Here is a 223,220-nt window from a genome sequence, read left to right as displayed (position 1 = left end):
TTTGTTAGTCTATAAGGTGCCACAGGACTCTTTGCTGCTTTTTACAGATCCAGACTAACATGGCTACCCCTCTGATACTTGACATTTTGCTATAAGACGTTCAGGCCCAGATTCTGGGATCTCAGCTAAACCACTGTACATCTTGAGTAATGCCACTGAATTAATTGATTTAACAGAGAACAGACTCTCTGTACACAAACAAGCATAAGGCATATATTTGGATGAGCTTAGGTATGTGCTCTGCAGCATAGCAACAGCGTTGCCAAGCTTGGGAAAAGCAACTGTCATTCTCTGGTGTTTCCATCTGGGCAGCACGCCAGGCACCTGTTTGAACTCCTGTACATTGCACAATGCCAAGAAACGCTCAAATATCTTAAATCTGGAAGAAATTCTTTGTTTTCTACAAACTATGACTCAGTTTTAATTATATTAAAAATTAGATCAATTTTTAAGGAATGTGCAATTCCAAAATTAAGTGTAATGGGTCAATTCCATTCTGTACATTTGATTACTTCTGCAGAACTAAGGCAAAAGCTAATACGTTTTTATGCCAACTTTCCTACATCCTCCCGTAAAATTTGAGACACATGATCTGAGAATCCCCTTATCCATAAAAAAGACAATGTGTGTGCGGGGGAGGGAACAATACACAACAGGTACTTATCAACTGTAACAAAAAGATATAGCCAGCAATTGCCAATTGCGAAATCAGCTACTTTAGGCTGCAGTTGTTTGACTCTGCCAAATTGAAAGTGCAAGCCTCCGAAAGGCCATGTGGGGATAGAGTTCCTATATGAAGGTTATTCTGCAGTAGGAAAAGTTAGTACAGACTCGGAAGTCATCAAGAAGAGTGCTCCTAGGGAAAGGGCTGTTATGCCTGTCACAACTCCATAACTCTAAAAATGAATGATTTTTTAATCTGGTGTATAACCATCTGTACAATGTATCCTCCAAACTGCGTGCCAGCATTCAGCAATAAATTCACACAACTGTGTAAAGGTATGTGTAGGATTTTTGGTTTTATGAATCATATTCAAACGATCTTGAACTAACAAATCAAATCACAGAAGTTACAGCAGCTTAAACAGTTTACATTGAGATTTATTAGAACAAGCACTAATAGCAGCAGTGTACAGAGTGATGAAGAGACAATGAACTGTATGCACTGAACAATAATAATTATACAATTGCACTTCTTCAGAGATCTATTAGAAAATGCTTTTCAGTAAACAGTTTCCCAAATCTAGCATTGTTTGGATTTGCCTCTGAGGAAAAATAAAAACAAAAAATATGCTTTTTTTGTGGTAAGGCATTAGCAACATTCATTGGCAGGCTAAACAAGTCATTTATACATGCATTATCCAATTACATTGCAACAGGTAAAAGAGCATCATGTTTCCTCAAAAAATTAGAACTTACATCCGTGTTTTATAACAGAATATGCAGGTAAATCAGGCTCAGCCTGAAGGAAGTAGATGGTACCTTTTGTTACGTTTTAGAGCACAATGTAAACTACAGAATAGTCAAGTACACTTTCATTTCCTAACAAAAGCTGTAAGACCTCCCATCAGATGAGTCTGGTGATAAGGATACAGGGCACACTATATACCTCATCACTTTGAAATTCTTCATTTTAGACTTAAATGCCCTCAGTTATAATATCCCCCTACCCACCTCCAGAGCGAATTGAACAACAGAGGTTTCTTTTGCCAGTCAAGGTAACTTATTGAACCTCTAGGCCTTTGGGAGCTTCTGTTATTTATTGCAGCAGATGTGGAGAGTCTAACAGCTGGTCTGCATAAGGGATTTTTGCACCAGTGTGCTTACACCAGGTAGCTACACCAGTGCAAACTCCCAACATAGATATACTGCACCAATGTAAGGCAGGGAACTTACACCACTCCCTTACTTTAGGGTCTGTTGTCTCTGACAGCTCTTTCCCTGGCTTCAGTCTTTGAAGTCAGCCAGAAAGAGCTGTATATACCGCAAAAGTAACTATACATGCTAGAGTCTAAAAGAAGAGAGGGCAGGCACTTTCTCTAGTTTACGAGGTGTTCCTTGACTGAGGTGAGGAACATGCCTCTCAATGAGTTGCGAAATAAGCCACTCCCATGTCAGCAACTCAGCAAATGTTACTGGAGAATGCTAAGCGGAGTCTCCTCGTTTCACCGGTGTACAGCACTAGTAACCACTCTGTGATAGTGGGGTCCTCAGGAAAAGTTGGTGAGGGTACAGATAGGGATTGTATAGGGTCTTATAGTCAGGCTTGGAAAGGTGAGGTCTGAACTGATAAAGGCAATAATTTGTTTAATTTTCCAAAAACTCCCTCCAAAAGAAAATTATTTCTTTATTGAAATTTACTGTGAGGGAAAGTTAAATGTTTCCTAAAGCATCACGAGTTCCAGAGTGATTTTCATAAATGCAACAACATCAAAGGTGAGAGGACAGCACAAGGGTCTGATACTGCAAAGAGTAACCCCTGCTGCACTTCACACATCTGAGTAGACCCTTTGACTTCACTGAGACTACTCATGTGTATAAAATAAAGCACACGCATAACTGTTTGCACAACTGGAGCGTAAATATCCACTTTAGGCCCCAAACCTGAAAGCTGATTCATGCAGGTAAACACATCTGCTTCCATGGAATCTCACTGAAGTCAACAGGGCCAGAGATCCAGCTGCACAAAACAAATTGCAGGCTCAAGGTTTTAGCTATATCAAAGGTGGCACAAGAGAAGACACATGCAGGGGTTTACTTTTTTCAGTGCATGAGGATTAAAAATGAAGTATTCTGAAGCTTATGGTTACCTTATTTTGAACTGTTATCAATGTCAATGTTGTGTCCTTACATTTTGAAGAACAATTAATATTTACTGAAAAAATGTAAGGCCTGATCCTGAACAGATTTGTGTACATGCTTACCTAAACACAGTGAGTAGTCCCATTGATTTCAATGCATAAAGTGGAGCATGTGCATAAGTCTGGCTCGGGTGGCCTCAGGGACAACCATACCAACCGCTGCTGGAGCAGCCCCCCTGGACAGCCACACCAGCCGCTGTTTGGGCAGCTCCTGGAGCATCCATGGTCCATGGCCCCAGTCAGCCATCCCTGGGCGGCTGGCCAGAGCAGCCGTGGTCCACTGGCCCCGGCAGCAGTCCCTGGGCGGCCAACTGGAGCAGCCGTGGTCCCCAGCAACTGGTACTGCTGGCCCCGGGCACCCCTACTTCAAGATTTAGTCACAGGTATTTTTACTATAAATCATGGACAGGTCAAGGGCCATGAATTTTTGTTTATTGCCCATGACCTGTCCATGACTTTTACTAAAAATATCCATGACTAAATTGTAGCCTTAATGATCAGACAGAATACCACATAGTTCAGTCTGCACATTAGGACTTCCTCTGGTTCCTTATCTGGGAAAATGAAACCACTCTCTTTGCCCACATTGCAAATACACAATTTGGCCAAATCCTGTTTCATGTTTTTTTTTTTTATTGTAAAATAAAAGTACATAATCGGGGGATGATTTTACCTACTCCTCTAGTTTTTCATGCTGGAAATGATCAATGGAAAACAAAGGGACACTGTTCACTTAATCACATTCTGGATGAAACTTGTTTATCTACTGCTGTAAGTAATACCTCAATTAATTATAATAAAAGATTAAAGAAAAATATCCTCTTTTTTCCCCCACTTAATTTGAAATTGATAGCACTGTGTATAGTCAGTTTCACTGTCTCCTCTTTTTAGTCAGTTTCTCCTGGTTTTTGAGTGGGTCTGTCACAGATTAAAGGGAAGCCCAAAAAATTTAAAAAACAGGAGGATGTGATTATAAAACCACTAAAACTTGCAGAGAGACAGAGGCGGATGATACACCTACAACTATCTTTAACTCCCTTTTTGAAACTCACTACATTTCATATCAAAATTGTCCTTTTAAGTATGGTTACATAAAGTAGTTCTGCAGCTTGGTGAAATACACAGGAAGATACAAATTACATTAGGGCTAACATCTATCGAAACCTGCTTTTCATTCTCTGTTTTAAAGAGTAAGAGATGTGTTAGTTTTGTAAGTCGATCACTTACAATACAGTACATAATTTTAAAAAAATCGAACTGCATTAGATAGGTCATTTGTTTGAATTTACTGAAATGCTTATATCTTACAAACATTAAAGAGGCACAATTCCTGTTTTGAGGTGGCACAACAGACATTCTCAGGTATAATTAAAACCTTTGTTAGGACAAGTTAGCTACATGCTCTTCTGTAAAAAAGTTTCACAGAATGCACTATCCATAGTGCATATTTAAGATATGGCACATATTGACATTTGTATACTAAAACGCCCACGTATACAAACACAACTGAACACAGTTGTTCTTAAGGCATTAGACACCTTTCTGGAATTACTTCACAGTGAATCTACTAGGTTCCGAAACCTCTGACAATTTATATTATTTCTCAGTTAAGTTAGCCAGCCTGGTCTGAAGAATTTAGTGAAACTACTCACCTAGGAATAATATTAACTACAGAAGATTCACAATCTTCCATGCCACAAATTACAGTGTATTAGCAGGTCACAGATAGAGTTTCTGCACCTGTCTGGATCAATAGGAAACAAGGTGAGCCCTGGAAACACAGTGGTGGGTGAAGGAAAAGTTTTTGTCAAGAGCCAATTGAAAGTGGAGAAAGTTTTGTGTCAGTTAATGAATCTCTCTTCACTCCTGCTCCTCTGTGCTGCCCCGCACATAGTTCAGAACTGTCCTTCCAAAGACACAGTGATTATTTTTGAAACATGAACATTTTTAAAGATTGAATTAACTTTTGCAGAGCCCCTGCATTTTCAGATGAATGCACATTCGTGTCTTAAAAACACATCCTTCTACTTTATCTCCTGCCCCCATGGGACTTGGCATCATTGGAGCCAGGCTACGTTAAACTTTGCTTTAAGTCATTTTTGCCTCTCAGGCACTCTGAGACTGATTGGAATCAAAGTTGTTTTAAACAGATTCAGAAAGCATTCTCCATTTGGATGGATACCAATGAACTCCCCAAGAGTGTTCATTGTGGCTGCCAAATAAAGGCAGTGAGTGGTTTTGAAGTGTCTTGGGAAGAGGAGGAGGAGTGGAAACCCAGAGACAAAGAGATTAATAACTTCATACCCATATTAAAGAGACTAAAGCCCTTCCTCACTCACACATGCACCCCTTATATGGAGGCTAGTGATGAGATGAGCCTTCACAGCTGACACCAGCAGAAATTCCACGCATTCTGTTTCCCATATCAGGTGGTGGTGGTGAAGCTAATCCCATAAATAAACACATCTACGGCTCCTGTCTGATCCAGAGTAGGGGAAAAGCAGCACAGTAACTAGGCTCAGCAAAGCAGTAGGTGAAATTATTTTATGCTATGTAATCGTACAAAATTGGAGCAGGTGAGTGAACAAATTAGCAGAAACTATTTCCCTGATCACCACTATTTCACCAGCATTAGAATATGCACAAGGGAATTAATTCAAGTATTGCACAGCTGTGACACTATTTCATGACGGACAACAGGAAAACACCTAATATTTTTTCAGCACTACTAGTTCAAGAGTAAGACAAACTGAATTTAATCTGTTTTCTTTAGTGGCTATTCATAGATAAAGAAAATGGATTTGTACTGTAGCTTTATAAGATGCAACAAATTTCTAAGATATCTGGTACATTTTTTTTTTGCAAATAGTGGGACAACCTTTCCCTAATTACTTCTGATCTTTCCTGTCATACTAGCGTGAACGTACACACACACACTCTCTCTCACTCCCCTTGTCTATGTATCCTAGGGAGGTTTTATGTAAAGTTTCCACCCCCTTTACTACCACCAGTGCAGTTCCATTGTAGACAAAGCTACTACTGCAGCTGCTGCTCTTTTAAACAAAGTAATGTTTACATATTCTATGAGCAGGGTTACAAAATATAGTTCTTAAAAACCAGGGGCCCTGGAACCCTTGCCTACATGTGCACTTCTACCATTACTATCAGCTGGAGTTGCCCTGGCAATACCAATGGTGGGAATTTCTGCCCCACCCCCCAAAAAACAAAACAAAACAAACAAAAACCAAACCCATTAGTAGACACATCTGTCTGTCTCCCAAATGCAGGGAACTTTTGAGGGTAAAATTATGTTTAAAACTTACTTGCTTTCACTCTCCATGCTTTGATATCCCCCAAAGGGGGCTTCCAGAGGCAGCAGCCTTTAGCAGAACCCCTAACAACCTGACCTGCACTGGCCATTACAGATTCCACAACACCCTGGCTGGACTGAGGAAGAGAAAATCCTGTAGTACTTCCACGGGAATATCTGGGAAAGGAAGAGCCTTCCCATCACAGAATGTTTAGGATACAAATGGAATGCAGACTGTTGTAGTTCCCTGCCCTGAGGGGGACACTATGGCTCGATGACTTCAAATGATTTTAAAAGCATTTTTGTGAGGAAATAAATTATACAAACTTTATCTTCTTGAGATTCTCCCCAAAGTACAGACTCACAGAAGAAGGAAGAGGCTCAAGAGAGAGAAGAATTGAACTTTCCAATCTGGAAATGTAACATAGGAGAATTTACATCATAGACACTTCTGCAGAAATACATAATTGGGATCTACTGATTTTGGCAGGTTGCTGTAGCAGGTAATGTGCAACTAAGCTCTGCATGATTTGAATCCATGACACACCGCATTCAGTAGGAAGCTCATTGCAGTGTCTGCTTAACCTTTATTAATCATTCATAAATACTGCATATTTTACATATGCTTAATTTGTCACACTCAAATAAAAACCATCAAAATGACCTAAAAGTACATCCCTGTCCATTCAGACCCTAATATTGGAAGGGTTCAAAACTGAAATAAATAGATAACATTATTTTTTAGATGAAAGGGATAGGAAAATGGAAAGAGGCTGCTTTTAGATTAAAGCCAAATATGAATTAACTAGTTTTTTCATACATTTTACATATGCCTAAAACCAGAATGGGTGGGTTTGTGAGTTTTTAGCACAATGATATTGTAAGAAATTAAGTCGTGTTCAAATCAAATCATGTTCAAATTGCATCTCACAGCAAAATAACGATGCAGAAAAATCTGCTGTCTTGTTAAAAATAGATGGGACAACAGAAGGAAATGCTGCAAAAACTATGTATTTAAGAGAAATTACTGTTTGGATATAAACTGAAAGCCTATGTACTCAACATCAGAGCACAGAACAAACTAAGGTACATTTGCAAAATGTTAATATAAGTACAATGTCCCACTGTGGAAATTAAAACACAAGGATTGTGGATTGTACGTGAGATGCAATTTAAAAAAAAATCATGTGAACAGGATGGATACCTCTTTGTAGTGCAGGCCACGATAATTTAAAACATCTTAATGTTTTTTAAAATCAACTATTTCTATAGAGTTGATAAAATGCCTTCATATTTTTAAAATCACTTTCCAATTATTTCAAAAATAAAACCTACAAACCAAGGAAGCATTTATAATTGTCTAATTAAGTCATCAGAGTATGTCTAAATGGCAGCTGGGAATGTGCCCAGATACGTGGGAACATAGACAGATACATGCTAGTTGTGCTTGAACTAGCATGCTAACAATAGTGGCGTGGATGCTGCGATAACGGGCAGTGGCACAGGCTAACTGACCCAGTACAAGCGTGCCTGTCCCCTTGGGTCCAAACTCAGATGGCTAGCCTGTGCCATAATGTCCATACTACTATTTTTAGTTCATTAGCTCTAGCGGAGTAAGCACGTATCTGTCTAACCGGGCTGGGAGTGATGCTCCCAGCTGCAATGTAGAGACATACCTCATAACAAAGACACTCTTGCAGGATTTGTCTGCTATCTTTAATTCATTAATATTGGATTATGATGGAAATGGTCTTGAACATATCCTGTTTTGTAAACAAACTTGTTTCTCTTTGTGCTGTTTCTACTAGCTACCTAATACCCATAATTCCTGGATAGAAAGATGCATTTTAGGGTACGTCTATACTACCTGCCAGATTGGCGGGTAGTGTTCGATGTATCGGGGATCGATTTATCGTGTCTCGTCTGGACGCGATAAATCGATCTGCTAATCGACGCCTGTACTCCACCTCAGCAGGACGAGTAAGCAGAGTCAACGGAGGAGCCGCGCCAGCCAACTCGCCACCGTGAAGATGGCCAGGTAAGTCGAACTAAGATACTTCAACTTCAGCTACGCGAATAGCATAGCTGAAGTTGTGTATCTTACTAGTTCTAACCCCCCACTAGTGTAGCCCAGGCCTTAGAGTCAGATTTGGCACAAATAGAGACTTGAGGGTGAAATCCTGGCCCCAGTGAAGTCAATGATAACTTTGCTGTTGACTTCAATGAAACCTGGATTTCACCTTATGGACTTTTTCTTTTCATACCAGCCTAAAGGACTATGGGTCTGAGCTTACAAACATGCATGCACATGGACAATTGTATTCATGTAGTGATAGTCTTCAAAGTCAATAGTACTGCTCACATAGGTAAGGCTATCTCTACACTGCACTGGAGTATGGACCAGGGCATGAGCTGCCACGCGCACCAGAATGTTGTGCTCTAGCTGCCCAATGTGGATGCTGCTGGGGCAAACTAAATAGTACCTAGTTCGCACTAACATAGTCCTGTTTGAAGAGAGCTACATAAATACAAACTAGGTACCTTTTAGTTCACACCAGCAGCATCCACACTGGGAAGCTAGAGCACAACATTTTGGAGCGTGCTGCAGTTCATATCCCTGTAGACTGCCCTACGGCACAGTATAGACAAGCCCTAAAGTTACTCATGTATATTCATAGGACTGGGGCCTTGACCATGTAATGAGACAAGCCTGTTTTGTGGACTGACCTTACAGTCACGAACTAAATCAAAGGAGAGTTGTGCCCAAGGACAGATTGCAGGAAGGAAGTTCTTTACATTTGTGGTGTATATTGCTGAAAAAAGGGCTGCTATAAATTATTTTAAAATTGTTAGTAGTTTTAGTAGGACTTCACAAATCTGCCCTCTGCTGGTTTATACACTTTAGTAGTCACACAACATACAGTGTGCTATTCTCACTCCTCAGCAAAGAATTAATAGCAGATTCTGTAGAGACATCTTGTATTATTAAAAATTCCTTATTTTAACAAACTATTCTATAGTACATTAAGAATTCTGATCAATGACAACTGTCAAAATAAAAAAAGATTTTGTGATGCATTATTCTTGGGGCCTTTCTTTTATTGTGTGTTCATCTCCTTGCTCATTCCTAACATTCAGTAATTTGAAATGAGTGTCCCTATTATTAATGGGAATCAGAGAGATTTTAGTACACCATACACTGGTTTTGTGCTAATTTTTTTTAAATGATTTTTTCCTTTGGTGAATTATATAGTGGTTATAATTAAACAAAATTAGGTCAGTGATAGCACCTGTAGGGTTCATAAAATGTAACTTTGCCTCATGAAGAATGGCATTAATGAAAAATTGAGACATTTTTCCAAACTTGGTGCCTGAAATTATGCACTTAAATTAAAATCTGATTTTCAAAGGTACTGAACAAACAAAACTTCTGTTCCTGCTAATCATGCTATCAGTTATACACATTCAACTCAGACTGATGTCAGTGGAAGCTGCATACAGACTGGGGGCATTATATGCCCAAGTGATTAATATGACAGTATTTAAGTAAAGTGACAAAGAACGGTTCATTACTATTTTGGACACTATGGGCCAAATTCATCCATGGTGTAATGCTACTGAGGTGAATGGGTATATGTTAGCACAATGAGATTAAAGAGAGGTTATATAAATAGACGGAATATGCAATCTTGCAACAATGAATAGTTCACCATTAGTCCATGCTTCTTTCTTTTAAAGTAAAAATAATATGTGAATGACTACAAGATAAAAAAAAATTCTTCGTCAAAACCTCCTAGACAAATACCTTATATCTCAAGCACTCACAGGAAACAAAATGCTAAAAGAGGAACTATTACATTGACATATAAATGAAAAAGTCCCATCCTGAGTGGTGTTGAGTGCCTTCAACTCCCTCTGAAGCCAATGGGCACTGCAGGTGCTCAGCACCTCCGAGGATCAGAATCCAAGCTTCCCAGTTGTTTTTACTTTCTACATGGTAAAGTTATATTTTCTCTCTTTAAGGCTCTTTTGAAATTCTCATTGACATTCTAATTAATTATAAGCAAATCTCAAGACAGAGACAGCCTGAGCATTTTTTGATCACACCTGCAAATTTTAATTTTGCTAAGCCTCTCCAACCACAACACAATGAATTCTTATCCATCACTGTCAACCCACTTTGCACAATGCTGATTTCCAGATTATGGGTACGGTGAGCCAAGTGGTTCTTTGAGATATGCCTCAGATATAATGGATGCATTTTACATGACATAAAAAGTGTGTGTATGTGTGTTTTGTTTGGTCCCCTTAGTCTTCTGCTGCAGAAGAAGTGGAACGTATTGTTTGATCCTTTCAACCTTAGTGATCAGTTAACCTAGTTTTATAGTTCATTTGAAACAGACTTTTAAAATGAAAGCTGAGACTCTCCTTTACATTTCTAGTGTCTACAATAAGGAGAGATCACAGCCTTCTGAGGGACCCAAAGACCTCAACAGATTCTCAGATTCAGAAAGATTTGGATGAGCATTGTAATAGCTGGGTGTTTATCTGAACTTTTGAGAGAAGCTGAATTTACTGAGATTTCTGCTCATCTCCAGCTGCTGTAAAAAGTCTCAGGCCAGACCCAAACATCCTACTTATACCTTTAATTTACTCTTTACAAACTGGACCCCATCAAACCCCATTACATTCCTACAGGGCTTATTCTCATTGTCTCTATGACCTGTTCATTCTCAATTTCCCCTTAACCAGCTTCTCTTTCCTCTACCATTTTAGACTTCCCCGTTATCTTTGTCCTCGATGTAAATCTTGCTGTCAGCTGCTAATGTGATCCTAGACTCTACACAGCTTTTCTCTGGCATGGATTGTATTCTGAAGCACTTCAGGCAAACACTATGGACCCCAAGATCACAGTATCACAGTATTACAAAACACTGAAGGCACTACTAGTAGCATGAAAACTGGATGAGCATTTAAGGATGGAGAGGAGGTAGGGGCGCTAGCAGAATAGGTGTGTGGGAAGGGGAACAATTTATTCAGACAGACATATGGCCTGAAGTACAGAATAGGATAATAGTGAGGTAAGGGGAAAGATGGGTAGGTGAGAAAAAAAAATCATGACATCTAAGACAGAAGAGAGAGGAAGGCAGTATTTCTGGATGGTTCAATATTTTCTTTGGAACTAGTCCTCCAAGCCCTAATGTAAACTCTTTTATCAAGGCTTCATCAGTAGTTTTTCTTACTGGAAATTCTTCATAATTTAAACTTCATATTCTTTATGCATTAATATTTTACTGCTACTAGCATGGCAGTAAGTGGAGTTCATTACTAGCTAGTTACTATGGCATACATTTCTTCGGTAAAGCAGAAGCATGAATTGAGGCAAAAACAAGGTAATATACCTTCTTCTTCGAGTGCTGGTCCCTATATGGATTCCAAATGTGGGTGTGCATGTGAGCCATGCGCTGGAGCCGAAAGACTCTGTAGCAGTGTCCATTGACCTACACATGCATTGTTCGTCCACCTCATGTTTGCAGCTGAGGCTACAACAGGCCGTGCAGTTCAACACCGTTCAACTTCCCTCTTACAGCCGCATGGCTAGAGTCAGAACCGCTGTCCATTCACACTCCCAGCTTCGTGAGTAATTTCTTCTCTGTTTGCTACATGTAGATATTTGTATATAGTTGTTCATAGTGTTACCTAGTTGTACTCAGTTGTGGATTAACACAAAGGCCCACGAGACTCAAGCCCAGGGGCCCAGCCAATTTGGGAGCCCCCAGAAAAATCTTTATAATAGATCCATCAATACTGCAATAATCCAGAATCTAATTAGTGATTTTTTTCTTGTTGCTTTCCTGGTTTTTTTCCCCTTTTTTAAGTCATTTTTTGTGTAGTTTGTTGTTGTAAATCAAGTATCGTATTACAATTCAGGCACTGTAAGTAGATATATTTAAATATACTGTGGGGTATCTATACCGTATGCAAAGGACTTCTATTTTTTGGCACTTAAAAATTTGTTTCTTTTTAGCTGTTTTTGAATTTTAAGCACATAAGCTAAAATATTTTTCCAGGGTTTTTGCTTTTAAATGTACTGTAATATGTATGATTCTTTTTCAGTTACTTGTCAACAAACATTGAGACACTCCTGTTGCAATATGCAAATAACTTGCTGCACGATTGGTCAGATGCCAACAGTTTCCGTTAGAATTCACAGAGAATAAAAAAGAATCTTACCACCACTGTATTTGTTTATGAAATCCACAGTATGGATCGGTGTCGCTTAAGGAGGAGTGCTAAGAGAAAGCTGAAACAAGCAAAGGAGGTTAAAGAAGTTGCTTTGCTACAAAAGATACCAACAATAAATCAATACTTCAAGGAGAGAGAGAAAGGAGAAACAGTGGATAAAGAGGAAAAGATTGGTTTGGCAGACACTATTGCTGGCAGTAGTAGCCTTGGCCTTCAAGAGGAGGAAACTATAGATCAGGACCTGCCGGAGGCAGGCAAGCCAGGACTGAGTTATACTGGTAAGACAAATGCAATACAAGCAGATGAATTTAGCAACAATCCTGCGTTGTGGAATAACATTGATGAAAGTTTCAGGAGTTCTTTTGGATTGCTATGGGTTCAGCTGCTTCTTGTCAAAACAAAAACATTAAAAAATTCTCTGCTTCTGCTCAGGTGATTGGACAGAAGATGTGTTGGCTGTCTGAAGATCTATTCTCTTGTCGGCCGCACAACAGTGAACTTGTTATGTGAGACTGGCTTATTTACTCACTGGAAATGTTTACTGCTTTGCCCGCAAACTTCTTTCAATCAAAACACATGCCTTTATCGAATGATTGAGTGATTGGAAACACGCTGAATGTTTTTCTGAACATGAGAAAAGCTTGGACCACTGAAATTGTATGCTGGCATGGATACGGCATGCAAAGGCAACAGGTACAGTTGATGTGGGCCTCGCTCAGCAGTTTCAGGCAGAATGTCAGTACTGGAGAGATGTCCTTAACCATGTTGTAGCAGTTATTAAGTTCTTAAGTGAGCATGGACTCATGTTCCATGGTCACAATGGCATAACTTTGGGACCCTGTTCTTAAAAGGGTTTAAAATTACCAGCTTGCAGTTACAGAAAAGCGACTGAATGCAGTAGTTCAGTTACTGCAATCACTAGAATCATTTGTGGCTTCTCTACGAGAAGAATTTGAGAATTTTGAAAATGCTGCTAAAAACACATGCAAGACTCTTTCACAGAAATATCCAAGTGATCTGACTCATTCTCAAAAACAAAAACAGTTAGCAGATAACTTGGGAGAACCTGAGGTTTTATTTGAGGGAAGTCAAAAGTTTCACACTGAGACTTTTTCTGTTGTAATCGATCATTAAGCTTGTCTTCATCGCCAACTGGATGCCTGCCTATAGGTTGTTGAACGACTGCTTTGGAGTACTATTTGAAAACAAATTGCTGGACATTTCTGACATTCACAAGCATGCAGCTGAACTTGCTGCAGTTTACCCCAGTGACTTGGAACAAAATTTTCCCAGTGAACTCAGACAGTTCAAATTCTTTGTACAAATGAAAGTTTTAAGGCAAAGCGACCTTCAATCAACATTCCTTAATGTGAATGTTGCTCTCAGAATTTTCCTGACCCTACCAGTTACAAATTGTGAAGGAGAATGTACATTTTCAAAAATGGCAAAGATAAAAAATGAACTGAGATCAACAATGCACTAAAAACATCTGAATGCATTATCTCTAATGGCAGTTGAGTCAGAACCGGTTTGACAAATGGACTGTGACGACATTATACATGATTTTTCCTACCTCAAAACTCGGAAAAAAAAGATCATTTAAAAGGTAAGACATATCTTATATCATGTTTTATTTATTTGTATTTTTGGTTACATAATGTGATAGTATTATTAAAATGTAAATTTAATGGGCTTATAAAAGAGAGACATTTGCAGTATATTAAGTGTAGCACATTTTTCCACTGCTATATAAAGATGTTCCTGGGAATGACATGCAAAGTCTGCCTGTAATTAGTTTGCTAAGCTTCTCTCAGTTTAATAGATGGTGATAAAAGGGATCTTTGATGGGATAAAAGTCACAGAATCAAAATAACAACAAAATGCAATCTCTTTAAAAGGAATGTGAAACTTTAAGGGCATGCATACTAAATCAGAAAATAATCAATCCGAAAATATGAAATAATAAATGGATTACAGAGGGTTTGTTTAAATAATTACTCAAATAAATATAGTATTTTGTTGTTTAATGTTTCAGGCCTGATAAACAATTGACACGTACAGTGTGTTGTTTAATTTAATTAAGATAAGGTATTGGTGAACTTGTATTAGAGACTATTGGTTTGGCCTGCATGTTTTTCTTGTAGTTTAGCACCGTGAGCAATGTAAAAAAATGTTTTAATGTTCCATTGCTACTATAATAATGGGGAGGACACTCACAGGTGTTAATAGTTCTTAAATAAGAGTCTATAAGATCACTAAAATGTTAACATTATTTCATTTTGAGTTATTTTACATATATTTTACCATATTAATTTTCTATGTAGAAAAATTGAGCAGTTAATTTAGGCATACTGAATTAGGATATGACTTGCTTTATTATTAATGTGGTGTGTAAACACTGAATGGGGTCTTTGTATTAATGCATTTTGATACATTTGTGTTTTTAATGGGGTATGGAGGACCCAAATGTTCTTTGTGCCCAGGGCCCCAATAAATCTTAATCCACCTCCAGTTGTAGCTTCCAGTTCATAGATACTTGGTGTAGTTTTCTTTCTTTGCCCCAGAGGCGGAGGAAACCCCAAATGGGACAATGCCCCAGAATCCAGGCTTCAAGAAAGGTGCCTACTGCCCGCACTCATTTTCACCAGGGCTGCACTGCTCAGGGCAGCCCACATTTCCAACCAATGTGCAATCTGTAAATCTTTCCTGCCACGGAAGCAGGAGGCCCAATAACTTTGACTTTGGGAGTTCCTCATGGAGGAGGCCATGCGCCCGTGGGCGTGTTCCCATATGAAACCGCCGATGCACCGCCTGTCACAGACGGTTAGTGCTCCACTGAGCCTCTCTCAGGCACAGATCCCAATGGTACTGAGAACATCAGACAAGCCAGCCATGAGCAGAAGAAACAGGGCCATGGGCATAAGGGCAGATCCCTGTCCAGGACTGCCCAAAAATGCAGCATTGCCTCCCCAAGCAGTGCCAGGTTGGGCAAGAAGTCACATGTTGACCCGGCTGCTCCAGCTCCCAAGCTCCCCCGGCTCAAGGGTAAGGACAAGCACCTGTGGAAGCTGATGGTACAAGTGCCGGCTCTGATTACTGCACTGGCACCTGCATGCCTACTGCCTGTACCGCCGATGCCACCTGGACCCTCGGGGTCATCCCATGCAACTCCTTGTACTCCTAGCCACCTTAACCTGCTGATGTCTACTGAAGAACTGCTACTCCTGTACCCTGGTTCTCCCCTGCTTCCCACTGACCATCTCCGTCCTGGCAGATGAACCATTACTGCTGCTGCCTGAGTGGTGCATCCCTTTTCCCCACCTCGACCCTCTGGTACCAATGGCACCACCATTGCCAGAACTATCCTCCAAGTTCAAGGGCTTCATTCTCGCCAGCCCCCCAACAGAATTCAGAACCATGGCACAGACCTCCTCACTCGCCCCGGCTTATGACCCTGGTGCGAACCACTCATGCTCGGAGACCTTTACTACTGGGCACCTTAAGATCCTTACCAAGCGTGCCCTGCCTTGTCTGTGGCTTCGTACCAACTGTCCCCAGTGTGCCCACGGCGCCCTCTGTGCATGGGAAGGAGAGATGGAACTGGTACTGCCAGTTCTCACAGAGGCCTGTTCCTTCCTACATGAGGCGCTCATTCCAACCGTTCTGTCCCCACCAGATGACCACCGCCAATATCAGGAGCTATTTACACTTGCACTCCTGTCGGAGGAGGTCCAGGACACCCAGCATCAACAGCTGGACATCCTCCAACGCCGAGGACCCTCATGGATGGCTCTCCCCACTAACAAGGCTATCCTGCAACCGGCTCAGATGGTATGACATACTTCTGCCTCCTGCACCCATGCCCCGAAGAGGGCAGAGAGATGGTACTTTGTCCCCACCAAGGGCGTGGAGTTTCTCTTTACTCACCCACACCCAACTCATTGGTGGTCTGGTTGGTGGTTCTCAACATGAAGGACGCCTATTTCCACATCGATATTCAGCCAGCCCATCGAAAGTTCCTCCGCTTCACACTGGGGCACAGCCCCTACCAATTTCAGGTCCTGCCTTTCGGCACAGCAATGGCTCTAAAGTCTTCGCTGTCATAGCAACACAGATGTGCAGTCTCAGCCACTCTAGTTTTCTTTACCTGGACGAATGGCTCCTTGTTGCACTCTCCCACCCCCGCCTACTCTCTGCCATCTTCCCTCTCCATCCATCTCTCGGGGTTTGCTTCAACAAGGAGAAGTCAGTCCTTATCCCTACCCAGGCGATCTAATTTATTGGGGCATGGCTCGACTCCATCGCAGCATGGGTCTTCCTTCCAGCGGACCACTTCATCACCATCGTGAATCAAACTGCTGGCCTGCGCTGCAACCCCCACATCACTATCCACTGCTGCCTCCCTCTTCTTGGACATCTGACAGTGTGCACCTCAGTCATGCCACATGCCCGTCTTCACGTGTTGCCTTCAGCTTGGCTCCTCTCTGTCTAAAGACAACAATGTGACCACCTGGACAGCAAGATCCTGATTTCCCAGCCGGCACTACTGTCCATCTGGTGGACCGACTCTACCCACCTGCTGGTCAGTACTCCCTTCAAGCCAGGCTCACAAAAGACGCCTCCCTCATGGGTGGTGGTGCTCTCCAGGCAGCCACACCGCACAGGGCATCTGGATGCCTCGAGAAGCCAGGATGCACGTAAACCTCATAGAACTGTGGGCAGTCTATCTCACCCACCAGACATCTCTTCCCCACATACAGGCCAAACACATCCAAATGTTCTCTAACAACATTGCAGTGGTGGTCTACATCAACAAACAGGCAGTGCCAGAACTCTCTCCCTCTATTCAGAGTCCATCCATTTCTCGAACTAGGGCATCAAACATCATCAGGCTCCAGGCTATGTATCTTCCTGGCACCCACCAATACACTCAGTAGGATTCTCTGCCTGAACCACGAGTGGGAACTGCACGACAACATCCTGTGGTACCTTTTCCACAAGTGGGGCACACCGCAATGGGATCTCTCTGCCACTCGCGAGAATCACAAACTTCCGCTTTACTGTTCCAGGAGAGCTGCCTTTCCTCCCATATCCTCCTCCTGCAAATCCTATGCAAGATTTGCTGGACTTGAGCCCTGTTTTGGCCCCGCCAGTTTTGGTTCATGGACCTCCCGAACCTCTCCACCCGAACACCACTCTGCCTCCACACACTACCAGATCTCTTCACGCAGGACCAGGGCCAACTCCAACATCCCAAACCTGGCCCTCTTCACCTCACAGCTTGTTTTTTGGATGGAGTTTGGAGATAGACAGCGCGTGCTCCATCTGTGTGCGATGTATCCTCAACCAAAGAAACTGGGCATCCACCGGGACCTGCTTGTGATGTTACTGACATGAACTGTGACCGTATAGATCATTGTTGCAACCAAAGTCCTATAGTTGCACCAAACCTTGTACAAAGGAGGTCAAGTAAGGTGTCTATGGAAAAGTTGTAATTTGCTGGTTATGATTATGCTGATATTACCTCTTACACCTCCTCCAGCTGCTTCTCTCAAGCCTCCATCACCTCTTTCTTCTCTGGGTTTGACTCTCATCCATACCCCAAACTCAGCTGAGGTGAGCTGAACAGGCTGGATTTGAATCTTGTTACATGTAGCCTGACATTCCTCAAGCTAAACACTGTTGCCCATACTGTTCGGATTCAGATTCAGACAGCTTGCCTTCCTCACTGGAGAAGGGGCTGAGGGAGGAGGAAGAGGAGTCAAAGGACTCTCATCTACTGGATTTTTTGTCCTTTTTCTTTCCCTTTATTGACTTTTTAACCTTTTTAGTGCGCTGTGGGAGCGTCGAAGCTTTGGTGAGGCCTTTTGTGGCTTACCTTTCTCAGGGTCTGGAGCCATCTCAAGAGGTCTTCCTCGTAATCCTCCCCTATTGGGTACCATTTCCCGGGGGAGGAGGGAATTCTTGTCCAACCCTTCCTGGTTAGCTTGGGAGGGAGGGCCCTGCTTCTTTCCCCAAGGTGCTCACGATCCACTTTAAGAATTGGATGGAGGGACTGGTGGCCCTGCAAGCCTCTCCTCTTTGTTCTGCAAGAGTTTTCTGTTACTTACCCCTGAGTCAAGTGGTCAGGGTCCTCCTTGCTTTTAGAGCTTCCCCCTGCTCTACACTGAGGGTTCTGGTACATTTTTCCTCGGCTGAAGCCACAGTTGCCTTGGTGGGAAGAAGACCCCACCTAGCTTTTTGACTAGTAGCTCTCGGCCCTAATTAAATTAGGGTTGGTTGGCTGGGTGCAGGCTGGACACAACTCACTGTCTGCCGAGCCTGGGAAGGCTGCCTTACAAACAGAGCACTGCTTGGCTTTAACCCTGTGTTTTCTTGGCTGCCCTGCCATGCTTACAGAGTGGCAGGAGAGCCAACAGGGAAATGCTGCAGTGGATGCTCAGAGAGGGTTAACCTACTGAAGATGTAACTGACCCAGGAAGGAGGTGGAAAGGGGGCAGGAGAACACTGCTCCCCACTGCCCCAAAACTGGGCAGAAACAACTCAAATTGAAAGGTAAGGGCGAGAGCAAGAGAAGCCAACACCATCTGCTGCCATGGAGGCAGAGAATCTGGCGGTAAGAAGGAGCAGAGGGATCCTGTCCAGAGCATGAGGCACCAAAACACTGATCTGCTTCCACGAAGCTGCAGAGAGAGGAGAGAAGCCCAGATGTCCAGAATTGTGGGAAATGCTGAGCTGCAGAAAAAGTAAATATACTGTGTATCTGCAAAAAGATTTGAGATGTGTACAGATGTGAGATGTGTACACACAGAAGTGTCATCAGGACATTCAGAAGATTTATACAGGTAAATGTAATTTACTTAAACACCAGATGAATTAATAGAAGACTAGATCCTATAGTATGGAATACAATTTTTTATCTAATAAAACTTTCTTTAATAATATTTGCTCTCTGCAGTTATGCATTTCAGTCATTTTTTTCAGATAGAAAGTGCCCAGCCTCCTTCCATGGACATTTAACTGTGGCATAAAAACATATAAGAGTCCTGTTTCTTAATCAAAAATACAAAATCACTTTATGAAAAACTAAAAATTAATTTTGCATAAAAGCTATTTTGACAATACAAAAAGCCATTAACGCAGCATGCGTGAGTGCCTCTACTCCTCCCCCAAACAAATTCTTCTAAGAAATTCAAGTTGGGAGTGGGCACAGACAAACAGACCAGTAAAGTATACGGTGTGCATGACAGAAAGTGCCTGTTATGTTTATATTGCTATCCTACTTCTGGAGAGAAAACCTCCTGTGAAATCTTTCTGTGTTTCTAACACTGTTGCAAAGCTACGGGGAATTCTAATTGTATAAACAGTTATGGGGAAATGTGAGAAAGTGTGAGGCCATGTCAAATCAATGGCACATATGATAAATATATCACAGCATTAGGCATGTTGGATATGAATTTTCTGACTAGCAACCCAGATGCATTTACCAAAACTGTCACAAAGTTAGCTAGTTTTCCTGTTTGAGTCTGATTACACAACCAGCTTCGCAAAGCTAAAGCATGTACAGCAGGTCACTTTCCTTTCTCATCCATTTAGGTGGATTTTATTTTTAATAATACATGATCGCCAATATTCAGAATATGAATAAAATCTGCCGCTCACACAAGCCTAAGAATACATATTTTAAAATGACTTATTGGATATCTTCATGTTTTGCTTAAGGCATGAACAATGGCATATGAATGGGAACAGCTTCCAGAAAAGCATTATGTCTTTTTGACAAGGCCAGTCCAAGCACATCACACTAAAGGACTAGCCTCAAGCCGGAAATGATAGACTGTTGTAATACAAGAGTTTTTAACAAAATAAGTTAAAACAAAATGTTTTTTCTTTCATTTTGTTTGTTAGTTGTTACTCTCAATGTCTGTTTTAAGCACCAGTTGCAGTTTTGTGTATTACAACCTCTTCCGAGCAACTTTGGATAACGAATCTGCTTCCTTTGTTTTGCATTTTTAATACATGAAACTTTAAAGGTTATTTTTAAATGGCTGCTGCAAAATAAAAAGGATCCAAAAGTGGTCAAGGACCTGGTCTAATGCACTTTCGAAAGTCCATTATAAAGATGAATATAAAAGCGAATGGTAGGTTTTCTGTAGACCCACAAACCACACTTAGCTATAAGAAACATATTGTGCATAGTTATTAATTTTTTCTTCAGAGAGTGATATGTTTGCTAGATCTACATTCTCAGTTTACCAGAGTATGGGGGTTTCTACTTTACTAAAGCCAGGATCCTTTCGCAGTTCCCAATAGGTGTCATTAGAAACCCAGCTCTCTCTTTGATTGGCATCGATAACTTTTCTGCAAAAGCAAAAGCAAAAAAAAAAAAAAAAAAGACAAAACAAACCCAGATGAAAATTGTCTTAATAAAGGTTTGATTTACTATTTTAAAAGGATACAGCATAAACATCAGCGATTTAAAAATAAAACAATTTCATAACCTGTGTTAAAAGTGAAGGCATTTTAGAACCTCTAAGGATCCAATTCTACCATCTGATTCATACAACCCTGCACCCATGTGAAGCCCTATTGACTTCAATGGACTCTGCGTGTGTGTGTATGGGTCCAACCATGTAGACCAGATTGCAAGATGGGAGCCTAATTTACTTCCACCATTTATGCTGTTCATTTCCTTTCTCCATTTCACTCATTTCCTACAATAAAATTATGCCAATCAGTTTCACCAGTTAAGGGAATGTTTTAATTAAAACAAACAAACAAAAAAACCACACGACCTTTCCCCACAAAAACAAAACAAAAACCAGAGTAATTACAATTTGAAAAACTACCTTAAAAATTCTGTTCAAGTCATTTTAAACCTTCTTTCCACCACCACCACTTTTTTTTTTTTAAATACACAGCTAAATTTAGGACAAACATGAGTTGACACATTCCCTCTGGAACTTCCTTCTCCACTGTTAAGCTTGAGGCACATTGGCAGGGTGATATGAAGAAAATTTGTAAGGCTGTTGCCCATGTCTTACTTCTCTTGTGGACTAACAGGGACCGTCGGCTTCCTAGTTTGGTTAGTCAGTATTCAATTCATTTAAAAATATGTTACAATTGCCTCAGACAGGACTCAGCACTCTGAAAGTATTTCTTGAAATTGGATTGTTTCCATCTTTTCACTTCTTTATTATACTACTCTGGGCCTGCCTATTTAAGAGGCAGAGGCCCTCTGCGTTGTCCTCTTATGTTGATGGCTGCACAGAAAACAAATTATAGACTTATTACTGAAATTGCTTTACTCACTTAAAAAATTTTGGTTTGTATTCAATGTTGTTCTCCTCCATGTTTCGCCTTCGACTTCTCTGGAGTTCCTCTATTCTTTGCTTTTCTGTGGCTGCTGCTTCTACATTTCCTTCTTCCAAAAGTCTATACAGATAACAATGGATCTTTTAGTAAATATACAATCTCATCTTCTGTAAAAGCATATTCTGTAACAACGTTGCCAGAAAAACATTCGTCCCAGAAAACAAGGCCAGCAGCCTTGAAAAGCTCTTTGTTCTTGAAAAGAGCTACTGAGTTCTATGCACCTGCTTTAAGGCCAGAGCCCATTAAAAAAGAAATAGTAAAATTATTTAATTTATACTTTGGAGTCTGAAATATAATTCTTCTTCGAGTGATTGCTCCTATGCATTCCAGTTAGGTGTGCGCGCCGCGCGTGCACAGCTCTTCGGAACTTTTTTACCCTAGCAACTCCGGCGGGCCGGCTGGCGCCCCCTGGAGTGGCGCCGCTATGGCGCCTGTTATATACCCTAGCCGGCCCGTCCGCTCCTCAGTTCCTTCTTACCGCCCGTGACGGCCAGTTGGAACTGTGGAGTGCTCTCTGTCCTCCACTGCCCTAGCTCTCGCTACTGTTCTTTGTATATAGTTCGTTTAGTACTTAGTGTAGATAGTTTTTGATAGTTAGTTAGGTTTTAGGATAAGGTTAAGGGGGGTATCCCCTCCCTTTCCTCCCCCGGTGCGGGCTCATGCCCAAGGCACCAGGCTTTAAGCCCTGCGCGTCTTGCCAGAGGCCTATGCCAATCGGAGAGCCGCACGACGCCTGCCTCCGCTGCCTTGGAGAAGGTCACCGAACAGATAAGTGTTTGATCTGTTCCGCCTTTAAGCCGCGAACTCGTAAAGAGCGGGACATTAGATTGAAACAACTCCTAATGGAGGCGTCGCTCCAGCCCCCGGCACCGTCCGCGCCGGCACCGAGGGCTTCATCGGTGCAGAGCGCACCGGCGGCCCCGAGCCGCTCCGGCACCGCGGCTCCGCAGCCTCAGCCAGTGGCTCTGAAGACCCGGCACCGCTCGCTCTCGCCTTCTAAAAAACACAAACTGGCGAAGGCACTTGCTAAGGCCCGCGCTGAGGACTCAGCGAAGACGATTGCGCCACCTGCGGCCCCTGCGGTGGCCGTGCACAAGACGTGCACCGGGCCATTGACTCCGGCGCCGCAAGGGCCGTCGAGTCCGGCACCACCACGCTCCCCGGCACCGACCGTGGTCGAGCCCCGGCTGCCATCTACGCCGGAGACATTCTCCTTGGTGCGCGAGCTAATACAGCTCATAGAGGCACCGAGCCTCCGGCCCCCGGCACCGCCGGCGCGGGCTGTCGTGTCGGCAGGAAAACCGGCCATGATGCTCCGGCCGCCCTCTCCGGACAGACGGCACGGACGACGCTCCCGGTCCCGGTCACGTTCCCGGTCCCACCGCAGGTCACCGTCCCGTCGATCGCAATCTCGGCACTGCTCCCCATCGCGGCACCGGTCGCCGTCTCGACGTCGGTCACAGTCCTGGTACCGCTCGTCATCGCGGTACCGGTCGCACTCCCGGCGTCGCACCAGGTCCCGATCGCCGTCGCGTCGGCACCGACGAGGTCTCCATCCCAGCACCGTTCCCGGCACCGTTCCCCGCGCAGCCGCTCCCGGCACCGCAGGTCCGAATCCCGGTCGAGCTCCCGGCACCGGTCGAGCTCCCAGCACCGCGGCAGACGTTGGTCTCGGTCACCGTCCCAGTACCGTGAAGACCGGCACCGATCCTCGGCACCGTCCGGGGCCGAACTGCCTCAGTCGACGGCGCAATCCATCAGCGCCTCGGCACCGCCATGGCCATCCCGCTCTGCATCGGTCGCCTCCGCGGTGGACAGCAATGCTCACCTACCGCCTACCCCACACGGTCAACCTCAGGGGGCACAGCAGTGGGGATTCTGGGTGCCATGGGCCCAGTATGAGACTCAGGGGGTGTCGTTGCCCCCAAGAGCCCCTGCTTCCGAGCGCAGGGTACCAGAGGCGACGGTTAGCCGACCGCCCCCTTCTCCTCCACGTGAGCCTGACCGCGAGGGGACCATGCAGCCCGACCCAGCCGACGAACAGTCCGCAGGTCCTTCGACGGAGGTCGCCGTCCAGGGCTTGTCCTCGTCGTCCTCACCGGACAAGGCGGTGGCCGGAGCTTCTACCAAGGAGCCTCCGCCTATAGACCTGAAGGCTCACCAAGACCTGCTTCGCCGCATGGCGACGGCTATGTCTCTTCCAGTGGCGGAGGTTCAGGAGGACGAGGACCCTATCACTAACGTTGTCGGAGTAGAGGCTCCCGTGCGAGTGGCGTTACCGTTTGTACGGACAATACAGAAGAACGCCACCACACTTTGGCAGACGCCTGCGTCCATCCCTCCTACGGCTCGTGGGGTCGAGCGCAAATATTCAGTCCCCCCCACGGGCTACGAGTATCTTTATACTCACCCAACCCCGGACTCGTTGGTCGTCCAGTCGGTCAACGACAGGGAGAGGCACGGTCAACCTGCCCCTGCGCCTAAGTCGAAGGACGCGCGGCGAATGGACCTGTTAGGCCGCAAGATCTACTCGGCGGGCGGCCTACAAATGCGCATCGCCAACCAGATGGTCCTCCTCGCCAGGTACGTCTTTGACATCATGACGTCCCTGGCAAAGTTTACAGAGCTCCTGCCAACAGCCTCCCGCCAGGAGTTCTCGGCAATGTTGGACGAGGGAAAGAAATCGTCCAGGTCCTCCATCACGGCCGCCCTCGACGCCGCGGACTCGGGAGCTCGGACCTTAGCCTCCGGCGTGACGATGCGGCGCATCTCCTGGCTGCAGTCCTCCACCCTGCCGCCGGAGGTGCAATATACATTGCAGGACCTGCCGTTTGACACTCAGGGTCTCTTCTCCGAGAAGACTGATTCCCGGATCCAGACCCTGAAGGACGGTCGCATTGCCATCCGCACCCTAGGGATGCACACGCCGGCTCCACAGCGCAGGTCCTTCCGGCAGCAACCCCCCCGGTCCTTCCACCAACAACGCTACCGCCCGTACAATAGCAGGCGACCGGGTCCAAATCGCCGTCGTCCTTCCGGCAACAGGCGTAGCCAGGGCCAGGCCTCTTCCAAGGCCCCTCAGGGGGCCAAGCAGGCCTTTTGATGGGACGCACGAGGACGGCCCATCACTCTCCCTACCGGATCCTACCCCTTTATTTTACAACCGCCTTTCCCATTTTTTTTCGGCGTGGTCCCAATTAACAATGGACAACTGGGTGCTTCAAACAGTCCAGTCGGGATACCGCCTTCAATTTGTTTCGCCCCCACCTTCCCACCCACCCTCCCTGTCCCTCTTCAGGGACCCCTCTCACGAGCAAGTCCTCTTACAAGAGGTCCAGACTCTGTTGAGCGTGGGTGCCATAGAAGCAGTGCCTCAAGACAGGCGGGGCAGGGGATTCTATTCCCGTTATTTTCTCATCCCCAAAGCGAAAGGAGGGCTACGTCCTATCCTGGACCTTCGCGAGCTGAACAAGTACCTGCTCAAGCCCAAGTTTCGCATGGTCACCCTGGGGACCATCATTCCCTCTCTGGATCCGGGAGACTGGTTTGCCGCCCTCGACATGAAGGACGCCTACTTCCATGTCGCGATCTATCCTCCCCATCGATGTTACCTCCGGTTTGTGGTCAACAACGCCCACTACCGGTTCGCCGTGTTACCATTTGGGCTCTCCACCGCACCAAGGGTGTTTACCAAATGCATGGCAGTGGTTGCCGCAGCCCTCCGCCGTCATCGGATACATGTCTACCCGTATCTCGATGACTGGCTGGTTCGCGGACAGTCTCAACAGCTGGTAATGGGCCAGTTGACAGACATACTGTCCCTCTTCCGGCGACTCGGTCTTCTCATCAATACCGAGAAGTCCACCTTGATCCCGTTGCAGCGGGTGGAGTTCATTGGAGCGGTCCTCGACTCCTCGTTGGCCCGGGCCTGCCTACCGCGATCTCGCCATCAGACGATGGTCTCCCTCATCCGGGACCTCACCACCTTCCCAACCACGACGGTGCGCTCCTGCCTCCGCCTCCTGGGCCACATGGCATCATGCATGTACGTCACCGCGTACACGCGGCTCCACCTCCGCCCATTCCAGTCTTGGCTCGCGTCGGTGTACCGGCCGCATCGAGATCCCATCGATATGGTGGTCACAGTCTCCAGGCCAACCCTCGAGTCCCTCAACTGGTGGCTAGACCCGGAGGTCGTCTGTGCGGGAGTCCTGTTCCATCCTCCTCGCCCGTCCGCCACTCTGACCACGGATGCCTCAGCGCTCGGTTGGGGAGCTCACCTGGGCGACCTTCACACCCAGGGCCTGTGGTCGCCCCAGGAGCTCGCTCTGCACATCAATGTCCGCGAGCTGCGAGCGATCCGTTTGGCCTGTCGCACCTTCTGCATCCACCTGCAAGGCCGCTGTGTGACAGTGTTCACGGACAATACATCAGCAATGTTCTACGTGAACAAACAGGGCGGAGCCCGCTCCTCCCTCCTCTGCAAGGAGGCGATGCTCCTGTGGGACTTCTGCGTGACCCACTCCATTCACCTAGAAGCGTCCTTTCTTCCGGGAGTACAGAACACGCTGGCCGACCATCTCAGCAGGTCGTTCCTCTCCCACGAGTGGTCTCTCCGTCCCGACGTCATGCACACAATCTTCCGCAGGTGGGGGTTTCCCCGGATAGACCTATTCGCCTCCAAGGTGAACAGAAAGTGCCACCTGTTCTGCTCGTTCCGTGGTCACGCGCCGGGCTCCCTGTCGGACGCCTTCCTGTATTCCTGGAAGGATCACCTTCTCTATGCCTTCCCTCCGTTCCCGCTCGTCCACCGAGTGTTACAGAAGCTTCGGAGGGACAGAGCCACCGTCATACTCGTAGCTCCGGCCTGGCCGAGGCAACATTGGTACTCCCTGCTGCTCGAGCTCTCCATTCGGGATCCTATCCCCCTTCCATTGTGGCCGGACCTCATCACCCAGGACTTCGGCAGACTCCGCCATCCGAGCCTGCAATCCCTCCATCTTACAGCTTGGTACCTGCGTGGTTGACCCACGCAGAGAGGGACTGTTCGGCAGCAGTTCAGCACGTTCTGCTGGAGAGCAGAAAGCCTTCCACTCGCTCCACCTATCTGGCGAAATGGAAGCGGTTCGCGCTCTGGTGTGACCAACGAGGCCTCAATCCCTTCGTAGTCCCTGTCCCTACCATCCTGGACTACCTCTGGTACCTTAAGGAGCAAGGTCTTGCGGTCTCCTCCTTGAGAGTTCACCTGGCAGCAGTGTCCGCCTTTCGTCCATCCGTGGAAGGTCGGTCCATCTTCTCCAACCAGATGGTTTCCCGCTTCCTTAAAGGCCTGGACCGCTTGTACCCGCCGGTGCGGCATCCTGCCCCGACCTGGGATTTGAACCTCGTGCTGGCCAAGCTGATGGGTACCCCCTTCGAGCCCTTGGCCACGTGCTCCCTGCTGTACCTCTCCTGGAAGACAGCCTTCCTCGTCGCCATTACATCAGCGAGGCGAGTCTCTGAGCTCCGTGCTCTAACGGTTAGTCCGCCATACACCGTCTTCCACGGGGACAAGGTGCAGCTTCGACCACATCCGGCCTTCCTCCCAAAGGTGGTGTCGGCCTTCCACCTCAACCAGGAGATCTTCCTCCCGGTATTCTTCCCGAAGCCGCATGCCTCGCCTCGGGAGCAACAGCTGCACACCCTCGACGTCCGCAGGGCGCTCGCTTTCTACATCGAGCGGACTAAGCCCTTCCGGCGTTCGCCCCAGCTGTTCGTAGCGGTTGCTGACTGCATGAAGGGCGAGCCGATCTCTTCCCAACGGATTTCCTCCTGGGTCACTGCGTGTATCCGGACCTGCTACGAGCTTGCTCGCGTGCCACCATGCCGCCTCACCGCTCACTCCACGAGAGCACATGCCTCGTCGGCCGCCTTCCTGGCCCATGTCCCCATCCAGGACATCTGTCGAGCGGCCACCTGGTCTTCGGTCCACACCTTCGCCTCCCACTACGCGTTGGTGCAGCAGTCTCGAGACGACGCAGCCTTTGGCTCCGCGGTATTACACTCCGCCACGTCTCACTCCGACCCCACCGCCTAGGTAAGGCTTGGGAATCACCTGACTGGAATGCATAGGAGCAATCACTCGAAGAAGAAAAGACGGTTACTCACCGTAGTAACTGTTGTTCTTCGAGATGTGTTGCTCCTATCCATTCCAGACCCGCCCTCCTTCCCCACTGTCGGAGTAGCCGGCAAGAAGGAACTGAGGAGCGGACGGGCCGGCTAGGGTATATAACAGGCGCCATAGCGGCGCCACTCCAGGGGGCGCCAGCCAGCCCGCCGGAGTTGCTAGGGTAAAAAAGTTCCGAAGAGCCGTGCACGCGCAGCGCGCACACCTGACTGGAATGGATAGGAGCAGCACATCTCGAAGAACAACAGTTACTATGGTGAGTAACCGTCTTTTTCTTAGTCTTGTTTACATTTTCAGCTCCTCAGAGCAAGCCCCCTACTCTCTGCACAAACAACAGGATAGGATCCTTCCCTAGCATGCAAGAGAATGCTAAGAAACAAAAATCGCTGATATGCTGGCTCACCAGCTACACATGCATGAGCTATAGTAAGGCATGTGCATCTCTCCAGCTGTCATATGATACTGCCAACAGCAAGTACCACCAATGGGCAAACGTTGCTTCTATTCATGGGAGTAGGAAAGGACATGCCAGAGCATGTATTTGCTGGAAATTTCTGGAATTCTGCCTCTGCCAGAAGAATTCTCATAATACCAGGATCTCTGTATGCTTCCCTTTCCTGAGCTGGATAAGCCAAGATTTTTACCGTAATATTTAATATTTTCTTTTCTAGCAGAATCTAAGGCATAGCACATATTATAGTGCAGATCTGGGCAAAATTCAATGCTGGGGTTCAAACTCTGCCATAAAACAATCATAAATATTAAACATAAAAATGAGATTTCTTGCCTCTGATCTGGCCTGAATCGTGCATCTGTTGTTGGAAGAATATCTTTCAATACAGGATCTAACTCATTGAGTTCAATAGCAAACCTTGTAAAGCCATAATAACGTTCAGAGTGGGTTGGCATGGAGCCTGTATAAACATATTTAAGAAAGAAAATGCTTATTTTACTATTTTTATAAACACATACATAGAGCCCAATGAATTTATAAAGCTATAACAGCCAATAAAATATTTATACATTCTAATTCCTTTATTTGATATAATTTTAAAATGTATCAAATATTATTTTCTTGGTAGAACATCTTTCATTTAATATTAATGGTAACTTATTACACAGTAGAGTTATGTATATAACAGATCAAGACTTTTAAAATCTTTCTTTGCTTTTGGGAAATATCTGAAATATTTCTTCTTTCAAGTTAAAAATAAAACATTCTCCACAAAAGCAAATGTATTGGGTCTCCCTCCAAATGTTGGTACCTAAACAGGTTCGTAGGGCGTGATTCACCATTTCCCTACATCTCCTCTCCACTCAGTGCAAAGTGGGTGTAAAAGGCCATCAAATTAGAATAGGGACTGTTATATACTCTGTGATGTTATCTGATAAAAGATGACCATGTATATCATTGCTGGCATCACTCTTATATAATTGCAACAAATCTTGTACAAAATGTTGCATTTAAGATGTCTATGGAAAGGTTATGATTCGCTGAATATGATTATGCTATCTTTATGCATGTATCATTTTTGTATTTCAAGTTATGCGTATTGGCTCCATACCTGGATTTCTCATATTTTTGATCCTGGGGTAACACCCACAAGGTATTTAGCCTGCACATCTTGAAGGGATTATTCAAATTAAGTGGCTCAACAAGGAACACTTAACTCACAATGGACCATGGGCAATACCTATCCACACTTAATGGACTTTCCTGCTATGACTAAGCGAAATTATGCAGGCACATGTGACTTGCCCAGGTGACTCCAAACTCCATCTTTTACCCAATTTTCCACTAGCTGTGCTAAGGGCTTTGTTAAGAACATAAGAACGGCCGTATCGGGTCAGACCAAAGGTCCATCCAGCCCAGTATCCTGTCTACCAACAGTGGCCAATGCCAGGTGCCCCAGAGGGAGTGAACCTAACAGGTAATGATCAAGTGATCTCTCTCCTGCTATCCATCTCCACCCTCTGACAAACAGAGGCTAGGGCAGGGGTCTCAAACACGCGGCCCGCGGGCCGCATGCGGCCCGCGGAGCTCTTCCCTGCGGCCCGCGGAGCTCCCCCACCAGGGCCGGCTCTAGAGTGGGGAGCCCAGAGCCTTTTAACTCCCAGCCGCGGCTGGGAATCGGAAGGCTCCGAGCTGCCCGCCGCGGCGGGGAGCCCAGAGCCTTTTAACTCCCAGCCGCGGCTGGGAATCGGAAGGCTCCGAGCTGCCCGCCGCGGCGGGGAGCCCAGAGCCTTTTAACTCCCAGCCGCGGCTGGGAATCGGAAGGCTCCGAGCTGCCCGCGGCGGCGGGGAGCCCAGAGCCTTTTAACTCCCAGCCGCGGCTGGGAATCAGAAGGCTCCGAGCTGCCCGCCGCGGCGGGGAGCCCAGAGCCCATTAACTCCCAGACCCGGCAGGCTCCGAGCGGCCCGCCGCGGCGGGGAGCCCAGAGCCTTTTAACTCCCAGCCGCGGCTGGGAATCAGAAGGCTCCGAGCTGCCCGCGGCGGCGGGGAGCCCAGAGCCTTTTAACTCCCAGCCGCGGCTGGGAATCAGAAGGCTCCGAGCTGCCCGCGGCGGCGGGGAGCCCAGAGCCTTTTAACTCCCAGCGCGGCTGGGAATCAGAAGGCTCCGAGCTGCCCGCGGCGGCGGGGAGCCCAGAGCCTTTTAACTCCCAGCCGCGGCTGGGAATCAGAAGGCTCCGAGCTGCCCGCGGTGGCGGGGAGCCCAGAGCCTTTTAACTCCCAGCCGCGGCTGGGAATCAGAAGGCTCCGAGCTGCCCCCCGCGGCGGGGAGCCCAGAGCCCTTTAACTCCCAGCCGCGGCTGGGAATCAGAAGGCTCCGAGCTGCCCGCAGCGGCTGGGAATCAGAGGGCTCCTGGCGCTTCCCGCCGCCAAGCCGCCAAACAGCTGTTGGTGGTGCTTAGCACTTTCCAGGAGGGAGGGGGGAGGAGCGGGGAGCCGCGCACTTAGGGGAGGAGGTGGAGAAGAGACAGGGCAGGGGCGGAGCCTCATGGAAGGGGTGGATTGGGGGTGGGGCCAGGGGCAGCAAGGGGGCGTGTCAGTGATGCGGCCCTCGGGCCAATGCACTCGTCCTCATGCGGCCCTCGGGGTCATTTGAGTTTGAGACCCCTGGGCTAGGGACACCATTCCTTTGTCTGAAACAATGGCTTTCCCTCCAGATGGCAGAAGCTATAAAAGGCCCTGGAAACATCTCCATTTTGCCTCTTTCCTGCTCAAACCTCTGAACTATGAACTTATACTAACGGGAGCACTCTAACCAAGGGCCTGAGGTCCTTCCAATGATTTGGGAGCAACCAGAGACCTGACTTAAGCCAGCAGTTTATTCCATCACTGCTACAAGCCTGAACCAAGAACTTTGCAATTACTGTATGTATTTGATTCCTTTAACCAATTTTAACTCTCACCTGTCTTTCTTTCTTTAAATAAACCTTTAGATTTTAGATGCTAAAATAAGCATGTTTATTGGGTAAGATCTCAGTTATATATTGACCAGGGTGTGTGGCTGGTTCTTTGGGGTTGGAAGAACCTTTCATTTGATGAAACTGGTTGCAAGGAACCACTCATCATTAAGTCTAGTGTTTTTGGTGGTGATTCAAGGACTGGAATGCCTAAGGAAACTGCTATTTTGACTTCTTGTTAGCCAGTGTGGTGAAACAGAAGTTTACTTTTATTGCTGGTTTGGTATATCTTAAGGGAAAATAACCAGCAGTTTTGGGGTGTATCTGCCCTGTTTCTCAGCAGTTTGTCCTGAATTTGGTATTCTCAGTTGTGACCCACAAAGACATGGCTACACACCCACTTTGCTCTAGAGTAAAGAGGTGCATGGTAATGGTGGTTTGAACCCACATTGTCTCTTTAAGTAAGTAATCAATTTTTAAGAAACTTAAGTCAATGGGAACTGCAAGTGCTCACTATCTTTGAAAAACAGACCATTAGGGCAATAAGGGATTGACACAACCAACCTGTTTCTCCTTTCACTTATACCGGTTTTACACCAATGTAATTCTGTTTAATCCAATGGAGATACCCTGATCTGCACAGGTGTGAGAGGAGGATAAGGCTAACATTTACATTTTCCTTACTCCAAAATCCAGTTATTTCCTTTATTTCCTCAGATTATGTTCCCAACATGCTAAATAACTGTGACCAAATTTTAGCATCAGATTTGGAGCAAAATCTAAAAAATGACTCATGAGATGGAGCACACACACTTTTTAGATACTTTTACATTCAATAATAAAAGATACCGATAGCTGCTGTGCCAATACCTCGTTATTTATCTAGCTGTATATTTTGTTTCTCATTTTGTATTTAAAATGGGTGGCTAAATGCAGTGTTTAGTGAGACTAAAGCCACCTGAAGGATTTCAGTTGACCAGAATTTTCTTACCTGGCCTCCATATACATTTTGCTGAAGGTGCAACCCCACAGTATAGCCCTTCATGCCACTTTCCAAAGAGGCGATGGACCACCTTTCCTTCTTGGTCCATGACAACCCCTTGGACTTCATTTACATTTGAATTCCAATAATTCACCTGAAAATGTACCAAAGTGAGGAAAGTGAACAAAGCTGATTTCCTTGTCACACTGTATCTCACAATATCTCACTACATCCTTCTAAATATTGCGACACGTAAAAGTCAACTGCAGCCACATCCCCAACAAAGAAAAATTAGAGGCTATTAATTTCTTGAAATTGAAGACATGCATAAGGATGTGACATCTTTGCAGTTCTGCTACAAAAATTATCTCAGCAAATCTATACAGAATTAGCTTGCCAAACAGATGTCTACCCTGTTTAGATTATAAAGTCTTAATGGGCTGTGACTCCATCATTAGGTATCTTTTTACAGTACCAGGCACATTTTTGGCAATTCAGGAATTAGAATTTAGTCCAACTGAATATTACTTACATTAAAACACAAAACAGAAAATGGCAGCCTGGAACATTTTGGAACAACATAATATGATGAGCCATTGTGTCCATCTCTAAAACTAACTAAGGAAAAGTTTCCTTGTATACCTGAACATACTTTTAAACAAGTGGATTACAATGAAAAATGTTTGGTTCACAATATTTTATAGATAGGAAAACAACAGAATCATAGAAGTGTAGGACTAGAAGGGACCTCAATAGGTCATCTAGTCCAGTTCCCGGCACTCCAGGAAGGATTAAGTAATAACATAACAGAATGTTTCTGCATAAGAATCTATACATATTGCAAATGCTTCTTATCTGCCACTGATGGGTGGTTCCAGATTCTGCATCAAAGTTCTCTTTTGTCCCACCTCAATCTACTGCCAATCCCCATAATGGTTGCAATTTAAAACGAAGAAAATTGGAATACTGGGTGCGTCGACATGTATATGTTTATTGAACATAGCAGTATTTTCTGATTAAAATAGCAGTCTGGTTGTTTATAAAGGGGTTCGAGCTCATTTAATTATCTGTGCACACTGGTAATATATAGCCTCTTCACCAGTCAGATTCCCACACCATTCTGTAGTAGAAACAGACCCTCCTCCTTAAAGTTAAAAAATCAGATGTATATTTTTTTCTCTCCCCAGATGCCTAAGCCACTCTAAAGATTGGAGAATTCTTTGCCCAGATCCTGTTAACTAAATGTGTGTGAGGAGGGAGGGGGAGCTACTTTCATCCCACAGCACCCTGCATTTGCTTTCTCTCATTCTCTTCTGTCTTCCTTTTCTCAGACATCACTATTCCCTTCCCTTTTACCTTTAAACAGTCCGGTTCTGAAGCACTGACTAAGTCCTCACCTGAGACAAACTATAATGCATCACTGCAGCAACTGAGGTGGACCTTTTGACACTGAAGTGTATGTAGCAACACCAGTGATGATAAACTCGTTATTTTAATTATTTTTACAAAACAATTCAGCTCTAGCACATCCATATTACTGTTTTTATACAGAACTATCACCAGGATATATAAATACAATGAAGCAGAACACCATTATTCTAAATAGATAAGAAACTTAGGACCGAATTCTGATCATGGTTAGAACAGTCTAAATCCAGAGTAACTGCTCTGAAGAACAGAGTTCCTCCTGGTTTTTACTGGCTTAATAGAACAGAATTTGGCCATCTGCATTTTAAAATTAAAAAACAGTAATTTATTGTCAGTGCTGCTGACATCAAATGGGCACAGAAACACACTGACATCAAATGGGCTGGTCCAGCAATAACAAAGACATGTTAATACTGGCAGACATCTCAGATCACAACTTAGGTGGTGTTTTGTTATTGGGCTTCTTACCTGATAAGATAGTGGTGATGATACAGAACAGGGAAGAAGGAATTTAGGGGAACAGCAGAAGACTGAGAAAACTGTAGCCAGGTCTAGGCTAAGAAAACAGTTCTGCTTACTTTTTGTCACATATTACCATTGCATGACAAATCATAAGTTACCTTGACAAATGTGAGCTTACAAATACAAACACTGCTTTTTGTGTTTCTGATCGTTATTTCTCCATAATGCTCTATCCATCTCCTTCCACTAAGGATGTTGTGTATGCAGGTGGTGACTTTGTTCCACACGTAGTAATCTCCATACCTGGGAATAAAGTTAATATATAATTGGTAACGTAAATTAAATTTCAGTATTACTGACAAAAAGTGAAATCCAGCCAGATAATCACATATCCAAAATAATGAAATCCCTCAAAAACGTTTGAATCAATAGTCCGGCTCATTAAAAGTGTGGCTTCCACAGTAACTATTATTCCCCATCATTAATCCTAAATTATTCTACATGGGTGAAATTCACCCCATTATAGAGGGACCACGAGAGGCCCTATGAACCACTAAAGTCCTGCATTAAAGGCTCAATGCTGGTTGTGCTGAACACTTCGGCCCTGATCAGCGACTTCAGTAGGATAAGTTCAGCATGATCTACAATGCTGTGGTGGACTAGAGTCCCGGTTATCATGTATTTCTCTCAGAAGCAATGGGAACTAATACAAGTAAAATAGGTCTGGAATAGAAAGAATAGAGAGGAAGTGGGGAGCAGTAACTCAGTGGCATATTGTCCCCTTTCCTGATAATTCCTCTGGCAACTCCATGCAGTCAGAGCTTCCCCAGTCCTGGGGAGTTGGGGTGGGGGGAATAGAGCCAGGGAGCCGATGCTATACATGGCATGCTCCCCTCTGAACCTGTCAGATAGCCAGGCCAATAGATATATGCAAAATGCAATGTTGTTCTTATAGTATTAGCTTCCACTTTGTGACAAGACGGAGGAAAATGTAAGAAAGATTCCCTACGGAAGCTGTACTGCGAAAGGGATCTAAGATCTGCACTCGAGATCTAAGATCTGCAGATTCCGAGGCTTTGAGGGTTTGGGAGGCCACACACCACTCTACCTCTGTGACCAAATCCTCTGTCCCCTCCCTGAGGGCTGCATTTGAAGGAAGCCATATGGCTCAGTCTACACAACAGAAGATTTTGAAACGTTTCCTCTTGTGTTAATCCTAGTTCAGATGAGCCCAGCATTAGCACCCTTGAGAGCCCTACGGCAGACAGAGCGCCAGCTGCCGACAGAGTATTGAACAGATTTGCTCTGGGCAGCCCAGCATTCCAACGACTGGGTATGGAGTTAGTGCCACCTCACATGCATCTATTCTCCTCTACCAGTGAGATGCTTTTAGAGAGTTCCTGGGTTTTCCCTCCAAGCGCCTGACTGAGCCTTAAGGCTCCAGCAATGCTTCAGTACCTCATCCTGTATGTAATCGGAGATCAGAGCAGGGAGCTCACATCCTGCCAACTGCTAATCATGTGGGATCTCTACTCCCCCACCACAATCCATCCAGCCCTCAGAAGGAAAAGCATCTTCCTAGATTTAAAAAACAAACAAAAAAACATAGCCAAAGGAAACAAGACAGTAACTTACTTTGGAAAAGTCACATTCAGTGTTCCAATTGGCAGGATTTCCATTGATTTCCCCCAGAACTTATTTTTCCATCTGATATCTAAATGATAGAGTGAAATATTAGAAAATTACAAAAGATCAAAATATTATACCTTCAGAGATCTACGCCACTAAATGGCATACCAGATGATCTATGCCAGACTGCCGCTTTTGAACAGAACATTAACCTGTTTTGAAGACAGAAAAAAGGTTATTCCGGAGGGACAACCTTATATCAGAGAGATTAATCTATCCCTTGTCTCCTAACAGATAACAGTGTGTTCTGTATAAAGTTTTTAAATAAAGACAGCAGAACAAATAAACATAATGCAAGTCACTCTGGCATGGATGATAAAATACTGCATCACCTCATTCCTTACAGTTTGAAATTGAAACACTTTAAAGCAACAGCCAGCAATAACTTAATCTAATAACTATACTCAACTAATCTATTAAATAAATTCCAGAGAACTACATCCCTAATTATAATAATTGTGAGATCATAAACTTTTTATTTTATTAAAAACTTGATCTTTAGGCTTTTGAATTAAAATATATACCTTGCCAAAACACAAAATTCTTTGATTCACAGTGACAGGCAGAAATGGGTGGATGGTGGCTAACCTGAAAAAAAAAATTACAGTGGCGAGGAGTTGTTTAACACAAAAGAAGTCTTTCATTTTAAAAAATCAGTGTAACTGACAGTTACCTCAAGCTAAAAACTATTCAGTTATGTATATTACAATAAAACAAACAAACAAAAAGCCTCAGCATGTTTAACATGAAGTAAACTTTATTTTACAGTCTCCTACATTAAAGGATATATTTTATATAAATCATTTTAGTTTATTGTACTTTTTTTTCTGGATTTAATAACTTTCACGTCAAACTCTCTTTACTCTAGTGGGAATACAAGATCTTAACCATAAAGAAAAATTAAAGTCACTCCGCTGTCCAAAGAAATGAAGATTTACATAGAAACAGGTTTTACCTGCTCTGAGAAAAATCGGAACCCTTTGTCTTCCCTAATACATTCATAAGTCTCACCAAGCACTGGATTGAATGGCTTGCTTCCTGCTCTGTAGTAAGTGGAGGCATACCCTGAAGCTGCAAAGGCAGCTATGAGAACCTGTTAAAACACAGAAAAACAGCTAAAGATTCCTCGGTGTGCTCCCTCATCATTGTCAATTGTGTGGGCAGCAGTGTGAATAAATTTATCATTTAAAAACACTTAATTGCCCCTTTATTCATTCACTATTTGAAGGGCTACATAGTAATAGAAAACTATCAATGGCCTGCAGAGAAATTAATGGAAAGGAAAGCCTGCAGCATCTGGTTATATATGTATCTGAATAATACACAAACCTTTGAGCTGCATATCACCATAACCTCTGGGCACACAGAAAACAATACAATAGGATCTACACAGCCCATAATTCACAAACAAAAACTGATGATCTCTCACCATTCCTCAGCAGAGGTTTAATGGCTGAGTTTGTATTAGCTGAAGTCTCACAATATTAAGAATATTACGTTTACAAAATATACTACAGAACATTTACTATTTGCTTTGAAGTGCCATTATAGAGGTATTGGTAATGATGACTTCACAGTTGAAGTTGTATTGATCTCTTTGTTTCTTCCTTTCAATTCAGATTAAATTTTGTCTCCAAATTTTTCGTATTTTAGCCATAACTGACTAGAAGAGAATTCTTCTCACTCTCCTCTGGCATAAAGCTGGCAGAGGTGGTGGAGCTGCCTCCTTCACCAGATGTCTCCCCCACCCCAGGGATGCAGCAAAGTATGCCTTGTTCTCTACTGGCGTGAGGTCTCTAAGGGTACGTCTACACTGAAATAAAACACCTGCCGCTGGCCTGTGTCAGCTGACTTAGGTTTGCAGGGCTCAGGCTGCAAGGCTATAAAACCACAGTGTAGATGTCAGGGCTCGGGTTGGAGCCTGGGCTCTGGGACCCCACAATGCAGGAGAGTCCCTGAGTCTGAACATGTACACCGCAATTTTATAGCCCCGCAGCCCGAGCCCTGTGAGCCAGAGTCAGCCGACATGGGCCAGCTGTGAGTATTTTATTGCGAAGTACAGACATACCCTGAGGGACCTTATACCAGTGGCCTAAAATAGCGCTATTGCTCAGCAGCAGTAATTTAGGCTAGGGCCAGATGGTGCAGGATTGGGGAGCTGCAATTGGTCCAGGACTGCCCTTCCCGTTTGTGCCTGAGCTCTGCTCGGGGTCTGCGAACAATCTGGTCCATAAAAAGATATTCTCCTCATTCAGGATAAACTAACTGAGTTTGCCAAAATTAGCCCACAGAACTGTCAAATTCCATCAGCTACTTCTACTTCTATTGCTGCCAAGCTGCCTCACCAGCAGGAAATAAGCAGCTAAGTCATTCCACGCCCCATCTATAGTCGCCTTATCAGTTCTCATTCAACCTCTGCTACCTTCCCTCCACCAACCACTGCTCACATATCTCCACCCTCATGCTTTCTCGCTCCCATTCCCTGGACCTAATGGAGCTCTAAATGAGCCCCCTCCATTATCTCCAGCTGGCATCTGAGCAAAACATCACTTTGACTGGTTCACTAATGGGTGAATCCCTTCAAAATCTGATTCTCTGAACTCACTGAGGGAGCAAAGAATATACAGTGGGAATTTGATCTCTACCGAGGGGCAATGATGCAGAGGGGGTAACAGGTCTCATATGAACTCTGGATCATTGAAGTGTGCGTGTGTATAAGATCAGAATTCCCAACAGAGACCAATAAGAATTGGATTTTTGTTTCTGTGACACTATTTGTTTTTCTTTATGGCCATTATCATCTTCTGTTAACTTTCTTCTGAGATGACACCTTCTACCTGATGGTGTTCATTCTCAGACCAAGCCACTTCGTTTATCATGAACTGTGCAACTTTAATCTGGCTTTCTTGGGTGCGTGTGTTATGATACAGTCTTTAATTATGTGATCACATACTATTTTTTTCCTCAGGATCCCTGCCTTATTCAGTGTACAGTGAACCGACAGTGCTCACTTAGGATATGTCTTCACTACACAGTTAATTTAGGCTTTGATCCTAATCCACCTCCTGTCCACACACAAAACCCTCTCACCCAAGTTTAATGGTGCTTTAAACCAAGGATAGGTGTCCCAACTGTGGCATAGCCTAGAACCTGGATGCTTCTTTCACTTGGGCTGATAACCCTCCCACTTTGTAATAATGTCTCAGGCTAAATCACCTGTGTGCTGAAAGGCCTCCAATGCCTTCCCACAATTCACCTCTTGTGTCCAACAGGACAGACAACCTTAATTTTGTTATTTCCTAACTTGGGCATGACTTTGCAATCTTAATGTTCTTTCATCACAGGTTTTTTGTGTGTAATTTCCTAGGTTTTTTAAAAAGCAAACTGCAAAAACAGAAATTCCATCATGTAGCATCATAGTGACACCCACATGATTCATCAGCAGGATTGGAACCTTTAGATCCATTGCAGAACACTCTGTCACTTGAGCTAATTGAGTAAATGATAGCAGCAGCTGGTTGTCATCCTCTGAATGGACCAGCACTAGAGGGCGATGAGACACTTTCCCAGTTGGTTTCACGGATATTTGCTGACAGCAGAGGACTCAGGAATCTTGGGTTCCATTCTCGACTCAGGAGGGGAATGTGCTCTAATCTGCCCATTTCCCCCAAGCATGACCCCTTCTGGCCCTATCCCTCCAGCCTATCCTTGCCCTAGTCATGTCTCTTCCCCCTGCCCCCTGGCTCACTGACCCAGTCCCATTCTCTTCCCCTAACCAATCCCACCCTCCATTCTTCAGGCTTCTCATTCCAGTCCCAGCCCTTTTACCCAGCCAGTCCCAGTCTCCCGCATCTGTACTCCCTATCCTAGCCTCTTCCAGTCTCATCCTGCCCCGCCAGGCTGCTAGCCCAGCCAATCCTACTCGACTCCTCATCCAATCACTCTCTCCCCTTCCCTGGCCTCCCATCACTCCCACACCTACGTTACCCCTGCCCACTGGCTCCCAGTCGCAGTCTCCTTTCCTCCAGTTCTGCCCTCAAGCCCCAAGCAGGATGCAGCACTCACTGGCACAGATCCATCATCTTTAGCACCTTGAAGAAAGAGAGGTAGCTGAGGGCAAGAATGAGAACTGATGAAGAAAGTGTGGCTGGGATGCTGAATGACATCACTGCTTATTTCCTTGCTTTTTATAGTTTGCCTTGGTGGCCTGTGCAGTCTAACAACCTTCACTCACAGTTGACATTTGTGTGTGGGTATTCTTAATAAGAAACTACACCAACTAAATAAATGTACATATAATATCCCCAAGCTTTGTATTGTGTTTGGGTGTTTACTCACTAATTTGCAAAATTCACAATGCGCTTCCTAGTCATTAGTGAGACTTTTAATGAGGTATAAACTTAGTAATACTTACAGACACTCTCTATAGACTATGAATGTAAGTGATGTGCACAATGGGCAAGCAAGCTACGACAAACATATAATCACCATTGCCTATTGTACCAACAGCAAAGTACTTAGCTGTCACTCAAGCTCAGGAAAATATCTTACACAAATGATGTACACACTGAACACTGATAAACCAAGGAAGAAAACTGTACAGCCAAGGACTTTTAAATGAAATCCTATGGCCACCAATCCCCATTTATTCAATCCTAGGGGCTGAGACCAATCCCCATATGAACTGTAATTATAGGAAATGGGGTCGGAGTAGGGAGAAATGCCTAATCCAGCCAGGTACTCGATCATTCAGGGTTATCATATCATAACTAATAGCTCTGATGAGATCAGCATCATCTGGATGCTGATGGAATTACGGTTCCAAAAGTCTCACCGTTTCTCTTGGCAATCTCACAACCAGGGGAATGACAAAATGGAGCACTGTGCAGGATTCACAAATGAGCCCCTGGGGAAGATGAGAAAAATCTAAGCTTTCACATATACAAAGTTGTGCTGTACCAAATTTATTACCATGCGTTCGTACGGATCATCAGTTTCAGCAGCTTTGTCCAGGAGTTCACTGTATTCCAGTTCTTCACAAAGGTGTTGTAAAGTATTAAGAGGTTCATTTAGCTCAACTGGCATGGAGACTTTGGAGAGATCTTTGCCAATATTATTTCTCAAAATATTCCACAGATTGATATTACTGGTATCAGGACAGGGAGCTGGGAGACAAGTCCGACGTCCATTCCGGAATGCACCTCCTGCTAGCTCACCATTAAGAACTGGGTGGGGGGAAAGAAAATATTATTGTATTGAAATCCCCCCTTTAAAAACATAACAAAATTCATTCATGGGACCAAATTCACCAGTGGAATTGCATTGCAGGTACAATTTCATTGATTTCAGCTGAATTGTGCCTGATTATACCAGCAGTAAATTTGGCTCATGATCTGAAAACAAATGTAATTTTCTAAAGGTTTTTTTAAAATATGGTGTATACTTTGTCGGAAAACGTTGTCTGCAACACTGGTGTTGTCCTCAGATATGTTATCACTCACATCACTGATATAGGATTCATCATCAGAAGCCTAAAGAAGAAAAATTTAAAAATTAGTCAATGAAGTCCAGGAAACCAATTATACAATAAAAACACAAATAAATTAAGCAAAACAAACATTCAAAGGAACCACATTTAGCCTGGCAGAGCTAAAATTAGATCTACCAGGTTTGATTCAGTTTGCATGTACAAAGAACCAATCACCTAACAGCACCAAGAGAAATTTTATGCTCACTGAATTTTCCTTAATTAAGTGTTACGGAGCCAAACAAAGACCTTCAAACTTATTTCACTTATGACTCTTAGACTTTGTTCACCCTTAGTGTGTCCATGCCCACCCCTGTTGAAGTCTCCCCCTAGGGAGAGGATAAGAGAACAAACAACACTTAACAGAGGTTAGTCACCTTGCTTAATGCAGTAGTGGAAGGAGCTCAGATACTACAGTGATGAGTGTGGTATAAGCACCTACATAGAACAGGAGTCCTTAGCTTCACTGGGAGTTGGATCAGGCCATAAAAGAACAAAAATGCTAATGCAGTCCATCTTCATCTACTGACGTGTCTTTCTCCCTATGTTCTACCTCAACACCTGAGGTCAGCTGGGACTCTTTTGCTAACAGGCCCTTATTTTTAAATACCAGGACTGGAGACATGGCTTTCCAGAGCCTTCAAGCTCTGGAATTTGCTGTCCCTGTTCATCCATCAGAGTCCAAATCTGTTGACTTTCAGGTTATGCAGCAACCTGTTCACTTAGGTTTTTGCACGCGTGTGTGTGTATGTATGTATGAATAAATGTAATACATTTGCTGAGGTTTTTTGCACAGGTAGGTATTGTACAATGAAAAATAAAAATGAACACAAGTATTATTTCTCTCATTTTAAACTGACCTATTGCTAACATCACTCCAACAGATGAAGGAATTTCAAATCAGGAGTTCAAGCCAGTTTTTACAATAATTTGACCTATTTTATTTCCTTCCATTTTAAGTCACCAAAGTTGCTGCTGTGAGACTGTTGTATTTCCTGCTCACACTTAAATGTCATAGCACAACCCAAAACGACTGTTTTACTACCACTGTACTGAAGCAGGAAGTCTGCCTATGGTAGTGACAAAGGGATGCTGCCAGGTTAATATATTCTAAATGCTTTACTTCTGTTATAACTAGAGCTATGTGAATGACTGATTTTTCTGGTTTCCTAGTAGTTCCAAAACAAACAAACAAACAAACAAAAAACCCACACCAAAACAAACAAACAAAAGTTACTTCTGGGCAGACTCAAAACAAAAATTTTTTTGAAGCTTTTGGTGAATTGAAAAGTCCAAAAAAATGTGTTTGGCTTGAAATACAACATTTCATTTAGATTTTGAGCATTTAAAAAAAATAAAATAGAAGCAAATTTTTTCTGCTGTGCAGTGCAGTACACAGTACAATACACAGCTGTACATGGCAACAGAGCACAGTATAGTTGTACATAGTACGATAATACTAGTATGACACATTCAAATGCATAGCTATTCAGTCATACAGGGCAAGACTGGGTGCACACGTGTGGTAACTGCATATGCAAATAGCTAGTTAGATCTCTATACATTCATACTAGGCATATATATATATATATATATATATATATATATATATATATATATATATATGAATGCATGGTACACACATCTCACCTGGAGTTTGCAATCACAGTAATTGGGCATGCAAAAAAACCTGAAAATGTAATTTTATACATGCAATTCTAAAAAACGTGTCTCACAATCTCATTAGTTGATCATGCAGGCATCACAAAATGCTGTCTGGTCCTTAAAGATTAGAATCAATCTTCCTAACTTATATTGCAAGTAGGCATTTCAGAGTACTTCATAACAATAATCAAAGTATGGTTCAGGGTAGAAATATGTCTGTGCCCTGCATGCACTTGTAAATAAGAGGCTAGTAGCTCCTCCTAAACTTTCTTTTCCACTTGCTAAGTCATGAAATGTCTTGCTGGCTTGGCAGGAAAGTGTTTGTTATCTGCAGACAATGGAATTGCACGATGGATCACTTAGCAGTGATGCAGCACAGCTTTTCCCATACTGCTTCAGAATGGCTGAGTTTCCACCTTATACGTAACCAAGCCCCGGGGTTAATTTTCTGTTTTCAGTTTTCCTGTCTAGCACACTGTGCTGTAGAACCCAGTGCCATTGTAATCTGGGGACTGAAACATTTAGCTGAACAATGGGGAGCTCAGGACATGTGCTATTAGGGAGACATTAGAAAGCCAGACAGCTTTCAAAGGCGAAATGGAAAGGGAGCATCAAGGTTTGCTCTCTGGACCAGGCCACTTGAGATGCATCGTATTGTGTGCACCAGGCTGATCCAGTGTCACAGCAAGTAGAATTACCACATAGTGTATAGTTCCATATTCACACACACACACACACACACTTTGAAGAAGAGCTCCGTGTGGCTCAAAAGCTTCTCTCTCTCACAAACGGAAGTTGGTCCAATAAAAGACATCACCTCACCCACCTTGTCTCACACACACTCGCACTCATTCTTTATTACTGATGTTAGGTTTTTAACAAACAGTTATTTATACTATATTTTAGGCTTAACCTGCCCGTTAAGCTCTCTTTAATTAGCGTATTTCTATCCTGTAGAACATAAAATAAATCACAGCTCAAGGGACAGCAAAGTTATATAAACAGTAATTCCTGATTTTGAAGCTGCGTTTGCCATTCAGCTGGTATCAGTGTTAGGTTATTTTGCAAATTATTATTTTTAAAAAACTTCTGTGTTGGCCTTTTCTTTTTCTAAAAAGTTGAAAATTCCAAAATACTACACAATGCATGAAAACTGCAAATTAATGATTGTCAGACATATATTATTAGTGTGACTTAAGATAATCAAAGCTTAAATGTTATAAAATATGCTGAAATACGTTCAGGTCTATGTAGCTGATCCAGAGGGAGATGGCAACAATACATTGTATATCTGATAGATCTAGAAATTGAATTAAGGATTCTATTCTCCAGATGGAGAACCCTGGCCACATTGTTCTTGTAGCATCCTGTGCCGAATAATTGAGAGTTTTCCTGGTGAAAGGTACAGTACATTGGCACACTCTGCCATGAGTAAGCCAATAATGCCGCAAAGATGGAGGGAAAACATGGCAATTGTACAAGATCACTTCATTACTGTGTTCTAAATAGACTAAAAAATTTAAAGGATTAGTCAAGGTATTTTTAATATGGCTCCCATGGCCCTCCAAGGTAAGGGAGAAATGGTTAAAAAAATCCTACCAAACTGAACAAGCAATATTTTTAAAGCTTTAATACACACAGAGAAAATATAATTACATTATTCTGTGGCATACAGCAAGCTAACCAAAACAAAATTATGCTCTTGGATATGAAGCATTCTTTTTGGACCCATATTTGTTAAGGGTCATTTAAGAAGACATTCATTTTTCATCCCCCAAAATACCTTATGATGCTTAACTTTTTAATATCTCCAAAAATCCTAACAGTAATTCAGATTTGTCAAGAATAAAACAGGAGAAGTAAATCAGCATCTGTTCTGTGTTCCTTTGTAATCCCCCACATTGCTAGCTCCACAGAGAAAGTGGGAAGGAAGGAAGGAATTAGCTTCTCAAATTTATCTGAGCACATATGGCACACTGTAACTTCCTCACCAACGTCCACATGAAGACTAACATTTTATCTCCTCTATTTTAAAAGACTGTTGTGCTAGAGAGAAACTGACACTAGATAATTATGAAATCCTGCCCTCATTGACTCATGGGCTGGGGGAATAGAAAGTGCCAGCATGTCGCTGATAAAAAGAGCCATCCTGCCAGTGCAAGGCACAGCATATGTGCTATTCAGCAGGGAGCCTAACCATGCTAGATAGCAGCACATATTCCTTGGGAGCTAAACACGCTAGCTAGCAGCACGTATCCCTGCCGGGACAGAGGCCAGGTCCTACCCCTGGTGTGCTCCTGAACAGCTGTAATAGAGATTCTGTCTACTTGCTTCCGGGGGAAATTGGAAGTAATAGGCTCCATACTCCCTCTTCCCAATAAATACACATGGCTCAGCCCAGGGCAGAACTTGACTTTTTTAAGTAATAGCAGCATCACCCACTTGTCTTTTGGGCAGATAGCAGCACAGCAATATAGTTGTGGCATCCGCAGAATGCCACAATACAAGAGAGGAGTTTAACCCTTAACATGAATGTAATGTTCTAAGACAAAAGATGGGAATGTACAAAACTCATCTTCCTTCTCTCTCCCACTCCCTGTCCCCAGTCACCTCCCTAAGTCCTCCCTGGTTACCTGCTAGTAAAGGCCAACCCCCTCTTAGCACAGGTGCTGAAAGTGCCCACTGCACAGGCAGAGACTCCATTCTACACAGAACTGACCTCTCCCACCAGCCTGATCACTGGGATGGAGCTGCTATGGGCTCTGTGCCAGGACCTCCCCCACTCTACAGTTGCTCACACTACTCAGAGCTATCCACTCGCTGCTTCTTATGTTCATGAGTTAGGGACAGGACTTGTCACCAGGAAATAGAGAGGTAGGGCAGAAGAACAGGGGGGGGAGCAGTTCTTTGCAAGGGAGGTAGGGGGGAGGTTTGGGACTGGCTCTTCCCACCATTCCTGGGTAGGTCTCACTTCCAATTAGCCAATGATCCAACTTCTTCCCTGGCATGACGCCCCTTATTGGGTACCGCCAAACCCAAATAAACTGGCCAGTCCTGAACTTGTAAAATACCTCACACTGCCCTATGACAAGAGCATATGCAGAATGGTATTTATTGTAGAACAGGAACAAAAACTTGTTAAGCATCCTCCCAGTCACTTTCTGTTCCTCAGAATTAATCATGGGGGCGTGTGTCTGCGCACGCACACACACGAATGAGAGAAGGAAAAAAAATTGGCTATTTTGTTATTTCATAAATATTTTCCCCTTGAATAAATGAATTGATTTTTGTCAGGCATTCCCTGGTTTCTCGCCTCTCTCTGTATAGATTGGTCAGCAGATATTAACTAAAAGAGCTCCTCACTGAGGTGAACGATGTAAGAATTGGTTTTCCTGCCTACCATCACAATGGATGCAGTACAACAACAAGGTGGTTTAGTATTAGGTGACAGCAGCACAGGGAAGGTGCTCAGTGAGGCAGGAAGCTCCCAAGCGTTGCACTTTCATTTGTACTCCTTGGAGAGGTTTATTCTAATTATAAAATTAAAACACTTTCAGTTTAAAATAATAACAATAATAATAATAAAACCTAGCTCTTTATAGCGCTCTTCATCTGTAGATCTCAAAGTGCTGAAAACAATTACGTTAGCTGGGGGGATGGTTTCTGGAGGAACCTCCTGTGAGCAGCTTAGGTTATAGATGCCAGTCCTTGGGGACCGAAAACACTTACTGCAATCCAGGGCCTTGAGATTAGGCAGAGTAAGGAAGAAAATTATGGTTTTTCCTGTCTCCAAAAGGGGCTAAAATAAACTATTTATTTTGATGGCAAGTCCAATAATACAGTTAAAGAAAAGAGTCTTTTTTTTTAAACTAAGGGCAGATTTTCCGAAGAGTTAAGCACCCAGCAGCTCGCTTGAGATAAATAACAAAAACACCAGAGGCCTTTGCATACTTACAATCTTTAGAGATTTGTTCCCTTTGCTAAATCTGACAGCAGCCTAGACTGTGTTTCACGTGGTGGAGCTGTGGGATCTCCACTGTGAAGCCTATGAAGTTCTTTCAGCTGGCACTCAAATTGCCTTCAATAGAGAAACTAGCTATTTTCTTCTTTTATTAAAAGATGCTTTTACTCTCAGCTACTTCCAGCCTTACATGTGGCAGTGGGTAGTAGAATACAAAAAAGAGTTTTAAGTGTCCTATGTCTCTCTTCAGGGGTGCTTTAGTCTGTGTCATGTTAACATTTAAGTCTCCTCACAGCAGATGCTCCGACTGAGATTGAAGTAGAACCTGCAGCTGCTGGTTTCAGAAAACAATTTGAAGGTCTTATTTGTCTATGCATCCTAAGGAGCAACAGTGTTCTTATATGTTTTAAATGGATTGAAATAATTGGTTTTTTATTTTAATTTCAAGGTACCAACTATAGAAACATCCAGTTGAGGAATTCACTCTCTGAGCTAGTTGGTAGTCTTGAGAAATCTGAGGAATCAGTACCCTGCAAAGATGCTCCTAGGGAGCTTGGGTGTTCAGGGCAAGAAATCTGCCACTTGTTCCCAATCCTTTCATATCAGGCAGTGGCTTTGTAACAACAGGATGTTGCTCCCTCCCCTGAAGTGTGATATCACTTTTCCTTGTGTTGTGTAGTGTAGGGCTAGGAAAGTGAAGCCTGAAAAGGTGAACAAGTGCAATGCAACTTAACAGCAGGCAAGGTAACTGCAGGGGGCTGGAGAGAAGAGGATTGTTGTAGCTCTTAAAGAATGTGGATGCAAACTTTATCACCAAGGGCTCAGAATTCAACAGGGATGCTACACCTCTACCCCGATATAACACAAATTTGGATATAACGCGGTAAAGCAGCGCTCTGGGGGGGCGGGGCTGCGCGCTCCGGCGGATCAAAGCAAGTTTGATATAACGCGGCTTCACCTATAACGCAGTAAGATGTTTTGGCTCCCAAGGACAGCGTTATATCGGGGTAGAGGAGTATTTGGAAAGATGAAGTGATTCCATTTAGAAATTCTACAATAGCACTTTTAAAAAGCCATAGTTAAAAGCACATGATTATCCACAAAAACCACAGTAGGGGATTTAGAGACCCTGTATAGCACAAACAGAAGAAAAAATAAAGAGAAGTTCCACATGCCACTCATGCAAGCATGGGAGAATTCTGCAGTGCAAATCCTCAGCACACCATTCCAAACGCTATGTAAACATCTGGAACAACCCAGGAGAGTTAGGGATGGCAGCATTGTTCTGTGGCCTGAACTATTCCTGTCTGCTTTAGTTTGCAATTTGAACAACCCCCTTGCCCAGTTTTCCAGATACTACCAGTCACAGACAGTGACTTTGTGTAATTTTTTTTTTTAAATTCAGATGGTTTCATCCAGATTAGTGGCCACCCACAGAAGCACATTATGGATCCCTTCCACCTTACCCTTATATGGAGATTTACATCGGCTAGCAAGGATATATACCAAATACACTGCACTTCTACACAATAATTCTAATTGCTGTGGCTTTCCATGGAACACTTAAGAGTCTCAGGTTTACTTGTCAATGCTACCTACAGAACATTTCCTAATTAGGGTCAAAGTTTCATTCAGTAATTGTTGTCTTATACTATCTGATCCCATGGTTATTAAGATTATTGACAAACAGCACATGATACACTGCAGTGGCCTACCTCATTTTCTGATGAGCTTGCCGACAAAAGCACTTCCTGTGCATCAAAGAATTCAGAGACAGATTCGGACATAGAGAGCCTGCTCTCATTAGAAACTTGCTGAGACAATGGGAGATTGACATGGATTTGTTCACCAGTCTGTAAACAAAACAAACATAAGGATGTAAAATGCTATTTCTAATACAGCAAAACTGTGCATACAAGGTAAGAGATGCAGTGTAGGAAAAATTATCCACGTGAAACACTTATTTGAAGTACATATTTGGGCTAACATTTCCATAGAAACTTGTGTACAATTAATAAACGAGACTTGAAATATTACAAAAAATGTAGTCCTCTGAATAATTACACATCCATAAAAAATAAGATATAGTCCTTCATTGGATCCCTATTCAGAAGCAGAAGTAAATAAGCTTCAGTAGTGTTTATAATCATGGATCTGGATTCTGTACCTAGAGGAACAGCTTTGTGGACTTCTGTTGTATAGTGCTAAAGCATTTCAATCATGAGTCCAGAGATGTTTGGGGTGGAGACATCATTCATACTTTTCATTAAACAGCATGGGAACTAGCCTTGATACAATCAAAACAAAAAATGGCTTAAAAGGCTGGGGGATTATTTTTAATTGTTATTTTCAAATTAATTCCCCTCTTAATTCCAGTAGTGACAAAATAACCTCTTGAAACATGGCTATGTTCAGAAAAATGATTACTGCAACTTCTTACTCCATATAGCAGTTCCCTGTGTGTACTCTGAGTCATATTGGGATTACTTCTGATAACAATAAATGATTATTGATATTAGCACCAAAGAGCCAATACAGCTAAGGAGAATGAGCTGGTATGGCTTGAATCAATATAATTGTACACTACGGGATAGACTACTCCTTCCATGGGACAACCTAGAGAGAGGGAGAAAAAAATTCAGAGAGGTTTTCCCTATATTATTCCATTGGGATGGAGAGAGGAGTGGGGATTGCTCCACTGTGGAATGAATAGAGGATTCTCTCCCACACTCTCCAGATATTGTATCTATGCTAAGATACATAGTGGAGACTCTGCAGAAGACCAGAGCCAGCATACAGAGGCCCTGTGACTCCACGCAGCCCTTCCCGCTCCTCCTATCACTCTTCCAACTCTCTAGCATTGTGGCTCCATTGGTGCCATCTAGCCCAGGCTTCCTCCACAACCAGCTGCCCCCCAAAATACTCCCTTAAAGGAGGTTTCCACAGTGTGGCGAGACAGCACAAAAATTATCATCTCGTCCTCGTGTGATGGTTCTTAGACCTACAGAGCAGCCTCTATAACATCTGGGCAAAGGAGGTACATGAACACAAGTTATAATTAATGATGATGATACTTGAACAAGAAAAGGGCCAGCTTAACACTCAGCTCCCAGGCAGAGCTTACAGGGCTGGCAGTTAGAAAAATATATATTTACTTCTGAATTGTGCGCATTTGATGCAGTACAGAAGCTGCTGAGATACAATACATATGGGACCCAACGAAACAATTCCTGTTCAGAGTACAAGTGCACTCCTTACTAACCTCATCACAGAAACCCTGAAAAAAAATTTGTTGACATGTTAGTCTACACAAGCTACTAATACTGTAACACTATTTTATAAAGTTGTCTCAATTTGAACGATAGTTAATTATAAATATAAAAAGTATAGGTTAAACACCATTTTTTCACTGGTTATGTTTGGGGAAATAAGTGTTTAAGTGATGGGGCTTCTGTGAGCTTGTTGATGCTTTATGGTGTTTGATCATAATCATCAGAGGGGACTAGTTTATTGTTGTTATTTATATAAGAAGGTCATTAAAGTTTTAAATTTTGTACAGACTGTACTTTTTTTCCCTAATTAGTGTAATGCACCAGAGCCAATTATAAGTGCTGAAGAAATCAAATTAAACAAAATATTAAATGTTTGTAAATATGACAAAATGTGAATACTTCTTTCTAAACTTGATTTTAAAAAAATACCATAGAGTGCATTCTCAGAAGCATAGCCTGCCTTCACCAGGAACAAATGTCACCTGGGAAATGAACTGCGACAATAATATGAATAGCTGGAGGGGCAGCTGCTCAAATTTTTGCATATAATTCCTTTTTTGGGTACAAAAATGCAGGTGCAAACAGGGAGGCCACATATTAGCCTGATTGAAAAATATACCCACATTGCACATACACTGCAGAGTGATAAAGAGGAGTCAAATTCAGACTTGGTGAAACAGGTTCAACTCTATGAGCTCCAAAAGTCAAGACACATTTATGCCAAAATAGATGTGTATATATTGAAAAATAATAACTAAGTAACATTAATGTTAACCAACAAAAACAAAATAAAAATAATTTTTTTTAAAAGTCTGTGTTAAGGCTCTAACTCCAGACCATTGTGCCTTTCCATTGTTGGACACGTGATCCTCCATCGACAGATTCCACAACGCTGGATTCCAATCAAATTGTATTTTGGACTTTCCAAAATCAAATACACAAATAACTTAACATAGATTTACACTATTCTTTCTTGTTGGGAAAATAATTAGGAGACAAATGGTACCTTAATTGAAATGGCTTGACACCTCTAAAAAAAACAAGTTTCTGAATGGAAATGCTGGATGAAAAACATACTGGTGAAATACCAACACAGACAACAATAGACACACAACATTAATTTGTAATTTCTGATCTATGCCCAAATTCAGAACTATCCTTCTTGTGAAGTAAACTGAACTGCCATTCACACAAATACTCAATAGAGGGTATTTTTTGTTGACTGATGATAGAGAGGCAGATCTGGCAAACACTTACTGCCAGCATAGTGCTTACTTTGTTCTGTGATCCCCTTGCCTTCACTGTGATAAATGCAAAGTAATGCACATTGGAAAACATAATCCCAGCTATATGTACAAAATGATGGGGTCTAAATTAGCTGTTGCTACGCAAGAAAGAGATCTTGGAGTCATGGGATAGTTCTCTGCAAATATCCACTCAACATGCAGCAACAGTAAAAAAAAAAAAAAACTAACAATGTTAGGAACCACTAGAAAAGGAATGGATGATAAGCCTGAAAATATCATAATACCACCATATGAATCCATAGTATACCCACACTTTGAATAGTGTGTGCAGTTCTGGTCATCACACAAAAGATATACTAGAATTGGAAAAGGTACAAAGAAGGGCAACAAAAATGATTGAGGGTATGGAACAGCTTGTATGAGGAGAGATTAAAAAGAATGGAACTTTTCAGTTTGGAAAAAAGAGACGACTAAGAGGGAATATAATAGAGATCTATAAAATCATGAATGGTGTGGAGAAAGTAAATAAGGAAGTGTTGTTTACTCCTTCACGTAACACAAGAACTAGGGGTCACTCAATGAAATTAATAGGCAGCAGGTTTAACGCAAACAAAAAAAAGTACTACTTCACACAACGCAGTCAACCTGTGGAATTCAGTGCCTGAAGAGGTTGCGAAGGCCGAAATTATACAGGGGTTCAAAAAAGAACTATTAAGTTCATGAAGGATAGGTCCATCAACAGCTATTAGCCAAGATGGTCAGGGATGCAACCTCATGCTCGAGTATCACTAGCTTATGATTGCCAGAAGCTGGGAATGGATGACAGGGAGTGGATCCCCCAATGATTGCCCTGTTTTGTTCATTCCCTCTGAAGCACTTGACATTGGCCCCTGTTGGAAGACAGTATACTGGGCTAGATGGACCACTGGTCTGACCCAGTATGGCCGTTCTTATGACCATCTACAGTAATAAGCACCATGCCCCATAAGCATTTGCAGGACTGGGCCCTGATATACTGCAAGCAACCAAGATACAGTCATTCTCAGGTACTCATCTGGTTACATAAAAATACAATAGAATCTCACTAATTCCCACTTCACTAATCCATATGCAATAATTTATACTCAAAATCAGTGAGGTCTCTCCCTTTCTCAGCAGAGGTTTAATAGCAGAGTTCTCCAGTGAGATCTCACATTGCTGAAACTTCACTGCTTTCATGAAAAATACTCCAGAATATATCCTCCTTGCTTTTTATATATAAATGTGCTTGTTCACTTACATGCCAATTTGCAAAATTCAGTAAATTTGCACAAGGTCTCTCAGTTATTAGTGAGAATTAGCTAGGTTCAATTGTACACTAATTCCATTAAAGGCCAAAGTCTTACCTCATCGGGACTAGGGATAATATTTACACTGACAACCTGATCACAAATAACAGACTCAGAATGTATTCTGTTCAAGCGACTCCTTAGTTCAGCATTCTGGTTGAGAGCCTTAAAATAAAAATTGCACATTTAATTTCAAATTAAAAAGCAAGCATAAAACAGAGCAAAAAAACAGCAGCTGAACTACATACTTCCCAGAAGTATCCTAATAAATTACAGAATCTCCTTAGCTGCATTTTTACACCCTTTCTGGCCATCATCAGGCATGTGATTCATATCATTATTTTTTTCCCTTTGATTTCAGCAATTTTCATGTTAAGGAGAGTGATGTTCTTCCATTACACAGCAACGGTATTCTGCCCATCTTCGTTCTTTGTGTAGCTCAAAGTGTTTGGGAGATAGACCAGTGGGTTATGCATATTCTGAAAATGGGGTGTGGAAAGAGCAAGGAAGCATGAAGCTGCATCAGATTACTAACGGGATACACCTCCTCCCCACATGCCAAAAGAGGCTTCACTTGTGTTACAGCTGTGAGGCAGGTACTGAGCTTGGGCTGCCAGCATGAAGAGCAAATCAAAGGAAACAGCTAACCCTAATGCAAAAACAGAACAGTTGGCTCATGATGTGATTTTCAAAATACTCACATTAAGGGAAACATACAATGCATACCCAGAAACATTATTGTCAACTTATTCACAGCCCAGGGTGAACAAGGCCTTTACAGATAAATACACAGACAAGATTCTTGCTCCAAATGGTTCACACTCTATATAGACATAGGATGGGGAAATGGGATGCAACAGGAAGTAGCAATATAGTTCATATATTGTAATTCCACAATTTTTTATTTCAAGTTTTCTTTCTATTTTCATTTCCTATTGTCTATTTTGTTAACACATTCTGAAGAGAGGATTAGGTTGTACAGGTCTCTTGGTAGTTGTGTGCTTTAGGAGGGACTTGAGGGGATCAGGAAAATGTTCCAGGAGAAGACAATGACACAGAACAGGCCTGGAGACAAGACTGAGAAGTCACAAAGGATACGTCTACACTGCAATTGTCTACACATGCCAGCTGACAGGACTCCAGCTAAGGGGCTATTTAAACAGCCCCGTAGGTATAAAGTGCAATTAGACACCCGCAGCTGGCCCATGCCAGCTGACTCAGGCTCAGGGGCTGTTTGATTTCAGTGTAGACATTTGGGCTCAGGGAACCTCCCACCTCACAGGGACCTAAAGTCCAGGCTTCAACCTGAGCCCAAGCCCAAATGTCTAGCGATTCTCAACATGTGGTCCGCGGACCCTCACTATGCCTAAGGGGTCCACAAAACTTAGACTGAAAACTAATTCAACTATATATACACAGAGAATAGATTTCCAAAGGTGTCCAGCACCTCCATTCAAATTTTTTAGGGGTCTGCAAATGAAAAGTGGTTGAAAATCACTGCTATTAAACATCCCCTTCCTTAGCCTGAGTCAGCTGGCAAGGGCCAGCCACAGGTTTTTAATTGCTATGTAGATATACTCAAAGGGGGCGATAAGTTGTGAGACTTTAGTGGAGCAAAAGGGGTAATATTATTTTTGTTGTCTGATCTCAGCTCATCTGATGTAGGAATCTACACTGCTCTCTAGTGTCCAAGTCCTTCCCCTATAGAAGTCAACAGAGTTTTGCAATAATAAGCACAGTGACAGAAGGGTCAATAGAATTTCACTAGTGCAGTAACAGAATTCTTTTATTCCTGATTTTTAAAGTAATTAGCTGTATCTGATGTGTGGCTGTTCTTGTTTTGTTTTCTGTTCGAGGCATTCTGTTAAGCTGCTACTAATCAAGACAAAGGAAAATATTACAAATAGGCAGAGGCGGATTAGGGGTTTGTGGGGCCCTGGACCAGAGCAAGTGGGGCCCTTCCATCTGCAGTCTCCCCCGCCTGCCTGGTGCCCAGAGCAGTCTGGAGGAGCTCCAAACCACGGCCAGCCAGGGCAGAGTCCTGAGCCCAGGCTGCCCAGAGGAGCGCTGAGCCCTGACACGGAGTATTAGCAAAGGGGAGTATTAGCAAAGGTTTAGGGGAGGCTTACCTCTCCCAGCCTCCATTACCCACCACCCATGCACTGCATTAAACAACACTTTAGAAAAAACAGATCTCCATGTTCAAATCACAGTGTTTTACAGTTAGAGCTGGGTGAAATTTTCAGGTAAATATTTAATTCACCAAAATATACAGTCTGGGGGCAACCAAAACTTTTAGTGTCAAACTCAGCAAACAGTTTCAGTCAAGAGAAAAAGTAAAAAAATCGCACAACATTTTGATTTGTTGTTTAAAAAAAAATTTAGACAAATTTTGAAATGATTTAAAAACCAAAAATGAAATTAAACATTTTGTGGCAAACTACACATTTCAGTTGACCCAAACTGATTTTTTTTTAATCAGTTTTTCTTTTCACCAAGAAAATCAAAAAAATTGTTGTTTTGGGTCAACCTGAAACTAATCTATTTTTTGAGTTTTTGGTTCGGCCACGAAACTGAAAAAAATCAATTATTTGTATAGTTCTATTTATAACATATGCTGGATGGCCAAAATACAATCCTTGCACTGAATAAAAAGTGTTCATATGCATTTCCCCCTTCATACAGTAGCAGTTGTTCCACAGTATCACAGTGACAGTAGATTCATTTGCTCCTGGCTGTTCCCTCTGACTGCCTTTATCTCCTCTCACCTTTACTATAAATGCCCTTGTCCATGGCTTTCCCAACCCCCAGCTCTCTACACACCAGTATGTGCAGATTGCTGCCACCCATCTTCTGTCATACACCAAAAGTACAACCGCAGCCCTGAACATCTCCACTGGCTACTCATTTATTTCAGGATCCAGTTCAAAACTGCCTTCATTATTGTAAACAGACATTCCAAGCTTCCTCAAATCCCTTGACTCTCACTGTGCTTCTCCCACTTCCCTCCCTTCTCTAGTACTAATCTCATCATCTTTAACATATGTTAAACTCCATATGTTTAACTCCAGTGTTGTTGCACAAGCCTCATCTTCCTCAGCTCCTGCACCTCGTGTCTAATCTCAGATGAAAAATCATGGTGTATCTTTTCTCCACTGTCAGCACTGCTTACTTTCTCTCTCCCCGAGACACAACATTTATTTAAAAGAAAACTCCAGTTCTCTCTCCTTCCCTCCCCCTCTGCCCAAACTGAACACTACTCAGATCTGCAGCAAAGTCAAATAAAATTCATTATTTTGAACTAGCATTATCGTTAACAAAAGAAAGAACATTTTCAATCTCTGCTATGACTGTGGCTCTCGCTGATCTTGTTCCATGATGGCTGCAATTTTCTTACTGTCAGGGAGTAAGAGAAATTAGGACAGGATGGAACTCATTCTGTGTTGCAATCAATGGGACAAGCTCAGGACTGAGCACCATTTTAAAGTAAATTTCACTTTATTAAAAAAAAATGCCATGTATTTTTAACTTAACTTTTTTGTTTTTTTTCCAATGCTAGCTAGCTTTCAGGAATTTCCGGTGTAAGTCTATTCCATTGTCCCTGAGAAACGGTGCATCTCTCATCTCTGTCCCTTTTCCCTAATTCTTTTGGTTCATATGGTTCTCAAATCTTTTCCTGGGACCAGGGCCGATGCAACCATTTAGGCGACCTAGGTGGTCGCCTAGGGTGCTGGCATTTGGGGGGCGCCATTTTCTTCGGCAGCGACCGCGGTGGCCGGATCTTCGGCCGCCCCAGTCGCCGCTGGCATTTAGGCAGAGGGAGCTGGGCAGGGGAGCGCGGGGAGGGCCACCTGAAGCAAGTAAGGGGGGCGGGAAGGCACACAGGGGAACCCCCCGCCCCAGCTCACCCCTGGCCTGCCTCCTCCCTGAGCATGCCGTGGCTGCTTCACTTCTCCCGCCTCCCAGGCTTGCGGCGCCAATCAGCTTACGCGCTGCAAGCCTGGGAGGCGGAAGAAGTGAAGCAGCCACGGCATGCTCGGGGTGCTCGTGCTCATGCGCGGAGCAGGGGTGAGCTGGGGCGGAGGGGGTGCCTCAGGGTGGAGGGTGGGGAGCTGCTGCAAGGGGGGTACCTCAGGGCGGAGGGGGGGGCTACCGTGGGGGGGCAGCGCCTCAGGGCGGGGGCGCAGTGGCGGAGGGCGCAAGGTGGAAGTTTCACAGAGGGCGCGAAACATCCTTGCACCAGCCCTGCCTGGGACACCCCCTCACCCATAACCCTCTCTCATCTGGCAGGATCTAGCCAAGACCTCCATTCTTATTTAGCAATATGAGAAGAGTGGGGTAGACATGACCCCCATGTTGAGAACCCATGTTTACTCCACCACGCCATCAGACCTCATCTCTAGACCCTCTGAGAAGTCATCTGGTGAGTGTCCTGGCAAGGGAAACAGAGATCAGATGTGCACCAATTCTCAGGTGCTGGTTATTTGGAAAGTTGAAACTTCAATGTTTATTTCTTAAATATTTGTCATTTTTACTTTTACTACAGTACTTAAAACTGCCCACACAATTTTTTAAAAAGGAAAACCTTTGGCTTTATCTAACTCTCCAACTGTATTGTTTAATCTGTTTCAAACTATAATTCCTGGAGTTTTGGAAATGTGATCAATGGGCTGAGTGAAAATTTGAGTTAACAGTAGCTCGTAACACTGTTGTCAATGCTAGGGAGTATATGTGCATTGTTTGGAGCTTAGAGGACAATGCATACTGAAATTAACACTGAGGGGGATACTCTTTAATTTTTAACTGCTGATTTTGATTATTTCTAGTGACAATTTTGGATCATGAGAGACTATCTAAATATACAGTTATCTAGAAAAATGACTCTCTTAGAAATCTATATAAATTTCCTCCATGTTGAAATATGGCATATAAAAATGCACTGAAGAAATGTGCATTATCCAAGCTCCACAGGAGTGAAGAACAGTTATCTAGCTTGGGCTGCTTCTGTCTGTCTATCTTAGTTTTGTACAGCAGCTCATCACCGTAGTATTTGGGCACATTAAATAGATCCACAACAGTGAAGTCACTAGTGGACTTCACAGAGTCTGACTTCTTCTGTCTTTTCAGGTTATAGAACGCTCAGTTTGGGTTAGTGGATTTGTGTATGGGTTTTTTTGGAGCCATAAAAAGATGGGGCACAAAGGTAGTTGTTGTGAATGTAATTCTGGTTATGGTGGAGGAGCTTTCCTATGTAGGGAAGAAAGTGACTAAAGAGATAGACCAGGAAAGAGTTTCTCTGAGTATTTTATTTGCATGTATTTGCAGTAATACATTACTATCTTAAACAAAAATGAATCAAAAAGCAAAAACAGTAGCAAAGTTTTCAAATATCTAGTCTCATGTAGGGTTTCATACAAAGCCCAGCTCTGCATTCAAAACCTCCTGCCACACTGCTTCTGAAACACTGCTCTCAAACAAAGAAACTGCCATGTCTGTCTCAGAGTTAATTCCATACTCACACACAATGAAGTCCTGTTTAAAAACTCGAGTGATGGGTCATTTAACGTCAGTCTTCTTGGCAAATTGTCTAAAGAGAACCAACCTCAGGTTGGAGTGAATTTATCATCTAGGATTCTTTGGATGAACAATATTCTAGGATCCTCCCAATATATATGAAAAGAATCTTTGCCCTCATGACAATAGTTTTGCCAACGTGTCAATGAATCTGTAAATCAGTATCACAATCAAGTACCTGTTAATGATATGAAAGAGTGTTCTGACAGTAGCTATTTGCATCTTCTGACCCAGTGTCAGAATTGTTGATTTAAACAACAGTATTATTAGCTTCACATCTTTCACTATTTTTATCCCTAAACTACATGTATCCTTGTTGTTAAATTATGTAAACTAGGTATTTTGGCATTTTTCTGAAAAATTTTAATAGACAATTATTAATATCTGAAAATTAGACATTCTAGATTTACGGTGTCTACTTTTCAGACTGTCTCTTGTTTACACTGAGATAGCTCAAGCTAGAGTCTACATATGAGTATATGCTGAATGCAGACTGATAAAACTGATCCATTCGGAACTATTAATGTGTATCATAGAATCAAAGGACTGGAAGGGACCTCGAGGGGTCTTCTAATCCAGTCCCCTGCACTCAAGGCAGGACGAAGTATTATCTAGACCAGTGGTTCTCAAAGCCAGTCTGCCGCTTGTTCAGGGAAAGCCCCTGGCGGGCTGGGCCAGTTTGTTTACCTGCCATGTCCACAGGTTCGGCCGATCGTGGCTCCCACTGGCCACGGTTCACCACTCCAGGCCAATGGGGCCTGTGGGAAGGACGGCCAGCACATCCCTCGGCCCACACCACTTTTTTTTAATTGAACAGAACTGGACTCAGAACTGATCGCTGCGAGACCCTACTTTATATACCCTTCCTGTGTGAACCACCACTACTCTTTGGGAACGGTTTTCCAACAAGTTACTTGTAGTAACCTTATAGTAGTTCCATCTAGGTTGCATTTCCCTAGTTTATTTAAGAAAAGGGTCATGCAAGACAGTATCAAAAGCCTTATGCTTTGTCTACACCAGCACTTTTGTTGGCAAAACACACTCCTAACCAACAAAAGTTTCACCAACAAAAGTGCCGGTGTGGACAGTGGTATGTCAGCAGAAGACGCTCTCCTGCCAAAATAGCTACTGCCACTCATTGGAGGTGGTTTAATTATGCCAGTGGGAGAGCTCTCTCCTGCCGGCATAGAGCAGCTACACAGGAGACCTTACAGTGGCACAGCTGTGCTGCTGCAATGTCCGTAGTGTAGACATAGCTTTACTAAAGTCAAGATCTACTACATCTGCTGCTTCCCCGCTATCCACAAGGCTTGTTACTCTGTCAAAGAAAGTACTAGGTTGTTTTGACATGATCTGTTCTTGACAAATCCATGCCATTACTTATCACCTTATTATCTTCTAGGTGTTTGCAAATTGATTGCTTAATTATTTGTTCCCTTATCTTACCAGGTACTGAAGTTAAGCTGACTGGTCTGTAATTCCCTGGGTTGTCTTTTTTCCCCTTTTTATAGATTGGCACTATATTTGCCCTTTTCCAGTCCTATGGACTCTCACCTGTCTTCCATGGTATCTCCTCAGTCAGCTCCTTGAGTATTCTAGGATGTATTTCATCAGGCCCTGGTGACTTTAAGACATCTAACTTGTCTAACTAATGTTTAACTTGTTCTTTCCCTATTTTAGCCTCTGATCCTACCTCATTTTCACTGGCATTTTAGTTAGATGTTCAATGGCTACTAAACTTTTTGGTGAAAACTGAAACAAAAAAGTCACTTAGCACTTCTCTTATTTCCACATTTTCTGTTATTGTTTTTCTCTCCTGATTAAGTAACAGGTCTGCCCTGTCCTTGGTCTTCCTCTTGCTTCTAATGTATTTGTAGAATGTTTTCTTCTTACCCTTCATGTCTCTAGCTAGTTTACTCTCATTTTGTGCCTTGGCCTTTCTAATTTTGTCCCTACATACTTGTCTTATTTGTTTATATTCATCCTTTGTAATTTGAACAGGTTTCCACTTTTTGTAGGACTCTTTTTGAGTTTCGGATTATTGATGATCTCCTAGTTAAGTCAGGATGGTTTCTTGCCATACTTCCTATCTTTCCTACACAGTGGGATAGTTAAGTATCAGAGGGGCAGGGGCGGCTCTACAAATTCCGCCGCCCCAAGCAGTCATGCCCGGGAGGCGCCCCCGAGCCGCGGGAGCAGCGGACCTCCCGCAGGCATGACTGCGGAGGGTCCGCTGGTCGCGCGGCTCGGCTGGACCTCCCGCAGCTGCGGGCGGTTCGCAGGTCCGGCGGCTCCGGTTGAGCTGCCGCAGGCATGCCTGCGAGAGGTCCAGCCGAGCCGCGGGACCAGCGAACCGTCCGCAGTCATGCCTGCGGGAGGTCCACTGGAGCCGCCGGCCGAGCGTCCCCTCCGCAGTCATGCCTGCGGCAGGTCCGCTGCTCCCGGGGCTCCGGTGGACCTCCCGCAGGCATGACTGCGGCAGGTCCGCCGGCCCAGCCTGCCGCCCCCCCGGGAAAGGGCCGCCCCAGGCGGGTGCTTGCCCCGCTGGGCTCTGGAGCCGGCCCTGCAGAGGGGTAGCCGTGTTAGTCTGGATCTGTAAAAGCAGCAAAGAATCCTGTGGCACCTTATAGACTAACAGACGTTTTGCAGCATGAGCTTTTGTGGGTGAATACCCACTTCGTCGGATGCAAGTGGGATAGTTTTCTCTTGTGCCCTTAATAATGTATCTTTGAAACACTGCGAACTCTCTTGACCCATAGACTGGGGAACACTGCTCTAGAGAATAGCAGTAATTTGTGTTAGCAGAAACTTTCCAATCTTAACTGTTTCCTGACAATAGGATACACATCGGTAGTTCTTCACCCCTTTTCCCTATAACTATGCCTCCTTTTTCTTTCTCACCCTGGTATCTGCACAGCACTTGCCCAAACTCCACCATACATTCTATACTCCCGTCCTTTTCATGCTCTCATGCTGAAGGGAAAGATAGGAGAAACAAACAGTTGCAGGATGCGAGAGGGTATGCCTCCGGGTCGGCAGTACTGAAATGAATGTGTGCATGCAAACACATTTATTCAGATCCAACTGATATATTTGAATGCATGTGTTCATTTCAAGACACCGTGTGCATTCAAAGCCTCATGAATAAACTAATAACAAAGGAATTCAATTGACTCAAACCCATGGTATTTATTAACTTTTCTTTTTTTTGTTTGTTTGTAAGATTCAACCAGCTCTAGGTTAGCCAAAGTGCATACTGCATATAAGTATAGAAATATACATGCACAACAGCAGTGAACTCAAGAAGACTAAAGCACATTATGTACTGCTTCCTATTATCTCTCTCCCCCACCCCACCCCCAACATGACTCACCAGTTGCCTCAGAGCTGATCTGTACATATCCAGGGACTCATTACTAAGACTAGAACTGGGCATGGAAAAAATCAACTCTCTTGAGCTTTATTTATAAATATACATGGGATGTGGATAATAAAAAGTGTAAGTGCAGGAGAGAAACTATGAATGTCAAATTCTTATTCTTCTGCTTCTTTTAAAATGTACCTGGATTTAGTGTTTGTGACAGCTGCTAGAGTGAGAGGTCTAACGACTGAAGTCCTTCATTTATCAGTAAAACAGGTATTACACAGTTTGAGTTTCCCCATCACATAAACCTGAACTGGAAGTATCACCACTAGGGAAGGGAAATTAGCTCAATTTCCATTTCCTCTTCACTGAGACCATCAACCAGGATTTCCCATTGTCACAATGACTTCTGTTAAGAGGACATCTGGATTCTAGGAACTGGAATGAGAGGCCATCAACCCATTTCACAGCAAACAGCTATAAATCACTATTGATCTGGGTTAGATTTGTATCAGTGACCCAGAAGAGAAACATTCCTTATTAGAGCTGAGCAAATAATTGATTTTTTAGGTCAAGGGCCGAACCAAAAAAAAAAAATCTGAAAAAAAAAATGCGGTTCTCGTTTAGAACTGAAACTGAATTTTTTCCCCTCACCAAAACAAAAATAGATACAATTTCAAATAAAAATGTTGAGTCAAAACAACATTTTGAAACAAAATGGTTCATTTAGAAAATGTCAGCATGAATCATTTTCACTTAAAAAAAAAAATTCCCCTCGTTTCTTTATTCGGCCAAAGCTGTTCACCAAATCCTACCTGAAATTACAAATAGTTGTGATAACCCTGAAATGGCATTTTTCAGCAAATTTACTATGTGGCCAAAAAAATTGTACCCTTCTCCTGTCCCGTTATCTTTACATCTACTAACATAGCAAATCTTACAGTAGAAAGATAACAGTTTAGGAAAGTAATTTGGGTAAATTACAGTTTGTATTTAAACTTGCATGTTCTTTGCTATTTCTTACATGCTTAGTGTTCCCTGCTAGTCCATGTTTCTTCAGAGTGAAGGTATTAGAAGAATACCCTAGGCCCTGATTACCCTTGAAAAACTAGGCACCTCTTCTTGACCCATGAATTCTAGAAGTGGGATTATTTTGCAAGGTGAGTAAATCAGACTGAACTGATTTAACGTACACTTTCTCATTCCTGTATTACATAAACTGAACCTGGTTTTCAGATTACATTTTTAGAATTAAGATAATTATTAAAGAGCCTATTATCCTGACTGGCTTTCAGTGAAAGATTTTCAAAAGCACTCAGCATTGGCCAAACTCTGCTCCCGCTGAAGTCAATGGTAAAACTCCCTTTGACATCAGTGGGAGCACTGATTGGCCAACACTAAGTGCTTTTGGAAATCCCACCTTAAAGTTACACATTCAATATACTGCAATTAAACTTCATTAATATTGGTTTGTGGGAGGCTAGGAATGGCAAGAAACCTAATCCCTGGATTACATTCTCATACATGTAAATTGCTCACTTTTTTTTGCCCATAATCATTTTTGCAATTGGAGTAATGGATTTATGGAATGTATCTGTGAATGATCATTCATCATTTTTAAATTAATGTAGGAAAACTGAATTAAAAAATAACCTTGAATGTGCTGTCAGTGGTTTTAAGAAATATATCTAAGATTTTCATATAAAATATTTCATACCTCAGATCTATCTCAGACACTAAACACAATGAACACACACAAGGAAATAAGAGACACTTAATCTTTCACATCTACATTTCTTAGTTTTCTTGGGACTCATTCAGATTGCTCCTGCTTTCTAACACATTTGCAACAAAAAGCCAAGGGTGGAGGAGAAGCTGGTTTGAATTTACCACTATCACATTTTGTTATTTAAGTTTTAATGAGAAAATATCTGGCTACAAGATTTGGCATTTTCCATGCCATCTCTGGAAATGGCAAATACAGTATAGACAACAGGCATTTGGCAAGTCATAGAATTCCACTTGTGCTTGAAATCAAAGCAAGGGCATACCTGAGAAAGTGATTGTCTGAGGCGTGTTATTTGTGAATTGTGGCCTGTAACGTCCTGTTCTGAAACCATCTGCTTAAGCTTCTCCTTCTCAATAGCTATGCTGTTAAAGGCAGACTTCAAAAGAGAATGAACTGGGGGAAAGAAAAACAAATATTTCCTGAGACAAAGTACTACACTTTGCTTGTAATCAATAATAAAGGTTGTGACACCTCCCTTCCCCCACTCCCCAAATTTACAGAAATAAGAAACTAAGGCCCAAATTTTCAAGAGTTGGTGCCCAAGTAGATTGCATACATGCATCAGTTGAGATTGGCACACACACACACACAATGTGAGTGTGCACAAATACTTGTCTTACGTGCACATACTGGTGGCTGTGCATATGCAAGTTCGATAGGTGTAAAAGTGTGCATGTTCTTTTGAATATTTGGGCTAAAGCTATTTTTTCCCCTTTTGTAAAGCAAATCACCCTGTTCCTTAATTTTACTCTTCAAATAGTGTTGCATGTATGTCACATCTGCATTTATGTTCTGCAATGATTTAATACTGCATTAATAAAGAGGATTACTTTGATCTTGAAACAGAACCTTTGATGATCTAACACTGTGGAGGGACGCAGTGGGTAGTATGTTTTTCCCATTTTATGTATTAGCCAACATTACAGTACACAGAGCCCATACAACGTAAGTTGTGTAAGACTGTTTGCAGCTCTTGTGTCACTGCTGCATAAACATCACTGCATGGTGTTACATTGTGATTATTTCAAATCCAATTATTTAAAGCCTTCCTTCAAAAACAAACAAACAAAAAGAAACCCATCACTAGGAAAAATAACACTTCTGATCATTGCTAAATGTGATTTAGCCATGCATTCCTTGTTATTAGAAACACCCTTGTGTTTTCCAAAAAAACCTTTAAAATAAAACAATTTCTTTTTCATTAAGTATATGCAACACTTGAAATAATCAGCCCATGTGCTCAGAAATGGAACATTAACATATGGGAAACTTTTCTGAATAACAGTTTGACAATTTCAACAAAGAAACGCACAGGATGAAGGAAAATAAACTTTGACCTTTCCCATACATAAAATGTATGCCGCTGTTTCTTTTTTAGAATTATGAAACATTAAGGAATAAAAACCTTATTTCAAGAAAATTCTGCCTCTCATCTCTTACCTCTCCCCAATTTTTATAGGGTTTTTTAATTATTGCCCCCTAGATTCACAGTACAGAATCAAGAAATACAAAGTGACTACTGAAACCATACTAATTAGACATGAATCACTGAAATGATCACTGCTTCCTATTCAAATTCTTGAAGACAGAATAAAATGCGGCGCTAACTGCTCCTGTGTGAGCTTAAAAAGCTCCCTTTCCTTCTCTTCATGAAAGTGTTTTCCTTCATTAAACACTTGTACCTCTCCATATTTCTGTAAGTATAGACATTATTAGCTCTCTTTAAAATAAATTTTATAGATTTCTAGATGTTTATTCCCATTCAGATAGAAAGCTCTTGATCTTAAATCTTAGCTTTGTTCATCCCAAATTTTTATGACAGGTCTGAAAAATGTGACCCAAAATGTGGATGTTACATATGGAAGGCCAAATTCTCTGCCTCATAAATAAGAGACAATTCCATTGAATTCAATATTCTCACTTATGTCAGCAATAAATTTAATCTGGTATTTATAAATACACTTATCATTTCATGATCAAATTAAACACAAGTCATTGCATATTAAAATAGAATTGCCTAAAAATGCATGTATTCTCGGTTCAAAATGTACATTTTATATCAGATGCATCAAGTTAATCAATTATGGTCCCTGGTCTGCAAGTACAAAGTTCAGTTGCTTGGGACATATTTTTTGTGTAAAATGAGTTCAACATATTTCAAGTCTCAAGTCTCTCTCCCTGCCCTCCCTCCCACATGTTTCAAACATACTCTTCTTTTAGGGGAATAATTCACACACCCCTTTGTCTATTGCTGGTCCCATGAGCTTGCCAACACGATAAACCAGCCATCCCCAGACTTACTGATTTATCTAGTAAAATGTTTTCAATTATGTTGGGGCCCAATCCAATTCCTATTGAAGTCAATGGGAGTCTCTGCATCGATCTCAATGGATGCTGGATCAGGCCTTTAATTAATTGCTTGTGTGACCCTAAGAACTCCTCCAGTGCCAACTGGCAAGGGGGTTATAAGAATATCCTGATCCTGGTAAGTACATTCTGGTTCACCAAAGAATATCATAGACAGGTCATCTAGTCCAGTCCCTGGCACTGAGGCAGGATTAGGTATTATATAAATCATTCCTGACAGATGTTCCGCATTGGAGATTTCTAAGAACAGGCTAGATGGAGATTCTACAGCCTCCCTATGTAATTTGTTCTAGTGCTTAGTAACCCTTACACTTAGGAAGTTTTTCCTAAAGTCTAACATAAATCTCCCTTGCTGCAGTTTAAGCCCATTACTTCTTTTCCTGCCCTCATTAGTTAAGGAGAACAATTTATTACTGTGGCAAGGTGGACTAGGTCTGGAGGCCCCCTGCTGGAGGCCTCGCTGCCATGCATCATCCTGTCCCAGAACAGAGCAATGAGAAGTCCTCCAGGTATCCTAGAGTGGCTGCAGAAGAACAGCCAATCAGAGGGGCTGCTGGAGTGACCAATAAAGGTCCAGAAAAGCCAGATAAAAGGCAAGCAGCAGAGCAGCGCCTTCAGTTGCTGTGTAGAGCTTGAAGAGTGAAGACTGGGTGACTGACTAGCTGGCTGGAAAAACAGCAGTACTGCAGACAGGACTGAAGCCCAGGGAAGGTTGCTGAAGACTGGGTGCCTGGCTGGTGGGAAGAGCAGCAGAACCAGCAGAAGGTCAGTGCGGACAGGCTGAAGCCCGGTGGGACTGAGCACAGAACCTGTGCAGGCCAGTGAGGGAACCGAGATGGGTCCCGCTGGTCTGGTTGAAGACTGAGCCCAGGGAGGCCTGCTGAAACACCACCAGCTGCGGGTACTGAGATGGGCCCTGGCTGGGTGGCTGAAGAAGGCAGTGCCTCTGGGAGAAGCCTTAGAGCAGAGGTTGGCAACCTTTCAGAAGTGGTGTGCCGAGTCTACATTTATTCACTCTAATTTAAGGTTTTGCATGCCAGTAATACATTAACGGTTTTAGAAGGTCTCTTTCTATAAGTCTATAATATATAATTAAACTATTGTTGTATGTAAAGTAAATAAGGTTTGTAAAATGTTTAAGGAGCTTCATTTAAAATTAAATTAAAATGCAGAGCCCCCTGGACTGGTGGCCAGGACTCGGGCAGTGTGAGTGCCGCTGAAAATCAGCACAGGTGCCATAGGTTGCCTACCCCTGCCTTAGAGCTACGGCCTCACACCAGGGCCAAGATAAGAACTTGGACTGTATATCCCGGAATGCGGGACAGCGTATGCGGTTCAGCTGCAGGGCTGAGTCACTGAAGACTCTCCAAGAGAACCATCAGCTGGGGGAGGGGGGTACTCATGAGAGGCGGGTGCCACCTCGATGTAAGAACTAAAATGAAAAGCAGGCTCACACACAACCAATGAGGGGCTGCCTGTGAGAGGTGGGTGCCGCCCCATGAAAAAGACTGGAATTGCAGGCATATCGGCCAAAGAAAGGGGGTGCTCACAAGAGGCAGGTGCTGACCCGGTTACAATTACCCTCCTTTTTCTAACAACTTTTAACATACTTGATGACTGCTATCATGTCCCCCCCTCAGTCTTCTCTTCTCCAGATGAAACAAACTCAATTTTTTTCAATTTTCCCTCATAGGTCTTGTTTTCTAAACCGTTAATTTTTTTTTGTTCTCCTCTGGACTTTTGCCGATTTGTCCACATCTTTCCCAAAGTGTCGTGCACAGAACTGGCCACAGAACTCCAGCTGAGGCTGATCAGTGCTGAAGAATTACTTCCGATGTCTTGCTTACAACACTCCTGCTAATACATCCCAGAATATTTGCTTTGTTTGCAACGGTATTACATTGTTGGCTTATATTTAGTTTGTGATCCTCTACAACCCCCCAGTACTCCTTTCTCAGCAGTCATTTCCCATTTTGTATTTGTGCAATTGTTTATTCCTTCTTAAGTGTAGTACTTTGCATTTGTCCTTATTGAATTTTATCTTCTTTATTTCAGACCATTTCTCCAGTTTGCCAAGATCATTTTGAAATCATGTGTGATCTCAAGTGAAAGCCAGGGTCACGCTGGTCATTAATATCATTGTGAAATGTATGTACACATACTATATGCGGAGTTATGTACATTTACTGAAAACATGCTCCTAACGTCTGTATCAAGGCAGAGTTGGTAAACGGGTTTTCTGTCAAACAAAAGATTGTTATTCACCTGTCTCTCTCTGGCATGTAAATTAAGCATTGTAAGTTAACACAATGGAGAGTCATTAACAAAGGAAATCAATGGGTCAGGAAAGGGTGTGTGTGAAATTAACAGGGAGGCAGCACACACAAGCATAAGCTACTGGGGTCATCCTGTCTCTGAGGTACAGACAATGAACTTCTGGAGATATAAGGAGAAGGTAAGGGTGACATCCCTTGAGCCTGCACCTAGGAAATAATTGGGCAATGCGATTACATTCATGAAAATGAGATCACAACATACCCTGGTTGGAAACACTGCAAAGGCTATTTGGGTGAAATAAACTTCTATAGACAGGAGGTTAGCCTGTTAAGTTTAGGCTCTAGAAATTGTGTTATGATTTTGATTTATATGTAATCTTTGTTTCCATAATCCTTTCTCATTATCTCTTGAATCTCAAATCTTTGATAATAAATTTGTTATCTTCACTATAAATATATCTGAGTTCTTTGGCATTACACAAGGAGCTGATCCTGAGTTTAATCATACAAGCTGGTGTGTGCACTGTTCCTTTGTGGACAGCGGATCTGGTATTACTGAGAGTATACAGTAGATAAGGGGCTGGCCAGTACAGGGGAATGGTCCCAGGGGACTGAGGGACCAAGGTGTACCTATTATTAACCTGCAAATCAAACACAGGAGTGGCAGAGTGCAGAGGAGATTGATTGTTTGGGTGGCTAACAGGCTAGCGGTGTCAGTGACCTAACACCAAATTAAGCTCAAGCAAGTCTTCCTCTTGCTGGAGGCAGCGGGTAACAAAGTGACTCACAAACCACCACAGAAAGGAGTCCAGGAGAGGTGGCTGTATTTTAAAGAAGCCTTATTGAGGGCGCAGGAACAAGCCATCCCGATGTGCAGAAAGAACAGCAAATATGGCAGGCGACCTGCTTGGCTTAACAGATAAATCTTCGGTGAGTTTAAACACAAAAAGGAAGCTTACAAGAAGTGCAAACTTGGACAGATGACAAGGTAGGGGTATAAAAATATTGCTCAAGCGTGCCTGGGTGTAATCAGGAAGGCCAAAGCACAACTGGAGTTGCATCTAGCAAGGGATGTGAAGGGTAACAAGAAGGGTTTCTACAGGTATGTTAGCAACAAGAAGGTGGTCAGGGAAAGTGTGGGACCCTTACTGAATGGGGGAGGCAACCTAGTGACAGATGATGTGGAAAATGCTGAAGAACTCAATGCTTTTTTTGCCTTGGTCTTCATAGACAAGGTCAGCTCCCAGACTGCTACACTGGGCAGCACAGTATGGGGAGGAGGTGAGCAGCCCTCAGTGGTGAAAGAACAGGTTAAGGACTATTTAGAAAAGCTGGACATGTACAAGTCCATGGGGCCAGATCTAATGCATCCAAGGGTGCTGATGGAGTTGGCTGATGAGATTGCAAAACCATTGGCCATTATCTTTAAAAGTCAGGGTGATCAGGGGAGTCCTGGGCAACTGGAAAAAGGCAAATATAGTGCCCATCTTTTAAAAAGGGAAGGAGGAGAATCCAGGGAACTACAGACTGGTCAGCCTCACTTCAGTCCCTGGAAAAATCATGGAGCAGGTCCTCAACAAATCCATTTTGAAGCAATTGGAGGAGAGGAAGGTGATCAGGACCAGTCAACATGGATTCACTAAGGGCAAGTCATGCCTGACCAACCTGACTGCCTTCTACAATGAGATAACTGGCTCTGTGGGCATGGCGAAAGTGGTGGACGTGATATACCTTGACTTCAGCAAAATTTTTGATACAGTCTCACACAGCAAGTATTCTTGCCAGCAAGTTAAAGAAGCATGGATCGGATGAATGGAATAGAATGTGAATAGAAAGCTGGCTAGCTAGTTGGGCTCAACGGGTAGCGACCGACGGCTCAATATCTAGTTGGCAGCTGTTATTAAGCGGCGTGCCCCAGGGGTCTGTCCTGGGGCCGGTTTTGGTCAACATCTTCATTAATGATTTGGATAATGGGATGGATAGCCCTCAACAAGTTTACAGATGACACTAAGGTTGGGGGAGAGGTAGAAACGCTGGAAGGTAGGGATAGGGGCCAGTGTGACCTAGACAAATTGGAGGATTGGGCCAAAAGAATTCTGAGGTTCAACAAGGACAAGTGCAGAGTCCTGCACTTAGGACGGAAGAATCCCATGCACTGCTACAGGCTGGGGACTGACTGGCTAAGCGGCTGTTCTTCAGAAGTGGACCTGAGGATTACAGTGGACGAGAAGCTGGATATGAATCAACAGTGTGCCCCTGTTGCCAAGAAGGCTAATGGCATATTGGGCTGCATTAGTAGGAGCATTGCCAGCAGATTGAGGGAAGTGATTATTCCCCTCTATTCAGCACTGGTGAGGCCACATCTGGAGAATTGCGTCCAGTTTGGGGGCCCTCATTACAGAAAGCATGTGGATAAATTGGAGAGAGTCCAGAGCAGGGCAATGAAAATGATTACGGGGCTGGGGCACATAACTTAAGAGGAGAGGCTAAGGGAACTGGGCTTATTTAGTCTGCAGAAGAGAAGAGTGAGGGATTTCATAGCAGCCTTCAACTAGCTGAAGAGGGATTCCCAGGAGGATGGAGCTTGCCTGTTCTCAGTGGTGGCAGATGACAGAACAAGGAGCAATGGTCTCAAGTTGCACTGGGGGAGGTCTATTAGGAAAAACTATTTCATTAGGAGGGTGGTGAAACACTGGAATGGGTTACCTAGGGAGGTGGTGGAATCTCCATCCTTAGAGGTTTTTAAGGCCCGGCTTGACAAAGCCCTGACTGGGATGATTTAGATGGGGTTGGTCCTGCTTTGAGCAGGGGGTTGGACTAGATGACCTCCTGAGGTCTCTTACAACCCTAATCTTCTATGATTCCATGAGTCTGTTTTTTTCTTTTTCCAAATCTCAGGTTTCTTCCAAGTAATACCTGTGCAGCTACCGTGATATATAGTGGCTTCCCTACATCAATACCATTGACTATCACGGTACTGCCAATCACAAGCAGTCAGAAATCACAAGTCAGCTCTTCAAAAACCATCAGGCCATCTTAAAAATCATGATTTTTAAAACAGGCCTTCTGCTGCTGAACATTTAGGGATCATGCTTTCAAGTTTTTCTCCAAATCATAAGGGCCTAGAAACTTACCCCCGTCTTCCTTTTTTAAATGAAAGCTGGGATTCTCATACAATCAGGTGACTTCAGGAACTGGGGCTTTAAGAAAACCACTAAATATTGTGAGACTTGTGATGAAATCATGAGAGTTGGCAACACTACTTCATATTTTTTTCAATTTGCCTCCAATTCCCACCCTACAAACTCTGAATCATCTAGCTCTGCTGCATCAAATCCAGCAGCAACAGCACTCTAGACTCTGCATCACTTGTCAGCACTGTCAGAGCAACTATGGCAGCCTGGCTCTCAACTAATTTCATAGAGGTGTGGGCTGGATTTCAGCATCAACCAGACCACATCTGCTCTAGGCTCTCACTTTTGACAGCTGTGGTTAAAATAAGTACAAGAAATGTAAAATGTGACTTTAATTGTTTAACAAGCCAACAAAGCCACAAAATGACTCCTGGACTGAGAGAGTTAATGCTCTCGGAGGGTTACTGTATAGCCACATGTTAAGTAACCATCCTTAAATGTTTAATGGTTAAGAATAAGAATCTTTCCCCAGAACTTGACCTGTAATGATTCTTCCCTGTGAATCAGAGTTAAACCATTGTTTCAGCATGGTTTTAGGGTTACAGCTTTTATTTGAGACATGCAGCCAAGGTCCACACCATTTGTGATTATGACACTTGTTGCCAAGAGTACAGCTGTTAACCCATGTATTCTGATCAAATTTCAAACTAGGTAATTACATTTTGTTTACCTAAATCCCTGCTTTAGTTTCAACTGGGCACAGTATTTTTCCATTTCGTGTCCTAACCTGTTGTTTAAGATAACTGTAGTCCATCTCAGAGATGAATACATTTCAAAAAGGTACTATATTTTGTTTCCTACTTGTGTTCCTTTGTGTCACAGATCAGGAAAATCAATATAGAGGCTGTTGGTTTCATAATGTTGTGTGAGAAATCCTTTAAAGCATTAATATTTCAAGTTTGACATGCTTAAAATTATAAAGTAATCAGGAATATAAGAAGAATTTATACTTGAATATTAATATGCATTTATTTAAAGCCATACATTTAATATTATTTTGTATGTATTCATGTGAGCCCTTACTTTTAGGCGTATTTAAGGGGAACTGCTTGTTCAAAGACATTAAATTGTAAGCAATAGGACTGTTACATTTTATGCTTTACTCCTAGTTAATTCTAGAATAAATGAGACTTCTTATTTAACTATTACCTAAGAGGAAACTCGAGGAACCAAAGGCAGTAACCTCGCAATGAGCCCACTGAAGAAACACTAGTTTGGACTATTTATGGAAGCTATTTTCACTCTTTCAGGCTAAAAAACTAATGAAAAATGATGATGCATGACTGTTTAAAGTTCATCTTAAAATACAATACATTAAATCTTGGAACCAGCAAGGAGGCTAGTCAAATGGAAATAACTTCCACTAATATTAGGAGAAAAAAAAAGATTATTCAAACCTGCTTGTGTTCTTATATTATATACACACACACACGTTATTATACATAAGTGTATACACACACACCACTATAGACATTTTTATGACCCCACTAAAGGAAAAAATATAAGTTCAGTAGATATGGAAAGTCAACCAAGACACAAGATGATTGAGATCTTTAGTCATGTTATAAATTACATGAAGCTTTTAAAGAAAGATTATTATTTAGCCAATTCCCCATTGAATCTATTGTTTATGGGACATCAGCAAAGTGATATGTCTAGAAGTTATACTATAGACTGTGTACCACTAGAGTGATGCAGCCCTGAGAGTACAGATGTCAATAAATACTTGCCACATCGTGTGTAGACAATGGAAAACGAACATTTCAAAACAAAAATATAGGAGTGTACTTATAATCAGAAAAGTGTGTGTAAAGCGGACATTAGCCAGTTCAGTATTTCTTCCTTCTCAATGGCCTCCAGTTCTTATTTTCTCAGTTTATAACTAAAGAAAAAATTTTTTTCCTAACTGCTGGCTCTGCAAATTATATGTGGGAAATTTTCAAACAAGCACCTTTGTGCTTTTCTCCCATACTGCCCCTCAGGCTTGGGAGAAGGCTCCTTGTTAACATCCACAAAACTAACTCTGCCAGGAAGCCTACAAAACTTGACAAATCAATAGGCTGCTAATGTGCTGAGACCACAGTCTATCATGGTAACTGACATTGTCTCATTGTTTCCTTGTACTCCCCCCGCACCTATCTGGTTGTAGACATCTGTTGTCTTTTGTCTAATACTTAGATTGTAAGATGTTTGGGGCAGGGACTTTTTTGTTCTATGTTGGTTCAGCTCGTAGTCCTGGTCTGTGACTGGGGCTCCTAAGTGCTACAATAATACAAATAATAAATAATAAAATCAGATTATTCTTTCTACCTTATCACCAGTAATAAAGATTGTACAATGAGAACTAAGTAGACACACTGGAAAAGGTGAGCAAGGCACAATGCAATCCAGCTCATTTTTCCATGGAGATAAATAGATCTGGCTTTCAAACAAGCTTAATTCATCCCATTCCTGATTTTCATTAAATGTCTCCAAAAGTGGAATGCCCCAAAACTGATATTTGTTGCTGTCTGAATCTCTAACAAACTGTTCTTTGATGCACTTTGACCATCATTCAATCTTAACCCATTCAGCATCATGTGTGAACTCTGTAGACAGAGGCAAAAAGCAAAAAATAAATAACACTAAAAGACATTGTAAATTATATAGTATTACACAAAAGACAGAGAAATGGCCACAGTGCATGTATGATAATAGCCACAACAGTACGTGCATTAGTAAGCTATCAGTAAATGGCTTAGGTATGAAATATGAAGCAAGATCTTTCAGCCACCTGAGAAGTGCATCAATTCCTGCACGTGCTGGTGTGACTTATGTATGACTCCTTCATTTTATATTACACTATTTTAAAACCCTTTTTAAAAACCTAAATTTTCAGCCTACAAGCCAGTCATTCATTGGTAATACAGTGTAAAGTTTCTGAAATCCATTCTTGTACGAGCAGGACATTTTTTAACTTCCATTGGTGTGCCATGCATAAAGTTGTACAAGATCATGAGAGACAGTGGAATTTCATTTATCCTAGGAGAAAAAACACAGGCTTCTATAAAAAGGAAAAAATGTGTGCAAATTCAGCCAAGTTTTGCAAGCCCCGGTAATGGTTCAGGAGGTTCACAAAATCTCCAATGACATAGGATTCACCTATTCCTATATATGTACCTGAGGTATAGAAAATATTTTTAAAAATAAACATATATGATCTTCATCTGAAACAGATATGAATAAAAGATTCTCATACAATTTATATTTGATCCAGACAAAAGTTCCGACCATGAACCGTGCAAATGTAAAAATAGCAGTTTTTGTAAGATGCAGATTGTACATTTTTAGTTACCTTTCTGTGCCATGAGGCAAAACTCTTCTTGAAGTTTGATGTACTCCATGGAGCATTCCAAGGGATCAGCTACCTGGCTTGGGGGAGTCTGAAATTCGATGTCTACACAAAGATTGGGGTTGGATGAGTGCAGGCGAACCGGTGACATTGTAGCACTGAAAGGGACCTACAGGGAGATTCAACAACGAAAATAGCTACTGTATAGGACTGTATCCACCTTCCACGGAATACACTGAATAAAAACATCACACACTTTATTCACAGAACAAAACACAATAGTTTCACCATGAGAGATTTAAAAAATTATGAGAATATATATCTTTTGGTGTCTGAAATTTCAGTAGTTGTACAAAATTTGCCAGGTCTCTTAAAATCCTTCAGTGAAACATAGACCAGTGATAGAGAGAGAGAAAGAGGTGCACTTTAGCTCTGACTATAGCATTTACACTAACATAGCATTTCATAAGATTTGGCAGAGTACTGGAAAATTAAACCATTAATGTTGCTTTACATTCTGACCTTTGGTACCCTATAAAGAATGATTTGGTGGTCACAATACCAACATTTTAAATGTATTAGTTTCTCCATCAACCTGGAAATATGGCTAAATATTCTCACAGAGAATATTTGCAGACTTTGAAGAGTGTTGGTAAACCCTGAGATTATTATTCAGCTAACTGAAATTCACTTTATAATTCATCTGCAGATCACACAATTCAGAAAATCACGTAGGCTCTTTTTGTAAATGAAAGCTCTTTTTAACAAAAAACAAAACAAAAAATCATTTTCAGTTAAAGCACTCCTACTATAAAATTCAGTAAAAGAGATATTTTACCAAGTCATATTAAGTCTCTTGTATCAAACAGAACAAATAGGCTTCTTTTTCCACTTTTCTTTCTCCCTCTATATTTTTGCACATATAGTAAATGTGTATATATATACACATATATAATGTGTTTGTGTATTTTATCTACAATGTAAATATATGTAACATTTATGTATCATATAGTTGCATATGAAATTCTATATATACACATATATAAAAAATGCTTTATTTGCATTGTATTACATTATATACACACACACATTTTTATATATACCTATATATAAACACCTGACTCCTGGAGCCCAATTTTCAAACGTGAGTGTCAAAGTTAAGGCATTCAGAATCTTATTTTGGCACTCAGATAAGAGTTAAACACTTAAATATCTATTTTAGGCATTCAAGCACTGATTAGATTCCTCCAGTGCAGAAGCTGAAAACCCACATTCTAGAGTGTAATTTATGTAGCCAAATATGAAAAATGGGCCCAAAATATAGATTGTTTTCTGAAACTTCCTACAGAGCAGCAGGCAATATAAAAAGTCATATTACTATAGACTTTATCAACAGATTAGTTAAACTACCATGAACACTAGCGATGGATCATTAGTTTGTTAACTTGATTAGCTGACGGGGCTGGAGAATAGCTTTTTTGATCTTTTCAGGGAACTGTGCCCAATCACTATATTATATGTTTCTGACTCCCTGGTGGAATCTTCCAACTCCTCTTAGATAACTTTATCATATTTCATTCCACCCCTCAGTACACTATATCAGCGTATCTTCCTTCATTCACCCTTCCCAGATTTCCAGATATCTACTGTGTGCAAAATAATGGTTTTGTAACACCTGTCCACTGCAAATTTAATTTCTCCTCTAAGCTCCTTTCACATGTTCTTATTTTTAACTATGCAAACAAAGTCAATTTTTCATCTGATTTTATTTTTAGGCTCACACCATGAACAATTTCTTTATTAACAGGGAACAGAGAACAATCCCCTTTCTCCAGCAAACTGCAGCACTATCACAATCCATTCAGCAACCTTCCATTTTGTACTATGCTAACACCATTTCGCTCAACAGTCAACCAGAACTTCCCTATTTTACAAATAGATTCAGACAGTCGTGATTCTTTTACAAAGCCTTTCATTTCTTAGGTCAGAGAATAATATTTGCAGAATCTCCTTGCTAAGAATTCTGTCAACCTATAATCACTCAAGCCCACCAGATACTAGTATCCTCACAACAGAGGAAAATAATGTAAATTAATCTCAAAGGCTTTGCCACCTAGAGGTTAGAAAAATGTACAAGACACACATTGGATACTAGGTTCCAGCACAGACTGAGCAAATACAACCTAGAGCAGTGGTTCCCAACCTTTTCTATTCTGTGGCCCCTTGTTACAGGAGATAAAAGGTTCAGGGCACCCACCCCATCTACTAGAAAGAAAGGGAAAGTAGCTGCAATCACTGGATTTCTTCATGACCCCCAAGTTCAGAACCCCAACTCTAGAGCCTTGTACCTCGGCTGGCCAGGCTGAAAAACTAGATATAAAAACAGGACTCTGTTGAAAACCAGATAATGCATCTGAAATGAGGCTTCCTGGGAAAATAACATTTTAAAATGTCTCCTAGAATCAGCATTTGCATTTTTACAGGCATTTATAATCACACGCTTTGCAGGAAATACCCATTTACATGAAAAAAATAAGTAGACACTTTGCTGACTGCTTGAGAGAACACTACACAGCAGTCAGAAATAAGGAAATAGCTAATTGACATGAACTCTGTTTGTTTCTTCAGCAGAGTTTCCAAGTTACTCCCAACAACAGCTGAAAAAACTCCACGTTAAACCACATCTTTCAGCCACCTGGGCTCCCAACAGACTGAAAAATACTGATTAAACTTTTCCTTATGTTTCTCATCACTAGCATGCTACACCTTCCTCTCCAATTCCCCTCATAACTGGGCACATATTTGTTCTTGGTCACTGCTGTTGTATTTTTCATGTATTCTACTTTTTCTCTTTGCCTTCTCCCACCAATCCCTCTATAGTTTTCCTCATCTCTGTTAAACATAACTTCAAATCTATCCACATTTTCTTTATTTACTTTAACCCTGGGCTTGAAATAACCACTCAGCCAGCATATACAGTCATCCTTCCTGGGCAAGTATTGTCAGCTTTCAGAGAATCTAAGCTTTTATTATAAAAGGTAAGACGTTCCTAGCCCATAGGGTTGGGAAGAGAACCCTTCACATGTGACCTGAGGGTAACACATACAGTGCTGTATTCCTCAGTCTGCACAAACAGCAGCTTCCGTGTCACGACCACTGTTGGGGTGAGCAGCTGCCAAGCTTAAGGTATGTCTACTTAGCAATTAAAAACCAATGGCTGGCCCATGCCAGCTGACTTGAACTCGTGGAGCTTGGGTTGTTTAATTGCAGTGTAAATGTCTGGGCTCAGGCTGGAGCCCGGGTTCTAAGATCCCTGCGAGGTGGGAGGGTCCCAGAGCTTTGTCCATTTCCATTTCCCAACCCCAGATTTTGTGTGTAGCAGTCATATGACTAACAAAATGAAGCAGAGATACTAGTGGTAGTAATATGACTTTTTGGGATTATGGAATGTAAACAAAAAGTGTTTCAAATGAAAAAAGCTTGCCTTATATTATTAAAATATGCAACAGCATAACACAAGGAAATTTCATGCTGGGCTTAACAACAAGCCACCTCACTTCTGCTTTCTTGGTATGTGCTGTTTTCAGAATCCTTTGATGGGATTACATCCTTGAAATTTATGGTTGCTTTTTTATTATTTATATTGTATATGCATACAGAATATGCCATAAATACTGAGGGAACAGGGCCTGATTCTAATATCACTTACACTGGTATAAAGAAGAAGTAATTCATTTCAAGACAATGGAGTTACATTGATATACACATGGTGTAAGTGATACGAGACCCAAGCTCATGAAATTTATTTTCACCTGTCAGGGTTGACTTCACATTCACAAATGGCCTACCCAAAAGTGGGTAATGAGGACACCTGTAGGAAGTGCAGGTGATGTTCTCAGTATTGTTATTACATATTCAAGTTGTACAGCTTCCCGTCTTTAAAACTATCCCTTGATTTTAAATCCACTCACTGTTGTAGCCACAGCTGCTGCTAGTCTCTGCCGGCGTCGTGTTGTGCTGAACTGGCCCTTCAGCGCTGGCCCTTCCTGACAGTGAAGGGGAGAAGAGAAGGGAATAGAAAAAGAGAGGGGCAGGGAAGATGGGACATAGGAAGATGAAAAATGATCAGAGAAGGGAGAGGGAAAGTCTTTAACTGGATTTTAATTTCACTAACTTCACATGTTCTCATGCATGTATGCCAGGGGCTTAAATAGCTAGTTATTTTGCTAAAATTATCTCCAGAGTAGTTAGACTAACATGAACTCACTAATGCTGAAAAATAAATTCTATTAACATTTTTTCATAGTCATAATGCAGTTACAGGATAGCAAAACAAAATGATGCTATGGAATGGCAGAAAACACAAAATAAGAACTTAATATTTTGGGTCATCTGACCATCTATTGTATGAATTTTATAGAGAGCATTTAATTCTGTTTGTGTACGTGCACTATGGTTTGTAAACTAGAAGCTTATGCAGCAGAATCATGGAATGTGCAAGTGTATACTTGAGAGGTTGTTTGCCAATCTAAACATTTCTCTATGGACAGTTCTAGCTCTCTTTGATTTCCTTTTCCACGTTCATTTGTCCAGTTTCCCTCTCTTCAGCACTAAGTTCCTCAATCTCTAATTCCTCTTTCATGTTCATGGATGACGCAGTACAAAACTTCAGTTCATTTCAGTTCTATTGTGGCTCTTCAGAACAACTTAAGTTACCTTAGGTGAAGCAAGAGCAATGAACATGATTTTTTTCTAACAAATACACTTTCACAGGTTCATTTGAGCCACTGGGGCATCTCACAAGGCAAGTTCCCTGAAGTCAACTGATGTCCAATTCAAGATGGCCATCTAGGCTTTAAATTCCACAAAAGTAAAACACCAAAGTCTTCCGCTGAGTCAACCATAAAAGGATCGGTCATAGGTAGGCCTCTGACTAGACTAGGCTTTTTTCGGTTAAGGGAGGGGAGATTATTTCTCCCCGTCCCAGCCTACCCAAACTGCCTCCCAGAGGAGGATGCAATCAGCCCTTTTTATCTTGCCCGCTGGGCCCTGATTGGCTTCCACCCAATTCCAGCCCTTTTAGCTGCTGGGGGACCAATTCTCATTGGTTCCACAAACAGCTGATCCTGGGTTGTGTCTCTAAACAGCTCCCGGAGGTCTAAACGTGCTTCTCTTTTTCCCCAAATGGACACCGGCTTTGGGTAGGATGCACCAAAGCAAGGGGCATCAAATGCCTTGTATACCCTGTCACATATTTTTTTTATTTGCACTACTGAATCCCTGATCCTGAAAAGATTTATACCCAGGTTCAACTTTTAAGTGACTCTGAATGACTTTTTAAAATTCATACTGTTGACATAGAGTCAAGGAAGTAATTTTTTCAATGCAGTATAGCTCCATGCCTGTCACAAAACATTCTCTTTTCACTTTTACCTTCAAGTAATGACATTTGGAGAAATCTCAGCATTTTATAGGACTAGAAAATCTGATTTCCTGCCTATAGGTGTATTTTCTCCTCACGCACAATTCCTATTGTCCATGTGAAAGAAAAGAATACATATACATACATTCCTCCATTCGTCTCCTCCCATTTCAGGCACTGGGATATTTTTAGAACTATACACTTCTATTTATTTAAAATATAGCCTGGGCACCAAATAATTGTTTGAAATAATAAAACAAAAAGAACAACAGTGCAGATTGGTGGCCTGTGAACACTGCTATACATATGTACAAGACACCCTGGTTCGAGAATTAATTCAAATCCTTCACCCCTTGAGCCCAGTAAAATTCAGCTGGTACGTTATAAAGTGATGTGCACGGGAAGACAGCTGCTTCTTATACAGTCTGGCTGATTCTAGTTGCAGCATTGACGACACTGGGAAGGGGAAAAACCCTATGAATCAAATTTATACTCCTGCAGAGTAGTAATTGGCTCAGCCACTATTTTATGTGACACCAGCACTAGAAAAAAAATCTCCTTCAGTGTAAGAAAGATTGTACTGGTTGTAACAGAGATTTTGTTCTATAGCAGAACCCCTTCTTGTAAAAGTCCTGCCAAAAATATCCTCTTATAATTTAGCTACGTGAGAATACACATACTGTGGTTCATAAAGAAAATGTGCTGGTTTTTGCATGCAGGCTAAAATGTAAATGGCAGACGTCATATGGCCTCAAGAATACATTACAAAGTGAGATAACACATGAAATCCCAGTAGTGAACAAGAACATGTAATGTTAATCAGAAGGGGAGTCAAAGTAGCCTTTGGGGATGGAAGGGTCGCTTCGCTTTGGTTCTACTATTATGCTAAGAGCTTTATAACAACAAGCTAACTCTCCAAGATGGCCTAGCACAGAGAATGTAGATAAATATTTTTGTCTATCTTTAAAACAATTTTTATCAGTAAAACAAGCCTGCAATTTTACTATTTTGAGCTAAAAAAAGTCAACTTAAGAGCACTAAAAATGGAACTCTAGTTAGTAAACACAATCTTTTTCTTCTGAAAACCCTTGGCGTATCATGAGAATTACAAATTGACATTTTACTCATAACACAGAAAAAAGAATACAAAAGCCAAGCTTCCCTGTACAAAAGTGCCATTAGCAGAATGACAAAATGTAGATCAACCAGCCTTTTGTGTTAGATAATTTCATTTAGACAAATCTTGGAACATTTTGTATTTTACGGCCTGTTTCTGAAAATAATTTCTCAGGCGTGTAGCCCTTTATCCAAGAAGCATACCCATTGATTAAGTGCTATTCTCTGAAGTAAATGTATGTAGATTTGGGCTGTTAATTTCACAAAAAGGATCTTCAATCCTGCAAACATGCATATGCATAACTTTACTCATGAGATTAGGCTCATTGTAGTCAGTTTGACTACTTGTGTGAGTGAAGTTAAGCACGTGTAGAAGTCTTTGAGAGACTGAGACATAAATTGGTGGAAACATATTCACAGAAACTAAAGCAAGCAGCAAGACTTGTGTCGCAGGATAAAAACATGTGTTTTAATGTATAACTAGAGTGAATATTCCAGAAACATACATTAGTAGGAATACAACAAAAGCAATGTTATTTACAAAAACAGATGTAGAACACAGTACATAGAAATCTAGAAGAGATTTTGTTAGCGTCCATATTGTCTATAGGGATGAGCACAGGAGTAGGAATCTGGGACCCCAATTCTAATTCCAACTCTGCCACTGACACTACATAGAAGTAGTATCAATTTAAATGCAAATACCCTAAATCCACATTTTCAAGCAACTATTACAAGATACAAAGCCAAAGGTACAAAGCCACTCAAATTCATGGATCTGGTATATGTCTACGCTGAAAAGCATTACTGTTTCTTTAAAAAAAAAAAGTTGTTAGATCTTTAAGACAAAGAAAATAAGACCTTTTCCACATGGTTCTATCATTAGGCAATGGAACAAGCTGACAAAGAAGACTGTGGAATTCCACTTAATGGAAATATTCAAGGCTAGATCAAACACCCATCTATTAGGGAAGGCTTATGAATAATAAAGTCCATCCTGTCTACGGCTGTGGGATAGACTCAATATCCCATTAGCAGACCCACACAAGTGTTCTATTCCCCTCCCTAAGGCAAAACCTAACAGGGACAAGCTATCCTAAAAACTCTGGGTTTTTGAGGCAATCACCTCTTAAGATGAAGAGCTTGTCAATACTCATAGTGTTGCATCGATACAGCACCACCACTGTGGCGCTTAGTGAAGACACTATCCATCTGACAGAAGAGCTTCTCCCATCGGCGCAGGTACTCTATCTCTCCGAGAGTCAGTAGCTATGTCAACAGGGGAAGCCCACCTGTCGACATAGTGCTGTCTACACTGGGGGGTTAGATTCGTAGAATTACGTCACTCACCCCTGAGCCATGTAGTTATACTGACATAAGTTTGTAGCGTAGACCAGGGCTATGCTAAGAACAAAGAGTGTGGCCTTCAGGACAGGATGGGTCAGATTCTGAGCTGTGCCGCCAAGAGATGCGGCACAGAAAGCACATTTTAGGGAGACAGAGGCAACAGCGTTTTAAATCACTTGTGTGCCCTCTTGATTCTGGGACAGAAATAGCCCTCAGCATAACTAAAGCAGACTGGGAGGTGGCTGCAAGTTATGATAGCCTCTCTGATACTGTCTATGGCTTGCAAGACAAGCCAGAATGACCACAACGTTGTGCTCTATGGACCCTTCCAACCATGGCTCTTCCCCCAGCATGCCCCTGTGCTTGTGAGGGGGCTAGCGCAGGGTTGACTGTGGTAGCCTGCATTGGGGGAATTCTCCTCCGCTCTTTTGTGGGCTTCTTTATACAGTGATGCCAGAGCGCGGAACAAAATCCCTCATAGCATCTTATATTTGAGCTGTTTTAAGTGTGGATCTATACCTGTAGGTCTCAGGGTTTCCATACAGAAGGGCATCCGTCTACACTGCTCCCTCATCTCCCACCCCCTGGAAGCATGGCCCACTGAAATGTCTTGCTGATGGCTATATGCTACCCCCTCAGTAGCTGCTTTATAGCTCCTCTACATGCTGCAGAACTCACAGGTCCCAAGTGATATTTGTGCACCGGGGCTTCTCCAAGAGTCAGGTGATGGATGAGAAGAGCATGCCACGTTGGCTCCACTTCCCCCTTTAGGGACCTTAAAGTCCTTTCTCCTGCACTTTTGCTGCCTCTGTGTTGTGCAGCAGCAGGGGAACAGATGGCCTGAAATGGCAATTATCCTCTGAGAGCGAGGCAGTTAGAAATGTCAATCAACCAGAATCCTACTTCCATGCAGACTTGTAATACTAATATATGCTCAGCTCTGTCACCCATTTTGAATATGTAGTATAGTGAAGACCTGGTGAACAGACATCACTAATGCCAGGAAACTGTAACCGTTTATACTTTATTATTTAACTTTATGTTTCAGGCTATCAATTTCAAATGAATCACAGTGAGCTCCTTAACTGACTCTAGGGGACACCGCAAAGATTTGCAAAGCTCTTACTACTGTCAGTGTATTTAAATGGACCACAAGCTGTTATAAGGAATTAATATCTTACACAGTCATTTATGTAGCCATTCACAATAAGTACATTTGATTGATATCTAATGCTGAACACAGCTTTGTTACCTGTTGTTGGAGAATTACAATAAACAGACCCCAAAATTCACAGTTGTTTCACACAAAACATAGGAGGGCATTGTGGAGCTGACTAAAATACCAGTGTAAAGTGTTTATTTCAGTACACAATCTGTCTCTTATGATTTTCCTTGTAGTTGAAGCATAAGGCAGAGACATTGCTCTCCCCTCGTATAATGAATTATTTGTAAATTTGTGTCATGGAAACTAAGAATTCACAGAATGGTCTTTTCTACAACTAGGGAACTTTGAGGGGGAAAGTCCCACTGGTAAAGCTCCCTGCAGACTTGGCCTAAGAGGGCTGCATTTGTTGTGTATTCTATTCTTGTTTTCTGTTTTTATCTCAGTGTCTCCAGATCAATTGCCCTCCATAATAGCTACATACTTAATATGCTGAGCATTATATACATATTGCCTTCTTTGTATCCTAACTGACACTGGCACTCAATTCCTTCACCTTTCTTTTCTTGGCAATGTCTTCATACCAATGAGAGTAAAATCAATATATTTCTCACTATCTTATCTAGGGTTTTAATAACCAACTCAGGCTTGAAATCAAACCATCAGGATTCAATGTACTGATTATTTTATACAATTGCTTTCATATACATGTTAATCTGAAAGTAAAATGGAAAGGCAAACAATACGAATTCAGTACCTGAAGTTGTATTTTTGCATCTTTGCTGACACTTTTTGTTCTCCATCGTCTTGTGACCCGCTTGTCTTTCTTTGAAATATCTACACAGTTAGCCTACATTACACAAATAGTTAAAAGCAACAAAGCACTATTAAGTTGACACAGACAGGACAGCAGTTAGTAAAGAATCATAATGTTAGACATCAATATATAGGAGACTAAAGACAGAATGGAAACTCTGGTGCTCACTCTGTTGATCTACCTACAAAGTTAGCCACAGGATAATTAAAACAAGACTATTAAGCACTAGAGACAAACATTATACCATAACTAACTGTATATTTAACAAAATTACTAAGTATATTTTATCTGTCAGCACAAAATATTTAGGCAAAATCCTGCATTCTTATTCATTTTTACTGTCATTACTCAGAGAAAACTCCCAGAGTGAAATCCAGGCCCCAGAAAATTCAATGGCAAAACACCTTTAGAAAACACCTCCATTGAGCTCAGATGGGCCTGGGTTTCACCCCCACTGAAGTCAACAGGAGTTTTACATGAGCAAAGAGTGAGTAAAAAATTAATGAAGTCTTCACGATTTGGGGCCTGCTGTTGCTCCAACTGAAATCAATGGCAAACTCACTCTGATTGGTGGGAACAGAATCAGTCCTCTCAGCTCTTTGTGACTGTCTACATTATTGAGTCAATCATATAAGGTGCTGAGCACCCTGAACTCCCACTTGTCTGGAGTGCTCAGGCACTGACAGCATTCAACACTACTCAGGAGGTGCTTGACACCTTCCAGGTTTCAGTCTCCTATCCCATTAAATTTCACCTCTACTTAAACATACCATATACAGCAGGGTAACAGCACTCAGCATACTTTTTTATTTAGTTATATTTTTCGTTCTATTTTTGGCAAAGGACATAGGAGTAAACCCATCTATCTCAAATTAGTAAAAGATCTTATATCAATAAGATGTTTTTCGTGGTGGGTTTTTTGGGAGGGGTGGGTGAGAGGGAGGAAGGGAGGTTGACAATGTGGTGCAATCATTATTAAATTATCCTGTTAATCACAGGAGTACTAAAATTCCAGAACATAAAGTAGTCTGATTTAAAATGCAACATCCTTTGCCATACGTAGGAAATGTTTCAAACCCAAAAGGTATTTAATGACTAGAGCATCTACGAACCAGGTTTTCAAATACATTTACCTGCATGTCTGTGAAGTTCGGTGCTGATTGAGTCCTCTGTAGAATTTCTAAATTTTGAAGAAGCTTACTAAGTTCCACAAGGTTTGATTGGCAGTGTGCAAGATCTAACGCATATAAAAAGGAAAATACATTAAGTACTTTGACGGGGAGACAGTTTTTACTCTGGTATCATAAACCAGCAGAGAGCACAATTGTCTATACTATAGTACTACAAAGAAATCAAGACTGGAATTTGCTCCGTCATGCAGTCCAGACTCTATAATAAGGATTATGTACCAATTGATAACCTCATCTTTCTGCAAAAGGGACAGAGACAGGCACCAGAGGAGGAGGCAATTAGCCCTCAGACCCACTTGTTGGATCGCTACCCTCTTCTTCTGCCACCAGCATAAAGCCACCATCTTCTCTGCCCTAGCAGTTAGTAGGATCACTAGGCACTTCTGCAACTATTACCCCAACCCTGCAAACACGACTGCATGTGCATAAAAGGAAGTATATGTGTAAGGGTTTGAGGCTTATGTTTTCTCACATCACTCCAAATTCTGCTTTCTTTCAGTATCTTCATTTGGTATCAGACATACATTACTCATAGTCTGAGAACCTGTTTCACCATTTGGAAAATGGTCCCTAGTGCCTATTATTTGGCCAATCAACTTTATTTGCCAATGATTTCACTCACTGCATACTTAATTCTGCCAGACATTAGATTCTCTGCTCAGCTAACTTTGCTAGCCATTTGATTCTGTTTAAATAAATAATTTTGGTGGCAAAAAAAAAAAAAATAAAACAGAACAAACCATAATAAAACAAGAGTGAATTCCCTGCCTTCTTACCAAATTTTATTATATTTCATATTTTTGGAGATGGAGTGAATGAAACAAGTAAAAAATGGAAGTATGCCATTTATATGTATTTAAAGATGAAGAATCTTAATAAATTTACTCCAGTAGTTTTGATCATTGTAATTTTCAGAAAAACGAGACCAAATTTCAAAGCCTGAGTACATATAAGTTAAGTACCTAAATTCCCATTTAGGCACGTAAATGGGGGAGGGATAGCTCAGTGGTTTAAGCATTGGCCTGCTAAACCCAGAGTTGTGAGCTCAATCCTTGAGAGGGTCATTTAGGGATCTGGGGCAAAAATCTGTCTGGGGATTGGTCCTGCTTTGAGCAGGGGGTTGAACTAGATGACCTCCTGAGGTCCCTTCCAACCCTGATATTCTATGATTCTAAGTAAGTGGCCCAATTTTCAGTAGTGCTGAGCACCTGCTGCTCCCACTGAGGACAATGGAAGCAGGACTGGGCCCTAAAAGGGGAATGGCATTATTTTACCGAAAATAGTTATTCAGATTTTTTTTTTTAACAATCAAAAATAAAATTTAAAATGTGACATCCAGAAATGTGAAGACAAAGAATATACTCCACCACAATGAACAGTTTTAAATGTTACCAGCTTATTATTTTAATTGCGCCATTTTATATTAACATAAAGAAGTATCTTAACCTTTTTTTTTTTTACTATTTTTTATAATATATCAACAGTCTCTCTTATAAAGAAAGACATGAAAGAGAATCACTGACCTTCTGCACATCTGTCCATCTCCTCAGAATCCTGCAACCATGCTACTACTTTACTTTGGCCAGTAGTATATGTTGCAGGAAGGCTATTACTACATGGTATGGGGGGTTGCCATGGGAAGCTATTTTGTGGAACCTAAAACAAAACAAGAACATTTAAAATGTTGGTAAGATCCATGCTTTGCTGATCGATCTAATCTTCACACTAACTTTTAAATCAGAAATTAAATTCTATATCTGAATTTAAATGATATATTTGAAACAGACTTTAGAGTCCTTAATAAGTATCTTTTCAGAACAGCACACTGGAATACCAAACAGGCCCCCTTGAAAAAAACAGAACTTTCTGAGCATCAGCTTGAAAAATTGTTTGCTAAGAAGAACATTATGAAACAATAAAGAGCCAAATTAACCCCTGCTGGTTCAGGGTAGTGTAAATTGTTTTAGGGAAGCTTAGCGCTCTAATGGGGTCTCTATAGGAAACCCACTAATGAAGGCTGCAGTAGGGAAGTGCTGAACCTTTCAGCTACATACCCACAGATGCTTGCTGGTCAGTGTTGCCTACTTTGGTGATTTTTCCATGGTTGATTACACCAGCTTTACAACCAGAATCCACCAGTGTCCACTAGGGAACCCAGCCCACTGTAAGTATTACACTAACTTCAAGATGAGTTTCCATATAAGGGATGCTGTATACCTTTCCATCTAACACAGCAACATTAGCAGCTGGTGAAGACTCTGTAGTAGAGGCTGATGGGAATATGTGAAAGCTGGCATCCCTTGGTGATCTTACAATCTCATTCTGACGGTACAATCTGTGGTGGCGCAGTTTTGATACCCATGCATCAAATGAATCCTGGGACTTCACCTAAAAGAAGGGCCACTGTCAATTATCCGTTCATAAAGATATCCTGCTTCCTTCATCCTTTATAGCCATTATTTAAAGCATTTCCCTTGTGAATGAAAAGAGACGAAAAACTTGTTGCAACACTACTCACTTTCAGGTGGTAGATATGCTCTTCTGTATCAAGGTCTATTCTACGAGCTTTCTTTTTAATTGACATAACTGATAAGCCAACATCAATGCTTCCATGTACTTTGCCTTTCTGAATCTGAAATCAGAAGACATGTTAAGAGACTGGTAACATCAAATGCTTTATTGTCTCTCACTGAAATAATACTTATGTAGTTTCCGGTTTAGAGAAGATTTTAATGTAAAACAAGAGAAAACAGTACTAACTCGGTGGCACACTAGGTTTGTTTTGAGAAAAAGAGGGCCCCTTACTCCAGAGTCTGTTCCAATAAACAGCCTTGATGACTCACACCACAGTGTAACTAAGTTTAGAATGATTCATTTTGATTTTGTACAGAATAGACACCAAATTAAAGAGTTAAAATTACCTCCAGCTGATCAGTCAAGGCCCTTCATTAAATAAACAACTCTTTAATTAATCTATTCTGTACTTTCATAAAAGTCAGCACAGGCAGAGTTCTGCTCTGGGCTAGAGCTCGACTAATAACCTACTTTCTGTCCATGTGTGCGCATCTCCCAATGGTCAGTCAAAATGTACAGTGAATCTAAGGGCAGAATTTTGTCTGAAAAATTTGGTTAAGTCACAAGAAATGGGGAATCCTCACTGTATTATATTTGAAAATAGCTATAGAACACAGTCATGACTAAATGCAGAAAGATTATCAATACAATACATTTGCAGAATCTTAATAAAACATGGCTACAAGAGTAAGAGGATAGTTTCATTATAATGGTCACAGATGTAACCCTAATTTTTTCACCCATCATACTATAACTGTACCTCAGCTACAACAGTAAACCCAAAAATATGGTAAACATATTAGATACCTCTGCTATGGCAAATAACTGATAGAGGGCCAAATCCTGATAGCCTTAATTACATATTGTTTTCATGCCCGTGACTGATTTAAATGGGGACACTTATATGAATTAGGTGAGCTGGATTTGATCATCAGTAGTTTAATAAATCCAGAGGTACCCTATAGCATAGATATAAATGAGCAATGCAGATAACTATGGACCACATCTTCCTTTCCCATGTAGGGTACTGGGAACTTCTAGTTTGCACTTGCAGAGTTTCCCTGTCACTCTCCCTTTAGGAGAGCGGCTTTAGGCCTGGAAACTCATATATCGTGATGAATTCATTGGAGGTAAGGTTCATGCAAGCAAAAGCCTCTGCAGTGCCTCTTGCAGCCACCACCCTGGCTTCTCCATGAGCCATTCTCCAAAGGTGTTCCTGGCCACCAGCTCAACCTGATCTTTTGAGGTAGGTCACTGAGCAAAGTGCGAAGCTATGCAAATTAATGCTGACCCAGTCAACATCAGTTCACCAGGATAGCCCCAGTGAGTCAGTGAAGAGACTATGTCATGAAGAGCAGAGGTCCCTAAGCCCTGCGTCTTCCCCATCCATCTTAAATCCATGCAGAGCACACACAGTGGTCTTCCATGGAAGCAGCACTACCCATTTGGAACCCATCAGCCATGATCTGCTAGTTTGTGTTCCTTTAAGAATCCATAGTGTGACGAGGTTTAATCACATAGCAGGCCAAGCTTTCAATCAACATTTAAGAATGGCCTTGAGTTTTACTTACATCAATTGGTGACTTTGAATACTTCAACATTCCATTATCCAGGACAAAAAAGCGCTGCAGTAAAAAAATACAGTCCCTTCTTAGTGATCAAATACAATTTTAACTATGTAAAATCACAGCTATGAAAGCAAGTTTGTTATCCCATTGCACCTTGCAGTTAGAATCTGGAGCCAGAAAGAAGCCTGTAAATGCAGTACTGAATTGACTATTGGCTCTCATTTGTTCTGGCAGCAGTTATCTTCTAGGCATAACAGACAGGTCTCGCAGGAATTGCCCTGGGAATGCTCGGTAGCCCAAGATAGCTTCCTGCTCTCTGACCAGTCCAGAGAGGTCTATAGGGCTGACACTCCAGCTTACCATTTTAAAAAAGGTGGTCACTGGCTTCTTCAAGCTCTGCATCGCTTTCTTCCCGCTCACATTAGTCACATTCCACATTAATGGCTTTTCTAGCTTCCTCATCCAGGAAAAAGGAAACCCAAAGCTATTCCTAGACCAAAAGGTAGAACCATCTAACTCCTGTGGTCCTTTGACCTCCATGCTGAGACTCACTACTCCACCACCGTACATCTCTCCCCCATGACGGAGAATGGCCAGAGAACAATATTCTCTACTCTGAGGGTTTGTCCTTACTAGCATAAAAGATGCGTTGTTAGAATGGATTAGCTAACACATTCTGAAACTGTAGCATAGACGAGGCAGTGGGTTTTATCTTAACCAGCCTAGCATGTGTTGAAGGCAGTGTGCTTTCTATTCACTAGACTTTTAAAAGATGTTAACTAATGTGTGCTAACATCACACCTTTGGATCCTAATCTAGTGAAGCCCTAACATTTTAAAAAGGGCAAGTTGTATTTTTAACATGCACCTTTTCTCTTAGTCTAGGCAAGCCCTCTGAGGAAACTGGAGTAGAGAGGAATGACAAACTTCTCGTGTTGTGATCCTGTTAAATGTAACAACCTGGGCAGGGCCAGTACTTGAATCAGAGACTGCTGTAAGTACCTCATGACAGTGCTGCATGAAGTGATGCTAGTGACTCAGGAGGTGACACCAATGCCTCAACCTGGTATGTGGGGGAACTGTGTTGCTGGAGACATTCATTGGAGGAGATGTACAGTCAAATTATGGCCATTAAAGACCCCCTGGAATTTTTTTGTAAGGGTAGAGATGTCAGTGGCAGGTAATTCTGCCTTTCTACATTTCTCCCACACTTTCCACTAGATAAAAGTATTTTCCTCCCATTTCCTATTCTAAACTGTAGTGCAGTTTTGAATATTGCAGAGGAAACAGCCACATCATTTCACTCCAAACCATGCTGCATTTGGGTAATGGATAAACTAATATACAAATTATACAAAGGAATCTCTTATGTTACCAAAGCATTTTGAGACCCATCAGGATGAAATATGCTACATACAGCAAATGTAAACTGTTAGTGTATTATTGCTGATGTACCATGTGCTGCAATTACTGTCTTTAGAATTTTTCACCATCTCCCAGCACACTGTATTTTTTACAGAGACGACACATCATGTAGGCATTCCGAAAAACAGTTTAATGAATCCAGTCCTTGAATGCAAGTTGAGGATATCGTATTTGTATGTGATTTGTAAAAATGGGATAAAGACCCAGGGTCAGACTGTGATCCACTTATTCACATCCATTAACAGATATTCACATGAGTAGACCCACCTGAGTCAATGTAACTGATCACCAATACATGCAAGGAGCTGATCATTTGGCCCTTGGAAGGGATACAAGGTTAGACTCCCTTAGATTCGCTTTCTTAGAGCCCCACTGAGAACGCTGCCCCATCAGGGATGTCCTCCAGTGGCAGGCTGCATCACGACTGGTGTTTCTACCTCAGTTTCCCCTTTCTTCTGGAGTCCCCAGTAACTCTATGTAAGCTTTCCAAGTATAAATAGCCCTTTGTAAGGTTAATTGATTACAGAAGTACCACAGTCATAATCCAGAATTCCCCAGCATAGCACAAGCAGTACATTCAAGTTTGTAGGGCTCTCTCTCTCACACACAAACACACACACCTGCTCCCCCACCCCCGGCTACCTTCCCACCTTCTGCTTTCACCAGCCTGATGTGGCTCCATATCTCAACTAGGAACTCTCACCTTCTCACCTTTCTTCAGGGGCACCCACCCTGAAGCTCTCAACCCAGTTCTGCTCTTCATCTGAGCGCCCTCTCTGGGTTCCAAACTCCCAACTCTCCCTCTCTCAACTCTGGGATCTGGATTTTCTCATCTTTGTGCTATCTCCCATTTATAATACCAGGGGGCAGCCCGGCCTGCCTCATTACACCAAACTAGGTCACAACTAGATTGGAACAGGAGAGCTGAGCCTGATTCCATTTAAGGAGCCAGTTATCCTGTTACAATCCCTTACTAATATATAACGTGGTGTGAAGAAGCCTAAGTTAGTGCATATTGAAGTAGGAGGTGCCTTGCTTTATGCTATACATTCTTACATGTCCCATTAGTTGTTTTTCTTGATAAACTCTTCTCTTCTGGTCCCTCAGTGTGAGAGTTACACCAACATAAACGCCCTTACTTTCAGTAGGTCAAATTCAGGATAATGTGTCAGCACTTAAATACTATGTTTATAGGAACTATTGGGGGGAAAAAACCTAAGGTGAACAGGTGTTCAGGATTCAACGGGACAGATGTGTGGAAGCTACATTTTGGTAACCACAAATGAGACTAAGTCAGCGCAATATATAGTGGGTGGGGAGGAGGAGAAAAATATTACTTACACCCACCATTTTAGACTCACCTATGAATACAGTCCACACTGCTTAGCAAAAACATGGTTAATGCTCTTCCAGAAAAAGCTGTGAATAAAAGCAGGCCTTTCTGTTTCTTTCAGCAACATATATTTTGTACTGGAAAATTACTCTGAGTCAAAGAGAGGCAGGTCAGTCCTTACAGCACACAGCTTGTTGCTCAAACAAAAAGATGGTAATTGTTTTGACATAAATATAGTGACCTAAATCCAGTAACAGCAATTTTTGCAGCTAATAAAATTAAATATGGGCAGCAATGTCTGCAAACTAATTAAAGGAAAGAATGGCTTTTGGGCGGGTGGCCTTGCTGTTGTGCATTCATAGTTCCATCTCACAGCTGAACCCAGTCACCAGCCCAGCAAGCAAAAACACCAGAGGGTGGAGTGGGCAGGCAATCAGTGCAACAAAGAGAAGGAACTAGCAGGAGATTTTTTTTATTATTTGTTTTTTACATCTCAGTAATAAGAGAACAGCCAAATGAAGCATAAGTTACAGTGCAAACAAACTACTCATGGTGAACTCAGAGTAAAAGTTCATTTTAAGTGAAGTAGGATGAAAAACTTGAATTGTTACAATGCACAGTAATGTGCCAACTGCAATGTTAGCAATAGTGAACCCTCTGCTCAAATCCTATCCCCTCTGTTACAACTGAGTAATTAGGCTGGCTCCTGTGGTGGGGGCCATGGAGTGGAAGCAGCCATGCCTCAGAGCTGCTTACTCCAGCCTAAGGGCTTGTCTTCACTACGGGGGCAAGTCAACCTAAGTTACGCTACTCCAGCTACTTCACTGCGCTATGTCGATGGGAGATGCTCTCCCGACTACTTCCCTTATTCTTCTCGGATTGCTGGAGTACAGGGATCAACCGGAGAGCGCTCTGCTGTCGATTTAGTGGGTTTTCACTAGACACGCTATATCGATCCCTGCTGCATCAATTGCAGCAGCGTCAGTCTCCCCGTAGTGAAGACCAGCCCTAAAAGACAGAGTCAGCTCCCCAGTCCTAGCACTCCTATGCTCCTTTGGGTCTTGGTTCCTCCCTGCCCAGCATGTGCATACTCCTCCCCAAACCATACCCCACCTGCACAGCAATTCTGTTTCATGTGGGGCCAAACCTGCAGAGGAGGGGGTAGGATTTGCCTCATAATCAAGTTCAATGAAAAGTGAGTTCACTGCTATTAAAAGATTTCACTGCAATACAGAAATGCAAATGTCCTTACTTTTACTGTAAAGGTGAGACTAGCCATTCCAGGCAGACATCTATACCAAACTAGTGCCCAAATGCTGCACAGTGTGTGGAATAAGTTTGTCTCTCTTTCCAATGATTGTGCTGCAAATTCAGGGTTAACCTGTGTTAAGCCTTCTTTGGTGCAGGTCAGATGATCACATGATCCTTTCTCAGCCAAGAGGTAACCTTGCAAGGGTGATTTTTATCATCAAAGTCTCATGACCGGTAACTGAACGGTAGAGTGTCACATGCCCGTCTCAACCAATTTGGATTATTTAACAATGCATGGGCTTAACAAACCAAAGATTTAAACACACACAATTAATTGATATTAACTAGTTCCTCCCAAGAGACATTTACCTTGTGCCAGCCTTTTAAAGGCCATTTTCTTTTCTTCATTATGAAACCTTCATGTTTGTCTGGTTTCTGGACATTAGTCTGGCCTATTTTCAGCCCCTCTATGATTTCCCAGCTGTCAGGTTCCTGGTGGAAAAGTATAAAAATAATATTTTAAATTTATAATATATATATGATGCAAAGCTGTTCATATTACGTGACCCAGAGTTTCAAGTGCTCAGAACACAAAACTGCTCAGCACCCATTTAGACACCAAAATAAGCGGGCAGATTTTCAGAAGTAGGAACTACTGGGTTCTGAGCACTTTTAGAAATCTGGCCCTTATTTACCTAACTACACTGAAGCTATGCTCTTTTAAAAATCTGGCGCTATAAGCAGCCAAGAACTTTGGGTTGCAGATTCATACATGTGTATAGCAGGACTGTGTGTTAAGAGAAGAAATGGCATTTCATACTTATTAATTGTATATTAATCAGGTAAAGTCTGGCAGGGGTAAACGTACAGTGGGCACACACCAACACATTTGCAAGCAGAAGGGGAAATACAAGATGACAGCTGGCTGTCCCAACTCTGACCATCTATTAAAACTGTAGACATTGTTCCACATACCCTCCCTAACAGGAAATGTAGATGGGCTTAGCAGATATGGTGAAGGAGTCAGGGGCACAGTCTTCATGTTAGAATATTTATACATCCTGACTCACCAGTGGTCTCTAATAACAACCTGGTATTATTCCTTCTCTTAGAAACCATGGATTGTGTGAAGAGCTGTACAAGGCACTCTCATAGCCAAATTATGGGTACATATTAACACTATGCTTGCAGAGAATAGATCAAACCAGTGCTCCATCCAGTCCACTATCCTCCCTCCGACAATGGCCAAGGCCAAAAGTCTCCAGAAGAAGGAACAAGAAACTCCAAAAGTAGGCAAATTATAGAATAACTTGACCATAGAGGACATTCTTCCTAATTCCTGTCAGTTAGTGGCCCAAAGCATGAGAATTTACATCCCTTCCAAATTTTATGATTTTTAAAAATCCTCTCTACTGTAACTGTGGATGGGCTCTGTTTTTTATAGAAATGTTTAATCATTTTTTGAATCGTACTAAGTGCTTGACCTCAGTGGTATCTTGTGGTACAGAGTTCCGCAGGCTAATTGTGCTTTAGGAAAATGTATTTCCTTTTACAGTTTCTGCTATTCGGCTTCATTGCATTATAAGAAATTTAAATAGCAGTGTCCAATTTACTTTCTCCATATGATTGACTATTCTGTATAACTCCATTACATCCCCTATAATTCGTGTACCTATGTGAGGGCTCTTTAGTCCACTTTCTCCACACTTAGCAGCCATCAGGAATTACAATTTATATGACTCAAGCCAAAATTATGGCTTAATATTTTGAAGGGGAAGACAGCAACGAAAGTATAAGGTGACTATGCAAAACAGTTTTGCCCTTATTTATACCCCTTTGCTGCCTCTCTGGTCAACAAAAGTCTGCTCTAGTTTAAAAAGCTACTTGTGCCTGCATAATAATGTGCTCACCAATACTATTTCTCATAGCTCCACACCAGTGTTTCTCAACTGGTATGTCACAACCTCTGGGGGGGACAAAAAAGGCAATTGGGGGGTTGTGAAACACTGAAAAATGTATTACAACTTAAAGCAAAGAAAACCCCACTCTCATCCTCCCCCTCCCATCCCACCCCTGCACACCCTCAACCTTCAAGGTTGAGTATTCAGTCTACCTCTTGAAACACACACAAAAAATTATATTAGATAAGCTTATTTTTACCACAGATGCTTACTTTCATAGTAACCATAAGGGGATCACAAAAATTTTTGATTTGAGAAAGGGGTCACTAGAAATATCTGTCTAAACAATAAAGTAATAACTACATCAAATGCCCATGCAAGTGCATAGACAATTTAGTGTTGTCTCCAGAAGCCATAACTCGCATTTTCCCAGTGTTCTCTTTTCTTGCCTGTAAGTATCATGGTTTTGAAGAGCACCAGGTTTATTTTGACTTCACCTTATTTTAAGATGATTATTCCTTTCTCCCTGGTGTAGAAGAGCTTATTACATATGCAAAAGGTCTTCCCTAATAAGAAATACTAACACTTGAGGGGGGAAATTTAAACTAATTAGCCCCATGAGGTAAGTACAGAATCTCTCTATATATCTTTATGTCTACTGATCCCCACCTCATTGATTCTCCTTTACAAGCTTAGCTGCAGGGAAAAGTCTTTGATCTGCAAGGTGGCACTGGCATTAAATACTTTTCAGTAAGAACTCATACATATATTAATTTAAACAAATGGTCAGAGACTGGCAAATAAAAAGGGTCAGTGCAGTGCAGCTATCTGCTTTGTGCTTCACCAACATCATAATCTGATCCTAAAGCCATCTTGACTCAGTGAGAGTCACGCCAGTGTACGTGTGATTCTCCAATGATGTATAGTCAGCATAAGGATTCTTCCATCACTCCCCCTTTCTGCTGCCAGAAGAGCAAGACAAAGGGGCCTGGGCTGATCAAAAGGTGATATGGAGAAAATGGGAAATGACTGCGTAGGAAAGAGTACCGTGGAAAGGGATCTGAGGGTCATATTGGACCACATGCTAAATATGAGTCAACAGTGTAACACTGTTGCAAAAAAAAAAAAAAAAAAAAAAAAAAAGCGACCACCATGGGATGTATTAGCAGGAGTGTTGTAAGCAAGACACGAGAAGTAATTCTTCCATTCTACTCTGCCCTGATTAGGCCTCAGCTGGAGCATTGTGTCCAGTTCTGGGCGCCACATTTCAGGAAAGATGTGGACAAATTGGAGAAAGTTCAGAGAAGAGCAACAAAAATGATTAAAGGTCCAGAAAACATAGTCTATGAAGGAAGATTGAAAAAATTGGGTTTGTTTAGTCTGGAAAAGAGAAGACTGAGAGGAGATATGATAACAGTTTTCAAGTACATAAAAGGTTGTTACAAGGAGGAGGGAGAAAAATTGTTCTTGTTAACCTCTGAGGATAGGACAAGAAGCAGTGGTCTTAAATTGCAGCTAACTTCCTAACTGTCAGGATGGTTAAGCACTGGAATAAATTGCCTAGGGAGATTGTGGAATCTCCATCCTTGGAGATTTTTAAGAGCAGGTTAGACAAACACCTGTCAGGGATGGTCTAGATAATACTTAGTCCTGTCATGAGTGCAGGGGCCTGGACTAGATGACCTCTCAAGGTGCCTTCAAGTCCTATGATTCTATAATATGGCTGGGACACTTTATCTAACATTGATTCCCAGCTGCATTTTTGGTCCCCTGAGAGTGTCACCATAAGTTACATAATGGACCAGCCCGGCACAGAGCAGCAGCAGGATACAAGGAATGCACAGGTGAGCTTTATGCAAATAGCTGCATATGATAAAAAAAATATTTTTAAAAAACCTAGGAAATTCCATTTTAAAATTAAAAAAACATTAAGATTGGAAAGTGAAGCATTCCAAAGTCAGGAAATGGCAAAGATAAGATTGCCTGGGCAACCTTAACTCTTGTCCTGTGTGCAGATGACCTTTAATAACATTGTCACATCACCAGTCTCCACTACACCCCTGCCTTTTCAGTACAGTTTAAAAAAATAGCTGTTTTGTATGGAATTAATATGTATTGTTTGTTAAGAGGAGAATTTGTGCCAGGTACTTTACATAATAACATAACGGAAGATATGGTCCCAACCATAAGAATCTTATAATCACTGAACTTTGTGCAGACAGATCTCTGCATCTGCATGGACCCTGTTGACTTCCAGGAAGCTCAAGATTCAGGCCTAAATGGATGAAACTCAAGATGCACTGGGAGACCCCACCTCTCAGTTTTTCCCTTTTACCCACATACACATTCTCAGTACCCCTGTGCTTTGCCAACTACCCATCCAGATGAGAAGTTCTGGATATGGCTCTTTCCAGAATCCAACAATACTGCTCCAAAGTCAACCAGAGAGGTCTGTGGCAAATCAACCCAAATAAGGTTCCCTTCCCTGGGACTGAGTGTGCTGTCTCCACAGCTATCTTAGTCCCTGCTGCCCTGGAAAATGTGGATTCAGAATGAGTCTCTTAACCCCTGCATGTTATGGCATTAATCTACTGCCAGACTACAAGCTTCCTTATACTTAAAGCAACTCTTCCCCAAATTGCCTATGTCTCTCTCTTTCACCCCATTGAAAGAGAGATCTAGGCATCCTGTGTTTTCATTAATAACATGCTTCTTCTAGGTGCTTCAGGACATTATACTGATTCAAATCTTTCATTTTAATAGTGTGAACCCTATTAAAAACTTTCTTGTCTGACATTTAAAGGTATGCTTTACTCTAGTCTCATTTGGGGAACCAGAAGCTGTAGGACTTGAACTGCATCATACTTGACAGCCCACCCACAAAAGCTGCCACAACAAAGTTACTAGTTAAAACATTTATTTAAAAAACATGCAAAGTAGGCACACAGAGATCATCCCATTCCCACACTGACCTTAGATAGAGAGACAGACTCAGTTTCGAGCAACTGCTTGCTTACAGATGGGTCTGCACTTCCAAAAGAAATATTTCGCTCTAATACATGAGCACTCTAAAATAAGAATAAAGAAAACATATTGCTCAGTCACAGAACATGTCTGTTGAAAAAACACATTACATTATGAACAATGGAGGATTACACAGTTTACAGTAAACATATGGCACAGTGCCCTGACTGGCTAAAATAAGTACCAAATGCTTGCATGCATAACAGCAAAACATGATTTTTCTGTCTTTCTGAGTAATCCATTTCTGTATTACAATTCCTGTGCATGTTTTTTTTTCTTTCAGTGTAACCATGCAGTTTTCTCTGAAATGCTCTCAAGAAGGAATTAAATATTACTGATTTCTAAACGAGATGCAGTTTTATCCAGCAATGACTAGAAAATGGTGAAGTGCCAGGAGAGGAAAGATGATGTCTCAGCTGGCTCTCATTTATAGAGACTTCAAAGTGGAATACATGTTCTTGACTACATATATTGCATTTTCCAACCAATGGATGAGAAAATTGAGCTGGAAACTTTTACTAGTATGTTTAGCACTTCAGTAACACTCCACACCTCTAAGGCTCTGTATACATGTGAACTATCTGGTCCTCACAACAATCTTGTGGGTAAGTGTTATCACCCCTACAAAACAAAACAAATGTCACAAATATCACATTTTGCCCAAAGTTTTTGAAAAGCAAAACATTTAGCAATTCTGTCAAACTTTTTTCTATTTTCCAGCAAAGATTAAAGCCTATATTTGCAGGTAAAAAGCACTTTTTTTCCCTCGCAGGCTAGGGGAGAAAAGCCAATTTTTGCCTGCAGCAAATGTGTTTAGACTTGTGATTTGTTCCAGGGTGGGATTTTACCATTTCTGTCAATATAAATTGGTAGGAGTAATACCAGAACATGACAGTACTGACTCTTTTGCATAAAATGTTCTATTCTTGTTTCTACCATGTATAAGTAGTCACCTCTCATTTACATGTGAAAAAACTACTACTACAAGGGAATGCTGCAAGAGGGGAAACCGTCTAGGAAAGATTGCTTCCAAACTAAAACAAGAGTTACATTTTGTTCTGTTAAATTTGTTTGCACCCATTGAAGGTTCAGATTCCATGGACATAAATGAGGACAAAAGCTGTCAGGGAATAGAAAAATACATACAGCAAGATCAAACAAACATAACTAGAAGCTTTAGTATAATGCAATTTTTATTCACAAAACCTTGTGTTCACAATGATCACAACCAAAAAAAAGTACACACGGATGTTCATATAAACCTACACAAAACCCTTCCTCCGAAACATCTCTGAATATGTAATGTATTAAATAAATGACTTTTTAAAAAAGTAATATCCAAAAATAGGAGAAAGAGTATGTATTGGGGTAGGACCATCTTTGGTCATAAGAGTACAGAAAGGAGGTAGGAGTCTCTGTAGTTTCTTTGGAAACCTTAAAGAAAAGAGATCATATTTTCAGGTATATCCTGTTTATCTTAGTCTTCAGTCCTATTGTGAACACCATAAGAAAAGTCTCCCAGTTCCTCTTCCAGCTGAACAATACCAGTACCTTTAGCAACTCCATTTGCACTCACATTTATTGTCATTTTTTTATTGACAGGCTGGCCTGACATCTTTTAGATCCCTGGCCCTCTTCCCTCACCAACAGATGTGGGAGCAGCCTTGCCTTTTATGGTAGGGTTGCAGACTCTATCTACAATTGCAACACAGCAAAAGAGAGAAGTATGTGGTGAAATCTTTGTATCTGCTTTCCCCCAACACATGTGAAACTAAGATTGGATTCACTGAAAAACTGGCATAACTTTGAACTGTGGAAACACCAGTGAAAACTAGTATAAGGAAAATTACATTGTAAATAGGGTAACCAGATGTCCCAATTTTATAGGGACAGTCCTGATATTCAGGACTTTTTCTTATATATGCGCCTATTACCCTCCACCCCATGTCCCGATTTTTCACATTTGCTATCTGGTCACCCTAATTGTAAAGGTACTTTTAAATTAATTTAAAACTTCTCTGTCTCCAGCCCACTAATTTATTAATTTACTTTAAATAACAGATCATTAGAAACTTGGAAATTAAATCCAATCCGTCTCCATCATTTTTACATTTCTCTCACATGCACACAGCGACTTGTTATTGTACGAGAGCTGGGTCACAGCATGAATTTTTATTTATTTTGGGGGGCACTGAAGCCTTATGTACTAGAGAAATAAACAAAAGAATTATATGGTTTGTACAAACCATTACAAAAAAACCATTCTGCGTCTTACTAAACTTGATAAAATCCACTTAAAAACTATTAAAAAAACAAGAAATTCACTTGAATTAAAGGATGGTCATTTGACTCTTTTCTGGTTTGTTCACATCCATTACACATGAGATGGGTGACTTGGCTCCTCTTGTTCTTCAGCAGTTGGTGTGGCAAAGGAGAATGTTTTCAGAACTCTAATGATTAAGTTACTTCTCCTTAAACAGAGACCACTTCGTTCTGGAGATGCCATACTTATCTATAGCACAATAGTCCCGTCCAACTCCCATTAAAGTAAAAGGAAGGACTCCTCACTTCTGTGGGAATTTGATCAGGCCCAAACACAGTACATTATGTTCAAAAGAACACTGGTTTAGAACTGCCATTATACAGCATTGCTGTCTTATATAGCCTGGCATTCAGTTTATAGAGAAATAGATTCAGATTTGGTATATTTCTGATCAGTGGTTATGAAGTTTAGCTTAAACTACCCACTATGCTATACCAAATTCTTGCATACTGTGTTACTAGAAGCACAACACTGTTCTTTATATATAATTTAAGAAATGTTTCTTGTATGCCAAATTCCTATCTAGAAATTTATCCATCCCCCAGCATCACAGGATCCCTGCGCCTCACAAAAAAATACTGAATGTCTTCTTATAATACCCCTTTGACATTAATGACTACCCTTCCCAATTTCCAAATAGGAAACTGAGTCCCCAAAAGATGAAGTGACTTGCCCATGGTCACGCAGGGAGTCTGTGGCAGTTAAACATAAGTCAGATTTCTTAAGTCCCAGTCTAAGTCTTAAGCACAAGATCACCTTTCCCCCTCTTTACTACCTGGGTTCACAAATTTTTTCACAGTGTGGGTCACATCTTGATAGAGAGATTGTCTCATGGACCTCCACTCTTGTCTTTTACGATTGTATAGACCATCCTTCCGTCCACTCAGAATAGCACAGACTACCTCCATTCCCACTTGCAATCACAAAACATCCCCATGGCAATTAATCACATGAAAAAAATAATAGTTAATGTATTTTCATCTGCTCTTAATGTCATTTAGCAGCTAGAAATGAGGAAGAGATGCAGCATCATGTGACCAGCCACCTCTCTGGGGACCACCAGCAAGAACTCTGCAGACGGGAAACTTCTGCTTTACGACATATAGTCCAATCCCAGTGCTCCAACTGAGCTACCAATCTGGGACAAACATTTGTGCATTGTACTTGCAGTGCTGGTTCAATGAAAAATCCCACATCACGTGTTGAGTAACCTCGTGCTCACAGGTTAGCACCTTAGAGTTAAAACTCCAGTAAAGAACCCTAATGAAAAATCTGAAATTGTTGAGATTCTGTACACTTATAAATGGCATCAGATTTAAAACAATCAACCAAAAAACATGGGTCCAATCATTTAAGGAGGTAGCAACTGTCTTTCTTGACTATAATAATCAAGATGATTTTCCTACTTTCTTAACTGCCAGTTTTGTTTGGCAGGAAAGAATCCTTCCATTTTGAGATGGAACGTTGCCCACCACAGATGTTCAGAAGGGCTCACTTGGAACAGCAAATGTAGTAGGATGTTGCATAACTGCAATTTCATTTTTGTACAATATTTAGAATGGAGAAACCCAGCAGAACTCTGGCTGCCAGATTTCCAGCAACACTTTCCATGATGTGTTTTTAATTCAAATGATTCTTTTGCAGCCTTCATCTTTATAGATCCACTTGGGTTGAGTAGCACGTGTATTAGCCAGTAGCACTCTAATGAAGACTAATTTATTTGATTAATTTGTTTGGAAACAAGAAAATTGACAATTTTCAAACAAAATTACCTTCTTTAGATTATTTCAGAACCTGTCCTGTACATCTCTTCTTTATGGTTATTTTCTGTCATGACTATTATACCCTGACACAAAACAATTACCTCTACTTTCCAGTGTGTTGCTGGGATAAAGTCCGTGGGGCCATTATTTAGTATGGAATGCTTTTCATTAAGGGAAAACATGTTTGTGTGTTATGCTTCCTCAAAATTACAGCTAGAAATTATGTAGATTGTCTGACGTTCTGAAAGATAGATATATTTGACAAGAGAACTTTTTTTACTTTTATTTATTTGCTATCACTCTTGCCCTAAATGTTGTTGTTAAATTTTGGGTTTAAATATTAAAAATACAGACAGAGGAATAGACAGCAACAATAAACTAAAAAGTAAGGTGAAGAATGAGGAAGGAAGGGGCCAAACAAGACAAGGGATCAACACAGTTATCGGAATTTGAACCAACAGCATTCATACAACCAAAAAAAATAAGTAATCTGTGTTTGTGGGAGCATCAGTTTGCTTGGGGCCCTCATCCCCACCTTATCCTGAGGCTGTGAGAAGAATTAATCTCTCCATCATTCAGTCTTGGACTTCCTCTCACACCACAGAACTTCTCTTAGTTAACTTGAAGTCCTAGGGTGAAATCCTGGCCCTGTAAAAGTCAGACGCAAGATGGGGGCCAAGATTTTACCCCTGGAGTTTAATTGAGCTCTTTCTGCAATGCCCATTCCAAACCCTTCACCCTAACTGCAATCCCTCCCTCCACTTTATCCTGGGAAGCTGGGAAAGAGTGAGACTATCACAATTTACCTCATCTGTGATCACAAAGGGGGCTCAAAATACTCTGTTCCATTGCACACACAACCTCCAGCTAAACGAGACCCAACTCACTCCTTCCCCATGACTGCACCTCCCCTCCCTCAAAATTCCCAAGTGCAGCAACGGGAAGGTGAGCCCATGACAAGCACAGTCCCTAAGGAGGATGAGGGCTAGTGAAGAGTCTATCCTTATATTTAGGGCCCTACCAAATGAAAAATGCATCAACCACCATGAAATCTGCTCTCCCACCCCCCATGAGATCTGGTCTTTTGTGTGCTTTTACCCTGTACTATACAGATCTCATGGGGAGAGCAGCGTTTCTCAAACTGTGGATCCTGACCCAAAAGGGAGTTGCAGGGGGGGGCACAAGATTGTTGTAGGTGGGGTCACAGTATTGCCACCCTTACTTCTGTGCTGACTTCAGAGCTGGGCAGCTGGAGAGCGGCAGCTGTTGGCCAGGCGCCCAGCTCTCAAGGCAGCGCCACCACCAGCAGCAGCGCAGAAGTAAGGGCGGCAATACCATACCCTGCCATCCTTACTTCTGCGCTGCTGCTGGCGGCGGCTCTGCCTTCAGAGCTCGGCTCCTGGCCAGCAGCTGCTGCTGCTCTGCAGCTGCTCAGTGCCGCAACCCCCCTACAATAACCTTGCAACCCCCCCACCAACTCCTTTTGGGGTCAGAACTCCTACAATTACACCAGCATGAAATTTCAGATTTAAAGAGCTGAAATCGTTAAATTTACTATTTTTAAAAATCCTATGACCATGAAATTGACCAAAATGGACCGTGCATTTGGTAGGGCCCTACTTATGTTGCTTCTTCACTACCCTTAGGCAGCGAAAAGCTGCTTATCTGCTCTGGAGAATACGGCTGGAAAAACGTATTTTACATGGTCCCTTTAATCTAGTAAAACTTTGTTTCTGTGTTGGTGTTCAATGCTCTGAGAATCTCCTCACCATCAAAGTGAATGCCCGCATGTTCTTATGCTGACCTGCTTCAAATCAGAGGGATGAGGGAAATCTCCAACACAATAAAAGTATCGTAACTGGAGATGGCTTAATTAATCTTATTCACGGAAGGCACAGATTTGATTTTCAAAGTGATGTTTCGTGGGCAGAGAGGCAGGAAACGCAGAGTAGAACAAGTCTGGCATTGTGTTTTCTTCCCAGTTTTGCTGCTTAATTATTTTACACAATTAATTATTTTAATTAAATTTACTTCATTTGGGGTGGGAGAGAAAGAGCTCTGCAAAAAGCAACTACCACTCACACTGCCCTACAGGCTCAGGGATTCTCCATTTAGTTCAGAAACCTACACAAGATTCAGCTGCTGGATAATTAATGGAGCAGAGTCAGTAGCTGTCTCTTCATAGCACTGCTGTCTTCAGTGGCAATAGTTTGAATAAAATAGAACCTGTAATCCTTGGGAGCTGCACACAGGAAGTGGGGAAGATATTGTCTGAAATGAAAGATATGAAATGGGAAGGTATTTTCTCCCTTATCTCCAGAAGACTGATTGGTGCCTGTTTTACTAGCTTTGATGCATTGTCCAGCTATGCTGGAAGAAGGGCAGGAGACTCTGGATGTGGTTTAAATAGGCTGCAACTTTCTTCTTAAATGTCTGGGAGAACCCGGCCAATAAAGGTGTACAGTGCAGATAATTCCCATAATCATTTCAATAATATCCATGTGGTTCTGTCAGCCCTCCCCCTTATCCATCCTGGTCCCCAGCCAACCCACTGCTGGGACCTCGCCATCCCCCCCTTTTAATGAGGATTGAGAGGAGGCTATAAGGGGGGGGAGGGGGCCTGTTTCCATTCCTTTAAAGAATATCTCTTTTAAATCCTTTATCAATCCATTTTATCTGACCACTGTATCCCTTCCTTATGGAGTACCTGCACTGAGCATCCTCCCCACATTTACATTAATAAATTGTGACACCATTGCCTAACTCCTGTTTCATGTTTACCCCAACTAAGCCCCCACCCAAATCCATTGTGGGGAAGGTGGAAAAAAAACCACTTCACCTTGGCCAATCTGGCGGCGAGGGGAAAATTCCTTCCCATGCCCCTCTGCCTCCATGCAACGCCCACAGCAGATCCTGACAAAACCCATATTTCACTGCTTCCATGGGTGGGAGGGTGGATGCTGCTCTGCCTGGTCCAGGTAAAAGAGTGCTTTTCCTGCATTGCCATGGACCTATATAGTCCCCCCTCTCTTCTGGTTACCTGGGAGGTATGGCTCAGCATCCCTACATTGACCTGGTCTGCAGCTGTAGCAGAAAATCACTCTGCAGCTCTCTGGCCCCTAAAGGGGCACACATCTTTTCCAACAAGCCAGACAACGGCTCACACGGCTTAATGTGTGGTCAGATCGTTAGTACTGTTGGTGTAATCCAGTGATCCATGGATGTTATCCAGGGAGATTTTTCTTAGCACCAGGGGTTTCATCCTCAGAGAGTTTAAACAGTTTCAAGATATCTAAAAGACGTATTATTCCAGTCATATGAGGGATAGCACTAAGAATACAGGAAGAAATAAATACAATTGCAGGTATAGTGGCTCTAACCTTCCTTTTAATTAGAGATATTATATAAACTGAGTTTATCTACATTGTTTCATCTGCAGTAATAATATCTGTAAATGGAACAACCTTGAGATATGCTTCTCAATTCTTATGCTGATTCCCATTTTCCTCTGCTTTCTTTTTGCTGATGTTGGAATAAAGAGAGAGAGAGAGAGAGAGAATCTTGAAAGTTATTGCAGGGGAAGGTTGAGTAGGAAGAAATGTAAGTGCATCTCCATCAATATATTCCTCCTACTACTCCTTTCTGTTCTCTGGCAATCTCTCTTTTTTGCTATGATTAAACTATTGTCCCATTCATATCCTCATTCACCTCTATTGACCCTGTATTCTCTATCTCCATACCAATTGCGTACAATCTGGGTCATCACCCACCACACAAAGGAATAACAATCCCAAATATCTTTATGGCTAACACATGCAAAGTTCTTTAAACCCTTTTTTCTTCTGTTAGCACATGCTGGTCTTGTATAGCAACGTGCTGACCAGCCACTGCCACCCCTAAACATTTTCTCCTTCTCACCCTTTTACTACAAGATAAATGTGTCTCCAGACACATTTCTGTAGTACAATAGTAGTATCCAGGTATGTGTTTCTCCGTCTGTTCCTCAGGAGATGTTCTATAATACTTCTTGTATTATAGAAATGTCAAGTATGTGTTAGTTCAAGTATCAACTATCTGCCCTTTATGGAACTCTGGTTTTGTATTATATTTGCCACTTTACTAGTGATGTGACTGGGCTCAAGGGAGAAAGAGTACTTGGCTTTTAAAAGTACTTTTCTCAGATGGACTTTTAATAGGAGTAAGAGCTTGCACCTCTGGATAACGGTTTAGAGAGAAATATCAGCAGAACTAGATAAAACAAAAGCTGTAGCGAAGAACTAGCCTCAGCAAAAGGAACATTCCCTTAGTGTTAATAATACTTTGTTTGGGATGATTTCCAGGTAAGAGAGAGTCTGATCCTCTGATGACAATTTTCTTTTTCTGTGGTCCAGATTTGACATGTTTAACTCAAAACAAAGCAAACAAATAAGCTGGCAAACACTGAATGAGAATTCAAATGATGGCATACGACGGAAGTTTTATGATGATTACAGGCTCATTACAATAAAAAGGATGGATGGTGCTTTTCTTAATAGTCTTAAGCTGGTAATTCACTCCATTAATGTTGATGAATCGAAGGGGAGAGGGGAAGAAAAATAAAATCCCCTACATGAAAGAAAAACATTGCCTGATGTGCTAATTCAGTCATTAGTGAATGAATTTTAAAAAATGTGGGCGGGCCAAATTCAGATATTTTGTTTTGAGATTCAGTTTTGCCAGCAGTTCAGCCACTTCATTCTTTGGTTCCCTCAGAACCCCTGAATGAACACACTATTTTTTCAGTGACATATTGCTATTTAAGTTATTTGTTTTAACACCTGAGTCTCTGGCAGTGCCTCATCTTTATTATCAGTATAGAGCAGACAAAGTGGAAGAGAACTGTATGTCACTGTAATAATAATACGTAGCACTTAGAAGCACCTTCCATCTGAGACTCTCAAAGCTATCAGCAATTAGTGAATGTGCTTGTTTCTGCTCATCTTTTTTTAAAAAAAAGGAAGGCATACATTTTTTTAAAGGATTTCTGTTAGTAATAACCTTAGACCTTCTCTTCACATAGAAAATATTACCTTGTACTGCTTTATAATCTCCTGTGATAAACACTGCTCTTAAGGCACACTTTATAAACAGGTAAATAGCATGTAGACCAAACAGTTTATATTGCCACTGCTTATGAGGCAGAAAACTATAATGAATTCACACAAAAAATGTCCTCTGTACCTGCATCTCTTTTTATGACTAAATAGCAAGTTAAGAATTTTACAAAATATCACACTAGACATATACACAGTCTGGTACAAACTTTTATTCCAAAGTCTCCTGGAAGGGAAATAAAATGCAGTTCATTTTTAAAATAAAACAAGGAACATACTATTTCAAATTAGAAGCCAAAGACTCACTAAACAGGTAGCAGAAATCACAACAGAAACTCAACCATCAAATTAATGGGAAAGATGATGTGCGATAATGTTCCCTAAGAAAATGTGGAAGGTAGAGAGAGCGAATCCAATAATCAGAGGGGTAGCCGTGTTAGTCTGGATCTGTATAAGCAGCAAAGAGTCTTGTGGCACCTTATAGACTAACAGACGTTTTGGAGCATGAGCTTTCGTGAGTGAATGCCCACTTCGTCGGATGCATGTAGTGGAAATTTCCAGGGGCAGGTATATATAAGCAAGCAAGAAGCAAGCTAGAGATAATGAGGTTAGTTCAATCAGGGAGGATGAGGCCCTCTTCTAGCAGCTGAGGTGTGAAAACCAAAAGAGGAGAAACTGGTTTTGTAGTTGACAAGCCATTCACAGTCTTTGTTTAATCCTGAGGGATGGTGTCAAATTTGCAGATAAACTGAAGCTCAGCAGTTTCTCTCTGAAGTCTGGTCCTGAAGTTTTTTTTGCTGCAGGATGGCCACCTTAAGATCTGCTATTGTGTGGCCAGGGAGGTTGAAGTGTTCTCCTACAGGTTTTTGTAAATTGCCATTCCTAATATCTGATTTGTGTCCATTTATCCTTTTCCGTAGAGACTGTCCAGTTTGGCCAATGTACATAGCAGAGGGGCATTGCTGGCATATGATGGCGTATATTACATTGGTGGACGTGCAAGTGAATGAACCGGTGACGGTGTGGCTGATCTGGTTAGGTCCTGTGATGGTGTCGCTGGTGTAGATATGTGGGCAGAGTTGGCATCGAGGTTTGTTGCATGGATTGGTTCCTGAGTTAGAGTTACTATGGTGCAGTGTGCAGTTACTGGTGAGAATATGCTTCAGGTTGGCAGGTTGTCTGTGGGCGAGGACTGATCTGCCACCCAAGGCCTGTGAAAGTGTGGGATCATTGTCCAGGATGGGTTGTAGATCCCTGATGATGCATTGGAGGGGTTTTAGCTGGGGACTCTATGTGATGGCCAGTGGAGTCCTGTTGGTTTCTTTCTTGGGTTTGTCTTGCAGTAGGAGGCTTCTGGGTACACGTCTGGCTCTGTTGATCTGTTTCCTTATTTCCTTGTGCGGGTATTGTAGTTTTGAGAATGCTTGATGGAGATTTTGTAGGTGTTGGTCTCTGTCTGAGGGGTTAGAGCAGATACAATTGTACCTCAGTGCTTGGCTGTAGACAATGGATCGTGAGGTGTGCCCGGGATGGAAGCTGGAGGCATGAAGATAGGCATAGCGGTCGGTAGGTTTTTGGTATAGGGTGGTATTAATGTGACCATCACTTATTTGCACCGTGGTGTCTAGGAAGTGGACCTCACGTGTAGATTGGTCCAGGCTGAGGTTGATGGTGGGGTGGAAGCTGTTGAAATCGTGGTGGAATTTTTCCAGAGTCTCCTTCCCATGGGTCCAGATGATGAAGATGTCATCAATATAGCTTAGGTAGAGAAGGGGCGTGAGTGGACGAGAGCTGAGGAAGCATTGTTCCAGGTCAGCCATAAAAATGTTGGCATATTGTGGGGCCATGCAGGTGCCCATAGCGGTGCACTGATCTGGAGATATATATTGTCATCAAATTTGAAATAGTTATGTGTGAGGATAAAGGCACAGAGCTCAGCAACCAGTTGTGCTGTGGCATCATCAGGGATACTGTTCCTGACAGCTTGTATTCCATCAGTGTGTGGGATGTTTGTGTAGAGAGCCTCTACATCCATGGTGGCTAGGATGGTGTTTTCTGGAAGGTCACCAATGCATTGTAGTTTCCTCAGGAAATCAGTGGTGTCACAGAGATAGCTGGGAATGCTAGTGGCATAGGGTCTGAGTAGAGAGTCCACATATCCAGACAGTCCTTCAGTGAGAGTGCCAATGCCCAAGATGATGGGGCATCCAGGATTTCCAGGTCTGTGGATATTGGCTAGTAGATAGAATAGCCCTGGTCGGGGCTCTAAGGGTATGTTGATTTGTTCCGGTGTTAGTGTAGGGAGTGTCCTGAGTAAATGGTGCAGTTTCTTAGTGTATTCCTCAGTGGGATCTGAGGAAAGTGGCCTGTAGAATTTGGTATTGGAGAGTTGTCTGGCGGCCTCCAACATCTATCAACTCTCCTGCCCACTCCAACTGTCACAAACTCCAACTCCTCTTTCCGTCTTCCTCACTGCCAGCAGCAATCACTCTCTTAGCAGTTTTTACTTTTTCCTCTGCAAGCCAGCCCCCACTTGTTTCCCTGTTGTACTATCATCCCACAAAACATTTGGGCCACTCAGTTCTCTCTCTTACCTCATCACTTCCCTCTACCATTCATTTGTTGCCCTATGTCCCCAACCCATATGTCAATACCTACCACTTTTCTACCTAGCTCTATCAATTTGCTCCACTTCTAATCACATCTTGTTTCTCCTCCTGCACCTCCCATCACCCCGGTATGTGGATCAGCAATGTAAACTCATTTATACAGTACTTGGTGGCACCTCGCAAGACATTTGTGAAAAACTGGAGCTCATTATCCACTGGGACATATGGAAAGCACAGTTTACTACAAACCCTCTGGATGGCTTGTGAAAAAACACTGTCACATGTTGATCCACATGCAGGGCACTGATGACTCACAATGTCTATTTTGAATGTGTAATTTCTTACTCCAGCCCGAGCCCAAGTGCTATGGGGAGCGTGACAAATTAAAACAGCTGAATCCAGTCCTGCTTTCAGAACCAATATCTCATTCTCCACTAATCCTCCTATAATTGGGCACTGTCTCCTCTCTCGCTCATGCCTCTGTGAGCTCTCTCATCTTCACTACACAGAGATGTGTCACCCTGTTCTAATATCAATTGCAATCTGCTTTCCTATTCTTCCCCCATTTGAGCAAATCACTTAAGCATGTGCTTAAAGTAAAGCATGTCAGTAGTCCTTTTGATGTTCAATGAGATTACTCACATGCTTAAGGTTAAGCATATATTTAAGTCCTTTGCTGGATCGGGAACTAAATCATCACTCTCATCAGTCACTCCATCTGCAATACACCTCTCCCTATCTCACAAACTAGATATTATTCTCTTCTGGAAAAAAAGAACTTCACTTGGTCCTTCCTCACTTGCTAAATGATCATCCTGTCTCCAACCTCTTTATTCAACAAGATTCCAGAGAAATTTGTTTCCTCTCACTTCAAAACCAACTCTCCCAGTAAAATCTCCTTGAAAGTTTTCCATCTGCCTTTGCCTTTCTACGGGTAGTTAGTAACTAATTCCTTACCAACCACAGATCTTTTCTCATCTCAGTATGGCTTTCAATTACACCTCTACCTCGATATAACGCTGACCTTGGGAGCCAAAAAAATCTTACCGCGTTATATGTGAAACCATGTTATATTGCACTTGCTTTGATCCACCGGAGTGCGCAGCCCCACCTTCACCGCCCCCCCCCCAGGGAGCACTACTTTACCGCGTTATATCCAAATTCGTGTTATATCGGGTGGCATATATTGAGGTAGCGGTGTATATCAGTCATTATATCATTCTCCACCAAGAAGCCACTGTCCTTATGACTCTCTTTTATTGGTCTGAATACTCTAATCATCACTTTCATTTCTGGTGAAGACTTGTATACTTCCCCCCTCATCTTTTCCACTATGACGTGTCTTCTCTTTCCATGTTCTCGCTCCATGACATTTGATTGCTAACTTCAAACCTGAACAACACTTCTGCTTGGACAATATCCAGTTTATTTTCCTCATCTCACTTGCTGACCCACTATTGCTCATCTCTCAACTTTAGTCTACACTGTAATTCCCTACTATAGAATACTTCAGGGAGTTATAGACCAGTCAACTTAACTTCAGTACCCAGAAAGATAATGGAGCAAACACTTAAGCAATCAATTTGCAAACACTTAGAAGATAATAAGGTGATAAGTAGCAGTCAGCATGGTTTTGTCAAGAACAAATCATGACAAACCAACCTAATAGCTTTCTTTGACAGGGTAACAAGCCTTATGAGTGGGGGGAAGCGGTAGATGTGGTATATTTTGATTTTAGTAAGACTTTTGATATTGTCTCGCATGACCATCTCATAAACAAACTAGGGAAATACAACCTAGATGGAGCTACTATAAGGTGCATAACTGGTTGGAAATCCAGTGGTTCACAGTCAAGCTGAGCCTGCCTCTCCCATTCTGAGGCATGATGGCTGCGGGCAAGCGAATGCTGGCACGACGTACCTCTCGATGGGGAACAGTACTGCTGAGGCGGGGAAACACGCATGGGTCACAACGTGGGTTTTCACCGAGACCAGGGTACCACAGGAGTCAGTGAGGGTGGCACCAGAAGTTTCAGGATCTCCTGAGCTGCTTGAAGAGCTTCAGGTGTCAACGGCACCTGAAGCTGGCCAGGGCCTGCACCGCTATCTGGAGTTGCAGGTGAAGTACAGAATGGGCTGCACCACTCGACTTGAGCTGGGGCCCAACTTTCCGAGGAGAATGTTGAGCTGCCCGGCACAGATCTTGGCTTGCCCCGCCCTCTCCTTTTCCTTGTGGGAGGTAGGAGATCTTCCCCTCAACGTCTTTTTCAGCATCTTGACCAGAACCGGGGAGGGAGACCAGTGCTGACTCGTGGACAGCACCGAGGGAGCACTGCAAATGGAGGCCATGGTGCTCGGTGCAGAGTCAGACCACTGCTCCGGTGCCGGAGTGAGTGCCGAGTCCATTAGAGGTGCTCTTAGACAGATATCATGCTCCTTCTTCATCCTAGGTTTGAAGGATTTGCAGATATGGCACTTGTCACTTATGTGCCCCTCGCCTAAGCATGTTAGTCAGCTGGTAGGGGGATCGCTGATGGGCATAGGCTGTTTTCAGTGATCACAGGGCTTAAAGCCTGGGGACCAGGGCACGCCCCAACCCCCGGCTGGGTCCCATTCGGGACTAATGGAGAGTTTGAGAACTACTACTAAGGGTAAGTAAAAAAACTACTAACTACTTATAACTATTTTACAGGATTTCAAAGTTCGCAAGAACAGAGAAGGAATCAATGCTAGCCGAAGCAGCAGACGTTCCAACACCATTACTGGTGGCAAAAAGGAACTGAGGGTGGGGGGAGCTGGCAGCGCCCCTTATACCGCGCCATACGGGCGTCACTCCAGAGTGAGACAGAGCCAGTCCCTTATGGATACTGCTGAGGGAAAATCTTCTGGCACCGGTGCATGTGGCGAGCACACACACCTAATATGGACTGGACATGAGCAGGCACTCGAAGAACACTAAGAGCTGACAATCACTAAGAGACTGACGTGCAGTGGTCACAGCAGAGAGGCAGGTAGCAGCAGAAGGTAACTGACAGTCGGCTGGCAGGTGCAGTCAACCAGCGGGAGCAGCCAGTGGGGCGGCCGGCAGGAGTGGAACAAGTGGCCGGCAGGGCGGCCAGCCAGAGCAAGTGCTCAGATGATGGAGCAAGCAAGGTGCCTTCTTCCCCAGGTGGGAGGTGAACTCACACAGATGCACCTCTGAACCCTGGGTCCTCAATGACCAAGGACAACCACTGTGAGTGGGGTATGGTAAGGGAGCAGAGAAGGGCACAGAAAAGGAACTTTTGGTTGCAGAATCAGGGATTTGGAGCAATCAAATTTTTTAATTGCTCCGCTCCAGCTCCAGGCAAAAACCTACTGGTCCACACTCCAGCTCTGGGCTCCGCTCCAAAGCCCTGTGCAGAACTCAAGAACATGAGGCAGAAGACACTGCCCTACAAACTCTGGGGTGGGTGTCCTGTTCACAGTTTTACGATTATGAATCCTGCTTGTAGCATTTTCCCTAATTAGTGTTGGATGACTTCCCTCTTTTCATTAAAAGTTTCTTTTCTACACTCAGACTCTGTGCTTGTGAGTGGGGAAGTATTGCCTCTCAGAGGCACCCAGGAGTGGTATGTAATTTTCCCAGGTTACTGGGTGGGGGCTCAAGCCAGTTCTGTGTTGGATGAATGGAAAGGAACCCCTAGATATTGAACCCAGCCCTGGTTGCTGACAGCTCCACCTGGCAGAAGGGTTACATAAGCAAAACACAAGAAGTAATTCTGCTCTACTCCTTTATCCTTCTTCCCAGTGCCACGTAGTCTGCAGTGATCCGCTCAAGGTCATTCTTGGCAGTATCATTGGTGCCTACGTGGAGAAGCAGGAAGGGGTAAGCGATCCGAGGGCTTGATGAGTCTCAGCAGTCTCTCCATCACATCGTGAATCCTAGCTCCTGGTAAGCAGCACACTTCTCGGTTTTCCTGTTCAGGACATCAGACAGATGACTCAGTAGCCCTTCTCTGTAACTGTTCCAGTTTGAATTCATCCTTCTTAAACATGGGAGACCAGAACTGCACACAGTATTCCAGATGAGGTCTCACAAGTGCCTTGTATAATGGTACTAACACTTCCTTATCTCTACTGGAAATACATCGCCTAATGCATCCCAAGACCGCATTAGCTTTTTTCATGCCTATATCACATTGGTGGCTCATAGTCATCCTGTGATCAACCAATACTCCGAGGTCCTTCTCCTCCTCTGTTACTTCTAACTGATGAGACCCCAGTTTATAACAAAAATTCTTGTTATTAATCCCTAAATGCATGACCTTGCACTTTTCATCCTATTACTATTACTCCGGTTTACAAGGTCATCCCGATCTTCCTGTATGATATCCCGGTCCTTCTCTGCATTGGCAATACCTCCCAGCTTTGTGTCATACGCAATCTTTATTAGCACACTCCCACTTTTTGTGCTAAGGTCAGTAATAAAAAGATTAAATAAGACTGGTCCCAAAACCTATCCCTGAGGAACTCCACTAGTAACCTCCTTCCAGCCTGACAGTTCATTTGTCAGATATACCTGTCCTCCCTCCAGGTCACCAAATTACTACTTCTGTAGATCTCACCTTAAAACCTCCACTTCTCTTCATTTTTCAAACATTCTTTGTTTTGTAAATGTTTAACAACTAAATAAAGTGTTAGTTTTCTGGAAGCACAGGGAAAAGGGGGGGGAGCAAAGGAAAACATACAGAACACAATCAGAGACTCATGTGTGAGAATCAATAAACAAGAGCCAGCATGTGGGCAGTCGGGGCTCATTCAGAGCACATTCCAAACCTATACTTCTCCCGCCACCAAAACCTAAGCCTGAACACGTTGGACACTGAATTCTGCATTGCTGGCCTGTGGTGGATAAGCATCCACACCACAAATTCAGCATCTCAATTACCATTCCCAGTGGCATTGCCAGCAGCATAATCACATTACAGACAGTTTCAGCAGAGCCTTCAGCAGTTACGCAGCCTGGAATACACCGAGAACAGGGTTGAGGCACATAAGCAGGACAGTGTGGAGAAGCCTGCCAGTGCTTGTGCTGTACCTGCTCTGTGTGCAGAAGTCACTTATCTTAGGGTACGTCTACACTACGGGATTATTCCAAATTTACATAAACCGGTTTAGCAAAACAGATTGTATAAAATCGAGTGCGCGCGGCCACACTAAACACATTAAATCGGTGGTGTGCGTCCATGGTCCGAGGCTAGCGTCGATTTCTGGAGCGTTGCACTGTGGGTAGCTATCCCGTAGCTATCCCATAGTTCCCGCAGCCTCCCCCGCCCCTTGGAATTTCCGGGTTGAGATCCCAGTGCCTGATGGGGCAAAAATCATTGTCGCGGGTGGTTCTGGGTACAGCCTCACCCCTCCCTCCCTGAAAGCAGCAGACAAGCGTTTTGCGCCTTTTTTGCTTGGTGAACTGTGCAGACGCCATAGCACAGCAAGCATGGACCCTGCTCAGCTCAATACCGCAATCGTGGATGTTTTAAACACCTCGCGCACTCTCGTGCAGTATATGGTGAACCAGGACCTTCACACCGAGGCGAGGAGGAGGCGGATACGGCAGCGCGGCGATGACAGTGATGAGGACGTAGACACAGAATTCTCTCAAACCGCGGGCCCCTGCGCTTTGGAGATCCTGATGGTAATGGGGCAGATTCTATCCATTGAACGCTGATTTTGGGCCCGGGAAACAAGCACTGACTGGTGGGACCGCATTGTGTTGCAGGTGTGGGACAATTCCCAGTGGCTGCGAAACTTTCGCATGCGTAAGGGCACTTTCATGGAACTTTGTGACTTGCTTGCCCCTGCCCTGAAACGCCATAATACCAAGATGAGAGCAGCCCTCACAGTAGAGAAGCGAGTGGTGATAGCCCTGTGGAAGCTTGCAACGCCAGACAGCTACCGGTCAGTCGGGAATCAATTTGGAGTTGGAAAATCTACTGTGGGGGCTGCTGTGATGCAAGTAGCCAAAGCAATCACTAAGCTGCTGCTACGAAAGGTTGTGACTCTGGGAAACGTGCAGGCCATAGTGGATGGCTTTGCTGCACTGGGATTCCCTAACTGTGGTGGGGCGATAGATGGAACCCATATCCCTATCTTGGCACCGCAGCACCAGGGCACCCAGTACGTAAACCGGAAGGGGTACTTTTCAATGGTGCTGCAAGCACTGGTGGATCACAAGGGACGTTTCACAAACATCCATGTGGGATGGCCAGGGAGGGTTCATGATGCTCGCGTATTCAGAAGCACTACTCTGTTTAAACAGCTGCAGCAAGGGAATTACTTCCCAGACCAGAAAATAACAGTTGGGGATGTTGAAATTCCTGTCGTTATCCTGGGGGACCCAGCCTACCCCTTGATGCCATGGCTCATGAAGCCATACACAGGCAGCCTGGACAGTGGTCAGGATCTGTTCAATTACAGGCTGAGCAAGTGCAGAATGGTGGTGGAATGTGCATTTGGCCGTTTAAAGGCGCGCTGGTGCACATTACTGACTCGCTCAGACCTCAGCCAAACCAATGTCCCCTATGTTATTGCTGCTTGCTGTATTCTCCACAATCTCTGTGAGAGTAAGGGGGAGACCTTTATGGCGGGGTGGGAGGCTGAGGCAAATCACCTGGCCGCTGATTACGCACAGCCAGACACCAGGGAGATTAGAAGAGCACACCAGGAAGCGGTGCGCATCAGAGAAGCTTTGAAAACGAGCTTCATCAATGGCCAGGGTACAGTGTGACTGCTGTGTTTGTTGATGAACACCCCCCCCCCTTGATTGACTCATTCCCTGTAAGCAACTCACCCTCCCCCTTCGAGTACAGCTTACTTATGCAAATAAAGTCACTCTCGTTTAAAAATCATATATTCTTTATTAATTCATTATAAAAAGAGGGAGAGAAGTAAGGGTGTGGTTTGGGAGGAGGATAGGAGGGATGGAGAAGGCCATTAAAAAAATTTCACAGTAATGACAGCCTTCTGGTTGGGCTGTCCACGGGGGTGGAGTGGGCGGGTGCACAGAGCCTCCCCCCACGCGTTCTTACACGTCTGGGTGAGGAGGATGTGGAACATGGTGAGGGTTGAGGGTGGTTATACAGGGGCTGCAGCGGCACTCTGTGATCCTGCTGCCGTTCCTGAAGCTCCACCAGACGCCGGAGCATGTCAGTTTGATCACGCAGCAGCCCCAGAGTTGCATCCCGCCACCGCTAATTTTCCTGCCGGTCTTCCTGCCGCCACCTCTCATCTCGGGTGTCCCTCCTGTCCTCACGTTCACTGGCCTCTTTCCTGTAATTTGATACCACGTCCTTCCACTCATTCAGATGAGCTCTTTCATTGCATGTAACTTCCATAATATCCGAGAACATTTCATCTCGCGTCTTCTTTTTCCTCCGCCTTATCTGTGCTAGCCTTTGGGATGGAGGAGGGACGCTTGAAAAATTTGCAGCCTCATGAGGGAGAGAAATATTTAAAAAGATACATTTTACAGAACAATGGTTATACTCTTTCACAGTGAACAGCACTATTCACCTTACATAGCACATGTGATTTCCCTACAAGGTCGCATTTTTCATCTTAATACTGAGTGCCTGCAGCTCTGGAGTTACAGATCTCACAGACACAGGTCCGGGCATCAGAATTCAGCTTGCATGCGGCCATGGTAAGCCACTGTCTTTTGGCTTCTGTAGTGATTTACCCCTCCCCCCAACGCATGGCTAATACTAGCTCCCTGCTAATCAACACCCTTCCCACCCACCCCCACCCACTGCGTGGCTGGTAGCTTGGGGAAGCCCCGCTGACCAAACACAAAAAAGATCATCGGCATTTCACTCCTCCCCTCCCCCCGCTTGGCTATGTGCAGGAAAGGATTTTTTTTTAAGCTGCGGCAGTCCACGAACCCAGTAGGAAAATGGCCATCCCTCTTACTTAAATTCCTGATTTTTAACCAGGTTATCCTGAACGATATCACTTTGCTGAGGATAACACAGCGAGATAAAGAACGGATGCTTCTTGAATGCCAGCAATCACCGGGACCATACGCTGCTATGCTTTGCCATGCAATACCTGATTACTTGCTACATGCATGGCGTGGTAAAGTGTCCTACCATGGTGGGCGGAACAAGGCTGCCTTGCCCAGAAACTTTCTGCAAAGGCTTCTGGAGTACCTACAGGAGCGCTTCATCGAGATGTCCCTGGAGGATTTCCTCTCAATCCCCGGACATGTTAACAAACTTTTCTAAGTGACTATACTATCTGCGAATGCATCCCAAGTCCTCAGGGCAAATCAATCATTAAAAAATGCTTGCTTAAAAAAAATGTTTGCTATTTGCAAAGGTACACTCACCAGAGGTCCCTTCCATGGTGTCATTGTCTGGGATAGTTGCTTGGGAGGGCTGGGAGGAGGGTAATTCCGTCAGGGTGATAAAAAGCTCCTGGCTGCTGGGGCTCACGGAGTGCTGTGTGCTCTCTGCTAGGTCTTCCTCCTCTTCTTCATCTTCATCTTCCCCGTCTGCATAATCCTCAGCCATGGCAGAGATTACAACCCCCACCTCGGAATCCACGGTCAGGGGTGGGGTACTTGTGGCGCAGCCCCCTAAAATTGCATGCAGCTCAGCATAGAAGCGGCATGTTTTTCGACCTGCCCCGGACCTTCCGTTTGCTTCTTTGGTTTTCTGGTAGGCTTGTCTGAGCTCCTTAACTTTCACTCTGCACTGCACTGAGTCCCTGCTGTGGCCTTTATCCATCATAGCCTTAGAAATTCTTTCAAATACTTTTTCATTTCGTCTTTTGGAACGCAGTTCTGTTAGCACTGAATCCTCTCCTCATATAGCGATCAGATCCAATACCTCCCGTGCAGTCCATGCTGGGGCTCTTTTTCGATTCTCAGGAGACTGCATTGTTACCTGTGCAGATGAGCTGTGCGTGGTCACCTGTGCTGATGAGCTCTCCACGCTGGGGAAGCAGGAAATGAATTTCAAAAGTTCGCGGGGCTTTTCCTGTCTACCTGGCCAGTGCATCAGAGTTCAGAATGCTGTCCAGAGCAGTCACAGTGGTGCACTGTGGGATACCGCCCGGAGGCCAATACCGTCAATTTGCGGCCACACTAACCCTATTCCGATATGTTAATCCCGATATTAGCGCTACTCCTCTCGTCGGGGAGGAGTACAGAAACCGATTTAAAGAGCCATTAAAATCGATATAAGGTGCCTCCTAGTGTGGACGGGTGTGGCGTTCAATTGGTTTTACGCTCCTAAAACCGATTTAAACGCCTAGTGTAGACCAGGCCTTAGCCATGAGACCATCTGTGGTAAAGTGGTCCTCAAAGGGTTAACTGAGTTACTCAGAGTAGTATGGGCTGGAGCCATGCTCCACTCCACCTTACTTCCTGTTTAGTTTGTGTGTTTTCCACCTCTGTTATGTAGCTGAACAAAGCAGCCTGTTCCCAGTCTGCAATACTAGAGGTGAAATGTGTTTCTTGTGCACGGTCTCATCTCTTCTCTTCCTGCAACCCCCTGCTTCAATTCACTAGCCTCTTTTACTACACAACCTTGATTCCTCCCCAGAACAGGTGCACCCATGCACTGAATGAAGCAGAGGTCCTTGTGGGGGAAAATAGTATGGATTCATGTAATTCAAGAGTACCATAATTAGAGCAGGTCAAAACTCTCAATTTCTGTTTTCAAAACATGAAAATTTCCTGAAAATTTGTTTATATTCTGATTCAGAAATGAAAACAAACATTTTCAAAATTTCCTGTGAAATGAAAGTTTCAAAAAAAATCATTTTGGAAATTTTTGGTTTGGAATCATTTTAACTTTTTGTTTCAAAATAAAATTTTTATTTCAAAATGTGTTTTATATTAATATTTTCATGTTAGCATGGACTACTTTTTCTAGGGTATTAAAACTGCTGCTCATTTATTACAATAGTGAGTGCTTATTTTCTGTTCTTGTTCAAAGTGTCAAACTATTTAATTACAATATAAACAGGAGACACTGATCTAGATAATAAGATGTTTCAATCAGTATTAAATAGCAGTTGCCCTTAATTGTAAAAATAAAATATTCTATTAATTTGTTTTATTTTTATATTTGGACTACTATGTAAAAGAGAAGATGAATAAAAGTAATATATAAATAAAACATTTTGAAACAATATTTCTGCAGTGAAAAATGTTTTGTTTCAAAAATAATTTTATTGGGAAATTTCAACGAAATCTGTATGATTACATGAAAAAACAGGTTTAATCAAAATAGCATGTTCTGATGGAAAACTGTTTCGATATAAATTGTCTGACCAGTTCTATTCATAAGGCATATGCAGGAGAGGGATGAACTAAGGCCTGGTCTACACTAGGACTTTAATTCGAATTTAGCAGCGTTAATTCGAACTAACCGCTCAACCGTCCACACCAGGAAGCCATTTAATTCGAACTAGAGGGCTCTTTAGTTCGAATTTGGTACTCCACCCCGGCAGGTGGAGTAACGCTAAATTCGACATGGCTAGTTCGAATTAGGCTAGGTGTGGATGGAAATCGAACTTAGTAGCTCCGGGAGCTATCCCACACTGCACCACTCTGTTGACGCTCTGGACAGCAGCCCGAGCTTGGATTCTCTGCCCAGCCACACAGGAAATGACCCGCGAAAATTTGAATTCATTTTCCTGTCTGGGCGGTTTGAATCTGACGTTCTGGTTGCACATCGGGGCGAGCTCCGCAGCACCGGCAGCAATGCAGAGCTCTCCAGCAGAGGAGTTCATGTAATCTCTGAATAGAAAGAGGGACCCGGCATAGACTGACCGGGAACTCTTCGATCTGATCGCTGTGTGGGGCGAGGAGTCTGTGCTTTCGGAGCTGCGCTCCAACGAACGGAATGCAAAGACCTACGAGAAGGTCTCCAAAGCCATGATCCAGACAGAGGATACAGCCGTCATGCAACGCAGCGCCGCGTGAAAATCAAGGACCCCAGACAAGCCTACCAAAAAATCAAAGCGGCCAACGGACGCTACGGAGCCTGCCACCACTGCCCCACCAGTGACCATGGACTCTGATGATGGGACAGTGTCGACGGACACAGGGGCGGCTCTAGGTTTTTGGCCGCCCCAAGCAGTCATGCCCGGGAGGCGCCCCCGAGCCGCGGGAGCAGCAGACCTCCCGCGGGCATGACTGCAGAGGGTCCACTGGTCGCGCGGCTCGGCTGGACCTCCCGCAGCTGCGGGCGGTTCGCAGGTCCGGCGGCTCCGGTTGAGCTGCCGCAGTCATGCCTGCGGGAGGTCCACTGGAGCCGCCGGCCGAGCGTCCCCTCCGCAGTCATGCCTGCGGCAGGTCCGCTGCTCCCGGGGCTCCGGTGGACCTCCCGCAGGCATGACTGCGGCAGGTCCGCCGGCCCAGCCTGCCGCCCCCCCGAGAAAGGGCCGCCCCAGGCAGGTGCTTGCCCCGCTGGGCTCTGGAGCCGGCCCTGGACGGACAGTTCCTCGACGATGTTCACGGACGGGGAAGATGAGGAAGGGTTTGTGGAGGACGAGGCAGGCGATAGCGCTTACAACGCTGGTTTCCCCGACAGCCAGGATCTATTCATCACCGTCACGGAGATCCCCTACCAACCCTCCCCGGCCAGGAACCCGGATCCTGAATCAGGGGTAGGATCTGTCGGTAAGTGCTTTAACCATGTTAACTTTTATTCTTAATATAACAGGAATCTGAAGTGTGTGAAAAGGAGGTCTCTGTATATATGGTGATAGAACAGAAATCCTCCTGGGAGAATGCCACGAAGCTCTCCTGCCGTTAATCGATAAGCATCAGCAGGAGGTTCCTGGGGAGAGCTGCCTTATTGGGTGCTCCGTGATAGCACACTTTTCCGCGCGAGGCTTTCATGCGGTATTCAGGGAGCACTGCCTCCCAGAGCACGGCTGCATAGGTCCGTGGTTCGTGCTAGATTTCACGCAGCATGCGCTCTATCTCCTTCAGTGCCCGTCCTCACGGTGATCTCGCTCGGAGACTCCTGCATCTAAGTAGGGGAAGAAATGTTACGTTACGCCTGGTCCAAAGTATTTTTAATAAATAAACGGACAGACGGCATAGCACAGACTCAGCACGCAGCTGCGTGACGAGCGTAACGGAAAGCCAAAGAATCAAATGGACGCTCATGGAGGGGGGGGAACGAGGACGCAAGGTATCCCACAGTTCCTGCTGTCTCCGAAAAGCATTTGCATTCTTGGCTGATCTCCAAATGCTTCTAGGGTCAAACACAGTGTCCGCGGTGGGTCGGGGCATAGCTCGGCAATTTACGCAGCCCCCCGACCCCCAGAAGTTAAAGGGAAAACAATCCTCTGTTGACTCTTTTACATGTCACCGTATCTGTACTGAATGCTGCAGATAGACGCGATGGTGCAGCACTCAACACCAACATCCTTGCTCCCCCCACGCTATGGATGGCTGATGGTACAATAAGATGGAAATCCATCCTCATCATCAGCCTATTGGCACATGGGGCAGTGCAAAAGGACTGGTAACCATAACGACCGTACCAACTTGCTTGGAACAGGTCGGTCAAGGCCGCCTGTTGCTAATTTTTCATGGTAGATGGTGCAGTATGGCTGGTAACCGTCCTCATCATTGCAACAGGGGGCTGAGCTCCATCAGCCCCCACCCTTCATTGTAAAGAAAAGATTCAATTGCCCCTGGACTAGCAGAGGGATGAGTGGCTCCCTCCTCCACACCCCTTAATGTCATCTCTGGACTATCATTGCAGCTGGAGGCTTCCTTCCACTCATTTCTCACAAACGACTACCTGTGTCTTATTCATGCATTCTATATTACTTCATCACACAAGTGGGGGGACAATGGTATTGGAACCCAGGAAGGCTGGGGGAAGAATGGAATGAACAGGTGGGGTTGTTTCAGGAGCACACCCTGTGAATAGCGTTCAGCTCAAAATTTATGCAGGATTGGACAGAGAGCAGCTGTGGTCTCTGGTTGTATGATACAGTGGTTCTCTAGTACACTTGCCCATAATCTAGGCAGGACTGATTCTATTTTTAGATACCCAAAAAGGAGGGATTGACTCGGGGAGTCATTCCCAAATTTTGCTTTTGCGCCCCTGGCTGATCGACCAGGGGCACTTATGACAGCACCAAATGGCGCAGTGCAAAAGGACAGGTAACCATGACCATCTTATTACCGTCTTCTTACCAGTTCATGGTATGGTAGACGGTGCAGTATGCCTGGTAACCATCGCTGCTGTCATGCAAAAGCATAAGCATGCTGCTGTGTAGCGCTGCTGGTCCGCCTCTGTCAGCGGCATCCAGTACACATACGGTGACATACACAAAAGGCAAAATAGGGTCCATTGTTGCCACGCTATGGCCTGTGCCAGGGCATTTCATGGAAAACGTGCTCGAAATGATTGTCTGCCATTGCTTTCCCGGAGGAAGGAATGACTGGCGACATTTACCCAGAATCCACCGCGCAAATGATTTGTGCAACAGCAGGCACAGGGGTCTCAACAAAAAATTCACAGAGACAGCCTAGACTCAGTTAATTGTTCGCAAAAAAGTATCATTGCAAGGAATTAACTAACTGTTTCCCATCTCACAGCTTCCACTGTCTCCAGACCTGCCACAGCATCCACCTCGCAGAGGCTGGCGAAGATTAGGCGGCGAAAGAAAAAGACAAGGGACACGATTTTCGATGAATGTGTGGGCTGCTACCTAGCCGAGGCGGACCAGCAGAGGCAGTGGAGGGAGAAAGTCTCTCTGTACCAGCGCTCACACAGCGAATGGGAGGAGAGGTGGCGTGAGGAACACAAGCAGGCGACTCAAGCAATGCTTGTACTAGTGAGGGAGCAAACGGACACGCTCCGGCGACTTGTGTATGTTCTGCAGGACCGCTGCAGGACAGAGCCCCCGGCAGTATCTCTGCAACTGCCCTCCCCCGCCACAAAGTCACATGCCCCCCTCACCTCAAATAACCAGGAGGATGCCCGCCCTGGGCCGTGAATACTGTCACTGCACCCCAGCAGAGTGCTCAAGTAACCAAAAGCTCTCCTACCCTACGTTTGCATAAGTCCTTCCCTTCCGGACTCAAACAAGTCCCAATCCCAGTCCCATCCCATAACTGTGTACTTAAGTAATAAAAATACTTTGCTGTTAAGTACTGTTTCCGTCATGTTTCTTCACTGAAGACTGTGTTTGAATGGGGTGCGTGGGGAAGTGCGTTGCTAATTGCATAGGACAGGCACCTTTCGCAGGGTACAGACACGGGGGCCGGATCAGCAGCGGGTAACACACACAGTGCAGTCAGCAGGCACCGTGGTCGGTATGGGAGGTGGTTTCCAGGTTCTGTGTGGGCGGTGGGGATGTGACTTTTTAGCGGGGGAGGGCAGGTACAGATCTTATACAGCGGTCCTTGTCGTGGACCGCTGAGTCACGCAGCAGAGGAATCTGTATCCGTCCTCCTCCGCCACAAGGCCACATAGCCCCCCGCACACAGAATCCCAAAAAGGAGGGATGGCAGGCTCCGTTGAAACAAGCAGTCCGGCAATGCGGACCGCTGTAGGAGCAGGAGCCTGTCATTCCTTGAGTTTAGAGGCGGTCTTTACATCAGCGCACACCCTACCCACCGCAGTCTGCGTTCCAGTTTCGACCCTTTCACGAAAAGTCATGAATAAAGAAACCTCTCCTCAGTAACAGTGTGACATGTATTTTATTTTTACACGTGTCTTGGAAGTGGAGGAAATGGGGAGAACGGGGTATTTAACCGAAGAGGAGAGTCAACAGTAACTGGGTAAAGAAACAGGGGCAGGTTCAGCTTCTCTGTAAAGAAACTGAACAGTCACAGGTCACGCTGCTCGCTGGTATTTAAAGAGTTCCTTGTCGCTGTCCCAGGCGCCTGTATAGGGCTTCATGAGCAAGTGCATTAGCGGGCAGGCTGGGTCACCGAGGATCACTATAGGCAAATGCACATCCACAACAGTTATTTCGTGGTACGGGAAGAAACTACCTTCCAGCAGGCGTCTGAGCAGCCCACAGTTCCTGAGAACACACGCATCAGGAACCTTGCCCGGCCATACGACGTTCATGTTGGTAAAACGTCCCCTATGGTCCCCCAGTGCTTGCAGAACCATTGAAAAGTAGCCCAATTTCTCAGCAGCTGAATGTGGAAGAGGTGGACGATAAAGTGCGAGGAGGAGAAAACGGCGAGGATCGCAGCGGGCTCCATGCTTGCAGTGCTGTGGCGTCCACGCTGTCACTGACCAGAAAAGTGCACGAACAGATTGCCCGCAGGCGCTTTCAGGGAGGGAGGGAGTGAGGGCGTGATTGACGGTTCAATGACGACAGTTACCCAAAACCACCCTCGACACATTTTTTCCCCCAGCAGGCATTGGGGGCTCTACCCAGCATTCCAATGGGCAGCGGGGACTGCGGGAACTGTGGGATAGCTTCCCACAGTGCACCGCTTCGAAAGTCGACGCCGGCCCCGTGAATGTGGACTCAGAAGTTCGAATTAGTGTATTTAGTATGGATACACAAATTCGACTTCATAAGGTCGAATCCACAAATTCGAATTAAGTAGATTCGAAATAGTCCTGTAGTGTAGACAAGGCCTAAGGATGCACAGGCAATCTTAATTCTGTCATCTCTTAACTTTTCAGTGCTTGACTTTGCAATCTTAGTAATGTTCTTTGAACATAGTTTTTGTGTGTGTGATGTAATATATATACATGCCATGATTCTCAAAAAGTGACCAGTGATTTTTCATACCTCAGTTTTTGGGTGAGATATTTTAAGTGGGGCTGTTAATCAAAAAATGTTGAGACCCACCTTCTGAAAATCAGGTCCTTCAAGGTGTCTCAAGTTAGGCACCCAAAATCACAAGTTACTTCTGAAAATCTTGGCTCATATTATCTCTAAATAATACAATAGAACCCTGCTAACATCCATATATTGGGCTTGATCATGCAAACTATTAGACAGAAGACTAATTTTATTCATGTGAGTATTCTTATTGAATCTAACCTCTTCCTGTCTTCTCAGCCAGGATTTAATACTGAAGTGTTAGAGTGAGAGACTATAGTACAAAGCCATCTTTATTTTTGCAGCATGTGATCATACATTTAACAACTCACTATGATTACCATACATTTAAAACTAACCCCAAACTGTCACAAATGGACAGCACACACTTTGTGATACTTGCTCTTACTTTTAAAAACTCTGATTTCTTACTTGCTGAGCATCAGATTATGACTAGCCTTTTCGGAGTTAATTGTGTGGTGGGGACAAGAGTCTCCCCTACTTGTGGGGTCGAGAGAAGGGCCTGTCATAATTTCAGTCCTTATGTTCACCACACTGCAGAGACTGCTCTCCTGGTGCATCCCTGGTGCCTCAAAGGGAGCAGAGTTGACAAGGGCTCATGGCTGTGGCTCACCCCCAGCCGAGCACTAGCTCTCAGAACAGAGAGCTGCACCAAGGGAAATGCATTGAATCATCCTGAAGAGCTCCCCAAGGACTTCTAGGTAGGACTTCACAACAACCCTACCCTGGTGAGTGGCTAAATGTTACATTTTGACCATGCTTTGTAATGGGTTCCCTGGGCATCACTGTGAATTAGCAATGTTCAGATACAATTGAACCGATGGTAAGTCTCTATGTTGATTAAAATTTGAACCCAGCTTCTCTTTTACCGCTGGCTGCAGTAGACTCTGTTTATCAATTATTTAGTTATGGAGTCTGCAAAGTGGCAATGTCAGAGCTTTCTTCTAATGACTACTTCGCTGAGATGATGTATGTTGCACAAATAAACCACCTACATTAAAATGCCGGCATACTTATGCAGCAGGAAATTTTCCACCCTGTCTGAAAGGATTTGTCATAGTTGTCTTCACACTCATTCAGTTTCCTGCACCATAATTTACTGCAAAACTGTTCCATAATTGCTAGTTTGACTTTGATAGGAATTATATGACAAGAGGATTTCAATCATTCACAGTCCAGAAATATCAAATGTTATCCTCACAGTGACAATGAAATCCATACTGACACTACATCCAATCATATCGCACACCATTTCCACACAGATTACCCCATTGAGGAAACTGCAATTTACCCAACTGCCACCTCCAAAAATGACTTATGAAAAGTCTAAGAAGGCAGCAGCACAAAATTTTCAAGGCCTCTCATGGCAAGAAATATACTTTTTCTAATTTTTTTCTTTATTAATTCTCAAGAAAGATAGAAAACCACACAAGCAATGCAATAAGCTGGAAATATAAATTAAAACTGCAATCATAATGGGGACAGTAGGACAAAAATGTGGTGATTTATTCTCTCTTCTAAGTTTTTGTATAATAAGAACAACATTCATGGTGCTTATTGTCTTGTGTACACTAACACCTTCAGTGGCTATCATATGATCTAGCTCAGCATCACTTCAAAATTAATCACTCACAAGCCATTCGCACTCCTATGGATTCCTCTCCCATCACATTATAATGCATTTTAAATATTATGGCCAATATTTTCAAAAATGAGTGCTTAAAATCAGGGCGGCCCAGAGGATTCAGGGGGCCTGGGGTCTTCGGTGGCAGGGGGCCCCCGCCGCTGAATTGCCGCCGAAGACCCGCCTCGGGACCCACCACCGAAGTGCTGGAAGGACCCCCCCGCTGCAGGTCTTCGGGGCACTTCGGTGGCGGGTTCCAGGGCAGAAGGACCCCCCACCGCCGAATTGCCGATGATGACCCAGAGCGGAAGAAGCTCAGGGGGCCCAGCTCCAGGGGCCCCGCAAAACTCTCATGGGGGCCCCTGCTGGGCCTGGGGCAAATTGCCTCTCTTGCCCCTCCCCCGCCCCCCCCCCCGGGTGGCCCTGGCTTAAAATCCAGATGCTAATTCCATATTTAGGCACCTAAATATGTGACTGGCTTTTGAAGCGTTCAGTACAGTGGAGCCTCTGCATGCTCAGCATTTTTAAACTTCATGCTATATATTTATGTGCTTAAATATGGAATTAGCAGCCTAACCTTACGCACCCATTTAAAAAAATTTGGCTTATGTACTTTACCAGGTATCATGATGAAGGCAGCGCCACTGCCAGCAGCAGTGCAGAAGTAAGGGTAGCAGTACCGCAACGCCCCCTACAATAATCTTGTGACTCCTCCCCCCCAAAACTCCTTTTTGGGTAAGGATCCCTACAATTACAATTAAATAGCTGAAATCATGAAATTTATTATTTTTAAAATCCTATGACCGTGAAATTGACCAAAATGGACCATGAATTTGGTAGGGCCCTAAAGATGAGTGGAGTACTATGGAGTTGACCCAGGGTGAGGCTTTCCAACTGCACAGATCCTGGGGAGCATATTAGCAATGGAAGCCCAGCATAACTACTAAATCAGATACAATTTCTGTAATTTTGTGTTTCTACAAAAGGTTTATGATACAATACACCTTTTCAAATAGAAACTTGTTCTCTGCCTGGCAAGTCACGCCATACTGAACAGATGACACAGGTCTGTAGTTAGATCTGAAGTTAAATATTCACACACAGTACGCAAAACATTTAAGCATTCATAGGTTAATGCCTCTAAGGAAAATGCCTCCTAGAACTAATGGAGAAAGACTTAGGAAGAATTCTTCCTTAACCATGCCCACATAATTCTATCCTCCTTCCTACTACCCTGCATCTATGTCATAGATCTAGAGTTTGTTTCCCCCAAATAGCTTCCACATCCATCTCTTTTCCAAGTCACAGCAGAAAAGGAATAAGAAACTTACCGAAACATTGACATATCTTACCTGCATTGGAAATGCCCAATTCTATTATCAAAAGAGTTTTAACCCCTGAGCATCAGGCTTTGCTACCATGAGGAAGAATGAATTAATAAATCCACCAAATGTTAAAAGGCAGAGATGGAAGTCAGTTGTCTAGGATCTTTTCCTTACCTGCTTACTGTCCCTCTGAGATGACAATGAAGAGGAGGCACTTTTATGTGATGGAGTGGATGTTTTGTGAGCAGGAGATACACCCTTCTCCTCTGAACTCATAGTTGCAGCTAATTTCTAGAGATGATCTTGTGCTGTTAAGACCATACCAATCTTTTCTCAAAGTCACATACAAAAAGAGAGGGGAAAGATTGTCCACATTATTCAATTTCACAATTTATCTTCTGGAAAGGAGGAGATGAACTCAAAAGGCATCCAAACTTGACCTTAATTAAAACAAAAATGGGAGAGAAAAAGAGAGAGAATGAATCACTTTCAGTCTGAAAAAAGTTTCATTACATATCTGTAAGCAAACAAAAAGATTCACTCGTAGTCACTGTTCTAGAATATGGTTTTATCGATACATTTAACGGATCTCACAAATATTTACCTATGCTTGCTTGACATTACCCAATATCAGTACAAATGTTGCTTTTCACTCTGAGAATAGCAAATAAGATTTTAACTTATCCCCAAATTTCCTTTCTTCTAGCAGGAAAGCCCACAGATGCATTACAATGCATTTTACCATAGCTTGAAGCACATTGGATGCAGAACAAGACCTGTCAATCTAGACAGGCAGGAATGGCCACACCTCTGAAGACCCAGCCAATTCAAAGTACTTCCAAAGTTGCTTCACAGAACTAATTCCTTCAAACTTTATTTCATAGGTTATTAGCAAGAACAGGATAGTCATACAAACACTCCCTACTGAAGAACAACTTCAAATTTAACCCCAACTAGTAGCAAACATATATACATTGTGCCCATAAAGAAAATTAAGGCGAAAGCAACAATTTAAGCCTCATTCAGAACTATAAGCCTTGTGCCAGGTGGGTTGAATCTGCAGACTTTCCTACTAGAAGAAAGGAAATGTTCAGGGACAATCAGATAAAGGTTCTTATTCTTCTTCGCAGGGAAAGTCAGCAGATCCATTAAAATGGGATATATAATGTGTGTCATCCCCGGGGAAAAGAAAAGATGAACGAGGAAACAGATGTGTCCTCTCCCCCCACCCCAATATAATTTACTGGGGGAGCATAGTACGGATCCCTCCTTCCAATGGCAGGGACTGATGAGACCTGCACATTTAATTTGTCAAACTTGGAGGAGGTATAGAAACATGACCAGGAGACTGTCTGACATGTCTCTTTATATGTTTCAAATAATCTTGCAAGCCAGGAAGCTGCCATGACTCTGAATAAATGAGCATCAACGTTTGAGTGGGAAAAGGTGGTGTCTATTTTTGAAGGCTTCTGAAAAGCACCAATTTAGGCACCTAATAACTGAAGCCTTTGCAGCCTGTTTGTTTGTTTTATTTTTTATGATGTTAGATCAGCAAAGCTAGAGGTTGTTGTTTTTTTGTTTTTTTTAACTGTGTGCCACGTTCAGTGTTGATTATTAGAGCCCTGCTGACATCAACAGTATGGCAGAGATGTGTGTGTTCAGAGGGTTTGTAGGTTGCTTGATTGGCTTCGTTTTGTTTTTAAAATTTATTTATTTATTTATTTAAAGGGTGTTTTGCCTGTGGGCAAAAAAGGATAGAAGAAACAAAAATTCTTGTAACTGGGTTTATTTTGGAAATAAACCTGTGTTAACTCTTAACATAACTTTGCCCTCATCAGAGATGCAGTACTGCTGTTTTCCAATAAGACCTTAACTCCAAAAAGAGTCCTTTGCCAAAGAGATTGCAACCAGAATGACCACCTGTAAAAGACAGAAAATCTAAGGGAGTTTCTCACCATAGCATCAAAAAGGATCCTTAGTCATGGAGATTAGTAAAAGATTTAGATCCTAAAATGGAGGAAAAGTTGAGGCATCTCCTAGAAATCTTACGTCTAGACTAGAGGAAAATCCTGCACCTGCTTGCTCTCTAGTGAGCTGGAAACATCTACCACTTGGATTTTAGAGTCTGAGGTTTTAGCCCCTTGTTTCTAAGCTGTTACTGTATGAACTCAATTACAAATGCATTGCCCTTGCCTCAGCGAGCTCTTTCCATGCTTGTGATTTCACACTGTAGAGCGGGGCCCTTCAAGGTACCCTGTTTGTGAAATACTTTCTCAAGCTGATACAGTTCTAACCCATAGCTTGCCACTAAGTCCTATTCATGTTTGTTTAAAGTTAAAGCACACACAGGGTAGGTGCCATTAAAAACAGTATTTAATGCTCCAGATAGCTGTAGTGACCATAGTACCTTCTTATTTTAAGTATATGGGTACCATAAATACTTGGAGAGGTAAATACGGAGTTTTAAAAGACATCCAATATAAGGCCAAATTCACATTGCTATAAGTGGACACAATTCTTCAGAATGCAACAGTGATGCACTTGTCCCTCTTACAATACAGATGAACAGGGGAAAGTAGATATTCCGCACTGACAAACAAATGGAGTACACCTCCTTCATTAAAAAAACCAAGCATATACTACTTTTGTGTATCAGCCTGTAGTACAGTTTCTACAAGAAACAAGTAGATCTCTATGATAGTCCTAGCCGTTTTCAGTCCAGATGCTGAAAAAAGTTACACTCAAGGGTTCTCCCCCCTTTCACACTAGTATGCCAAGGACTGCAGGTCCATTTTAACAATGTTTTCAAACTGTACAAATATGATATGTAAGTATCTGCTGCAGAGATTCATATCAATATTGGTATTTCAAGATCCTTACAATTTAATACAAATCAAAAATCAATTTTAATGTTTAAAACTGTTGCATTTTAGAACGATCTGACATAGCAGAAAGCAAAGATGATAATCCCAGTTCACTGAACTGTACAATTGGTTCAGCCATGTAATAGCTAAAAGAACAAGTTTTTAGCCATTTATGCTGAACGATAAAGATCTTTTAAAAAAAATTTTAAGCATTGTAGCTTTTGGGTAAATGAAAATCAAATCGGTTTTAACATGACTGGTCTCCAATGAGTTCACTTATGCAGAAAAAATTCTATTTAGCATTGGCAGAGGAAGACAGTGATCTGACACTTAAGAGTGTCCAATCCTTTTTAAAGGTGTTCAGGAAGAGTATGCACTGTTGTTAGAGCCAAACACAATGCTAGCAAGTAGCATGCAAGAACAACAGCTTTACCAGTGGTCTCTTGTCCTGAGCTATTGTGAAGTGCCTTCTAGTCAAGTCTAAAGCTTTAAATAAATAAATAACATAAATGTTGACACTTGAGCCAGACTCAGTGGTATTTTTTGATGTGCACAAATTCCCTCAAGAGACAGAGCTGAGAAAACCAAACTCATTAAACTTGTTAAATCTCAGACTGCAAACTCCATCCAGGCAGTTTTATTGCTTACCTAGTTGTATATATTCACAAAATTACACCAAGCTTCTTAACATGAATGTAAACATTGGCTCACACACAATATAGCTTATAAAATTTACTACATTGTAAAGTTCTGTTTATAACATACATGTGCATCAGCATCTGCTCAGTGGTGACACTTCAGTAAATATTACAAGTGTTAACAAAATTAAATATTTCTAGCACCAATATTACTAATATTTAAAAAAAAGAATTAATGAAACAATTAGAGAAACATAACTGAAAAATAGGCAGATATAAGCATAATAGGAGAAATTATTGAACACAAGCTATGATCCACAGGTGCTGACTTTTATTTTTCCCCAGGGATACTCCACTCCCACTCTTCCCAAGACCCCGCCCCCACTCCACCCCTTCCCCAAGGCCCCACCCTCAATCTGCCCCTTTCTGCCCCCACCCTGCCCCCCCAAAGATCCTGCCCGTCCACTGCTTGCTGCTTTCCACCCTCCCCCAAGTGCCTTCCCCAGCCACCAAACAGCTGATTGGCAGTACTACCATAGATGCCGACTCCGTGGGTGCTCCAGGGCTGGAGCACCCAAGGGGAAAAATTAGTGGGTGCTCTGCACCCACCAGGAGCCAAGCTCCCCTCACCCCCCTTCCCACCTCCTCCTCACCTCCTGAGCACGCCGCGTCCCCGCTCCTCCGCCTACCTCCCAGCGCTTCCCGCCGCCAAACAACTGTTTGGAGGTGCTTAGGACTTTCCAGGAGGGAGGGAATGACGGAGGGGGAGAAGTGGGGACGCGGCGCACTCAGGGGAGGAGAGGCGGGGTGAGGACTTTGGGGAAGGGGTGGTATGGGGGCGGTGCGAGGTCGGTTCAGGGGTGGGGCCAGGAGGGGGGGTTGAGCACCCACCAGGAACAGTGGAAGTCGGCACCTATGAGCGCCACCGTATAGCTGATTAGCAGTGCTGCCGAACAGCTGTGGCTGGTGGCTGCTAAACACCCACTATTTTTTTCCTTAGGTGTTTGAGCCCCTGAGCACCCATGGAGTCCGTGCCTACACTATGATCAACAGCTGTATTTTAGAAAGTAAAGAAAAATCTCGGAAACGGTGTACCAGCTTTGAGCTTTCCTGTGTTGCAATAAGTTCAGATCCATTTCTCTTCAATAATTAGGACTTATTTCCCAATGCCTGAACACTGAAGCATCGTCATATCCCGCCCCTCCCCAATAGTGTATTAAAAGAGTTAAAATAAAAAACAATTCTCCAAATGTAATGAGATCTTAGTCGCTCCAGAGCTAAAATTGAAGCTGGCTTTCTATTAATAAATTAACCTAATTTTTGAACGTCCCATTAAATTCACCAAAATTAAACCAATCCTCTTGAAATGTCACAGATGGGCCTGCTCCCTTTCCATCAGTCACTCTGCGTTTTGCCATTGACTTCGGTGGAAGCAGAATCAAGCCACACGCCTGAGTAGAATATTTCTAGCCAACACAAGGCAAAAGAAAAATTAGGCAACACACTCAGGAAACATGAAAATTCAAAAAGTGAAGTTCACTTTATGCACATTTTTTCCAGCTTTATTTGACTTGTGATAACTGCAAAGTTGGTTTTAATCCTTTTTCTTGGCAATGACTAGTGTGCATGACTAGCTATGGGAGGCTTCTTGGCAGATATTAGCAATCAGCTCCTCTGATTCCTAGTCCTGTGCCTAATCCAAAAAAACATATTGCCCCCAATCCAAGCACATCACTTAGGTCAATTTTTTCAAACGTGGGTGCACAAAGTTAGACATCCAAGTCCATACAAAGACACCTTAATAAATAGTCTGGTTGTTGGTTGCCAGGGATACTCAGCACCCACAGCTCCTTTTGATGTATATAATTTCCTCTTGTGTTGTATGTAAATATATTATTGTCTACTACACATTTTTCAGTGGAGAGAAGCATTTTCTCATATACTCTCTCCTTATTTTGTTTTATTGTTTAATCTTGCCCACTGAGTTCACTCAAGTAAATTTTACTTATAGGTAGAGACATGCAAATACAATACTTACTGTACACACATTATAATGGGAAGTTATAATTTTTTTTTATGGATTGGGCTAATGAACTGAGTGTCCATTTTTAGATATTTATTGAGGACTTCCTAATCTCTTCCGTATATAAAAACAAAAAAATATTTCCTGATCAAGACAAGATCATTGGACCTTAACGTTCATTCTTCTTCCGTTCACTTTCCTTATAACTGTCATCTACGTTTTGACTGTGCCCAATTTTCCTGTCTCACTGATTTTATGAGTAAATCTCACCCATTTACAATTCTTTCTGGGTAAACACCTCTTCACATTTAGTTTCAGTTTGGTATTCCTTGCCATTGCTATTTAATTCAAATTATATTTCATATAAAAAGGTATGAAATACACTATGTTAAACTGAATTCAGTAACTTCAAGTCAGCCTTTTCCTCTAATATTTGGAATTTTCCCATGTGTATTCATATCCCCTTCCTAATTTAGCTTTAATATTGAGAATATATCAGATTTACCCACTAGCTACAGCAGAGGGGGAAGCTCTCATTGCACCAGTCCAGGCGAGTGGGAGCTGTGTGGCAGTGCAGTTTACCTTGGATTTAGCTACAATCTGCTCACTCAGCTATAGTTTTCCCCTTTTTAGTGTATAATTTTCTCAGTGCTTAAGATCAAATATTAACTGGGATTTAGACACTGATAAAACTAAATCACTTCCTATTTCCATCATTCCATTTCTCAAAGGATTTCAGTTGTGTTTTGGGAAATGAAGGAAATATAATCACAAACACTCCTTCCTCGATTTCTCCTGTGAGAATTCTAAAGTCTCTGCCCCTTTTTGGTTCTGCAGTACCAATTCTGCTTTGTTAACCTATTAGTCGTTCTTTCTGCTGTCTACTAACTGAAAGAACATTAAATAAAGCAGATGAGTCATAGTGAATGGTCAATCTCAGGCTGAGCTCTGAGGCTTATCTTGTGTCAATATTGCATTAAATAGTCTGAAAGATCTGTAAGCACTGAGAGCTACTTACTAATTTATCTCCAACTGTTATCTGGATTGGAAGAATGCACACAAATCAACATTCTTGAAATAATTTCTTAGGAAACTTGTAGACAGAACAATTATGAAGAAGTATAAAATAAAGATATTGATTTGCCATAAATAAATTCTCGATCCCATAAACTGACCAGCCAGGGGTTATTTCAATTTATTTTGATCAATTTTTATAAAAAAAAATACATGAAATTCATATGCAACTATAGATACATTCTAAAACTTGATGTGAGGTATTTGTATGTTAAAAGCTACAAGGTGCAAGGAAACAAGTGAAAGGAAATAAACGATTGCTCTGAAGAGATTCAACAAAACAGATTCAAGACAGGTCAACTATTTTTATAGGGGGGGAAAAAAGGCTTGAACGGTGTATTCGGATAATGTTTAGATTAACAGGAGTCTGTTTATATCAATGTCAGCGGATAAATGAGGGAGCCAATATTAGACAATACACAAATGAGCAAAATTTGGAGAAGATAAGAGACAGGTTGGATATATAAACTGCAAGAAACAAATGGAGGACAAGATAGATCTGAGGGACAAGAGGAGGAGCAGTGTGGAGAAGCAGGGAAATACTTTAGGAAGAAGCCACATGCTCATCCCAGGAGAAATGAAAGAAAGAAGCCTGTATCACCTCAAGGGGAAAGTAGAGAACTCCTATGCTGACTTTCTCACTGATTAGAAAGAGGGAAAGATGCCACCTGAAGACACCTCCAGGGCAGGGAAACAGACCAGCTCTCCTCTCTCTCAGCACACGGGACGGGTCTCCCACCTTAATGCCACAATCGTAAGACCTCAAGGGATGGGATGGACTCCACAGAGCAACAGAAGCAGTCAAAATGCAACCATTTGATGCCCTGAACTAGGATATTCTTTGAAAAGAACCTGTTACTCCCTATGATCCAAATAAGAACGTTTGGCAGTCCCCAGACCTCTGCTTATTTGACGCATTGCCCCTAAATTCTTTTTGTTAACTGTTTGAAGCTATGAACTTGTCATCTCTATAATGTGGCAAAATACCAGTGATTTAATAACTTGCTTACAGGAAATGAGCGATTTGTCTTTGTTATAAAACAGGGAATTAATCACTTCATAGTCACTAACTCAGGATCAGCAACATCAGCATTTAAGGTTCACCTCTGGGTGATGATCTCTGGAATATATCCTGTTTCTACAACAACATGAGAAACCAAGATGGTGCCTTAGCTGTCTAAGAACCCCTACAGAACTTAAAGAAGCTTTTAAATTATGCAAACCAGAGAAGAAGAAAAAGCAATATGTTAACATATTTAAAAGATGTAAATTAGCACTGGTATTGGTCATTCATCTGAATCTGAAAGAAGAAACAGGCAGAATTACAACTGCTGATCGAGTTCTTCATTACTATTGATCTTTTTATTGTAAATGTTTATTAAAAGATCTCAGAAGTGCAAATGAGTTCCTCCTAAAATAACAGAGATCAATACTGGCTGACATCTCTGACGAAGAGAAGTCCATGGATTAGCTTTCAGCACTAATGGATAAATAGGTGATCAGTGTGTAACATAACAAATATCCTAACCCCATTCTTGTTTGAATTTAAAATTAGGTAAGTTTCTTCTACAGCTTTCATTAAACACTAAACATGGGATACATATTGCTAATAGTACTTAATTAACAGAACTATTTAAAAAGAAATAAAGGCTATGCTCTCCCTTAAGTACAGTCTATGCTTTCTTGCTCAATATGTATTTAAGTTTGCCTTTTACATTCATAAATTACATTTAATTATTTTCATAAATAACAGAAACAGAGAAAACAACTCCCTTGTTTTTTTTCAGGTCTAGCTACCGAGTATCTTATATCTGAAACAAACACAATGTATACTTTAAATAGATGAACAGAGATATACACAGGTGGTCTGACATTCCCATGCACCAAATTAAAATAGCTGGAATCTGCAACTGGCAGTTTCATTTTATACTTGAGGACACTGGAACATGTTAAATGGACACTCCTATTAGCTTAATTGTCTTTATTGGTTTGTTTAAAGTACCAGAAGCTGATTTTTTTTCTCTGGATTGATTTCCTTAATACATATTGTCCAATTTTGGATCATTTAACCTCGTGCCTCTGAGACTAGATGCTAAAGCACAGCCACTCCTCCTCACCGACTCTTTCTCGAGCCATTCTGAACCCAGCACCAAAAACCTGTTTGATCCTGCAGCCTCATCCAGACAGGTCTTGTTATACATGCAAAGTCATGGCTCTGACACCTATTAATGACTGGTCTTTCATTAAACTGCAAGAAGTGAAGATCTGGATCACCAAATAGTTGGTATGCCCGAGAGTCTTTGCTTGTCAAAGCCAACAAAACAGAGTACTTGGTTTACACCTCTGACTGATCTTTCATCTTTCTACCATCTCCTTCCTTGTTTCATCATCACATCGATTGAAGATGTAGTCAAAGAAGACCAATATGAGGGACTAAATACCTTGATACTCTTCTTTTAGGAATTTGGTTTACTCTAAAATGTATTATTTAAATTCTATGGAGCAAATCATACTGTCCTTATTCAGGTGAAATGTACAGGGAACTAAGTCATGTGTAAGGACTATAGGATTTGGCTTTGTAGGGCTTAAAAGTTCCTCTCATCTGCCCACCATGGCAAAATGGATACTTCCCATTATGTGTGTGTATGGATGGAGAGGGAGGGATGCAAATGGAACGATTACCATTAACTTCTGCTGGGTTTTTTTTTCAAATGAAAATTTAGAAAGTCTCACATATGGGTGCAAAAAAGTCAAATGTTGAACTAAATGTAAATCAGTACAGTGCTGTCTTCCTGAGTCTGCAGATAGACAACTCCAGAGTCTCTGCTGTTCACAATTTAGCGAGGCTGCAATATAGTGAAAATAGACAAAACTCTTGTCAGTTTTCACTACTGTTATTCAGAAAACAAGAATTACACTATCTCCACTTTACGATTGCTCTTTGAGAAAGCTATGATTATTAGCAGAGGCAGGCGCCTCAGCTAAACATACTTCACGTTATGCAGAACCCAACCCCAAACATACAAAGCTGTCCCCCACAACAGAGCGCTTTTCCCTAGAATGGGCCATCCCCAACGCCAGGAGATTATTGTTACCAAAGTGTCACATCTAGAAGAGTTCCTGCCTCTGATTAAATGAGAAGTAGACATCCCACATTACCTATACATCCACTGAGCTGGATATTTAACATACTCTTACATTTTGTTACAAGCAATGCATTAACATTATAAAACTACAGTTGGAACAAAGAAAAAAAATCCCCAGGACCTTCCACATAACTTTTATTACTACAGGAGATATTTAAACCTGGAGTAAAAAAGTTGACTGATATAGTCCAGGTGTCGGCAACCTTTCAGACGTGGTGTGCCGAATCTTCATTTATTCACTCTGATTTAAGGTTTCGCGTGCCAGTAATACATTTTAACGTTTTCAGAAGGTCTCTTTCTATAAGTCTATAATATATAACTAAACTATTGTTGTATGTAAAGTAAATAAGGTTTTTAAAATGTTTAAGAAGCTTCATTTAAAATTAAATTAAAATGCAGAGGCCCCCAGACTGATGGCCAGGACCTGGGCAGTGTGAGTGCCACTGAAAATCAGCTCGCGTGCCGAAGGTGGCACTGGTGCCATAGGTTGCCTACCACTGATATAGTCTTCCTATTACAAAAATGTAATTTAATAGCAGGCTCTGTATCAGCAACAATTAAGGTCCTATGCAGGATCCTGGAGAAGTACTAATTATTTGTAGCATATTTACAATATGGAAGACCCTCACTTATTCTCTCTTTAATAATCCATAAATTCTATAATTTGCATCAAAACCCCCTCATTTTCCCATACCACATAGTAAAGATTTAACTGTACAGTGCTATTATAATGTTATATATGCTGTATTATATTGCAAAAATTTATTGTGGGGATCTATAATCTGAGGTCCAGGTCTTGCTATTTTAAGTCCTGGACTGGTGTCAAAATGGTTCAAGGGACCAGCAACCCATTTAACATCATATTCCTCATGAACTCTGCAGGCAAGAAATGATGTGCCACTGGAAAACTTGGAAACCATTTTTAGCATTGAGGGCTTGTGAGATGCAAGATATTAAAAATCTCATCTGATTACCATCATCTCTTTCAGCTACTTTAAAAACTGGATTTCCAGGATTTGAACAGTATAAAACACGTACCTCTAACTACAGGTGTTTATAATTATGCTGGAACTGAAAGGTTTATGCTGTGGGGATGGAAGAGAATGGCTGGAATACACTGACTTTCGGGTGAACACACTTTCACAAGACTTCAAATTAAGTTACTGTGTGCACTACGTAACTATTTTCATAAAACACTGCCGATCCCACATTCAGAAAGTGCTACAACCATCCAGTTAGGTGGAGAAAAATGGTCATAGGTAAAAATGGATGAAATCAGTTATTTTCTCCACTTACTTGGGCCACTGTAGTTCTTGTTGAACATGGAAAAAGGAATTGCTTATAACGTCAGCAATAGCTGAGAGGTCACTTAAACAGCCTCTCAGTTTTTGCTGGGAAAGGGAACTTTCAGCAAAGTTACAAATATTAACATTAGGTTTTGTAAAACTATTGACGTTTTGCATGGTTGATATTTAATAACACAGCAAAGAACTTTAAAAACTGCTAAATTAGGTAGCAGTCATGCTTTAAGGTCCTATATTTCACAACTAGACAAAGCTAGGAAATGCTTTCAGAATCAGCTAACTTGTCTTATTATTGGTCTTAGATCAGTAAGAAAAATATTTTTGATCCTTGCCTAATGTACCATAGTACATTTTCTGGTAATTCTGTTAAAGATTATCAAAATAATTACAGCTAGTTTATGTTTCTCCAAATAAATTGACAGAGTATTGTTTGTTAATGCAGTTGATTTTTTAAGTGTGCTTGTTTCCTTACACTCACACACACAAAATTCAATTCTCCACAAAAGAATAAAATAATCATCAGTGAGAAGTAGTAAGGCTTACTCTGCTTAGATTATCAGCTTCAACCAAATTTCATTAAAGTTGGTACTCACTCACAGTTCCCATATACTCCCAAAACACTTCACACTCAGTATGATTTCTATAACAGTGCATACCAATTCATTTTTTAGTCCTGGTTCAGATGTATTCCAAAATGGTATAAAGGAAATTAATTCTGCTTTAAAATACATAGCTAAGACTGATGTCATCAATCATGACCTCAAATGGATGGAGGAAGTCAAACATCAGATAATCAGATTCTGATGAGAGGTCAGTACAACAACATCTGTCTTTTCTATTTTCTGCTTGCCTACATGATTAAGGATAATTTTCTGTCCCTCCAGAATCCCTGAAGCATATATGGTAATTAGTGGAGTTCCAATGCATTCAAACCTCCAGCTTAACTGATCTTTTGGAAATGAGCCTTCAGCTCATTTTCATTCTCTGAGGATTGACTCAATAGCTGAAGGGACCCTAGGATTTATCTGTTGTTTCTCCTCACTTAGGCTGCTGCAATTACAGGATATTATTGAGTCACAGGTTTCAGTTGTGTGGAAATATGTGCCATGGAGGTAGCGTAGCATGCAATGAGCAAAGAGAGGTAACCACACAGGTGAGAGCATGTTTTTAAAGCTTTTAACTAAAGCCCATCAGTTCTTCATGAAAATATAACAGGAAAAATTTCCACTGCTTCTAGTTAAGTGTAAAATCTAGAGATGGTTGAAAAATGTATTGACATTTTTTGTGACAAAAACTGGCTTTTTGACAAAATGGAAATTTTCTCATTAAAATTTCTGGTTCCATTATAATTTCTCTAGTTTCAATCAAAAAATGAAGTATTTTGGTTTACAACAAACAAAAAACAAACAAACCAAAACCCAAAACATAAAACATTCTGTACAACAATGAATTTGAAGTTTTCATTTACTTTGAAAATTTTCATGGAAAATAAAACACATTTTTCAACCAGCTCTGGTAAAGCCTCTTCCCATGTGAATACTCTCATGAGTTGACATGGGTTAAGACAACTCAATCTGAGGATGAGTTAGACCCCTACAGACTGTGAAAAATGCACCTCTCAAGTGAAGTAGACCAGTGCTTCTCAAAGCCGATCCGCTGCTTGTTCAGGGTAAGCACCCTGGTGGGCTGGGCTGGTTTACCTGCCACGACCACAGGTTCGGCCAATCATAGCTCCCACTGGCCGCGGTTCACCACTCCAGGCTAATGGGAGCTGCAGGAAGGGCGGCCAGCACATCCCTCGGCCCGCGCCGCTTCCCACAGCCCCCATTGGCCTGGAACAGCGAACCGCAGCCAGTGGGAGCCGCGATCAGCTGAACCTGCACATGTGGCAGGTAAATAAACTGGCCCGAACCACCAGGGGCTTTCCCTGAACAAGCGGCGGACCGGCTTTGGGAGGCACTGAAGTAGACTACTTGTCCACAATGGAGACCATGCCTTCTCTTTAAGCAAGGGCTCTAGAAAAGATTCAGAAAAATTATATTAATTTATTTGGAGAGCGTGAAGGAAATGTAAGCGTATGTCTCTCCATGGGCCAAGTCATACTGGATGTTACTACTAATCCTTTTATTCACCTCTTCCCCCTAATTTTGTGGTTTTGGCAAATTTCATCACTAGACTGAACATTTTCTTTTTCCTAATTAATAAAATTGTCTGTAGTGGATATTGAAGTATGAAACTAGAACTATACCAAATCAATGTGGTGCACATTAAACGGACTAAAACAGTAGATGATTAATACACAGTGGCTGATAGGTCTCAATATATAATTGTAAATGGGGAATCATTGTTAAGTGGATATTTTTCTAATGGGGTCCTTCAGGGATCGACTGATGGCTCAAAGCTATTCAATATTCTTTATCAAAGACCTGAAAGAAAACATAAAATCATTACCAATAAAGTCTGCAGATCACCCAAAGTTTTGGGGAGAGGTAAATAATGAAGAGTATAGGTCATTCACAGAGAATGATCTGGATCACTTGGTAAGCTAGACACAAGCAAACAACAATGGCTGGCAATTGAAGCTAGACAAATTCAGACTAGAAATATAGTGCATATTTTAACAGTGAGAAATAATTTACCAAAGGGTATGATGGGTTCTCCATCACTGGAAATTTTTAAATCCAGATGGGATGTTTTTTAAAAGATATACTCTAGTTCAGTGGAAGCAGCAAAGAATCCTGTGGCACCTTATAGACTAACAGACGTTTTGCAGCATGAGCTTTCGTGGGTGAATACCCACTTCTTCAGATGCAAGAGGTTCTCAAACTTTTTTTTTCCGCGGACCACTTGAAAATTGTTGAGGGTCTCAGCAGACCATTTAATGATCTTTCCAAATGTTGTTTGTACCGTTAGCTAACTATTATAAAGTGCTTTTTTATAAATATGTCTATTAGGAATTAAGATGGATACAGAACTGGGTAAATTCCTTAAATCAAGAATTGTTTCCTGATGGAACAAATCAAGAACAAAAACTGGACTTGTTTTCTAGACAAATGGCTACCTCTACTGACTTTCTTCAAAAAGGAAAATGTGGCGTATTTCTTACCATGTTGTTTGTCTAAACACTAAATCTAGCATAAATTGTGAAATAGGTATTGGTTTTCCCTGTATCTTCAGATAGTAATTTATGAATGTTTATTTGTACTGACCATAAAACAATGTAAAAAAATAAAACCCAAAACCAAATTTCCCATTGGAACCAGCTGGTTACCTACTAGACCTATTCATATATTCAGCAGAAGTTACAGCTCCTAATGTAGTGTGTTCCCATCTGCTAATGAGTGCTAATCATGTTGTTATATTAAAATGAAAATGCCCGCAGGTACTTTCTCTATGATAATGGTCTTATCTCTAGGATATTCTTGTTAGGGAAAACTTATATTGTTCAAAGGACTATTTCACAGATTATTATGCTGTGTGGCATCTTTTCTTTGAGCATACGAAGGAAAGAAACACACTTCAATATGTTTTAAGTATAGTCTAATGTCCAGTACCTATAATATATATAGAAAGTTATTTAATAAAAATATATTTACACTGTTGTAGTTGTTTGTTTTATATGTTCATATATAGTCAAACAGGTTGTGGAACAAGGGACTATAAGGGGGTCGGCTCCTGCCTTTCACTAGCACCCCTTTTCTCTGGTTGGATGCAAACAGTTCTTTTTCACAGGGCGGCACCCACCTTTCATGGATGCCCGCCCTCCCCGCGCGGTTGGGTGTGAGCCTGCTTTTGTTTTTTGGTCTTACAACGGGCCTTTTGGGACCTTTTGGGAGCACCTGCTGGCTGATGGTTTTCTCAGCAGATCTTCAGCAACAGCCCACTGGCTGAGCCGTATATGCTGTCCCCCCTTCCAAGATATACAGTCCCAAGTTCTTTCTTGGCCCTAGTATGGAGCCGTAGCTCTTAGGCTTCTTCCCAGAGGCACTGCCTTCTTCAACACCCAGCCGGGGCCCATCTAGGTACCATCTGCTAGTGTCCTTTCAGCAGCTCTCCATGGACTGTCTGCAACAAGACCAGCAAGGCACATCTCAGTACCCTCATCTGGTCTGGCCAGGTTCTGTGCTCAGTCCCCCAGTCTCAGCCTGCTCACGCTGACCTTTTCATGGTCCTGCTGCTAGTCTATCCAGCCAGCCAGGCACCTGTTCTTTGGCAGCCTTCCCTGGGCTCGGTTCCGTCTGGTGAGCACTCTGCAGTGAGCTGTCCGTGGTCCTGATGTTCATCTAGCCAGCCAGGCACCCAGTCCTCCGTTGCCGGGCTCCACACAGCAACTGAAGGCTCTGCTGCTTGGCTTATATAGAGCCCCTCTGGCTGTTCCATCAGCCCCTCTGATTGGTTGTTCCTCCACAGCCACTCTAGGCTGCCTGGAGGAACTTCTCTTTGCTTTATTCTGGGGCAGAGTGACGCAGGGGTGCGAGGCCTCCAGCAGGGGGCTCTGGAGTTAGTACACCCTGCCACAGGGCCCTATACAGTTCTGGCTCTGAAAACAATTCGTCTGGCTTAGATTTGGAGGAGAAAGAAGTTAGAGAGGTCTAGGCTTCAATCAACCTACAGTCAGCATATGAGTCCTATTGAGCTTCTCCCAGCTCCAGAGCTAACCCAGACAGAGTGTTCCAAAAACCAGAGCTGTATTATAGTACACGAGGCTCCACCACCAATACTTCTTACCATCTTAACCCCACCAAGAGAGGGTCTTGTTTTATAAATGTCTGATCCTACACTTTGAATTCTGCCTGCAAATGGAAACATTCTTGGTCCAAAGAGCAGAGAGAAGTATGGGTGCATGGAAAGAAGGGAGTGATGGGAAGACAAGGAAGGCAAGAACAAATTTGACGAGAAAAATCACAAAGATTTGAAAAGGTGTGCGTGCCTTCTGTCCAGCCTGCCCTACCTCAAATTAAAAAGGAAAAGAATGAGAAACAAAGCTTTTACTTTTAGTTATCTAGGACAGGTGACATTTCAGATTTCCCCATCACACTAGTTTGTCAAAAGTTTGACTAGAACAGCAGAAAAATTCACAGCTCCATTACACCACCTAGGTGTTACTGACTTCACCTTATCTTTACCACTGTGTATTAATCATCTACTGTTCTATTCAACAGCTATTAAGTTTTCAGAGGTGCCAAACAAAAGGAGATTCCATTGTTCCTACACCCACATGCACCTAATCCTAGCTCGAGGGGTGGGAGGACTTGTTTCTCCACTCACGGGACTCTCTCAAGATTTTCATTCTGTTCTCCATTAGGTGAAGTCTTTTTACCCACCTTTTCCAATGGCCACATATGGAAATTTGCCGCCTGTTATACTGTCTTATACAATATGCTATCTTTGAGAGCATGCCCATGCTCACCTTGTGAGCTGAATCCCAAAGGCTAAGTAGCCATAGAAATTTCCAAAGCAGTAAGGAATGGCAAATCTCATGAATGACTGATGACTACATAAAGAGGCATTTTGAAAACTTCTTATACTTTTTGCCAACTTGGAATAGGCTCCAGAGTTGTGTTGGAAAATTCAAAACAAAAAACTTCTTTCTTAAATCAAAAATCTTTTTATGGCTCAATGAGCCAATTTTTGGCATTGATGAATCAATATGAGAGTCTGCAGCAGTTTGAGAGAATAGTTTAAATGGTCTCCACTCTCGATTGGCTATTTACAAGAAACCCTCACAAATCTCATCCAAAATGGTTTGGTTTCCTGCTGAATAGCTCATACTAGAATGCTCAAGCTGTGACCTATGTGGTACAATTTCTGCTGAACAGAGTCCTGGAGAACGACTAGTCATTTTACAGCATGATTTGCTTTAATGGTGCCATAGATAGGTATATAGATGAGCTATTATTCTGATCATAGCTGCATCTCACACAGGTCCAGTATTCACACACTACAGAAACAGAAAGGTTAAAAAAAAAATTCAAATGTATGCAGAATTGTTATTCTACCATACGGATTATTAGCAGCAAATAGAGATGGTGTCCCAGTATGCAGTGCAGGGATTTTGTAAATCTTTAAAAAAGTGACAATCTAAGTATAGGAGGAAGAGGACCTACAGTGAGTGATCAAGCTGCATGAATGTGCAGAGTCATTTTTAAAATGTCTGTCAAAATTAAAGGTTGCATTGCTGTAACTTAGCACTGCTGTAACTTTGTCATCTTTGTGGGATGAATCACTCAAATATTTCCTAGTGTGTTAGGAAACATGCTACTCCCAGACCCCCTCAGACTGCACTTTTTACCTTTGTACATAATACAAAGAAAATCCCATCCCTGATCCTTCATACCTAGGGCCAGGGCATTTATGTTTAGTTGCCCTTTGGTGTTTCATAGAAAGCCCCAGGGCAGAAATTCACAGCTGAGAATCCTTAAACCCCATCTCTGTTTAAGAGGATTTGCCTTTAAACACTCCAGTACCTTAGAGTGATGATCATTATTGAGAGATCTTCTGCCTTAGTAGCACTTGGTGGGCATTAAGTTAGTTTTCCTCCTTTTGGCATGTGACAGCCCAGAGTGTGCTCCTTGTCCCATTGCCAGAGTGTGTACAATGTCACTAGCAATGGAAGATATAAGGTTTCAAAGATGGCAACTTCAGCACAAACACATTGTGTTCAATCAAACCAAGCACACACTGAGAAATTACTGCTATGTCAGTAAATGGAGAGTACGGTATTCAGTTTTTCAGTTGAAAAACTTGTTTATTTTATATGGTTAAAGAGGAGAGTAATTCTGTGGCCCTGTTTGACATTCAGATTTAGGACATGCCAAAAACACCTATATGCCAGTGCAGTGTCTGACACTCTCTGTAATGTCCCTATCCCCAAATACCACAAACAACCCATGTATTCCCTAGCAGAGAAAAGCCATAGGCCTAACAGATAAGCATGGGGAATAGGCCCAGAGAAGTCAGAACACAGCCCTAACATCTTGCCCCAAGGTTTCTATTTATAACCCTGTTCCCTGCACTACATTCCAAGCTTCATGGCCCCATCCCCTTCAATGCCCCTTCTCTATGTCCCCTATTTGGTGCATTCCATCCTGCCTCTCCCCTGAGACCAGGGAGTACAGCTCCATGCCATCTTTCTTTATGCTCCCTGGCCCTTAATGCCCACTTCACATTCCTCCCAGTCTCCTCTCCTCCTCTGCATGCCTGCTCCTTTCATGCCTCCTCATGGAGTCTTGCCCCCTGAATTTCCCCCCAGGCTCTTACCCCTCACTCCATTCATGCCCTGCAACTCTTGCTCAGCCCAGCCACGACAGCAGTACAGTCTGGAGTCAGCAGCAGCTGCACTTACATCAATAAACATTTTTAAGCAATTTACAATGTTATTTTGTATACCCGTGAAAATAGCTCTGTATGAGCGTGGCCTTGACCACAGGTTAGAGGAGAAAGGGAAAAAACGAGAAAATGAAACAAGCTACTGTGCTCTGCCACTTTAAAGCACATAAACCTCTCCACACGGGGTCTGGGGAGTCACGAGTGGGGCTTTCTTCAGGTTGGTCCAAACAAAACATGGCTTCCTTCAGCTGGAAAAAAATAAAACAGTACTTAACTTGTTATCTATTGTTAGCAGTGTAGTCCTGTGTCAGCAAGACACTCAGTTTCCCAGTTCTTCCTTGTTTCCTTGTCTGGCTCTGACAATTTCCTGACCCTGTTTACTTCATTTCCTCACTTCTCATTATATCACGTCTCTAAGAACTCTTAGATTACACTCCCTATGTTAGTGTGGTGTATTGTTACCCCATCACAAACTATTCTGTGAATCTTTGTAATATAATTTTAATGAGGGACTTAATAATGAATGTCAACAGCAGCATTAGCACTTACATTATGCTTTTCATCTATACATCACAAAGCACTTCAGAAAAAGAGAGGAAGTTTTATTATAGCACAGGCTCAAATCAGTTATAGCACATACAGACAATCTGCAAGTTCCTATCACCATTACCAAAACATCTCCATCTCACCATCTTAACTTGAAGCAAATGTTCCATTCAAGTACTGGTCTTTTCCCAGAGAGAGGCTACCAACTCCATGAAATATGTTCAGCTTTGTAGTTTGGGAGAAAATGTATTAAGAACTCAGGCAAAACTAAACTCATTTTCCCATGTGCCCAAATGCAAGATTCACAGACCGATCTCCAGAAGTGAAATGAAAATGCCACTAAATTCCAAACTGACTATTTTAAAAAGAATGTTTTAAATAGACCTCAATATCTCTCTAACCTCACCAGCAAGAAACAAACCCCTTTCTTTATCTTTCATGATCTAAGTCAAGGTTTAGAGCTTCTTTTGAATAGGGCATCTTATTGGGTTAGGAAGGGATCATCAAATATTTAAAAACTGGTATAGGTTGTTAGAAATTCAGTACTTATCATTCATTAAAAAGATATCAGATAAATACAGCACCTCATATCATGTTCTGGGTTTTTGAAAGCTTGATTCACAAGCTAAAATGAATACATGAAATTCAATCTTTTTTTGAAAAGAAAACTGATTTCATGAATACATTAGACACTACCCTATCCTCAAACATTACTCTAATTTAATTGTGTGAGCCTTCCAAGTCAGATTTACATGGTGCCCTTATTTTGTATTCTGTATATTTGAAAAATATGAGTATAAATTGTTAAGAGAACAATTCCAAAATAATCTGTCTGAATAATTAGGGTGAGCTAAAGTCTTACTCTCACCTGGATAGGATTCCAAACAGCAAATCATGAACTGCTCTTTGCAGATTTTATTAAAAAGATATTCAGTAGAAAATTGCCCAAAATAATAATGAGGCATGTTGACCATGTAGGACCACCAGTGACAAGATGTGTGTACCTCATCCCAGCAAAGTGAGGAAAGGATAACAAGCTTTCTTGCAGGGGAGGAAAAATACCTGTTCTGCCCAAAGAGAGCATAAGAGCTGCCAGTTCTGAAGAGAGGGCCTGACAGATAGGCTTCATTAGAGAAGCAGGCCTTTAAAAGTAAGTTAGACTACAGACTGGGATCTACAGGGATGAACCCAATGCCTGGACTCTGGTCTGATGGGACTCTGTGTATAGAGCTACGGTTTAAATGGCACTGAAGTCAAGAGACACTGTACTTAGTTTTCAGTTCTTGAGTCTGTTGATGTAATGTCTCCCAGAGAACAAGGGGCATTTGTTGTGAGCTGTTCCAGGCTCACTATAAGGCCTTGTTTAATAACCACATTGAGCTGTACTTTGTTGTGAGAACCCCAAACTCATCTGGGCCCTAACCATACACCACTCTAAACAAAATGTTTGACCTATTGTTCCCTAAATCTGGCAGTGGCTGCGTGCTCTGCTCCTGGAGAAGATGATTAATCACTAATCAGAGTGTTTAATCTACCAATTCCCAATTGGTGAACACAAACCTTTAAAATAAAATAAGAGGGATCACAAAAATAGTATAAGAATCAGTCTGAAATGATATGATGCTTCTTTAATGTAAAGTCCATATGGTCCACACCTTGAGAGGCCCCATCCAATCTTTATCCAGGACTCAGTAGCTTTGATACAAGGCTTACTGGCAGGACATGGTAAAAGTAGGAGAGAAACAAAGAATCTGAAGACCTACATCTGGACACAGGAGAAAAAAGGATTAGCTTATATCATAATGCATACACGCAAAGGGGCCAAACTGAAGTCACCTAGACAATCTTAATTCTGGCGTTTTCTTCCATCTGAGTGCTTTACTTTACAACCTTGATGTTCTTTTAATTCAGTTTTTGTGTGTGGGTGTAATATAGATATAACACATTTATATATGGCTATATAGATATGTAGAAGAGTACACATGTAAGGGAATGAACTATTCTCTGAGTACAGTGAATTCCCAAAATTCACTGCAGAAAATACATTGCATGCACACTAAATATCCACAACAGACTAAATATAATCAAAGCTAAATGCATGCTAAAGCAATTATTTTACTTTACTAACCAGAGAATGCTAGAAAAAATAAGTAGGCTTATACTTTCTCAATATATTTTTTTTATCATAACTGGCTCAAGATTACATTTGAGGCAAGAGAAGATATTTGCATAGATAGCAGCTGTTCTGCAACTTACATTTAATCAGAATCTGGAAGTAAAAATTACTATGTATTATTTATTCTCTTCCTAGGAACTCAGGAGAGAGAACTCACTTGCGAACTAGATTACTGCATGTTGAATAAGTTTGGTATTGGTGGGAGTGACCATACTAAGGGCACACTAAAACTATGTTAAACAGAATGTCTGAGCCAGGACCTGAGTTTCCAGGTTATGTGCTGTCTATTCTGTATATATCAATTGACTTTTTTTTGCATGTGAATTTTAGATGAAATCCTATCTCCATTGAAGACAACAGCAAAACTCTCTTGACTTCACCCCTTGTCTTTAAACCATCTTTGGGCTAGATTCTGCCACCATTACTCATCTGAAGATTCATCTTAATCCACAAGTAGCTGTACTGATTTTAATAGGACCAGTCATGGAGAAAGCTACTATTCAGCATGAAAGTATGGTTGAAACTGGCCCTTTATTTGGAAAGAGAGTTTTGTGATATTGATAACTTTCCATCTCTCCTGTTACTGAAGACAGTTCAATAGCAATTGCTTACATTTTAAACAGGTTTTATAAGCTAGCACCACTGCCTAAAGGTAGCACATATACTGCCATAAAGAAAATCTAAATTTGAACCCAGTTTCTAGGTGTCGTCTCCTTGGGTCAGCAGACGGTCAGATTGGAGCGTAGTGTTCATCACTGCCATGATGGCCCCTATTGGCCCTCTGAGGTGGGGAAGCAATACTCCAAAGGGATGCATATTTTATGAAAAGACTAAATTATATTAATCTTCTTAAGGGATATAAATTGGCTTCAGCAATTAAAAAAAAAACTTACTTAAACTGATATAAAATCACTGGTGCTGTCTTGCTAGCCATCCCCCATACAGAATTCCAGATTGACTCAATTGATGTGAATGAGCAGAGACACATTTGAATATAAAGACTTTTTAATGAGGTGTTTAATAAGACGGATTAAAAATAATAAATCCTTAAGATTACTTCTAGTTTTGATTTTCATGTGATGACATATCAAATTTAAAACCTCCATTGCATGTGGATTAAAATAATTAATTTTATTCAGTGCTGGATTAAAATTCCACAACATTTTTTAACCTAACAGCAAAAAAACCTCTTAGCGCACACACAGACAGAAAAATTGGAATAACAAAAGAAGAGAACAGTGAAACAAATCACCACCCCAAACAGATTATTTTTTGGGGTGTTAGGAAGGGAAATGATAGGTGAGACGCTTCTTAGATATGCAGATCTGAACTTGGTTTTGTTCACACTTTTTATTTTAGAGCTGACATTTTGCAAACAAGAGGGTTTGCACTGATTTTGATAACTAGCTTCTGAAACTAGCAAGTTTACAAAGCCCTTCCCAACAATGGGAGGATTCAAGGAGATGACAGGAGAAGGAGAAATTGCTGGTTAGGAGAAAAGGGAAAAGGCGTGCACTACAGTCACACAAAAGAAACCAAGAGAGTCTTCCTTCCGAGACTCACCACACAATATTACAGGTAAGCAGCAAACTAATAGAACAAAGAAGGAGTCAACCAGGAAGGTTTTTCTTTGCCAAAACCACCTTAACAACCACAGTCCACAGGACATAGCAACAAAACCTAACTGCTACCCTCAAAATTTTTTTTGCTCAGGTAAGAGTCTCTAGGAGAACCTACAAACCATTGTGGAGAGAGTAGAAGATGATGTTCTCACCGCCCATCCTTTGCAGCTTCTCTCTTGAGCTGGAATTATTCACACAAAACCAGTACTAAGTATAGGTTCTGAAAAACACCTTCAAAACTGACTGCCTCTGTGATGGAGCTGCTAAGCAGGGAACTACAACTCCCATCAGCCCAAGCCCCACTGAACATCCTCTTCATCCTGGCTAGGTAAGGGGAAAGATCCTGAACCTGGGACTGGCCAGGTATGACAAGGTGACCAGGCAAACTGCAGAGAAGCTGGAGGCAGAAAAAAATCCCCAGGAACAGTATACAGAATCACATGAGGAACTGACTGCTACTACCTGATATTATAGATGGGTGCAGGTCTGCATGGGTCTTACCAGGGAACAGCAGTGGCTGGGCAGGGAGCCGGTGCAGAGGGGCCCCAATGAGAGACATGGAGCCTGGACTGGAAGCCCGCAGGTACCTATTTGCTTGAAAAGCGCCTGGAATGGAGAAAGCATGCCAGGAACTACGTCTGAAGAGCCCTGACTCTCGCCTGGACTGCCCTCAGGGGTCCAATATTTACTGCTATTGCTCACTTTGAACTGTGTACGCCTCTGTACTGAAGGTTGCTGCACGCTTTCTCTGTCCTGCCAGCCCTAGTAAAATACCCTTTCATTTAGTTACATGTCTGAATGGTTACTGGGACCCACCAGGGCTAATGCCGACCCGGCCTAGCTGCTGAAGCACCTACAGTGCTTGCCTCTAAGTAGAGGGGCACTTGGCACACTGAGGGTTTGGTGTACTCTGGCACTAAGCAGTCCCAATACTTACACCTCCATCACCCACTAATCACCGCTTCATTTTTCAAATATAAAATGGTAATTCACAACTCAGTAACATGCGACCTTTTTGTTATCTACACTGCTTGCTAAAAGCTGGATTTTCATACTTACAATTAGCACACTGAAAGAGAAATATCAGCTCTGTCCATCAGTGCTGTAGATTCCAAGTGCTCAGCTCATTTAACTATCGTTCACACTTTATAATCTCCTTGTAGTAGCTGAGTGCAGTAGCTAGCCCACAAAAACAATGCTGCCTTGGATTAAATTCATCAGTGCTCTTGCGCATACTGTTACACCTGTGTGACTCCACTGTAGTTATTCCTGAGGTGTGAGATACTGAAGGAGTACACAGTACAACAACCACATTAGAGGTTGGTGGTGTGAGCAGAGGAGTAGAAACCTCCTAGGTTCTGATGCCAGCTCGAACAGAGACTCCTTCTATCCTTCACTTACCCTCTCTGCCTTAGTTTCCTCATTGGTAAAGAAGGGTTGATAAACGAATTCTCACAAACGTCTGAGTGAAGAAGGTAATTTTAACTATTATTTGTGAAGCTCTTTGAAGGTTAAAAGCATTCCTAAGTATTTTCAATATCTGATTGCTGAAACTTGTAGACAATTTAAATACGTGTAAATCCAAATAAATCCATAAATGAAACAAATGAAGTTAAATAACAGAATATTCAATTACTGAATAAAAAGTAATATTGTTGCCAGTGTTATCTCACTAAGAATTATAACTACCCCAGCAAAACAGGTCTCTCTTTGTACTTTAGAATTGTTAATACAGAATAAAGTCAACAAAAGAATGGTGCCATTCAGCTATCATGACTGTATCATACACTGTTTTAGATTTATATTTCATTCTCTTCATTTTTAATAACTTTTGAGCAAATCAGGATTAGTGGATAAAGGAAATACAATGTATGTTTATATTTAGCTAAACAGAAGTCTAGAGAATAGCTACGGTACATAGACAATTTTTGACCACATTAAGAAAAAACAAAAATTTATTATTGCACGTAGACATACTCTATATATGAAAAGCGCCAGGACAACAAAAACTTTGTTTAAGAATTATTAGCAACTTACTATAAACTTTTCAAATCTTTTTTTATATCCAAAGAAAATCTCCCTCAAATTTCAGGGAGAGGACACCACCAAATACTGCAAAATATAATATTAACAAAAATATGCATAGGATCTCATTAACCGGAGCAAAATGTCTTTTGCAAAAATATAAATGGTGACTACATCCCAGGATACAGATGAGTATAGAGAAGTGGCAAAAAGACAGAATAGGCCAATGAAGGAAACAGACAAAACGATCTGATTGGTCTCCTTTCTCTTTTCCTTGAGTCAACATGACTACCCCGGATTGGGCAACATTACCAACTGGTTAAGAGCAGCCAAACATAGCGGTAAATTTGCAGAGCAGCATTCAAGGACTTATCCATATGATCCAAAATTAGCAACTGGTCTATATTGGCCAAAGCTTGTGACCCACCCAGGGTGAGCAAAGAAAAAAAGAAGCAAAATCCAACAGCTAGTCTAACTATGAAACCAAGTTTTACAGAAGATTTGTGAAGATATATGCTATTGACCGAGAATTGTTCTGCAACCTCTGCCCTCTTTACAACTTGCAGATTCCTCAGCTATGGGCTGGATGCATCATCAGTCACAAGCCAAGTGATCTGCTTTCATGAATAGTGACCTAGCAGAATACATGAAAGAAGAGAGACACTTACTGTCTATTCTACCTTAAATAAGTTATGCAAAAATAGCATCAATCAAGAACAAGTCAAAGTACAAACTCTCTTACACAAACACCAATTATTCAAAACTTCACATTATCTAACACAGGGTCATGTCGATTATTTAGACTGAAATTTCCCTCAGTTATATTAAACTGTGGTTACCCAAATTTATTCAGTGTCCCTATGCTATGCAGAGAATTGCAGTTGTATTATATAAATGAAGAGAGCTCTTTTAAAACCCCACACAATATACTGTTGAGTTATTTGGCTTTCTGCTTAATAATAAAATATAGCACTTTACTATTTGGAAATAATATACAAATGGACGACACCTTCGAGATAATGTGTAGTGACCAAGAATTACCATGGTACGGTATAAGAAACACAGAGAGCTTGATCTTGATCCCATTCAAGTTAAAGGAAAAACTCTCATTAATTTTAATAGTGCAGGTTCATGTGCTGTTTCATTAAACTGACAACAAGAAATAGCTCAGGTATTTCTTATACTGTGGTATATTAACTGTTGCAAATTGTTGACTTTATCATGGTGATTGCTGTGAAGGTAAGCACTGTTAGTCCCAGTTTACAGATAGAGAAATAGAGGTAGACAGTTAAGTGACTCCCCACAGAAAGCGGCAGTGGCCAAGCCAGGATTGCAACTCAGAGGAGTTGCAGGTACACATTCCTGTTCTCCGCTCATGCCTTTATTGTGAACATATGCAACATCACAGCAGAGTTGAGTTTTAGATAAAGCACCCTATGGTTTACATAATCTAAGGGCACTGAATGTACAAATATATCAGGTGCAGGATAGATCACAGGCTTGGGGTCTCTAATCCTTCATGCCACCCCAGCCTATAAAAAGTTGAGAATGAGACATTTGCCCTTCAGTGTCTTTATCTGGGCTGTTCAATTACCTAAGCCCTCCTCCACTCATCTATATTTGAATCAACTACTCAGGACACATGAAGCAAGGGTGATTTGTTCTTAGGCATTCTTATTTCAGTTCACGCCCATGAAAATATTCTATGTGGCATGGCAATGACAAATCTTTCAGTGCAAGGTTCTTACTGAGAGGCACTCTGCCCTGTGTGGAATGAAAACCTCTCATATTGCCACTCACAGCTTTAATTATAAGTCTTTCTTTTCTCATATCTTACTGTGTAAACTCCTACGCACCACTTCACTACACACAAGTAGGTTAAGGCACATTTGCTACTAATCTCTTCATTGTTTGTTCCTTTCATAAAACTTAAAATAGAATAAAATTTATGAACATAACCTTCTCTAACAGGAAAAAAAAATTGCACCACAGAACAGAGGAATTCTTCCTTTTTATTTTTAATTAAATGCCATTTTTGCCAAATATAGGGTGCTTCTTATTCTTATATGTAAGTGGGAGGAGACATAACTAAATAGAATGCATCTGTTGCTCCCTGCACTGGGGTTCTCCTACCCACACAGAATTCACACACCACAAGTCCTCCCCTACCACAGCCATGGAGAAGTGGTCTGTGGTAGGGCCTGTGGTTAGGAAGCATGGTCATCAGATTTTCCCAGACACTCCCTGACCTAGTCACTTCATATTTTGCACTGATTTACTCCAGCCTCTGACAGGATTACGCCACATGGTGTTCTGTGCAAGGCAGCAGACAAGTTAGAACAAGAGGTTACATCAACCATGCACCTGTTTGACAAGGGTCTGGATTTGACCCTTCAACTACAATATTTCTAAAGAGTTCTTCACCATTTCCATCCAGGTTAAGTAATTACACTGAATCATCCAACAAATCTACTGTAAGACGGCTAGACAAATAAGTGACTTTCCTGGTACTTATCTGTTCTTGACCTTAAAATGTAAATGATTACAGCAGCTCTATTTTAAAAATGCAATTTGGAAGATTTGATTTTAAAAAATAACATAACCCAACAATCAATTTACAAAAATGTGTTATTAATACTCAGTTGATTGCAACATACCTTCTCATCTTGATTTCCCTGTTGAAAAAATGTTCAAGCAAAACTCTCAGATTGAGCAAGCAACAAATATCATAAAATTACCCCTCTGCATTAAACATGGTGAGCAAATACAACCCAAGCTGGTTGCAGATACAATGAAGTCAGTATGACTTTGCAGTATTTTAACCTTCCTCACTAATCCCCTGGATTCAGGGCAGTCTACCAGAGAGGAAAAAGCCTGTTTCTGCTTGGGGGAGGGGAAGTCTACTGCAAATAAATGTTCAGACTCATTTCACAGATGTGCAATTTTAAACTACTAGAAAAACCAAAGTCATCTCATTGCTAAATACATGGCATCCTAAAAATATTTCACCAGAATGTTTGCTGCAGATATATACACACCGTATGCAGTTTATACTCCATGCACACTTAGGGTATGTCTACACAGCAACTAGACACTCGAGGCTGGCCTGTGCTAGCCAACTCGGGCTCTCAGGGTTTTGGCTACAGGGCTGTTTCACTGCCATGTAGACTTCCGGGCTCAGGATGGAGCCCAACCTCTGGGACTCTCTCATCCCACAGAGTACTAGAGCCCAGGCTCCAGCCCGAGACCAGAAATGTACACAGCAATGAAACAGCCCCACAGCCGAAGCCCCAGTTGGTTGCTACTGATCAGCAGTGGGTTTCTCTTTGCTGTGTAGACATACCCTCTGGGCCTGATCCCAAAAGTGCAGAATTCCCTCAACTCCCAACAGGAATTGAGGATGCTGAGCAGCCTCCAGGAATGGATCCTAAACAATTAAGCTTATTACAATAATGTAATAGGATGTAGCAAAAATAATTTGTTTGTAATTTGCAAAAACCCTATTCTGGGATTTTAAATCTGACTCTATTAAATGGATACAAAAAATATTAGTTTTGCATTAAAGTGCAGAACCATCAATATGAAGCATTTGCAATCTGAGTTTTCTAGGAAGAGAACTATGGCCCCTCCCCATACTTCTGAAATGTTGAGAGAGAAAAAAATCTGTCTTTCTATGCCTTTATCCAGGGCTAACAAATGTAGGATTTCAAAATCAAAGGCCAAGTCCTGTACCAATGAAGTCAGTATCAGTTGTGCCACTTTAGTTTCAAGCAGGAGCAGGATGCCACTATTTGCTTTCTGAAGTGTAAAAGGAAGTATCATATCATACCCTTCCATATGCAGGCTCCCTAATCATTTCAAATTTCCTCTAATTGTTTCCATCAAATCCAAGATCTCTCTCCAATCTACTTTACCTCAACGACTGTCTCAATTCCCCTTCCCCGTCCCTCTGCTTATCTAGCGCTGTCTTGGTTTTGGTCCTGCCACAAAACTGTAACAACTATTAGTGCAGGAGCCTTCCTTCCACTCTGCATTGCCTGTGTTCTGGAGCAGTGTTCCTGTAACTAATTGCTTCATTTACTCTCCATCTCATACTCAATCTCAACTGAAAATACATATTATGATGATTTTTTATTCTATCATAGCAGCGCCTACAGGCCTCAACCAGTATTAGTTTCCCCTTTTTGCTAGAGTTGGTATAAGGATAACCGTCCCTTTACACCATCCTCCTGACTGCATGATAGTACCCTGTATCCTCCATTGCAGCTACCAGTGGCCCCTTGCAGTGTGTCTGCCCATCTCTCAGCATTCCACTCTCCCCCTGCTCAAGCTGCCCAATGTCCAGACTTCCAATCACACCTAGCCCCCAAGGCTGCAGCCACCAGGCCTCTGCACCTGCTCTCCTGCAACCTCCGACTCCCTCATGATCCTGGTCCCATCTACACGTTTGTCTGAACTCTGGTGACCATGGAGCCCTCTACTGGCTGTATTTTGAACTGCATATCACCGTGAGAGCTGGCTAGATTCTTTCCCTGCAGCTCAGCAGGGGTGGAGGGAAGGTACCCAGTAACAAGCCATCAGGTTTATTTCAGTGTGAAGGAGAGCAGAAAACTGAAGCTGTATTGAAACAAGGGCTACTGAATCATGGTTGATTAATTATTAAGAATTCTTATATCAGACATGTTCCAAAAAATAAGGTTGCATGACTACTCTAGACATTTCAGAGATATTTCATTGTGAATGGCAAAATCTGTGATGGAGTGTCAAAGATAGCAAGGGGTTAAGGGATTATTTGAGACTCGGCCAGCCCCACCCCGCAACACCTGCAGCAAATGCTCCATCGCTGGAGGATTTAAAAGACAGGGAATTAGCTCATTTGGGTGGCAGAGCTGGAGGTGAGCAGACCTGCACAGAGCAGAGGGAAGCCTAAAGGCTCTGATACAGCTGTTCAAAGGGGCCCTCCCTAAGGGAAGGGAGGACCCACCCCAGAGACAACCAGAGAGAGAAGTATACTGTGGACCTTGGACACTGGTAACCTCCCCTTACTTATTCCTACCAGGGGAAAGCCTTGGACTAAGCTGACCCCGGGGGAGACAAGATGAGAGGAAGAGGCCCAGGGATGACAGCCTTAAGCAGCCTTGGTTGCCAGACTACTGGTAGTCCAAAGGGCCCTGGGTCGGAGTCCGGTGGAGTGGGAGGGTCCGGGGTCCCCTCCCCACAACCCCCTTGGCAGTCAGGGGTTGCGGCAGTGACCACTAGGCCACGCTCCCCAACCAGATCCCAAGTGAGGACCATTACATCATGCTAGGAACCTTCCCCACCCACACAGTTTTTCATAACTCCAGTTACAAAACTTTTTTGAAGGGGGCTTTGTGGGATTTATTTTAGTTTGTTTTTTAATTGTGAAACTTTCTACATACTTCTCATCTAAGTGACTATCATATGTAAATGACTAACACCTTTTTCAATTTATTATCTATCATAACTTAAGATACAGATGATGGTTCATAGACTAATTCTAACTTGCATCTGCCTGCAACAGCTCTCCTGCCACCACCCTGGATTATCAGAGCACACTGGACACCAGCCATATCCTTTCCTCAACACTGTCCCAGCCTGCCCAGTCCATGAGGGATGGGTATGGGCAGAGCTCTAGCCTGCCAAGAGAATTCCAGATGACCATTTAGCCTTATCACTGGCGAAGAATGTGGCCATATAACTATTTCTGATTGACCTTAAAGTGCTGTATCTTGCATCACTAGCCCACTAAAAGCAATGAAACAAAAAGGTTAAAAACAAAGTATCATGGTTCCCCCACAAGAATTTAACGGATGCTGTCAACATAATCTGTATAAAATGCATTTCCTCACATTATACCACTAACAGAAGAATACTAGAAGAATGCTGCATTGTATGAAGTGCTGTTAACCCAAGGTCCCTTCCACCCATCATTGCTGGGTTTTCAGTAGCAGCTAGATCCCATGACGTTTTTTAAAAAGAGGACATCCTGGTATCTTAGCCAATATTTTGTCTCACACCTTGAAAAAAAAATAGATCGTAGTGTTTCAAGCAGACCATAAAATGGATACTGCATTTGCCTGCCTTATTGCTGCTCTGCCAGTTTCTAACTCATTGCTCAAATCTATGAAGGAAGCTATAGAAAAGCAAATATTTTATACTAATTAAAGTTACCATATATGTTTGTGGTGTCCTTTGCTTAAACAGCATTTTCCAATTGATAGTGGTCATCACTGGCAACTTTACTATGCTATTTGTGGTGCCACTACTAAAATATTTACAGTAATCTATTATTCCTCGGTCTAAATTCATTCAAAGTACAGGAATGCCAGAGATACTACAATAATTATCTGCAAATGGTAATCTTCACCTTTTCAGTGGTGTCAGCTGCACTTGGAGATGAGCATCATCATAAAGAAACCTGCACAGTGAAAAGTTCAATAAGTTTGACAGCTCTTAAAATGAGTGGGTGGGGGAAGAGCCTGTGTTTGTTGCTTTTGTTTTCCTGAACAGTACAAGGTCTCAAGGAAACCTCCAGTGGTTTTCAACATCTGCATCAGTGCATATAAGAGAACCTTCTATTGCACAGACAGGAATTTGAATCCAGCACTGTCCTGGGTTTTCACTGCTTCAAGCAAAGCACTTTGTGATTAGAAAAGGCCTTCTGGTCCAAAATGGCTTTGAGGCCTTTACAGACTCCATGTAATTGTATTGGAAGATGGATTAAATTGCCAACATGACAGATTATGGTTACTGAGATGCTGTTACTGACACAGCTGGCTTCTTTTTCAGTAATACAGTATGAGGACAAAAGCATTGGAAACAAATGGATATGGCACACACAAGCAATGAGCAACGTTTTATTCCAGAGAAAGTAAACATGTATTTCTTTCTCTCTTTAAGATGATGTAATGCTTGCTTCAGTTAGAAGGAAAGAGAAAAAGCCAAACAACAAAAAGGATTACTGAGCAACTATTATAGGAGATTAAGACTGCAATATTCACAATTGCAGGAGAGAGTCAGACAGTGAGAGGAGGATAAGCTGTTGACTACTTTTACATTATCTCCTAAATTTGATTCCCCCAAAATACAAATGATCAATACAGGGCCATCCTCTAAATGATGAAGTGTTGCATAATAAAGCACCAGCTAAAGAAATATGAAGCAAATGTTATGATTTAATATTTACTCTATTCAAAATTGGCAGAAAAATATTTGCTTATTTCAGCTTTAAAATGTGAAACCAACGCTACTGACCAGCAAATGCTACAGGAGTAGATGAAAATTATTAAATACATGGAGTTTATTGAAAATGGTTTGCCTGCCTCCCCTGAACTATATGGGACTATGCATAATATTTGTTTGTTCTCTCTCCCTCTGGAATGTTTTGTCCAATTAGAATTGTTTGGAATATCACCCAAAAATCAAAAAGCAAGGATCCTTCCATGGATGTGAAACTGTGTGTGTGATGCTAACAGCACCAAGCACACGACATAGATATGTATATACATACTATACCTGACCATACTAATCACATAATGGGGTTCCAAGGATCTAGAGAGCTATAACCTGGCTCCGCAGAGCTCCGGGCAACCGTTGCTTCCACACCACTGCCTGGCAGTGCTGCCATCAATGACTGTAAACCTTGTGAGATTAAGTATCACAGGAAGCACCACTCACAAAAGACCCAGTTGGCAGCACTCCCCCCGACCTCTGATTGGTCCAGGCATATTACTTATATGCTCTAATTCCCTGCATCAGACCTCAGCTCCATTCTTTGGCTCTGACCGTTGGCTTGACTCCTAGTCCCTCACTCCAGCTATGATCTCCAACCAGACTCCTGATTCCTGACTCTGGTTCTGACCTTCAACCTGTTTCCTGGTTTCTGACTTTGGCTCTGACCCCTTTCTGCCAACTCCTGCTTCAATAAGTAGGCCCTACTCCAGCTGCAATCACTAGGCCTGATTCCTGGTCCTACCCGCTAGCCAGACCACTCACATCTCGGTCATGACAGAGCTCAACAATAGCGTTTATACAATGTGCCATGCTGGGGCTTGTGTAAAGGCCTATTGTCCCAGGGTAGCATGAATGGGATTGTACAGCTTGTCCCTTCTCTGGCACATACACAATTCCCTGTGGTGACTACTACCCCCGGGCCCTCTGAGATGGAACATTCCTTGCACAAAGGACACATCTACCCAGCAAATAAAGGTGTGATTGTACAGTAGGTTGGCATACCCATGCTAACTTTAATCTAGCTAGTGCAGGTAACAACAGAAGTGAAGATGTAGCAGAATGGTCTTCAGAGCAGGCTAGCAACCTGTGTATGTACTCTGGGTCCCCGACAGGTTTCTACTTGGGCAGCTAGCCTGCACTGATGCCCATGTCACTACATCTTCATTGCTATTATCCATGCTAGCTAGATTAAAGCTAGATGTATGCCCACCCGCGCTACAATCACCCCTTCCCTTACTGTGTAGACATACCCTAAGAGAAGCGCAAGGCCTGAGTTTGTGTTTGGCTGCAGATACATGAGGGGATGCTTCTTACATCTCCACTTCCTTTGTGTGCCTACACAGTAGCCAAGAACCATCTGGGACTATGTGCAAAATACATAGAATATGTTAACTGCTCAACATGAAGTCGTAGGGAGGGAGAAAGTTATCTACAGTACACTACATTTCATTAAGCCAAGAATAATTTGGCTTGTAATATAACAAGAATTTTTTCAAAATCATTTAACTAAATGGTGTCTGTTATCATATATTTTTCACTATCTAGATTTAGGGTTTTTAGCTGCAATAAGTACCATTAGTTGAAGTTGGGAGGTAAGGGAAGGAGGTTGTTGGTGATTTTTATTTTTATTTTTTGGAAGGACTTTATCCAAACAAACAAAAAAACCACAGTCTTTGAAGGATGGTCAGAGGAGTTGAGGAACCATAGCCAGCAAGGATCTGCCAAGAAGCCAAGTTGATATCTTTCTTCTAGGCCCTGGTTATCTTTATCATTTTCATAGCTGAACTTGTTTTGCAGATTGATTTTCATTTTATATTTTTTGCCTGAGACAGAAGTGCCTTGTCGCCTCAATTTGGATAAAATGTTCAGAAGATTAGGGCTTTAACAGTCAATGAAATGGAATAAAGCAAAAAATCCTTATGTGCCTTATTTAAGGTCATCTTCCAGCTATAAACCTTATGTCAATTCAAAATGGGTATAAATTGTATAAAATTCTTTAGGAATTTTTATTCCTTGGTTTGCAATTTCTGGTCCTGGCATGTTTAGTTAAAAAAAAAAATCAGAGAAATACAACTTCTTCTACTTTATAAAAGGTACATTAAGCAAGCCAGCATCTACACGTTCTGCTCCTTTCACCACTGCGCTTCCCGGGAAAGCCTTCTGGTTCCGCGGATACCGATTTATATCCACGGATATCCGCATCCACAGATAAAAATTTGTATCCACGCAGGGCTCTAGGGATTTGAAGGAAGATAATGAGGTAGCTTTGAGGAGGTTTATGGGGAGCTGCTCCCAAGCATGAGTGACGACATGGAGAAAGCACAAAAGTGCTTGTTTGAAAATTTAACAAATGGGCGATGGAGGCTGGCATCATGGATTGTTGAGAGGCAGGAGCTGACCTCGACAGTGACTGAGATGGTAGGTGGGAAGGATAGGTCACAAAGGATCTTGAAAATGAAGACAAGTAGCTTATGTTTGATGCAATAGAGAAAGGGGAGAAAATGGAGGCATGCAGAGAGAGGGGTGATATGGTGACAGAGATGGGCTAGGAAAACGAACTTTGCAGCAGTATTCTGAAAGGATTCAAGTGAGGCAAGACTGCTTTTTTCGAAGGCCAAACAAAAAGTATGTTGTAGTAACTGAGCCTGGATGAGAACACCCGACCCCTTCCCACCTGATTCAACGTAGCTGAATTATTCACTCAATAGTTATCTTAAAATTCACCTCAGGAGTGTTAACCATTACTCCATACAAAACAATAACATGCAATTAAATTTCTCTCTATTGCAGTAATAGCTAACATATGAGAGATTATTAAAATTTAAACCCACTAAATTCACAACAGCATTTTCAAAGCAGAAAAACTGCAGCTGAAAACAAAAGTGATACTTAAGTGGTACAGCATTTTCCCTACAAAACTGTATTTATTTTATTACATTTTAATGACAGGAGACTATTGAGCCATTAAACCCTCTTCCAACTGTGTTTTGGCCAGAACAAAGGCAGCTGTTTGTATACCTATAAACATGTAACTATCCAAAATATGTTTAATTGTCAACCACTTGGAGAAAATGCAGTAACTTAAAAGGAAGAAGAGACTGCAAAATACATCTCTCTCTACCAACAAAAGCACTTTTCAACCTATGGATTTTGTCTAAAAAAATACAGTACAGGTTTCATATATTTGGACAGGAAAGGGGGGACAGGATGACAGAAATTATCGGAAAGGTTCCTAAATTTGAAACTGTTTTTCATGCACTCCAATATAAAAAAAAAATCCGCACTACTACTGTGCTATTTATTAAATTAGTTTTAATAATTTTCTACTACAATTGAGTTGGCACATCTCTTAAATATATCAGCTTTGGTTCAGAAGATCGATATTGATAACTCCAAGGGAATCAGAGACATTCACCTCTAGGTTGCAGGTTCAAACACAAACCAGGTCATTACTGACCAAAAGCTGTTCATATCAGAGACTACTTGGTGCTCTGCAATATGCAAAATGAGTTTGGAGGTCTCAGTGCAGTTCCCAGTACACAAGCATGCATATCACAAAAGCCACCACAACAGTCTGTAATCTGCCTTGCATGACAGACCCAGCAGAGAAGGCAAGGCTGGAGTGTGCATGGAGCTTAGGTTATCCTCACTCCCAGTGTTAGGACAAAAGCATGTTTATAGGACACATTACACTGATGCTGCCCATGCTCTACAGAACTTAATTAATAGCACTGGAGACTAAACAACACCTGCCTGAGCCCTAAATTCACACACAAATTTAAGAATATTTTAACTGTAGTAAGAGACACTGAATATCTCATTTTGAAATGTATTATCTTTGTCCTGGAACTTCCAACCATTACCAGTTTTCCCAGATAACACCACATAGAGTGGGAGAAAAAGAATTAGTTTTTACCACATACCCATATGCTGAATTTACTATGGAAAACAGCTAAGCTCTCTAACTTTAAAATATTTAAGGCTTCAATCCTTAGTTGGGAGACATGGCTCAATAAATGAGGGCTATGGCTTTCTCAGCTATGGGATGCTGTTCCAGGAAGGTGATCTGCTGGGAAGAGATGAGGGAAAGAGCTACCTTGCACACCAACTGACCAACCTAGTGAGGAGGGCATTAAACTAGGTTCAAAGGGGAAGGTGACAAAAGCCCACAGGTAATTATAAAAAGGCAACCTTAACCAAGAACTAGATGTTGAGGAGGACATGGAAAATTACAGTAGGGTCATATGAGCAACAAGAGGGAAATCAGTGGGGGAATCTGCTCAACATCTTAGGTACACAAATGCAAGGAGTTTGGAAACAAATAGTTTAGGTGTCTTCCTAATGTCCTTTGTTTTTTGTAGATAAACCCTTCAGACATCCACAGAATACACCCTCCTCTCTTCCTCTGAGACATGAGGTTTAGGAAAAACAGATGGGTCACAGAACATGTGACCCAAGGCTAACAGGATCACTTCTATCTTAGGCCTGGTCTACACTAGGACTTTAATTCGAATTTAGCAGCGTTAATTCGAACTAACCGCTCAACCGTCCACACCAGGAAGCCATTTAATTCGAACTAGAGGGCTCGTTAGTTCGAATTTGGTACTCCACCCCGGCAGGTGGAGTAACGCTAAATTCGACATGGCTAGCTCGAATTAGGCTAGGTGTGGATGCAAATCGAACTTAGTAACTCCGGGAGCTATCCCACAGTGCACCACTCTGTTGACGCTCTGGACAGCAGTCCGAGCTTGGATTCTCTGACCAGCCACACAGGAAATGACCTGGGAAAATTTGAATTCATTTTCCTGTCTGGGCACTTTGAATCTGACGTCCTGGCTGGACATCGGGGCGAGCTCCACAGCACCTGCAACGATGCAGAGCTCTCCAGCAGAGGAGTTCATGTTATCTGTGAATAGAAAGAGGGACCCAGCATAGACTGACTGGGAACTCTTCGATCTGATCAGTGTGTGGGGCGAGGAGTCTGTGCTTTCGGAGTTGTGCTCCAAAACACGGAATGCGAAGACCTACGAGAAGGTCTCCAAAGCCATGAGAGACAGAGGATACAGGCGGGATGCAACGCAGCGCCGCGTGAAAATCAAGGACCCCAGACAAGGCTACCAAAAAATCAAAGCGGCAAACGGACACTACGGAGCCTGCCACCACTGCCCCACCAGTGACCGTGGACTCTGACGATGGGACAGTGTCGATGGCCAGTTCCTCGGTGATGTTCGCGGACGGGGAAGATGAGGAAGGGTTTGTGGAGGACGAGGCAGGCGAGAGCGCTTACAACGCTGGTTTCCCTGACAGCCAGGATCTATTCATCACCGTCACGGAGATCCCCCAACAACCCTCCCCGGCCATTAACCCGGACCCTGAATCAGGGGAAGGAGCAGTCGGTAAGTGCTTTAACCATGTTAACTTTTATTCTTAATATAACAGGAATCTTAACTGGGTGAAAAGGAGGACTCTCTATATATGGGGATAGAACAGAAATCATCCTTGGAGATCTCCACGAAGCTCTCCTTGCGTTAATCGAAAAGCATCAGCAGGAGGTTCCTGAGGAGAGCTGCCTTATTGGGTGCTCCGTGGTAGCACAGTTTTCCGCGCAAGGCTTTCATGAGGTACTCAGGGAGCACTGCCTCCCCGAGCACGGCTGCATCGGGCCCTGATTCGTGCTAGCTTTCACGCAGCATGCGCTCTCTATCTCCTTCAGTGACCCTCCTCAGGGTGATTTCGCTCGGAGACTCCTGCATCTAATTAGGTTAATTACTGTAATTTTACGCCTGGTCCAAAGTATTTTTAAAAAATCTACGGACAGACGGCATAGCACAGACTCAGCACGCAGCTGCGTGACGAGCGTAACGGAAAGCCAAAGAATATAATGGACGCTCATGGAGGGAGGGGGGAATGAGGACGCAAGGTATCCCACAGTTCCTGCTGTCTCCGAAAAGTATTTGCATTCTTGGATGAGCTCCAAATGCTTCTAGGGTCAAACACAGTGTCTGCGGTGGGTCAGGGCATAGTTCGGCAATTTGCGCACACACCCCACCCACCACCAGAAGTGAAAACAATCCTCTGTTGACTCTTTTACATGTCACCCTATCTTTACTGAATGCTGCAGATAGACGCGATGGTGCAGCACGCTATGGATGGCTGATGATGAGGATGGATTTCCATCTTTTTGTACCATCAGCCTATTGGCACATGGGGCAGTGCAAAAGGGCTGGTAACCATGCCGACTAGTATCAGTAAGGTTAATCAAGGGTGCCTGTCCCTAATTTTTGATGGCTGATGGTACAATATGGCTGGTAACCGTCCTCATCATTGCAACAGGGGGCTGAGCTCCATCAGCCCCCACCCTTCATTGTAAATAAAAGATTCAATTGCCCCTGGACTAGCAGAGGGATGATAGGCTCCTTCATCCACACTCCTTAATGTCCTGCCTGGACTATCATTGCAGCTGGAGGCTTCCTTCCACTCATTTCTCACAAACAAGTCACTGTGTCTTATTCCTGCATTCTTTATTACTTCATCACACAAGTGGGGGGACAATGGTATGGTAGCCCAGGAAGGCTGGGGTAAGAACGGAATGAACAGGTGGTGTTGTTGCAGGAGCACCCCCTGTGAATAGCATACAGCTCATAATATATGCAGGATCAGACACAGAGCAGCTGTGCTCTCTGGTTCTATGATACAGTGGTTCTCTAGTACACTTGCCCATAATCTAGGCAGGACTGATTCTATTTTTAGATACCAAAAAGGAGGGATTGACTCAGGGAGTCATTCCCAATTTTGGCTTTTGCGCCCCTGGCTAAGAGCAGCCAGGGGCACTTATGACAGCAGCAAATGGTACAAAAGGACTGGTAGCCATGATCATCTTAGTTCCAATTTATGGAAGGGTTTGGATGGTGCAATATGGCTGGTAACCATCTCTGCTGTCATGCAAAAGCAAAAGCATGCTGCTGTGTAGCGCTGCTGGCCCGCCTCTGTCAGCGGCATCTAGTACACATACGGTGACATACACAAAAGGCAAAACAGTGTCCATGGTTGCCACGCTATGGCTTATGCCAGGGCAATTCTGGGAAAACGGGCTTGAAATGATTGTCTGCCGTTGCTTTCCCGGAGGAAGGAATGACTGGCGACATTTACCCAGAATCCACCGCGAAAATGATTTCTGCCCCAGCAGGCACAGGGGTCTCAACCCAGAATTCACAGAGACAGCCTAGACTCAGTTAATTGTTCGCAAAAATGTATCTTTGCAAGGAATTCACTCCCTGTTTCCCATCTCACAGCTTCCACTGTCTCCAGACCTGCCACAGCATCCCCCTCGCAGAGGCTGGCAAAGATTAGGCGGCGAAAGAAAAAGACAAGGGACAAGATGTTCGAGGAACGTATGGGCTGTTACCTAGCAGAGGCGGACCAGCAGAGCCAGTGGAGGGAGACCGTCTCTCTGTGCCAGCGCTCACACAGCGAACGGGAGGAGAGGTGGCGTGAGGAAGACAAGCAGGCGACTGAAACAATGCTTGGACTAGTGAGGGAGCAAACGGACACGCTCAGGTGCCTTGTGGATGTTCTGCAGGACCGCAGGCGGACAGAGACACCCTGCAGTGTATCTGCAACCGCACTCCCCCGCCACAAAGTCCCATACCCCCCTCACCGAAAATAATCAGGAGGAGGGACGGCCGGGGACGTGAATACTGTCACTGCACCACAGCACAGTGCTCAAGTACCCAAAAGCTATCATACCCTACATTTGCCGAAGTCCTTCACTTCCAGACTCACAGTAGTCCCAATCCCAGTCCCATCCCCTAACTGTCTACTTAATTAATAAACATGCTTTGCTGTTAATTACTGTTTCCGTTATGTTTTTTCAAAGAAGACTGTGTTTGAATGGGGGGCGTGGGGAAGGGGGTGGTTAATTGCATAGGACAGTCACCTTTCCCAGGGTACAGACACGGGGGCAGGATCAGCAGCGGGTCACACACACGGTGCAGTCAGTAGGCACCCTGGTCGGTTTTTGGAGGTGGTTTCCAGGATCTGTGTGGGCGGGGGAGATGTGACTTTGCAGCGGGGGAGGGCGGTTACAGATCTTATACAGTGGTCCTTGTCCTGGACCGCTGAGTCACGCAGCTGAGGAATCTGTATCCGTCCTCCTCCACCACAAGGTCACATATCCGCCGCACACAGAATTCCATAAAGAGGGATGGCAGGCTCCGTTGAAAGAAGCCTTCCGGCACTGCGGACCGCTCTAGGAGCAGGAGCCTGTCATTCCTTGAGTTTAGAGGCGGTCTTTACATCACCGCACACCCTACCCAGCACAGCCTGCGTCCCAGTTTCAACCCTTTCACGAAAAGTCATGAATAAAGAAACCTTTGTTAAGTAATAATGGGACATGTATTTTATTTTTACACGTGTGCTGGAAGTGGGGGTAACGGGGTGAACGGGGTATGTAACCGAAGAGGAGAGTCAACAGTCAGTGGGTAAAGAAACAGGGGCAGGTTCAGCTTCTCTGTAAAGAAACTGAACAGTCACAGGTCACGCTGCTCGCTGGTATTTGAAGAGTTCCTTGTCGCTGTCCCAGGCGCCTGTATAGGGCTTCATGAGCAAGTGCATTAGCGGGCAGGCTGGGTCCCCGAGGATGACTATAGGCATCTGCACATCCACAACAGTTATTTCGTGGTCCGGGAAGAAACTACCTTCCTGCAGGCGTCTGAGCAGCCCACAGTTCCTGAAAACACACGCATCATGAACCTTGCCCGGCCACCCGACGTTGATGTTTGTAAAACGTCCCCTATGGTCCCCCAGTGCTTGCAGCACCATTGAAAAGTAGCCCAATTTCTCAGCAGCTGACGTGGACGATAAAGTGCGAGGAGGAGAAAACGGCGATGATCGCAGCGGGCTCCGTGCTTGCAGTGCTGTGGCGTCCGCGCTGTCACTGACCAGAAAAGTGCACGAACAGATTGCCCGCAGGCGCTTTCACGGAGGGAGGGAGGGAGGTTGTGATTGACGGTTCAATGACGACACTTACCCAAAACCACCCTCGACACATTTCTCCCCCCCAGCAGGCATTGGGGGCTCTACCCAGCATTCCAATGGGCAGCGGGGACTGCGGGAACTGTGGGATAGCTTCCCACAGTGCACCGCTTCCAAAGTCGACGCTGGCCCCGTGAATGTGGACTCAGAAATTCGAATTAGTGTATTTAGTATGGATACACAAATTCGAACTAAGTTGATTCGAAATAGTCTTGTAGTGTAGACAAGGCCTTAGAGTATCTACTTACTGCAAGTGTGTTTAGCAGTGATCAGCACCTTTCAACCTCCAATGGATAATTGTACCATATTCACTCATCCTGTCACAACTAGATTTCTGAAGAGGATTAAATTCTCAGATCCTTTCCACCAGTGTTGAATCTCAGTGGGCCCACCGTTTCATTCTATCATTTCTCACTAAACCACCCTGTGAGCCTCTAGCCACATGTTCTGTGGCCCATCTATCTGTAAAGTTGGCCTTTCTAATAGCTGTAACATCAGCCAGAAGAGTCAGGGAGTTAGGGTCACTCATGATAGACCCACCATGTACTACCTTCTGTAAAGAATAGCTCTTATTATGCCCCTATCCCAGATTCATCCCTAAAGTAGTTTTCAAGTTGCATGAGAGTCAGGTCATCCACTTATCAGTATTGTTTCCTAAACAATACATGCCTCAAAGGGTCAAGCTATATTGGTACCGAGACTTGTTCTGAGGTCCAGAAGGAGGTGAGAGGCCAAGCAGTTTAAATTCACTGTCCTTGGGAGCCAAAAAATCTTACCGCATTATAGGTGAAACTGTGTTATATCGAACTAGCTTTGATCCACTGGAGTGTGCAGCCCCCCCCTCCCCCCCCCAGCACTGCTTTACCGCATTATATCTGAATTCGTGTTATATCGGGTCACATTATATCGAGGTAGAGGTGTAATTATCTTCAAGAATTCATAGAGGATGGGTGAGGACCCACAGCAACGGAGAAGGGCAAACCTAGTATTATCTTTAAAAAGAAGACCTGGGAAACTATAGACCACTCAGAGTAACTTCAATACATGGAAAGATACTGGAACAAATTATTAAACAATCAATCTGTAAGCAGCTAGAGGATAATAGTATGGAACAAATCATGCCATATGAAACTACATTTCCTACAGTCTCATAACCAACTACAGAAATGTGGTCTAGATTAATTTCCTATATGGTAGGTCCATAATTGGTTGAACAACTGTACTCAAAGAGTAGTTATCAATGGTTTGTTGTCAAACTGGGAGGTCATATTTAATGGGTCAGTCCGGGGTCCAGGTACTATTCAATATTTTCATTAATGACTTGATGCTTATAAACTTTGCAGATGACACAAAGCTGGGAGGGGTTTGGAGGACAGGATTAGAATTCAAAAGAACCCAGACAAATTGGAGAATTGGTCTCAATTCAACAAAATGAAATTCAATAAAGATAAGTACAAAGTACTTAACTTTGCAAGGAAAACCATCAAATGCACAACTACAAAATGGGGACTAGCTGGGTAGGTGGTAATACTGCTGAAAAGGATGTAGGGGTTATACTGGGTCACAATTCTGGGTGCCACACTTTCGGAAAGATGTGGACCAATTGGAAAGAGTCCAGAGGAGAGCAACAAAAATGATAAAACATGACCTATGAGGAAAAGTTTAAAAACTGGGCATGTTTAATCTTGAGAAAAGAGGACTGAGGTGGGACCTGATAACAACCCTGAAAATATTTGAAGACTGTTATAAAAATGAGGGTGATAAATTGTTCCCACGTCTACTGAAAGTAGGACAAGTAGTAATAGGCTAAATCTGTAGCAAAGGAGATTCAACTTAGATACTAGAAAAAACTTTCTAACTATACAGGTAACTAAGCTTGGAATAGGCTTCTAAGGGAGGTTGTGGAATCATCATCACTGGTAGTTTTTAAGAACAGGCTGGACAAACACTTGTCAGGGATGGTCTAGGTTTACTTAGTCCTGCTTCAGCACAGAAGACTGGGCTTGATGAATTCTTGAGGTACCTTCCAGCCCCACATTTCTATGATTCTATGATAAAGTCTCAAGGGGACATAGGAAACAGGAAATCTTCATTACATGGCCGCTGCTACATACAATGCAATTGTTCAGTATGACAATTGTAACAGTACTGGTTTAATCACAACTAATCATGTATGATAGAGCTCTAATTCACATATAAAAAGAAAAAAAGGCAAAAGAACCACAAGTCTGCATACACCTTAACATTCTTCACAGAAGTCTACAAAAACAATAATCCATTCAGAAAATCTTTTGGGAAATAAGGTCATCTTGCAATAATGCAAAACTGTTATAAACAAACTAAGCTGTTCATGACTTTGTATAAATTGGCCTAACAATGTTATTTGCATAAATATTTGTACTTTATCAAAACATGAGACCGTGTGGATTTCAGTATGTACTATAATGAGACTACTCCACTTCCCATTCTAAAAGATAAATGAAAGTGACACAAATTCTCTTCTCAGAGCACTAATATTAATACACTATGAAAGGAGAAAACTGATTCATTCCTAAAAGTATTACCACACATAAAAGAAAACCATTCCCCCAAAAAATCAAATTTAATGGTTCCTCGTTGGAAGAAGCTTTGAATATATATTATATACAGGGACATTGAGATATTTGAGTAGTTTCGTGGTTATACATAGGTTGTACAAATGGTATACATGACCAGTGCTGCATACAGAGGATTCCCATGAGGCAGGTTAGATTAATAGGATAATAGGCCTAAATACAGTGAAAAAGTGGCCAACTACCTCAGCTTTAAAGACACTGGACGACCGCTAAACACCAAAAGGAAGTGTCAGTGCTTTAAGAGTCTGCATAGTAGCTTCTATGTCACTACCCCCATTGCTAGCATAGGTAGAGTGACCAGGCTAAAAAGAACTAGCCAGCACTTCTTTACACACTGGCAGAGGTCACCAGCTGCCATACTGACCCCTTGGGGACACTGGCATAGCTTAAAATAGCCTTCAGTGTTCAGTTTGCTTTATGTTATACCAAGGAACAGACCAACACACACCAGCCCAGGCTCATGGGAGCACAAAGGCCACCTTTACATTCCTCCCAAGCTGCATTATTCACTGCTCAGCTGCAGATGACAGTCGGGCCATAGTGTCTTATGATTTGTGAATGAAAGCATATGTGCTACTTTTCTGTGATAAACACAAACATTCAGGCACTAATGCCCATTTGCACAGAAGGGTGATGGCCTTTACATGCACAAAACTCATCACCTGCACTTGCAGAAATGTGAATCTACCAACAGGGTTCACAAGGTTGGTATTCAAAAAGTATGTACAAAATGGTGCATGCACAAATAGAGGCCAGATTGAGGGGGGCATTTTTTGAAATGTTGCCATTTACTGGAAAAGTCAAAAGATTTCCTTATCATCCAACTGTTGAGTATGAAAATAAAAGTTGCCTATTAGGTTTATTTCTCCCCCACACACACCCTCACAGTTAGGGCTTGTCTACACAGGCAAGTTATACCAATATAAACTAAAGTTGAATTTAAACTGCTGTAGTTACACTAGTGCACTGATGTGGACACTGTATTCTGGTATAAAATAGCCTTTTTGGTTTAGTTTATGTTATGTGGGAAGAGATTTAAAGTTAAACTGAAAAAGCATCACTCTTATAATGGGAATAAGAGTGTCCCAATGGAGGTTAATACTAGTATAACCATATCTGTTTAAATATGCTAGTAAAACTTTCCTGCTTAGACAAGCCCTTAACTGTACGATTTTCCTGGTTAGGGGGCTAGCTGCACCGCTGTCCCCGTTTCATCTGTCTCAGTGCACCCTCTTCAGGTCTTGGTTCTCTAGCCCTTACCTGATCTGGGGGGAATTCTGCATTTCTATCACTCTTAGACCAGGCCCCGTATACACTCCCCTGCATGTACTAATCACTCATCAGTATGCAGGCCCATCTCAATTTGGGTAGTTACTTGATCCTCCCTTTGGGAACCTGTGGCCAGTGAGAAGAACCAACAACCTTTTTAAAATGATGTTTTTATTTAGCAGTTGCAACAAAACAGAGAGAAATTATTTCAAAACAAGCACTAATCTGTACGCATGCCTCTCTTATCTAAAGTACGTCCATCTCGTAATAGCACCCCATAAAATACATTGCTATAGCCAGTAGCCTAACAATCATTAAGTGAAAGCTGGTACTTGACTGTTAGAAAGGGCCTCCTTGTTCTTGGCCTAGGTTCTACCACCCAGATAGATCCCTACATCATCCCAATACATAACTCAGAAATCCTATGCTAGTGATAGATCCAGATGCAGTCTCAATGAAGAACACCCCCATATTTGTCAAATATGTTGATGCTTCATTTCAGCTACAAAGATGCAATTAGAAATTTAGGGGCTGTTCCACATGGTTATTTCTGCAGGGTTATATTTCACTTCTAAGAAGACTAAGTCCCTACTGTATGCACCAGCTGGAACATTAGCTAAAATATAAACCAGAATATTTTCTGACTCACTGTCCAAGTATGATTTTATTTTTGAACGGAAATGTATTATATTCACTGTAATAATTTGTAAAAGTATGATCATATTTTGTGATATACTTTGCCAATCAAACATTCTCATCTGGAGTTTACAAAGAAATTAAGAACCTGAAAATCTCCTGTAAACAATCACATAATCTAGTCTTCCATCAGAAAAATTAGGCTGCATACACATAGATTTTAATTGAAAGATTTTAATTGAAAGGTCCCAATATTGCATAAACATTTAGAGAATTTTAAAATCACATTAAGAGCACTAATATACCCCCTAAAAAATCTCAGAACAAAAACAACAGATTAAGGAAGGTTGCATCACTGCAAGATTCTGAGATTGCACTAGCGAAAACAATTAAACAATGACTAGATTTTGTAATGCATATGATTGCATATGCTGCCCTTGCTTCTCCGCCTATTAAAATTAAACCTAATTTTTGTTATTAATTACTATTATCCTTAACAATAATAATTAGGAGAGATTATGACAATATTATTTGCAAACCGGATAGATCATAGGCAAATGGTGCATTGGGAAAAACATTTGCAGACTAAGCAAAAATATTTTTTAAATTATTATAAGAGATTTCCCATAGGATATACACCCAATCAGGTTTCAGTTTCAGCATTCTGGCTACCATAGCTTAATAATCACATCAATACAAATTCTGCAGGTATCCCAGCTACCCCTGAGATCCATCTCCCACACTCTCCACATGAATCTCACAAAATCAATCATCTTAATGTGTTTTGCAACCCTGCTTTTCCCTCAGTTCTAACAATGTTTTTCTGCACATTGCCGTATGCTTATCAGATGCTAGAAAAGATCCTAACCAAAATATAATCAAGGAAAGACACTATTTGCTGCATTTGATAACAGCGTCAAAATACTCTAAAATATTTCAGATCTTTTATCGCTTTGGAATTAAAATAGTTAGTAGCTTACAATTATTGTGGCAGTGCTATTATAGACAAAGGTATCTAATCATTTCCTTATAAATGAGTAACAATTTGCATGAAGCTAAAGTTTAACATGCAGCACAGGTACCCAATTGCTAATATGTTTTGTCACTTTCATTTACATAGATTTGGATTTGACCTTGTTCTAAATTTAGAGGAGGGGGTGGATGATAAACTCCTCGTATTTTAACACATTTTTTCAGGTCTAGAACGAACAAAGGGAAGCTGTTAATTGATATAATCACATCTAGTGAGTTCTCTACTCTGATCACCGAGTCTCCACTGTTGAGTCAGATTCACCAAGAGTCAAATTTTAGGTAAGAAATCACCCATTTTGAGCCTATTATGCACCAAATCAAAACAATGGATTCTAAATATTATTCCTGAACTGTACTATGAACAGTCCACAAATAAGCCTCAATCTCTATCAGCCCTATACCTTCCAAGCGGCTTCGTCCAGGAGCATCTTTTGCTGCCATATGAGAAATTAGAGACTGATATCCAGCCTACAGGGTTAAGAGTGCTAAAGAGTCCTTATCTTCACTACAAAAAAGGCAATTTTTCACAAGCAAACTTCAACTTTAATTTTTACGGAATGTAGATACAAATTACTTACAACTCCAAAAATTAAAAAAATCATGTCATGCACCAAAAAATTCTGGTGTGATAGATTTCAATGGTGGTTTTCATTCTGAAAAATTTACTTTTTTTCCTGCCAAAATCAATATTTTTTAACATAAAATATTTTGTTATTTCTTTGATTTGGTCTCAAAAACCCATTTCTATTGATACATGACAGTATATGAGTTTAACCATGAAGTAAACTCATCAAAGTCAGCCCTATACTTCTGCCTGGGGTTGATCTCACCCAGTTTATCTTGCAGCAAAGCTAAAGCACCTTATCTTTACTGTGTTTTTACCTCAGGATAGCTCATATACACCAGTTACCCTGAGGTGAAAAATTCCTTTTTTTTTTTGTTTTGTTTTTTTGGTTTTTTTTTTTTTTGTTAGCAGTGAAGGCACATTCACCTTTTGGGAGGAAATACCCATAGCTAGTGCTCAGCACCATGTTTATTGCCAGGCTCCAGATGAAACCAAAGAGCAACATGGTCATTGTGACTCAAAACTACTGAATTTAGGTCAAGAATTAAATACGGATTCCTGAGACCTACCCAAAAATAAAAGCTGTCTGCTGACTACCAAGCACAGGCCTCAACAAACCGGTTTAATAAAGCAAACACAAACAATTGAAAGGAATAGGGGATGATAAATAAAGGAAGTAATAATAAGAACATGTGTTTATACAGGTCTAATAAGGTAAACATCAGAAGTCCCTTGTGGACATCTACTAACAGTTTCCTGCAGATATCATGGTAGAAGCGGATCTTGAGAAAGTGTAAAATCACTACCTTGTGCTTCAAATCCTGACACTGTGGAAAGGCATTCCAAATGAAATTTTCAAAAGCATTTAAGGGAGCTTGGCACCCAGCTTCTATTGACTTTCAATGGGAGGTGAGTGCCTAACTCCACTAGGTACTTTTCAAAATCCCACCCTCCAAATATAAGGGGCAGCATGCAAGAAAGCGCAGAGATCTGGGTGGAAGAAACTGACAAACAGGTGATGGCACCTGGCACAGCTGCTGGAAAAGAAGGGACAGGGAACAATATGATATGACAAAGAGTGGATAAGTAGGGAGAGGCTAAGATGTGAAGGGCCTTATAGGTAATTAAGAAAGTAAGGACCATGAGCTTGTATATGAGGAGGTGGACAAGGAAAAGCCAATAGAGGAAATGTGCTGATAATCAAAGTCCATGGAACCTTTCTATTATTTGAGTAATTGTGGTGCTGCCTGGAGTTCCTCCCCCTGCGCTCCATTATTCAAGAATGGACTAGCGACAATCAGTAATTAATTTCTTCAGGAAGACAAGAGCCTCTCTAGCATACACCCTGTCTGAATTCAGGGGAACCTCATACTAAACTCCTAGGACCCCTTCTTGCTACAAAAACATTTTTTAATTCTCAAGTTAAATATGATCACAGTTGCCACTGCTCCTAAATTCAATGTATGTGACTGTCACTTGCAACTAACTCATGTTTAATCCTCACATACGCCTGAATGACACGTATCTGCATATTCCTATAAGAATAATCAAGAAAGATGTTGAAAAACTGGAAGGGAGTCAGATTCAGAGCTGGTCTGGAAAACATGCCTTATAGACTTATGAAACTAAGTCTATTTAGTATCAGAGGGGTAGCCGTGTTAGTCTGGATCTGTAAAAGCAGCAAAGAGTCCTGTGGCACCTTATAGACTAACAGACGTATTGGAGTATGAGCTTTCATGGGTGAATACCCACTTCGTCAGATGCATGTTCATCCAAGAGAAGGTTAAAAGATGATGTTCAGTCTATACGTAGCTACATGAGGAAGAGATTTCTGATAATAGACAGCTCTTTAAAACAGCAGAAACAAGCATAGCAAGATCCAGTGGCTGGAAGCTGAAGCTAGACAAATTCAAACTAGAAATAAGGCATAAATTACATGAGGGTAACTATCTATTGGAACAACTCACCTACACTTATGGTGGACTCTCCATCTCTTGTCCTCAAAGTCAAGACTGGATTTATTTCTACAAGATATGGTTAAACTAAACTCTGAATTATGGGATTGATGCAGGAATTACTGTATCTCAAAGCAGAGTCCTATTCTGAAGTGTGTCTGTAAAAATGGCATTGTGGGGTCCCATGTTAAATTTTCCTCTCGCTAGTTTTCCATATTAAATTTGCTCAGTTTGCAAGTAAAAATGTGTCTTTTGAAAGTACCAGTGCTGCAAACATGCCCAGATTGTACCACACATCATCCATGACTACAGCTGGAATTAAATTAGCACGTTTTTGTTAATGTACGCTCCCGTAAATAATTCAGCTCACTCTCCCCCGGCAGGGCTAACACGCAGTAAAAAGTTATTTTGGTCAGTAAAGTAACCACAGATAACTCAATATATACAAAAGAACAGTTGAGTAAGACAATCTATCTTACACAGTCACTTTTCTGAATATAACAGCATTTTAGGTAATGGACTGATTCAACCACCCACTTGGCTTGCATAATTACACATGACCCCACACTGCAACATATGGGTACAGATCAAAAACAATGGCGCACAGAGCCCTACTCCCATTACATTAATAGAGGATGTGTGGAAAGTATGCTTCAGGAATTCTGCTGTAGTTTGATATTAATAATATCATAAATAACAATCTCTTGGGAAATAATAGATCTGATAAGGGATCAAAAAATGGAACTAAGAAGATTAAATAGGTTGGAATTTAGATGGGATGAGTGGAAGAGGGAAGGGAAAAAATATCTTCCATTAGAGAAGGATCATTTTCTCTTTTTAAAAGATTACAATGACCGTAACTCACTCAGTATTATCATAAAAGGACTGGCTAAAATACAAGTCTTTCAAAGTACTAGTCAGAATTCACTACGTCACTGTTAAAACACAAATCATTGTAAAATACAAGAATCACCCAGACACTGTCTGAAAATGAAGAACTCGGCAGGAAAATACAAACTGATAAACTATGAATCCTCTAAAGTATCATCATGGGAAACTTTAATGATAAAGTGGACAGAAACAAGTTTAATAAAAAGGCTAGAATTAGAGTTAAAAAAGAGTGGCTGGTAGAATTTGACCATAAATCAGAGCAAGGTAAAGTTTAGTGCCTAATCCCCCCTCAGCAAACTCCCCATCATCCCTTTAAATTTTACAATAAAGTAAAAAAATATGAAGTGGAACTATAAGATGTGCACCATGCTTCCCTGCCCTTCCCACCACATCCAAAACACCAAGCAATAAGCTCTGTACTCTTGAGTTTTAACTCAAGTTCTGATACCCACTTTCCTATGGTCTTTGGCAAGTCTCTACACCTCTCTGTTTGCTACCCCTCCTGTAGAGTGGGGAGAACAACATTTCCTACCTATCTCACTAGGGTCAGGGCTCCAGGAGGTTTACTTATTTATCGTCTTAAAAAGTGAGGGGGGAAATATGTAGTCCTGAAGCATGCTGACAGTCTAAAAATATCCAAAGTAATCAAAGATTAAGATTGTGCTGGATTTAGCAGTCCACATTGTTACAGCATAGCAGGTAAATACTTCTGCCTTCAGACATATGTTAAAGTGAATTTTATGACACAAAGCAATCCATGCTTTTATTCCAAGAACTAAATTTTCCACAGCTGGTTAAATTAGGATGACAAAGAAGAAACAAGTGCTCACTTTCTTTAAAACTCTCCTTCCATTTTTTTCCACTCTTTTTCCCCTTTCAGTTTCTTCTCTTGCTTCCTTTGCCTTATTAAATTGTGTTCTCTTTTGTTTTCCATGCTTCTTAAACTACTTCCCTCTGTTCTTGGTTTCTTTTAATCTTTGCTTTCTCTTATGTTTATTCCCATCTCCATATTGCTTAGTCTTTCTCTAGTGCTTTTATTTCCCACTCTGTTCTTTTCTTGTTGCTTTGATTTCCTTTATTATATTCCCTTATCTATTTTTCTGCATCTTTGTCCCCTTGCTTATTCTCATTTTCTTGCCAGTTCTGGAGCTCTTCATCAGATTCCAGCAGACAACAGAGCTCCAGCACAGTGAAAATGGATCACAAGTGACAAAATTATTTGAATCCTCTGCTGCTTTGAGAATGGAGCTTGTCATTTCAGAAGTAATTCTCCAATTGGTTTCTTGGTAGTCCCTCAGGTATTTGATAGGGATGTTATGTTGCTAGGGCAACACTAATTGTCCTGGGATGCTGGGCAAACAAGATATTTTCCTGATCTGTATGAAGGTAACACCAACACTGTGACAATTAAGTACGGGTTAACAAAGCAGTAAGCAAGCTGACCAAAAAAGCATCAGGCAGGCCAGAGCAAAATAACATTTTCATCACCATTAAGAACCCATCTACACTACAAATACAACAAAGACAAGGGATCTGGTTACAGCACTCTGAGCGGATAACAATGAAGAGGGAACCATAACATTGCTTCTAAAACCTGCTGAATCCACTCCCAAAGCTTTAGAATGACTTGGGAACTTGGTTAACATCCTATTTACATTGCCGTGAATCAGGGAAACAAACCAGAAGGAGTGCAGGGAAGCATCCGAGAAGAAAGATGTGATGTATGCTACTGGCCTCTCTCCCCAGCCCAAGGAGGACTAATGCCACAACCAGACACTTTTCAGGCCTTTCCTTCATGACACAGTTTTATTCTTTAAATGTAAAACATAGGCAAAATATCGGATCAAAGCAGCTCCTCCATCCACCATGGGCTACAGCTCCCAAAGGCTTTTCCTCTTGCCTTTCTCAGTGCTTAAAGGAAGACACATCCTTCCCTTCAATCTCCCTCTTCCAGGGCCTACTGCACGAGCCCCATCTTCCTCCTGCAGCTCCCTCAGACCTTTATAGGGATCACCCTTCCCAAGTGGATCTGATAAGCAAACAGGGCTGGCTTGTATCAACCAGAAAATCCTCACTTAGATTTAAAAACTGAACAGAATCTTTAAAGTAAGTATGGACAGTTTTTTAAACTCATTAGGTTGCGTAGCTCCCACCCATTTTATCATTTTCACTTAAAAAAACAACTTCTTGTGTGTGCACTGCATGTCCCCTTCGGGACCTGATCCACAGAGGATGTGGATGTGCCACAGCTCTCACTTCAAGAGTCTGGCTCTTTAGATCAAGCTATACAACCACATGAGTTCCCTGACTCAGACCCAAGATGTCAGGCATCGCACAGACATAAAACTTAGAGGTTCAACCCACCACTCTGACTGCAGTTCCATTTTTACTCTGAAAGACACAAGTAATGAGCATGTGCACATCTATGCAAAAACTGGGTGTACATTCATGAGCATGTACTTTCTGTTCGCTAACCAGGACCACTGCACGCAGAATTCCCTAATCATGAATGGCCACTGGATCCACGTACCCATAGATCCACCAGCCCTACCCAAAAAAAAAAAATGCTCAAAAGTACACCTTCATATGCCAGTTTCATTATTCTCAAAGATGCTTGAACAATAAGATAATCCAAAGAGGTTTAGCATGGAGATAATTGACTATCAGGATGCTCATCATCCTGAGGCAGTGCAGTGGCACTTCATGTACCAGCAACATCAGGGTTATCTTGGCAATGATCACTCTGTGGCTTTCATTGCTCACACAATGATCTGTCTGTCTTATTTTCTGTTCCAGCCAGAACAATACTTTTTAAAATAGATTATTTAAAGAGATATGCAAGTACCTTCTTCTTACCTTAGCCTCCAGGAGAAACAGCATAGAGTAGTCATCATGTTTCTCCATAGTAAATTATAATACATTTCCTAATTTTCATAAAATAATTAACAGTACTGAACCACAGCCCATTAAGTAAAAATTGTAATGGTGGGGGGGAGGGAGCGAGAGGCAAGAGAAAGAATAGGTAAATTAAAAAAGGTGATTACATTGAGGGATAACTCAGTAGTTTGAGCATTGGCCTGCTAAACCCAGGGTTGGCCGTTCAATCCTTGAGGGGGCCATTTAGGGATCTAGGGCAAAAATCTGTCTGGGGATTGGTCCTGCTTTGAGCAGGGGGTTGGACTAGATGATCTCCTGTGGTCCCTTCCAACCCTGATATTCTATGATTCATTGATATTCAAATACAACAAATAATGTATTAATTTTCAGAGAAACGATTAGCTGAAGAGTTGAAACATGCCCCAGAAACACCACAGTGCAGGGAAAACTACTTTTTATGTCTTTATATGCCTTTGTTTTATTTCTTTAATTATTTTTTAAAAACATTACAGACTTTGACTCTTAACCTGCAAATAGGCGAGGACTCATATACATCAATTCTGCAATTTACAACACACAGACAAATTGTCAGTTACCTCAGTGGAGCTCTATGAGGAGAAAGCAGCCTGCTCAAGTGCTGTGAATTGCAGGATTGGGGCCTTATGTCCTCACAGAGCCTCACTGCATTCAGTGGGACATATTACTGGCCTCAGGGTCTACATGTGTATGAGAAAAAGCCTTTAAAGAGATAATGAAAAAAACCTATAAAATAAAAAAGAAGCCAGACCTCTATTCAGATAATTATAGATCACAGCTATTTTGTACCAAAAACAAGGAAGGAGGAAGAAGGACAAAAAGACCATTACGTTCTGCTCACAGGCCTACAATACTCTTAATGCTCCAGTCACAATTTTCCCACTCATATCTGAGCTGCTGGGCATTGGATCATGGACACAGATGATACTGAACTAGCCTTGTAATAAAGGGTCATCCATTTTGGACAAACAATACGTATACACCTCACAGCTATCCCTCCTTATGTACCCAGATTTACCTCTATTCTATTCAAGCATCATTTTTTACCATAATCTGTTTACATCAGAAATGGCGACCACAGAAGCTTTCTATTTTAGAAAATGCTATTCATGCTAATTAAATTGATTCTTCAATATTTTAAGATTCCTACACTGCTGTTTTTCTTGTGCTCTAATTTTGGGTCTTCGCCATTAATCTGGATTTTGCAGTTTGAGTGGTCAGCATCAAGACATTCGGAGGTAGTGGGCTGGTCTACACTAATGCTATAAATTGATTTAAGTTACACTAGTTCAGTTACGTAAGTAAGTTGATGTAACTTAGGTTGAGTTACAGCAGTGTCTACACTGCACTATGTCAACAGGAGATGCTCTCCCATTGACTTAGCATGTCTTCACCAGACCCGATAAATTGACTCTGCTGCATCGATCGCAGTGGTGCCGATTTAGCCTTTAGTGTAGACATGGCCTATGTATTTGACACCCAAGCTGAGCTTCTGCAACAAAGCGAAGATTTTTCAGCCCAAGTAGAATTGTCCTGGCTATGTAATATGGACCAGGTATGATCAGAGCAACATATCCCCACTGAGAGGAACAGTTTGGTGATCTGAGTATAGAGTTGGAAGCCATTTGAATCTATGAATCCCTGAATGCCTAAAGTCTAACCTTAATTTCACCAACACGCTCAGTTGCTATGGACAAGCTATTTAACACATCTCAGTTTCCCTATCTGTAAAATGGAAAAAAAAATCTCTACTTTGCAGGAGCGTTGTAATGATTAATGAATGTTTGTAAGACATTTTGAAGATGGAAATGCTACATTAAAGTGCCAGGTAGTATTAATGAGAAGGTATCTGATCAAGTAAAACCTGTTTCCAAAGGTATTCAGGACAATGTTTGCAAAATAATGTTTTCAAGCCTTCTGCACCTTTAGTTAAAAAGAGTTTCTCGTTACTAGAGGCCAAGACCAAAAATGCTCAAACATGGCTGCCTAAGGTTAGGCAACTAAATCACAGTGGCCTGATTTTCTGCTCTGAGCACCCACAACTTATACGGACTGTAGGCATTCAGCATTTTTGAAAAATCAGGTCATTTTGATTTAGGTCCCTAACTTTAGATAGCTATGTTTGCAAACAGTGGCCCAATTAATTATCCATTTCTGTGACTGACATAATTGTTACTTTGATCCATAAAAAAGGCAAAGATTAGATCCAGACACTAATTACACTGATTGATTTTCAGATCTACCCTGGCTCAGGTTATACAGTTTATACTAGAGCTAGCAGTGTCTCAACACCTTATTTCAACATTGTTTGGATAAGAAAACGCTTAAGAATAGACGTTACAGATCTTGCAATCATCTCTGCAATGCAGGAACAATTTCATTCATCTGAATAAGGCAAGGAATGCAGCATTTGATTGGCAACATTCTCTATATTATTTAATTCTATTCATTGTGCGTGTAATAGAATGAATGTTCAATTTTAAGTTCAACAAAAAAATGGGCATTGTTCCATATTACATTGTTAATGTCAGCTTCAGTGAAGTAACATCACTGGTTATTAATATATATTAATGTGCAACTATTCTAGAAACAATCATAGGGTTTTTTCTTTCTCTAAAAAAACAACGAGGAGTCCTTGTGGCACCTTAAAGACTAACAAATTTACTTGGGCATAAGCTTTTGTGGGCCATAACCCACTTCATCAGATGCATGGAGTGCAAAACAAAGTGGGTTATGGTCCATGAAAGCTTATGCCCAAATAAATTTGTTAGTCTCTAAGGTGCCACAAGGACTCCTCGTTGTTTTTGCTGATACAGACTAACACGGCTACCACTCTGAAAGCTTTCTTTCTCTAGTTTCTCTTAATCTACTGCAAGAATGTTACCTACAGCAAATTTTTGAGTGCTTTGTCCAATCTAGTTTGAAATGTTGCAAGCACTAAAGGTCTTCCACCACTCCTTTTGGAAGATTAATTCACAGTTTGACACATCTCACTATTAGAAAGATTTCCCTGATATTTAGCCTGATGTTTAATTTTCTTATAAATTTAAAAAATAAACACTGTTCTTTGATGGGGAAAGAAAGAGGACAACTTCTTGGATCAAAATACAGTGTAAATTATCAAACAATTCTAAATGCTAGAATAAAAAAATAAATCAAAGATTATAATATGATCAATTTAATTAAAATGTACCAACAGTAAATTGTGTTATAGAACCTCTTAGTATTCTGTCAAACGGACTAGAACAAAATCTATGCAATATTTACCATTTAGATAAATAAGTAACTTAATTTACATCATGTTCTTTAAGAGAACAAAACACTTCTGGCAGACAATAGGTATACATAAATCCGGTCAATTCAATTACTAGTATCCCCAATTTCTCAAGATGAAAAAATAGAGCATATACCTGCACTTCTATTAGGACTCATTCCCATCTCATAGTTAACTTGAAAAAAGGGTATTTATTACTGTAAGTATATAATCACTCCCTGGAGACAGTATGCCAGACACATTCTTCAAGGATGACATCATATCTATTCACATGTATAGTATAAGGAGCCCCAATTACCTGCCTCCTACATATAACTTCACCTCACACATTAACCATGATTATAACATTTCATCAAAGATCTTGGTGCAGAAGCTGCAGAAACACATGTTGAGTTTCATACATTCTGATCAAACATGGTTCACTAATGTTTAATGCAGCTCCCTTAGATTACTGAATTTGATGTACTGTACAGAGTTGCCCTCATTCTATAAGCCTTTAGTGATGCTGAAACACTTCTATTCCATGCATCGAGATTTTATATTCAAATAATGATTTGCTTTGTAGAATAATGATGATTGCTTTGTAGTATAAGTGCTGGACCTTGGTTATTCAGAATTTTGGAATGTCTCTTAAGAATGTGGCTTGGCTTTCTCTGTTGCTCTTCAGTTCCTCTGAACTGCTTCAGCAGTTCCAGGAGTCAGGGAAACAATGAGGGGTGTGGAAAGAGAAACTGAAAGAGGATAACTTGTGCCATGGTAGCTTTGTATATGACGAATTCAGTGGAGACAGCAGGCTCCTGTATTTCCCTTCACAAACTAGTCAGGAACTAATAACTGAAAGAAAAATATTAAAAAGGTGCAGGAATAGGGAAGTGACCGATTCCACACCCAACCCCAGTAACGTACCTCATCCCCACCCTGAAGGGACCAATTCTAATTTGCAGAGGTTAGTTTAATCTCTATTCAAGCCTACCCTTTGCTTCAAGTCCCAACAAGAATGACAGTTAATGCCAACTGTGATTGTTCTTTGCTTTGGACAACTGTCAGCTAACAAAATGAGACCAAACTCATTTCACAAAGGGAAATGAAAAGCTGCCAGTCACTACACACTTGTACCTAGGCCAGATTTGAAATAGTGACCCAAAGGAAAAAGTCATGAGTCTTCCTGAACCTCTAGTCGCCAACAGTTTTGTAGTTTCCTGCTTAAGCCTTTTTTGTTGCTGTCTGCAGATTTTATAGCTGATAAAGGATTTCCTGGCATTATCTGTCAGCATCCTCCGTACAACAGACTGGTTTTGAGAAATTTATTACATGCAAAAGAATACTAAAATGTACATAATAAAATGCCATCACATTAAAAATAACAAATGGATAAAAAATGAAAACATGGCTACAATTCATTTCTCTCTTCTCTTTGCTACCCAGTTATGAGCTCAACTTATGCAGGGTGCAATTTGACATCAGCAACTTCCCCCGAGTAAACTACAAGGCTGTATTCACTTTGAGCCATCTATTGTCTAATCTGTGAATCTATAATATGCTGTATAGGTTATCCTCAAACAGTGTCCAGTGTGATGCTGGCAGATCAGGTGCCAGTTCATGCCAAAGCCACTGGGTCTCACTGAACACTGACAAATGCAGAACTGGAAACCAGTCTGGCTCACCTGTGCATCAGCATTGTTAAAATAGATATTAGAGTTATACAAATGTGTTTAGACTTTATAGAATGCTTGTAGAATGCTGCATGTATTAATTTTACTTATACACCTCTACCCCGATATAACGCAACCCGATATAAAACGAATTCGGATATAACGCGGTAAAGCAGCGCTCCAGGCGGGCGGGGCTGTGCACTCCGGCAGATCAAAGCAACTTCAATATAACGTGGTTTCACCTATAATGCAGTAAGATTTTTTGGCTCCCGAGGACAGCGTTATAGCGGGGTAGAGCTGAGGGGTGAAAACATTATCTAAAGTTGTATCTCATATTATAAGGTAATGTTTAAGTGTTTGCTCTGTGACTGTCAACCCCCCCCACACACACACCACCACCCACTACCCCAGTCAGGGGAGAAGCATTACATAGGGCTGGTCTGCACTACCAGATAAGGCAATTTAACTTACATCGCTCAGGGTATGAAAAAGACATCCCCTCTCCCTTGAGCAATGCAATTTACATCGACATAAGCGCTGTCCACACCAGTGCTATGTCGGCAAGAGAGGCTCTCTCACCGACACAGCTTCCACCTTTCGCAGAGGTGGAGTAATTATGCTGACGGAAGAGTGCTCTCCCATCGGCATAATGCGTCTTTACCAGATGCGCTACTGTGGTGCAGCTGTGCCAACGTAGCGCCGTAGTGTAGACTTGCCCCAGTGTGAAATACTAGTTTACCACAAGAGGCATTATCTCTTTTCCAACAAAAGAAGGACCATGGACACCAGACAAGCCATTGTAAAACATCAACGGACAAAACACTTTATTGATTTCAGGGGCGGGGGGGAAGCAGAGGGTATGTGCACAAGCGCTCATCCCATACCATCTTGAATGCTGGGGAAGGGAATAAAAATCCCTGTTAAGGAGCAACTGTTATCCCTCTGCTGCTGGAACTCTGCTTGAGGGACTAAAATTTCAAGGGTCCCCAGCTGTTTAGCTTTGGTTAGTTCTAAACAACATATAAAGCTTGCATATTATAGCAGCTACTATTATCTTTGGAACCTAAAACTGTATCTCATTTTTCACCTGAGGCACATTGCACATACACTAGGAAAAGTTAGTTTATTATAGGATTGGCTACAAGCGATGTCTTTGGAGAAAGCTCTAAGGTGCCCTTGACCTGGGGTAAGTGAGTGGGAGTTACCTGAGTACTGATGTGATTCTTGGTGTAAGGGACCATCTATCACAAAGGTCAAGCTTGCCTGGTTGGCTAGACCAGAGTGCCCAAAGGGACTATCTATAACTCTATGTTAAGGCTGTTATAGTGCTTGAGGAGTTCACACCTGATACTTGGTTGGTGAAATCTAAGAACAGAACACACAACCAGTTTGGGGTTTATGCACTGTTTTTGACAGTCTGCCCTGAGGTTGGCACTCAGTCGTAAGTCACTCCAAACAGCTTGACAGCAAGCATTTAGACTTTGACATAAAATCAGCATATTGTACCATGTATGCCCACTCATAACAATGTCACTTTTATATTAGGATTACATAATTTTATAAATGTGTATTCTTAAAAATAAAGAATTGCACAACACAATACTTTGAAATCACTTCATAAGAAAAATATGCACTAATCAGTAGCTTTCTATTTACATTTTGAACAAACACTTAAAGCAGGGGTAGGCAACCTATGGCACGGGTGCCGAAGTCAGCACACAAGCTGATTTTCAGTGGCACTCACACTGCCCGGGTCCTGGCCACCAGTCTGGGGGGCTCTACATTTTAATTTAATTTTAAATGAAGCTTCTTAAACATTTTAAAAGCCTTATTTACTTTACATACAACAATAGTTTAGTTATATATTATAGACTTATAGAAAGAGACCTTCTGAAAATGTTAAAATCTGTTACTGGCACACGAAACCTTAAATTAGAGTGAATAAATGAAGACTCGGCACACTTCTGAAAGGTTGCCGACCTCTGATTTAAAGTATTATATTTACCTGCCATTTTTTAAGACACACTTCATGACTTTCCAATCTCCCCTCTGGGAGAAACCAATATCCCTCTGACATCAAATATTTTGTTAGTACTGTGATCACTCTGCCATGTAGTAGCAGATTTCAATGCAGATTTCCCACTAGAGGAGAACTCAATAATGCTAGTCTGCATATTTTCCTGGTGTAGTTTGTTTTATTTACTCTATATACTGGAGTCTTTGAACAGCGGTGGTCAAACAGCATGCAAACATACTCCTCTTTCGGAAATCTCAGCCAAAAGACCAATAATCAATTTCAAGGCAGCTGCTCTGCCCCAAGAACTGACTCAATTTAAAGATATCAAGACTGAGAGGAAACTCCCTTGCTATTTGCAACACCTTCCCCAAAAGCATCATAAAACAACAGTACATCATTTCTTCAAAGTCTATACACTATTTACACGCTAAGAATTTGTACAACTTTGTAATAGCACCATCTGATGACTCCCAGAGTAACAATATTTTTAAACTACTTCCCAAATAATAGCTATTTAGAAGAAAAGATAAAGGAACAGGATGATCTCACTTGTCAGAACACAAGTTCTGTGTTTACTGGTTCCCAAAAAATGTGCAACACTCCACATTTTATGTATTCAATACAAGTCTGAAAGATTTTGTGGGAGGAAACATGTGACAAGTCCCTACTGTAACAACATTCTGAGAAAGAGGAAACCTGAACCTGTTTTACCAGTACAGAAGTTAATCTACACATCCACTAAATTGGGGGGGGTCTCAAACTGGGGGCCGTGGTTCCCAGCCAATGGGAGCTGCTGAGCGGGTGCTCAGGGTAGGGACAGCACACGGTCCCCGCCCCTGGCCGTACCTCCGAGTCCACTTAGGTAGGGGCCACAGGGACATGCCGGCCACTTCCAGGAGCCACATGGAACCTGATAGGGAGCCTGCCAGCCCCACCAGCCCTCTCCTGCCCCCCAGCAGTAGCGGGGGTCCTCGGCCACGCATCACCGCCCCACGCCCCAGAACCCCTGGGCTGCCCCCTGCTCCAGAGCACCCAAGTTTTAGTCAGGGGTATATAGTACAAGTCATGGACAGGTCACGGTAACTCCTCACTTAAAGTCGTCCCAGTTAATGTTGTTTCGTTGTTAAGTTGCTGATCAATTAAGGAACATGCTCGTTTAAAGTTGTGCAATGCTCCCTTCTAACGTCGTTTGGCAGCCGCCTGCTTTGTCCATTGCTTGCAGGAAGAGCAGCCCATTGGAGCTAGCTGGTGGGGGCTTGAACCAGGGTGGACCGGCAGCCCCCCTATCAGCTCCTCACTCCCCTAAATTCCCTGGCAGGTCAGCTGTCCCTCCCCCCACTGCCATGTGCTGCTCCTGCCCTCTGCCTTGGAGCTGCTCCCAGAGACTCCTGCTTGCTGTGCAGGGGGGAAAGGGACAGGGGCTAATGTCAGGGTGTCCCTCTTCCCCCTGCTCCTGCATCCCACTTATCCCTTCTCCATATAGAGCAGGGAGGGGACACGGACAGAGAGAGACAGAGAGCACCTGGGGCAGCAGCTGCTGTCTCAACTTCCTGATCCACTTAAAAAGACAATGTACTTGAGAGTGGGTCCGCTTACTTAAAGGGGCAGTGTGCATCTCTCTCTCCCACCCACAAAGTGTGTGTCTGTCTCTGTCTACTATGCTGTCTTCTCTCCCTCGTGTTCGTGCTGCTTTGTGTGAGAGGCTACATTAACAACAATGTGTTAACCCTTGAGGGCTCAGCCGAGTGCTAGTTCATCATTTAGCAGCAAGGCATTCCCTGGAAAATATCCCTCTCTCTTCCACCCTTAACTTCACCACCTCAACCAAGCTTCACAATCATCATAGCTGTGAACAATATTAAATTGTTTGTTTAAAACATATACTGTGTGTATATCTATATAATATATAGTTTTTTGTCTGGTGAAAAAAATTTCCCTGGAACCTAACCCCCACATTTACATTAATTCTTATGGGGAAACTGGATTCACTTAACACTGTTTTGCTTAAAGTTGCATTTTTCAGGAACATAACTACAACGTTAAGCGAGGAGTTACTGCAGTCATCATCTTAATGCAGAGCTGCAAGTCATAAAAGTGTGATACAGCCACATATCATAGGCCCTTTTCCCTCCAGCATTTAGGCTCTTTGGGTACTTTTTGCAATAATGTACAAATATGAACATCCTGTGCTATCTGCTAAAGCTTATTCCAATTTAAACACCACTGTTTGCAAGGATTTACTGCTTCATAGGATAGAATACCTTTGCCCAAAGATGCTGTACCTCTTTAATTTTCATCTGGTGAAGCAAATGCTATTGCCTTCTGCATTCTACTCAGATGCCTGAAATCCCCCTGCTAGCACAAACAAAATTAATAAGAGAGAAAAGCCACTTGACTTTTGCTGTATGTCTGACATTTGAATCTGCATTTTACCAACTGATTATTTGGTCCTCTGTCACTCTTGTTAAGTATGTGAAATGGGAATCTAAAGTGTACAGTGCTTAAAAGACTACAGAAAAATTAAAACTCACTCCTAATATAGAACTTACTCAGAGGCTATTTCAGAAGGAAGTGTGGGGGAAATTTGGAAAATGATTTAAACAGCACTGAACAAAAAATGAAAGTGCATTTGGTTTGCTGTCAACGTATTAAGAAGGGAACCTCCTTGTTGGTGATAACTAAATAGTAATATTTTAATCTGGAAAAAATAAATCAAAGAACTATGCCACAGTAGAACTGGTATTTATTGAGAGCACACACAGACTATACTACCGAGACCATAAACATAGCACCAGACACTGCATTACAGAATCACTGCATTAGAAAAACTAGCACGTGTTAAGACAATCATTTTCAGGTGTCATATTTTCCTCAAATAAAATACTTCCCCCCCTTCCAAACATAAACATGCAAGAGAAGGTTTGCAGGATCCATCTCAATTCTATCATCCTTTTAGGGTTCATCTTTTAAATCCAAAAAAAGATTTGCAAACAGAACAAGTTGATAAATATCCAAGCATAGAGTCTGTAAAATGCAAAGACAAAATGCAGACTGGCTGCACCAAGAATGGCTATTTCTAGCTGGTAAATATTGGGACCACTCACACCTCCATGTTTGTTTGGTTTTTGGGTTTTTTTCCTAATGAAAATATACAGCTGAACAAGAATTGATTTTCAACCTTACAATTTGTGGGAACCTGACACGTTGCATTTAATTTTCTGAAGAATTATTTAAAATAGAAATACTTCATAGCTGTTAGCCTGAACACTTTTCAGAACTCACAATATGATCACCACATTTTTAGATAATAGTGAAATGTGCTTAAAATTTCAAACACCTCTAACAGGGTGTACTGGCCCTTTAAAACTAGCACAGAAGGACACTGGGGCCAGCACTACCCTGTTGAAGGATTTTCTGTAAGGAACATACCTATGGGACAGTGAATATGGCTTATTAGTGTGAGGAAGTGGCCTCAGAAAGGCGAGGAAGAAACCCTGTTGCTGTTCTGGGCTCAAGGACACAATCCCAAAGTGCAGGGAGGCCTACAACACCTCTGCCTGAGCAAACAGCTGAGAACTGTTGCTCAGCACCTGACAAGGCATCCCAAAAGGGGGAGAAGTATTTAAGGATTTTCCATTACTCAGAGTCATGTGAATAAGTGAGAATCTCAGCTTTCTTTCTTTTTTTCTTTTTTTTTTCTTTAAAGTTTTAGCCCTCATGGGTTGCAGAGAAAGGCCTGAAAACATGGCCTGACTATATTTCAAAGGTTTAAAATAAAAAAGGCAAATAAAAAGAACCCCAATTTTATTGTTTTTATAAAATTTCATTATTTTTAAGCCAATCTCATAATTTATTGAGGACTGAGTCACAGTTTTTGAACACTTGGGACTGGCAATACTGAGCAGGCCCTTCTGGGCGGTCAGCTGAAGAACTTGGGCAGAGAAGAGCCCATATAGGGGAGTTTTGCTTTCTTGTGTTGAAAATATTTCCCCCTTGTGTATTTGGCCTGCCAGCCTGAGCACAACAGGAAGAACTCTCTGTTGGTTTTGAACAAACTCCAAAGTCATGGCTATTTTTATTCTTTTGCCTATTACATCATCCATCTCAGATTTTATACTGTGCCCAATTTGTGTCTGAGGCCCAGATCCACAAAGATATTTAGGTGCCTAAATCCCAGTTGTAGGTTCCACTGCGACCCACAAAACTTCCACTTGGCTGCTGCCTAACTCGGTAGCCACCTTATCTCACTTGATGCCCATGTTTTTTCAATAAAGGTTTCTAGCTTCCTGTGTTTCTACCTTCAAGCATACACACTGCTGCCACACTCTAGGTACTCAGGTACCTAAGTCCCAGAGCAACCCCAGAAGTGCAGGACAATATGTGTTTGTGTGCCTATCTTGCCTACGGGGCCTGATCCCATACGTGTGCTCAAGAGGTCGCCTACCAGATTGGGCCCCATTCAAAATCTAGCCAGAGGAGGAAGCGGTGGAAGAAGAGGTGGTGTTGGTGCCCACCTTCTAACTTTTGTCCCAGTAGAGCACTTACCTGGGATATGGGAGAACCGTGTTCAATTCCCATCTCCACCTGAGGAGAAATGATTTGAACAGGGCTCTCTCACCTCTCAAGAGACTACACTAACCACTGAGCTATGGATACTCTGATGTGGGGCTCGTTCAGTCTCACCTGTTGAAGCCATTCCACTGTGTATAACTACTGAAAGAGTCATTGGGTCAGACGGAGAATGAGAGTGACAATAACTCTGTAGTCTGGTGGGCAGGGCATTCACCTGGGAGGTAGAAGACCTGGGCTCCGTTCCACTTGTTCTAATGACTATTTTATTATTTAGCCAAAGTGGAACAGCTTCAACAGGAGAGATTGAAGGAGATGCACACCAGACTATCCCATAACTTAGTAGTTAATGCACTCTCCTGAAAAGTATGGGAAACCCCCATTCAAATCCTTTCTTCTCACCAGGCAATGGGAGGAATTGAACTGGGTCTCCCACATCCCAGGTGAATGTTCTAACCGCTGAGCTAAAAATTATGAAGTGGGCACCACCTCATCCTCCAGCCATTTTGTGTGAATTGAGGCAGACGCCTAACAAGACACCTTTCAGGCACCTACACCACCTGACTCCAGGAGAGGGGTTCCTAGTTGTGGATCACTAGTAGCAATAGATGCCTCCCTGCAGCCCAGTCATGGCTAACTCCATGAGAGGAGTGGGGGTTAGCACACACCCCTCTTTTTGGCATCTCTATTGGCGGGCTTAGGCAGCTCACTGCCAAGGTGCCAGCTTTGTGGATCACAGTCTAAGACACCTATCTCAGGCTTTCTGGATCACAGTGTTGTTCCTGTGATTTACTAAACATTTAGAAGTTAAACATCGCAACACTCAGGATTGCAACACCCAAGTCCCTTTGTGGATAGGGGCCTGAGAGCCTAAATATTAAGACATCACCATAATTTACAAGCAAAGTATTCTGAAGGTCAAATGACATGAGTGGTAATAATGAACTTCAATATGCCTAATGTGAAGGTATAAACAACACAAAGAGAAACAGTTATAACAACTAAACTTACAGTTCGGATGCAGGATGGCTGGATAATTTGTAACAAATAATTTAATCACTGAGTTCTCTAGAAAGACCAGGATTTTCTTGAATTTGTAATTCAAATCCCTTCTCAGGACTCACTTTTTCCAGGAGGCCCATAAAAGGCTCACCTAGGGCAGTAAAACTGAGAACACTCCATTTCATTTTTTCTTAAATTCTAAGCTTGCACCATCTTCTGCATCTCTGACTGCATTTTTGTGTTGCTGGTCTAATTAGGCCCTAATCCAGGCACATGACTGTCCACAGCCACATTCCTATGCAGAGCCCCCCCAAAAAAGTCAATGGTTCCTTGCTAAGGGGTGCAAGAGTTCTCCCACATAAAGACAATTGCAAGAGTGGGGCCTTAAACTGTAAACTCTCGTTCTTTATGTTTTTACAACATCAAACTCAGTGTTGGTGTTTGATAAAATAACAACAACTACCTGACCAGGTTTGTCCTTAGTTTCTTCAGAAACAGTTAGGTCCTGGATTCACTAGCACAGACCCCCAACACTTGGGTACAGGATCAGGGCCTAAATCTAGTACACCTAGCATAAGATAGCACACAGAGTAGAAGGAAGCTGGTACTTTTGAAAATCCCACCCTAAGTTACCTAAGTTATTTAGAAGCACAAGTCCCATTTATCTTCAATAGGACTTGTGCTTCTAATAGACCAGCATTGCTGAAAGTCCAGTCCATAATTAGCAGAAACACTGGTCATGACACAAATAAAATTTGATAAGTTCAATTTTTTATGCTGCTAACAGAACTTTAAACTGTATAACCCATCTTAAAAGAACTCCATTCATCAAAAAAAAAATGGTTGTAAAATTTTTCCACCTATTGTCATTATAAACAGCATGTAACATTACTGTTAGGTGCAATGAGAATTAGCAAATTAATTATTTTCCCCATGTGTTTACTTTTTACTAATTTCATAGACACTTGTACTGTTTTCGCTGTATAGTCAGTCAGTTTCCCCGGTTGTCTGTTACAACGAAACCGGGAAGACAAAAAAAATTATTAAATGGACAATATGATGGTAAAGTCCCCAAAATTGGTAAATCTAGTACATTTTAACTCAATTTTAAAATTGAGGATTTCAAGGTTGACAGTGTCACTTTAAACAATTTTGCATCTCTCTCTTTTCTGCAGTTCTCAAGACAATGTTCCATATCACTAGTGCAAACAGCAGCAATTTCTTATGTTGCATCTATCTGACGTTACTGTGACAGGTTGGACCCCCCTTCTGGGATGCCACCTGATGTACTGGGATTTCACTGAGCCTCTCCCGATCCACCAGCCTGGGTTCCCACTCCCTGATTTGCTGAATTAGGCTCTCGCAGCACACACACACACACACAGGTAGGGCCACACCCAGCTGCAGCCAAAGAATGAAGTCACCTCTGTGTGAGAGGACACCCCCAGCACTCATGTGCACACCCCTCTTGGGAGATAAACCCAAAATAATACTGTCTTGCACTGTATAGAAAAATCTGCACAGCACAAGCTCATAAAAATCCGCCCTCTTCCTCAATGTGGAGAGATGTGCACGACTTCTTCCCCCGCCCCCAGTTAGAAATTACATAACCTGTGTTTAATAATAAACAAAATACGTTTATTAACTACAAAAGAGAGATTGTAAGTGGTTAAAGGGATAGAAAACTGAACAAAGCAGATTACCTTAGGGTAAATAAAGAAAAAAGATGCAAACTGAGCTTACCACACTAGATAGTAGGATACAAATTAGCAAATTCTCACCCTGAGTGATAAACAGACTGGCAGATTCTTAAGGCACAAGAATCTGCCTTGGCTTTCCCAGGTTTACTCACACAGGCTAAAAATCTTAGCCTCGTACCACTTCTCACAGTTCAGTCTTTGTTTCTCAGGTGCATTGTTGTAGGGAGAGTGAGGTCACCTCATGTCATCATTGTGCCTCTTTTATATATTCCTCCCTCCCCTCCCCCCATGCTTGCTGGAAACCGTTTTTGCTGTGACCTGGTTCAAACAGTTCCCATTGTGTAGAGCTATCTCAGACGTTTCTATTGCACACAGTTCCTGGGGTAATCTTTATGCTTGTGTGCATTTCTTCAATAATCCACTAACATTGTCTGGCTGTGCAGTGGCAACCTATGTGATAAGTGGCAACTTTCTGAGTGCCTCTGTACTCTGGGTAGCAGCATTTCCATGAGTTGCCTGCTGCTTGTTCCCACTCAGCACAGGGCATTTATTCCTCAGGTGCTGAGTGGAATTACAATGATAGCACCTTCCGGGCTCTTCTGCTTTTAAAGGAGATTTGGGACGAGGACTGGAAGAATTAACTTGGGGAGGTGAGTGTCCAGCCTCCCGTCCACTCTCCTTCATCCCAGGGGTAAAATGAGAACCTTGCTTCCCACCAAACTTTAACTCCTCTGCCTGTGATTTATTCCTACTAGGTGCTTGGAATTGCTCAAATTTATCAGCATAAGCTGCAAATTCATTGACCATTTCTACCTTTTTATCCCATAAACACTGCTTTACAGCATCACTAGACATATTCCGGAACTGTTCCTGAGCAACCAAATCACACAGTCCTTCAAAGCTTGTAATATCTTTCCCCCCTCACCCACTTACCCAGTAGATGTCTCATTTGGTTCACATAAGCCACATTATTTAATCCAAACCCTCTCTTACTTCTAAATTTTACTCTATAAATGTCAGGTATAATCTGAAACGGTTTAAAAACCAATTCCTTAAATTTACCATAATTGGAAGCATCATCCTTTGGCATCTTATTGAATATGTCCAAAGCTCTCCCAGTTAATTTTGCACCCAAAGTGGTCATCTTTTGATTGTCAGGAACTGCACGGAGCATACACAGCCTCTCAAAGGTGATGAAAGATTCAGCAATATCACCAGATTCGCTATATGGTGGACACAACAGCTCCCACTTGTGGACTTTTATTTCTAAAGTGTCAGGGAGTATATTTATAACCACTGTGCCAAGTCTCCACAAGACAAGGGCCATGCTATACTTTAACACCAACACTGGGCCACAAGTTATGGCAAACATCCAACAGGAGAACTCTTTGTTGCTAGATCTACCAGAAAGCTTGTAGTTGTTTAAAATTAGTTTACTATATAAAAAACTGTGATTTTCTAAATGCATCTTCCCAACAATCTAACACGTCTTATAGGAGATCAGAAATAAGGTGCCTCGCTTCCTGGTTTGCCAGTGGCTAGAAAAGCCACACCACACTACCCATTCACCATTGGTCACCCCAAGGAGTAATGGTGAACAGGTTGAGAATACAGTGGCATCCAGACCATCCCAAACTGGGGGAGGATCAGTGTAACTCTGGGAATTGGGACTGCGATGGATGTTGAAGAGACTCCAGCCTCCAGACCATTAAAAATTATCCCTTTAACACAGCTAAGTTAAATGCTAAATGTGTATTTCAGCACTGAATTTAGGGCCAAATGTCTGTACAAGTACTTTTTTTTAATACAGGAGGTACATTTAACAGCTGACAGATTACCCAAATGTGCAGGATAACAAAAAAGACAATCATCTTTAAACAAAGGCTGCTTTGTCAGAGACAGACGTTAAATGGAAGGAAATCAGAAATGAAAGGAATTGTATGTGACAGTGATAAAACTAAAGTAAAAAGGTATGTGCTGATAAATTTAGAATATATAATATATATACATACATACACATTTATACAGGTCATCTATATTTACAAATCAGTGCACTGCACCAGGAGATGTAGAAGAACTGCCACAATGTTCTGTGAACATGTAACCTACATAATTTGTTAACATCCAAGTTGCTTCTGCTCTAGGGCTATATGAATTGTTTCATAATTACAGGGCCGGCTCCAGACCCCAGCGCACCAAGCACGCGCTTGGGGCAGCATGCCGCGGGAGGGCGGCAGGCGGCTCCGGTGGATCTCCCGCAGGCATGCCTGCGGAGGGTCCACTGGTCCCGCGGCTCCGGTGGAGCATCCGCAGGCGTGCCTGCGGGAGGTTCACCGGAGCTGCGGGACCGGCAACCGCCAGAGCGCCCCCCGCGGCGTGCCACCCTGCTTGGGGCGGCACAATTCCTAGAGCCGCCCCTGCATAATTATATAATTGTTTCATTATCAATGTACTTATACACTGAACAGTCAGAGTCATTACTCTGCACATGAGCTGCACATTACTCAAGGGTGCCAATAAAACTTTTGCTGTATAACAAAGCTAAACAGATTTCAAGCTGTACTTTAAAGAAATACATTCTTCAGTACATTTCACATTAAGAAACTAACATTCTTTTGAAGTAGCCCACAGTAATGTTACAAACATGTGCATTCACAGAAAAACTCTGTAAAACTCCAGTTATTTTTACACTGCATCTATTTCTCAAAAATAGAAAATTTATTTTCTTTTGTGGAAAAAATTCTTTTGTGGAATTATATCATAGTCCATGACTATGCACAATGTCTTTAAATTCAAACTGTAATGTTTAGATACTAATGATCTAAAATGTATGAATATACTAGCTAAAAGAAGGCAAGGTGACAACTACATTTATCAGGGCTCCTCCTAGAAAGTTCAATTTTTTACAATAAAACCATTAAGATACAGTTATGCATCATTTATAAAGCAATTAAAACTAAATTTAACATCACTTTAAAACTATCCTATAAATCAGCGGTTCTCAAATTGTGGGTCAGGACCCCAAAGTGGGTAGCAGTAAAAATATTTGAATGAAATTTTTCACCATTATTCTACCAGCTCCAATTTTATGCTACTTGTTCAGTTTTATGCTACTTGTGAGCTGAAGACTTTTCTCTCCCGATCTGTTAGCATTACATATGTAGAGCCCTGCAAATCCCAGATATCCGCTTCACATCCACAGATGTGGATATCCACGAACATTTTTGCAGATAGTGGATCAGATACAGATACAAACTTGCAGGGCTCTACTCACTGGCAGTGCCTGGCCCACAGCGTCCAGCTTGGGGAGCCCTGGGGGTGCAGCATGCTCGGGCCTGGCAGCCAGTGGCTGGGGCTGGGCAGTAGGCCTGAGCCAGGACTGTCCAGCACCCATTCACTGCGCCACTTCCTGTCCAACAGCTTGGCCCCTCAGGCAGCGCCAGTATCCCCACCATGGCCTCGCCAGGCAGCACTGGCCGTGCTCCCAACCCTGGGCTTGCCAGTTCCTGGGCAGCAGGGCCCACCCCCAGCCACGGGGATTGGAGTGGATGGGGCACCGGCGCCCCACCCCTCCGCCTCACTGTGATGTAAAATGCACTGCTGCTGCGTGCCATCGCTCGCGAGCCCTCGGGAGCAGCACACAATGCGATGCCCCTTCCTCCCAGCCTTCTCCTGACACTGCCCCTTCTCCTTGAGACCCCACCCTCACACTGCCTCTTCCCTGCAAGACTCCACCTCCCCATTCACTCCCTTCTCCTCCACCCCCCTGCTAGCCCTTGTGAGATGACTTGCTGCTGCGGGTGCAGATGCGGATACCGCTAAAACATCACTAGCGGCTTGCAAGATGATACCTGGTGGATGTGGATCAGATGCAGATCCACATTTTTGTATCCGTGCAGGGCTCTATACATATAGGAATCACCAGTGTTCTTTTGGGATCTATAAGTCCTGCCCGAGAGGAGGAACGTAAGATGAGTTCAGCACATTACACAGGTGTTGAAGATGGTCAGAGAGAACCTGAGAAACATACACCTCTGGTGTGTGTAATCATGTTTTATTGTACAGAACTCAGTAATAAACAGGATCTGAAAGCCAAGACTGTAACTATGTGTGTAGAAGAACTGCTACTGCAGTATGTGAAAAACAAAATTATGCAAAAACAAAAAGAAATTGAGACCTCTCTCCTCTGTGGAACTGACAGATTTATTGACGCTAGATGATGAGATCACCTAAAGATCTGTACGTGATACTAATGGTAAACCCTCCTGAAGGCTTTCACAACAATTTTTGAAGATGGGTGCCTCATCAGCATGTACGCAAGAGAAGAGAGGGAAGTGCAATGTACTTTTACAGCCCAGACACAAAGGTACCTTAAGTAGTAAATTATCACTTTAATTTAAACTGATCAAATACTTAACTCTGCTGTTTGGTAGGGAGATATACTTATGAGGATTAAGTGAATAATTTTGGAAACATGCAATATAACCTTCTTTCCTAATGAACTTTTGATATGCCAGGATGCAACTTTCGAATGTTTCAGTGAGCCGATAAATTACCATATGGATTTTCTAATTTATTCAAATAATTGATTCATTTATCAATCACCTTATAATCTATAAAATGTAAAGAAATTCTTTATATTACTATCTAAACAATCCCACTCAGTGAGAAAGTGAGTACAAAAGTACCTCTGAAGTGGTAAGTATTATTATATAGCTTAGTCAGCTCTAGTACTGAATTTGTGGTTGCTTGGAGAGGGCTGTTTTAATCATTTTCCCTTTAGTCAATTTACAAAAACATAAGAAATATGTGACCAACTCTTCAAAACTGCCATTAAAATCAAAGGATGTTTTGCTTAAGCAAGGACTGCAGAATTGACCCCAACACTTCATCCAGTTTGTGATTATTTTTGTACACAACACCAAAAGCTTACTACCCAACAAGTAAAAAACCCTGTCCTTGCCCCAATGACTTCATAATCTCAGGCCCCAGTCCTGCAAACATTTACATATTTGCTTAACTTTACTCACATGAGTAGCTCAACTGAAGTGTCTGCGGGATCAGATCCTAAGGTCCCTCCTACCATGTATGTGATCCATCAGTGTACTGCAAGATCTGGGCCTAAACTTAAAGAAGACAGTAGGAATGAGCATAATAATAGGACAAGGGGGAAAGAGGACAAGGAAACCATAACACACAGTTACTCATATTGGTTGTGTACATATCGCAGTGGTTCTATTAAAGTTTTGTTTATAATAGATTTCTATATAATGAAATATCTTTCAGAGAATGCATACATTTCAAGCTGAATTTTATCAATTGTTTTGAATACTAGCCATTATTTCTTATCTAATTTGTCAAAAAGTGCAGATAGTTGGGTATTTCTCATGCAAATGAGAATTAAGATTATCTGAATGACTTTCTTAGGTATAAACAGCTAAAAGATCTTTTTTGCAGATAGCAAGTAACCCCAGTCCATAAACAGACTCATTTAAGGGTTTGTTTTTGAAATACCTCATCAAACCCCTTTGACACATTTTTAGTTTCTAATTAACCAAGATCATTTTTAGAAGCACACAATAAGAGGTGCAAATTCAAGATATCTGCAGCATATAGGGCAATTTGTTTCAGCCAACTTTTCAACATGGTAAAGCTGCCAGAAATGTTGGAATATATGCAATGGAATAAAACTGTCATATCACCCACAAACATGTTATCACCTCCTAGCATAAAACACACATCTCTTTCAACTTATAAAATGTGCACAACTCAAATGAAATGAGAGGGGAACAAATGAGAGGGGAAAGAGAACTGTACAGCAACAACTGAAAACATGTACTGATGTCAAGAAACAACACTTGCTTTACAGTGAGAGAAGTTAAAATAGACACTGCAAGCTAGATCCAAAGCTGCTGTAAAAAAGCATAGTTCTATTAACCTTTTTGGAGCTACACCAATTTAGGACAAGTAAAGACATCTTTAATTCACCTCATTATATATTACTTCTGAGGGCATTCTGTGCCAAAAAAATAAAAATTCTACACCAAAAAAATTAAAATTTCTGCCCACAATATTTTAAAATTCTGCAAGCTTTATTTGTCATTAAATAAATGCAGAGGCTCCAGCGTGGCAGTGAGGAGCACAGGCCACTGGCTGCACAAAGGTGCAGCCTCCCCACCCCAGGGACACGAACTCAGTGGTGAGGCTGCACCCAACCCTGACACAGCACAAGGCCTGGGCCTGCCCCAGAAATACCCTGGTGCAGGCAGCTCAGTGGGGGATCTAGGTGTGAAGGGACCTGGATGCACAGAGGCTCGTTGCAGGGCTCCAGGTGCAGGGGCAATGAGACTCTGCTGGGGCTTCCCCAGGTGAAAGTGGTTGGGGCTCAGCAGAGAGATCTGGGTGTGGGGGTCTCAGCAGGGAGGTCTGAGTGCTGGGGCTTGGTGGGGTGGGGGCCTGGGTGCACCTAATTGGGGTTCAGTAGTGTGGGGGTCTGGATGTGGAGCTTCAGGGTGGTGTGGGGGGGTTGTCAGGGTGGGGGTTTGAGTGCAGTAAGTTCAGTGGGGGGTGGTCTGGGTGCAGGGGTGGGAGTCCTGAGGCAGGGGAGCTGGGTGCAGAAGGGCTCTAGATGCAGGGGTTGAGGTTCAATGGGGTGGGGTTTGGCTATGAAAGGCTAAGGGTTCTGGATGTACCGTGTGAGGCTTGGTGGGGGTGCCTGGGTATGGGAGGTCCAGATGCATGGAGATTGGGCAGATGGGGGAGCAGCTCCCCATACAGTGACCCCTCACGCCACAGCTGAAGAGCAATGGGGGAAGGAAACAGGAGAAGATGCTGAACTTCCTGCAGCTGGGGAAGGTTTCTGGGGATGGGTCTGACACAGCCCCAGCCACTCCTTGCAGGGGAAAAGGAAGTTGCATCCTCTCCTGCCTCCAGCCCAGCCGGGACTAGCAGCTAATCCAGGCTCAGGGTAGGAGGCACTGGCTGGGTATCCCCAGCCCAGCATTGATTTACCTCTCTGCGGCTGCTCTGGGTGCCTGAAACAATGTTTCCTGTGCAGCTAGGGAGTGGTGTGTGACTGCTCTTGCAGCTTCCCTTTGCTTCCCTGTCAGAAAATCATTTTTCTGCAGGGAAGCAAAGAAATCTGCGGTGGACATGAATTCTGTGCACACACAGCAACACAGAATTCCACCAGGAGTAATATATTATATAGAAGGCATATAAATTGAGAAATGTTTTTATTTTATTTTTCTGAGTTTGGGTACTTTATGACCTATATCAGATCCTTATTATTATTTTCAAACAGTTTTTATATCCTATTTCCTTATTATTTCTGCCATGTAAGTATGCACCCAGGATGTGTGCTATCAGTAAGTATAGTAAATAAATAATGCTTATTCAACCAGACCCTAATGATTGCCAAAATATTTATTTTTAGTAGATGCAGTTTATACAGAGACCTTTCCTTATATTTAGTGCCTTAAAATGACTAAATTAGTTTTTAATTAGGTGAAATTCAGTGAAGTCAATGGCAAAGCTCCCATTCACATCAATGGTGCCACTTCACCACATATGTCCAAAGTTCATCATAGAATTAGTTTTTACAACTATGCTTATAAAAGGCTTAAAACATTGACCAATTCTTCATGCTACCGCATTAATAAGTTAGCCTGCATGTTCTCATCAGGAATTTTATTCACAAATAGAAAAAAATAAATCCAACATTGAGAAGATAATGGAGCATGTACTGAAAAGCAGAATGGTTTATAGAGAATGGATCATGCTAGACAACATGATTTTCGTTTTTGATATAACTACACAATTAGAGCCACACTCTTAATTCTAATCCCTCCTTAAAGGGTCTCGGTAAACTTGGTTTTCCCACAAATTGACGCATTTCAATTATTTTAGTTTCTAATAAAGTACCTTTAAACAATATGTCATTATATTTTTAGTAACCTTATAAATGGTGTTCAGGGTTTTTCTGCTCCCCTGTTGATGTTTATAAGGCTCTTTTTAGCAAGTGAGAAAATGATTATACAGAGGAACAGTGAAACCAAATTATAAACAAAATGCTGCCAAATATACAAAGTAAATAAACTAAAAAAAGAGTAGAAAAATAATATTTCCCCACTAACATTTTTCATAATCTTAAGTATTACTTGTAAATGCAGTAGATACAAAATAAATTATTATAATGCTAGTGGATTATTAGAATGTAGTAGTTAATATATTTTAGTAAAGAATAGTATATCTCAGCGGTTCTCAAATTTTGGTACTGGTGACCCCTTTCACACAGCAAGTCTCTGAGTGTGCCCTCCCCTTATGAATTAAAAACACTTTTTTATATTTAACACTATTATAAATGCTGGAGGCAAAGCATGGTTTGGGGTGGAGGCTGACAGCTCGCAACCCCCCTGAGGGGTCCTGACCCCCCAGTTTGAGAACCCCTGGTATATCATATCAATTTCTTTTAAATTAATGCAAGCTGGTTGTAGTAGGAACACTGGCTGAAGGACAATAAAGAGTAATGTAAAGTGATAATATATCTAATTGGGGGAATACAGTAAAGATTGGTATTTGATCTGATTTAACATCTTTATTTATGATGATCTGAAGGAAGGAGTTAACAACATAGTGATGAACTTCAGAGGATATTAAATTGAGAAAAGCGGCAAACCCCAAACCACACCTCCCAGAGGAAGACTAAACAGTTTTAAATAAGGGGGAGAAACCTGGGAAACAATTATGCCAGAAGAGATGTGTGGTGACAGTAGACAGCAAGTTATGAGTGAATATGCAATATGAGATGGCAGCTATAAAGGCCAGGGCAATTTTGAAATGCATAGTCACAGGCATGACATCACATAGCAAGAATATAACAGTCCCTTTGTAAACTGCATTCATACATTGAATAACACTCTTGAAGGATGTAAACACCAAGTAGGGAGAGTAATTATTTAGAATTGTAACTGAGCTCCAACTAGGAACAACAGGAGGAAATTAGAAAGGGTTGAATATCAGGAAGGTTCCTTTCAGTGAGTTCTATTATAAGCTGTGGAAAAGCCTCTAGAGAAGCAGAGGAGGCATTCATATTTGGGACCTTTAAAACTGGAGTGGACAAAATTAGAAAAGATACTGTAGGCTTTTGAAAAGGATCAAGTGATTAACAAAATCCCATCCACCACCTCCTTCAGCTAAATGACATATATATTACTGTTCCATGAATCTGACAAACTCAGGAAAATACTCCAAAATAAATAAAATCATGATGTGCAATTTGTGAACTTGAAAGCCATAGATTCTGCCTCCTCCTATTGCAAGTACACCATTAGTAATAGAAATAAACATTTAAAACTCGTAGTGCATATTCTTTCTTTCCACGGGTGGATGGACAGCAGCCATTATGCATATACAAGCTGTCTCCTTTGTATTCACTCTGGCAACTGACAAGAGTGACCAACCATTTTACAAATTTCAAAAGCAGTTTTTGAATCCCTGGAGGAAGGAAATAGGAGTCAGTTAGTAATAACTAACCTTGTATCATAGCTGCAGCTTAAAACTATTTCTATATCCCTAAACTCAATTATAATACGCACATAGGCAGATTTATCAAAGTCTTGTGAATGTCTCAGGGTTAGCCAGTTCGGTTGAGTCTAACCCTAATCTTTTGATTAGATTTCAGTCTATCCGAGTAGTCTTGAAGTTACATTTAATGAGAAAATGTAACAAGAACAGTATTAATTAGAGGAATACAAGAAGTCACTCGGGGGGAGGGATAGCTCAGTGGTTTGAGCATTGGCCTGCTAAACCCAGGGTTGTGAGTTCAATCCTTGAGGAGGCCACTTAGGGATCTGGGGCAAAAATTGGTCCTGCTAGTGAAGGCAGGGGGCTGGACTCAATGACCTTTCGAGGTCCCTTCCAGTTCTAGGAGATTGGTATATCTCCAATTATTACCTTTATTACCTTTTAACTGTTTGTGGTGGTCACAAGTTTGGGCTCCACCCCCACAGTATAATATGCAATTGCCCCCAAACCATGTCTCCAAAAACTCATGGTAAAAAATGATAAATTATCTTGCATTATATATCACTTCTGCAAACGACATGCTGTATATAGACAATGTGGAAACAGAGCAGTGATTTTACATGTGGATTACATCAGCAACAGTAGCAGAGATGGAGAAAAGCCTGCTACAGTAAACTGTCATTTGTGTCTGTACATTCAGGGTAAGTGTCTGTGCAATTTGCATAGTCAGGCTGATGCAATGTAGAGCCTTAGACTGTTACAGAAATGCTACAATTTTCAACCAGAGAACAGTCTGATTTTGCCCATGTCCTTTGCCCCAAAGAAAACTAAAAGAGGTTGGCAGCTAATACCAAGCAGGAGTTATGTGTGAAAGAAGCATTGGTCTCAGATAGAAAATGAATTTGGAAAGTTAGACTTCATTTAGCTGAAAGGAACAGAGAAATGAAAAGAAGTGGGATCTCATGCTGCAACAACCATTACATTAAACATACGGAATTTTTAAAAGTATGGAACCAGTCTTCCAAAAGTGATGGTATTGTGGATCAGAATCATTGTGTGATTTCACCTGTTTCTGCATTTCATATTGAACCCTTATTTCTGTTTTTATTGACTATCGTATTGTAATTTCTTTTGGAATATTTGTAAAAAAGCAAAAACAAGGACGTAAGCATCTTTTGAAAAAAATGTTTATATAGTAAAATATAGATTAACAAACAAAAAACACAGACCCGATGTAAGCAAAATACAGTTACTCTCCTTAAGGATAGATATGTGATGCTGGTACATCACACCTTGATCCTAACTATTGGATCCACACCAACGTCAGCTAGAGCTGTGTTCTCAATGACAGTCAGATTCCAACTAACTGCTTTACATCTAAGCTCCCACCTTTCATCTAGTGCCTCTACACCACCGGTCGCCACCTTCTCTGGCAGCTGGCCCATCAGCTGCTATTGTACGTAGACCATTTTGGAATCTGCAGGTTGTACCTTCTTTTCTTGTATCTAGTACATTTTTGTTAATTTCCATGCCCCCATCTCCACAGTTTTAGCTTCCTTGTTTCCCCAGTGCTGCTAGCCATCCTAACTGGTAGTAATCTGGTAACTAGTACCCATAGGAAAGGGAAAGGAGCTTCCACCTGCCATTTTGTTAGGGTTCCCCTCCTCAGGACTCAAAACTGGAGAAGCTTTTATTGTGCAGGTGAAAACCCAAACCTCAGCACAGCCTGATTAGTGCCATTCTCCTGAGAAAGAAGAGCAAGCCATTCTCTATCTGAATCCTTTTCTCTCACACCTGCAGCAGTACTACATCCTCAAAGTAGCACCACTACCTTCATGTGAGATGAAATTTTACTCACCACAGTATTTTGGGGAAGGAGTAGGAGGGGAAGCAGCAACTGTGAATTGTTTGTGTGAATGAGATCAAAGGGATTCATAAACTAACTATTCAGTAAGCGTTGAATAAGTCGGGGAAAAGAGTTCTCATACACCAGCTAGGTCATCTTTTCCTCCTCGCATTCCCCAAGCCCCACTCTCTAAAGGCCAAATTCATCAGACACCAACTACCAGAGGCTATGAGAGATGGAGTCCCTAAGCAGTGCCCAGGGACAGCACTCTGGTAGGAATACCAACACTCTCCAGCTGAGGATGACAAGATGGCTGAGTTTCTCACCAGGGCAACATCCACCTCTGGTTATTAAATTTATTCCTCTAGCTAGCAGGGCCTGATTCAAGCCCCAGTAATAATAATTCTGTACATCAATTACTTTAAGAAGGCTTAAGTCTTCCAACTCTGGCTAGAGGTCTTCCTTAATTCACATTTTATTTTTATTACTATAAGTTAAAAGATACATTATTTCTTCAGGAAACAAAATTAATTTTGTGTTAAAAATAGTAATTTCTTAAGATTTAAAATAAACCTAGCTCTAGAGAATTCAAAACAAGAGGCAAATAATTGAATTTGGTTTCTAAAACTACAGCTATTCTATTTGCTATATTGGGGCACTTCTAAAAGGCTGTTATACAAATCCTCCTGATCTTTAATAAAATATAAATGTAATTTCCTCGCAGGACTTGAACTTCACGTTAAAGATAAGAGGTTAACTACCTGGTGGTTTTTAAAGCTGAACCTTCCAATTCCCTCCCTGCTCCCATTTTCTCTTTTAGTAGCAGTAAGGCTTTAAGCATTAGATCTCAAGCAAGAAAGTTTTTACAAATTGAAAGGGAGGGGTCCTAAAAACTGACCAGCTCCATCTTCTGGACAGCCACTTTGCCCAGGCTTTCCTCCAAAGCCCTGTCCTTAACTATATTTGACCTGTTGCAGTTCTTTTCCCGAAAGCTTCTTCTGCCTTTAATTTTATCTAATAGCGCACACACACAAAAGTCTCATATACCTTACTTCTTAAATGGTCATTGGGGAACTCACATTGAGATCATTTGATGACCTTCCCTTAATCCTTCCCTCAGAGAGAAATTTCAAAACCTGTTCTCTTCAGCCCCTTGCTGCTGCCATCACTGTAACAAACCTCCCTAGTGGAGGGACGTCACAGAATTTCCATTCACCAGAATTTATGAACTACTATATAGTAATGAGTCACAATCGCCTCAAAGTCTATATGGAAGGTAGCTGGACATTGCAAGTTCATATTTACAAACTGGAAAATTATCCCAATCTGAAGATAGTACAATTAAACACAAATCTTAAGGAAACTGTTAATAAAAATCAGATTTCTGTAACTTCTAATAGTGTTTTTCATTTTTGTCTAACCACAGTCACCATCAAACCCACATTCTGAATTGTCAATAATTCAACACCATTATAACCCCTGTGCACATGTATTTAGGTTTGCACATTGATATAGGACCTTTACTACGAACTTAGTGGACTAGAACCTTGCTGTAGCAAAACATGCTCAAGCAAAGAAAGAGGTTGGGTACACTCATTCTATTATTGCAGAGAGTAGGAATATTTTTAAGTAAGTGAGGCAAATCAAATCCAGATAAAGAACCACAACCCCTTAGGAACTTTAGGGGGAAATGCCCAAGAGAACCGTTAGGGAACAAGAGTGGAATCCCCCATATCAGAATAGAATGGAATAGAATGGAATCCCCTAAACTTCATCTCCAGAAACAACCATCTCTCCCCACTGCAGTAGGGCAGCAGACTGCAAATTTAGCAGATAACTAGTACACAAGACACGTTTAGGCTCTGCAGGAATTCCACCCCCAATCTTTCATAATCATCTCTCAGAAAAAGGTGTCTAGAAAACATTAAAATTCAGGAGAGATAGGAATGCTAAAACAGTTTATCCCCTTCTCTGTATATAAAGCACAGTTCCCTGATTAGGACACGCTTAGTCCACACAACAGTAGAAAAAATTTAAGAAGTGAGCTGCATGCAGTTTCTCTACCCACGTCCCATTGCAAATCTGATACAGATGGTAGAAGAGCACAGGAATGCTGAACCAGACAGCTAGCTTTCCACAGAGAAACAATCTCTAGTGCAGGGGTCGGCAACCCCTGGCACGCGGCTCGCCAGGGTAAGCACCCTGGCAGGCCGGGCCAGTTTGTTTACCTGCCACATTGGCAAGTTCAGCTGATCGCGGCTCCCATTGGCTGAGGTTCGCTGCTCCAGGCCAATGGGGGTTGCAGGAAGCCATGGACAGCACATCCCTCAGCCCGCACGCTTCCCGCAGCCCCCATTGGCCTCAGACGGCAAACCGTGGCCAGTGGGAGCCGCAATCGGCCGAACCTGCCGACGCGGCAGGTAAACAAGCTGGCCCAGCCCACTAGGTGCTTACCCTGGCGAGCCATGTGCCAGAGGTTGCCGATCCCTGCTCTAGTGAGATAAAAATGTTCTATGGAGCTAAAAGCACAGACACTTAGAAACCTTAAGCTATATAACAATTATTTGAGAAAACCTCCTAACACACCCAAGAACTGAAGCTGAAGGCACCCCGAGAAACCAAAGCAAAGCAAAGATATAAGCCTCCCCCAAACCTAGAAACCAATATTAAGTGAATCAGAAGCCTTCACACCCCAAGAAATCTGAAGGTACTGAAGCAAATCACCAATCTTCCAAGAGTGGATGTAGAACTTTCTCTATACAAATACATCAAGATTAAGAAACTAAAGGAAAGTGAATTATGTACAATTAGCATTATGAATGTATTCTGCCTTCATCTGACATCAAGCACCGGGGCTGGAGGAAAGAAGTGGCAATGGAGATTAGCAATGCTGTCTCTAGGGGAAAACTCGTGAAAAGAAGAGGCAAGGCTTCCTGTGTTGCTGGACTATAACATTGAATGCTCTTCCCTTTAATAAATACTAGAGTTCAGCGTGGCATCCTATCAGGGAGAAACTAAAGAATTGTATTTCCTTTTTAGTTGAGATTAGTTGGTGGGGAATATTCATTATAATTAGGTCTGACAGGTTATTAAGTTTACTTTTACATTAGTCCTAGTATTTGTCTATGGACAAGGTTGTATTTTTAAAAGTTTCTGAAATATTTTATTATATACTCTGGTAAGCAGAGCCCTTCAGGTATCAGCATCTAAAATTAAAATGTATTTCTACAAGAAAAGATGAGCAATGGTCTGCCATGGTACAACAATTCCTAAGCTAAAAGAAGATAAAAGGAACGGAGCCAAGATAAAATCAGAAGTCTAGAAAAGTTGTATCAGAACCTTTGAGCATCAGAGGCCTTGAGAATAAAAGTCAGTTCCATGAGGCAACTGAGCACAAATGGCCAAATGGTAAATGAGGCAGCCAACACCATAAAGAGCCAGGAGTGTGTTAAGGAAACTGGTGAAAGCTAAGAGAGATACTGAGAGGAGAGAGTTTTTCCAACTACAGTAGAACCTTCAGAGTTACGAATACCAGAGTTGACCAGTCAACCACACAGCTTATCTGGAACCGGAAATACGCAATCAGGCAGCAGCAGAGACCAAAAATATATAGAGAAAGAGAGAGTATAGTACTGTGTTAAATGTAAACTATTAAAAAAATAAAGGAAAGATTGAAAAAAGATTTGACAAGGTAGGAAACTGTATCTGCTTGTTTCATTTAAATTAAATTGGTTAAAAGCAGCATTTTCCTTCTGCATAGTAAAGTTTCAAAGCTGTATTAAATCAACATTCAGCTGTAAACTTTTGAAAAAACTACCATAACGTTTTGTTCTGAGTTACAAACATTTCAGAGTTATGAACAACCTCAATTCCCGAGGTGTTCGTAACTGAGGTTCTACTATACTTTTCAACCACAAGTACTATAGTATGTCCCAATTATGTATTCACGTGGGGAAATTTAGTTTTTTCAGATATATATTTACCATTTATTTATATTGGGAAGATGTTGATTAAAAATATATTCTAAAGAAATATGCAAATACTAAACCTCATACTTGATACTTTAAATAAATCAATACAAATGTATGTAATTTAAGGGGGTATGAGAGAAGTAGTAAGTCTTCTGCCTGTGTCAACTTTTAATAAATGAAAACAAAAATCTCTGGTCATTAACTCTTCAAGTAACACTAAACTGGACTTCACCATTTCATCTTACTGAATTTCTGAAATATTACAGTTGTTTCAGATTATACTAGCCACCTTTGGGTAACCTCTAAAAGTCAAGGTCATGTTATTTATATAAAGATTAAAAGTTTAATTGTGGTAGGTATGGATATAAGAACAAAGGCTAGTTATTATATATGATAAGTATTACAATCCAACCAGGACTACATTATAAAGAAAATACTATATATTTGATGAGACTTTAATCTTTGAGCCAGTGTCATCTTGCAAGTTACTCATCTAGTGAATAAAAATCTGTTAGTCATGCAGTGAAATAAACTAGTTCCACTGAAACACAACTATAGATATTTGGGGAATAAATTTAATCAGTTTATTGCACCTTAACTAAGTAATAAATAGTTTAGAGTATACACTAGTAGCAGAAGAATATTCTATTTTTTTAAAAGCCTACCTAAGCAGGACTTCTCTTTATTCCTCCAATTAGGTTTATGAATATTTCTGTACCAATATGTTAACATATACAAGTTACACTGCAGTTTGTTGTTCGACCTTGGAAACATAATTCACTTTGAGAAGCACAGCAAGGTCTTCTGTTTCATTTGCTATTAGTCCATAATATCTGCATTGCTGTTTTATTTGATAGCAATATCAACAGTGCAGACTTCCAGAATATTAAAGTGGGGGTTATAAAATACAACTAAAGGGGAGGGACAGTGACAAAACCCAAATCAGATGATCATGTTAAGTATTAGAACTTTGGAGGGTGTGTGTGTGTGGGGGGGGTAATTTCCAAAACACTGTTTTAAATAATCTACACAAACTCAAGAAGCTTGTTATGATTTTGCAGCACTCCTCACAAATTAAAAATACAAGGCATTATTTTATTTTTGTAAACCAGTAGGGAAAAAATGAAAAGGTACTGTAATAGTGCAGCAACTTCCTGAGTAAAATTTGATTTACAATTCATGTTAACAAAAACACACAATTTATGAAGAAACATTTTAAATGGCTCTGCCTGGTGGAAAAATCATGACTTTTCTTCATGGAAAAAATAAATTTAGCTATCAAAAGGGTTTCACTCCATTTCATTTCCACTGAGTCAGTTATATAATAGCATGCCCCAGTGCCAGATGTTTAAGCTTCATGTAGAGGTTTATCCCAGCCAGTATCAGATCACAACTTTTAAAACATTCACATCCAGCTCCTTTTATTATATACAAGCATAGTATCTTTCTTCATTCCAAGCTTTGCTGGTGGTATACTGCATGCAGTGAGACAACTTGCTCTATGCAGGAAACATATCTTGACTGCAATGCAAACCCTATTCCTAACATCATCCTTTCCAGTGTCAGCCGGGAAATGCAGACATATAATCCTGCGTGTGTGTGTACACACCTCACCAACAGAAAATGGGAAAGTCAGGCTTTATCCATTGTGATGTATTTATCTCCCACCAATTTGAAATAGACTTGACCCTATGTACATGAGTGATTATGTGTGCGTCCCAACCAGTGCGAGATGGAAAACATAGACATGCCCTTGGCTGTGTGTGTGGCCCTCTCAGTTATCAGTGTGAGCTGAGAAATTCAACCATTTGTGTGTGTGTATCCCAGCCTATACATGCAGCCACGGCCTGCATGTGTGCACGCGCATGTCTGCCTGTCTGTCCCAGTCTGAGCCGGCAAATGCAGCCTGGGCCCCATCTCTGCGTCTCTCTGTCCCAGTATGTGCTGATTTAAAAAAATGCATCCATGGCCCCCTCTGTTGTGCGCATCATGCCAGAAGGCGACAATGCAGAACTTCAGAGGCTCAGTCACCTGGATCCCTGGTAGATTTTTTGTTGAAGTCCAGGCAATGAAGCTCACCGGCTCCTTTCCGCTTTTCCGGTAACATGCATCAGTTATTCCCATCCAGCTGCAATTCCCGGCCAGCCTGACATCGACGGGGGTGGGGGAGGAGGGCTGCTGCTGCAGCATCCCCTTACCTCAGGCGCACCCTCCTGCTCCCCCCCAGGCTATGCAGTCACCCGAAATGTGCCCCCCCGACCCCTCCACGCGCGCACACCCAGCCCCTGGCCGAGGAGCCCCAGCCCTCGCTGCCCATTGCAGGCACCCACCTGGTAGCGCGGCGAGCTGGAGTCGCGGCAGCCGGGGGATGCCGGCGGCGGGCTGGATGGGGACGGGCCCTCTGGCGCACGGAGAGGCTGGGGTCGGGGGTCGGGGGTCCCCCTCCCTCGAGCTGTGTGCGGGGGGGGGGGAGCTGCTGCAGCGGTCTCCTCCGCCGGGCCGTGCTCGCCGACTGCCGGGCGTCTCTGCCTCCCCGCACAGGGCAGCGGAGAGGCGGGCTGGGCTCTGCCAAGACGCGGACGCCTGGAGTGCAGCGGCCACGGAGCGGGATTCAGAGCCAAGCCCAGCGGGCGGGAGGCGCGGCCAATCCGGTGACCCTGCAGCCCAGCCGCGGGGGGGACGCGGGCCACACGAGGAGGGGTCAGCAGCAGCGACCTGCCCGGCCGGCAGACGGGCCGGGGCGCGTGCAAGCGGCTTGGCACTGCAGGCTCCGCTCCTGCTCCTGCCCTGAGGCACAGGCTGTGCAGCGCGACAGCTGTTCCTGCAGGGGTGCGGGGTAATGGCTGGTAATCACAACAGTCAGGGCGCTTACAGCCCTGTGGCATATTCCCCTTCAGCCACAGCTGGGCCATTCCAAAGCGCCTTTACCCTTCACTGCCTCCCCACTCGGGGTTGTGCCCCTTCAACTCTACTGTGCAGACTAGGCCTGATGCTAGTTAGCTCCACCACAGACCAGACCACTGCAGCCACAAAGTTCTTTCAAGTGCATGATGCTCAGCACAGATACGGGGGTCAATCACAGTGATTCGGTTATAGGATGTGGCCTTCCACCTTTTTGCTGTCTCCCTTTGTGTTCCATGAACAGGTGTAAAACTCACCTTTTCACTCCTGATCTCCCTCAGCTTTCATTCATTTTTAGTTGGGTAGGTCTTAATCCCCCTCTGGTGGCTGGTCCATGTAAGAGGATATGCATCTACTACTGCTAACAGCAACAGGAGTCACTCTTTTACATCAAGTCACAAAAGTTCATTCTCTCAGCGCTCTAGGTCCTTGGTTCAAACTCCACTGTCACTTCTTGGTTAGTTACAGATCCATCTCTGAGAACATGAGATCAGAGTGACTCAGCTGGGAAAGTATCAGAGGGGTAGCCCTGTTAGTCTGTATCTACAAAAACAATGAGGAGTCCGATGGCACCTTAAAGCCTAACATTTATTTGGGCATAAGCTCATGTGGGTAAAAAACCCACTTCTTCAGATGCATGGAGTGAAAATTACAGATGCAGGCATAAATATACTGCCACATGAAGAGAAGGAAATTACCTTACAAGTGGAGAACTAGTGTAATCAGGGTGGATGTAATCCACTCCCAATAATTGATGAGGAGGTGTCAATACCAAGAGAGGGAAAATTGCTTTTGTAGTGAGCCAGCCACTCCCAGTCCCTATTCAAACCCAAATTAATAGTGTTAAATTTGCAAATTAATTGTAGCTCTGCAGTTTCTCTTTGGGTATGGCTACACTGACGAGTTGCAGCGCTGGTAGTTTGCAGCGCTGGTCGTCCAGCTGTGCAGGGCCAGCGCTGCAGTGTGGCCACACTGACAGCTACCAGCGCTGCAGTGTGGCCACATTGGCAGCATTTCCAGCGCTGTACTGAGAGGTGCATTGTGGGTAGCTATCCCACAGAGCACCTCATCCCGTTTTGGCGCCGTTTTGGCACTGAGTATTGTGGGAAGGGGAAGGAAGTGTGTGGGTCATTCCGCTTCCTGTTCCAACGCCCCGTGGTGCATCGCTTCACTTCCCAGCAATCTCAGTTTCGCCGTCCACGTTTCTTGCCATTGTGAGTTCAGCACGCTGTGAAATGGAGCCTGAGCTGCTGAGGAATTTGCTGCTGACTGTCGCCAGCACATCACGTTTGGCAGTTGAGCTATTCCTCCTTCAGCTCCAAAGTGACAGTGAGGAGTCCGATGATGATATGGATTTTCCTAAAGCGGGTGACATGAAAATGCTTGTGGCAGTAACGGAAATGCTCAGCACCGTGGAACGCCGCTTTTGGGCTCGTGAGACAAGCAGTGAGTGGTGGGATCACATTGTCATGGAAGTCTGGGATGACGAGCAGTGGCTGCAGAACTTTCATATGAGAAAAGCCACTTTCATGGGACTGTGTGCTGAGCTCGCCCCCACTCTGCGGCGCAAGGACACAAGATTGAGAGCTGCCCTGACGGTGGAAAAGCGGGTGGCTATTGCAATCTGGAAGCTGGCAACTCCAGACAGCTACCGGTCGGTCGGGAACCAGTTTGGGGTGGGAAAGTCGACCGTTGGAATCGTGTTGATGCAAGTTTGCAGGGCCATTAATCGCATCCTGCTGAGGAGAACCGTGACTGTGGGGAACGTGCAGGACATTGTGGATGGCTTTTCAGAAATGGGTTTCCCTAACTGTGGAGGGGCAATAGATGGGACGCATATTCCTATTCTGGCACCACCCCACCTAGCCTACGAGTACATTAATCGCAAGGGGTATTTCTCTATGGTTCTCCAGGCGCTTGTGGATCACCGTGGGCGTTTCATTGATATTTACACAGGCTGGCCTGGGAAAGTGCATGATGCACGCATCTTTCGGAACAGTGGCCTGTTCAGGAAGATGCAGGAAGGTACATTTTTCCCAGACCGAAAGATAACAGTAAGGGACGTTGAAATGCCCATTGTGATCCTTGGGGACCCCGCTTACCCATTAATGCCTTGGCTCATGAAACCATATACAGGGAAGCTGAACAGGAGCCAGGACCGTTTCAACTACAGGCTGAGCCGATGCCGAATGACTGTGGAGTGTGCTTTTGGCCGTTTAAAAGCTCGCTGGAGATGTCTGTATGGGAAGCTAGATTTGGGGGAAAGCAGCATCCCTGCGGTTCTATCCGCGTGCTGTACCCTCCATAATATTTGTGAAGGGAAGGGTGAAGCATTCAGCCAGGCATGGACCAACGAGGTGCAACTCCTGGAGGCTGAATTTGCACAGCCAGACAGCAGGGCTACTAGAGACGCCCACCACAGGGCAACAAGGATTAGGGATGCCTTGAGGGAGAAATTTGAGGCTGAAAGCCAACAGTAATGTTTTTTTGCCTTGACCAGGAGTGACGTGCACTGGTTACAGTGCTTTTAAGTGGCTGTGTTTTCCTTGATGTTTGTTACCTGTGTTTTCATTGGGGTTTGTTATCTTTCACTTTATGCAATAATAAAAACTGATTCATAATCAAAGAAATCATTTATTTTAAAAAAAGGAAGTACACGGGCAGGGGGGTTGGTTGTTGAACTGTACATTCATGGTTTTGCATATGTACTGCCAGGAGTGCTGTGCACCTCAGGATTGTACTGTTGCATGGTGATGGGGGTTGAGTGCAGAGGGTAAGGGTCGTAGTTCTCTGGGCTCATAGGTGACCGTACAGGTGTCGGGGGCAGCTGGTGATGGTGTAGGTAAGAACCTGGATGCTGGGGAACGGGACTTGGAGCTGACATTGGTGCATAGGGGAAAGAGGTTTGGGAGGGTGGGGGTTTGGCACGGTAGTGCTCTGCCTGCATTGCTACCATTGACTGCATACAGTCTGTTTGGCGCGCAATGAGGTTTATAAGCTGCCTCGTGGTTTTCTTCAGCGTCAACGCCTTTCTCCTGCTTTCTGTTTGCCTCCAGTGATGCATCTTTTCTCTCCATTCCTGCGCATTTTTATTCTCTGTTGCACACTGGTTCATTACTGACTTCAACAGTTCTTCTTTGCTCTTGTTCGGTTTCCTCCTCAGGTTTTGCAGCTTTCTTTCAGTCACTGATAAGACTGGCCCAGGACTACTCAAGGTCACTGTAAAAATGCAGCAAATGATACATTTTAAGAGAGCTTCCATTGTGTATAATCTGAAGTTATTTTAAAGTCTCACAAGCATTCCTCACACATTTCAGCAACTGCTGGAGAATTCACAGCCTCCCAGAAATGGTAATGGTAATTAACCCTGGGGTTGCCTTCCGCGGTGTGCTCGAGCAGGGTGCTGCTGCTTTGTTAAACGCAGCACCTCCATCTCCCTTAGGAATTAACCCTGGGGTTGCCTTCCGCGGTGTGCTCGAGCAGGGTGCTGCTGCTTTGTTAAACGCAGCACCTCCATCTCCCTTAGGAATTAACCCTGGGGTTGCCTTCCGCGGTGTGCTCGAGCAGGGTGCTGCTGCTTTGTTAAACGCAGCACCTCCATCTCCCTTAGGAATTAACCCTGGGGTTGCCTTCCGCGGTGTGCTCGAGCAGGGTGCTTCTTGCTTCATGGCTAGGCTGCCTGTTTCGGGGCTTTGTTAACCCTGGGGTTACTGCCTGCCGCGCTATGCAGTTGGGGAAACCAGCACTGAAACACTCCCTCCATTTCCCACAGGAGTTAATACTGGAAGATATCTCCCTTCTGCGGGTTACCAAAGAAGCAAGGGAGGGTCTCCTACAACAATGCGGATTCCGCCCGGGTCCGTATGCAGCGTGCCTCTGTGCAAGCATGGTTCCCCACCCCTCCTGGAACAGTGGCGCGGACGCGTTAGCCTGAATGGGACAGGGACCACAATGGCTCTCCCTTTAAACTTGGTCACGCGAATTGCCTATGCTCTTGCAGAAACTTTTGAAGAGATTACAGAGGCAGATTACTGCGACGTGATAGACCACATCAATGGGATATTCCATGTCTAGGCATGCAGGCATGCAGCCATACCATCCCCCTCCTCTCCCAAAAGCTTTGCATTGCAATAAAAGCTGCTTACCTGGGACCTGCTCCTGTGATTCTTCTGCAGCAAGTTCCAGGGGCTGCGACTGGCTAGCTTCCTCCTGGCTTGAGAAGAGCTCCTGACTGCATGCCTCCTCCGGGCTGGCTTCCCCCACCACAGTAGCCTCACTGTCTGCCTCCCCCTCCCCCTCCCCCTCCTCTACCGGCTCTGAACTGTCCATCGTGGTCCTTGGATTTACAGAGGGGTCACCCCCATAAATCAAATCCAGCTCCTTGTAAAACCGGCAGGTCGTGGGGGCACTGCCGGATCTGCGGTTTCCCTCGCGTGCTTTGCAATAGGCACTCCGCAGCTCCTTTACTTTTACCCTGCACTGCACCGCGTCACGCTCATGGCCCCTTTCCATCATGGCTCTCGATACCTGGGCAAAGGTATCATAATTCTTAAGGCTAGAGCGCAGCTGTGCCTGCACAGATTCCTCCCCCCAAACACTGATGAGGTCCATCAGCTCGCCATTGCTCCATGCTGGGGCTCGTTTGCCACGTGGAGGCATGGTCACCTGTAAAGATTCACTGATTGCATTCCAAACCTGGCTGAGCAAACAGGAAGGGGATTTTTAAAATTCCCGGGGCATTTAAAGGGCGTGTCACCTGAGGCCAGGGAAGTAGAGTTTCTGACCTGATGAGCAGAGTGGCTGAACAGGCATTCTGGGATACACCTTATTCCCTGGAGGCCAATCACAGCGCTGGTGTGTGGCCACACTTGATGACCAGCGCTGGAATCCTTATTCCCCATGCCGAGAGGGGTGTTCGGCCAGCGCTGCAGCCAGGGAGTTGCTGCGCTGGAAGTGCCTTGCAGGTGTGGCCACTTACTAATTGCAGCGCTGGTGGAGGCTTTCCAGCGCTGCAAATCGCCAGTGTAGCCATACCCTCAGAAGTCTGTTTCTGAAGTTTTTTTGTTCAAGTATAGCTACTTTTAAATCTGTTATAGAATGTCCAGGGAGATTGAAGTATTCTCCGACTGGCTTTTCTATGTTACCAAGCCTGATGTCTGATTTGTGTCCATTTATTCTTTTATGGAGAGACGATCTGGTTTGGCCAATGTACATGGCAGAGGGGCATTACAGGCAAATATCACATTAGTATATGTGCAGATAAATGAGCCTCTGATGGTGTGGCTCATGTGGTTGGGTCCTCTAATGGTGTCACTTCTTAACTCCTCATCATTTATTGGGAGTGGACCACATCCACCCTGACTGAATTGGCCCTATCAACACTTGTTCTCCATCTGTAGGGTAACTCCCTTCTCTTCGTGTGTCAGTATATTTATGCCTGGATCTGTAATTTTCACTCCATGCATCTGAAGTGGGTTTTTTACCCATGAAAGCTTATGCCCAAATAAATCTGTTAGTCTTTAAGGTGCCACCCGACTCCTTGTTGTTTCAGCTGGGAAAGACACCTACTAGATTCAGAAGTAACCCTAACAGTCTTAGCCTCCACTGTGGTCCTTGTGGTGATTTGTGTTGTTGTGTGGAGGATAATGGATTGTAAACTCAAACACTTGGTTGTTTCCTTACCTCAGGTTCCTTAATCCTTCTCTTGTAGCCTGCTTCAGTGGATCATCACCCTACCTCCCTGCCTACTGTGCTGGTCTCCAAGTAGCCCAAGGTCACCAACCTACACATCTGGGTTTGACCACTTCTTATCTGTAAACTAGAGTCTGGCTGTCCCATGCCCTGCTGTCTGCCTCAATGGAACAGTGCAGGCAGTAGGTATTTTAACTTGACTATTCCCGTGAGGAAACCTGGAGGGCAAGATGCAGCTATAGACAAGTTCCAGCAGGGCAGAGAGCCAGAAAGCAAAATGCTAGGCTATAGCAAATGGCAAATTCTATGTAAAAAAAAAAATGTTGAATTATGCATCTTAGAAAATTGCCACATTCCATAACTGTGAACCATGGATACCACAGAGCTCTGTTTGAGATGAATGGGGCAATTCACACCTCTTAAAACTCTTGTTTCAGGCTGTCTATGGACTCAGGTGGGCTGTACTGCATTGGTTTGCAGTCTGTTCACATTTCTTATCATCTCCACGATCATAAGAGCCAGATAAATAGTTTTTTTATTCTGTTTTTTAATTAAAGCTCAGATTCTGGAGCATAATGGTGCTGCCGGGGTGAATTTCACTGAAAATTCCATGGCTGGGAATGCACAGGGTCCTGCCTATTTTCCTATTTCAGCAGGCCCTAGAGCATCGCCCTTCACCCAGTCCCTCCCATGGGATAGGCATCTCAGAACAGGGGTGACTCTAGGAATTTTGCCGCCCCAAGCACGGCAGGCGGGCTGCCTCCGGCGCTTTGCCTGCGGGAGGTCCACCAAAGCCGCGGGACCAGCGGACCCTCCGCAGGCAAGCCACCAGAGGCAGCCTGCCTGCCGCCCTCACAGCGCTGGCAGAGCGCCCCCCGCGGCTTGCCGCCCCAAGCACGCGCTTGGTGTGCTGGGGCCTGGAGCCGCCCCTGTCTCAGAACCAGTTCTTTAGTCAGCTGAACCTGCAAGTCTCATTGTGAATTTAAGTGAAGAAAGTCAGTGAAATAATCAACAAATATTTTTGTTCTATTTTCTCCTTTCAACATTTGAGGTTGGAAGAATGTTAAGTGGGATTGTTGTGGGGAGGGGGCGGTTGGGGCAGGGAGAAGTTAATTAAAGAGAGATGAATACTCAGCACTCATGATTAGTCATAATTAGGAAAGTAGCATTGTCATGTAGAATCTAAGAAAAACCACAGATAAGCCATGGTAAGGTAATGGAATTATTCATAGTTTTTCCCCCCAGCAGGAATGAGTGTGGAGGCAGGGAGATATGGGACCAGCAGCACCATTTCTAACTCTTAAACTCCTCCCCACTACCATTTCTAGTCCCAACAAGGGAACTAGTGGTACAAAGAAACTAAAGCTAAACTAAACTGTATTGTAAATTGGCTGAATTTACAACCTTCCCTCTGAACACTGACTTCTCTAATGATCTTGAAATCAGTCTCAAGGGAGCTGCTCTGCACACAGTTTTTGTACTGATTTAACTATGCCAAAAAATAAGCAAAAAACATGCTGAAGGGTATAACTCATTTTTATAAAAATTATAGTTAACATCTTGTGATCTAGAAAGTACTGTAACTCCTCACTTAACGTTGTAGTTATGTTCCTGAAAAATGCGACTTTAAGCAAAATGATGTTAAGCGAATCCAATTTCCCCATAAGAATTGATGTAAATGAAGGGGGTAGGTTCCAGGGAATTTTTTTTTAACACCAGACAAAAAGACAGACACACACATAGTATAAGTTTTAAACAAATGATTTAATACTGGTACACAGTGATGATGATTCTGATGCTCGGTTGAGGTGGAGGAGTCAGAGGATGGGATATTTCCCAGGGAATGCCTTACTGCTAAATGATGAACTAGCACTTGGCTGAGCCCTCAAGTGTTAACTCTCACACTCTACAAGGCAGCAGGAATGGAGGGAGGGGAGACAACATCGCAGACAGAGACAGACACACAGTCTGTGTGTGTGTGTGTGTGTGTGTGCGTGCGCACATTTCCCCTTTAAGTACACTGCATTGTTAATTAGATCAGCTTGCTGAGACCTCAGCTGCTGCCAGCAAGCTCCCTCCGTCCTAAGCCCTGTTGTGTGTGTCCTGTGCCCTATAGAAGATGGAGTAAGTGGGGTGCAGGAGCAGGGGACGCTCTGACATTAGCCCTCCTCTTCCTCCCCTCCCCCCACGCACAGCAAGCAGGAGTCTCGAGGAGCAGCTCTAAGGCAGAGGATAGGAGCAGCACATGGCAGTGGGGGGGGCAAGGACAGCTGCAATTGCTAGCCTGCTGGGCAGCTGCTGCACAGGGAATTTAGGGGAGCTGTCAGTCCACCCTGGTTCCAAGCCCCCACCAGCTAGCTGCAACGGGCTGCTCTTCCTGCAAGCAGTGGACAAAGCAGGCGGATGCCAAACGATGTTAGAAGGGAGCATTGCACAACTTTAAACAAGCATGTTCCCTAATTGATCAGCAATGAAACAACAATATTAACCGGGACAACTTTAAGTGAGGAGTTACTGTATATAAAATAAGGCGCACACACTTCTCAGACTTAGGGTACGTCTACACTGCAATGTAAGCCCAAGATTCAAACTCAAACCCCTTTCCATCTACATACAAGTCACACTAACCCAGGGCTC

At 42.4% G+C, this 223,220-nt stretch overlaps 1 protein-coding gene across 7 annotated transcripts; it reads right to left on the bottom strand.

Moving 5' to 3' along the window:
- Nucleotides 1–19,386: 19,386 nt before the first annotated feature.
- On the bottom strand, nucleotides 19,387–214,378 carry OSBPL6 (oxysterol binding protein like 6). 7 transcript variants are annotated; one of them, XM_045031680.1, is made up of 26 exons: nucleotides 202,638–202,679; nucleotides 201,680–201,770; nucleotides 129,700–129,965; nucleotides 98,901–98,996; nucleotides 94,397–94,519; nucleotides 90,023–90,076; nucleotides 88,396–88,509; nucleotides 88,095–88,265; nucleotides 87,401–87,533; nucleotides 85,821–85,924; nucleotides 84,628–84,720; nucleotides 78,795–78,869; nucleotides 74,827–74,992; nucleotides 63,918–64,048; nucleotides 52,986–53,093; nucleotides 48,797–48,934; nucleotides 41,372–41,459; nucleotides 40,900–41,153; nucleotides 36,884–37,021; nucleotides 36,453–36,516; nucleotides 35,875–35,953; nucleotides 34,398–34,542; nucleotides 32,359–32,503; nucleotides 28,746–28,872; nucleotides 21,730–21,852; nucleotides 19,387–20,778 (listed from the first exon to the last, which is right to left on the bottom strand). In XM_045031680.1, exons 3-26 carry the CDS (start codon nucleotides 129,799–129,801, stop codon nucleotides 20,670–20,672), a joined length of 2,880 nt encoding a protein of 959 aa, XP_044887615.1. In that variant the 5' UTR covers nucleotides 129,802–129,965; nucleotides 201,680–201,770; nucleotides 202,638–202,679; the 3' UTR covers nucleotides 19,387–20,669. The 7 variants fall into 7 exon arrangements, with proteins under 7 accessions (XP_044887615.1, XP_044887617.1, XP_044887619.1 ...); XM_045031682.1 differs by lacking the exons at nucleotides 201,680–201,770; nucleotides 202,638–202,679 and adding an exon at nucleotides 214,322–214,378; XM_045031684.1 differs by lacking the exons at nucleotides 201,680–201,770; nucleotides 202,638–202,679 and adding an exon at nucleotides 150,010–150,111.
- Between the last annotated feature and the right edge of the window lie 8,842 nt (nucleotides 214,379–223,220).

The sequence above is a fragment of the Mauremys mutica genome, chromosome 10 (assembly GCF_020497125.1).
Source record: "Mauremys mutica isolate MM-2020 ecotype Southern chromosome 10, ASM2049712v1, whole genome shotgun sequence".
In the NCBI taxonomy this organism is placed as follows: Eukaryota; Metazoa; Chordata; order Testudines; family Geoemydidae; genus Mauremys; species Mauremys mutica.
Note: the sequence above shows the minus strand (reverse complement) of the source record. Positions and strands in the feature narration are given on the sequence as shown.

Bases quoted from the DNA above. Each gene is read 5' to 3' on its own strand.
- OSBPL6 (XM_045031682.1), bottom strand. From the start codon at position 129,801: ATGAGTTCAGAGGAGAAGGGTGTATCTCCTGCTCACAAAACATCCACT. The intron at 85,925-87,400 runs GTCAGTGATTCT...TATATGCGTTAG, and splicing joins GATGGACAGATGTGCAGAAG to ATCTTGCACACTGCCAATCA. The intron at 78,870-84,627 runs GTACTGAATTCG...CTTCACTGTCAG, and splicing joins ATGCAAAAATACAACTTCAG to GAAGGGCCAGCGCTGAAGGG.